The sequence below is a fragment of the Oryctolagus cuniculus genome, chromosome 3 (assembly GCF_051225735.1).
Source record: "Oryctolagus cuniculus isolate XC-2025 breed Fujian yellow rabbit chromosome 3, ASM5122573v1, whole genome shotgun sequence".
NCBI classification, from domain to species: Eukaryota; Metazoa; Chordata; class Mammalia; order Lagomorpha; family Leporidae; genus Oryctolagus; species Oryctolagus cuniculus.
Window position 1 is genome coordinate 147824073 of NC_142869.1, and position 288358 is coordinate 148112430.

The window sequence follows — 288358 nt, forward strand, 5'->3', positions numbered from 1 at the left end:
GATTCAAACAATGTTGCTTATTACTTAACTGATCAAGAATTTAGAAGGCAGGGAAAAGGCAGAGTTCAGCTCTGGCAAAAACTGCTTATTGTCATCCAATATAAATCTTTAAAAAAAAAAAAGGAACACTTTTAGGGCTCTTTCTTCATACTGCTAATTTTTTTTTTTTTTTTGCCGTGAAGGAACTGTATTGTGCTCCTGTTGTCAGTAAGCTACATTTTTAGCAGCAAAATTTTTGTCATTTTTGAATTGTTTTGCTGATTTTAAGATTTTGAAAATAATGAATGCATATTTTCTTATATTCTCTAAATCCCAAGGAGAAGTCTGATGTTAATTTGATTCTCATCCATTATTAGGTAATCTATTTTTTCTCTCTCTCAGCTTTCAGAAAATTCTTTATCCTGAATGTTCTGAAATTTCATCATGTTTAACTACGAGAGGCCCCTATATTTAGCAGTTCTTTTGAATTGAATGATTCTGTTCATTCTCCAATTCTAGAAAAATACTGACCACATTTTTTCCTAGTATTTTCTCTATTATTTGGACCTCCTATTTCTAATACTTTTTGGAACTGTATGTAAATCTCATGTTTCTTTCATGTTTTAAACCGTTAAATCTCTTTCCTTTCACTTGAGTTGAAAAGCAGAGAGACAAATCTTCCATCTGCTGGTTCTGCCTGCAGATGCCTCCAACATCTGCGGCTAGGCCAGGCCAAAGCCAGGAGCCTAGAATTCTACCAAGTCTCCCATGTGGGTGACAGGGACCCAAGTACTTGGGCTATTACCTGTTGCCTCACAAGGTGCACATAACAGAAACATGGAATTGTGAGCAGAGCTGGACTTGAACCCAGCCACCACAATACTGGATGTGGGCATCCCAACTGGTATCTTATTGCTGTGCCAAATGCTCATCCCATCTCCTGATTTCTTTATGCTGCTTTCTGGAAAAATTCTTCAGTGTAATTCTGTTACAGATTTACTAGGTAGGCTTTCTTTTTTGTTTTCCTAGGCCTGTAGTTCCCTTTAAAATTTCTTGTTTTTATTTTTTCCTTTTTCTTACAATTGTTCTCCCTTTTTGGTTTCTTACTGCTCATTCTGTTCTCTGCCTTCTGCAGATATTCAACACCCTTGTTTGAGATCCTGCTCTGAATGCTGGCCTGCTGTTTCATAGCTTGCAGATTTGGCCCTTTGCTGGACTTGTCATCTCTCTTCCTTAGTATCAACTTTGTCCAGGTGTTGGGAATTTCTTGCTTTTCCACAGTAGTTGTGATTCTTGAACCTTCCTGCTTTAATTTCTTATAGAGAGTGATAGTTTTTCCTTGTCTTCCATATTCAAATAGCATATGCATTTTCTTGCTGAGAATTACCTTCTAATTTTTTTAAAGATTTTATTTTTATTTATTTGAAAGACAAGGTTACAGAGAGAGGTAGATACAGAGAGAGGTGTCTTCCATCCACTGGTTTACTCCCCAGATGGCCACAATGGCTGGAGCTGCGCTGACCCAAAGCCAGGAGCCAAGAGCTTCTTCCAGATCTCTCACGTGTGTGCAGGGGTCCAAGCTCTTGGGCCATCTTCTGCTTTCCCAGGCCATAGCAGGCAGGTGGATCGGAAGAGGAGTAGCCATTTCTAGAATCAGTGCCCAAATGGGGTGCCGGCTCTTCAGGCAAAGGCTTAGTCTACTAAGCCACAGCACCAGCCCCCCATACTGGCACTTTGATACGGGATGTAAGCATTGCAAGCAGTGGCTTAACCCACTGTGCCACAACAGCATCCTGGGGCTACCTTTTTTTTTTTTTTACATCATAATTTAAAGCACTGTTGAGAATTATTGGTTTATATTAATAAGAAATGAAAGTAGACATTCTTGGTATGCTCTTGACTTTAATGGAAAAACTTCTAATATTGTCATCATAAAGAATACTCTACTTGGTTAATTTAAGGGGATATTCAAATAATATAACCTGTAATTCCTAGTTAAATAAGAAAAGGTTTTCATTGTGTGTTTTATTTCACCAATTAGTTTTGAATTCCATGAAATTCTGTTAATGGTTTTTTCCATTGGTCATATGGTTTTTCTTCATTGACTCACACAGAAGTTAATGTAGCATAATAACCACTAATATTAATATAGCCTTGTAATTCCATAACAGATTCTCATTGTTCTTTTAATGAACTGTTAAATTCAATACCCAAGATTTAACTTTTTCTATATTTTTAAGTGAGATTTTTTTACATGATTTTCTAATCCTGCATTGCCTTTTTAGGTTTTGGAATATGGGGTATATTTGTTTCATTTACAAATTGGGTATTTTTTTTCTTTTTTGTGCAACAGATTATTTAGTAAACAGATCATCTTTTCTTTAAGTTTGAAAGAACTCAGTCCCAGAACATTTGGAACCAGAATATTTAAAGGGGTGACTTTTTTGGTATTAAACATTTTCTTTTCTCACCTTTAGTCTTTCAAATGCTGCTTCTTGACTTTATTATTTTTTAAAGATTTATTTATTTCAAATAGTTACAGAGAGAGACAGACCTATCTCCCATTTATTGGTTCACTCCTCAAATAGGGCTGGGCCAGGAACCAGGAGCTTTATCTAGGTCTCCCATGTGGGTGGCAGGAGACTTGGGCCATCTTCTGCTGTTTTCCTGGGTACATTAGCAGAGAGATGGATCAGAAGTGGAGTAGCTGGGACTCGCACCAGTGCCCATATGGGATGCCTGGGTGTTGCAGGTGGCAACTTAATCTGCTATTCCACAGTGCTGGTCCTTTAAGTTAGTGGTTTTGTTTTGTTTTGTTTTGTTTTTTCTTTTTTAACAGGCAGAGTGGACAGTGAGAGAGAGAGAAGGAGAGAAAGGTCTTCCTTTTGCTGTTGGTTCACCCTCCAATGGCCACCGTGGCCGGCGCACCACGCTGATCCGAAGGCAGGAGCCAGGTGCTTCTCCTGGTCTCCCGTGGGGTACAGGGCCCAAACACTTGGGCCATCCTCCACTGCACTCCCGGGCCACAGCAGAGAGCTGGCCTGGAAGAGGGGCAACTGGGACAGAATCCGGCGCCCCGACCGGGACTAGAACCGGTTGTGCCGGCGCCGCAAGGTGGAGGATTAGCCTAGTGAGCCGCGGCACCAGCCTTAAGTTAGTTTTAATAACTCAAATGCTTTCAGAATACTGACTGCTTATGTCAAGATTTTTCTAATTAATTTGATAATTTTAAAAGTGTTTCCTATCACATCATATTTCTCATTTATCAATTTAATCTTTGAAGACCTGCTTGATATGTTATCAACCTATTCTCCATGTACTCTCAAAAATATCTGCACTTTGTGGTGGATGTTTGTTGTAGCAGTTAACACACCCCTTGGAATGCCAGCATCTCCTATCAGAGTTCCTGGGTTCAAGCCAAGGCTCAACTCCTGATTCTAGACTCTTGTTGATATGCACTGTGGGAGGCTCTGGTAACAGCTCAAGTCCTTGGGTTCCTGCCACCTGTTGGGAGACCTGGATTGAGCTCCTGGCCCTGGCTTTGGCCCAGCCCAGCCCAACCCATCCCCAGCCATCATAGGCATTTGAAGAGTAAGACAGTGGAGGAGGTATCTCTGGGTCTCTTGGCCTCTCAAATAAATAAAACACTTTTAAAATCTTCGTTCAAGACTTCTGGTGTGTTTTTCTCTCTGCCTCATTGCTTGATGTAGTCATTCAATATTAAGAGAAGCAGTATGAGGTAGTGATTAAGACAGATTTCTGGAGCTAGACTGGCTGAGTCTGAATTCCATCTGCATACTCACTGGCTCCAGGAGTTTCCCCATCTGTAAAACAGAAATAGCAATAGTGTTTATTCACAGGTTGTTGTGAGAACTCAGAGTTAATTTTTGTAAAGTTTTTAGAATAGTGTCTGAATCATCAGCCATTTTCATTTTTTTAAATATTTATTTTATTTATTTGGAAGATTTAGAGAGAGAGGTGGAGACAGAGAGATTTTCCATCCGCTGGTTCACTCCCCAGATGGACGCAATGGCCAGAGCTGTGTGGATCTGAAGCCGGGAGCCAGGACCTTCCTCTGGGTCTCCTGTGCAGGTACAGGGGCCCAAGGACTTGGGCCATCTTCTACTGCTTTCCCAGGCCACAGCAGAGAGCTGGATCTGAAGTAGAGCAGCAAGGACTAGAACTGGTGCCTGTGTGGGATGCTGGCATTGCAGGCGGTGGCTTTTCCTGCTATGCTATAGTGCCGGCCCCTCTGTTTTCTTCACTTTATTTGTTTTCATTTTTTTTTTTTTTTTGACAGGCAGAGTGGATAGTGAGAGAGAGAGAGAGAGAGAAAGGTCTTCCTTTGCCGTTGGTTCACCCTCCAATGGCCGACACGGCCGGTGCGCTGCGGCCGCTGCACCGCGCTGATCCGAAGGCAGGAGCCAGGTGCTTCTCTTGGTCTCCATGGGGTGCAGGGCCCAAGGACTTGGGCCATCCTCCACTGCACTCCCTGGCCACAGCAGAGAGCTGGCCTAGAAGAGGGGCAACCGGGACAGAATCTGGCGCCCCGACCGGGACTAGAACCTGGTGTGCCGGCACCACAAGGCAGAGGATTAGCCTAGTGAGCTGTGGCACCGGCCTGTTTTCATTGTTTTAAAAACAGGTCCCAACAGATTTCCCCATGTAGATTTTCTTCCCTGCCCTCAGGTCCATTTTGATGCTCTCTTTATTTCGGTGTCCACCCCCACCTTAGCTAGATCTTGCCATCAGTTCTGGTTCCTAATCCTGTCTATCCCAAGCTTTCCGAAAGCCAGGCCACATTTTCAGCCTCCCCGCCCCGCCCCCTGTCTTCACAGCCCTGCTCCACCTATAGGCACTGCCTCCACCATCATTCATGTTCCTTTCCTTGGGAAAGGCTATAGCCTTTCTTACAATGTCTGCCTCTTCAGTGCATCCTGGTAGCTGATGAACCTTCTTCAAGTATTCTTCTATGACAAGATTCTTAAGTTAAATTGCTTACTGCTTACAGAGTTCAGATTCTTTAGTCTGATAGCTAAGTCCCCCGAAAAATATCGCCTTAACGTATTACACTCGTAGTTTTGAACCTTTCTGTTCAGGTTGCAGTACTTGGTCAAACCCGATTGCTCTCTGAGGACCTTCGTTTCTCCCTCCTCTGTCTGTACCTCATTTGTCTATCCAGAATATTTTTTGGGGGGTTTACTTATCCCAACCTCAGCTTTTCTTTCAAAGTTCACTTCAAATGCCACTTCCTCCAGGAGGTTCCTCCTGAGTGCCAGTTGTGAAAATATTTTTCTTTCTTTTTTTTTTTTTTAAGATTTATTTATTTACTTGAAAGAGTTACACAGAGAGAGAAGAAGCAGAGAGAGAGACAAAGAGGTCCTCCATCCACTGGTTCACTCCCCAGATGGCCGCAATGGCCGGAGCTGCTCTGATCCGAAGCCAGGAGCCAGGAGCTTCTTCCAGGTCTCCCACATGGGTGCAGGGGCCCAAGGACTTGGGCCATCTTCTACTGCTTTCCCAGGCCATAGCAGAGAGCTGGATAGAAAATGGAGCAGCCAGGACTTGAACCAGGGCCCATATGGGATGCCGGCACTGCAGGCGACAGCTTTACCTGCTATGCCACAGCGCTGGCCCCATTTTTTTTTTCTTTTAATTCTTTTCTGCAGCCCTTTGGGAAATATACTAGCATATAGCAGACTCTCTGTCCCTTTGCCTTTCAAGTAGATAAAAATACATGAATAAATAAACATAAAAAGGTGTTAGTTCTCCTTCAGTACTGTGTCAAAGCCATTCTCACATAGATAAGAAAGCAATATTACTGTCTGAAGTGTTGTTTCCTTCTAAATCAGTGTTTCTCAAAGTGTTGGCCACAGACTCCCTGAGGCTTCAAATCACCTGAGAGGAAGTGGGACCCAGGAGATGCACTTTGATCTCTCTTGAACTAAATTTTGAGAATTACTGTTTTTATCCATGCATTATGCAGGTGTTTTTATACATATGGACAGTTTTGTTTCTCTTGGTTGTTACTATGTTCCTTTGCTAATAGTATTATTGACTGCCTTTTATTTTTAGCAATTTATCTTGGAGATGTTCTCAAGGCAGAGATAGACTGTTATTTTTAAATTTAAAAAATGCCTTGTGTACATTTGTTATGATTCTTAGTCTTTCCAATTTTTAATCGTTGAGAACTTTGCTTCAGTGAACATACAAAATTTCCACACATGGCTATCTGCTTTTAGACTAGAAAAAGCTTGGTTAAGTGTACATTCAAAATGGTGAGGCTGTTAAATAACTCCCCAAAAAGGCTTGTTGAATTTATACCAAATTCCTACCAACAGTGACAGAGAATTTTCATATCCCTATACCTGTGTCAGTAGGGCATATTAGCATTTTTCAGTTTTGTCAGGCTAGTGGATGAAAAATCCCTTGTTTTTCAAGTTTTCTCTTTTCCTCATGACCAGTGAGATTGAATTACTTATCTTATTGCAAATTATTTTTCTTATGTAAACTATCAGATCTTATTTAATTCATATTTTTATCCATATTTGTTTTAAAAAATTATTTCTTTGAGAGGGAGAGAGGGAGAGAGGGAGAGAGGGAGAGAGGGAGAGAGGGAGAGAGGGAGAGAGGGAGAGAGAGAGAGAGAGAGAGATGCTTCCATCTGCTGATTCATAAATGGCTGCAACAGCATGCACTGGGCCAGGCTGAAGCGAGGAGAGAAGAACTCCAGCACTCCATCTGGATCTCCCACCTGGGTGGCAGGAACCCAGGTACTTGAGCCATCATCTTTTGCTTCCCAGGTACATTAGCAGGGGGTCAGACTGGAAAGCAGATGAGAAGTAGCCAGGACTCTAACTGGCACTCTGGTGTGGGATGCTAGTGTCCCAGGCAATGGCTTAGCCCACTGTGCCATGGTACCTGCCCCCTTTTGTTCATACTTACTATCATTTGTTGAATTGTCTACTGCCAATGATAATGATTTGTTCATTGTTTGTCTACTGATTTGAAAAGTCGTGTTTGTCATATGCTAAATTCCTATAGGAAAATTAAGGAGTTTCTGAATTTTTCTGTTCTGTTAATCTATTTGTGTTTATATTATTATAGCTTTGTGATTTGCTTTTATGTCTATATCTTCTTTATTCACATTTTTCCTTTCATGATAAATTTTAGTCAACTTATAAAATCTTTGGGTTTTGAGTGAGGTGGTAATGACTTATACATCTATTTTGGGGAGATTTGACATTTCTCAATCTTGATATCTCCCCAAATCACAGACTTACCTCTAATATTGTCTTCCTATCAGGAACCTGGAAATCTCTGAAATCCTAGTATTTTAGAGTGAAGAGTTTAGTATTTTCTTCATAGGAGCCTCAAAACTTTTTTATATTTAATTTATTGCTGTAAGTGTTTATAGTTTTTATGTTTTTTTCAAACATGAATTTTTTTCATTAGATTTGCTAATTGGGTTTTGCTGATTTTTAGCAAAACAATTTAGCTGAATTATCTTATTCTCAGTTTTTCAGTCCTTTATTTTATATATTTTAGTCATAGATAATACTTAGAAAATGGATTTTATCTCTCCAAATTATACCTCATTTATCATATGTACTAAATTGGGTACTTGTTTTGGTTGAATATTAAATAGTCATGGTGTCATTGGGCATCCTGGTTCTTATTTTAGCCTTTGATGAAAGTCTTCTAGAGTTGGTTGATTCAATAGTTTTCAAGTTCCATATTTAGAAGGGACTTTTTTTTTGCTTATGACATTTGACTTTATTATTATAAGGAATTAACACCAGATAAATCCAAGCAATGAAAAATAAACATTGAGATCTTTGTGTAGGGCAAAGTACTGAGTAGAGCCTGAAACTAAAAATTGGAGTTTTTTTCCCCAAGTCTGAAAACTCAAAGGCAGCTTGGAAGGAGTTTATTGGGCACACGGCCAAATGCATGTTGAGCTGAATAAATACTTTCTTCAGCATCCCGATGATCATATCATTTTTCTACTTAATTGTTGGATATAATGACTTACTTTATTACTTACCTGAATTCATTCTCGGAGGGAAAAAAGAGCACTCCTTGGTAGTAATGAACGGTGTCTTAATACATCTGCTTCCTGTTTTTTCTAGAATTTTATTTAGTAGTTTCACATTAATAGTTAAGTGAAATCAGCCCTTGAGTAAGCAGAAAAATGGCCTCCTAAGGATGTTCCAATTCATGGAACCTGCGCCTTTACCTAGGCACTTTATCTGGCAAAAGGACCTTTGCACATGTGATTTGGGTTAAAGACTTTGAGACAAGGAGAGTATCCTGGATTACATACATTAGCCCAAAGTAGATACACATGATCTTAAAAGGGAACAACCTTTTCCAGTTGTAGACGGGGAGAGTGAGGTGATGGTAAAGGAAGGTTCAGAGAAGTGATGTGAGAAGCCCCCCAACCCCTGACCATGCACTGCTGGTTCTGAAGATGGGAGAAGCCTGGGCCAGAGAGCAGGCAGTCAAGGCAAGACAATGCATTCTTTTAAAGATTTATCTCTTTATTTGAAAGGCAGAGTTACAGAGAGGGGGTGGAGAGATGGGAGGAGAGGGAGGGAGAGAGAGAGAGAGAGAATCTTCTATCTGTTGGTTCACTCCCCAAATGCCACAATGGCCAGGGCAGAGCCAAGCTGATGCCAGGAGCTTCTTCCAGGTCTCCCACGCAGTTGTGGGGGCCCAAACACTTGGGCCATCTTTTGCTGCTTTCCCAGGCCGTGGGAAGTTGAGCAGCCAGGCCATGAACAAGCTATATGAGATGCGGCTTCACTAGCTATGCCACAGTGCCAGCCTCAGAAAATGCATTTTTTCTCTAGAGCCTCCAGAAAAGAACTTGAAACCATGATTTTAGTCCCATGAGATCCTGTTGGACTTCTGATCTGCAAAACTGTAAGATACTGAGTTTATGCTTTAAGCTACAAAGTTTGTTCTGGTGGCAATGGAAAACTAATACATGCTATAATCCTGTGTGCTCTTCAAGTATTGAAGTTTCCTTCTTAATGACTTAAAAGATTTTAGAACAAAAGCCATAGACATTTTAGGAAACACCTATAAAACAATCTGGTTCTCGTGCCTTTTAAAAGAGAAGATATTTGATTCTGTTTCAGTTTCTTCTGTGACATGCCTTTTTCTACCTTGTGTTGTAATGTTCATGTATGTATTTTGTCTTCTATACTGGAAGCTTCTTGAAGCATAATCTAATTTATTTTGGCATCTAACTGGGCACTTAAAAGAATCTTTTGCATACTGCAATGCAAATACTTAACATGGGTATCTCAGTGTTGCATCTTCACAGCATAGTATGCATGGTGTAGTGCTTAGGAAACTAGTTTCAGAAATATATGGTCACTTAGACAGCTATGATGATTAGGTGACTCAGAACAGATAGTGCATGAATATGAGCTTTGAACCCCATAGTCCTGGGTTACATTCCTGATTAAGCCATATTTTTAACTCTAACTTGAGACAGCTGCTAACACCGCAGAGTCACTCTCCTCACTAATGAAATGATGCTAATAGGCCATTTGGCCTAGTGGTTTAGACACCTGAGTCCTATATCAGAGTTGCTGGGTGTGAGTCCTGGTTCTGCTTTTGATAACTAACTTCCTGCTACTGGGAATCCTGGCCAGGGTTGGGGTGGGAGGAGAACAGGTGATGGTTCAATTGGGTCCCCGCTACCCTTGTGGGAAACCTAGATTGACTTTCTGGCTGCCAGCTGTGGGCTGGACCAGCTTGGCTGTTGCAAGTATTTGGGAAGTGAACCAGCAGACGGTGAATGCTTTCCCTCTCTCCCTCTCTCCCTCCTCCTCCTCTATTCTCCCTCTCTCCCTCCTCCTCCTCTACTCTCCCTCTCTCCCTCTCTCCCTCCTCCTCCTCCACTCTCCCTCTCTCCCTCCTCCTCCTCCACTCTCCCTCTCTCCCTCCTCCACTCTCCCTCTCTCCCTCCTCCTCCTCCACTCTCCCTCTCTCCCTCCTCCTCCTCCTCCACTCTCCCTCTCTTCCTTCTCTCCCTCTCTCCCTCTCTCTAAAGCAATAGTCCTTACTTGCTAGAGAATAAAAGTGAAACATTGCTTGTAGAGTGCTTAGTACAATACTTGATATAAAATGGTTGATTAGTAATGATACTTACATTAGAGCTAATGAAAGGACTTTACTTAGAACTGAATTTTAGCAAAGCTATTTCTTTTCTGTTGGTCCTGGTGTAATTTTCTAGGGTGTTGTCACATCACAGGGAATGTTAAGTCTCCAGTGGGGTCATGTGTATATAGTAGTGCCACAAATAACACCAGTGGGTAATTGCAGATAATTACTTCCCATGGATGAGTTTACATAGAAGTAACTTGAGATATGATAGAAACAACATGGGTGTGCTTGCATAATGCTAGAGAAATCAGCACATTAAGTGCTGAAAACTGTAATTCAAAGCATTTCTTCCTATTTAAGCTGCAGTGTCCCAGTCCTGCTGGTTCACTCCCCAAATGGCTGCAACATCCAGAGCTGGGCAAATCCAAAGCCAGGAGACTGGAGTTTCTTCTAGGTCTTCCACGTGGATGCAGAGGCCCAAGTACTTGGGCTATCCTCCGCTGCTTTCCCAGGCACATTAGCAGGGAGCTGGGTGGGAAGTGGAGCTGCTGGGACTGAAACCAACACCCATATGGGAGGCCAGTACTGTTGATAGAGAGTGAAGTTTCTCTGCTACAGCACCGGCTCCACAAACTTTAATTCATTTATTGGCAAAGAACAGATAGTGAGGACTGGATAGTACTGATAAGTGGTGAGAAAGTAGGATCTTGGATTAAGCTGCAATAAATTTTAATGACTGAGTTAAAGCTGAGAAGAGAAATTATTCTGAATCACTTAGTATTGATCTAACTTTTATACAAACTGATTCAGAATTGTCTGAAGTATAAATTGAGCCTAATCCTAATTCTGAGAATGCATTAAGGAAGAAATTACTTAATACAAAACAGAGTAAGACCACCCTAAAATATTTATCATCTCAGTTGCATTTTGGATGAGAAAATTAACTGATCTGTCACTTGACTTTTCCAGGCTACTTTTCCAGGTTGAAGATGCAGAACAGGCTTTGCTATAAATGAGGCATATTCAAAAGTTCATGGAAAATGGTTCTGATGAAAACTGCATGAATTTCAAGTTTTTCTTGCATCAAAATAAACATGGTTTTTAATTTTACTTTCCATGAGATTTTTTTTTGAAGAAAAAAGGTGAATTTGGAGACTTAATGGTGATGCGAAGAAACTAGATTATGTAGACTAGGAACTTCTTGTTGAAGTGACATGCAAGCTGAAATGTAAGAAAAATGCACCAGTAGTGTAAATTGAATATAGGAGGAAGAATTTCTAGGCAGATTGACTTTGCCAGGGCATCTGTTTATATGTGTGTGCTTCTTTTTACCCTTAGGACTTTAACTGAGAGTGGTAGGGAGCTACAGAAAGAGGGGGGTCATCATTTACATTTGATCCTCCAGTGATGGGGGTACCCACATTTAAGTAAATTGCATCTAGAGGAGTTAAGAACAGTTAAAAAGGTCAAATGAACAAATTTAACTGAAATGTACCATCAGATGTTGCAATGCAAGAATGTTTTCTACAATCTTAAGTTTTTAGTGGCCTTGTATTAGTGCTGATGTTTAATTTATTTACTTATGTAAATAAGAGGGGAAGAGTCTTCCATCCACTGGTTCACTTGCTAAATGTCTGAAACAGTTACAGCTGGGTCAAGTTGAAGCCAGGTCTCCCATGTGGGTGTCGGGGACCCAAATACATAAGCCGTCATCTGCTGCTTCCCAGGGTGCCAGGGTGCACATTAGCAGGTAACTGGAATTAAAAGTGTAGCCAGGACCTGAACCTAGGCAGTACAACATAGAATGTGGTTGTGTCAAGTACTGTCTTAATTGCTGTGCCAATGCCCACTCTGATATGTATTTTTGTGAGTTATATCATCAACTCCTGAAAAGTGGAGATAACTATTCTTTATTAAACCTAGTCCATTATTAACAGTGCAGTAATTAAAATTAAGCCTTAACTAGTGAGTCAGTATTGATCAGTGTAGACAACGTTGCTTTATTCTGTTGCCACAGGTGGTATCTCTAAGTTGAGCCAGTTATCCTAGTAAGAATTTCAACAAATATTCATAGTTAATTGTAAGCTTGACCTACTTCCATTAATCAGACTTATTTAAGCTGCAATTGGTTAATCAGTCCAACTGGTCTACACCCAGGGCTGTTGTAGGTTATAAAAGGCCCAACGTCAGTTTGAGCCCTTACAGAAATGGAAGGGAAACTCCTGGCCTTAGTGAAACTTCATCATACTAGGCCGGCACCGCGGCTCACTAGGCTGATCCTCCGCCTAGCGGCGCCAGAACACCGGGTTCTAGTCCCGGTTGGGGCGCCGGATTCTGTCCCGGTTGCCCCTCTTCCAGGCCAGCTCTCTGCTGTGGCCAGGGAGTGCAGTGGAGGATGGCCCAGGTGCTTGGGCCCTGCACCCCATGGGAGACCAGGAAAAGCACCTGGCTCCTGGCTTCTGCCATCGGATCAGCACGGTGCGCCGGCCGCAGCGCGCCGGCCGTGGCGGCCATTGGAGGGTGAACCCACGGCAAAGGAAGACCTTTCTCTCTGTCTCTCTCACTGTCCACTCTGCCTGTCAAAAAAAACAAAAACAAAACAAAACAAAAAACTTCATCATACTAAAAAACAACTCCAAGTATTTTTTTAAAAAAGATTTTATTTATTTATTTGAGAAGGAAAGTTAGAGAGAGGAAGAGACAGAGAGGTCTTCTATCTGCTGGTTCACCCTCCAAATGGCCGCAATGGCCAGAGCTGGGCCACTCCAAAGCCAGGAGTCAGGAGCTTTTTCCAGATCTCGCACATGAGTGCAGTGGCCCATGCACTTGGTCCACCTTCCACTACTTTCCCAGGACATTAGCAAAGAGCTGAATTAGAATTAAATCAGGCAGGACTCGAAAGGGCACTCATATGGGATGCTGGCACCACAGGAGGAGGCTTAACCTACTACACCACAGTGCCAGAACCCAAGCATGTTTTAAGCAATTCTGTACTCAGTGGTAAATGATCTGTCAAGACCTGAGATTGATCTCTGAAATTTCATGCTTCACATTCTGTGAGAAGTGAAATTAATCACAGAATGATTACTATTTACCTACATTTACCTGTACCTGAACTAATAACATTCAAATACTTTACACCTCAGAAAATTGTAGGTAGGGGACCAGCATTGTGGTGTAGCAGGTTAAGCTTCTCCTTTCAATACTGACATCCCGTATCCGAGGGCCTGTTCAAGTCCTGGCTGCTTTGCTTCTGATCTAGCTCCCTACTCATGTGGCTGGGAAAGTGATAGAAGTTGCTCCTAGTACTTTGGCCCCTGCCACCCACATGGGAGACACAGATGGGAGTTCTTGGCTCCTGGTTTCTGCTTGACCCAGCCTAGGCCGATGTAGCTGTTTGGGGAATGAACCAGTGGATGGAAGATTGCTCTCTTTCCCTACCATTCTGCCTCTTGAATAAATAAATCTTTAAACAAATAAAATTTAGGAAGACATTTGTTCTTAATTTTATTATAAAGGATTTGTTCAAATTTTTGAGGCATAAAATTGAGGTTGACAGTTCAGTGTAGCCAATCATAACCACATCAAAAAGACCGCTAGTGACATAATAACTTCCATTCTGTATATCCTCATTGCAGCTGGCAACATTGTCTAGACTCACAAAGTCCCTCCTACCTGGATACTTCCAGTCACACAAGCTTCAGACTATCACCTTTCCTCTCTTTCTTTTTTTTTAAAGATTTATTTTTTATTTACTTGAAATACAGAGTTACAGAGAGAAGTAGAGACAGAGAGAGGTCTTCCATCCACTGGTTCACTCCCCACATGGCCGCAATGGCCAGAGCTGTGCCAATCCAGAGCCAGGAGCTTCCTCCAGGTCTCCCAGGAGGGTGCAAGGGCCCAAGGACTTGGGCCGTCTTCCACTGCTTTCCCAGGACATAGCTGTTGATTTTGTGTGTTGATTTTATATTCTGCTACTTTAAACAACTCTTCTTTGAGTTCCAATAGTCTCTTAGTGGAGTCTTTTGGATCCCCTATGTAAAGAATCATGTCATCTGCATAGGGATTGTTTGACTTCCTCCTTTCCTATTTGTATCCCTTTGATTTCTTTTTCATGCCTAATGGCTCTGGCTAAAACTTCAGGACTATATTGAATAGCAATGTTGAAAGTGAGCATCTTTGGTTCTGATTCTGGATTTCTGGGAATGCTTCTATCTTTTCCTCATTCAGTAAGATGCCATGGTTTGTCATAAATTGCCTTGATGGTGTTGAGGAATGTTCCCTCTATACCCAATTTGCTTAGATTCATCATGAATGGGTGTTGTGTTTTATCAAATACTTTCTCTGCATCTGTTCAGACAAAAAATATGGTTTTTGTTCTTCAATTTGTTAATGTGATGTATCACATTGATTTGCAAATGTTGGACTATGCCTGAATAACAGGGATAAATCCTACTTGGTGAATGATCTTTCTAATGTGTTGTTGGATTCAATTGGCTAGAATTTTGAGGATTTTTGTGTCTATGTTCATCGGGGAAATTGGTCTGTAGCTCCTGTTCTCTGTTGTATCTTTTTCAGATTTTGTAATTAAGGTGAAAGGTGGCACTGGTTTCATAGAAAGAATGTGGGAGGATTCTTTATCTTTCAATTGCTTTTGGATAGCTTGAGAAGAATTGGAGTTAGATCTTCTTTAATTGTCTGGTAGAAGTCAGCAGTGAAGCCATCTGGTCCTGGGCTTTTTTGTTGTTGTTGTGTGCAGAAGTCTTTATTACTGATTCAATTTCTGTCTTGGTTATGGGTCTATTAAGGTTTTCTCTGTCTTCATGATTCAATTTAGGTAGGTTGTATATATCCAGGAATCTGTTTATTGCTTCTAGGTTTCTTGATTTGTTTAAGATTTATTTTATTTATTTGAAAGAGTTACAGAGAGAAATAGAGACACAGAGAGAGGTCTTCCATCCACTGGTTCACTCCCCATATGGCCGCAACAGCCAGAACTTCACTGATCTGAAGCCAGGAGCTTTTTATGGGTCTCCCACATGGGTCAGGGGCTCAAGGACTTGGGCCATCTTCTACTGCTATCCAAGGCCATAGCAGAGAACTGGATCAGAAGAGGAGCAGCCAGGACTAGAACCGATGCCCATATGGGATGCCAGCACCTCAGGCCAGAGCATTAACCTGCTGCACCACAGCACAGGCCCCTAGATTTCCTGATTTGCTGGCATACAGATCTTAGTAGTAATTTCTGATGATTCTTTTTATTTCTATGGTGACTGTTACATTTGCTTTTTATGTCTAATTTTATTAATTTGAATGTTCCCCCTCTGTGTGTTTTTTTGTTGTTGTTGTTAGTTGGGCCAATGGTGTGTCAATTTTGGTTACTTTCTTCAAAAAGCTACCTCATCATTTTTGCTTATTTTTTGTATATTTTTGTTTTGATTTTGTTCATTCTCTAATTTTAATTATTTCTTTTCTACTAGTTCTGGGTTTGTTTGGCTGCTGTTTTTCTCTGTCCTTGAGATGCACTGATAGCTCTTTTATTTGTTGCCTTTCCAATTTCTCTATGTAGGCACCTGTTGTTATAAACTTTCCTCTTTACCACTGCTTTTGCTGTTTACCATAATTGTTGATATGTTGTATTGTCATCTTCATTTGTTTCCAGGAACTTGGTTTCTCTTTTGATTTCTTCAATGACCCACTGTTCACTCAGGGGCATGATGTACAGTTTACATTTGTTTGCATATGTTCTAGAGATTCCAGAGTTGTTGATTTACAACTCCATTCCATTGTGGTCAGAGAAGATTCATGGTAATATTTTGATTTTTTTTTTGGGGGGGAGAATTTGCTGAGACTTGCTTTATGACCTAGCATGTAGTCAATCCTAGATAAAATTCCATGTACTGGTGAGAAGTGTGTGTTCTGCAACTGTAGGATGGAAAGTTCCGTAGATATCTATTAGGTCCATTTGGTCTATAGTGTCAGTTAACTCTTTTATTTCATTGCTGATTTTTCTGTCTGTTGATCTGTCCATTTCTTTCTTTTTTTTTTTTTTTTTTTTTTTTTTGACAGAGTTAGAGAAAGGTCCTCCTTCCATTGGTTCAACCCCAAAATGGTTGCACGGCCGGTGTGCTGCGCCAATCCGAAGCCAGGAGCCAGGAGCTTCCTTCTGGTCTCCCATGAAGGTGCAGGGCCCAAGCACTTGGGCCATCCTCCACTGCCTTCCTAGGCCACAGCACAGAGCTGGACTGGAAGAGGAGCAACCGGGACAGAATCTGGCACCCCAAAAGGGACTAGAACCCTGGGTGCCAGCGCCGCAGGTGGAGGATGAGCCTAGTGAGCTGCGGCGCCGGCTTGATCTGTCCATTTCTGAAAGTGGGGTATTGAAGTCCCCCATTACTATTGTACTGGAGTCTGTGTCTCCCTTTGGATCCATAACATTCTTTGAAATAGCCTGGTACCCTTTAATTAGGTGCATATACCTTTATAATTGTCATATCTTTCTTTTAAATTATCCCTTAATCATTACATAGTTCCCTTCTCTTTATCTTTTTTTATCAGTTTTTGTGTTAAAGCCTATTTTTTCTGATATTAAACTGGCTATACCTGCCCTTTTTTTTCACATTAACATGGAATATCTTTCCATCCTTTCACTTTTAGTCTGCATGTATCTGTTAGTCAGATGGTTTCTTATAGGTAGCAAATAGATGGGTCTTGTTTTTCAATCTATTCAGACAATCTGGATCTATTTTTTTTCTGAGCTACACTGTTTATTTTGCTGCTTGAAACCTAAGTGACAGTATGCCACTATAATTATGGGGTTTCATCTAAACCTTTACTACACTGCAGGTACAGAAATATATGGACACATTTTTGGAGAATTGACATTTTTGCAAAATGCATCAAACATTTTTATTTATACATGAGAAAAGGAAGTGCTCAAAGGGGTACGCATTTCAAGTTATTGAAGGTCATTTGTGAGAAAATTTCTGCAGATAAAACATGTTTAAATTTAACTAACAGTAGCGTGTCAGTATATTTAAAATCATGAAAAAATCTTCTCTCTGGTCATGTTGCCCATGACAAATTACTATGATTTGTATGTTTAGGGCAAGATGTCAATTCAGCATAAATCCCATGGTATTTTGGTTTTCTTCTGGAGATTAAAGCTGTTTTTCTTGGGATAAATGCAACAGGAAAACACAAACCAGCTGTTCAAAAAATCACATCTGCCATATTCCAATAATTTTCAGGACACATCAACTGACAGTAGCTTTGCCATTCCCAGTTCTCTTAAGGTTTACTTCTCTGCACTTTGCCTCAAGGACGCCTGTCAAAGCTTGTTCTCTGTTATGCTAGTTTGCTGACTACAGCCTGGTTGAGAGAATTTAGTTGATTGGCCCATTTGTCTAGTGCAATATATCGTGCACCTCTCCTCTTCTGATGATCCAGTTCAAGAAGTTGGTTGACTTGATCAATTCGGCCATGAATAGTGTTATCCAATATGCACTGGATCAGCAAGCTCTCCACATCAGCTACATCTATGTTTAACTCCTTATAAATAAAAGGAATATGTATTCTTGTGTAAGGTTTAATTAATTTTATGAGCACTTGTGTTCTGATGTTTCACAAAAGCTCTTCAATGTGTTCTCTTATGAAAAGATCATCCATGACGTTGCTGTGATTTGTTTTCAGAATCTTTTCAAATTCAGTGATGTCATTATTCTGATAAGCACTTAGTAAATTTGTCATTGCTAGAATTTCTGAAACATTTTTATACAGCTTAGCCTCCTGAAGTCAAATGGATTGATTTCGATTTCATTAACATGTTTGCTAGGACCAAACACTTTAAGCAAGTGGTTCGTCTTGGATTTCCTGATTGATCGTAATTCTTAAAGGTTTTAAAAAAAATCACTATGTGCCTTTTCAAATTCACCTTCTCTCAAGTGCATTTTACCACCACATTCTCTGACTCCCAGGATCAGTAGATGAGGATGGCAGACTTGATGTGAAGGGACTGTTCATAGAGTGCGTAGTGCGTTAAGTTTTTTGTTACTTTTCTGTGCTGTGTACGTTTTATTTTCCAAAGCATATATTTCTAATAATTGTGTACTTTTTTTCAGGTCATCTTCATTATCAGTCTGGCAGGATTGGTGTAACTGGCGTAAAATTTTTTGAAGCTTTCCATATTCCCCTCATTCTAAATACAATTTTCCAAGCTTTGTGTTTGTCTTAAACCACAGTCTATCATTCTTAGCATCTTTCAAAGCTTCCACTATTGTTTCATAAAATTCCTGCAGTTAATCCATCTGTTTAGAAGTGGAGATATAATAATCAAAAACAAGTTAATGGATTTTTCGGAATAGTTTCTTTTGACTGCACTCCAAATATAGATCAATAGTTGTTTACTCATCATTTCTGGAAAGTTTGTCAACTTGAAGTTAATCTCAATCATCTGTTTCTGTGCTTTAAATTCCCATTCTCATTTTCGCCTCCAAGTTCCAAAACTTTTTGGAAACTGCTTAATGCTGCTTTTGGGTCATCTTCTTTAAACGCTTTAGAATTATAGTACTGATTTTCCAAATCCACCTTTGGTTCAGAATTACTATCTTCAGAGTATTCCTGGTCATAGTCCTCCTCCTCATCGTACATGAAATCATCCTCCATGTCAGACATCTTGACCAGGTTGGGGGAGGGGGAGAACAGTCTGGATCTTTAACTGGAGAGTTGAAGCCACTGATATTCAATATAGCTGTTGATAAGTAACTACTTTGCCCTGTCATTTGTTGTCAGTATTCCTATCGTTTACTTTGGATTCTTTTGTATTTTTACTGGGGGATTTGTTGTCTTTACATTTTTTCATGATGATGGCTTTCTTTCTGTGTTTCTGTGTATAGCACATCCTTTTGCATCGTTTGTATGGCTGGACATGTGAAAAATTCCTTCAATTTCTCTTTGTTATGGAAGATCTTTATTTCAACTTTATTCATAATTGAGAACTTTGCAGGGTACAGTATTTTGGGTTGGTAGCTTTTTCTTTTAAGAGTTGGACTATATGCTCTTCTAGCCTGTAGGGTTTCTGATGAGAAGTCAGCTGTGGGTCTAATTGGAGATCATCTGAAAGTAATCCGGGGTTTCTCTCATGCACATCTTTATGTTTTACTGTGGAAAGTTTGACTACAATGTATCATAGTGAAGGTGTTTTCTGGTCATGTCTACTAAGGAGTTCTATGAGCTTCCTGTACTTGAATGTCTCATCTTTTTCCAAATTAGAGAAGTTTTCTGTAATTATTTTCAATAAATAGGCTGTCTAGTCCCTTCTCTTTCCCCACCTTCAGGCTCTCCTAAGACCAGTATGCTGGGTCGTTTGATATTATCCCATAGATCTCCAGCACTTTTTTGTTTTCTAATTTCTTCCTGCTTTTGGTGTGACTATAAAATTTCCTCAGATTTGTCTTCTAACTTGTATATTCTTTCTTCTACTTCACTGATTCTATTGTTAAAGCTTTCCACTGCATGTTTTATTTGATTTTATTGAATTCATTTCTAGTATTTCATTTTGAATAGTCTTTTAAAATCTCAATTTTATGGGAAAAATTTTCATATCATACATGATTTTCTTTAGAGTGTTGATTTGTTCCTGATTGCTTTTGAGTAATCCTATAATTAACTTTTTGAATTCTATTTCTGGCACTTCCTTAATCTCTTCATCTTCACATTCTAATATTGATATGTTGTTGTGTTCCTTGGGGGTATGGGTCATAGTGTCTTCCTTATGGTTGTTTCTTGAATTTCTGTACTTAATTTTAGCATTTGTAGAATTATTTTTTCTTCTGATGGCTTTTATCTTGAGCTATGCCTCTGTGTCTTAGTGGAATGTCTGCACTTTCAGTGAACCGCAAGAGATGCGTGGTGAGTTTGGCCCGGGAGCTTGGTTCAGTGCTCTAGGATGGGGAGAGTACCAGGGTACCACCGAAGTTGAGTGTGGTAGCTCTCCTCTGAGTATCTGGATGGAGAGAAATGGTCCCCTCTGTTGGTTCGACTACCCCTTCTCCAAGTTGAGAAATTCCCAGGTGTTAGCTCTCAGTGTGTTCAACACTCATCTGCACCACCGTATGAACCATACATATTTTCTGTGCAGTCCTTCCTGTGAGCATGATTCCCTCTGCTATGAGCTGCTCTAGGCAACCAAAGAGCTCTGAGAGTGTGCAGCAGCACTCTGTGGTTGCCCAGAACCCAGCCACACCCTGTGTCCTCTCACACAGTCACAGTGTTTTCTCAGCCTCAGCTTCCAGGGCTCTCAGGGTCAAGGAGTGCCAGTGGGGCCCCGCCTCCCCACTAGCCTGTCCCAACTGCAGGGAGACTGAGGTGTTCCCAGAGCCGCTGTAGATGAGTGTTCCAGTCTGCTAGACTGAGTCAGGTCTTCCTAACCGGATTGGATGTCAGTGGAGGACACAGGATTTTCTCTCTGGTAAGATCTCTGGATCACAGGCATGCACAATACCCATGAATTGCAGCCCCACTTACTTCAAATTGTGCTGGGCGCTTAGGAGAGTGCTGCATGCGACACTTCCCTTGCATAGGGATGGCTCCCCCACCCCACCCATTGCCTAGTGGGTACAGCTGGCACAGTGGAAACCATCCCAGTCGTTTCTCTTGAACTGCTGTGGTTGCCCCCGCTGACTGGGTGGAGGGAGACCCCAATAACTGCTAGGTTTGCACACGAGCTGGAGCACCTGCTACCTGCCTATGTCCAAAAATGGTGCCAGCCCTCCCACCACTGGCTGTAGGTCACTGTTGTTGGAGGGTGAAGGGGCAAGAAAGACATGTGCCGGTTTTTTCTGCCCCCCTCTCTGGGTGGGCAGTCGCTCAGCTGTCCTGGGGAATTTGGACCAGATTCAACAAGATGCAGTTCCCTAAGCTCTCCTTCCCTTTGTATCAACAGTAGCATGCAGTCCAATTTTACCTGGTTTGCCAGGCTGCCAGTCTTATTCCCCAGATCCAAGCTGCCCCAATCCTAGAGTTTTAAAGTACCTGAAGTGTAAAGCAGTTGTTCAAGCAATACATTTTGAGTGAAATTATCATTGAAGGAAGAGGATCTGAAAAGTGTAGTATTAAGTAAAAAGCCAAAGCTGATCTCTGGTCTTTAAAAAAAATCACAGCAATAAAAAAAAGGTTAGACATACTTAAAAGAAATTCACAGTTTTGGAGATAGAAGTAAATTGGAATGAAAACTAATTGAATTATTCCATCCAGGGAAATGAAAATTGAAGATATAGTGAAATATTCTAAAATGTATGCTAAATAATTAGCACATCCAACAATTATCTGCATTAATAGAAGAGGTAACTGAAGTATTATTAATTGATAAATGCAGAGAGCAGTAAAACCTTTTTGTCTGAAGGTATTCTTTGTTTGCTTTGAGTCTTATGCTCTAATCAGTACTCTGCTTTTCCATCTTCCATGTGTATCTCCAAACAAAATTCATAAAAAAAGGACATGAAGAGAGACCTCAAGCTAAAAAGTCACACTAACAAAACAGGAACATGTGGTGTAAATTCATAACTCGGGCAGAAGTAAGTTTGCTAGCAAAAATTTTGTAGAAGATTATAAACCATCATGTGGGTACAAAGAATTAAAATAGTAACAGTGTTCAATAGCTGGGCTTCTTTAATGTTGCAGGAAGCTTTCAGTTTACAGCACAAGCACACGTTCCCTTTATTAAACATTACATGCCATAGCTCAGTTGTAAATCTGATCTATCTTTTTGCACAAGATAGTCCATGAATATGCTTAAAAAGCTAATGTCAGGATTATGCAGAACCAAAATTATCCAAGTATGGATAAAGTATGAAAGCATAAATCCTCATTTGCAAACCATGGAGGTCCTACAGAGTAGAATTGGAGCAGCAAAAGATGGGAATTATCACTTTGATGTTGGATGGTTTTTAAATTCAAATGGTTTTGTTTTAATTGATTATAATAGTCAAGTACTATCGTTGGCACTTCTGACCACATGCCAAATAATGGTGCTTCTGAGTCTGAGGAATTTCTGAGTTAAGGAAACAACATTTACTAATGATCCATAAACTTAATTCCCTGGCTCCCATCTATACCTTTTTTCCCCTCAATTGGACATACCTAAAAACCCACAGAAAAGATTCAAGGCCACAGCCAATTGAACGAACGTGGAGTGGAGGAAAGGAGGAATACAGCTTGATGGAATTTAGACAATCCGTGAATTCAAAACAGTGCCTGAGAGAAGAAATTGTGGAGAGGATGAACAGACACTGAAGCAAGATTCCCAAAGAGCACTCCACGCCTAAATAAATACTTCCTGAAGTACTTTTTTCATTTTTGCCTTTCCGTTGTTATACCTCCTAAAATTCTACCAAAAAGATCATTTTTTCATTTACATCTTACTTTAAAATGTGCATAACAGTGCCATACCTGGTGTAGCAGGCTAAGCCATGGCCTACAACACTGGCATCCCATATGATTGCCAGTTTAAGTACTAACCGTTCCACTTTTAATCGAGACCCTGTTGCATCTGGGAAAGCATTGGAAAATGATCGTGGTACTTGGGCCCCTGCCACCCAGGTGGAGTTCCAGGCCCCTGGTTCAGCCTGGCCCAGCACCTGCCATTGGGGCTCTTTGGGTCATGAACCAGCAGGTGGGAGATCTGTCTCTGTGTCTGCCCTGTTCTCACTCTGTCATTCTTTCAAACAAAGAAACAATTTTTTTTTTTTAAACTGTGATTACCTCCTGAAAGGGCCAAGTGTTACTCACTCTACACACATAGGCAAAGTTACTCCCATGGCCTCACAACTGCCAGCTGCAATTCATCTTACTGAGGAACAAAAATGCCTACCATTTGCAGGTTGATAATTGGTGGTGGGAGACTCAATGTTGACCTGGAAAGGATTTGTACAGCAGAGAACATGCAGGTCTGGGGTCAAGGGAAATGGATCCCAGAAACAAACCATGGGGGAAGATGGGGTGGACATAAAGGTTGCAGAGTCCAAATGTTTTATGGCTACCTAAAAACAGCGAGTGAGAAACAATAAAATCTTGCTCCTTTCCCTTTTCTTTACTCACCTTCTTTTATAATTCAAATACTAAAGCAAGTATTGATACTATAATTGAGTTATAGATAATAGCCTAAATAAACTTCTGTGGAACGCTCTCTCCTCTACCTTGTCCTTTAACCCTTGGGACTTCCCCACCACCTGCCAAGGTCTAAACACACAGTCACCTGGCCAGGACAAGGTCTGAGAGACTGTTCACTGAGGGTTTAGTTAGTAGACAATTTTGTCAATGCTATGCAACCTACAATGGAGATGATGAAATCATACCCCAGAGGTGCACACCCGACAAATGATAAATAGCTGACTGTTTTACCGAGATGGGAATGCAAGCCGAGGGGAAGAATTGAATTGCTGGGGCCTGTTGAGAGGGACTGAAGGGTTGGGTAGGAGGCCAGAAATGAGATCTTGGGCAGGAGAGTGTGGAAAAATCGAACTGTCAGGTCTCTGCTGTGTATTGTGCCATCCATGTACTTTTCCACTCACCCCCTCTCATCCTTTATTAAAATGTCCGTTAGTCATGGTGGGGTTACTTTGTTTTGCAGGTAGATAAGAGTTGAGTAAAGTAAGTGGAGTTGAACGTGGCTTCCTCTCAGAGTCCCAGAGCACTTATTGAATAAAAGTATGCTAGGAACAAAATAGAATTGTTTTAAATCAGAGGCGATCACCTACTTTCTTTTTTTTTTATTTTATTATTATTTTTTTTTGACAGGCAGAGTGGACAGTGAGAGAGAGAGACAGAGAGAAAGGTCTTCCTTTGCCGTTGGTTCACCCTCCAATGGCCAGCGCACCGCGCTGATCTGATGGCAGAAGCCAGGTACTTATCCTGGTCTCCCATGGGGTGCAGGGCCCAAGCACTTGGGCCATCCTCCACTGCACTCCCTGGCCACAGCAGAGAGCTGGCCTGGAAGAGGGGCAACCGGGACAGAATCCGGTGCCCCGACCGGGACTAGAACCCGGTGTGCTGGCGCCGCAAGGCGGAGGATTAGCCTAGTGAGCCACGGCGCCGGCGATCACCTACTTTCAATTGTTATATCATGCTATTTTACAATACACAATTTTGTTCCAAGAAAGAACTTTGTAGCCAAGTGAATACACACTTGCTCAGAGTAGCGAGGTCCTTCAAGGTCCTCTCTGCAGCCTGGCCCAAGGCACAGCCTGTTTGCCATTGACATGTTAGGTTTCCCTACAGGATTGGAAGCTGTTCAGAGCTCCCATGGGATTGTAGATTCCTAGACAAGCCTCTGTGCTTCTCAAAAGACAAAGCAGCCAACCGGGAGCAGGGTTGGCTGTGCCTTGTAAACCATGGCTATGAAATTCAAGGAGGAAAGCCAGGGATAGAGAACAGACTATATACACCATCAAGAATGGCCAGTAAAATGGGCTAAATAAAAGACATTCATTGATGATGATTTCTTCATTTTCCAGTGGTGTTTCTCAATTGAAGGAGAGTCATGAATACTTGTGCCCTTTGTAAAAGATTTATTTATGTGAATGTGAGTCATGCAGAGAAAGAGGAGAGACAGAGAAAGAAATTGACCACTCCCCAGTGGCCACAATGGCTGGGGCTGGGCCAGGCCAAATCCAGGAGCCAGGAGCCTTCTCCAGGTCTCCTGTATGGTTGTAGGAGCCCATGGGCTCGGGCCATCCTTCACTGCTTTTCCAGGCCACCAGCAGAGAGCTGGATCAGAACCATGGCAGCCAACAATGGCGGTCACATGGAATGCTGGCAGTGCAGCAGAGGCATGACCTGCTGCGCCACAGTGTTGGCTCCATACTGGTGCTTGTAAGGAAGACTCTGAGGATAAATGAGATAACATGCAAACTGTTTGAGCATTATCAACTCTAGGAAATTGCCACTGAAAGCAGTGATGCATAAATACATACAGCTTTTTAAAGTAGATTTCAAAAGTCACTAAGTAGACTTTTGACCAGGGATTACCTTTATTCCACTTATACTTTCTCAGTTATTTCACCTCTTTGCTCTCTGTAGGATCAACACACTAAAAAATCACATACATCCTGCTGAAACAAAAGCAATAAAAGCATTGTCACAGGCAGTATCTTCATGAAAACCAAGTCTATATGACTCAGAGGAACAAGAGTGTAGTTACCTTTGCAGTCTTTCTGATTCTAGCCTCAATATATGTAGTTTAATCACTGCTATTCCTGACAATTTCACTGCTTATCTAGAATATTCAAATGAAGGTAAGAATATAATTTGAAGATCACAGGATTTCTAGAATAATAGATAACCTTGAGTTCGACTGCCCAGATTCAAATCTCTGTACTTCCTCTTAATAACTGAATAACAGGGAAGATTTACTTAAACTGGTCGTGCCTCAGTTTCTTCATTTGTGATGTAGGGAGAATAAGAACAATCTACACAGAATTGGATAAACTGAATAAACAAAGATAAAATTCTTAGAACATTGCCTCACATATATGAGTAGTAAGCCCCAATAAATTTTACCATAATATTGACACTACAAAATCAACAAATTTGACCATTTTGTGACACTTGGAAAGCTCTTATAGTGTGGTTTTCTTGTGGTTGTCACTGAAAGGTAAGAAATGAGGCTGCAGAAATAGTTGCTTTCACTTTCATGGTCCTTTTTGAAAAACTTCAGCTTGTGAATGGAAGATTATAAATGTTGCCTAATAGAATTTCATAATACTGCACAAGAAAATTCACTTACAAGTTAATATGATTAAATGATCAGTACGAAAATGAGAGAAATGAGGAAATGAGAAATTTGACATTCTGTTAAACAGCAAATGAATTTTATTGCTAGTGTTAATTACTGAAAAAGACTGCCTACTTATTTCCAAAACTATGGCAAACTGCATAAACTGAAAGGTTTCTGGTCTTACATAATTTATTTTTTCCCAGGAACCTTTTATTTAAAGTATACAAACTTCATACATTTCAAAAACAGAACTTTAGGAACATAGTGATCTTTCTCACCGTACCCACCCCCCAACCTGTAACTCCTACACTGCTTCCTCCTCCCTCTTGTATTCCCATTCTTATATTTTACTAAGATCTACTTTCACTTAACTTTATATACACATGATTCATTCTATACTAAGTAAAAAAACAGTATTAAAAAAAATGTTCCTCAACGGTTGAGACAAGGGCTGTTCAAAGTCATCACATCTCAAAGTGTCAATTTCACTTCTATTCATTACCTTTTAGGTGCTCTATTAGTTACCACAGGTCAGGGAGAACATATGGTATTTAACCCTTTTGGGACTGGCTTATTTCTCTAGGGATGTTTCCCAGATTCACCCATTTTGTTGCACATGACAGGCTTTCATTTTTTATCACTGTGTAATATTCCATGGTATACATATCCCATAATATCTTTATCCAGTCTTCAGTTGATGAGCATTTGGGTTGTTTCCATATCTTAGCTATTGTGAATTGAGGTGCAATAACATGGGGATACAGAAACTCTTCCATATGCTGATTTCATTTCCCTTGGGAAAATTCCCAGGAGTGGGATGGCTGGGTCATGTGGTAGGTCTATATTCAGATTTCTGAGGTATTTCCATACTGTTTTCTATAGTGGCTATACCAGTTTACATTTCCACCAGCAGTGGATTACAATACCTTTTCCCCCACATCCTCGACAGCAATTGTTGTTTGCTGATTATTATATGAAAGCCATTATAACAGGGGTGAGGTGAAATTTCATTGTGGTTTTGATTTCCATGTCCCTGATGTCTAGCGATCCTGAGTTTTTTCATGTGCATGTTGGCCATTTCAGTTTTCTCTTTTGAAAAATGCCTGCTTTGCCCATTTTCTAACTGGGTTGTTTATTTTGTTGTGCTTGAGTTTCTTGATCTCTTTATATACTCTGGATATTAATCCTTTATCAGATGCATAATTTGCAAATAATTTCTCCTCTTCTGTTGGTTGCCTCTTGGCTGAGGGTTTGTTTCTTTTGCAGTACATAAACTTCTCAATTTGATATAATTCCAATTTTCAATTTTGGCTTTGATTGCCTCTCCCTCTGGGGTGTTTTCCAAGCACTCTGCCTACACCAATGTCTTGCAGGGTTTCCCAATGTTCTCTAGTAATTTGATGACATTGGGTTACAGATTTAGGCCTTTAATCCATTTTGAGTGGATTTTTGTGGTAGGTGTAAGGTAGGGATCATGCTTCATACTTCTGCATGTGGAGATCCAGTTTTTCCTACACCTTTTTTTTTTTTTTTTTGAAGAGAATGTCCTTGCTCCAGGGATTGATTTTAGCTCTCTTGTCAAAGATAAGCTGTTTGTAGATGTTTGGAATGATTTGTGGTGTTTTTATTCTGTTCCATTGGTCTATCCATCTATTTTTGTACTAGTACTGGGCTGTTTTGATTTTATCTGCCCTTTAGTATGTCTTGTCATTTTTTTTTTTTTTTTGACAGGCAGAGATAGTGAGAGAGAAACAGAGAGAAAGGTCTTCCTTCTGTTGGTTCATTCCACAAATGGCTGCTACGGCCAGCGTGCTGCGCTATCTGAAGCCAGGAGCCAGGTGCTTCTCCCGGTCTCCCATGCGGGTGCAGGGCCCAAGCACTTGGGCCATCCTCCACTGCCTTCCTGGGCCACAGCAGAGAGCTGGACTGGAAGAGGAGCAACTGGGACAGAATCTGGCACCCCAACTGGGACTAGAACCCAGGGTGTCAGTGCCACAGGCGGAGGATTAACCAAGTGAGCTGTGGCGCTAGCCCTTTAGTATGTCTTAAAATCTGGTATTGTGATGCCTCTGGCTTTGTTTTTGTTGTGTAAGATTGCTTTAGCCATTTGGGATCTCTTGTGTTTCTATATGAATTTCAGCATCATTTTTTCTATTTATGAGAAGAATGTCCTTGGTATTTTGATTGGTATCATATTGAATATGTAAATTGCTTTTGGTAGTATGGTCATTTTGATGATACTGATTCTTCCCATCCATGAACATGGAAGATTTTCCCATTTTTTGTATCTTCAATTTCTTTCATTAATGTTTTGTAATTCTTGTCAGAGATTTTTGACCTCCTTGGTTAAATTTATTCCAAGGTATTTGATTTTTTTTTGTAGCTATTGTGAATGGGATTGATCTTAGAATGTGTTTTTCACTTATTGCATTGTCTATGTATACCAAGGCTGTTGATTTTTGTGTTTTAATTTTATATCCTGCTACTTTACCAAATGCTTCTGTGAGTTCCAGTAGTCTCTTAGTTGAGTCTTTTGGATTCCTTATATATAGGATCATGTTATCTGCAAATAGGGATTGTTTGACTTCCTCCTTCCCTATTTGTATCCTTTTGGTTTCTTTTTCTTGCCTAATGGCTCTGGCTAAAACTTACATGACTATACAGAATAGCAATGGTGAGAGTTGGCATCCTTTTTTGGTTCTGATATCAGTGCAAATGCTTCCAACTTTTCCTCATTCAATATGACCATGGCCTTGGGTTTGTCATAAATTGTCTTGTGTTGAAGAATGTTCCCTCTATACCCAATTTGCTTAGATTCATCATGAATGGGTGTTGTATTTTATCAAATGCTTTCTCTGCATCTATTCAGACAAAAAATATGGTTTTGTTCTTCAATTTGTTAATGGGATGCATCACATTGATTTGCAAATGTTGAACCACCCCTGAATACTAGAGATAAATCCTACTTGGTCTGGGTGAATGAGCATTCTGATGTGTTGTTGGATTTGATTGGCTAATATTCTGTTGAGGCTTTTTGTGTCTATAGTCATCAAGGAAATTGGTTTGTAGTTACCTTTCTCTGTTGTATCCTTTTCAGGTTTAGGATTTAAAGTGATGTTGAATTCACAGAAATAATTTGTGAGGTTTCTCTATCTTTTCTACTGTTTTGAATAGCTTGAGAAGTATTGGAGTTAATTTACTTTAAATGTGTGATAGAATTCAGCAGTGAAGCCATCTGGTCCTGGGCTTTTGCTTATTGAGGTGGGGTCTTTATTACTGATTTAATTTCTGTCTTGGTTATGGGTCACTTTTTTTTTTTTTTTTTGACAGGCAGAGTGGAAAGTGAGAGAGACAGAGAGAAAGGTCTTCCTTTGCTGTTGGTTCACCCTCCAATGGCCGGTGCACTATGGCTGACTGCGCATATCCGATGGTAGGAGCCAGGTACTTATCCTGGTCTCCCATGCGGGTGCAGGGCCCAAGTATTTGGGCCATCCTCCACTGCACTCCCTGGCCACAGCAGAGAGCTGGCCTGGAAGAGGGGCAACCGGGACAGAATCCGGCGCCCCGACTGGGACTAGAACCTGGTGTGCCGGCGCTGCAAGGCAGAGGATTAGCCTAGTGAGCCATGGTGCCGGCCAGGTCTCTTAAGGTTTTCTAGGTCTTCATGGTTCAATTTAGGTAGGTTGTATGTGTCCAGGAATCTGTCCATTACTTCTGGGTTTCCTGATTTGTTGGCATACAGCTCTTTGTAGTAATTTCTGATGATTCATTTCTGTGGTGTGTATTAGATTTCTTTCTCCATCTCTGATTTTATTAATTTGGGTCATCTTCCTCCTTTTTTTGGTTATTTGGGCCAATGGTGTGTCTATTTTATTTTTTCAAAAAAACCAGCTCTTTGTTTTGTTAATCTTTTCTATTGTCCTTTCAATTTTGTGGATTTCTTCTCTAATTTTAATTATTTCTTTTCTCCTACTAGTTTTGGTTTTGGTTTGCTGTTTTTCTAGGTCCTGATAGCTCATTTATTTGTTGCCTTTCAATTTCTTGATGTAGGCATCAATTGCTATAAGCTTTCCTCTTAACACAGCTTTTGCTATATCCCATAAGTTTTGATATGTTGTGCTGTCATCTTCATTTGTTTCTGGAATTTTTTTGATTTCTCTTTTGATTTTTAAATGACCCACTATTCATTCAGGGGTATGTTGTTCAGTCTCCATGTGTTTGCATAGGTTCTAGAGATTCCTGAGTTGTTGATTTACAACTTTATTCCATTGTGGTTAGAGATGATGCATTGTGATTTTGATTTTGGGGGGGGGAATTTACTGAGAATTTCTTTATGGCCCAGCATGTAGTCAATCCTAGATAAAGTTCCATGTACTGGTGAGAAGAATGTGTGTTCTGCAACTATAGGATGGAAAGTTCTGTAGGTATCTGTTAGGTCCGTTTGGTCTATATTGTCGATTAAATCTGTTATTTCTTTGCTGATTTTTCTGTCTGATCCATCCACTTCTGAAAGTTGGGTATTGAAGTCCCCCATTACTATTGTACTGGAGTCTGTGTCTCCCTTTAGATCCATAACATTTCTTTTAAATAGCCAGGTACCCTTTAATTAGGCTACTGCAGACTGCTCTCAACTCTCACTCCAGGGCTGGTGCTGAGGTTCTCAGCTGCTGGGGTCCTGAGTTGTCCATGTCTACACACTACACACAGATCCACAATGTTCCTCTAGTTTGTGTGGAGTTTCCTTTGACATTTTTTTCCCCTAATTCTTCCTTGAGATTTCACTTTCCACTTTTTAAAAACTATCTTCTCCTAGACTAGAGCAGTAATCTCCCTCCCTATTCCGCCATCTTAATCCTCTCTGAATCAAAGCATTCTGTCCCTACTTACTCTTTTACACTTCTTTCTAGCTGTTGCCTATCTACTTTATTTCCAGGGAATGTTTCAGCCATGCCTGGCTTTGGGGAACATTTTATCTCTTGGATTCTTAGTGGAAAGCTTCTTTGTGATAATTCGGAAACTATGATTTGGTTTGCCAACTTTATCATTCCTTCATATTAGTCCATTTCTGCAAACTCTATCATCCAATTAGTGATGGGTTACACAAAATTAGAGTTTGAGGGAAAACTAAATAAGTACTTTCCAGGTCTGTGTTTATATTCTCTTTCCTTGATAGAAGACACTGAGCTGGCTATAAAGTGGTGTTAGTTAATTGTAAAAGATATTCTAAGTCTAGAGATAAATGTAAATGCAAATGATTTAAATGTAGATCCCAAAATAGCTTTATATTAAACATCTATCTTCACAAATCATTCTTGATAGCTGATTCCCATACCAGCTCAAGAGACTATAGAAATTGTTGTCATTGGGATATTACTAAACGAGTTACTTGGCTGTGACAGACATCCATCAGTAAATGGCATGCAAGAGGGCTTCAAAAAAAAAAAATCCATGGCAAAATGGAATTAAAAGATCCGTTCAGGGTTGGGGAATTGGGATAGAAGGTAAAATGCCACTTACTTTGCCTGCATTCCATATTTCAGTCCCTGGGTCTGAATCCTAGCTCTGCTGCTGGTTCCAGCTGCATGATAATGTGCACCCTGGGAAGTAGCAGATGATAGCTCAACTACTTATGTTTCCAGCTCTTGGCTCTGCCTAAGTCAAGAAATAATTTTGCAGACAGTGCCTATATTATTTCTGGTAATTTCCTTTTAACTTCAAAAATACAGATTCCATCTTTGTGACTCATGGGCTCAGTATTAGACACTTAAATAGATAATGCAAAAGTTTTTATCACTTTTTGTTAGTAAAAACAAAAACATTAAAAAGTGTTTTATAGTGCTGCAAAAAAAGGAATAAGTAACTTAAGATGGTTGAAAATGAAGTTTAGAATAACTTGAACTCTTATATTGACTAAGTTACCAATCAATAATGCCAAATGTTACAGATTATTTTTTAAAATATGCATAATAAACTATTGATGTTCTGAAAAAAATTTGGGGCAAAGCATTCAAATCAAGGTTAAGGTAAGTTAAAGAAAAAGACCTCTGCAATTTGCTGGTTTTATTTCTCTAACAAGAGAAAAAAATAGTTCAGAAAATTAAGTCTTTCTCTCCTTCTATAGCAGAAGTCTTTAAAAGGAATGACATTGCCAGTTATTCTTGCATGCTTATTCACTGGGTTTTGTGTAGTATAGGCCAGCACTCATATTCTCGGAGTTTTGTATTCACAGTGAATATGAACATTTTTTATTGTAAACCATCCTGAAGATTTTACTCCAATTTAGTTCTTTTGGGGAAGAATAAGTTACAGTGCAACCATTTCTCATAGGAAACATTTGTTAGGGATTTTTGTGGTAGTAACACAAGAATTTGGTGTTCATTTTTGCTATTATCTAACAACATACAACACTAAAGTGAAACCAAATTGCAATCTATATTATGCCGGCCCACTGTTAACAATTATGGAGAACTACAACTGCTATGCTGTGCATACAAGAGCTTGATTCCATTTTTTGTTTTTGCTGTTTTTACATTAAGAATTTTTATTTACCTTGCACTTTTCTAGGAGTGAAAATACATTCCTCTTATCCACAATGTATATGTTGCTAGGTTTTTTTCCCTGTGTGTGTTTCAGCTTTTTTCTTCAATCATCTGTTTCATTGAAGGGAAATAAATTAAGGGATTTCAAGCAGGGATAAAACTGTAGGATGAGTAGGCAATCATTCCCAGATACAGATATGGAGTACATATAGAGTGCTGGTCTTCTCTATCAGGTTTTAAGCTCCATGAAAGTAGGGGACTGCTATCACTGTGCTACCTGCTACCTCTCCATTGTATTGCTTGTGGACAAATGTAAATGAACACTGAATTAAAAACCTCGTATCATGAGAAACTCACCTGCTCCCCTCCAAGAAATTATATATTTAACTTTCAAGGAAACTGATAATGTAGTTAATTACACATAGTTGACCCCTATGAACTAGAATTTACACTGCTGTCCTAGTTCTGTCATAAAAAACATCACAATGCATGGCAACAGGGAAATCATTTAAGTCTCTGGATATCAGTGAATAGATTTATGGAAATTAAGGGATTTGACTAGATGAAACTCATTTGGAAAATTCTAAAAGTCATTCCAGATTTGAAATTGATTTCCTATCCTTAAACACTTAAGATATGTCAGAGACTACAACACTTTCAGTTAATAAGTTATAGACAAAGAGAATTAGAAAATTTAAAATTTTTAATAAATGTGCTTTGTTCACAAAATGTGAAAAAATACAACAACACAAACATACATTTTCAGGAATGCTACCTCCCACCACTTGGCAACTATGATAAAACCACATAATTGAGTCATGATCTTGAAAAATCCAACCAAATGATTATCATTTGTTTTTGAAACACCAAATTTTGAAGAATCTTGTGAATGTGCCAGGAGGACTCTTTATATTCAAATGAAATCATCTTTAAGAGTACCTATACAGTTTCAGAAGGCCCCATTAAATTCTCTTGTCTCTATATTTATGATTTGGCACCATGCCATAATGACTGTTTATCTTTCAACACTTATACATTGAGTTGGCTTTGGTGGAATATGCATTGTCTTAAATTCTATGACAACCTAATTTGAAGGAGCTGAATTTACAGTAACAAATGATATAAATTCAAATAAATTTATAGTAAGTGGTAGGTTTTAGAGAATTTTCTTTAAAGTACTACTTAAAATACATCATGCACACTTTGGAGCATAAGCAGAATGAACATCTGTAAACAATCAGAAGAATTTATAGCACCAACATTTTAGCTGTAACACAAAGGCTGACTCTGACTCCAAGGTATATACTTAATCTGCCCTTCAAAAGCACTGTTTTCATTTACTTTCAAAGCACTTTCACTTGGAACACTATTTTCTTCACTCTTAAGATTAAATTTTGCTAAATAAAACACAGGAGGTACTACCAAAAACTGTATTATCCTGAACACAGTGCTTTTAAAATTTTATTCCTTGTTTATATTGAGTGAATTACAAGACATGATCCTGCAGTGCTTAACTAGAAACAAAAAAATCCCAATTATTAAGGAATCTTATGCTGTTGAAAGTAAATGAAAAACTTTAGGTTACTTATGGAATATTTGAGCAACCAATATTTATTGCATTTAGTCAACTGACTCTGGGTTAGTTAACATTCTTAAATCTTTTAATTAGCTTGTGAAGTTTAATTTGAAATATTAGGTACACATACTCAGTTGTTTTTATCTGGAAAGGTAAGTTTTAAACTAAATAAAGTTTGACATTTAAAGTTAACTACAGCAATTCACAATAAGCACAAAAACATCAGTTTTACCAGAATAAAGAAGTGCAGTTATGAAATTTAGGATCAACTATTGAAAATGCATTTCCTTTAAAAACACACATACACATACACACAACGTTAACCATGAAATCTGAAACTGACATTTCAGTGCAAAAACCTCAGTATGAGGCAATTTTAATGTAACAACCACTTGAAAAAAAATCCACACAGTGGCACTCTTAAAAATGATAGTTTACATGACAATTGCTGACTGACAAGACAATATGGACTAAATGTTCTTAATTGTTTAAAACTAATCTTGTCTTGTTTGGGCATATATTTCTCCTTAATCATTTGCTTCTGATTCAGAAAGACAGCATTTATCAATGTGGAAAGGGAGAATTCCCACAGCCAACTAATGGTTTATATATTCAAAGAAATTTCTGCTAGGATTTAGATAGAAGTTAGGATACCAAAAGGTCAAAATTACTTTGAGATTACCGGCAGAGGGTTATTTCTAAATTTTCTCTATAATTTCAAACTTGTAGTGCAGCACCTCCATAATGGAAAGGCGAGGACTCTACCAAAGTTGGTTGAGATAGAACATAAATTCTTAACAAGTGCAAACCCTTTCACAAAGGTGTTTTAGGTCAGTATTGAGTACTACATTGTTCCTTGTGTAAGTAGAAAATTTTGTAAATGAAACCTAAGCTTTAAAAAGATACAAGTGAACTCTTACGATAAATATACTTCACACCAAGGCTCAAATAAACAAGGAAGTTATGAAAATACTACTTTGGCAATGGTGTTTACTGTATCATGCTAATGAAATCAGAATACATATTTTGGGGGAAGTGTTTTCCCCAATGTCTGATGCTACCAAATGAGCTTTTAATAGAAGAAAGAAGGAAAAGGATTATCACCAATTTAAAAAAGTTCAGGAAATACTGGATCATCAGACAAAATTGAACAGAAAATGGCTTTCTGTAATCGATAACAATTTAGTTAGAAAAAAAAAAAGAAAAAGGATAAGTGCATCACAAAAGAACTAAGCCAATCTATCTCTGTGTCATATTTAATTTGTGAGTTGTCAAAGTGCAATCTACAGCTTTCTACATATCTTAAAGTTTCCCACTGCAATGGTTTAAAGTCAACATGGAAAAACTGAAAAGGAAAACATACAGCAAATTATGCTTCATTTTTCACAGTAGCACTAAAGAGGAAAAAACAAAAAGGTACCTTTCTATGATATCTTAGTGCTAACTGCTAAAGTAACAGTGGTTTTTGCTATGACAGGAGTCACTCTGCATGAAACTTTAAGCTTTCCATATAAGAATAAATTTTAAAATCCGGAAGTAGAAAAAAATAGCAAACTCTGTAAACCTTTGCATTTCTTCTATGCAAACCAGGTTTTAAGTACTGAGTTCATGTTAATATTTTCAATTAGTGTAAGTTTAGGAGTCTGGACTGAAAGGGCCTTCTGTTTATATATTAACTTAAAAGTAATATGGGATCCTCTAACTCATAGAAAGGAATAGAGCTGGCTTGACTTTCTCCAGAATCTGAGTCATATGGAGCATCAGGGAGCTCTGTGAAACCATATGCTAATTGTTCATCTTCTATATCTGATCGCACATAGCAGGAAGGGTTAGAATATTCCTCATCTTCTATACTGTTGAAATCTTGAGGAATATACAACATCCCTGGATAGTTCCTACTAACCAAGTCACTTGTGGTTTTTAGGGAGATTTTCCTAAATGCCATCAGATGCATATGTGAAAATTTTGAATACTTGAAGCGTTTAAAACCCAGTGACTCTATAGCAATCTTCCAGCTTTTCATCATCATTGCATGTCGGTTCTGATGGGAGGAATCAGGTGTGATGATAAGTAATAAGCCATTTAACACTAACAGTTCATGAGCTTTCTTGCAGCAAATCCATCGTTGATAAGGTGATGGAAAATAAGAAAGAAGGAGAGAGAAAACAACCACGTGGAAGAGTTCTCCAGGAAGAGAATCAATAGGGTTCTTTAGTTGCTTCAAAAAAGCATCTATAGCATCCTGTGCAAGCTGGAGTGGTTGCTGAAGCTGTAAGTTCAGGAAGTCACATTTATAAACACTCTGTAGAAAGAGAAAAATACAGCATAAAAAGCACTTCCAGATCACATCCACCTTTTAGATTTTATATATAACTTATACCAAAGAACTTCATATCTCATAGCATTTTTATATAATTCTAGCTCCAATTACATACCTTTGCTTTCTAAATGATTAAGTATACAAATGTATGCAACAAAACTTTTACTAGCAAAAATCTCAGAGTATTTAATCCCCAAGAATTTTGAGACATCATTTAAAATATGTATACAACTCTAACAACTTGAAGTTAGAAATAATTTTAAATATATATTTTAAAAAGTCATAAGGGCTTATTTGTAATTTAATTTGAATTCAGAGATTAGAGAATGATTTCCAAGCTTAATCATATTTACATTCACTTTAACATTTACAGTTACAAAGAATACACATGCATATGTGTGTGTGTATATACAAAAACTTTAATCAAAAAACACAGTGAAATAAGGATGAGTCAAATGAAGGAAGGAAGAAAGAGGCATTATAAAATCTGTACAAACAGAATGATGCCAAAATGTTTTAAAGTCATTAAAAATGTCTTTCAAAACCATTAACTTTAATCTCTTAAAAAGTAATCTTAATACTGCTTTCAATCTATTAAAAAGTTAATCCTTAGAAGTTTAATTAGCATAGTCAAATAATCATAGAAACACTACAACTAAAGGAATAAACAACATGGCAAAATTTGCTGCATATTAGAAGTATGCATGGGGCTGGCGCAGTGGCGTAGTGGGTAAAGCCGCCGCCTGCAGTGCCGGCATCTCATATGGGCGCCGGTTCTAGTCCCGGCTGCTCCTCTTCCAATCCAACTTTCTGCTGTGGCCTGGGAAAGCAGATGATGATGCTCCAAGTCCTTGGGCCCCTGCACCTACATGGGAGACCTGGAAGAAGCTCCTAGCCCCTAGCTTTGGGTTGGTGCAGCTCCAGCCATTGTGGCCAACTGGGGAGTAAACCAATGGATGGAAGACCTCTCTCTCTGTGTAACTCTGACTTTTAAATAAATAAATCGTTTTAAAAAAAGTATATAGAAGTTCAGAATTAAGAATTTTAAAATTAAGTAAAAATTATTCTTAAGTAGCATTATTTATTATTTATTTTGAAAGAATTACATAGAGCAAGAAACAGAGAGGTGTCTTCTATCTGCTGGTTCACTCTCCAGATGGCTGGAAGGGCCAGCGCTGGGCCAGGCTGAAGCCAGGAGCCAGGAGCTTCTTCTAGGTCTCCCATAAGGGTGGCAGGGACCCAAGCACTTAGGTCATCTTCTGCTGCTCTTCCCAGGCCATTAGCAGGGATCTGGATTGGAAGTGGAGCACCCGGGACACGAACCAGTGCCCATTTGGGATGCCTGCATTGCATGTGGTGGCTTACCCGCTACAGCACAATGCCAATCCCATAGTTATTTTGGAGGCTACACAGCTTGTGCCTTTTAAAAAAATCTATGGGAGAGAGAGCAAGTGCATGTGCGACTAAGCCAGGTCCCATCCACTGGTTTACTTCCCCAAATGTCCACAACAGCCTGAGCCAAAATTGAGCATCAAGAATTCAATCTAGGTTTCCTGCGTGGTTGGCAGGAGCCCAATTACTTGAGCTGTCACTGCTTGCCTCTCTGGGTCTGCATTAGCATGAAGGTGGAGTTAGGAGCCAGAGATCAGTTACAGAACCCAGTTACTAATACAGGAACAGATGTCTTGACTGTGTAGGACAGATACCTACCCTAGCAATAGCTATTAACAGAAACATGGGCTAATACCTTAGTATCATACTTGTTAGTGGACAGACAGGTTTGTCACATAATCATCTGGATTGTCTATTGAGGAAAGTGATACGTAACATTGTATTATCAGAAATAAGATTCTTGTTTTCCTATCCCCCCACCCCCTTTTAAGGAAAGTTTTACTGAGGTGTAACTGACTTTATTGAAATACATAGTTTTTAAAAAAATTTTATTTGTGAAACAGGGCAAGAGTTCCTATTTGGTTAACTCAAATGCCTACAGAAAAAGAGATGCGGCCTCAACCCAAATCTCCCACATAGATGGCTTGCACTCAACTAGTCTTTCCATCATTGCTGCCTCCCAAGCTCTGTGTTATAGGAGGCTGGAATGTTTAATCTTCTTTTCCTAGTTTCTCTCACTAGGAATAATCAGTTTGAGATCTACCCTTTTTGCAAGTATTAATAGTATCTTCCCCCTTCTTTTGTGTGTGCTGAATAGTATCCCATAGTATTAAAGATACAACACAGGTTGTTTCCAGTTGTTTGGTATTACAACTCAAGCTGCTTTGACTATTCATGTCCAGTGTCTGTCTGAATGGACATGCTTTCATTTGTCCTGGGTAAATATCCAGGAGAGGAGGGTGGGTGAGATTTTACAGTAAGTATATGTATAACTTAAAGAAACCCATAAGCTATTTTAAAAAGCTATATACTGTGTGTACACAAAAGATTCAGTTCCTCCACTTCCTCATCAATTCTTGGTATAGCCAGTCTTTTTAATTTTAGAATTTGTAGTAAGTGTGCTGTGGTATACTGTTTCTTTTTCCTAATGAGTTTTGAGGTTTATCTTCTTAAACAGCCTTATTTGTCATTTGTGTATCTTCAGTAATTGTTCAAATCTTTTACCCATTTAAAAATAATTAGTTTGCTTTAAATTTGAAAAATCATTTTCTTAAGGAATTTTAATTTTTTAACATTCTGGATATGAGTCAATCCTGTTTCAGAGGTATGACTTGCAAATATTTTTCTCAATATGAGGCAGCTTGTCTTGTATTCTCTCAACAGCATCTTTTATATTTAAAAATAATTGTGAGGCAGAGATACAGAGAGAAACCAGAAGAAGGGGCCTCAATCTAGGTCTCTCATGTGGATGGCAGGAACTCAACTACTTGAGTCCACCAAGGCCTGCGTTAGCAGAATGCTGGAATGAGATGGGGCAGAGCCGCACCCACTGGTTCACTACTCAAATGTCACAAATGACGAGGACTGGGCCAGGTCAAAGCTGGGAGCTGGGAACTCAACCCAAGTATCCTGTGAGGTTGAAGGAACTCAACTGCTTAAGCTATCATGGTGGACTACTATAGTCCTGTGAGGAGGAGCCTGGAGTCAGGAGCGGTAGGTAGATGTGGAACTCAAGTACTTCATTATGTGATGCAGGTGCCTTAACTGCCAGGTCAAATGCTGACTCTAATACCACTCTGTCTTGATTATTATAGTTTTATAATAAGTTCTGAATCAGATAGTGTTACTCTCTAGTACTTTTACCAGCATTTCTTTGAGCTATTCTAGCTGCCCTGAATTTCCACACAAAGTTTGGAATAAAATTTCATATTTCTACAAAAAGTCTGATTAGATTCCATGCAATCCTCAGTGAACAGATTAATTTGGGGAAAACTGGCATGCAGATAATATTGTCTCCTCCAAAAAAACATAGTAGATCTATCAGTTCTTCAATTTCTCTCAAATTGTAGTTTTCAGTATACAGATTTTTCTACATATTGCCATTTATGTTAAATATTTATTGTGTACACTTGTCAAAGTTTGTATTTTTATGCTACCATTAGTGGTACTATTTTAAAATTCAAATTCTGATTGCTATCAGTAAATATAAACAAATATAATTCTGTATATTAATCACATATCTTTGCAACCCTCCTAACTCACTACTTCTAATATCTTCCATGGCATAATCTAATAAATGATCAAGGTCATCTGGGAATAAGGGTAATTTCTTCCATTCTAATTTGAATGTCTTTTATCAGTTTCTTCTCATTTTATCGCATTTGTAAGAACTTCCAGTACAATACTAAATAGAAGTGGTGAGAATAGATATCCTTCCTTATCTTAGTGTGGGAAAAAGCATTTCTTTTCTACCATTTAGAAGCTGTAGGGTTTCTTTTTTTTTTTTTTAAACCTTCTATCTTGTTGAAGAAATTCCCTTCAAATGTTACCAGTGTCTTTTATTAGGAAAGGATGTTGGATTTTATCAAATGCTTTCTCTATGTTTAACAAGATGATCACATGATTTTCTTTTTGGTGAGTGAATACAGCAAATAGATTGATTGATTTTTGAACATTAATATTGCCCTCCTGCAGAAACTCTAAAATAGCCATGTTATATTATCCTTTTTATAAAAAATTATTTTTTCCCCAGAAACCTTTTAAGGAATACAAACTTCATATATCTCATAATTACAACTTTGGGAACATAGTGATTCTTCCCACTGTACCGACCCCTCTTTCTCCTCCCTCTCCTATTCCCACTCTTATTTTTTTTTTACTAAGATATTTTCAATTATGTTTAGACACATATGATTAACTCAATGTTAAGTAAAGAGTTCAACAAATAGTATAAAAGTAAATATTCCTCAAGGGTTGTTATAAGTCATTGTTTCTCAAAGTAAAATCAATTTAATTTCTACAGGTTGCCTTTCAGGTACTCTAATTAGTTGTCACAGATCAGAGAGATCATATGGTATTTGTCCATTTGGAATGGCTTATTTTTCTAAGAATGATGTTTTCCAGTTTCATCCATTTTGTTGCGAATGATTGGATATTTTAAATCACTGTGTAGTGTTCCATGGTGTACATATCCCATTAATTTTTTTATCCAGTCTTCAGTTGAGGGGCATTTAGGTTGAATCCATGTCTTACATATTGTCAACTGAGCTGCAATAAACATGGGGGTACAGATAACTCTTTCATATGCTGATTATATTTCACTTGGGTAAATTCCCAAGAGTGCGATGGCTGGGTCATATGAGAGGCCTATATTCAGATTTCTGAAGTCCCTGCATACTGTATTCCATATTGGCTTCACCAGTTTACATTCCTATCAACAGTGGATTAGGGTATATTTTTCCCCACATCCTAGTCAGCATTTGTTACTTGCTGATTTTTTATATGAAAGTTACTCTAACGGGGTGAAGTGAAACCTCATTATGGTTTTGATTTGCATTTCCCTGATGGGAAATGACCCTAAGCATTTTTTTTCACGTGTCTGTTGGCCATTTGGATTTCCTCTTTTGAAAAATGCTTAATTCCTTTGCATATTACCTAACTGGATTATTTGTTTAGTTGTGGTTGAGTTTCTGGAGCTCTTTATATATTCTGGATATTAATCCTTTATCAGTGGCATAGTTTGCAGATAATTTCTCCTATTCTGTTGGTTGCTTCTCTGCTGAGTGTTTCTTTTGCAGTGCAAAGCTTTTCAATTTGATGTAATCACTTTAGTGAATTTTGGCTTTGATTGCTTATGCAATTTGATGGTCTTTGATCTATTTTGAGTGGACTGTTGTATAAGGTGCAAGGTAGGGGTTTTACTTTGTATTTCTGCATGTGGAGATCGAGCTTTCCCAGCAATATTTGTTGAAGTGATTGTCTTTGCTCCAGGGATTGATTTTAGCTCCTTTGTCAAAGGTTAAGTTGGTTGTAGATATTTGGAATGATTTCTGGTGTTTCTATTCTGTTCCATTGGTCTATCCAACTGTTTTTTACCAGTACCAGGCTGTTTTGATTATAACTGCCCTGTAGTATGTCTTTTTATTTTCTTTAAGATTTTATTTTATTTATTTATTTGAAACTCAGAGAGAAGAAAGGCAGAGAGAGAGAGGGGGGGGGGTCTTCCTTCCATTGGTTCACTCCCCAATTGGCTGCAACGGCTGGAGCTGCGCTGAAACGAAGCCAGGAGCCAGGTGCTTCTTCCTGGTCTCCCATGTGGGTGCAGGGCCCAAGCACTTGGGCCATCCTCCACTGCCTTCCCAGGCCACAGCAGAGAGCTGGACTGGAAGAGGAGTAACCAGGACTAGAACCCGGCACTCATATGGGCTGCTGGCGGAGGATTAACCAAGTGAGCCATGGCGCCAGCACTGTAGTATGTCTTTAAATCTGGTATTTTGCCTCCATCTTGATTTTGTTGTATAAGATTACATTAGCTATTCAGGGTTTCCTGTGTTTTCATATGAATTTCAGCATCATTTTGATTGACATCACACTGAATCTGTCAATTGCCTTTGATAGTATGGATATTTTGATGATACTGATTCTTCTAATCGATGAACATGGAGATTATTCCATTTTTGGTATCTTCTACTTCTTTCCTTAATTTTTTGTAACTCTCATCATAGACATCTTGGACAACCTTGGTTAAATTTATTCCAAGGTATTTGATTTTTCTTTTTTGTAGCTGTTGTGAATGGCATTGATCTTAGAAGTTCTTCTCAGCCAAGGCATTGGCTGTTTATACATCTGTGAGATATACTGTGAGATCATTTATTTGATGCTGTTCCAATTTCTTGATGTAGGCACTAATTATTTCTTTTCAACTTTATTTAATAAATATAAATTTCCAAAGTACAACTTTTGGATTATAGCGGCTTTTTCTCCTCATAACCTTCTTCCCACCCACAACCCTCCCATCTCCCACTCCATGTTATACATTCGTCGTCATAATTCACTTTCAATTATTTATATATACAGATCAACTTAATATATATTAAGTAAAGATTTCTACAGACTGCACCCACACAGACACACGAAGTATAGAGTACTGTTTGAGTAGTAGTTTTACCGTTAATTCACATAGTACAACACATTAAGGACACAGATCCTACATGGGGAGTAGGTGCATGGTGACTCCCATTGTTGATTTAACAACTGACAATCTTATTTACGACATCAGTAATCACCCAAGGCTCTTGTCATGAGCTGCTAAGGCTATGGAAGCCTCTTCAATTCATGAACTCTGATCTTATTTACACAAGGCAGTCAAAGTGGAAGCTCTCTCCTCCCTTCAGAGAAAGGTACCTCCTTCTTGAATGGCCCGTTCTTTCCATTGGGATCTCACTCACAGAGATGTTTCATCTATGTCATTTTTTTCTTGCCAGAGTGTCTTGGCTTTCCATGCCTAAAATACTCTCATGGGCTCTTCAGCCAGATCTGAATGCCTTAAGGGCTGATTCTGAGGCCAGAGTGCTGTTTAGGACATCTGCCATTCTATGAGTCTGCTGTGTATCCCGCTTCCCATGTTGGATCGTTCTCTCCTTTTTAATTTTATCAGTTAGTATTAGCAGACACTAGTCTTATTTATGTGATCCTTTGGACACTTAATCCTATCATTATGATCACTTATGGACTGAAATTGATCACTTGGACTAGTGAGATGTCATTGGTACATGCAATCTTGATGGGACAGAATTGGAATCCCCTGGCATGTTTCTAGCTCTACCATTAGCGGTAAGTCCGAGTGCACATGTGCAGAACTGTACATCTCCTCCCTCTCTTATTCCCACTCTTATATTCAACAGAGATCACTTTTCAGTTAATTTTAAATGCCTAAGAATAACTGTGTGTTAATTAAAGAATTCAATCAATGATATTAAGTAGATAAAAAAATACTAAAAGGAATAAAATAGTATGTTGTTCCTCGACAGGACAAGGGCTGATCAAGTCACTGCTTCTCATAGTGTCCATTTCACTTCAACAGGTTTCCTTTTTTGGTTCTCAGTTACTTATCACCCATCAGGGAGAATATATGATATCTGTCCCTTTGGGACTGGCTTATTTCACCCAGCATGATGTGTTCCAGATTCCTCCATTTTGTTGCAAATGACCGGATTTCATTGTTTTTTACTGCTGTATAGTATTCTATAGAGTACATATCCCATAATTTCTTTATTCAGTCTACTGTTGCTGGTTCACTTCCCAAATGCCTGCAATGGCCTGGTCGGGACTGGGCTGAAGCCCAAAGCTGAGAATTCAACCAGTTCTCCCATGTGGGTTATACAGATTCAACTACTTAGGCATCACCTGCTGCCACCTAAGGTGTGCATCAGCAGGAAGGTGGAATCAGGAGTGGAGCTGGGACTTGAACTCAAGCAGTCTGATATAGGACGTTAAGTGTCTCAACCAGTATTTTAACTGTTAAGTTTATCAATAATTAAAGATGGGCATGTAGCCTAAGTTTAAATTTATAATCTTTGTTAAAAATTTGTCTTCACTTGTTTCCTGTTTCCTCTTTTATTGTTATCTTTGGATTAATTGAAATTTTTATTCTGTTTTATATTCTTAGTGGCTTATTAACTATAACTGTTTATATTAGTGACTGCTTTAGTATTTCAAATGATATGCCACTTCATGTATAAGAACCTATGGTAGTGTATTTCCAATTTTCCCATCCCATCCTCTGCGCTATTTTCATAGATTTTAGTTGCACCTGATTATAGCCTCCTCCCAATAGTTGTAGCAGTTTGCTAGGGTTGTTTTAATGAAGCACTATAAACTAGGTGGCTTAAATAAGATTTATTTTCTCACTGTTCCAGAGTCTAGAAGTCCAAGATGTCAGAAAGGTTCTTTTTTCTGAGGATGGTGAGGGAGCACCTGCTTCATGGCCTCTGCCTTTCTTTAATCTAGTTGGTTGACTGGAAATTTTTGGTATTCTTTGGCTTACTAGATGCATTACTCTGATCTCTGCCTTCATGAAGTCCTAATCTGTGTGCTTGTTTCTACATCCCAATGTCTCCTTTTAATAAGGACACCACAGTCACAATGGATTAAGGGCTACCCTGATGATATTATTTGTGAGGCCCCTATCTTTAAATAAAACCAAATACTGGAGTTAGGACTCCTTATCTTTTTTTTTTTTTTTTTTTTTTTTTGTCTGGAGGTGTGTGGGGAGGTGCAAAATTCAACCCATAACAATGATATTTTAAGTAAAAAGAAAATCTTTTACACTTTCACCATGTAGTTATCACTTCAGTACTCTTAATTCTTTTGTATAGGACTACACTCATGTTTCCATTTAGCTGTAATACCTTCAGCATTTCTTGTAATACAAGTTTGTTGCTGTTGAATTTCTTCAATTATAGGATGCCTGGAAGATCTGAAATGCCAGATGACAAGTTTTGTTTTTTTCTTTTAGTATTTTAACATATCTTTTAAATTTTCTAGGTACTTTTAAAAGTTTATCACTAGTTTTAGAAGTTTGATATTGATGTTCCTTTTGTAATTTCTTCCTATTTTGTTAGGATTTGTTGAGCTTCTTCAACTTGTAGTTTAATAGCTTTTGTAAAATTTGGAATAACCCCTTGCCATTATGTTAAAGTTCCTCCACAGCCCCTCTTGAGGATTCCATTGTGCTCATTATTTAGCTGCTTAAAATGTCTAACCACTTGTTCTAACCACTATTTCATTTTGGACAGTTTACATTTGAATGCTTTCAATTCAACTTTCTTTTTGCAATATTTAGTAGGTATAAATCTCATCTAGTAGGTGTTTCATATCACATATTGTAGTACCCATCTCTAGAAGTTAAATTTTGGTCATTTTTAAAAACCTTTTATGTCTAACCTTTTGGTATGTATGGAATACACTCACAATTTTCAGATCCTGGGTAATATCCAAGATCAAGATGTGAATAAGGATTGCTTCTTTGTGAAGACTATGAAGAAGAATCTATCCCACGCCTGTGCCTAGCTTCTAGTAGTCTGCTGGTAATTTTGGTGTTCCTTGAAGCATGAAACACACAGATGTGCACAAATCATAACTGTCTAGCTCAAAGAATTTTTTTCAAACTGCAATATCTGCACATGTTAATGTGTTTGTTTCCTAATTTTAATACCTCTATCAGTTCCGAGTTTGTACTGTTGGTTGACTTATTTCCTCACTGTGGTTCCAATTTTCTTATTTCACTGCATAACTGATAATTTCCTTTTGGGATACCAGATACGTTGAATTATCTTGATGGTACTGGATAGCTCTAGATTATCTATACATATGCTTGACCTCTATTTTAGGATGGCACCAATATAGCTGAAGACAACTAGATCTTCTGTGTCTTGTTTTCAAGATTTGTTAGAACACAGTTATAGCCTGAGCCTCACCTTCCTAATTATTCTTCATTACTGAGGAAAGAACCTTCTCTGTAGGCTACCCAATGCCTTGTGAATCTTGAGTTTTCTTGTATGGCTGGTGGGAACAGGCTAAAATAAGCCTGTTTGAGTGTGAGGCACTCTCACTTTTAATCCTTTCAAGTAATACCTTTTCCAATCTCATACACAAATGCTGCTTAGCACTCAGCTCTAATTATACTTAGCTCCATGCCAGTTCCAGAACTCAGAAAACTGACTGGGCTCTGCTTGGGTTCTTCTCTCATTGTCATGCCCAGGAAATTCTCTCAAGGAAATATACAGGTGTAACTATATGGCTCATCACATTTATTTTTTACCTCTCAGGGATCACAGTCTTTAAAAATTATTCTGGTGTCATGTAAACTATTTTACATGTTTTGTTCACTTTTTGGGTTATTTTAGGTAGAAATTAGATAAATGTTGTCTTTTTTATTTTACCTTGGCTGGAATAGTAAGTATTTTTACTTTGTTTTAAAACTACTTAGAGGGTTCTTTTCTTTCCTAGTGACTATATAGAGGTTTATAGCTCTACATATAAATAAATGTAGTATTTTAAACATATTTAAGCTCCAGGTTCAGAACAAATAGTCATCAATTCCCAGCAATCTTTAAGGAACATTTCTACAGTATACCTTGAAAAAGGAAGAAAAGAGAATGCATGCACAAAGCCACTTACACTTAAAACTATAGCTCCTGGTGTCAGGAATTCTCTTTAGCAAGAATAGCTATTTTACTGTAGTCAGATATTTGTCTTTAGGATGGACAGATAATAGTGATGGTTTTACATTTTCTTGTTCCTCAGTATTAGTCATATAGATCAAATTAAGAGTCATGCCCAACAAGATAATATTTAAATCTTCATGCAGGAACTTTTCAGTAATAGCAAGCAATTTTTTCTAGTACTCAATATATAACAGGTATAGTGCTAGGTGCTTTTAAATATTTTTTGCCAAGGAAACATTACAATATCCTATGACATATTATGCATAACTAACCTGAGACTCAGAGACCTGGAGAACTAGGTTGAAAGAGTCCATTATTTTACTTAAAAAAAAATAAAGCACTTTTCTATGTGTTAGTAATAGAGCAGTAGAGGGGGGAAAATCCCTAGTCCAAGGAGTTTATACTGTAATTTATACTTTATAATATTAAAATTTTAATGTATACGGCTGTTTTTATACCTGTATTAAATATTTTTATTTATATCAAAAGTAAAATGGAAAACATTATGAATTTATTATTCAGGAAAAATACCTAATTTTTTACTAATATAAATAAAGAATGTGCCTGCCCTGTATCTGCCATCAAAAATAATCTTAACAAACTCTTGGAATTGTATGAACAGGATTAAAAAAAAAAAAAAAACTGGTAAGGATTGAGGTGATTCTGCTTCACTGACTGAACTGACAGCACCACAATAACTGACTTATTGGAATATTATCAAAGGGAAAGACAATGTCATTTACTAAGGACCCATAATGTGCAAGGCCAAGTTACTCTTGAAATTCTCTAGTAAATGTAGAGTAACAGTCTATATCAGTTAAGTATTTTTAACCTACTCAAGTATATATAGGTGCATTTAATACAGTTCTGGCAGATTCTAATAGCCTTGTCTCTTTCTACTGATTCTATCATATGTCTACAACACTGTACATTTCAGAAAGAGACATTAAAAAAATCCAAATCAAACAAAACACAAAGCACAACACTGAAGCCATCTGGATTCTCTGCAATCCACACAAGTTTCTGGGTCATAATGGTTTTATTATAGCATAGTGCCAAATTTTAGTTATTTAGATGAACACAGAACAAAACAAATACAAACACGGTACTGGTCACATTACTATTGGTTAATTAAATGCTCAAATTTTCACCACATAATTTTTTTCTTTTGAAGTAAATAATATCATCTAGTACATAGGAAATGTATTTGCTGTTTCAGACACATAGGACAGTCCTTTTCCTCTGTAAATATATATACACTAATATTCAAGTATGAAAACAAAACTTTGCATACCTCTACAGCAGGTACAATGTCTATGCCAACAGTTAAAAATTCTTCAAACTTCAAAAATGGGTTAAAGCAGCTGCCAACATCAAGTAATCTGATCTTTCCTGAGGCTTGTAGCAACCTGCGAACAAGAATTTTAGGTTATAAAAGGCAATAAAGAAAAATCTCAAATACTTGAAAGTAAAAAAGGTCATGTAGGTTACTAGCTCTGTAACTTTTTGATCTCAGGGCCCTTTAAATATGTAAAAATTACTGAGGATGCCATACAGCTTTGTATTGGTTTTTATCAATAATTACCATACTTCACATTAACATGGAAAGCTTTTAAGAATATTTTTAAAATGCTAAATTTGGAAAAAGGATAAGAAGTGAGACTTTTATAATTTTTTTCAAGTTTTTTTAAAGTCTGGCTTAGTAAAAGACCAATGGTTCTAATATCTGCTTTTGTGTTCACCTGCTGCAGTATCACTAACATGTAGTCTCTGGAAAACATGATCCTATGTTCATGATAGAATGAGAGGTAGAAAAGATAAATGACAGTTTTTTTATGAAAATTTTTCTTCCTGTACAAAACTTGAAAGGGCTTCAGATTCTCAGACTACATTTTAACCTTTGGAAGCAACAATAATTTGTTCAGAGATTTAAAAGGACAAAAGAGAAAACACCATGAACAGTAGTATTCTGTAAGTTATGAAAATTTCTAATTGTATCCAGTGCTTTCCTCATGCCCGACAATTGAAAAACATAGCAAATTTAGTCAAAGTGAGACTAAACATAGCAACAAGTACAGATAAAAGAAAACAGTGAATTTTGTCCCAAGTTGGTAGTCCCAATGAACAAACAATAAAGCAAAAATAAAAACATGGTTATGTTGACTTCAGACATATGCCATTTCAACTGATATTAAAATAAAACTATAAAATAGTTTTAACAATTCATTACTACATATTAGAAAAGAATCTTGGATACTTTAAAAAGCAGAGAGCCTGTTCAGCTTTTCTCCCTCATACATAAGCTAGCATTTCTCCTTAAAGAGGTGTTAAACTACAGATAATAGTGTAAGCTCATGAAAAAGGCAATGTAAATCAAAACAATCTGAGGATTTTTTCAGAGAAGAAACACAACAAATGAAGGTTATATTTTTAATCAGGACCTTAATATCCTAACATTTTATGGAAATAAGTACAACTACAGTTTTATTATAAGCCAACTATAAAGGACCTCCCTAATAAAGTATACAGCATTTTATAGTACCATAAAATAAGGGCCAATGAAAGATTTTTGCCAATAAAATCAATTGAGGACTCATCTGAGAATAGATATATGATAATATCAGTAGCAATTTTACATTTAGTTTTGATTTTTCTCTATAAAGCAAATGATTAATTTTGACTAAGACATCAGATGAGTGTTGAGTTTTCGCAAGGAATAACTACTCTCCCAGTGAAAATAGCTGCTTCTGAGGCACAGATGTAATTTTATGTACGGCAGACAATCTGAGAGCAGATTACTATGTAAACTGTGTGATTCCTATAAAAAATAATCATTTGTAAAAGTTGAATTAAGTTTAGTGGTTCTGAAAGCACACAATAGTTCCAAGAAAGAAAGAAGCCAGCAAACTTGCCCCATTGGTTACAAGCTTCTCCTATCTGGAGCCAGAGAAATGATGGCTGGCATGGATCTGACACTGCTGTTGAATGAATGTAGAGTTGAATACTAAGATCACAACCAGTTAGAACAAAAGAGACTTTATAATATATAATATGATATATACCACTAGATCATCATTTTAATCCTCAATCAATGCTATATGTAACAAGAGTTCTGGAATCAGAAAAACTAAAGACCGAATACTGATTCTGTCCCTAATATTGATACCTAATAACAAGGCACCTAATAATGGTGCCTTTACATTGAAGTTTGTTTTTAGTATTAAACGACAAAATTGAGTCAATTCCTGACTCAATGCTCCTGGTTGATAGTGTGCACAAAATGGTAGATGTTACTGTTAGTGATTATTATGTTATAGATGAAAACTAATCATCTTCCTGTGCACAATAAAAGAAGAATTTCTGCCACATCAAATTCTATACTAAAGATTCTAGTAAACTAAGTATTAACAAATTTATGATATTCTTAAGATATGCTTCTTGCAAGTTGAATTTTCTACTTGGAAGAAGTATTCAGAATCCTTCAAGTTAATTCAGCATGATGGTATAATTACCAATAACCTTATATCACAGATTAGCTAATTTATATCAATACTCATTAATGTACTTAGTCCATTTCAACTTCTTTGGTTGAGCTACTTACTTTTCTATTTGTGTAAAATATAGATGTTCAGTTTAAAGCATAGTCACATAGTGAATAGTCAAGTAATTATCACCCAGCTCAAGAAGTAAAACATTGCCTACTGGCTTAAGAATGACCCTCCCTGATGACACTCCTCACCTCTTTCTATAATGGTAGCTATTACCCTAATTCTAGTGATAACCATTTTCTTGACTTTTTTCCACAGCCTAAATAGTAGTTTGGCTTTACAGCACACATTTGTTTTTGTGATGTGTTTCCATCATTTAAAATTGTGCTTCTGAAAGTTACCTGTGCTTCTATAATTCACTTTCATTCCTATATAGTGGTATCTATACACAACACATCCCACAGGGACTTATGATTTGTGAAGAATTATTTTTTTTACAATGATTTATTTTATTTTTGAGAAAGAGAGAGAAACAGAGAGAAATCTTCCACCCCCTGGTTCACTCCCCAAATGGCTGCAGCGCAACAAACTAAGCGGGGCCAGGCTGAATCCAGGAGCTTCTTGTCAGTTTCCCAAGTGGGTGCAAGGGCCCAAGCTCTTGAGCCATCATCAGTTACTTTCCCAGGCACATTAGCAGGAAAGTGGATCTGAAGTGGAGCAGCTAGGATTTGAACTGGCATCCATATGGGATGCTGGCGCTGCAGGCAGTGTCTTTACCCGCTACACCACAACATAGCCCCAGAAGAATTATTTTTACATTATGGAACACTTTTTTTTCTTTGAATTTAAAAATTCAATATTTTTGTTTGATTCCAGTAGCTTCAGCATTTTTTCTGAGAAAGATCTCATATTTTTTGTTGGATTTATCTTGGTATCTCATAGTTTTTCAGACTACTAATGTTACCTTTCTCACCCCCTTAAATAAACCTTACTGTTATTTAAAAAGTGATTTTCATGCATTGATTTTTTTACATCCAGCAGTTCTACAATATATCCTTTAACTCAAAAGTTTACCTATTTTTTCCTTTTCTATTTCTTTGTATTTCTTCCTTTCCTGCCTACCCACCAACCAACTCCCCCCTCCACACACACACACTTTACCGTTCCGCTCAGGACTTCTGGTACAGAAGTATACAGGTTGGCACTGCTATCTCCATCTTGGAGGGAACACTCTAGTGTTTAACCATTAAATATAATTATTGTTGTAGTTTTTGTACACTGCTTTTGATAAAGATGAACAAATTCCTTTAATGCTTAGGTAGATTTTGGTTTTAGTTTTAAAACAAAGGTATATTGAATTTTATCAAATGAATTCTGTACATTTATTGAAATACACATCTGCTTTATGTGGTAGAGATCATTAGTTAATTTGACAGTGTTAAATCAACCTTGAATTCTTGCATAAGACCAAATCTGGTTCTGATATACTCTCTTCTCTACATTAAAGGATCTGTCTCATATATAATATAATATATATTTGTGTTTATAGGTGGTCAATTCATGCTATTTGTGGTAGTTATATTTTATAGTTACTGCAAATGCTAAAGCAGGTTCCTAGGAGAGGTATGGAGTTATATCTTTGGTCACATTTTTATAACTAGATTAACATATATCCTGGAAATGTTTCTGTTTAAAGACATTTTATTATATATATTGTTGATTCACTAACACTGAACTTATGGCCAATAGCATTATAACTCATACCTGAAGGTTAAGTAACGTATTTTCTGTAAAGTGTAACAAGACAGACTTCTTATGCTTAGGACACTGGACTTCAACAACATGCTTTGAGGTCATTTAAAAAGCAAAATCAACAGTAAAAAGCATGAAAATAGAAAAAAAACCCTGGTATTATACATAAATGTCACTATAAAAGGATATTTAGTTACGTATGACAGCTGTGAAAAGGAAGCTGAAGCTTGGCTTGTTTGACCTCGGCTGGGAAGGTGTGTACAGGGTGACTCAAATTTATCATAATGCTGCCTCTGTGGACAGGGCCACAAGCTTGATTCTGGAGTTGTAAATAAATTTCGGCAAGAAGGTGAATTCACACATATGGTATCTATGAGTGATAAGTGTGTATGAGTTTGCATCTATGTTCATGAGTAGGCAAATATGTTATCAGGTTATTCAAATATTTTATACTTTCTTCCATGTTTTGGAATAATATTAGCTCAACAATTGAGAAAGGTTTATTGAGCACCTGCTCCTAAACATTTTTAGTCTAGAAATTACATGCCTGTATCATATGTTGGAGTACATGGTTCCATTCCCAATTCTGGCTCCTAACTTGTTTCTTGCTAATGCAGATCCTGGGAGGGTTTTTGGCTATTCTTATTGGAGACCTGGATTGTGTCCCCAGCTCCTAGCTTCTGCCCTGGTCCAGCTGCAGCTACTGTGGGTATTTTGGGAGTTCTCTATTTGTTGAATTCCTTTTTCTCTCTGCCTCTCAAATAAAAAAAAAAAAAAAAAAAAAAAAAAAAAAAACTTGCCAATATTTTAAAACAAAGTAAGAATGATCTCTGAAAATTTCAAGTAATTCTCATTTTCATTTATGTTTGTTTTTGCAAAAACAAATCAAGGAAGCTAAAACAGAAACTAATGAAATTTCAGAAAACTTGCAAAATGAATGCTTTAAGGAAGGCATGGAATATCTGAGTACAACTTTCACTATAGTTTTGACTTTAGAAAATTAATATCTTATAGATTCAAAAAATAAAGATGAGAAAAAAATACAACCCAATAGAGTAAGTACTGAACTAGCAATATATAAAATATCATGTAAGATAGAATACTATGTTCAGAAATTATTGAGTTTAACAATATCTCAAAGAATTGCAAAGAAATCCCGATTACTACTTAGCATGAGGATGATATGAACTTTTGCTGATGAAAAATGGAATTAAGACCTTTCATATGCATGGATTTCAAAAACTTTTATAAAGTCCACAGAGAGGCATATCAAAAACAACTGCATGAATCTCAAAATAACTTAATTCAATTTTCTCACAAACTTTCCAAACTACCTTCAAGTTTGTGGTGTGGTACTAATGTAGCCATTTTGAAATTATTCAATGTGTATGGAAGGGCTGAGGAAATGAACAAATAAACTAAGTTTCTAGGAGATGAAAATGAAGAAGGGAGGAGAGGAGGAAGAACCCTATAATAATGGTCTAGAATAGAGGTTCATATGAAAGGATTTAGAAGCAATAACATCTTTGTAGCTATGAGTATTCTAAAATTTGGTTTTTAAAGCCACAGCTTCACTAAATAAAACCAATTATTTCTTTTTAAGAATTTTGGTCACAGTTTTAGAAATTCGAAATTTTTAAAGGCAGAGAGACAGATCTTCATTTTGATTCACTTTCCAAATGCCTGCAATAGCCAGGACTGGCAAGGCTGAAGTCCAGAACCAGAAACTCAATCAGGTCTTCCAAGTGGGTGACAGGGACACAAGTACTTGAACCATGATTTCCTGCCTCTCCGGGTGCCTATTAGCAGGAAGCTGGGATCAGAAGCAGAGGCAGGATCTGAACCCAGGCATTCAAATATGGAATGTAATTGTTTGCTGCACCAAATGCTCACCCGGGAACGTGTACTTCTTAATGAAATGGCTTATTCCAGGGTTGAAGCACCGAAAATACAAAGTGAGTCTGGATAATATTATTATAAATTAATACTCAAAAAACTAACAGGGACACAAGAAAACATCAAAAAAGCTAACTTATAGGAGTTTCAACTAGCCAAATTAGGGATGATTTCAGCATAAAATGAATAATGAAAGGAATGAACTATAACACTTTGAATTGAGAAAAAAAATCAGTCTGAATTTTCAAAAAATTACAGAAAGGGGGAAGAGGGAAAATTCTTTATAGATGAATGCCAACCAATATATATTTAAGCAAGACAGAAATAGAAAAATTGCCCTTTTCCAACCACTGTAATATTCAAAAAACTTGATTGAGACAAAACCATTAAATTAGTATTAAAACAACAGAGGAAATTCACTTGGTCTTCCTCCATAAAATACAGATTAAAGGTATTATTACAATTGGGAAATCTGGTTATAACATCTTAGTGAAAAGATCAACAGTAACATCACTGATGATGAACATATAGGGTTACTAGTTTTACTATTTTTTAGAATTTTGCCAGAGATTTGAGATTTATCAAACAACACTGGAAAATATTCCCAAAATGAAAGGATTTGCCTGTCAATTTTTACCCACTTGCCCGCACACAAAAATATGAGTATGGATAAAACAAAAATAAATTTCAAATCTCTAGGAAACTTTTAAGAATAATATAACCACTACACTTATATTCATTATCTATGTATGCTATACCATGAGGTACAAATTTCAAACTGTTATATTTTCTTATTTTTTTATTATGGAAAAATGTCTCTAATTTTGCCAATAATCTTTCTAATCCTGATGTTTTGAATATATTTCTCATAAGCAGCATGAATCAGATTCTTAAATCCAGTCTGAAAATCTTTTAATTGGAATTATTTAGGTCATTTACTTTTGATGGAGTTTACAGATTTTGATTAAAATATAGTTTCTTTCCACTTCATATGCTCCACGTGTTCTTTTTGTCTTTTTTCCTTCTCTTTGGTTTCCTTTATAATCACAATGGGAGCTATAAAATCTTAGATTCTGACCAAATTGGCATAGGGTGGAATATGGGCATAAAGATTTTTAAAAGCTCTCTAAGTGAATATACTACTCAGAACAAGTTGAGATTGACTTTATATTTTTTTTCTTTTATGGTAATTTCATGTCTTTTTCATTTTGCTAATTTGAAAATTTTACAATGTTTCTTTCACCTTTAGTGGCTATCCTAAAAAAAGCATACTTAAGTACTGAATAACCTTAGTTTTCTCCCAGACTATAGAGAAGTTTGAGAACACTTAAAACTTCTGATACCCACATAACTTAGTATTAATTTTTTATGCATTTAATTATATTTTTGACCTTCCCAGATATTACTAGTGTACATCTGTTTCAGATTTACCAGCATATTTACAACATTTTATTTCTTCATTTTTTCATTTTAGACCAATTTCCTCTTATCTGAAATTCATATTTCAAATTTTAAGAAAAGTTTTACTCTGCTATTTGCTGTAATTTAGACTTCATTCTACTTCTACCTTTAACTATTTACTTTTTTGTATATTACATTTTCTTATGTGGTATTCTGCATAGTAACTGCCTTTGAGTTCCATAACTTCCTTTTTAATTTCAGCTTTTCAAACGTGTGATTTTTAACATTTCTATATTCTATAGAAATTTTCAAGCAATTCCTTAAAATAGTATATTTTATAAACTGTCACTAATAATATCAGAAGCCTTTAGGTCTATTCTTCCTGTTTCTACTGGCCTTAGGTCACAGCACCTTGTTTCCATACATGCTTGGTAATTATTGTTTATTGTGAGCTATTTATTTTTCTTGAAAAATTATTTATAAAATTGCTTTGAGCACAAGAATTCACTTTTGCTTCTGTCAGGCAACCTGAAGTACCACTAGGATAGAATGATGTTCCACTAAATAAATTGAAAGTTTATAAAATTTTTTGAACTATCCTAGTTACAGGAATTTGAATCAAGTATTTATACTTGCCTTTCAGTTTCAAATTCTCAGGATCTATCTACTTTAGATGTATGGGATAGATTTACCAGACTGAGAAAAGTAGCTCTTTGGAGACTAAACTCTATTGAGAAAGTATACAAACCAAAGCTAAAGTTTCCTGTTTGGATAAATGCTCTCAGAGCAAAAGAAGGTTCACGTTCTGCTTATCTTTCTGGCTTCATACACTCATTTGAATTTCAGCTTTTTTTTTTGGAATATTTATCCAGGACTCTACAAATAAAGGACTTTGAACTTTCTTCATTAATAAAGGCAAGAAAGCCAACCTTAAGTGATCTTAAATGATAGGCTTTACTTCCACCTTAACAGGTATAATAGATAAAACAGGAGGGACTAACTTGGAAATCAATGCTTTATTAAATAAAAAATCCTGAAAGTATTCCTCAACAGTTGAGACAAGGGTTGTTAAGTCATTGCATCTCAAAGTGTCAATTTAACTTCTACAGATTACCATTTAGGTGCCCTATTAGTTATTATGGTATTTGTCCTTTTGGTACCCTCTTATTTCATTAAGTATGATGTTTCCCAGTTTCATCCATTTTGTTGCAAATGACAGGATTTCATTCTTTTTTCATACTATTTGTTGAACTCTTTTCTTAATAAAGAGTTAATCATATGTATAAAGTTAATTGAAAATATATCTTATTAAAAATGAGAATGGGAATAGGAGGGTGGAGGAAGAAGGGTGGGAGGGCAGGCATGATGGGAAGAATCACTATGAAATCCATGAAGTTTGTATTCCTTAAATAAAATGTTTCTGGGGAAAAAAATAAGTACCTGCAAATGCATGTTCATTGTTGCTTAAATAAGGTTTTCAAATATTTAAATCTAATTACTGAAAGAACATCAGTTCTTAAAGGGAAGCTCTACATCATATAACCTTGTTTATCTTTCTTCCTCTAAATCAAGGTTCTTACTTTTGGATCATGAAGCTCTGAAGTAGTCTGTTGATGTATATGGATACTTTTTAAAATGCTTTTAAATGAATAAATCTATTGAATTGTGAAAAAACTTCATTATCATGAAATAAAAATATCAAAATATTTAAAAAGTTATGATAGTGTAATGCAGGCCTAATATATTAGTGAGGATCTACCACTTAATTTTTAATAACTACCGTAACTTCAAAACAATAAAAATTCTGTGTAATCTATCATATTTTTACTTAAATGTAATTTCTGTGACCATAGATACTAGATTTTGCTACCTCCATTCATAACATAAAGAAATGCTAAATTTTAAGGAGAAATGATTTTGTTCTTGTTGTAAGTTCATGGACCTTCTGATGAATTGTCAAATGACCTAAACCTAGACAACCTTATTTCACATAGTAAAAGACCTCAAATGGAAAAAAATTATTTTGAAAGAAGAAAAGACTTCTTTTCTAGCTGGCTCACTTTTAAGAAGAATATAGGAACCCTCTGTAGGCACTGCTTATATTAATAATCCTATGATTCCATACTACTCTTCATACATTTTATCTTCCTCATTCACAATATTTTTCATGCTTTTATGTATCTTGTTTTATAAGCCACTTATGTTATTTCTGGAATAGAACAACCTAGAAATTTTCTGCCAACAAAATAAACTCCTAATACATATGTGAATAAAATTAAACTGTATTGCCCCATTTCCCCATTTTAGCAACTGTCTAACATTTTTCTGAGAAAAAAATTATATTTATTATTTATATAAATATTTAAACCCAACATCACATCAGAAAGATCATTCACCTGCACCAAGTGAAATTTATCCCAGGTATGCAAGGATGTTTTAACATTTGCAAATCAATGTGATGCATCACATTAACAAATTGAAGAACAAAAACCATATGATTATCTCAATAGATGCAGAGAAAGCATTTGATAAAATACAACACCCTTTCATGATGAAAACTCTAATAAAATTAGGTATAGAAGGAACAGTCCTCAAAAAAATCAAGGCAATTTACAACAAAGCTATGGCCAGCATCACACTGAATGGGGGAAAAGCTGGAAGCATTCCCACTGAGATCTGGTACCAGACATGGATGCCCACTCTCATCACTGCTATTCAATATAGTCCTGGAAATTTTAGCCAGAGCCATGAGGCAAGAAAAAGAAATTAAAGGGATACAAATTGGGAAGGAGGAAGTCAAACTATACTGATTTGCAGATGACATGATTCTATATATAGGAGACCTAAGAGACTATTGGGATTCATAGAGGAGTTTAGTAAAGTAGCAGGATATACAGTCAATACATAAAAATCGATAGGCTTTGTATACACAGACAATGCCACAGCCGAAAAAGAACTTCTCAGGTCAATCCTATTCACAATAGTTACAAAAAAAAAATCAAATACCTTGGAATAAATTTAACCGAAGAGGTCAAAGATCTGTACGATAAGAATTATAAAACATTAAACAGAAGAAGATACAAAAAATTGAAAAATCTTCCATGCTCATGGATTGGAAGAATCAATATCATCAAAATGTCTATTCTTCTCAAAGCAATATACAGCTTTAATGTGATACTAATCAAAATACCAAAGACATTTTTCTCAGATCTAGAATAAATGATGCTGAAATTCATATGGAGCCACTGGAGACTTCAAATAGCTAAAGCACTCTTATACAACAAAAACAAAGCCAGAGGCATCACAATACCAGATTTCAAGACATACTACAAGGCAGTGATAATCAAAATAGCCTGGTACTGGTAGAAAAACAGATGGATAGACCAATGGAACAGAAATAGAAACTCCAGAAATCAATCCAAACATTTACAACCGACTTATATTTGTCCAACGAGCTAAAACCAATCCCTGGAGCAAGGACAATCTCTTCAACAAATGGTGCTGGGAAAACGGGATTTCTACATGCAGAATTATGAAGCAAAACTCCTACCTTACACCTTACACAAAAAATCTACTACATAATGTCAATTTCAAATAGGTCTCAGTAAAAAGTAAGAGGGGTAATAAGAGAGGGAGCAGGAAATTTGTAACTGTAAAGCTGTGTAGTTCTGCATACAGTGTTATGGATTTACTTCTAAGTGTATTGTTTAAAAACTTGTCATGGGACTCCAAATCCCATTAAAATTGGTGGTAAAAATGCCATCTTAATTGTTAAGCTAATCTTATTAAGTGTTAAAATGAGCATATAGATAGGATTAAGTGTGAAAGAGATCATATAAATAGCATCAAGTGCCTGGTAATAATAATTGAATTAAAACTGGGGGAATGTCCATGAGAAGTAGTCCACACAGCAGACTCACAGAATGACAGTTGCTTTAAGTAACAATCTGACTTCCGAATCAGCCCTTAAGGCATTCGGATGTGGCTGAAAAGTCCATGAGAGCATTTCAGGCATGGAAAGCCAAAATACTGTGGCAAGACATACCCTACATGAAGAAGCTGAGTGAGACCCCAGTGGAAAGAAGGGGCCATCAAACAAGGACGTACTTTTCTCTGAAGGAAGGAAAGAACTTCCACTTTGCCTATGGCCTTGTCTAAATACTGACGGAGTTTGTGGTGACAAAAGACTTCCACAGCCTTGGCAGCTCATGGTAAGAGCCTCTGGTGATCACTAACATCAGAAATAAGAATATTAATTGTTAAATTAACAACAGAAATCACTATGAACTTACTGTAGGACCTCTGTCCTTAATGAATTGCACTATGAGAAATAACTATAAAACTTGTTTTCAAACAGTACTTTATATGTTGTGGGTGTGTATGTGTGGGTAGGTGGGTGGGTGCAAACTGTTGAAATCTTTACTTAGTATTGAGCTGGTCTTCTGTATATAAATTAGAAGTGAATCTTGGCCAGCGCCGCGGCTCAATAGGCTAATCCTCCACCTGCAGCACCGGCACACCAGGTTCTAGTTCCAGTCGCTCCTCTTCCTGTCTAGCTCTCTGCTGTGGCCTGGGCGTGTAGTGGAGGATGGCCTAAGGGCTTGGGCCCTGCATCCGCATGGAAGACCAGGAGAAGCACCTGGCTCCTGGCTTCGGATCAGCGCGGTGCGCTGGCTGCAGACGCGGCCGCAGTGGTCACTGGGGGGTGAACCAACGGCAAAAGGAAGACCTTTCTCTCTGTCTCTCTCTCTCACTGTCCACTCTGCCTGTCAAAAAAAAAAAAAATCTTAATGAAGAGTGGGAGGGTGAGTATGCGGGGGGGGGGGGGGGGGGAACCTAAAGTTGTACCTATGAAATTTGCATTCATTAAATAAAAGCTTTAAAAGAAGTGCAAAAAATGTCTCACCAAATAGAGAATATTAATAAAGTAAGAAAATGATTGCTATTTTTAAATAACAAAAGAAAATTTCATGGAAACAAACATAGTATAAAGAAAATATGCATGACTTCAAAATTTCTTTTACCATGACCTTTCTTAAGTTTTCCTACAGTTGAAATGGAAACTCTAGACTCAAATTTAGCTTACTCTTCATTTCTTAGCTTATTTTTAGCAATTTTCATATAGTCTACTTCATTTTTCCCTCAATCTGAAATTCTGACTGGCTGAAGATTTCTGTTTCATTTATTCATCTGCATTTGTTGAACCTATATGCACCTTTGAGATCTTACTTGACTGTGGTAAAAAATCTTTCATCTGCTGCTGGATTTAATTTCCAAGTATGTTTTTGAAGACTACTGCATTTATTTTTTATCAAGGACAATGGCTTCTAGCTTTCCCTCATACCCAGCATTTGTTCTTGTCTGGGTTTGATAGGAGCATTAACACTGGCCTCATAGAATGAGTTTTGAATAATTCCTTCCTCTGATTTTTTAAAAATACTTCAAGAAGAGTTGCTATTAGTTTTTGTTTAAAATCTGGTAGAATCGAGTAGTAAAGCCATGTGGTTCCGGACTTTTCTTTGATGGGAGATTTTAAAGTACTGATTCAATCTCATTACTTGTTATTGGTATATTTACGTATTTCTCAATCATTCAATCTTGATAAAATATACATGGTCATGAATTTGTCCATCTCTTCTAGGGTTTTAAATTAGTATAAAATTAATTGAACAATAATTTCTAACAATTCTTTCTGTAGTAGCAGTTGTTAATTTTTTCATTTTCATATATGATTTTAAGTCTTTTTTCCTACCCTACCTGAAGGTTTGTCAATTTTGCTTATCTTTTTAAAGAACTATTACTATTAGCTCAACTCACTTTTTTCCTCTTATTTTTTTAGGTTTTTTTCATTTACTTTTTTTATGAGTTGTATTTATTTTCTTCTAATTTTGGGCTCGTGGCTGGAGCTATCTCAGAAGGTGTTTATTTGAAATCTATTTGTTGATGTAAGCAATTACTGCTATAAACTTCTCAGTACTACTTCTGCTATATCCCTTAGGTTGTGGTATGTTGTACTTTCATTTCCATTCACCAAATTCTGACATTTCTTGATTTAAATTCCTTGCTTTCTTCCTTGGTCTGTTGGTTGCTCCAGAGTAAAATATTTAATTTCCATATATTTATGTAGTTTCCAATGTTTTTCTTGTTATCACCAGTTTTATTGCAATGTGGTCAGAAAAGATACTTGATATGATTTAAAAAAAAATTACTGAGATTTGTTTTGTGGCTTACCACATAACATATCTCAGAGAATGATCCAAGTATTATTGAGAAGGATGTGCATTCTTCAGCGGCTGAATGGAATGTTCTGGAGATGGTGGTTAGGTCTGATTGTTGATTTTCTGTCTGAATATCCGTCTACTTCTGAAAGTGGGGTATTAAAGTCACACATATTGTATTGGAGTTTCTCTCTCCCTTCATGTGTATTAGTACTGGCTTTATATACTTGTGGACTAAACATTGGAGCACCCATGTTTTACAACTATTATTTCCTCTTGCTGAATTGAACCCTATGTCATTATATAATGACCTTCCTTATCTTTTTTTTTTTTTTTTTACTGCTTTTGATTTAAAATGTATTTTATCTGATAGAAGAATAGCTATTTCTGCTTTTTTGGGTTCTGTTTGTATGAAACACTTATTCCATTCTTTCCCTTTAGTCTATCTGTGTCCTTAGAGGTGAACTGTTTCTGGGCCTTTTTTAAAAAATTTTAACCCATTCTTTCACTCTTTTAATTGGTGAATTTTTAATGCATTTCAATTTATGATAAATAATGATAGCTGAAGTTTTACTACTGGCATTTTGATACTTATTTTCTAGTTTTTAATTGCATTTTTGTTCTTACTCTCTTATAATCTTCCTTAGTGGTTAAGTGATCCTCTATAATAATGTGTTTTGATTCCTTGCTCATCATTTTGTTAAGTCTATCACTGATTTTTGCTTTGTGGTTACTCTTCCAAAACCATCTTTTTGTTATAACAAGGTATTTTGAAATGGTAGTTAGGTTGACATTGATTGTAAAGACAGGAAATAAGCAAAATGAAAAATTGGGAGCCAGATAAGAACTTGCCTTCATATCTTGGTACTAAATAACAACCAAAAAAATGTAATAAATGGAGATCAAGTGTGGTGATGAAAGGCAATAATATACACAAAACAAAAAGGATTGAAAACTTTGCCTCCCAAAAATACTTGAAAAGCTCTCACAAGGAACAGGGAGGCTCATGGTGTTAAGTATTTTTTCCCCAAAGTATATTTTATGAAATAGTCTTTAAATATAATGCAGAAACTCCATATACAGGGATCAAAGGCTTTATAAAATGAAAATATAGTTTCTTGTATTTAAGGATAAAAAGCAGCAAACACTAGCTAGCAGTATGAGCCTCTGCATACCTAACAATGACACATTTTGTTAAAAATAAAAAAGGATAGTTTTTAAGTATTAGCAGGGAGCTGGTTTGGAAGCAGAGCAGCTGAGACGAACCAGTGCTACAGTATGGGATGCCAGCATTGCAGGCAAAGGCTTAACCAATACAGGCCCCAAGACAACCTATCTTAATCTAATCAGAAATCATTTATCAGCTATGTGAACTTGATGTGTTATTTAACTTCCCTAAGCCTCAGTCTCTTCATCCATAAAATGAAAGTAATAGTACATACTCACAAGAAAATTACATTGTGGTTGCAGTAGCTATTTGTCACTGTTACATGACATTAAAGTGATAATCATGATGATGACAAATCAGGGAATGCCGTCATTAAAGTAGGGATTTGGGCATCTATACAAACCCACAGCTAAGATCTTTCTCTTAATTCTTTATACCTCCCTCTTTGATCCCTATATGCGGAGTTTCTGCATTATATTTAAAGACTATTTCATAAAAAATACTTTGAGGAAAAAGTATTTAACACCATGAGCCTCCCTGTTCCTTGTGAGAGCTTTTCAAGTATTTTTGGGAGGCAAAGTTTTCAATCCTTTTTGTTTTGTGTATATTATTGTCTTTCATCACCACACTTGATCTCCATTTATTACATTTTTTTGGTTGTTATTTAATATGCCTGGGAAAGCAGCAGCGGATGGCTCAAGTACTTGGGCCCCTGCCACTCATGTAGGAAACCAGGATCAAGTTCCAGTTTCCTCACTTCAGCCTGGCTCAGCCCTGGCATTTGCTGCCATTTGGAAAGAGAACCAGTGGATGGATGATCTCTTTCTCTGTCTCTCCCTCTATCTCTTTGCCTTTGAAATAAAACTTGTCTGACTCAGCAGTCTGCCATTTAACAATTATGCTTAATATGCCTAATACAGAGGGAAGTGGCAGTTTGGAAACAAGTTGTTTATGTATAACACCCTATGGAAATATACTATAAATAGAGCTCTTCATGTTAAACAATAACCATATACATTAGTTTTCTATTACTGTGTAACCAATTTCTCCCAAATATACTTTTTTTAAGGTTTATTTATCCATTTGAAAGGCAGAGATACAGAGAGAGAAGGACAGAGTCTTCAATCCATTGGTTCACTCCCCACATGGCCACAATGGCCAGAGCTTGGCCAATTCTTCTTCCAGGTCTCCATTGCTTTCCCAGGAAAATCAGGAGCTAGATTGGAAGTGGCTCAGATCAGCAGACTTAAACCTGTGCCCATATGGGATGCTGGCACTGCAGGTGGCAGTCCTAACAGTTTTCTAACAACTCTAATTGTGTAGGTCAAAAGTACAGGTAGCCTTGGTGGATGCTTTAAGGTCTAATAAGGCTGACATAAAAATGTCAAGGGGCGTGAGATCATATCTGGGGACTCCAGGGCAGAGAATCTGATTCAACCTCTTTTATGTTGGTGGGAGAATCCAGTTCTGCATGGATGAAGGACTGGGTTCCCTTTTTCCTTACGAGCTATCTGATGGGAGTCTTTCTTGGCTTCCAGAGGCCATGTGCATTTGAAACCCAACAACAGTACTTCAAATCCTCCTAATGCTTCAAATCTCCCTGATGTTTTCTTTTCTCTTCCTCTTCTGCTGTATCTGAAGAAGTTCTCTGCTTTTAACGTCTCAGGTGATAAAATTAGGTCTACCCAGGGAATCCTCTTATTTTAAGCTCAATTGCTAGTAATTCTAATTAACTGTATCTGCAGAATTAGTTCACAGCAGTGCATAGTTTAGTATTTGAATAAAGAAGGGATGAAAATTTTGGGAACAAGAATTCCACCTACCATATCATATATAAACTAATAATTCTGGAAGCTTATTCAGAATATTACTTTTGTGGTTAGAGAAAGACAATGAAGAGGACTGAGACTTATGCACTAGGGATATGTGTACATTACAAACATTCTTGCTACTAAAGACCACTTTGAACCCTGTATTTTTTTTAAAGGCATGAATATAAATAAGCATACATGGGCTGATGTAGTGGTGCAGCAGATTAAGCTACTGCTTCAATAGCCAGCATCTCATACCAGAGTGCTGGTTCTATTCTTGGCTGATCCACTTCTGATCCAGCTCTCTGATAATGTGCCAGGGAAAGCAGCAGAGGACGGTCTAAGTGCTTAGGTCCTTGCCACCCTCATGAGAGACCCAGATGGGTTCCTGGCTTTGGCAGCATTTTAGGGAAGTGAACCAGAAGATGGAAGATCTCTCTGTCACTCTGCTTTTCAAATACCTAAACAAATAAATCTTTGAAAACTACAAGTATTCAACCAATTTGGAAATTCAGTTAACATTAATTCCATTTTGATTAGCTGGTTTAAAAAAAAAAAACAATGGCAGTTAAAAATGAATATCATTTGTTTTCCCTGATCCAAGGTAACTAATAGAGTACCTGAAATGTAATGTATTGGAGTGAAATCGACATAGTAATATTCTATGATTGTTTATAGCCTTTGTCTCTTCCGTTGAGGAACAGCTTTTATTAAGATTTATTTACTTATTTATTTATTTGAAAAACAGAGTTACAGAGAGGGAAGGACAGGTAGAGAGAGAGAGAGAGGTCTTCCATCCTTTGCTTCATTCCACATTTGGTTGCAATGGCCAGAGCAGTGCCGATCCCAAGCCAGGAACCAGGAGCCTTCTCCTGGTCTCCCATGCAGGTGCAGGGGCCCAAGCATTTGGGCCATCTTCTGATTTCCCAGGCCATAGCAGAGAGCTGGATTGGAAGAAGAGCATCCAGGACTTGAACTGGCACCATATGGGATGCTAGCCCTGAAGGCGCCCCCCCCCCTTTCTTCTTCATACTATTTGTTGAAATCTTTTACTATATGATCATTAAGTAAACTTAATATAGATCTTTGTAAAAATTGAGAGTGGGAATGTGAGAGGGAAGAGGAAGAACAGCTGGAGTATGGGTGGGAGATGTCATTATGTTCCTAAATCTGTATATTTGAAATACATGAAACTTGTATAACTTAAATAAAATTAAAAAAAGAGGTCCTGTGCAGGATTATTCTCCTTAATATGCAAAAAAAAAAAAAAAACACACAGAAGAGTAATACCATTTGAAGAAATTGAAGACCAACAAGTAAAGAGCAAAGAGTCTAGACCTTTACATAACAATGGGGAAAATGATGTGAGAAAATGAGGGAAATATTAAAAATGTAAGCTTAAGGTCACCAACATTAACTCACAGTAGGAATCACAAAAATAAAAAGCAACAAATATACAGCTAAAATTTTAAGTCACAAGTATTATGAAATACTACTTTGTACGCAGGTTAAAATAAAATTCCAGAGCTATGTTGTTCTATACTGTGTCTGATGAGAAGACAAGGTGCTCGTTCAAATAAAAAAAAAAAATGTTAGCACATTATTGCATAAACTAAACAACCATATGCAGTACAGCAGCCTAAATGTCTAGGGAAGCTTTAAAAAGCTCACAAAAAATGGTCTAGATGTGCAAATGTGTAAAATTCACACTTATCTTGAAATCTGAAGCGTATACACTGCCAGCAACCTCTATCACATTCCCAGCGCAATCACCTTGTCAGGGAAAGAACAAGAGGTAAGTAAACACTGGGCTTTAAGAGCTGCAGCTAGGTGGGAGAGGTCACTTCCAGGATGCCCAGTAGTATGATTAGGAAAGAGCAGGCAACACTATTGACTATGTGGGGACTAGTTTATGAATGAAAGCATTTTCTCTGCTCCAGGGCTAGATCAATAGGCAAGACTACTACTCAATTTCATTTAAGTTTATATATGTCTGTCAGGTGAATGGCCACCTTTTATGTTGTACAACCTAAATACTACTTGTGGGAACCTTTTATAAAACAAAATGGAAGTGTTTAGTAAGAACACTAATATCCTTTGGCTTGCAATGTAACTAAATTTTATATTAAGGATAACATATTAGAAGCAAATATATCCAACATGAACTTAATGAATTACTATACAACCACTAAAAGTAGATATAAAAACCACAGTAGATATAGAATATATATACCCTGATAGTGAGAACAGAAAATAGCTGGGGGGGCCAGCGCCGCAGCTCAATAGGCTAATCCTCCGCCTGTGGCGCCAGCACACCGGGTTCTAGTCCCAGTTGCCCCTCTACCAGGCCCGCTCTCTGCTATGGCCCGGGAGTGCAGTGGAGGATGGCCCAAGTGCTTGGGCCCTGCACCTGCATGGGAGACCAGGAGAAGCACCTGGCTCCTGGCTTCGGATCAGCACGATGCGCCAGCCGCGGCGGCCATTGGAGGGTGAACTAACGGCAAAAGGAAGACCTTTCTCTCTCTCTCTCTCACTGTCCACTCTGCCTGTCAAAAAAAAGAAAAAATAGTTGGGGTAGGTATTTGGCCCAGTGGTTAGGACACCAGCTTCCCATAATGGAGACTCTGGGTTCAAGTCCTGGTTCTGTTTCTGATCCTTCTTTATGCTAATGCACACTTCACGGAGGCAGTGGATGATCCTTCAAGTACTTTGCTCCTGTCCACCCACCACCCACATGAGAGATCTGGAATGAGTTCTAATAGGCTCCTGGCTTTTGACTGGCCCATCCCCAGCTGTTACGGAGATTAGAAAAGTGAACCAGCAGACAGATCTCTCTCACTCTGCCTTTCAAATATTTTAAAAAAGAAAATAGAATATATACCTTGAAAGCAGCAATGTACAAACATATAAGTAAATGTCAGCAACAATAAAATCATTAGAGAATGTTTTATAAGTGTCTTTAATGCTTTCTAAAATAATTTCAAGAAAAGTTCCCATTTAGGGGTCAGTGTTGTGGTGTAGAGGTTTAAGCCACCACATACAATGCCAGCATCCATATGTGTGCCATTTCATGGCCCACCTGCTCTACTTCCAATACAGCACCCTACTAATGTGCCTGAGAAAAGCAGTGGAAGATGACCCAAGTGTTTGGGCCCCTGCCACCTATTTGGAGAAGTGGATGAAGGTCCTGGCTTCAGCCTGGCCCAACTACAGCTGTTGTAACCATTTGGGTAGAGAACCAGCAATGGAAGATCTCTCTATAAATCTTTCAAATAAATATATCTTTAAAAAATAAAGTTCTCATTGTTAAATATTTACAAATTTCACTGTAATATTATAGATATTATATATTTGCTTAAAATCATTTTTAAAATTACAGCAATAATAAATTTTAATGAGGTATTAATCATGACTTTCAAATTAATGCAACTGTACTGTATGTCCACAGTTTACTTCTGAAAGCTTATATACTTACTGAAACATTCATAAGTCTTGTCTTTGAATTCTAGCAAGTAAAGCTGTTTGTAAAGGGCATCCACTACTATGTCTTTAAAAGTGAAGAATTTATAATGTCATATCATAAATTCTATTTGTGACTTTAACTTCTATAAGAAATTAAGCTTTACTGATATTTAATACATGAAATGTGTCATTTGATATGAAATATATGACATATCAAATATGAACTTTACTATCAATTGTACCATGATATTGGTCAAACACTAGTCTAGATATCACTGTGAAGTTTAATTTTTTTTTCATGAGATTAACCCTTAAATCTTTGAATGCAGATTACCATTCTATAACATGGGTGGGCCACATCTAACCAGTTGAAGGTCTTAATAGAAAAAGTTCGAGGCTGCCCAAGGAAGAGAGGCTGCTGCCTCCAGAATACTTTTGAACTCAAGCTGCAACATAAACTCTTCCCTGGGTCTTCAGTCTGCTAATCTGCCTTCAGATTTTGGATTTGGCACCCCAACAATCATGTGAGCCAATTCCTTAAAATAAATCACTTTCTTTCTCTATGTATACAACACATACTGTTGGCTCTGTTCCTCTGGAGAACCTTAACTGATACACACCACCACACAATCTGTGTGTCTGATAGTTAGGTTTCTCATCTGTTGTGTAGAGTTACCTGATGGACAAGAGGATTTTCCAAAACAGAGAGACAATGTCCCTGCTGTTTGTTCCTTTTTTTTTTTTTTTTTTTTTTTTTGGACAGGCAGAGAGACAGACAGAAAGGTCTTCCTTTTCCGTTGGTTCACCCCTCGATAGCTGCTGCAGCCAGCTCACCATGCTGATCTGAAGCCAGGTGCCTGGTGCTTCTCCTGGTCTCCCATAAGCATACCGAAATGTACTGAATTTCCTTGCTTCCAGGTTAAATGAAAAGAGTGAATTATTGGTTTAAATTAACCTAAGCCTCACAGAAGAGCGACTTATCAAGATTCCTCACATAGAGATTAAAGAAGTCAATGTAAATGAAAAAGAATTTACCCCCCCTCCCCAAAAGCCACAACACACCTGACACTTCTCTTTCTAGTAAAAACACTTTGATACAGAGACAAAAATGGCTAAGATATGACAAGAAGTTGGGAAAAACTTGAAATTATAATGAGGGCTACCCGAAATGCAGACTTATATTCACTCATGACCGTGCACTAAGGGACTATGTCTTGAGATATTGATTAGTAACACAGGAAACTATTGTACTTGATATTTTAAACACTGTTGATTTCGAATATTTCATCTGTTATTCATGACAAACAACCTGCTGGCAACCATCTTGCAGTTTTTAAACTACATATTTTTTGATAACAAAGGCAGAGATCTAGTGCTTGAGTGATAATTTATATTTAACAGAAATCTTTCAAGATGTGTTTATTTTTTAAAAATTTGAACAGCAGTGTAACAAATCATTTGCTTGCTGGTTCACTCCCCAAATGGCTGGACCAAGCAGCAGGCACAAGCCCACAGTTCCATCCAAGTCTCCCATATGGCAAGGGTCCAAGCACTTTGCCATTTTCTGCTTTCTTCCCAGGAATATTCACAGGGAAGCTAAATGGGAAGGACATTCAGACTGGCACTCCCATATGGGATGCCGTTGTTGCAGTTGGTGGATTAACCCACTGCACCATAATGCCAACCCCAACCTTTTGAGACTTAATACACTTAACAAAACTGTCTTCTTAAAAACGACTTAAAGAATATACTCTCTTGACAAAATATTTTCATCGTCTACTAGCAATTTTTATGGATGTGTTATAGGACTCTCCCCCTATAATAAATATACCTATGTTTTTGCAATTATTCTTGTTCTGTAAGATAGTTGGTTTCCTCTATCACTATCACATTTTATCATAAATGATTATGACCCATGTGTCTTCTTACGTGAGGTCTCTAAGCTGCTATGATTGAAAAATTCTCCCCTGCCAGATCGCTTGTATCTGAAACCCTACTTCACCTCCCATTCCATGGCAACTGCCTGAATTGAACAGGGTGCTTAAATACAAGTCAGCTAAAACTGAGTCTTACTGTCTTATACTAACTAGGATAAGCAGCCTAATAGTTCAAATATAAGGTTAACAATATTTTCTGAAGATATCAAGTTCCCCCCTATTAAAAAAATGGAACACTTTTTCTGAATAGTCTATTCCTAACATTTTAACATTGTTTTTCCCCTTGGGATCATCTATTATGTTTTTATCTGTTATGTTTATGATACCATCCTACCATACTTTGGACCACATCATTTACAAAATGGCACAAAGTACTGAAAAAGTCTAGAAAAAAAGAAAAAAGAAAAACAAAGATAGTACTATAAATTTTCCGCTTCTAACATTAATTAAGCCATCTCCATGAATAAAGTCAGAGTTAAGAACGGTGCTATTTGGAATTCAAATTAAAAATAATTCCAAGATCCCTTCTAACAAAGAATTCATTCATTCACTGAATTACTAGGTTACTTTATATTCAAGATTCTGCTATAACCCAAGGTCTTTTGCGTCCTAATCCCTGGAGATTTATATAGCAGAAAATAATGCAGTTCTAACATCTGTAACTTTAAAATCTAATACAATAGTATGGGAAATTATAACAGTTGGGAAACTTATAATGCTCCTTGGGCCAGGTACTAAGTGAAGAAATAAGTTTATGAATTCTTTAACCCTTTCATAATTTTTCAACCACTACTAAGACCTAATGAAAGCTGGTATTTAGACCTTGTGATTTGGGGATGGAATGGATTAACTTGAATACTGTGAATTCTGTTAAACATAGACTTTTGCAGGTTTTTGAAATTTTATCTACTTTTGAGAACATGTATGTATTCAATCTAAGGTTAATCTTTAACAGTATAGAGATCTTCAGAAAATTAGGATTTCCCTCCTGAGTGATTCTGATGACAAGGAAAAAGGCTTAATGACTGTGGTAATGTCATTCTAAAATACTGGATTACTCCACACCCACATTAAAAATTAAAAGTTCTGTTATGTGGTGCTGGTGCTGTGCCTAATGGGTACAGTTGCTGCCTGCAGTGCTGGCATCCTATTATAGGTGCCAGTCAAGTCTTGGCTGCTCCACTTCCAATACAGCTCTCTGCTATAGCCTGGGAAAGCAGCAGAAGATGCCCCAATCGCTTGAGCCCCTGCACCCACGTGGGAGACCTGGAAGAAGTTCTTGGTTCCTGGCTTTGGACTGGCTAAGCTCCTGACATTGTGGCCATCTGGGGAAGTGAACCAGTGGGTGGAAGTCCTCCTCCCACCCCAACTCTGCCTTTCAAATAATAAATAAACCTTTTTTTTTTTTAAAGTGAGATAAAAGTTCTGTTATGTGACCACTATCAATGCTTGTTTAGATAGAAACACAGGGGATAATACTTATTTAAAGTCCAAAACCACTACTTTATAGAGAACATAGGTGGGGAAGAATTGAGATGGCTAAGATTCTTCACCGTACATAGTTCTTTTTTTTTTAACTTCTGTATTTCAAAGACAGTTTCTACCTGAGGTTCACATTTTGTCATTGGTTTAGCTCTTAAGACTATACTCTTAATTATAAAACATGGCATTCTCGAGACATAAAACAATTATGCTTAAACTTTCTGTATTACAGAAATACATGGAAGCTTCCTATATTATTCAACAATGTCCATTGTCTTTCTTCCATTTATTCAAATATAATTTATGCGCTAGATATTCCACAGGATTGTTTTTAAGTTTAAGGTTTATTTAAAAGGCTGAATGACAGGGAGAGACAGAGATCTCGCTGCACAAATGACTGTCAACAGCTCGGATATACTAAAGCCAGGAGGTAGGCACTCCATGTGTCTCCTACATGGGTTGCAGAAACTTAAGCACATTAACAAGGAACTGGATTGGGAGTGGAAGTAGGGTTTCTAGGCCTCAAACTAGCACTGTGATATAGGGTGCCTATGTTGAAAGTGGCAGCTAAACCCTCTGTACCACAATAACCCATTCAATAGGTTTTGACAAAAGAGTGAGGAACAAAACAAAGTTACTGTCCTTAAATTTATACAGCAGAAACATAATTTAAGCTATTGCTATATAAATGAAATGCTTAATGAATTATTTACATACCTTTCTAAATAGGCAGCTACATCGAAAAAGAATGGGAAACAAATATAAAAAGTACATAGTACTAAATGGATGCAATGATTTGAGATTAAATGTCTATATAATTCTTAAGATAGCTACCTAATACTACGAATTTGGCTATTACTACTAAAATAAACTATAGTAGGGGCTGGTGTTAATGGCGCTGTGGGTTACATAGCCTGTGACAGTAGCATCCCATATGAGTGTACCGCCTGCAGTCCAGACCACTCCACAAAACAGCAGAAGATGATCCACGTATTTGGGCCCCTATTACCTGCATGGGAGACCAGGATGGAGTTCCTGGCTTCCAGCTTTGGCCTGGCCCAGACATGGCTGTTGTGGCCATGTGTAGGATCTTTGTTTCACCCTCTTTGTCATTCTGCCTTTTGAATAAATAAATAAATCTTATAACAAGGAAGAATCATAGCATAAACATAATAAAATTTGGTACAGGGAACTAACTCTGAATTTTTCCAACACTGTAACTAAATAAGGAAGCCAGCCATAACTCTGGCAGATGAATGGCTTAGGGCAGAGAAAGGGCTTGCTAGTTTCCCTGGGCCAAATGAAGCACAGAGAATCAAAGAGAGGAATGAAGCTCAGTGGACAGCCAGCCGCCTGTGGCTGTAACAGCTGCTGCCTGTTGAAACAAAAGAGGTCAGGAATGAAGTGGGCTGAAACCCAAGAAGGCGGCTGTTGATTACAAATGTCTAGCTCCTGTTCTATGTTTTTAAGTAGCATCTGCCCTATAACATCCATGTTGGAAGGTTCAGAAGGCCACAACACTCAATTCCAAGTCTCTACCACAGGTCCCAAACTATAGATCCTGTACAGGCCTGAAAAGTACATCATAGAAGAATTCTGTACTTCTCTTTGTTTTACAACTAGTATCAGTCTTCATATTTATCCTTGTTTTTCTTACATGTTTTTTCCTTCCTCTGAAAATGCTTTCAAACAATGTTGTCACCACACTTTCTCAAAAGAATGAGATTGTAAGCAAAATAAGAAAACTGTTAAATACAAGATGAAAATACTTAAAAACTGAGGTTCATGTTTTTTCCTGTATATGCACGCCATTGCTGATTACCCTCTGTAGCAGTACTGGCCTGAAACAGTGGAACCAAGCACTGGAGAGGACCCCACAGACCTTTCCCCAGGCTCGGGACCTTCTTTATCCAACCTTGGGCAGACAGTGAAGTAAGGTTCTAGTACCTGGGAAGTAGGATAGGAAAGTATGCCCACGACTCTGCTTTGGACTTCAGTGTGAAGACTGCCACAGTGACAGCCAGCACCATACAAAGCCCCAAGGCCTCTCTTCATGCCAGTGCTCACAGATGGAACCTCTAGGCCAGTTGTATACCCAAGTTGGTCAAACTCTGGCTTTGGTTTCCATCACTGCCAACCGCTTGTGGGCCTAACATGCACCCTGTGTAGCTTTTAGAACCTGATGTGTGCCAATTTAGTGTCAGCCAGGGAAGCCAAGGCAGCCTCTACCAGTCATTCCCCAATCTCATGCTGACAGAAAGGAACAAGAATCAAGTTACTTGGGATTCAGGCAGAAAGCAAACACAAGACTGTGTTGGAATTGAGTGTGGAACTAGGAAAACCTAATCTTCACAATCCTCACCTTTCCTGTCCTTAGGCTGGTTAATGCAGATGGAGCCACTGAGGACCCACCTCAGTGGCACGTGGATGCTCAGAACCCCAGTTGATTGGCCAGCAGCACCTGTAGCTGATTGCAACAGTTTGGGACCACAAGTCCTCCTCAATGGCAGGTAGCCTATGAAAATATGGGCGTCGGTCCTCTCATGCTGAGTTGGTCTTGGCATGAACTAGCACTGTGGGATTGGTGGCCACAGGGCTTCCCACCCCATTCTTCCACCAGTCTCAGGCAGGATAACATGGAATAATTGGGGGTGCCCGGTGCTGTGGTGTAGTGCGTAAAGCGACAGCCTGTGGCACCGGTATCTCATTTGGGTGCCAGTTTGAGTCCCAGCTGCTCCGTTCCAATCCAGCTCCCTGCCTCGGGAAATAGCAGAAGATGGCCCAAGTGCTTGGGCCCCTGGCACCCACATGGGAGACCTAGAAGAAGCTTCTAGTTCCCAGCTTTGGACCAACTCAGCTCTGGCTATTGCGGCTATTTGGGAAGTGAACCAATGGATGGAAGATTCTCTCTGCCTCTCCCTTTCTCTCTCTGTAACTCTGCCTTTCAAATCAATCAATCAATAAAAAAAAAAAAAAGGCTTGGGGGAAGAAAACTAAAGTGCAAGTAAATATACAGGAGTTTATGGATGGTTTCTGTGGTCCCTCCACAGTGAAGCCAAGAGTTGGTCAGAATTCTGTTTCTGGCCCGGTTGCCCCTCTTCCAGGCCAGCTCTCTGCTGTGGCCCGGGAGGGCAGTGGAGGATGGCCCAAGTCCTTGGGCCCTGCACCCCATGGGAGACCAGGATAAGTACCTGGCTCCTGCCATCGGATCAGCGCGGTGCGACGGCCTCAGTGCGACGGCCGCGGAGGCCATTGGAGGGTGAACCAACGGCAAAGGAAGACCTTTCTCTCTGTCTCTCTCACTGTCCACTCTGCCTGTCCAAAAAAAAAAAAAAAAAAAAACAAAAAAAAACCTAATATCCAAGTTACTGGGGATTAACAGAGATTTTGAGAAAAGCAATAGGGTGGAAGAATGCTAACACAGTTTGGTTAACAGGTACTAAGTTATACTTAGGAGCAAAAAATTTGGGTGTTTTACTGTATAATAGGGTGACTACAGGTAACAACATATTATGTATTTTAAATTATTAAAAACAAGAGGATTTTGTTTTCATCAGAGAGACATCACAAATGAAATAACATTTTTAAAAGCCTAACTTTTCATCTTTTAATTTTTTTAATGTCATTTATTTCTACTGTTATCTTGGTGACTTGTTTTAGGTCCTTGAGGTAAATCAATAAGATATTTTAAACCTGTCAATTTTTAAAATGTAGGTGCTTTATGTTATAAACTTCCTGCCTAGTACTGCTTTTCCTGTATTTCACAAATTTCGACGTTTTATTTCCTTTTTTGTTCAGGAAGTTTAAAAATTTCTTTTAATTTCACTGTTTGTTCAATAGCATGTTTGTTTGTTCAGTAGCATGTTTTTGTCAGTGCCCATGTATTTGTATAATATTTGGTTTGTGTTATTTCTAGTTTTATTCTATTGTATTCAGAAAAATATACACATGATTTCAATTTTTATTTTTGCATTTGTTGAACTTGTTTTTGGCATAATATATGGCCTATTCTAGAGAATATTTGATTTGCTGATGCAAAGAGTATGTATTCATAGCTTTTGGATGAAATGTTCTGTAAATGGGGCCAGTGCTGTGGTGCAGAGGGTAAAGCCGCTGCCTGCTGTGCCAGCATCCTAATGGGCGCAGGTTCGAGTCTCTGCTGCTCCAATTCCGATCCGGCTCTCTGCTATGGCCTGGGAAAGAAGTAGAGGATGGTCCCAGTCCTTGGGCCCCTGCATCTGCATGGAAAGACCTAGAGGAAGCGCCTGGCTCCTGGCTTCCGATCGGCACAGCTTCAGCTGTTGTGGCCATCTGGGGAGTGAACAAGAAGATAGAAGACCTTTCTCTCTCTTCCCCTCGTTCCCTCTCTGTGTAACTATAACTTTCAAATAAATAAAAGAATGTGCCTGAAGTTGTTTTGAAAAAAAAAAAAAAAAGAAAGAAATGTCTTGTAAATCTGTTAGTCCCTTTGGCCTATAGTATGGTTTAGTTTAACTGATATTTCTTTGATTCCTTTTTTCTTTAGGTGATCTGTTCGGTGATGAAAATGTGTGTTGATGTCCCCTACTATTACTGTATTGGAGAATTTCCCTTAAGATCTAATAACACTTGTTTTATATAATTTGGTGTTCTGGCATTTTATGCACACATATTTACAACTGTTGTGTCTTCCTGTTGAGTTAATCTCTTGATTACATATACAGACCTTATCTCTATTTTACAGTTTTTCTCAAAGTCTATTTTATCATGTATAGCTATTTCTGCTCAGTTTTGTTTTTGCTTGCATGGGTTATCTTTTCCCATCTTTTCTAATTAAGTATATGCGTCTTTATTAAAGTAAGTTTTAAGCTCTTGCTTTTTGATACATTCAGCCAGTTTGTATCTTTTTTTTAACTTTTATTTAGTAAATATAAATTTCCAAAGTACAGTATATGGATTACAATGGCTTTTTCTCCCCTAGTTTGTATCTTATAAATTTGTGAAGTTATTCATTTATATTTAAGGTTACTGATACACAAAGAATTAGTATTGTCATTTTATAAATCTGAGTAGTGTGACTGACTTTCATTCTTTTCTTCCTCTTTTATTGGGCATCTTTGTGGTATACTGTGTTGATTAAGTCTGATTCTAGTAAGTTTTATATCTAAACATGTTTCCTTGCTAGTAACATTTATTTCACTTCTGGATGTTGAATTCCTTTAAGTATATTTTTGCAGTGTTGGTCTGGTGATAATGAACTCCCTGTTTTTAGCCTGTTTTGGAAAGGCTTTTTTTCTACCTCATTTCTAAAGGACAGCTCTGCTGGGTATAGTATTCTTGGTTGGCAGCTTTTTCTTTAAGAACTTGGAATGTGTAATCCTATTCCTTCCTGGCCTGTAGGGTTTCTGTAAAGACATCTGCTGTTAGTTTAGTGAGGGTTCCTTTGGGACTTTTGCAATTCTCAGAATTCTTTGTTATGTACTTTTTTTCAGCTTGATTATAATGATATGCTTCAATGAAGACTTTTCAGGCTGTATTTATTTAAGGTCCTATGGGCCTCCTGCACCTGAGTACCCATATCTTTCCTAAAACTGGGAAAATTTTCAGCTACTATTTTATTGCAGAGGTTTTCCGTATCTTTTCCCTTTTCTTCACCTTCTTGAAGCCTGCAATTTTGAATATTTGTTCACTTAGTGGTATGTGAAATATTTTAAAGGCTATTTTCTCTTTCTTCGGTCTATGATGTTACAAAAGGTTTGTCTACATGTTCAGTTTTTTTTTGTTTATTTGATGTAGTTTGTGGCTGAAGCTTTCATTATTTTTTTTGTCTCATTAAGTTCTTCATTTCTAAGACTTTTGTTTGATTCTTTTTCAAAATCTTTATATCTCTTTGTTGAATTTCTTATTCATATCATGAACTATTTTCCTACTTTCACTAAACTACCTGTATGTTTTCTCTGGTATCTTACTAACTATCTTTATAATTATTCTTTTGAATTCGTTATCATGCATTTCTTTAATGTTCTTTTATTTCTTTGAGGTTTGTTGCTAAAGAGTGAGCTATGTTCCTTTGGAGGCAACATGATGCCTTGGTTTTTTATACTTATTGTGCCTCTACATTGATATATGTATATCTGGAAGATCAGTTTTCTCTATCACATTTAAAAGGTTGCTTTTCTAGTAAAAGCCTTTCTTTGTAAAGATGTATCTTTGGCTTTCAGTTTGCTAGACTATTTCGGTTTTGCTTCCAGATGGATGCTGCATTGTAGTTTCCCTATAGTTCCTTCAGTTGTAATCACTGACTTTGGGTAAGGTATGTACGGCAGTAGGAATAGGAGCCCATCTGTCTCCATGTCACAAAGGGTGAGGATACCCAAATGGCCCAGGCTGTTATGGTGCACACTGTAGTTGGAGAGGTATGTTCTGTGGCTACTTCAGTGGGCTCAGAAAGGTGTGTAGACATGTGCATACACATGATGACAAAAACATATTTGTCATTTTCTATGGACTGCACAATGTGTGCATGCAGTATGCCTGGGCTGATGTGGTACTACACACATCAAAGGAGCACAATGCTTGTCAGTCTCCACGGGATATGCACTGGTGGGCCTCCCTAGGCAGATGAAGTGCAGATTCTACGGCAGTGAGGGTAGAGCACCTCTATGATATACTCTGTCTCTGGGGACAGCACAGGGCTGGGGTCACTCTTGCAGGCCCTGGTACATGAGGCATGGTTTATGCAATGAGTGCATGTTAGTCCCTGGGAATGGTGCAAGGGTACAGTCACTCTAGTGGGTATAAAGATGTGGCATAGCTCAAACTGTACAATCGATGAGTCTCTGCAGGCTGCCTGGGGGTGAGGTACAGTGGTGGAGTGGGATGTAGATGGGCTTGGGCAACCAGCAGCAACCTGGGTAGGAGAAGCAAACACATAAAGTAAACTGGTTCCACTGTGAAGTGCTGCAATGGTGAATACTCCCTGACTAAGCCTAAGATCCTCCAGCTGCAAAAACTTCAGGTGTTCATGGTGCCAATATGGGCTGTTTTACCACTTTCCTGTCATAGGAGGATTTTCCCAGGTTCAAACTAGTCTAGACTAGGGTAACGGGCCAGTCAATACAAGGCACTTCATCACCCAGGGTCTCCGTGTTCCACATTTTCTTTGATCAGCACTATATCCTTAAACTCCTTCCTAATATGCTATCTAAATAGTAACTGTTAGTTTTTGATCCACCTTTGTGGGAGGAAGTGTGCCCTGTTCCTTTAGTCAGTCATCTTATCAGAACTTCTCTCCATATGTAAGTACAAAAAAAGAACTCCTATACATAAGAACTTATGGTCTGATGCCACTTAGTATACCCAGAGTCTAACTGAAGTTAATCTGTGAATAGTTTCTTTTTCCTTATTATAGTAAAATGATTTGTATCAAAATTTCCATAAATAATGTCCCCAGATATATAAATCATGAGACATGGAATAATGGTGCTGAAAAGCAACAGATCATCTTTCACACTAATCAGTAGTTTGTCTATCAGATATTATTAATGTTTAAAAGCAAAATATGGCTGGCGCCGCGGCTCACTTGGCTAATTCTCCACCTGCACCCCGGGTTCTAGTCCCAGTTGGGGCGCCAGATTCTGTCCTGGTTGCTCCTCTTCCAGTCCAGCTCTCTGCTGTGGCCCAGGAAGGCAGTGGAGCATGGCCCAAGTGCTTGGGCCCTGCACCCGCATGGGAGACCAGGAGGAAGCACCTGGCTCCTGGCTTCAGATCAGCGCAGCGCGCCGGCTGTAGCAGCCATTTGAGGGGTGAACCAACAGAAAAAGGAAGACTTTTCTAACTCTGCCTGTCAAAAAAAAAAAAAAAAAAAAAAGCAAATCATAAGAAAATTAAGGTCTCTAGGAATATTTTACACTTGCAAACTGCCAAGGGTAATACAGAAATATGAAGTTGAGGAACTAAGTATAAATTATGCCACCTGTAACTTTATAGGGATTTATCTTGCTTCATATTATGCTAAAGGGCAGGGGTAGGGATTGTCTGGTCTACAGGCTGTGTAAGTCCTGTGAAATCATTTTGATCTGGCACTGCAACAGCAGGCAGGATGTGAAATTCAATAAATTTATAGCAGGATCATTTTTAAGTTGATAATTCTGTACGCCCCACAAATGATGTTATAGATATCCAAATGGCCCTTGGCAGTTATCACAGGAATAATTTTGATTTTTAGCTCAAAATGCTGTGAAGAATAAAGTGTGCTTATCAAAGTGCAAGTGATTAAGAAAACAGCAGCGAGGGCAGAGGGCCAAGATGGTGGTATACCAACTGGACATTCCAAGTCACAGGGGGAAAACAATTAATAAGGAAAGGGGATACAGATTGGCAACAGAGCTGTGAGAGTGTCACATGGAGAAGCCCAGGAGTCTAGCAGACTGGGCAGTTCCACACATAAGTAGCAAAGAGTGATAGAAGTGTGGCAGAGGTACAGTGGAGAAGCCGAACGGGGAGACTGACGTCACCCCCCTCCCTCCAGCAAATCCAGTGAGATTCGAGGTTGTGAGTCCACGGAGCTGCAGTTAGCAGCAGGTGGGAGAACCGGACAAACTGTTTGAAGTTCCAAATGGGAAGACTAGGGGAACAGACGGAGAAGTTGGGCACACCCCTGTCCATCCACATCTCCCGTCTCCCCTCTCCCCACAACCGGATCTGCAGCCGGCAGGGAGAAGCCAAATTGTCTGTTTACATCTCCGAATGTAAACAGAGTGCTACCACATTTGCCTCCTGTGCACACGCCCATCAATTGCAGGAGCCACTTCCAAACACCCTCCCACCCAGGAACGAGGACCACAATATTTCAGAGTAATTTCCCTTCACCACCATGCAGGCTTTACAACAGGCTTAAATCCCTAGCTCCTACCACATACCAGAGCTCTCCTATCTGCCCCCATCACCATCCAGAAGTCAGCAGGACTCTCAGAAGGAGGGCTGTGTGTTTGCACTGGCAACGAAGACAAAAAGCAGCTCATAGCAGAGGGAAATCTCGCCACAAGCACCAAGACACATGTTAAAGATAAAAGCAATCAGAAATGCTGAGAAACAAAGGGAAAAACTTTAATAAGACTAGGGAAGACAGTATGAACCCCACAAAGGAACACTACATCTCCTCTTCAGTAATAGAAGGTGAAGAAGAAGAAATCGAGGATATGCCAGAAACAGAACTCAGAAAATTAATCATCAGATTACATACAACCAATAAGAATCAAATTCATGATCTAAATGAAAAGAGTTCCCAAGAAACTGAGATCTCGAAGAGAAGTCAGAATAAAATACTAGATATGAAGAATTCAATAGATCAAATAAAAAATACAGTGGAAATCCTCAATATTAGAATAAATGAAACAGTAGAAAGAATATCAGAACCAGAAGACAAATTTCTGGAAATAACACACTGAGACCAAACACAAGAAGAAATCAGAAAATTAAACACGGAGATCTGCAAGATTCTATCAAATGACCCAACATATGGATCCTAGGAATTCCAGAAGGTGTCGAAACAGAGAAAGGATTAGCCGGCCTTCTTAATGAAATAACAACAGAGAATCTGGAGAGAGAAAGAGACGTCCAAGTACAAAAAGTACACAGAACTCCCAATCTACAGGAACAGAAAATACCCTCACCTAGACACACAGTGGCAAAGCTCTCCTCAATAACACATAAAGAAAAGGTACTAAAATGTGCATGAGAGAAACGACAAATCACATTCAGAGGAAACCCAATTAGACTCACCCCAGAGTCATGTGCCGGGCTCTGGTATGTGATAGGAGCTGGGGATTTCAATGTTTAGAACTTAAGCCCGTTGTAAAGCCTGCGTGGCGGTGGAGGGAAATTACTCTGAAATATTGTGATCCTCGTTCCTGGGTGGGAGGGTGTTGTGAAGTGGCTCCTGCAATTGATGGGCGTGTGCAAGGGAGACAAACCCTACAGAGAATAGCAAAACGTATACCAAGCCCTAAGAGAAAAATACTCAACCCAGAATACTGTACCTGGCAGAACTGTTTTATGAATAAAAGAGAAATAAGGATTGTCCACACAAACAGAAATTGAAAGAATGTGTAACTCACCCAGCCCTACAAAGAATGCTCAAAGATGTGCTACACAGAGAAACACAGAAAGGAATATCACTACAAAAGAAGATGAAAGCAGATAATGACCTAGCAAAAGAATAAATAAAATCCGGCCAGCACCGCAGCTCAATAGGCTAATCCTCTACCTGTGGCACCGGATTCTGTCCCGGTTGCCCCTCTTCCAGGCCAGCTCTCTACTGTGGCCAGGGAGTGCAGTGGAGGATGGCCCAAGTGCTTGGGCCCTGCACCCCATGGGAGACCAGGAGAAGTACCTGGATCCTGCCATTGGATCAGCACGGTGCGCTGGCCACAGTGCGCTAGCCGCAGCGGCCATTGGAGGGTGAACCAACAGCAAAGGAAGACCTTTCTCTCTGTCTCTCTCTCACTGTCCACTCTGCCTGTCAAAAAAAAAAAAAAAAAAAAATCCAAAGTACATAAACAGAACAATTTAAGGAAACATGGCAGGGCAAAGTCGGCTCTTGACAATAGTCACACTGAATGTAAACTGTCGCAAAACCACAGTTAAAAGACACAGATTGGCTGAATGGATTAAAAAAGAAAACTCATCTATTGCTGCCTACAAGAAAAACATCTTGAAACAAAGATGCACACAGACTGAAACTGAAAGGATGTCAAAAGATAATCCATGCTAACAGAAACCAAAAAAGAGCTGGTGTGGCCATCCTAATATCAGATAAAACAGACTAAAACACAAAATCCATTAAGAGAGACAAAGAAGGAAACTATATAACAATCAAAGGATCAATTCAACAAGATGATGTGACTATTATAAATGTATATGCACCTAATTACAGGGCACCTGGCTATTTAAAAGAAATGTTAAAGGATTTAAAGGGAGCTGGACAGATCAATGAGACAGAAAATCAAAAGGAAACAACAGTTAATTGATACCATATACCAAACAGACCTATCTGAACCCTACAGAAAATAGTACATATATTTCTCTCCAGTATATAGAACTCTTATCTAGGATTGACCACATGCTAGGCCATAAAGCAAGTCTCAGCAAATTAAAAAAAAAAATCAAAGTCATACCATTCATCTTCTCAGACATGTCAATGAAGCTGGAAATCAATGACTCAAGAATCTACGTCATATACAAACACATGAAGAATGAACAACATGTTACTGAATGAACAGTGGTTCATAAAAGAAATCAAAAGAAAAATAAAAAAATTTCTGGAAACAGAGGACAATACAACACACCAAAATTTGTGGGATACAGCAAAAGCAGACTTGAGAAGAAAATTTATAACAATAGGTGCCTACATCAAGGAACTAGAAAGATACCATTATAAAGTTTGAAGCATTCCCACTGAGATCCAGAACCAGACAAGGATGCCAACTCTCACCACTGCTATTCAACATAGTCCTGGAAGTTTTAGCCAGAGCCATCAGGCAAGAAAAAGAAATCAAAGGGATTTAAATTGATAAGGATGAAGTCAAACTATCCTTATTTGCAGATGATATGACGATATAAATATAAGGGACCCAAAAGACTCCACTAGGAGACTACTGGAACTCATGGAAAAGTTTGATGAAACAGCAGGATATAAAATTAACACACAAAAAACAACAGCCTTTGTATACACAGACAATGCCACAGCTGAGAAAGAACTTCTAAGGTCAATCCCAGTCAAAATAGCTACAAAAAACAGTAAATACCTTGGAATAAATTTAACCAAGTATGTCAAAGATCTCTACAACAAGAATTACAAAAATTCCACAAAAATATGGAAAAAAATTTCCATGTTCATGGATCAGAAGAATCCATATTATTAAAATTCCCACTCTTCTGAAAGTAATTTACAGATTCAATGCAATATCGATTAAAATACCAAAGTCATTCTTCTCAGATCTAGAAAAAACTATGCTGAAATTCATTTGGAAACACAAGAGACCTTGGATAGTTAAAGCAATCTTATACAACAGAAACAAAGCCAGAGGCATCACAATACCAGATTTCAAGGCATACCACAAGGCACTTATAACCAAAACAGGCTGGTACTGGTACAAAAACAGATGGACAGACCAATGGAACTGAATAGATATGCCAGGTATCAATCCAAGCATCTACAACCAACTTACATTTGACCAAGGAGCTAAAACCTTTCCTTGGTGCAAGGACATGCTCTTCAACAAATGGTGCTGGTAAAACTGGACTTCCACATGCAGAAGTATGAAGCAGGAACCCTACCTTACACCTTACACAAAAACCCATTCAAAATGGATTAAAGACCTAAATCTATGACCCAATATCATCAAAAACTAGAGAACACTGAGGAAATTATTCAAGACATTGGCACAGACAAAGAGTTCCGGGAAAGGCTCTAGAAGCACAGGCAATAAAAACCAAAATTAACAAATGGGATTACAACAACTTGAGAAGCATCTGTATAGCAAAAACAAAACAAAACAAACAAAAAAAACAGGCAAGTAAAGAGGCAACAGTTTGGGAGCAACTGATAAAGGATTAATAACCAGAATATATAAAAGTGATCAATCTCAACAATAGTAAAACAAACAATCCAGTCCCAATGGCCAACAGACACATGAAAAAATGCTCTGGATCACTAGCCATCAGGGAAATGCAAATCAAAACCACAATGAAGCTTTACCTCACCCCAGTTAGAATAGCTTTCATACAGAAATCAACAAACAACAAATGCTGAAAAGGATGTGGGGAAAAAGGTATCCTAATCCACTGTTGGTGAGAATGCAAACTGGTAAAATCACTATGGAAGAAAGTTTGGAGATACCCCAGAAATCTGAATATAATCCTACCATATGACTCAGCCATTCTACTCCTCAGAATTTACCCAAGGGAAATGAAATCAACAACTAAAGAGTTATCTGCACCTCCATATTGGAAAACATCATACTTAGTGAAATAAACCAGTTCCAAAGGGACAAATACTAAATGTTCTCCCTGATCTGTGATAACCTAAAAGGAAACCTGTAGAAGTAAAATTCACACTATGAGAACCAACTACTTGAACTGCCCTGTCTTGACTGTTGAGGAAGTTTATTATTTCATTTTTAATTTTTTTTAATTTTTTTCTACTTAACATAGAACTAATCATAGCTGTAGTAATTCAACTGAAAATAGATCTCAGTAAAAAATGAGGGAGGGGCTGGCGCCGTGGCACAGTAGGTTAATCCTCCACCTGTGGTGTTGGCATCCCACATGGGCGCCAGTTTGAGTCCCAGTTGCCCCTCTTCCAATCCAGCTCTTTGCTATGGCCTGGGAAAGCAGTAGAAGATAGTCCAAGTCCCTGGGCCCCTGCACCCGCAGGGAAGACTGGCAAGAAGCACCTGGCTCCTGGCTTCGGATCGGCACAGCTCTGGCCACTCCGGCCAATTGAGGAGTGAACCAGCAGATGGAAGACCTCTGTCCCTCTCTTTCTATCTGCCTCTCCTCTCTCTGTGTAACTCTGACTTTCAAAATAAATAAATAAATCTTAAAAAAAAAAAAATGAGAGGGAATGAGAGAGGGAGGGGCTGTATAGTTCAGCACACATTCCCATGGACTTATACCCTCTAAGGGTAAAGCAAAAAACTTGCCATGGTTCTCCAAACCCCAGTAAGCAACCTTATGTGAAGAAGGATCATATTAAGTGTGGTACTGATCATATATATAGGATTAAGTATCAAAGGGATCACAAAATAAGACCAAGTATTTGGTAATAACAGTAGATAGAATTAAAAAGGAGACAAAGTTCTAACATGGGATGCAGCCCACACAGCAGACTCATAGAATGACAAATGCCCTAAACAGCACTCTAACCTCAGAATCAGCCCCTAAGACATTTGGTTCTGGCTGAAAAGTACACGACAGCATTTCAGGAATGGAAAGCCAAGACAGAGTGGCAAAAAGTGTTCTGCATGAAGAATCTCTGTGAGACCCCAGTGGAATAAAGGGGCCATCAAAGAAGGAGGTATTTTTCTCTGAAGGGTGGAGAGAACCACTTTACATTTGGCCCTGTCTAAATACCAACAGAGTTTATGGTCACAAAAGGCTTCCATGGCCTTGGCAGCTCTTATCAAAAGCCTCGGGTGGTCACTGACGTCAAAAATAAGAGTGTTAATTGTTAAATCAACAACAGGTGTCACTGTGCACTTATTCCCCATGTAGCACCTCTGTCCTTAATGAGTTGTACTGAGAAATAACTTACTCTCAGTTTGAACTTTATACCTGGTATGTGTCTGTGTGGGGGCAAACTGTTGAAATCTTTACTTAGTATAGAGCTGGTCTTCTGTATATATGGTTAATTAAAAATGAATCTTAATGAAGAATGAGATGGGAGAGGGAGTAGGAGGTAGTACAGGAGTTGGGGTAGGAGGTTGGGAAGGGGGGGGAATCATTATATTCCCAAAACCTGTATCTATGAAATTTATATTCATTACATAAAAGCCTTCTAAAACAACAAAAAAGGAAAAAAGGAACAGATAAAAAAAACAGCAAAGTAGTATAACTAAGTAGTATCACTTTCCTACAACCCATATAAAATTAACAAATGCTTTCTGTGTCTCACGCCAAGAAACTAACTTACTCAATTAAACAAGATGGCATTTACAAAATTCATTCTCTATAAACAGTGATTTTTAATTTCTTTTAAAATTTATAGGCTTATTACTTATCTACAAAGGAAAAGGATTAAGAGCAGAAACTTCAAAATATTTCTTTTGGAATTATCCTCAGTCCTCAGAATGTGATCTTTGTGAGTATACCACGAGGTGATGATTAATGTTGCAGCACTAAAACAATCTGCTCTTCAACCAATCCAACCCGATATGTACATACATCTCCTCTTCCTTGAGTTTCACCAATTCATACTCTCTGGCCCTTAGTTATATGAATGATGTATTAGCATTAAATGTGATTTCATCTTAGATTACTTAAAATAAGAAAATTACTTTATAGACTTATTTGTACAAAATAAAATGCTTGCTCTTATCAGTTGAGTAGAACACCTAATGAATTTCCATCACGCCATTATCCTCTCTTAACCTTTCCACTTACTATCACAGTTTTCTTAAGAGTATCATTATTCCAGAAACCTTCCACTTGAACTTCAAATCACTGAAATTTAGCTGCCACCCTTAACACTGCACGAGTATTTCTCAAGGTCAATGACTTCTTAATTTTTTAATACAAGAATATTACAAGAACATCTTCTTAATCCATATCCTGTTGCTGATTATTTTTCTGAACTCTGATGTTCACTGTGGATTCCTTTACAAAATGAAATATTAGAAATGAAGAAGTCAATATGTCAAAAAATACAGTGGAAAGCCTTAACAACAGACTTGGTGAGGCAGAGAAAGAGTATCTGAGCTAGAAGATAAATCCAGAAATTTTTCAGCCACGTTTAAAAAGAAATTAGAAAAATTGAAAACCGCATTGGAGATTTATGGGTTACTATCAAACAACCCAACATACAGATCTTAGGAGTTCCTGAAAGAGTGGAGAGAATGGATTAAAAGGCCTATTCAGTGAAACAATTACAGAAAATTTCCCTAACTTGGAGGAAGAAAGGGATACCCAAGTACAAGAAGCACACAGAACTCCTAATAGACTTAACCAGAAAAGAAAAATTAAGAGTGGGAATAGGAGATGGAGGAGGAAGAGAGATGGGCATGTAGGTGGAAAAGAGGATAATCTGCAAGTATCACTATGCTCCTAAATCTGTATATATGAAATACATGAAATCTGTGTACCTTAGATAAAATTTAAAAAATAAATTCTTTTCTCCTAAATTTACTTTTAATTTCTATTTTTCTATAAAGTATCCTCCGATGGAAAAGATGATTGTCAAAAGACACTAAAGAATCATTAGCCCCATACTACAATAGAATGTGACTTTGCCAGCCTCATGAAGTGAGTATTTCAAGAAAGAATTCACGCTCTAAGTAACCTATTTAAACAGTAATAATTTGGGGGCCAGCACAGTGGCAAAGCTGGTAAAACAACTACTTGCAGTGTGGGCATCCCATATGGGCACCAGTTCAAGTCCTGGCTGCTCCACTTCCAGCTCCCTGCTAATGCACCTGGGAAAGCAGTGGAGGATGGCCCAAGTCCTTGGGCCCCAATACCCACGTGGGAGACCTGGAAGAAGCTCCTGGCTCCTGATTGGCCCAGCTCTGGCTGTTGTGGCCATTTGGGGAGTGAACCAGCAGGTGCAAGATCAATGGATCTCTCTCTCTCTCTGCGCCTCTTTGTAACTTAGACTTTCAAAAATAAATCTTTAAAAAAGAGTAATAATTTGTTACTTATAAAATTTAAGATTACATTTCCCAAATAATCTATTATTTTACATGTAAATCTAATTAGCTTCCTTCCCCCTCCATTAGATCAAACCAGATTCAATTCCCGCTACTAAAATAATAAAACAGCTTGCTTTAAATAGTAAGCCATAAAAGTTCCATGCATACATGTTCACTGAATTCAGAGGTTAACAAAACAGGTTAAGCCACCGCCTGTCACACAGGCATTCTTCCACATGAGTACCAGTTCAAGTCCTGACTGCTCCACTTCTGATCCAGTTCCCTACTACTGTGTCTGAGATGACAGCGGAAGGTGGTCCAAGAGCTTGGGCCCCTGCCACCCACATCAGAGACCTGGATAGAGTTCCTGGCTCCTGGTTTTGGCTTGGCCCAGTCCCAGGGGTTGTGGCCATTTGGGGAGTGAACCAGTGGATGGAAGATCTAATTGCCTTTCAAATAAATAAACAATAAAACAAACAGAAATAGTTTTGAAAGGAAACAGTTACTTTATGAATGTTTTAAGCAAGGCAAACTTGATTTTGCATTTGGTAACAAGCACCACTACAGCAGAAATCAATTTTTAAAATTACATCATACATTATTTTACATGTGATGCAATATATTGATACTAAGCTTCCAGATCTGATATTTGTAATAACAAACTTATTCTAGTTCAACAAAATAAATGAAGAACTGTATTTTCAGGTTCAAATACACATTTGGATAACCCTTTGTAAATAATATGTATATATAAGCATTTCAAACTTAAAGCAAAAACATTATTGAAATAATTAAAATTTTTTTATTTATATACAGAATTATGTCTAAAAAGATATTTTATTTCTTCCCTTACCACATATTATCTTCTGATCCCTAGGATAACCTTATGTTTAAAAAGTCAAAAATAAAAAGGAAACGAAACCAAACAGAAGTAAAGTGTTAAATAAAACTTGAAAACCAAAGCCAAGGAACATTTTAAAAAGTTATTCAAAACCACTTTTCAACTGTTATAAAATGAACCGGCAAAAGAAGCATTATTATGTCTAATTAAGTTTTATTAGACATCATCTATTAGCATGCATTATATTCCATTTCTCTGTCACGAATCTTTAAGACTATGTCCAGCCAGCACCACGGCTCAATAGGCTAATCCTCTGCCTGCGGCGCCGGCACCCCGGGTTCTAGTCCCAGTCGGGGCGCCGGATTGTCCCAGTTACCCCTCTTCCAGGCCAGCTCTCTGCTGAGGCCCGGGAGTGCAGTGGAGGATGGCCCAAGTGCTTGGGCCCTGCACCCTCATGGGAGACCAAGCCGCGGCAGCCATTGGAGGGTGAACCAATGGCAAAGGAAGACCTTTCTCTCTGTCTCTCTCTCACTGTCCACTCTGCCTGCCAAAAAAAAAAAAAAAAAAAAAAAAAAAAAAACATGTTCAACATCTTACATCCTAAGGCAGAATGAAGATAAGGCCTAGCATGAGACTCTTGGATTGGCAATGATAATCTAATATTCTTTATAGAGTTTTCTTGGGTTTACTGCCATTATCCATTCCTTCCTCGTTTTTCCCACCAATTAACTTTCAAATAGATGATTATAAAAACAGAATTTTGCTATCCTATACCTTTCCTTTCTTTTACTCTTGAAGTATGTGTTAAGCCCCAACTCTAATAACTGTATGTTTCCAGTAATACCCTTAGTATTAAAGAACTCATACAAATTGATAAACACTTAGCATCCCAATACTTACATGGACAAATGACTTAAACAGAAAATTCTCCAAAAAAGAAAAAGGAAATTAAAAAAAAAAAAAAAAGATCCTATTCACAGATCAGCCTCATTTGTTAAGAAGCAGGAGTCAACAATGTACACCTATGCATAACACAGGTGAAGGGCATAAATAGTAGGTGAGCTTCTCTCATACTGACCAACTGGTTCTTAGAGGGATGGCTTCTTAGAGGGATGTATTGAAAAAGATTCTGCAGGCCGGCGCCGCGGCTCAATAGGCTAATCCTCCGCCTGCGGCACCAGCACCCCAGGTTTTAGTCCCGGTTGGGGCGCCGGATTCTGTCCCAGTTGCCCTCTTCCAGGCCAGCTCTCTGCTGAGGCCCGGGAGTGCAGTGGAGGATGGCCCAAGTGCTTGGGCCCTGCATCCGCATGGGAGACCAGGAGAAGCACCTGGCTCCTGGCTTTGGATCGGCGCAGGGCGCCGGCTGTGCTGGCCATTTGGGATGTGAACCAACAGAAAAAGGAAGACCTTTCTCTCTCTCTCTCTCTCTAACTCTGCATCGAAAGTGCATCGAAAAAGATTCTGCAGTCAAGTTCAGGATCTGTAGGAATGACCCTATGACTGATGAAGTACTTAAATTTATCATGGATTTTTGAAAGTATGAGGGTCTTCAAAAAGTTCATGGGTAATGTTTATTATGAAAAAATGTACAGATTTCAAATTGTTGGAACCAAAATAAACTTAATTCCTTTTTCTTAAAAATTTTTGAGTTATCCTCAGATGGTGACAGCATACATATTTCTGCCAAAACATGCACTAGAATTTCATAAGATGTATTTTACTATACAGATTCCATATTATGTTCCCTTCTTCTAAATTTTATTTTTTCTTGTTTTATCTTATGTACCTACTAGAAGTGCATATTAACACAATGAAATGCCATTTTATTCCACTGTGTTAATAAAGAATAAGAACACTCAATGCAGTTGAGTTTTGGCAAGAAGGGCACTTACATTGACTGAGGTAATTAAATTAGTATTTTCTTTCAGGAAAGGAATTCAATAATTTATAACAGAACCTATAGCCATTTATATTTTCAAACCAGAAATCTACATCTGGGAATCCTGAGGACATGAAAATCAAGCCCCAAGATGTTTAATGCTAAGATGAAATAACTTGTGGGGAGCAATCCGGACTGGACTGAGTTACTGGAATTAAGACTTATTCTATGCATCTGCTCTCCCACAATATGGCGCTGGGAGAGAAGTAAACAGCTTCCGCACAGCTGCCTCCAGTTCAACTAATAAACTGTAGGACTTGCTCCTGGTTGGAGGAGAGCAGCGTACTCGGCGTGTGGGCAGCCGAGTTAGGATTGGCGGAGGAGGACTATAAAGGAGGAGAGAGACGGCATGCACCAGGAACATCTATGGGGAACATCTAGCTGAAGGAACACCCGTGCAGCCCCCGAGAAAGCCGGCCGGCGGTGTGCCGCTCCCCTGCGGAAGTGGGGAATGTGGCCAGGGGGAACTGCCCTTCCACGGAGGTGGAAGGGATAGTAGCCAACCCGGGAAGAACCAGCAGCAAACCCGGGGAGGGCCGAGCAGACGAAAGAACAGCGCAGGGTCCTGTGTCGTTCCTCCACGAAGAGGGGGAGCGACATAATGGTGCCGTGACTCGGATATGAAGCCTAGGCAGGGTTTAGTGTCGTTCCTCCACGAAGAGGGGGAGCGACAATAACTGTGAAAAGGGAAATAACTGAATGTCTAATGAAAAAGTAATGTATATGCAGCAATATTCTTTCCATCATGTTATTTCTCATAAAGAAAAGTATGGTTATGTCTGAGCTCTACAGTCTTTGCCACTAAACCCTCTAAATTTCTTTACTTTGAACAATAAAATGCTATGTGCAGAAAACTAATACTAGCCCACAATAACTTTAAACAAAGTAGGTTTGTTGCTTTCTTGATAATAATCATTTGATGAACTTGGGGAAAAAGGAAAAAGGTAAAGCAATTTAGGGCAAATTTAGTAATTACAAATTGAAGCACAGTTCTATAATTATTAGTTGTTGGTTGTTTTCTGAAAAAAAAAAAAAAATTCCCACTTTAGAGAAAAAAAATCTAGAAGTGGCTGGAGTGGTGCAGAAAGTTAAACTGCCAGCACAATGTTGTCATCTTACATGGGAGTGCTGGTTTGAGTCCAAGCTGCTCTGCTTCCAATCCAGCTCTGCTAATATACTTGGAAAAGCAGTGGAGGCTGGCTCCGACGCTGGAACCCTGGCCACCCAACATGGGAGATCCATATGGAGTTCCTGGCTCCTGGCTTCAGACTGGCCCAGCCCAGGACATGGTGACCAATTGGTGGAGTGAACCAGGGGATGGAAGATTTCTCTCTGTGTCACTCTGCCTTTCAAATAAATAATTTTTAAAAAATCCAGAAGAAGATTCTCCAGTTTCTTATTGGTCTTAGCTTGTTTACATCACTAGCAAGAAAAGCACAGCTTTAATCCCCAAATATGGATTCTGTCACTATCTAACCATGTTCCTACAATCAGCTGGGATGTCAATGTTAATTCAACTGGAAAAAGAATGGTTCAGCGTCTTAAAATACATTAGCTGGCCTCATAGAAGGAGTTAAATTTTCCCTTTGATTCTCTTTCTCAGGAACAGATTATACAGAATTGGTATCATATTTTCCTCAGGTGTCTGGTGGATTTCCGCATCAGCAGGAAAATCATCTGAGCCTTGTGATTTCTGTTTTTTAGACCTATTAATTATCAACACCCAAAAACCAGAAAAAAAAAAACAGAAAAGTATGACTCATTCTCAGGAAAAAACAGCAGCAAACAGAAAATCTACTAAGTACATAAAAATGCTGTATTTAGTAGATAAAAATCAAGACAGTGATTATTAATCCATAATAATATTTCATTTTTTATTTGTAATTTCTTAGTGGATTGCTACAGCTTAACAACATCTAAGAAACATTTATTCATTTTATTTGAAAGAAGAGTGACAGGGAGAGGAGGGGAAGGAAGGGGGGACAGGGGAAGAGGAGGAGAGGGGGAGAGGGAGAGAAGGGGAGAGGGGGAAAGGAGAAGAGGGGGAGAGATGGAGAGGGGAAGAGGGGGAATGAGAGAATCTTTCACCCACTGGTTCACTCCCCAAATGGCCACAAAGGGCAGGCAGGGATGAAACAAGCCACAGTCAGGAGCTGGAAGTCCACCCTGGTTTCCCACGTGGATGGTAGGCACCCTAGCACTTGGGCAATTTGCTGCTGCTTTCTCAGGCATAACAGTGGGGAGCTGCATTGGAAGCAGAGTAGCTAGGACTCAAACTGGCACTCAGGTATGGCATTCTGGCATTGCAGGTGGCAGCTTACTCATTGCGCCACAATGCTGGTTCCGATAACATCTAATAAACTACTCTTTCTTGCTATAGAACACATGCTATAGAACCACGCATTTTCTAGATGGCTTTAAAATTTTTTTAATTTCTGACTCATTGCCTACTACTTGTTATAAACCATTATACTATTTTATATTAACACAACTAAACAAATAATGCTAATAACTGAAGCAAAAAAAAATGTACTTACTCAGTTATAAATTCAGGGTTTGTAAAGCTGAGGTTGGTTAAATGACCTTCAAGTTTAGAAGAGTCATGCGTATTTAAGGCTGGAGTGGTCTTAGAAGCAAGTACAGCTCTTCTTTCATCTTTCTCAAGTGCTTTTCTCTTCCCACCATTTTGGAAATATTCTCTGCAAACACTACAAGTTAAAATAAAGTTACATTTTAGAATAATAGACATCAGTGTGGAAAAATAGAAAAACAGTAATCTTTTATATAAAGATGAGAAGCTTTCCAATTAAAGATTCCTATTTTCAAAGTGTTAAACAGAAGTATGTGTGAGCACCTTACAGAAATACTTAGTAACCAAGAATGATCATGGATTATGTTTAATAAGTATGTAGTTCAAAAGTATAGATATGCCAATATGTATTTTACTCAACTTCATTCTTAACTAAAATTTAAGTTCCTCCAGCAATGCCTAGATGAAACTTCACTATTCAGTTACAGCATCCAAAAAGAATAGTAGAATAGTTGTTTTTGAGGTCCCTCAGGGTGTCAATATATTCAGGGGTCTTTTTATTTGTTTTGAGAGAATGGCATAAAAATCTATTTCAGGTTAAAACAAGGTATCCTTATCAGAAAGGTATAAATTCAAAGAAGACAGAAATTTGAACATGAGTAGTTTTTAATAACATCTAGAATTTATTCCTGCTGCCATCAAAAAGCCATTACTGCATGTCACAATTCTTATACAATTTATATACAGATTTTTTTCAAGATATAGCATTTTAAGTCCAGATAAGGTGTTGTTCAAAATTAAACTGATGACTGGAATAAATACTTTTCTTAGTATTTATGATATACCTAATATAATTATAGGATGACTACAGTAGTGTGCCATATCAGAATATGTAACAGGACAACAAAATGCACCAAAGAATCAACATAGGGCCAGCACTGTGATGTAGCAGTTTAAGCTACCGCCAGCTTGTGGGCATCCCATGTGGGCACCAGTTTGAATGCTGGTTGCTTCATTTCTGTTCCAGCTACCTGCTAACGTGCCTGGGAAAGTAGCAGAATATGGCCCAAGTACGTAGGCCCCTACACCCTTGTGGGAGACCTGGAAGAAGCTCCTGACTCCTGGCTTCAACCTGGCCAAGCCCTGGCCATTGTGGCCATTTGGGGACCAAACCAATGGACTGAAGAGATCTCTCTGTCTTTCCCTCTCTCTTTCTCTTTGTCTTTGTAACTCTGCCTTTCAAATAAAGAAATATTTTTTAAAAAATCAACTCAAATATTAGCTGTTTAGCCAAGAAACTTAAAGGGAAAAAATTAGTTAAACATAGCTGTGGTTCTCATACTCAAAATGTCAGGAGACATACACATTTGAAAATAATTGGTAAGCTTATCAAAGCTACTTAAAGTGAAAGATGATAGAACCTGAATAAATTTTCTTTCTTTTTAGATTCTTAATTCTTAACATAAACTACATTATTATTATAAATAGCTCATTCTTTAAAACAAAGCTAGAACTACTTTTCTCCACAAATACTGCTTGATGAAGGTCTAAAAACACACGGCAGCAAAAAAAATTGAAAAATTCATTTAAAACAGGTTTAAGCAAGCAGAACTATGGTCTGAGGGTATAACACCAACTTCTCTCTCATACTTTTAGGATACCATTAATTCAACTTCTGTTTTCCTTAGTTCTTATTTTATGTAAAACTTCTTAAACTTACCCTCTGTAGATTCAGTTTAACTTTTTTTTTTTTGACAGGCAGAGTGGACAGTGAGAGAGAGAGACAGAGAGAAAGGTCTTCCTTTGCCGTTGGTTCACCCTCCAAAGGCCGCCACGGCCGGCGCACCTCGCTGATCCGATGGCAAGAGCCAGGTACTTATCCTGGTCTCCCATGGGGTGCAGGGCCCAAGCACTTGGGCCATCCTCCACTGCATTCCCGGGCCACAGCAGAGAGCTGGCCTGGAAGAGGGGCAACCGGGACAGAATCCAGCGCCCCGACTGGGACTAGAACCGGTGTGCTAGCGCCGCAAGGCGGAGGATTAGCCTAGTGAACCGCGGCGCTGGCCCAGTTTTACTCTTTGTATGCAGGAACTGAAACTCATTCATCATTAATTAAACATTTATTTAGTTTCTATCAGGTGTGGAGGCACAAAGGTAATAGAAAAACAAACTGAAGATGATATGGACACTACCCTCAAGAGGTTCAGAGTAGTGAAGGAGACAAATAATTATATGAGTATACCACAAAAATCTGAGAGAAAAGGGAATTAAAGGATAATGTGTATTTTCTACAAACTATTTTGAAAGTATTCTTATAAAGAAAATACAACTAATACAGACGGTTTTGTAAATGGAATATCTAAACCAATCTAAAATCACTGATATAATCTGATTTTAGAAAGCTGAACAGAAATAAATAAGGCAAGGAAGACTGTTAGTTATGGAGGAAAGTGCTTTCCAGGTAGAGTATGGATGTGCAAAGGCATGGGGAACAGCAGCAAAATGGACTGTGCAGAGGTTTGCCTCAGCAGAAGGGATGTGAAGTTTATAGTACAAGGCAGAAGATACATGGAAGGAAGGACTTACACATGATAATGTCCTAATATCAGCACACATACAGGAAGGAAAGGTAGCTGGGTTAACACTGGAGAAGTAAGCTAGCTTCAAATCACATAAGACCCACAATTTAAAACTGTGGCCTTTACAAATCTAATCTGTGACAGAAACCAGTTTAGTGGTTGTCTATAGAGGAGATGGGACTAAGTGCAAAAGTGTACAAGTGAGTTTTCTGAAGTGATAGAAAGTCTTACATCTTGACAGTGGTAGTGGCTACATAACCATAAAGAATTATAAACACAATCTGAACATGTGTACATTTTATTGTACATGAATTATACCTAAAGTTGAAAAAAGTATAGCTTTTATCAACTTGGAACTAAAATAACTCCTAAACTACAGACATTACATTTATACTAAAAATAATTCCTCCATTATATAATGTTTCACTATGGTATGAAGTACAAAGTAAAATAGTTGCTCACCTTGTTATTAGGTAGAATTCTATGAAATTGCTGATATTCAACAGTTCTTGAATCATAAGAACTGCAGTTTTATGTGGTCCAATTTAACAGTTGTAAGAAATTTGTTAGTAAAGTACTTAAAGGGCTAAAACTCCACGTTATCATAGGAAAACATCCATCTAAATTCCAGCCTCACCAAATACCCTCCAGAAAAATAAATTCATTAAAGAGAATAAATAAAAGCATTTACAATTTATGTCTATAGCATAAGTAGGAAACACAGAATAACACTTCATTTTACATACAATTGGGCAAACAAAATCACCCAAAATACACAGATAGCACAGTGTAAAAGAGAAGAAGGTATAATGGAGTCTTAGAGATAGCAAAATCAGTTAACACCAAGATTCACCACCAAGAGAGGGTCCAACACCAAGTACAGAAATGCTAACAAAAGATTTGAGACCTAGTTAATCAAAGTATCTGCCACTAAGTTTGAAAGAAAGGAGTCTAGAAGGGACGGAAGCTACTAAATGTGAGTTTCAGTAAGACAGTGTGTGGGAAAGGGGAGGCATTTCTGGATGCAAGGTGATAAAGAGAAAAAAAGAATGAAGCCATTAAAGATTAAAAGCCAATTGAGATGTCATCATTCAGATAAATATCATTTATTAAAAGGAACTCTGCATCTGTACTAATCAAATAGGACTTTGGGGAATTAAATAATGGGCTGGCTTTGTAGCATACAGGTTAACCCATGGCTTTTGATGCCAGTATCCGGCTACTCTGCTTCCAATCCAGCTTCCCGCTAATGCACCTTGGAAGACAGCAGATAACAGTCCAAGTTCTTGGGCCCTTGCCATCCATATGGGAGATCTGGATGAAGTTTCTGGCTCTCATCTTTCTCAGGGGATTGAACCAGTGGATGGATGATATTTCCATTTCTGTCCCCTTTCTCTGTTGATCTAACTTTCAAATAAATAAATAAGTAAAATGTTGAAAAAAAATGTTAAAAAAAAATAAAGCAAGCTACCCAAGCCCCTACCCATACTCTTTACAGAAACTGGAACATACTCAAATAGAGAAAGTACATAAAACACTAATAAACCCAGGCAACTATTGACTTTTCAGTGAAAAATTCTCAGAATCACAAAAAAGTCACAAAACAGAAGAAAACTTGAATATAACATTTCAATGTTAATTATAAATCACTATGTAAACAACTGCAGATATGAAAGAACACTTCAAATCTGAAATTAAAAGTTAAAGAGCTAAACAAACAGTGAGACAGTCTATGTTCATGGAGAGTCAGAGATTCAATATTGCCAAATGTCATGTCCTTCTCAACTTTATCTACACATTCAACACAATCCAAAGTCCTGGAAAGTTATGTTGTGGATATTAATAAACTGATTCTAAAGTTTATGTGATTTATTAGGGTTCTTCAGAAAAACAGAACAGAATATATTCATATCTGGAGGACCAGGAAAGCTGGTGATGCAGTTCTAGTTCATGTCCAAATACTTGAGAGCCAAGAGGAGTCAATGGTGTACATCCCAGTCAGAGGGGAAGAGATGACTGATGTTTCAGCTCAAGCAGTCAGGCAGAAGAGAGAACAAGTTTTCACTTTATCCAGCTTTCTGTTCTATGCAGGCATTCACTGGATTAAATAATGCCTATTCACATTAAGGAAGACAATGTGCTTCACTCCCTCTACCAATTCAAATGTTAATCTCATCCAGAACCACTCTCACAGATACATCTAGAAATAATGTTTAGCCAAGTATCTATCTGGGCACCCTGTGATCCAGTTAAGTTGTGATTAATATTCACTAACACTCCCTAACACACAACATTAACTATCACATAAGCAGAGGCAAAGACCCAGAACAGCCAACACAATATTGAAGAAGAATCAGTTTGAGGACTAATATTACTGATTTCAAAACTTACTATAAAGCTACAAAAAAGCAATATGGAACCAGCAAAAGAATAATGGAAAAGAATAGAAAGCACAGATAAAGACATATAACAACATTCATAGAGTCACCTGATCTTTGACAAAGGAAAACATTTTCACGAAGTTGTATTGGGACAACTGGACATCTACATGTAAAAAAAAAAAAAAGCTGAATTGAGACACAGATCTTATACCATTCTCAAAAATGGATGACAGACCTAAATGTAAAACACAAAAGAACAAATATTTAGAAGATGTTTATTAATTTGAAAGGCAGAGCAACAGAAGAGAGACCCTCTGCCAGCTAGTTCACTTCCCAAACAGTCCACAACAGCTAGGCTGGACAAGCTGAAGCCAGTATCCAGGAATTCAAACTGGGTCTCCAATATGGGTGGCAGGAACCCAAGCAGAACCATTATCTCCTGCCTCCCTGCAGAATAACACAGGAGAAAATCCGGATGGCCCTTGATATGGTGATAATTTTGAGATACAATACATATAGCATTACCCAAAGAAAGATTCAATAAGCTGGACTTCAGTAAAATTAAACTTTTCTACTCTGTGAAAGACAAAGTCATGAAAATAAAGATTTAAGATACAGACAGGAAGAAACTATTTACAAAAGACATTCACATGATAAAAGAATGATTATCCAAAATATACAACTCTTAAAATTCAATATGAAAATGACCCAATTAAAAAAGGTAAAAGACATGAACAGACAACTCACCAAAGAAGATAATACAGTTGTCAAATAAGCATATGAGGGGCTGGCATTGTGTTGCAGTAGGTTAAGCCACTGCATGTAACACAAGCATCCCATATAAGCACAGAGTCCCAGCAGCTCCACTTCCGATCCAGCTCCTTACTAATGTGCTTGTTAAAGCAATGAAAAATGACCCAGGTCCTTGGGTCCCTGTCCCATACGGGAGACCTAGATGGAGTTTCTGGCTCCTGGCTTCTGCCTGGCCCAGCTCTGGTCAGATGGAAGATTTCTCACTCTGTCTCTTCCTCTCTTTGTAACTCTGCCTTTAAAATAAATGGATAAATCTTCAAAAAAATTAGCATATAAAAATATATTCTACATCATGTTACTAAGAAAAGCAAATTAAAACAACAATGAAGTACCATTACACACCCAGGAGAAAGGCCAAAATATAGAACACTAACTCTACCAAATGTGCCAGAATATGGTACGACAAAAAAAAAAAAAAAAAAAAAAAAAAAAAAATCAAATCACTGCTAGTAGTAGTGCAAACTGGTATAGTCACTTTCAAAGACACAGGCAGTGTTAAACGAAACTAAACATACTCTTAACATCCAACCCAATAATCATGCTTCTTGCTGTCTATCCAAATGAGACGAAAATTTATCTATACAAAAACCTGAATATAAATTTCATAGTCAAAGCTGCTATAAGACATGAAACATCTTGATGGAATCTCAAATACATATTACTAATTGAAAGAGGCCAATCTGAAAAAGCTACAGACTGTGTGGTTTCAATTATATGACATTTTGGAAAAAGCAAACTATGAAGACAGTAATAAAATCAGTAAATGCTGGAAGGTGTGAAAGAAGATTTTTAGGGCAGTGAAAATACTCTGCATAATACTATAATGTTAGACATATATTACCATACACATTTTCAAAACTCAGAATGCACAACACCAAAAACGAATTCTAATGTAAATCACAGACTTCAGGTGATAATAAATGTCAATGTAAGTTCAACAAATGTAATAAATGTACCACTCTGGTGCAAGACGTTGACAGTGGGGGAGGCTATGCATGTTGGAGAGCAGGGTATATGTAAGAACTCCATACTTTCTACTCAATGTGAACCCATTGCTTTAAAAATAGAATCTATTTAAAAGAAAAACTTGGAGTAGATAATATGTAAGTCTGATGTACTACATTTAAAAGCACACAAAATTACCTATGTAATATCCATGTTAATAATGCTTAACTTGAATGCAATCACAAAGAAACAATCACACAAGTCCAAACTTTAACAGTTTATAAAATTCTAACTTTAACAAAAGGGACACAGGGCCAGAATTGTGGCATACTAGGTAAAATCTCACCTGCGCTGCTGACATCCCAACTGGACACAGGTTTAATTCCCAGTTGCTTCACTACCAACTCAGCTCCCTAACATACCTGGGAAAGCAGCAGAAGATGGCCCAAGTACTTGGGCCCCTGTACCCATGTGGGAGACCTGGAAGAACCTCCTGGTTTCTGGCTTTGGCCTGGCTCAGCCTAGGCCATTGTGACCATCTGGAGTGAACCAGCAGACAGAAGACCTCTCTCTGAAACTCTGCCTTTCAAATAAAATTTTTTTTAAATTTAAAAAAAACAAAAATAGAGCTATGTCATAAATTCCAAATAAATATGGTAGAGAATTTTTCTAAATTAAGAGATTAAAGATGCTAAACAACTAAGTGCAATGAGCTATCCCTGATGGGATTTCTAATCCCAAACAACACCCACATATATCTTACAATGAAAAGTGGAGAAATGATTTTGGATTGCATATTAGTGTAGAGTGCTACATCAATGTCAAATTTGAATGTAATAGTTGTATTGTGATTATGTAGAAGTATACTGAAGTATTCTGGAGTACAAGTCTAAGGATTTTGGCAACTGATTCCTAAATGGTTTGGTAGTGTCCAGTGGGAAAAGGATATAGGAAGGAGAATGGGTAGTAGAGATTCAAAATAAGACAAAATACAGAAATAGTTTTTCAGAAAGTGCGTCAAGAATTTTATTTTTTTAAAGATTTATTTATTTATTTATTTCAAAGTTACACAGAGAGAGAAGACAGAGAGATAGAGAGAGGTCTTCGATCTGCTGGTTCACTTCCCAATTGGCCGCAACGGCTGGAGCTGTGCCGATCTCAAGCCAGGAGACAGGAGTTTCCTCCTCCTGGTCTCCCATGCGGATGCAGGGACCCAGGCACTTGGGCTATCTTCTACTGCTTTCCCAGGCCATAGCAGAGAGTTGGATCGGAAGTGGAGCAGCTGGGACTTGAACCAGTGCCCACATGGGATACCGGCACTGCAGGCGGCAGTTTCACTCGCTGTGCTACACCACCAGCCCCAAGTCAAGAATTTTATATCCAAGCAAGCTGTGCATCTTGTTACAAAACTATTAAGTTACTCATAAGCAAGAACTCGGGAAAAATCATAATTGAAAGCTTTTTCAAAAGAAATCTACTGGAAGATGAATAATCATAAGGTGATTAAGAAATATTGGTGAAGAGACTGGTAACAAATAAAAAGCATTATCTAAATACAAAAGGACACTTTATAATGCTGAAGCCCACAACTGCCAATGAAGACAGAATAGTAATGAATATTTATGTGCCATTTATCACAGAAGCCATATTACAAAACAAAATTCTGTGAGATGCATGGTGAAACAGACACAATAAGGAATTTAACTCAATCAAATGAATGAAAAATAATTAAGATTACAGAAGTCCTAAAGAATATATTAAGGCTTATCTTATTGTTAAAAGATGAACTTAGCACTCGAATAGAGTATAGCTTCTTAACAAGTGCTCATAGAGTTTCACAAAAATTATCATATACATGTATTAAGTCATAAAAGAAAAACAATACAGGAAAACTATGCAATCACCAAAAAATAAAATTAGAATATTAATGAAAACAAAAAATTCCATTCTACCTGCAAACTAAAATATATATATATATATATATTAAATAACTCTTAAGCCAAAGAGAAAATACTAACAAAATTACAAATTTCTAGAACCATACAAGTACTCCCCATCAGAATTTAAGGAATGCAACTAAAATGATTACCTGAGACCCTTTTTAATTTGTATCAACACAAATAGAGGAATAAAAATGAATAAAACTGACATCTAACTCAAAAGATTAGAGAAAGTAAAGCAAAAGAGAGGAGGAAGAAATAACGTTTAGGACAAAACAAGACCCAAAAATATTATTTCTTTAATCTACATAACTTTTTTTTATAGGAAAACATTCTAAGTATAATATATAAAAATACAGGAAAATTTATTAAATTTGACTCTGGTAGAAATGAAAAGTTTAATTGGGGCCGGCGCTGTGGCATAGCAGGTAAAGCTGTCGCCTGCAGTGCCAGCATCCCATATGGGCTCTGGTTCAAGTCCCAGCTGCTGCTGCACTTCAGATCCAGCTCTCAGCTATAGCCCAGGAAAGCAGTAAAAGATGGCCCATGTGCTTGGGCCCCTGCACCTGCATGGGAGACCCGGCTCCTGGCTTCGGATCAGCGCAGCTCCGGAAGGTTGTGGCTAATTGGGGAGTGAACCAGCAGATGGAAGTCCTCTCTATCTCTGTCTCTCTCTCTGCCTTTTCTTCTCTTTCTGTGTTAACTCTGACTTTCAAAAAAATTAATATTAAAAAAAAAAGAAATGAAAAGTTTAAATAAAACCAAAACCCATACATGAAATAAGAGAATGATCAGGGTTACTTCACCAAAAAGCCAGTCCAATGAGGAATTCCAAGTATTCAAAAAACTAGGCAACCCTTGTATTACTGATTTTTTTTTTTAAGTTTTCTGTACCTTATGCTTTGAGGTCTTGAGAGAATGGGGGGCAGTGCATTTAAAGACCCTTCACCTCTCCTCCTCCTCGGGTTATTTCTTGAAGAGAGTAGACAACTTAATCTAAGAGCAGCTTCTCACATGCAAGCCAGCCACTTCTTTTATATAACTCTTGTATAGCAAGCCATGACCACATACCAAATAGCTAAAGATATCCCCATTTGCACCAAACCCATATAAATTACTGTGAAATGAGTAAAGCACGGCTCTGCAACAGACAAAAAGGATTTAGCCAAATGAAGTGGAGAGGAAGAAATAAAACTGTGTATTCACATATGATTGATGGACATTCAGACAACCCAAAGGAATCAACCATAAACTAACACAAACAATGGAATTAATTAAAATGAAAGGATATAAAACATATAAAAATCCAAAGGATTCTTCTAAATAGAATTCTTGTATATAACAGAAAGGAAGATCACATTAACAACAACAATAAAAAAGATACCTAGTAATAAACACAAGAAATGCAAATAATCACATTTTTTGTCTTTAAAAAGTCCATGGAAAATTTGTATTAGGAAAATAACGCATGGATTCCAAAACTGGTTTTGCACCAAAATAAATTCACCTTTGAATTCCATCTAGCCATCAACTTTCTGAAGTACCCTCATACAGAAACCCTCACAATACTATGATTCAAAAGTAGAATACAACAGGGGCAAGTGCTGTGGTGTGGTGGTTAAAGCTTCCTGCCTGCAGTGCTAGCATCCCATATGGGCACCAGTTCGAATCCTGGGTGCTCCTCTTCTAATCCAGCTCTCTGCTGTGGCCTTTGAAAGGAGCGGAGGATGGCCCAAGTCCTTGGGCCCCTGCAGCCACGTGGGAGACCAGGAGAAAAGCTCTTAGCTCCTGGTTTCAATCAGCCTGGCAGGGGCCATTGCAGACTTTTGCAGGAGTAGGCCAATGATGGGAGAACTCTTTCTTTTTCTGTCTTTGCCTCTCTGCAATTCTGCCTTTCAAATAAATAATCTCAAAAAAAAGGTAGAATAGAACAAATGTAAAACCGTATCTTTTTCATGGATAGGATGACTCAACATTACAAAAGGTGCCCATTTTTTTTGGTTTGTAATAAAACTAATGTCACTGTAATAACATTTTTAAAATTTAGTTTGCATGAAATCATGTGTGTATTTTCTCTCCCTCTAATATTTTTATGTACATATGGAGAAAACCAAAACCAGTAAGAATACCCAGAGAAAGAAGAATGGTGTACATGTGTGTATGTGTGGAAGGCAGATGCTACAGGACATCACTATAGTGTTGGGGAATGTGTAACCAGAGGAAATAATTAGATCAATACTTTACAACAAACAATAGATTTGAATTCCAAACAGGTCAGAGATCTAAATGTAAGTCATACAAATACTAGAAGAAAACAGGAGTGAATAATGAATAGAAACTCCTATAGTACAGGAATCAGGAAAGCTTTTCTAAGATAATCAAAATCTAGAAGTAATAAAGAAGACTGATTTGTCTGATTCTGTAAAAACAAACCTTCTGCATGGCAAAACAAAACCTACAAGACAAAAGACAATAAATAAAGGCAAAGGGCAGAAGAAAATTCTAAGATGGCTAAATAGAAGTCTCACTCCCCTTAGCCACAGAAAAATACCAAAACAATGAAGGAAAGACTGTGTTTCCAGAGGACTGATTAAGAGAAATTTTCAGTCACAAGGTGCTAAAACAGCAAGCAGTGACAGAAAACAAATATACCACCACTGCAGCTTCTACATCACCAGCTCCTGGCCAGGGGATGCCATCTTACCAGGGAAAGCTAAAAAGGTCCACAGCCACCATGGACTGGCGACCCTAACTTCAGAAGAAGTTCACAGTCTTCACTGAATTCAAATCCAGCCAACAGAGTTGACTGGGGTCTGAGTGACTATTTTCCTCTGAAAAAGGAACGCGTACTGCCTCCCTTACCCAAAGTGCCAGACTCCAATCTGCTGCTACCAGAATCCACAAAGGGCAGAGATGGGGGCATTTTCCAAGAGCAGAGAGCAGACCACCTGCACCCTGCAGCTGTGGGAATTCTGGGCACCAGCCCCAGAGCCACAGTCATTCATGCTGCATAATCCAGGGAAGCTCCCCTCAGCTTCTTCAGGACAGCACCAGCCCAAAACCCATGAGGACCAGACCTGAGGAAGGCCCTTCTGTATTTCCTACCTCACAGTCCTAGGTGTTAATTTGCACAAGCCCTAGCATTACCCTTGCATGCCATGTAGAAACTAAGTGCTGTTCCTTCTGTTCCTTGCAGATCTGAGACTGCTGATTTTGGTTCTGCAATCTCTGGAGTAACTTATATTCATCTGCAGTACCTGGAGAGCCCTCTCTACATTCCACTGCTTTAAGCTGTGGCTGTCAGTCCACAGTCCCCAACAAAACTGGTTCTCAATATGTAAGACCTGGAAACAATCCCACTCCATCCCATGGTAACGGAATTGTGACTATTAGTACTAGATTCTTCAGATTCACCAGATTCTACCCTATGGGATTTAGGAAAGAACCTATCTGCATTCCACCTCTCTGGACTTAGACCAGATAGTGCAAAATCCTCAGTAGATCTGGTAGTCACTTGTAGGTTCCCTTTGTATTCTCCAGTTCTGGGATTAGTGTTTTTGGTGCTATAAGTGATAATCACTCAGAAAGATCTGGGGAAGGTCTCACCCACATCACACAGTCCTAGAACCACAACTATTGGTTCCACAAGTCACAGCATCATGCAGGGTTGCCCAATGGGCAAGGGGACAGGCCACTCTGTCTGGGCTTCTCAGCACCAAGAACAAAGTTCTAGACTAAAGAAAACCCTACTGCTATTGATACCATAATGTCTGGGGACTGAAGACACGTATCTTAGGCATGCCCACAACCCATTCAAAGTCACACAAACCCTTACATACAAAACCTACATGAAAACCTCTACAAACTGCTGCAGACTATACAACTGTGGCACTCACAGACACTGCTGACATCGATTAAAGCTAAAGAAATCAACTCAGAGGTGACAATTCTGGGCTAATCTAGAACCAACATCAAAGCAGCAGGCACTTGATACCCTGCATTCCATCTAAGCAAAAGCTTATTTCCAATGAAACATACTCCATAGAGAAAGGACGATAATACTAGATGCAGACATCAACACAGAAACACAGGAAACACAGGAAACACGAAGAAGCACGTAAGTATGACACTGGTACAGGATACAGCTGTTCTCCAGAAACAGATCCTGATCTGAAATTCATGAAAAGCCAGAAAAATAATTCAAAATAATAATCCTAAAGAAACCTATGCAACATAAGATAATAGTTTAAAGGATGACATGAATGAGAAATTCAAAAAAGAACTCCTTCAAAGCATATTGTAGTCAAATTGGTAAATGTTAAGAACAAGGAGGGAATGCTAAAAGACAGTAAAAGTGTCAAGTTACATATTAAAAAAAAAAAAAGACCAGCAGCAGACTTCTTAGCAGAAACTCTACAAGCCAAAAGAGAGTGAGATAATATATTCAAGGTCTTGATTCAAAAAATCTTCGGGAGCCGGCGATGTGGTGTATCAGGTTAAGTCAACACCTTCAGCACCAGCATCCCATATGGGTGCCAGTTTGAGTCCTGGCTGCTCCACTTCCCATCCAGCTCCTTGCTGATGTGCCTGGGAAAGATGGCCCAAGAGCTTGGGACCCTGGATCCACATGGGAGACTCAGATGAAGCTCCTGGCTCCTGACTCTGGTACGGCCCAGCCTGGTCATTGTGGCCATGTGGGAAGTGAAGCAGCTGATATAAGATTTCTCTCTCTCTCTGCCTCTCCCTCTAACTCTGCATTTTAAATAAATAAATATTTAAAAATATATAATAAAAAAAACTTTCAACCAAGGATAGTAAATCTAATGAAGCTATCCTTTTTCATGTGAAGGTGAAATAAAGCATTTCCCTGACAAACAAAAACTGAGCAAATTCATAACCAGAGACCAGCCTTACAAGCCATTCTAGAGAGTCCCACATTGAAGTAAACATCATGAAAACACAGGACACTACCAACTTCACTAACAGAAACAATCAACAAAATGATAGGGGTTAGATCTTATCTATCAATACTAGCCTGAAATGTAAATGTAAATTCCCCAGTCAAAAGATATAGGTCAGCTAAATGAATAAAAAAAGACCATGGAACTACATGTTGTCACAAGAAACACTTTTCACAAGTAAAGATACTCATCGTGAAGGAGGGGGAAATGGAAACCAAGAACTCCTATCACATGAAACAAACTTTAAATCACAAACTGTAAAAAGCAAGAAAGAAGGACATTATATATTTATACTGATTCAGCCAGAAGATACAACCATAATTTATGCATCCAATGCAATGCTACCCAGATTATATACAGCAAATCTATTAGATTAGACCCAAAGGGAGAAATAGACTCCAATACAATAGTAGTAGGAGAACTTTATAACAATAAGTGCTTGCATTAAAAACAGATCTCAAATAAATGTACTAATGACGCACCTCAGGACTTAGAAAAACAAGAAATCAAACACAAAATTAGCAGGACTTGACAAAAAATAAGAATCTGAGCAGAAATAAATGAAATCAAAACTTTAAAACATCAAGACTAGCAAAACAAAAAACTTTTTTGGGAAAATATAAACAAATCAGTGAAACCTTTAGAGAGACTAAGAAAAAAAGGATTAAAAAGCCTTAAATAAATACAGAGATGAAAAAAAGAAACATTACAATCAGTATCTCAGAAATAAAGGATCATAATATATACTATAAACAATAAACTATATGCTAACAAATTAGAAAATCTTGAAGAAATGGATAAATTCCTTGAGGCATATAACCTACTAAGATAAAATAAATAAGATGAAGAAAATCTAAACAGACACATAACAATCAACAAGATAAAGCTGTCATTAATTCTTCCATTAAAGAAAACACCAGGAACTGATGGGTTTACTACTGAATTCTGTAACACATTTAAAGAACTAACTTTAATACTTTTCAAATTATTCCAAAATACTGAAAAAGATGGAATTCTGCCCAGCTCCCTTTATGAGGCCAGCATCACTAATACCAAAATCAAAGACACACTGAAAAAGAAAACTACAGGCCAATGTCTCTGGTGAATCTAGATGCAAAAATTCTCAACAAAATACCACCAAACTGAATCCAACACTACATCAAAAAGATCATACATTATGATCCAATGGGATATATATCCCAGAGTAGCAATGGTGATTCAACATTCACAAACCAGTAAATGCCATAAATTACATCAATAGAATGAAGAACAAAAGCCACAAGATCGTTTCAATAGATGTGGAGAAAACATGTGGTAAGATTCAACATCCCTCAACAAATATAAACCCTCAACCAAGTAGATTTATACTTCAAAATTATAAGACATACCTCAAAATTATAAGGAGGAACATACCTCAAAATTATAAGACAGACCAACAGCAAATATCACACTTAATGGAGAAAAGCTGAAGGCATTTCCTTCAAATCTGGAAAAAGGCAAGGATCTCCACTTAGACCATTTTACTGAATATAGTACTCAAGGTATAACAAGAACAATTAGGATAGGGAGGAAAAAGAAAGAGGATCAAAATTGGAAAGGAAGAAGTCAAAATTTCCATGTTTGCAGAAAACACGATGTTGTACATAGAAAAAATTAACACTCTACCAAAAAACTGTTAAAACTGGTAATTCAATAAAATCACAGATTATAACATCAACATACAAAAAACATGAGCATTTTTATATGCCACCAATGAACTCACTGAAAGAGAAATCAAGAAACAGATCCCATTCAATAGCAAGAAAAAAAAAAATCAAATATTTAGGCATAGACCTAACCAAAGAACTGAAAAAATCTCTACAATGAAAATTATAAAACATAGCTAAAAGATATCAAGGACAAACACAGAAAATAGAGATATTTCTTGCCCATGGATTAGAAGAATATCACTAAAATATCTATACTATCAAGGCAATCTACAGATTTAATGTAATTCCTATCAAAACACCAATGTATTCTTTAAATAACTAGAAAAAACAGTCCTAAAATCCATACGGAATCACAAAAGACCCAGAATAGCCAAAGTGATCCTGGGAGAGCAGGAGGAGAATTAAGTTGGAGGCATATCAATACCTGATTTCAAAGCTACAGCATTTAAAAACTACAGCAATTAAAACAGTACAGTACTGCAAAACAAACAAACAAAAAACTGGCACAATGACCAAAGGAACAGAATAGAGAGCCCTAAGAGCCCTAAAATTAATCCATATACATACAACCAACTGATTTTTGAAAGTCCCCCACACACAAGAGAAAAAGTTTTTTCCATAAATGGTGCTGGCAAAACTGGATGAACTGGATGTATGTATGCAGAAAAATGGAATTAGAACTCTGCCCCTCACCATATACAAAAATCAACTCAATATGGGTCAAAGATCGAAATTTAAGATCAGAGACTGAAACTGCTAGAAGAAAATTTATGGGAAATACTTTGACAATGGTGTTAGGTGATGAAATCTTGAGTAATACCTCCAAAGCACAGGCAACAAAAGCAAAACTAGACAAATGGGATTATAACAAACTCAGAAGTTTCTGAATATCACTGGAAACAACAGTGAGGAGACATTCAACAGAATGGAAGAAAGTATTTGCAAGCTACTTATCTAACAAAGAATTAGCATGCAGGATATATTAGCAACTAAAAAAAAATTTCAACAACAATCAACCAATCCAATTAAGAAATGGGCAAGGACCTCAATAGAAATATGAATGGCCAAAAAATATATGAAAAAATGCTCAGTACTATTAGCTAACAATACAATTAGCCATACACTGTTGGCAGGAATGTTAGTGCAGGCACTGAGGGAACTCACTGTAGTACTACAGCAAAATTCTTTTTGTAAATTTAAAATTAACCAAAAAAGGGAAAAAAGGTACATATCCATAAACTAAAGAGATTTAAAAAAGGAGAAAGGGAACAAAAAACATGCAAAAAAGGGTTCAAAAACATGATCACATAATTGATTAAAATCAAGAAAGGCAAATGACTCCTAAGTAAATGAATCTTAAATTTATCAATGTTATTTATAAAAGAAATGTAAAATAAACCCACAGAAACACTAATTCCATCTATCATAATAAAAAATTCAATAATTAGGCAATATACTCTGTTGATGAAGTTACAGAAAGAGTAATCTTTTGCTGGTGAAACTACAAAATGATACAACCTCTATGGAGAGCAATTTGGCAATATCTAGCAAAAATCACACATGCATTTACGTTTTTTTTTGTTTTTTTGTTTTTTTGTTTTTTTTTATTAATGGCTGGGGATAGGCCAGGCCAAAGTCAGGAGCCCAGAACTTTTTTTTTTTTTTTTTTTTTTTTAATATTTATTTATTCATTTGAAAGACAGAATTAGAAAGAGAGGGGAAGGCAGAAAGACAAAGAGATCTTCTCTCTGGTAGTTCACTCCTCAAATGGCCACAACAACCAGGACTGGGTCAGGCCTAAAGTCTGGAGCTTCACCCAGTTCTCTCACATGGACTACAGGGGTCTAAGTACTTGAACCATCTTCTGTTGCTTTCCCAGGCCCATTAGCAGGGAGCTGGATCATAAGTGGAGCAGCCAGGAAACAAACTGGCACCCATATGGGATGCTGCCGGTGGCAGGTTATATATTCTGACCCTTGGTAGGATATGTTGCAAACAAAAGAACTGAAAAGAAATCTTAAACTTCACAGTCATTTTATGTTAAGAAGTAAAACTGCCATTGCAATTTTGAAACCATTTTATGTAACTATAGTATACAAGAATTAATGTTATTTAGAACTAAGTTCTTTATGTAACAAAAGAGATACAAATATAAAACAATTAAGTAACATGTCTATAAATTGTAATATTACATTTGAAATGAAAATATCAACTATGAAATTAACATATAGATATAGGTTAACTATCCTTTATAAATCAAGAATGTTTTGGAGATTTTGCTATTCAGTTTTGGAATATCTGCAAATACCCATTGAGATATCTTGGGGATAGGGCTCAAATATAAACACAAAATTCATTTATACTTCAAGTTAGTTTTCTACAATGGGTTTAGCAATTTTGTGCATGAAACAGGCATGGTGTGGAATTTTCACTTGTGGCAGCATGTTGGCTCTCAAAGAATTTTGCATTCTGGATTTTTTCAGATTACAGATGCTCAATCTGTACCTTATATTTCTCATATAAATTTAAGACTGCACTATGCACAGACACATATAGGAAGGACCTTCAAAAAGTTCATGGGAAGTCTATTACAAGACTACATATGGATTTCAAAAATTTTTATCCCAAAATACACTTACCTTTAATTCCATTTTCCATGAGCTTTTTGAAGTCCATGTGTGTCTTTTTGTTTTTCTAATTCTCTTTATCAAAAACACTAAGAGGACAAGACACCCAATAGTACACTTAGTGCCCAGATACTACTTTCTAAATGTCATTTCCTACAAACAGAAACTAGGACTTCTAAAAAAATAGGAAGAGAAGGTAAAGATTCACTTTATATTAGATAGCAAGAAAGTGCTCCCAGATCACGTCAGAAGACAGAATCTGGGGCCCCATGTTGTGGCACAGTGCATTAAGCAGCTGCCTGAAGCACCAGCATCCCATATGGGCACTGATTCCAGTCTAGGCTGTTTCACTTCCGATCCAGCTTCCTAATAATGCACATGGGAAAGCAGCAGAGGACAGCCCAAGTGCTTGAGCCTCTGCACCCCTGTGGAAGACCAGGAAGAAGCTCCAGGCTCTTGGCTTTGGCCTGGCCCACCTCTGACCATTTTGCAGTCCTTTGAGGAGTGAACCAGCAAATGAAAGATCTCTGTCTCCATATCTCTCCCTGTCTCTCTGTAACTCTGCCTTTCAAATAAATAAAAATAAATCTAAAAAACAAAAACAAAACACAGAAAATATCAACCACCAAAAAGGGTGATACAGTAAAAACACTTTACCCTGTAAAACCTACCCTCAGCTGTTGCCTGCCTGTCCAAGGCCACCCTTAAAAAAAAAAAAAAAAAAAAAAAAAAGGAAAATGTCAATGACTGATGGAAAAAATATAATAAGTAAAAACTTAAGAGGGTACAGTGATACTGCAACAAAGTTTTAAAGACATTTTACTTGGGGCCGGCACTTTGGCGCAGTGGATTAACACCCTGGCCTGAAGCGCTGGCATCCCATATGATGCCAAGATCCAGCTGCTCCAAATCTGACCCAGCTCTCTGCTATGGCCTGGGAAAGCAGAAGATGGCCCATACGTGCCATAATTGTAACTGACTATAACACCAATTACTTACTGTGAAAATCAACAATTAAAGAATTATATTTACCAAAGCACTTCACAAAGTTTGAGAACAATGGAATAAAAGACAAGCTTATTCTGGTGTAAAATATTTTTGAAATCTATTCATATGAGGGGGAACTTCAAAAAGTTAGTAGAAAATGTATATTATAAAAAAACTATGTATGTATTTTAGAATGGTCGCACCAAAATATACTTATCTTTTATATGAAGTTTTTGAAGTACCCTCATGTATATATATTTCACCCAGTTTTTCTGAAGCACATGTAATCATCCCATGTTCACAAAGGAAAGTTCTTATTTACAGAAGAATGCCAGCTACCTAATGCATGCCAAGGAGTGATACAACTTAAAAAAACTCATTATTTGCAACTGCAAATATTACTTAATAGACAGAAATAAAATTGTTAGTTGAAAGATAATTGGGAGGCAGAATTAATTCATAAGTCAAAATGTCATTCCATACATTACTTGTTAATTGTAAAGGAAAAAACATGCTTATAATGGAAAGATCTCATAGGCACCACCTTAATCAAATGGCAATATTTAGTGTCCTTAATGGTAAACAGTAAGAATTTACTAAGATATGAGATAGTGAGAATTTACAATGTGGTATACAGTTTCGACTATTAGATACTTTTATAAAAATATATGACCTGAACCAGCTTGTTAGACTCAACTTTCAGTTTACAATAAATAAATAAAATTGAGAAAACAGTTAAATGGCACTCTGAGAAAACAATTAGATAAATCCTGAACATAGTAAACAAAGTCAGCTTCAGATCAGGATATAGACAATAACAGCCCCCTGGTTCTGGTGTAAATAGGAAAGAAAATACAATCTAAAAATCAATATATTAAAAGAAATCAAAATAGCTGGGATACAAAGAGGTCTAAAGGAATGAAACTGTGGAGAAAGCCAAGCTCTTCTTAAATAAGGACCAGTTACCGTACACCTTTGATGAAATGGTATGTATGTGAGCAGCAAAGGACCAGCTTTTCAGGGTAGCAAGACTTGGAGATTAAACGGAAACCAAACAAGTACAGGTATTAAAGAATGCATAGATAGTACAACAGACTGAAATCCTTAAGAAATTAAAACAAAGAGATAATTCTCATTCTCTCCCTGATTCTTCCCACAGATCTTCATACAAGGATGTGAAAGCAGCACTAGTACTAGAGATTGGGAATGGGAATGAAAGGCAGAAAAAGATCTCTGCATTCTTCCCTATATTTAGGTATCAAGATTCTGCCACATGGCTTGCATCTGTAATATACAAAGAACAGGATTCACTTCATCTCAAACCAGAATTGAACTGAAACTACCTAAAGAAGTAATCCAGCTTCAGCTCTGTTCAATATCCATGGACTCAAAGTGTTCAGTCTCTAAATCTAGTTGTTTATTGAAAAAGCAGCATCGCCCTCTGGAGAAAATCAACACTTACCACCCATAACCAAAAGAAAAACCAATAAAAAGAAAAACATATAGACAAACCATGTTAAAACAAGCAGGTAAGGATTTTATTATAAATTTGCTTTAAAAATAATGAATGTAAGTCAAATAAATGAAAACAGAGAATATAAACAGAAAAATGCCATCTCTAAAAAAGTAATAAAGAAAAATAAAGAAAAATTATATCTTACATACACCTCAGTAATTAACTGATACAATGAAAAGCCAAAAATGGAAAATCAGTGAAGATACATAGAATTTTATTAATTCTAATACATCCTAATACATAGAATGCTATTAATTTCCTTGAACCAACAGCAGCAAAATTCAGAATGAGATATTCTACAAATCAACTAAGATTTGTCCAAAAATTCTGTTAGAGAAATCAAAAACAAGAAACACTTAAAGAGATGTATCTAACAAATGCAATGCATGAACCCTGACTGAAGAAAGTTATAAACGATTGGATAATCTGGAGGATAGCAATAAAAATCTGAATTTATGAGTTATACAATTTTGGAAATTAGAAAATTACTGCTAATTGTCTTAATGTGATGATAGTGTTGTGGTTATGCAGAAGAATCTCCTTAGATGTATGATGACAGATTTAGAGATGAAATATCATGTTATCTGTGATTTACTTTCAAATACTTCAGGAAATAGAATTTTGAATGTTTCTCTATGTGTAGTTAAAAGGAACTTCCTTTTTTGAAGGTGTTACTATACCTTTAAGTTTTAAATATTTAGTATATTACTTACGAATTTTATTATTATTTAATGGAAACCCTACATTGAATTCTTCCATGCAAATAGTCAATAAAATGTAGCAAAGTAATGTAAGCAAGGCTTATCTCACATAAAATTTTAAGTATAATTGACTGAAAACAAAATTTTGTCCAACACTATTTAAAACCCACTTTAGCTTCCAAAGTGACACTGTCTTTGAATTATCAATAGAGAAAGAAATTATGAATAACTCATTTTCAAATCATATATTACTGAAGCTTCAAAATTCAATATTGTTTTAAAGCCTTTTTCTCAAACCTAGTTTTAGGCTTAAAGACATTATATAACTTCTCTTAGGACTACTGCCCACAATAAATTACATATAGACAGAATGCATATATAATATCTTACACTGTTCCTTTACAGCAGTTTCATTTAAATTCTTATTAATTTTTTCCAGCAGTTTGACCAAAAACGTCTTTTTAGAACAGATGTAGATACGTCAACTATTGATAAAACACAAGTTCAGGGGAAAACAAAGAGTGAAATATGAGGCAGATTCATGAGACAAACCGGAAGTATACACAAATGCTCCTATGGGAACAGACTGCAGCAAAGGCCATTTAAGAAATAAAGTTTGAGGGCTTTCTTGCTGTATTGGAATACTAATTTACAACCTAAAATTACTAGAAGTCAAGAATAATGATATTAAACAGTGATAGTACTGATTTCCTGACTAGATTATACATATTACTTTCTGTTAAAAGGGAAGTGTTTGGTTGAGTTGTACAACTCACTTTGTGTTTTCTATAGTTTGAAGGAAAAATATAAAAATATAAAACAGATTTATAACCATTTTCTCTTCAGAACCAGGAAAATAAAATCAATCAATTAATCTCAAATATCCCTTTTCTATTATTCTGATTCCTTCCTTTAGTTTCCCAACTTCATAATTCCTTTGATTCCACAAGCCACTGCTGTCACCCACCTCATATTTTCAACTCCTTTCTTACTATCCTCTTAAGGACACAATGTAAACATGCCCTCCAAAGTCATACTTATTTGAGCATTATTTCTGGTACACTGTCCTATCCATTCACTCTTATAGAATACTGCTAAACCAAACTGTCTGCTTTGATTACTGCAGTAATATCTTTATCTGGTTCTCTTACTTTACACACCTGCTCTAATTGATAAGAATTTTTTGGAAACGTGCCAGGGGATTCCAATACAATCCCATCAAGGTGGCATGTACCAATGCCATCTCACTAGTCCAAGTGATCAATTTCAGTTCACAATTGATCACACTGATAGGTCTAAGAGTCAAAGGGATCACACAAACAAGACTAGTGCCTGCTAATGCTAACTCATAGAATCAAAAAGAGAGAGAACAATCCAACATGGGAAGCAGGATACACAGCAGACTCATAGAATGGCAGATGTCCTAAATAGCACTCTGGCCTCAGATTCAGCCCTTAAGGCATTCAGATCTGGCTGAAGAGCCCATGAGAGTATTTTAGGCATGGAAAGCCAAGACACCCTGGAAAAAAAAAAAAAAAGGAAGACCTAAATGAAATATCTCTAGAGGCGAGTGAGATCCCAGTGGAAAGAACAGGGCCATCAAAGAAGGAGGTACCTTTCTCTGAAGAGAGGAGAGAACTTCCACTTTGACTATGACCCTGTCAAAATAACAAAGTCGGCGAACTCAAAAAGCTTCCATAGCCTTGGCAACTAATGACTAGAGCCTAGGGAGATTACTGACGCCATAAACAAGAGTGTCAAATTGTTAAGTCAACAACAGGAGTCACTGTGTACTTACTTCTCATGTGGGATCTGTCTTTAACGTGTTGTCCAATGTGAAGTAATGCTATAACTAGTACTGAAACAGTATTTTATACTTTGTGTTTCTGTGTGGGTGCAAACTGATGAAATCTTAATATATACTAAATCGATCTTCTGTATATAAAGATAATTGAAAATGAATCTTGATGTAAATGGAATGGGAGAGGGAGCGGGAGATGGGAGGGGTGCGAGTGGGAGGGAAATTATGGGGGGGGAGCCATTGTAATCCATAAACTGTACTTTGGAAATTTATATTTACTAAATAAAAGTAAAAAAAAAAAGAATTTTTTTACACATTGTAAACGTTAATAAAATCCTGTTATTCCTTTTGTGAAAATATCCAATGATTTACCATCTCACTCAGAATAAAAGCCAACATCTGTCTGCATGCCTCTGCCACAAGGTCTTTGTACTTGGTAGAGCTGGTTTGCTCTCTGACTGCCTTCCTGTCTTGCTAGCAGATCAGTTCAGTCAGCCCTTTTCTCTGTACCCTATTTAAAACTGTTTTACTTCTCCTTGCCTTATTTTTCTCACGGTACTTACCATTATCTGACTGATCATATGTTTAATTAATGTATTTTTATTTGCCTCTCATTCCCAATAACATGTAAACTCCATGAGAAAAAGTATTTTGTGTGTTTGGTTGACTTTGTACTCAGGTACTTACAATGTGACTGGTGCAAAGCAGATAATCACTAGTATTTATTAAGGCAATAAACGAAAGAATTAAACATATTTTTCTTTAGATCACTGGTTAAATAAATAAAATGTATGCACTATTACATACTTTTAAATGATATTAAAATAGAAATTTTTAATAAGAAACAGGTGAAATATACCCTAAAATTAAAGTTATTATTTATGCTAAAAGATAATGCCTTGTTTTCTGAGAATTCATCTAAATTCAATCAACATACCTACCCTTTCTTGAAATTTTACCATATTGAAGGAATCTATTTCATTTTATGATGCTTCAACATTAGTATACATATTGAGGAAATAAATATTATCCAAAGCCAATGTAAATGCTGGAAAACACTGAATAACACCTGAAAAAATTCAGGATTTATGATGGTTACCAGAGGCTGAGGACAGAAAGGTGGAAAGAGGCTGGAGAAAAGTTAATTAATGGGTACGGAATTTACAGTCAGATAGGAGACAAAGAAGTTCCAGTGTTCTACTGCACAGTAGGTGGCCAGAGATAACAATGATATTTTTTATATATATTTGTTTTTTAAAAATACCTAGGTGAAAGGATATTTTCACCGCAAGGAAATAATAAATGTTTGAGCAGATATGTTAACCCTGATTTGAACATTATACAATGTATATATGCATCAAATCATCACATGGTACCCCGTAAGTATGTATAATTTTTATGTAATAAAATTTTTAAAAATTCAAGATTAAAAATAAGATTTTTAAAAATTTTAAATTTTAGACAACTAATTTTACTTGAATATAGATACTGAAATTTCTGTAACTTATTACTGATGAGTCAAGAATTAAATCTCTTACATTTTAAGTGTACTAGTTTTCACATGTACTTAAAACCAAATTTTTAAAAAGTTAAAAAGAGAAAATTCAATGTCAAAGAAAAAAATTTTGATTAAAAATAGATAAATGAAATAAACAAAGGAAAAGTGAGGAAGAAGTCATTTAAGATGTGCTTCAAAATACTTCTAACTTTCCATTTTACACATAACAGAACACTACTAAGATTTAAGAGATTAAACAATCCATTAAAAACTGAAATTGTTCATAAAAACACTCACCTACAACACCATTCAATACGACCTTCCCCCTCACAAGTTTTTGCCCAATGATTATCTGCCAAATTTTTCATGGCAACAGCATATTCACAAAGTGTTTCCTCATCTTCACAGTGTTCTCGCCAAATCTTATCAAAATCTCCCACTAAAAACAAGGAAAAAAAAATCAACTTTACTTAAAAACATGTCAGTCTTGAAAGTGTCAGCATACTCTAAAATTATTTAAAAATATAAACAAAATCATGAAATAAAAGTTTATTAAGTTTTAAACATTTAAAAGCTCCTCTGTGCAAATAAATGCATACATCATTTTAATTATGATTTCATGATCAAATAGATTTGAAGGTAAAGAAACCATTAAAAGTAAGTAGATACATATAAGTTATCAGTTCCTTAAGCAGACATGCTGGTAGGGGACAATTATGGTTGGGCATCCTAGCATTAATTTTCATACTATGGTGGGTAGTAATGACCTTGCAAGAACAGAGTAAACACGAGCCTGCTTCTTGCCTGTTATTTTCTTGGATTTCTACATACATATCCATTCACTGTATTTTAAAAAGGGGTTGGTAGGTGAGATTATTATGTACATAAATGAATATTTAATTAGATATTTGGACTTGTTCTAGCCATACTGTACCTTAAAACATTTTAATGCTTTGGCAAAAATGTTGAAGAAATTACCTTGGAAGCCTCTCCAAAGTTTTGAGTTTTTATTTATAAAATGCTATGAATGAAAACTAACTGTAAGCTGACTACATTATCTAGCCAGTCACTACTTTTTTAAAATTAAGAGTGGGAATGGGAGAGGGAGGAGGAAGAAGGGATGGAGCATGAGTGGGAGGGAAGGAAGCATCACTATGTTCCTAAAGCTGAAACTTGTATCAATTAAATGAATTTTTAAAAAATACAAAAAAAATAAATTTTGGAGTCTTAAAAATATTAAGTCACTCATCACATTTAATATGAAATCAGAGACATCACTGTGAGAAACTGATAAAGAAAGGTAAAAAACATGCTATGGTCAAATAAAGTACATTAACACAACCATATGGGTGAAAAATACACAAAAATTATCAGAGTGGCTTCATTCAATGTCTGTAAACATAGGAATTAGGTATTCTCCCCTGCTGAAATATAGGCAATTATTTGGTAACAGAATAAACTTAAAAATATAAATGGAACAGCCAAATTTGGAAATAACTGTATTAAAATTCTTTCTCCATTTAAGACTACTAAGTATTAGCATTGAAGAATTTCCTTTTAAAATAAAAAAAAATTATTTATTTGGAAGGCAAAGTTACAAAGAGAGAAAGGGAGACAGAGATAAATCTTCCATCCATCAGTTCACTCCCCAAATGTCCACAAAGGCCAGGGCTGGGCCAAGAGCCCAGAATTTCTTCCAGTTCTTCCATAGAGGTGAAGGGACCCAAGGACTTGGGCCATCCTCTGCTGCTTTCCCAGGCCATTAGCAAAGAGTTGGATAGGAAGTGGATTAGTTGGGACAGGACCCAGCACCCACATGAGATGCAGGCATAGCAGGCAGCAGCTTTCTGCTATGCCACATCACAGGCCCTCTTTTTATTTTTTTTTTAAACAGGAAAGGAATTAAAATATTTTACATGTAACAATCAACACTTATCTACTTAAATGGGAAAAATTTGGTTATTTTGTGTTATTGGTTATTTTATGCTTACAGTCTAATGAGTACTGAGTTAAAAATCAAATATTAGTGTTAAAAGAAAGAAGAGTACAAACACATAAACAAACATGTTATTCAGTTAAGATAACTATGTTTCCATCTCAGTCTTGGCTTGTATTCAAATTTTAAGCCTGAAAGGTATGAAAAGTTTAATTATCGGGGGCTTATGCAAGTAAACACCAATATTTTCATTATTTATTAATATGTGTGTAGTGACAAGGCTTTAACATTATGCAAATCAGCAATAAATGTCTGCTAAAAACAAAAGTTTTCTAAATTCTCAAATAAAAATTCCTTAGTCTTATTAATATCTTTCCATATGTAGTTATTTATCAAGCCTCTAAATACAATTATAGGAAGCAAAACCTTCAAAATATTTTGATTAATGATCTTCACAAATCTCTGGTGGTTTATAACACTATTTAAGAATTTACCAGGGGCTCACTAGGTTAATCCTCCGCCTGTGGCGCCAGCATCCCATATGGGTGCCGGATTCTGTCCTGGATTGCTCCTCTTCCAGTCCAGCTCTCTGCTGTGGCCCAGGAGGGCAGTGGAGGATGGCCCAAGTCCTTGGGCCCTGCACCTACATGGGAGACCAGGAAGAAGCACCTGGCTCCTGAATTCGGATCGGCGCAGCGCCGGCCATGGCGGTCATTTGGGGAAGAGAACCAACGGAAGGAAGACCTTTCTCTCTGTCTCTCCCTCTCACTGTAACTCTACCTTCAAATAAATAAATAAATCTTTAAAAAAAAAGATTTAAAAAAAAAGAATTTACCAACAACAGATTAGATACTAACTAATATAATCTTAAAGTTGCTTAATTTTTGACTGAGAACTGATATCTTCAACTCTAAAAAGTCCTTTGTGAAGGATGTACTTTTCTTTGAAGGGAGGAAGAACTTCCACTTTGCTTATGGTCTTGTCTAAATACTGATACAGTCTGTGGTCAGAAAAGGTTTCCATAGCCTTGGCAGCTCATGGCAAGAGCCTTGGGTGATCACTGACATCATAAATAAGATTAATTGTTAAATTAACAACAGAAGTCACTGCACACTTACTCCCCATGTAGGACCTCTGTCCTTAATGAGTTGTACTATGAGAATTAACTGCAAAACTTGTTCTCAAACATTACTTTATACGTTCTGTGTGTGCATGCATGTGTGCAAACTGTTGAAATCTTTACTTAGTAGAGAGTTGGTCTTCTGTATATAAAGTTAATTAAAATGAATCTTAATGAAGAATGGGATGGGAGAGGGAGTAGGAGGTAGGACAGAAGTGGGGGTGGGAGGGAGGGTATGGGGGGAAGAACTACTATGTTCCTAAAGTTTTACCTATGAAATTTGCATTCAATAAATAAAAGCTTTAAAAAATAAAAAATATTTGATTTACCACTGCCCAAATATCTTATTAAAATATAAGATGTTTATCAAAAAAAAAGTGCTTTAAGTGCTTTGTTTGAACTTTACATTTAGCTGCCATATATTAGGTACATATTATAATAAACACATAAATGTACTCCCTGTACTATTACTAGTGGTCACACAAACAGAAGTTCTATAATACTATGCATTCTGGGAAAATTGTGTTTAAAATAAAAGGCTTCCTTTGTGTCAGATTCCTTAGTTTATACTCTACAGTATGTACAACTTAAGACATAAATCTGGGCACAAGTATTTTATTTGGGAGAGAACCTTAGAAAACAAGAGTAAGGAAAGGAGGAGAAAGATAAACATGGGAAAAAAGCTAATAGTACAAGGTACATTATTGAGGGTGCGTCTAATGTGAAGAATATAGACTACTTCTAGAATTGTGCACCTGAAAGACAGGAGGTTATCTCAATAATCACTCCAGTACTGCTGGAGACAGGCAGAATCTAGAAAAGAAAACAGTATGCACTTAAAGAGGGATCCCATCGGGGTTGGTAACTCTGAGCCCAGTTTCTGTCTCACAGAGAGAACTAAGGGTTTGTTATACTGGGCACCAAAGTTGTCATCTACAAATTCTTTGATCCCTTTCTATGACATTGTATAATTTGAAAATTAACTTTCTCTATAATTATCCAACTAGTAAAAAGATGCAAAGATAACTAAAAATACAAATAAAGCTATTACCCTACAGCTTTTGAGAGGACATTTAAGTTTTTACATCCAACAAAATTCTCTTTAAATATTTTCTTAAGAATTTTGAGGCATGCCATCTGCACCACTGTTTTGAGAAAGGATTCAAAATTTCTCTTTAGGCCTATTCTATAACTAACTTTATATTTTATAGGCCTATTCTATAACTATAAATAACTTCAATTTTTAATGTTTTCATTAACATTAAAAAGTGTTTGGGGCTGGCGCTGTGATGTAGTAGGTAAAGCCACCACCTGCAGTGCCAGCAACCCTTACAGGTGACATTTCTAGTCCAGGCTGCTCTACATCTGATCCAGCTCTCTGCTAATGGCCTGGGAAAGCAGCAGAGGATGGCCCAAGTCCTTGGGCCCTACTCCCACATGGGTGACCCAGAAGAAGATCCTGACTCCTGGCTTCAGATTGGCACAGCTCAGGCCATCACAGCCAACTGGGGAGTGAACCAGCAGATGGAAGACCTCTCCTTCTCGCTCTGCCTCTCATTCTATGTGTAATTCGGACTTTCAAGTAAATAAAAAAAACTTAAAAAAAAAAAAAAGCAAATCAAGAACTAGAACTTGAGGTCAGCATCCAAGATCTATCCAGTATAGTAAAAGAAAGGATTTATATTCAATCAGAGTGTCCAGTTGATAGAAGATATAAATTTAAATTTTCTTCATGCTAAAAAATACTGAAAACACCGAAATTGTAAATAAACCAAAGTAGCTGCCAAAGTAAAATTCCTGGCTTCATCCGGGCCCAGCCCCAGCCATTGAGGCCATTCTGGGAGTGAACCAGAGGATGGAAGATATCTCTCTCTCTTTCTCTTTTTCCCCCCTTCTCTAACTCAGCCTTTCAAATAAATAAATAAATCTTAAAAAAAAAAAAAAAGAAAATATAAAGCACAGAAGAAATTAGTAAATATAAATCTGAGGCTAATTTAAGATAAGAATAGATTTATAAACCATGTATCTGATAAAAGATTAACATCTAAAATATATAAGGAACTCATAATTCACAGCAAAAAACACAATCTGATTATTAGGCAAAAGAGCCGAATAGACATTTCTCCATAGACAACGTACAAATGGCCAACAGGTATATGAAAAGGCACTAAACATCCCTAATCACCAGGGAAATGCAAAGTAAATGAGATATCATCTCACACCTATTAGGATAGGTATCATCAAAAAGACCAAAAACGGAGCCAGTGTTTCATGCAGCTATTAGGATGCCACTAAGAACCCCGCATCCCCTATCAGAGTGTCTATGTTCCAGTCTCAGCTATGCTTTTGATTTCAATTTCCTGCCTATGTGCTCCATGGGAGGCAGTAGATCATGTGAGAGACCTAGATTGTGCACCTGGCTATTTGCTTCTGCCTGATTCAGCTCTGGCTATTTAATTTAGGGAATGAATCAGCCTTTCAAATAAACTGAAAATAAACAAACTTAGAAAAGACAAAAGAGAACATTTGTATGCTGTTAATGGGCATGTAAATAAGTATAGCCACTGTGGAGAACAGCAGAGAGGTGCCTCAAAACACCAAAAAAGAACTATCATACGATCTAGCAACCCTACTTCTGAGTGTGGATCCAAAGGGAACAAATCAGTGAGTGAGAGAGGTATCCGCACTCCCAAAAGGTCATTTCCTGTAATGCGAGGTTAGCAGAGAAACTCATCACTAAGTTGAAGCAAGTTCACCTGCCATTCTGAGACATTAAAGTATTCAAAGTCATATTCCAATGGTTATGTCATCTTGCCTCTGATGTTCCATAGATATAAACAAAGTTCTACACTACAGCAAAGTATAAGGACTACAAACTACAAATTGACTTTTGTCAGTCAAATGAAGTTATTCAGTCTCTGCAACTGCATTATTTGTTAGATTTCTGGCAGCAGCTCTCAACTGTGGCAGCAACTGGAATCACCCAGAAGTTTCATTTAACAGGACTGGCGTGGGAAATGGTCATGTATTTTAATGCATCTTAGATGAAAACGGCGCAGCTGATGGTGTATGGTGGCAAGGTTGTACACTTAATGTCTGGTCAGATAATACAGACAGCAGTGAGGACTGAGGTAACCCGAAGAGTCAAATTTAATTAAAAAAAAAAAAAGTATGGATTAAAATTATCTAAAATTAATACTTGGCTCATGGTATATCTCCTTTGGAACAGCCTCTAATTATAACATATTTATGATTAAAATACTTATTTGAGCTAGGGAGAAGGAAATATTAAGAAGTTGGAGACAATATCATGAACATCTGTTTAGTGAAAAATAACTTTATAGATGTATGTATGACCACTAAGATCACTTGGTGAGTGTAACTTTGAACTTTCAAGCAAAAGGACTTTTGAACAAACTCCTGAAATTTAATTTGCATTAAGCAGACAATTTCTATATAAATGGGAATAGGGGACACTCAAATGCCCTTTCAAAACAATGAGGATTAGGCATCTATTCTAAAAGAACAATCATCAGTATATATTAAGGCACAATAAATCAGGACAGTTCAGATCAGAGGTTCTCCGACGTCAGACTTTGGAACCAATATAAACTCTGCCTACAAAATTTAGAGGACTGAAGTTCGGGCTGCAATTTTGTGTGTGTGTGAAGTTAGGGCATATAACTATAAGTAAATATACACAAATACACAAATGGGGCCAGTGTTGTGACACAGTAAGCTAAACTGCAGCTTGCCATGCAGGCATCCCATTTTGAACACTGGTTTGAGTTAAAGCTAGATCCCTGCTAACGTATATGAGAAAGCAGCTAAAGAAGGCCCCTGCCACCCATGTGGGAGACCTCGATGGAGTTCCAGGCTCCTAGCTTTGCCTTGGCCCAGCCCCAGCCATTGGCCCTTATAGTCATCAGAGGACCATATCAGCAGATGGAAGATCAATCAATCTTCAATATCTTTCTCTCTATCTCACTTCCCATCCTCCTCCCCTCCCGTCACTCAGCCTCTCAAATAAATCTCTTTTATAAAAGTTTATTTATTTATTTGATACAGTTACACAGAGAGATGGAGAGGCAGAGAGATGTCTTCTATCTGCTAGTTCAATCCCCAGTTGGCTGCAACAGCCGGAGCTACACCAATCCAAAGCCAGGAGTCAGGAGTTTCTTCCAAGTCTCCCACACGGATGCAGGGGCCCAAGAACTTGGGCCATCTTCAACTGCTTTCCTAGGCCATAGCAGAGAGCTAGACTGGAAATGGAGCAGCCAGGACTCGAACCAGCGACCATACTGGATGCCGGCACTGCAGGTGGCAGCTTTACCCGCTATGCCACAGCACCAGCCCCTAAATCTTAAAAAAATTAAAATTGTTATGATCTTTTAATACCAAAACATAGAGACAGTCATTACATTCTTTGCAGTATCCTATTAATTCTTATTTCTGTGGACTCAAAAATCTTAAAATAAAAAAAAAAATCAGATTGACACTGGTATGTAGGGACCAAGTTTAAGAAAGAGGAAAGAGAAGAAGAGTATTTATTTAAGGACAAGCAAGGCACTTTATAATATCTGTATACTTTACTTTTATAATTTTATTTATAGAAAAAATGATGTTCAAAATGTCCAAAATAATAATTTGGACACTTAATAAAGGATAAAATTAATCTAATACATTCAATGTAAGAAGATATAAGCATAAATTGATGTAAAAATATTTGTATACAAAAGTTACAATTTAAAAGTTAAGAGTAGCAAAAAGATAAAACAACCTTCTTGCAAGGAGAGGTGGTTATAATAGGGACTATGTGACAAATTTTTCTGGTTTATTAAGGTAATCATGTAAGAATATTATTTTCTCTATAGAAGTAGCAAAAAAATAAATAAAAATCTAACATAAGAAATCAATATACATGTCAAAAGTATCAACAGAGAAACTTAAAGGCAACTTTTCATACTGACAATACATCTTTAAAACAAGGAACTCTTTACAAAGTAGTATACATAATACCTACTATGAAAAAAATCGTAAGTTATTGATGCTTCACTTTGTATACTGTGGTTTTATTACAAACTCTTTCAAAGGTACACATGAACAGGAATATGAAAAATAATTATAGCTCTCCAGGACAAGCACATGCTTCAGCATTAAAGTGCCTTATTTTTCTAAGAGAAACCTTAGTTCAGTATTTTTCAAAAAGTGACCAATCATCTGCACACAGGAGATGATTAAATATGTGGATTCCTAAACCCCAACTGCAGACCCACTGAACTGCTTTCTGAAGCCTAGGTATCAGCATTTTCAACACTCAGCAGAGGGAGCACACTAAAGCTTAAAAACCATTGCTTAGGCCGGAGCCACGGCTCACTAGGCTAATCCTCTGCCTGCAGTGCCAGCACACCGGGTTCTAGTCCCGGTCAGGGCGCCGGATTCTGTCCCAGTTGCCCCTCTTCCAGTCCGGCTCTCTGCTGTGGCCCTGGAATGCAGTGGAGGATGGCCCAAGTCCTTGGGCCCTGCACCCACACGGGAGACCAGGAGAAGCACCTGGCTCCTGGCTTTGGATCAGTGCGGTGCGCCAGCCACAGCATGCCAGCCGCAGCGGCCACTGGAGGGTGAACCAACGGCAAAAAGGAAGACCTTTCTTTCTGTCTCTCTCTCACTGTCCACTCTGCCTGTCAAAAAAAAAAAAAAAAAAAAAAAAAAGACACAAAACCTAAGCCAACAGAAACTGAAACTCTTTCAAAATCAAAGCCAATCACCATGTTCTTAAACAGTATTATAATAAACAATTTTTTCTTTTCTTGAGGACTTTAGGTTTTGTCACTGTGAGGATATCTACTCTAATATAAATGAAGCATAAATGGTAGTGGGTAGTTCTTTTACTATTAGCACCCAGCACAATAGAAACTCAATCCCTGGGGTACTCTTTGTGTGCTATGATGGTTCCACTTTCTCCTTCCAAACCTTAACCTTTGTGTTATCCAAAGATCTGCACTGCTAACACATTACCACCATTCTGTTGGGCAATTCACCTGCCCTTGACAGTTAACCTCCCCGGAGATGGATTCTAATCGTAACCTTCCAAGGGATATATTCCAAGCTAAATCATTGCTACCAGCCCTATAATAAGCCAACCTGCCTACCCTGTTCTCCCTATCCCCTACTCTTTTGCAAACATATGAATTTCCAAACTGGATGCTAAAGGCTACTACCTACATTTTCTCAAGCAACAAACCTTGGCATCATCTTGGCTTTTTCTCCTTACCTTCACTAAAACTTCTTTAACTCTGATCTTCACAAAGTCTTTGTCTTTTCTCTAGGTCGGCGATCACTACTGTTATTTGTGTCATTATCAAATTTAAATCAGGTTACTGTAACAGTATCCTAACGAGTTTTTCTTCTAGATTCCCTCCTACTGCAATCTAGAATTTTAGTTTAGTGTTCTTCAATCTCTTTGTCAAGTATACATTCTGTGGCGTTTTTAAATAACGGACACCTATATTCTATAAAGTTCAAAGATAAGATTGTTGTGGAACCAATACATTTGTTGCTTTTGCCATAAAACAAATGCTCTGCATCAATATCTTGGTTTTTACTGTTTTCTTTGAAGCATAAATAGTCCCTAAAAGGATACCTTACCACAAAGATAATAGTAACAAATCAAATATCTAACTTTCACTGCCTGCCCATTATCTGCCTTTCACTGAATTTACTAAATTAATACTACCTTTCTCTAATAGTGTACTGAGTATTAAGCTCCTTCCTCTCTCCCTCTCTTTTTTCTTAAACTGCTAGAATAAAAATTCAAGCTCTCCTACAGTGAACTAAACTGTGTGGAGTCTTTTCCTTATTTATTTTGCTGATCAAGCAAAGACTCTATCAAAAAAGCTTTTTGATTATGTATCACCATGTTTGTTAATGGGAAAAATACCAAATAAAAACAGGGAAAACCCTCATTTGAAAACAGGAAAAAACAGAGAACCTGTTCAAAGTTTCTTAAGGACAAAGAGTCAGTATTTTAAAATAGCTGTACTGAAGGGTCACTAAAGAAAATAAATTAAGTTCAATTAAAAAAAGTTTGTTATTCTAATTTTTAAAACAATTTCAAATCTTTTTAAGATTTTATTTATTTGAGAGGTAGAGCTACAGACAGTGAGAGGGAAAGAGAGAGAGAGAGGTCTTCCATCTGCTGGTTCACTCCCCAGATGGCTGCAACGGCCAGAGCTGCACTGATCCAAAGCCAGGAGCCAGGTGCTTCCTCCCGGTCTCCCACGTGGGTGCAGGGGCCCAAGCACCTGGGCCATCTTCAACTTTCCCAGGCCAAAGCAGAGAGCTGAAAGGGAAGTGGAGCAGCCAGGACTAGAACCGGCGAACATACTGGATGCCAGCACTGCAGGTGGCGGCTTTACCCGCTACACCATGGTGCCGGCCCCACAATTTTGAATCTTTGTTTCAGGACGAACACCAACATTTACATTCACTCTTTCACTTTTAGACTTTCTGATTTCAATTTAGAAGATTTATTTCTGTTTCAAAGACTTCCCTCCTTTGGTCACAATTCCAATTTTAGATGTTTGCTAAAGAACAATCGTTCACTAATCAATTTTTCTGTTTACCCAAAACCACCATGCTGGCTGAACCTCTAGCTCATCCTTCATAGTCTCAAACTATGAAGAAATATTAAACATCTAAAACAGGCTATTTAATCCTTGATTTGGAAAATGCTGTTCACAATTGCTAACCTTTGTAACACCATTTTTCTCTGGACTTAGTTTATAGAGCCAAAAAGTTCTGTGTTTTATTCTGCTTCAAAATCAATAATCTTGGTCATTTTAACTACATTTGTATTATTATCTTTACTATTAACATGGGACTTTTAATGTATAACAGTATAATGAAGATCACTCATAATTCCATGACCTTGAGAAAAACATTGCTAACCATTTAGTACCTACTTTTATTTTTCTGCCTAACATATGAGCTGATGGGTTTATATGATAAAATGTGTTAATTTTGGCATGTACAATAAGTAAATTCAGGGACTGAATTAATTGAAGAAACTTGCTATGATGAAGATATTCATAAAATAGGCTTAAAAATCAAAACTAAAAGGAACAAAGATCTTACTTTTATTCCCAAGAGCTTCAGTCTTTTATATTTTCTTGGAATGTTTGCATGACTACTTTAAGTTTGGAAGAAGAAACACCAGGAAAATAACAACTATTACTGAAATGGGCTCATGTGAATAGGATTATGGGGGAAAAAAATCATACAAAGAAAACCGAAAATACACATGGTTCAACTTCAATTTTCAATCTTACATGTTGTCATCAGGCAGCATATCTGATTAAATAATAAAGTTGTGTTTGGAAAGCAAAATTGGCCATTTCTTACTATAAATCTGTATACAAACCCTATGATATATTTGAAGTATTTTTGGTCAGATTTTGTTGTGGCAGAGCAGGTAAAGTTGCTGCCTGCAATGCAGACATCACATACACCCATAGATGCAACTCCAGGCTGCTCCACTTCCAATCCAGCTCCCTGCTAATGCACCTGGAAAAGCAGTAGAAAATGGCCTAAGTGCTTGAGCCCCCACACCCGCATGATAGATCCAAAAGATAGCTGGTGGCTTTGGCCTGGCCCAGCCCCAGCCAAAGTGGCTATTTGGGGAGTGAACCAGCAGATGGAAGATCTCACTATCTCTTCCCCTCCCTCTGCCCCTGTAACTCTTCCAAATAAATCAATCTTTAAAAAAAATGCACAGCACAAACAGAAAACTATATATGCATACATATTTTCATTTACATAAATTCAGTCTAAATATTGGATGGGCATTGTGTTGCAGCAGGTTAAGCAGGCAATTGGGATGCCTGCACCCCATACTGGAGTGCTGATTACAGCCCCAGCTACTTTGCACATCTGATCCAAACAGACTGCTAAGGCCATAAATGATGGCTCAACTACTTGCATTCCTGCTTCCCATGCGGGAGTCCTAGATGGAGTTCCTGGATCCTGGCTTCCAACTGGTGTAGCCCTTGCTATTGCAGGCATTTAGGGAGTAAACCAGCGGATGGAAGCTGTCACTCTGCCTTTCAAACAAATAAATCTTTAATTTTTTTTTTAAGGACTGTCTCCTATGTACAAATGGCTAACACCAGAAACATCCTTTCTCATCACCACTAGTAGGTATTTCCCTCCAATTTTCTTTTAGTAACTGCTTCAGATACCACTACTGCCTAGAAAACAGATCTTTATCTCCAATTCTCACTTTATCCTTATCCCTACTGACATAGGACCTCCAAGTAGTAATATAGGCAGTAAAATGGAACAGAAAAGGGAAAAGTGGTTTAAAAAAAAAAAAAAAAAAAACAGAAAAGGGGACTGGCATTGTGGTACAGCTGGTTAAGCCTCAGCCTGTGATGCTGGCAAACCATACAAGCACCAGTTAGGGTCCTGAGTGCTTCACTTCTGATCCAGCTCCCTGCTAATGCATCTGAAAAAGCAGCAGCAGATGGCCCATAATGCCTGGGATTCTGTCATCCACATGGGAGACCTGGATGGAGTTCTAGGCTCCTGGCTTCAGCCTGCCACAGTCCCAGCCAATGTGGCCATTTGGGGAACGAAGCAGCAGATGGGAGATCTCTAATTCTTTCAAGTAAATAAAATAAACAGGAAAAAAAAAAAAGAAAACAAATGTATCAAAACTCCCTGGTAGGGCCGACACCGTGGCTCAGTTGGTTAATCCTCTGCCTGTAGCACTGGCATCCCATATGGGCACCGGGTTCTAGTCCTGGTTGCTCCTCTTCCAGTCCAGCTCTCTGCTGTGGCCCAGGAGGACAGTGGAGGATGGTCCCAGTGCTTGGGCTCCTGCACCTGCATTGGAGACTGGGAGGAAGCACCTGGTTCCTGGCTTTGGATCAGCACAGTGCCAGCCAAAGCGGCCATTTGGGGAGTGAACCAACGGAAGGAAGACCTTTCTCTCTGTCTGTCTATAACTCTGTCAAATTTAAAAAAAAAAAACAAAAAAAAACAAAAAAAACAAAAACCCTCCCTGGTAGTCTTTACAATCTACCCACCTATCTATTGCCCCAATTTGAAGCCTTCTCATCATTATCAACAAATATCAGCTTGAGGCTGGCACAGTGGCGTAGTGGGTAAAGCTGCCACCTGCAGCACCAGCATCCCATATGGGCGCCGGTTCAAGTCCTGGCTGCTCCACTTTCAATCCAGCTATCTGCTATGGCCTAAGAAAGCAGTATAGCATGGCCCAAGTCCTTGGGCCTCTGCACCCACATGGGAGATCCAGAAGAAGCTTCTGGCTTTGGATCAGTGCAGCTCCAGCTGTTTTGGCCAACTGGGTAGTAAACCAGTAGATGGAGGACCTCTCTCTCTCTCTGCCTCTCCTTCTCTCCTTGTATAACTCTGACTTTCAAATAAATAAATAAATCTTTAAAGAAAAATATCAGCTTGACAACTGAACTGGAAAACAGTGGAGTGAAATCTTTTCTTACATCTGCAGAAAAATCTCATTTTCCTTATTCCTCCTGCTTTATTTTCAATTCCACTACCAGAGTTAACAGAAAACTTTATTCTCCAACCCAACCTTGTCTAGTCCTCACTACTGTCCTTAACATTCCATGATTATTTTCGTTCTTTCTTCATTCCACACAAATTTATTTCCTTCCCTACCATCTCTCCCTTAAAAACCCACAGCCTCAGCTCAGCTAATGATACCTATCTCAGGGATCACCCATTCTCATCAATTTGTAACCTTTCCCTAACCCAAATTCTAGGACTGCTTCCTGTTTTCCATGTTCCCTCTCATTCTAACATTTGGAGTCATATGGGCTTGGAATTGGGGTGGAGGTTTTTATTCTCATAAGATACATAGAGTGCTATGATGAACTATTTAAACTATTTAAAGCACATTAGTCTTTTTGGGACTTGCTAATTCATCTATAAAATTAAGGGGCTGGATTACCACACCACAATCTGGCTGACAAATTTCTAAGCCTTAATGATAGAGAAACTAAATCTGAGGTAGAAGGCCAGAATTTTCTAAAGGAACTCAGATAAGCTTGCTATTAAGCCATATTTGCGAATCACTGAGAAATGCTAAGTTTCCTTCTGGTCTAACATTCTAAGTGATAAAACTGAATTTTCACTATATTTTCTGGTAGGGAAATTATAAAAGGAGAAGAGTTTCCATAGTTATTAGTGCTACAGTTCAGGTAAGTACTGATTAAACAGGTCTCTGTAGGTTGACTTAGCACCTACGCAGCCCCTCTATTACTATTTTAACAGCTTACTTGCAAATGAAATTTGTAAAACACGATAGACTAGAGAACATCAATATTAAAATACCAAGCCCCCCAAAGTAAAACACTAAAAATTATTTGGAGGAATTATTTGCACAGACTGTTTTCACAGGTGGCCTTTATACAACTAAAATTTGATCTATTTGTCAGAAATAAAGATAGAAAAGGAATGTTTATAGGATCAATTTTACTGCTAGTTCATTGCTAGGGCTTTGTATATCACTGAACAAAGCCTAGAGAAGTCTAGATTATTGGTGGAATTCAGGGTATTAAAATGCCTAAATAACAGTCTCATTCAAATGTTTAGACTGCTAGGACCTTACCTTCCCAGAAGCCTACTAGATCATTCACTCACTTATGAACTACATGTAACTATTCCAGCTCTGGTAACTTTCAACTTCCAATTCTCATTCTAAATATGTTCCTGTGGTTGATATTCAAGATTAAAAACACGTTTAAACATGTGGGAAATAATCTAGAACAAACAGCGTTTGAAGAGATGATGGCACTTTAGCTTTGTGTTAATGTAAGTGGAACCTATTCATAAATGAATAATACAATAATGAAAGTATTATAAAAAGGTAAAAATGGAAACAATTATATGTTAGTCATCTTCTTTAAAAAGATGCACTTCATTTTCTACAAAATAGCATGGTAAATTGCAGGGAAGTGTGTCCATTTATTTCATTTCTCCAAATAACAAAAATCTACAGTGAGTGCCATTATGTAAGTGCATTCTTTGAGTATCAAGACTGATGCAGTTGTTGCTATGGTAACTACTCATTTTACTGAATAAGTTGTGGGCTGAGGTTGAAAGCATTCTTTTAAAAAACAAATTTCAGCATCCTAACTCTGGAACTGTTCCTATTTGCTACCTATTAAAAAAAAACCCATAAGCCATCTTTGGGGATGATTACTCAAGTAGCCTCCATTAAAAGCTAGGCTTGGGTTGCTAAGGGGAAAAAAAACTTTGAACAGTTTGAAAAATGGAACATCACCTTTATTCAAAGCAACAAGACACTGAGTTTTAACTTTCTGGAGTCACTGAAGTGCATGACTCAAAACTTAACCTACCCTTCCAATTCTCTGTCCCTTCACTGCCATAACTTTGCTTCTACTAAACTATTAACACTAACACTAGAAAGCTGCTGACTTTGCAGTCTGCAATTAAGCTAAGTGAAAACTACTGAAAATTATCCACCACCATTTTGATACTCAGAGAAATTTCTGAGCACACAAAACAGAATTTTCACTGCCAAAAATAATGTAGAATTGCTCTGCACAGGAGTCTATATTTAAAAATACCCAGGCTAACTGCAGACTCCAACTAGAATCATTCCTAGGCAGAAGCAAAAGCTGGGAATGATCACTCAAGATCTTCCACGGAGGGGGCTCCCACTGATGGCGGCTTCTTGGGCAACTGTGCTTTCAGCAGGCTCGGTCGTTACAGACTCTTCAAACCAAGCAGTATTTTGAGAACCTGCCCCAGATTTTGCCCTCACCCGCCTAACTACACACTAAGATCAAGTATTTGGAGAGTGGGGGTGGCGGGCGTGGATGGAGCCCGTCCTCCTCTTAACAAGATGAAGTTCAGTCCGCGAAAAGGCCTGCTGACTTTGCAGCCCGGGAAGCCAATGCGAAGAGGCTGAGCGAGCAGGGCCCAAGAACGAGGGTCCGACCAGGAAGCCGAAGGAACGACGGGCTGGTCAGCGCCAGGGAGTGAGGGGCACCTCGGGCTGCCTGCCGCCGGCCTGGCGCTGTACCTCGGCGTCTCTCGCGACGAGCGACCCCTACCTCTCCCGTGTTCGTGCGCGCGGTGACGACAATCTCAGCACCCCGGCTGGGGACAGGGATTTGGAGGGGGTGGGGACTCAGTTCACCCACAGGCCTGGAACTCTCCCGAAGGGCCCTCGAAGAAAAAGGGGGCGGGAGGAGCGCGCCCGACGCCGACGGAGGACTCGGACCCGGCCTGCGAAAGCGGCACCGGCAGTGGCTGACGTGCAGCTCCTTTAAGTTCCAATGGTGGCCTCTCTGGGGGAGGGGAGAAGTGACCAGGGGTCGGGGTGATGACGCCTCCCCTCCCCCCCTGCCCCAGCTCGCTGTTTACCTTCTCGGTACTTCTTGCGGAGTCGCCGGTGGACGCTCTTCACCACTCCCGAGAGCTTCTCCTGCTCCAGCTTCCGCTCCTGCTCCCGGGGCGGCGGAGTGTTCCGGGGCCCGGCCCCCTGCCCACGATCAGCGCTTCGGCGGCCGTCCCCCGGCTCCATATCACAGCCGCCGCCGCCGCCGCCGCCCCTCAGGCCCCCGCAGACGCTCCCCTGACGGAGGAGGTGGGGAAGGAGAAGGCAGCAGCGGAGGCAGCAACCGGAGGAGGCTGAGGCACTGGAGCGACAGATTCGGAGGTGGTCCTTTACCCCCAACGCGCAAGTTGATTGGTGGACTGTGGAAGGCTGGGCGGAAACGGAAAGGGCCGAGAGCCAATGGTCGGAGAGCGCCGGCGGCGCACCAGGTTGTTTGGAAAGGCGAGCAGCTGGAGGAGGCGGGGCTTGCGGGCCGGGCGCTGAAGCGGTGGGAGGGCTTGAGTGCGTGTGCTCTTCACTCACCCGTCCCGCCCCGGATTCTGTGCGCAGGCGCTTTGCGGGGCCTCTGGAGCAGCGAAGTGCTCGGCGCGCTTGCGCAACCCAAGTTTGCTTACTTGGGGGCTTCATTCTGTTGTCCAGCTTTCCTCACGTCGTCCGCGGCCGTCAGCGTCTGCGATTTATAATCTGGCGCGGCGCAGCGAGGGTCATCTACCTGAGCCTCTCCTGCACCATGTCAGACAGGTTCCCTTTAGCTTCGGGGACTGTCAGATGATTTGGCAGTGCAGGAATTGTACGCTACCAGGGAGGAGGTCTGGCTACAAAAAGCTGATTTAGGTCACTGGCCGACAGAGGTAGCGGATGGTGGTAGCCTGCAGTGCTGCTGCTGGTCTAAGAAAAGATAGAGAAAATGGGGATAGGACAGGGCCGAGAAAGGCAATAGGAGCTGCGGGAGGAGGGGGAAAGATGGCAACCCCACAACCGAGGCCTTCCAGAACATTTGCAGTCCCACGGTGTTGGAGGAAGCCTGTCCTGGTGGAAGTCGCTGCAGAACTTCCAAGAATCGGTGGAGGTGACCGCCCGCCCTCTCACTTGGAGGGTTAGTCTATGCAGGGTGTGCCTGAGTGGGAATGGCATCCACTGTGCCTCCTTGGCTCCTTTCCTTGCTTTTGGGGAGCCCCCTGGGGGAATGTGATTACTGACTTCAGGCCCAGAAAGGCGGAACACTGCGCACTAGAGATGTCAACTCCGCAGGAGCTCCTCAAGTTGCCTGCAGCTGCTGGAGCGCTGGCTGTCCAACATGGGAGTCCTTGATGAATTGTTAGCTTCTGACTACCTCGCTTTGCAGTTGTTACCTGATATGGGAACCTTGTTGCAAAGGAGGTTTTTTTTTTTTTTTGATTTATTTATTTATTTGAAAGTCAGAGTTACACAGAGAGGAGAGGCAGAGAGATCTTCCATCCGCTGGTTCACTCCCCAACTGGCCGCAACGGCCGGAGCTACACTGATCCAAAACCAAGAGCTTCTTCGGTGTCTCCCATGCAGGTGCAGAGGCCCAAGGACTTGGGCCATCTTCCATTGCTATCCCAGGCCATAGCAGAGAGCTCGGAAGAGGAGCAGCCGGGACTGGAACCAGTGGCCATATGGGATGCCGGCGCTTCAGGCCAGGGCATTAACCCTCTGCCACAGCGCCGGCCCCAAGGAGGTCTTTCTGATCAATGATTTTATTAATGTGAATAAAACTCACTGCTTTCTGAATAAATGAAGACCCTGAAGAACAGCTTATTCTACCCGCTCTCCAGAACACAGGAGGAGCTGGAGACGGGGAGGTGAAGGGAGACTATTAGACAAATTTAAAGACAGATGATGTGTCCCTACCAGCCCAGTAAAGAGGCAGATCAAATACAGAGACATGGACACGTAACCTTTAAAAGAATGAATTATAATTATGAAGAGAAATTACAAGAAAGTGCCAGAAAGGAGTAAAGAAAACCCACCACTGTAAACAAACTGCCAATTCTTTCCTTGTATATATCAATTGTAAGTGGGAAATGTTAATGCCTATGTGGTAATCTGTTGCAATAGTCACCACTTCAGGAATCAATCCCAAGTTATATATTTACGTTGTCTGTATTACAAGACATGCTGAGGGGCCTACACTGTGGCACAGTGAATACTTAAAGCCCCAGCCTGGAGCGCCAGCGCCCATCACCGGTTTGAGTCCCAGCTGCTCCACTTCTGACCCAGTTCCCTGTTAATGTGCCTGGGAAAGTAGTGGAGGATTGCCCAAGTCCTTTGGCCCCTGCACCCGTGTGGGGGGCCAGGAAGAAGCTCCTGGCTCCTGGCTACAGATGGCTCAGCTCCAGCCCTTAAGGCCATTTGGGGAGTGAACCAGCAGATGGAAGACCTCTATCTCATGCCCGCTTTCTCTCTCTCCCTCTGTAACTGTCTTTCAAATAAATAAAAATAAATCTTTAAAAAAATTTTTGAAAGAAAGTCATGCTGAGATGAACTACTTTATACAAATTTCTCAATATCAAGTATATGTTTCAGCTTACTGAATGCCTTAGTCGAATGCCTGAGTCTAAGGATCAAACAAGGCTTGGAGTTTTAAAATTAGTTAATTTTATTTATTTGAAAAGCAGAGAGATGGAGTTGATGAACTTGGAAGAAGAGAGAGAAGAAACAGCTAGGACGGACCTGCTGTCGCCCAGGAGTTATGTTCCCAGGAAGCTGGAGTTGGATGTGGAGCCTGAATTTGAGCCCAGGCAGTCTGATATATGGGATATGGGCATCCCAAGCAGTTTCTTAACTTCTAAAGGTGAAATGCCTGCCCAAACATAATCTAGTGCAAATTCCCTTCTAGAAGATGGTACTGGTTGTGCTACCTCCTGTGTACATGTTGATGTTTATTTCAGTGCACTTTACCAAATGTAGACATTAAAAATTTATAGTAATTGAGTTTTTGAATTCTTAGTTTTTATAAGGCAGAGAGAAATAATTCTATCCATTGGTTCACTCTCTATATTCCTGCAACAGCCAGGGCTGGGCATTGCAAGTGACATTTTAACTGCTACTCTAAACTCCACCTCTGAGATTTTTTTTAAAAGGTCTCTATTTTAAAGAAATCTGTGGGAATTTCCTTCTGTGTCTTAACTTGACAGCATAATATTTAACTTAAAATATCAAAAAGAATAAAAAAAGGAAGCAGGTTTTTGATGCATTAGTCTTTGGATGACTGCAACTCATATTGGAATGAACCCTCTGCTCCAATTCTAGCTTCCTGCTAATGTGCACCCTGGAAGCTGCAGAGGATGACTCGGGGTCTTGGGTTCTTGCTACCCACAAGGTAGACCCAGATTAGGTTCCGGGCTCCTGGCTTCCATTTAGTTCAACTCTCCCATTATGAGTCTAAGTTAGCCATCTTTCTACCTTTCAAATAAGATGAGAACAAATTAAACATGTTTTAAAAAGAGTATGCAGCACCTACTTAAAAAAAAAAAAAAAGAATAAAAAGGAACTTGTTGATCTCTCTTTTCATCTATCCCTCTCTGTAACTGCCTTTCAAATAAATAAATCCTTAAAGAAGAAAATGAATACTGGTGTTTACTTTTAAAAAGGAAAAAGAATTTATTTAAGACTATTTACTCATTATTTTCCAGTAAATTGAAGAACCCACATTTCCCATTTGTTTTTTACACCCCACTTTGCTGAGAAGCAGTTCAAGCAGTAGCAAATAAGCAGATTTTATTTTAAATCTGCACAAATTCAGATGGGGCATAGAGGGACAAGTCCTGAGTTTTCTTAACAGGACTTGGAAACTGGCTGAAGTTCACAGTGTAAAAGGAAGTTTATAACTACCCTCCTCCAATGAGATTAGGGGAAAAAAAAAACAAAAACACTTTATTTGTTAAGGTAGCACAGAGAGGAATGATAATGGGATTTTCCACTTAAGTAAGTGTACTAATTGCTGTTAAATGGAAAGAAGCTTGGTGCCATATTCAACCAACAATCCCTATACCCAGGAAACTAGAACTTTCCTTCCCTTGTGGTGACAAGTTTTTATTTACTGTAAACATCCTATTTTTAAAAATTCTCTCATTATTATTTCAAATGACTCTTGGGGGAAAGGAATGTTGGAATAAAACCTTCTTCACTGAGCAGAGCAAACCAGTCTGAGAAAGAGGCATTTCAGCACTAAGCCACTGCTAACTAAATTTCTCATCCTCATTCTTTGCCAGCTTCTCCACCCTTCTCCATGTGCATGTAATATTTCCTCATAAACTTCCTGTGTCAAACAGCCACTCAGTGTAGGGGAAAGTTCTTTAGTAAGAAAAAAGACCTCTTTCTCTTTATTTACTGTTATATTCTTAGTGCGGAACACAAATATCTACAGATGACATAAGGAGTCACCATATTTTAATAATGAAATATGTTTTATTTTCAAAAACAATGTTAAAATATGAATTGGTGATGAAAAGTAAGTTTTAGAAATCAAAATCAAAATCTGAGATGTGGTGCTGAGTTAACCAATACATTCTGAGTGCACACTGCAAAAATGTCCATTTCATTTGGGCATTATTGATTCATGTAGACGAGAGGAGACTATATAATGGAAATTGGAGTTTTTTGTGTTATCTACAGCATTTATTCTTATTCTTCACAGTTTATTTTGGTATTATATATTTCATTTTGGTCTTTATTATCAAAATCCTAAGAACAATTAGATTTTAATGTCATAGACTATTAGTATTAAAATTATATTTTGTAAATATACAACACTGGACGTCAATAGTGAAAAAATACTTGGTCCAACTCATTATTAATGGAGATAGAGCTGTGTTCTACGCTGGACAAATCTTTGCCTCATGACTATTTAAAAATAAGATTTTCAGAAATTGAATTCAAATGAATTCTGGAGGGGCCGGCTCTGTGGCGCAGCAGGTTAAAGCCCTGGCCTGAAGCTCTGGCATCCCATATGGGTGCTGGTTCTAGTCCTGGCTGCTCCTCTTCCGATCTAGCTCTCTGCTTTGGCCTGGGAAAGCAGTAGAAGATGGCCCAAGTCCCTGGGCCCCTGCACCTGTGTGGGAGACCCGGAAGAAGGTCCTGGCTCCTGGCTTCAGATCAGCGTAGCTCCAGCCATTGTGGCCATCTGGTGAGTGAACTAGCAGATGGAAGACCTCTCTCTCTCTCTGCCTCTCCTTCTCCCTGTAACTCTGTCTTTCAAATAAATAGAATAAATCTTAAAAAAAAATGAATGCTGGAAAACTGAAATCAATTATTTTGAAAATATTTAACTGCTATTTGATTTTACATTTTTTAAAAATTTATTTATTATTTGAAAGGCAGAATTACAGAGAACAGAGAGGGATCTTCCATCCACTGTTTCACCTCCCAAATGACCACAATGGCTGGAGCTGATTCCACCTGAAGCCAGAAGCAAGGAGCTTCCTCTGGCTTTCCTGAGTGGGTTTAGGGACCCAAGCACTTGGGCCATCTTCCACTGCTTTCCCAGGTGCATTAGCAGGGAGCTGTATAGGAAGTAGAGGAGACTCCAAATGGCACCCATGTGGGATGCTGGCACTGTAGGCAGCAGCTTTACCCGTTACACCATGGCATCAGCTCCTGAATAAATTTTGCCCATGAACTTAAAAATACCTAAGTAGCAAACTCAAAAATTTAAAAGATAGAGGTATCATTAATTGTGTGAATTAGAAACTCTTGAAAAGCTTTTTGTTTTTCATTTTTTATTTCAAATCGAGCTTTCTTTGAAAAATGTATTTTATGTTTTGATAGAAACAGTGGAGAACTGGAAAGAAAAGAAATATTTTCATTGATATATTTTCATTCAGTATGGCACATTTTAGAAACTTCTGCTTATGATGACAGGATTGTTTAATTTAAAAAAATTATTTTTGGGGGTGGGCATTTGGCCTAGCTGTTAAGCTGGGGTTAAGATGACCACACCCCACATTGGAGTAACTGGGTTTGAATCTGGCCCTGACTCCTGATTTCAGCTTCCTGCTAATACAAACTCTGCCAGTAGTGGTGATGGTTTAAGTAGTTCGGTCCTTGCTACTCACAGAAGACATCTGAATTGAGTTCCCAGCACCTGGTTTCATCTAGCTGAGCTTAGCCGCAGCCATTGCTGGCATTTGGGAAGCGAAACATTGGATGAGACCTGTGTGTGTGTGTCTCTTTATCTCTGCCTCTCTACCTCCAAAAAAATTGCATTTATATCTACTGCAGATTTTCCCTACAAGTCTTAATATATCTGCCAACATGAAAAATATTTACAATAACACAGACATCAACTATCTTTCCAGAGTTAATATACAGAATGGTGTTAGTACTAGTAATAATTACAAGTGACAACTACTAATAAATGCCTAACTCTAAACATGACTATAAAATTTACAGTATCTCTGTGATATGCTGATTAATAAAATATATGCAATAATCATAACAGGGCTGATGTGAGAATAGGCCATCATAGAAAATAAGACATGTTCTTATAGGTGATAGTTCTATAATTCATTATAAGGACATAATCTAAGAGATTTTCTATGTCCTAATTCCAGATTTGTATTAACCACCAGAGCAAGGGATTTGATTTTCTTAAGCCACATTTTTCTTTAGTCAAGTGTAAAATGAAGAGATTGTCTTTCAATTTTTTTTATTTTACCATTACTCAAATAAGAAATACATTTTCTACTGGGGATTAGGACACTCAGTTACAAACTATCCATGTGCACATATATACATATGTATATACATATATACATATGGTGAAAACAGAATTTCACCAATCCTTACCTCCACTAAATGCAATGTGTTGTGGTATTTTCAATCTATTTTTGTTTTTAAAACTGTAGAGAACACTGTATTGATTTTACAGCCAAGATTCATCAGTCTTGGCATAAAATTTACAAAACACTGGCGTTTTGAAAGCTCCTTTTCAGTCCTCAAACAACAGTAACTGTGTGATTCATATTGATTTTGAGAAATCTCTGTGAGATACCTTGTGGTTTTGAAGGCAGTCAGTTCCATACATTTTTGTATTGGGAAGATTTTTTCCATTATACTTGAAAGCTCATAAGTGAAATAGACTCTGCTAATCATATTCTCTTGAGGGATGGTATTTGACAGACAGGAAACCATGAAGCAGAAGCCATGGGGAATCTTCTGGTCTGCAAGGGGAGACTGTGGAGGTGTGGCTCTGCGAGGACTGCGTGACTGGTACTCTATCTTCTAGAGTCAAACATTTGCTCATAAACCAGTTGATAGGCAATGGGGTCTTCCTCAGAGTGTGTGCTGGGCTTGAATTGGGGGTTAATCCTGGTTGGGTGGTCTCCAGGTCTGCCTTTGTGCTCGTTCTAGAGATTTGGGGCCACCTAGCATACTTTAATAACTGCTTTTTCTATTGATCCAGATAGAGAGGGTTCTATTTTTTGGCCCAGAGGTGTCTACTGAAGAGATTATCTCAAAAGAAAGAGGACCTGGAAGCAGTCTTCAATATTTCCGAGTATTTCAATACTCTGACTTGATGATCTGTTATCTGCTGGCTTCCTCCCTATCCTTGGTTATAGGATGATAATGATGATTGATTTCCCTTTCCTACATCACAAAGTTGTTGTATAAATAAGAAGAACTTATAGACTAAAAGTGTTTTGAAAGTTAAAAAATTACAAAAGTAAATAAAAGGGTTAGGCATTATTTGTTTTGAAGGGGCCAGAAAACAATAAAATTTTTTGGACACAGGTAGCTGAATTAATAGTTATTTTTTTTAAACTTTTATTTAATGCATATAAATTTCCAAAGTACGACTTATGGATTACAATGGCTTCCCCCCCATAACGTCCCTCCCACCCACAACCCTCCCCTTTCCCACTCCCTCTCCCCTTCCATTCACATCAAGATTCATTTTCGATTATCTTAATATACAGAAGATCAGCTTAGTATACATTAAGTATGGATTTCAACAGTTTGCTCCCACACAGAAACATAAAGTGAAAAATAATAGATGATTTTTTTTAAATGATGACGAAATCAGAGCAGACCTATTGTCATGTTTAATCCCAGTGAGAGTCAAGTTGGGAGTTGACAATTTCTTTTTTTTTTTTTTTTTTTTTTTACAGAGGATCATTTTAGTATGCATTAAGTAAGGATTTCAACAGTTTGCACCCCCATAGAAACACAAAGTGAAATATATTGTTTGAGTACTTGTTATAGCATTAAATCTCAATGCACAGCACATTAAGGACAGAGATCCTACATGAGGAGTAAGTGCACAGTGACTCCTGTTGTTGACTTTACCAATTGACACTCCTGTCTATGGCATCAGTAATCTCCCCATGCTCCAGTCATGAGTTTCCAAGGCTATGGAAGCCCTCTGAGTTCTCTGACTCTTATCTTGTTTAGACAAGGTCATAGTCAAAGTGGAGGTTCTCTCCTCCCTTCAGAGAAAGGTACCTCCTTCTTTGATCCCTGTTCTTTCCACTGGGATCTCACTCACAGAGATCTTTTGCCAGAGTGTCTTGGCTTTCCATGCCTGAAATACTCTCATGGGCTTTTCAGCCAGATCCGAATGCCTTTAGGGCTGATTCTGAGGCCAGAGTGCTATTTAGGACGTCTGCCATTCTATGAGTCTGCTGAGTATCTCACTTCCCATGTTGGATCACTCTCCCCTTTATTTATTCTATCAGTTAGTGTTAGCAGGTACTAGACTTGTCTATGTGCTCCCTTTGACTCCCAGTCCCTCCACCATGACCAACTGTGAACTGAAATTGATCACCTGGAACAGTGAGATGGCATTGGTACATGCCACCTCAATGGGATTGAATTGGAATCCCCTGGTATGCTTCCAACTCCACCACTTGGGGCATGTCAGCCTGAGCATGTCCCAAATTATACATCACTTCCCTCTCCCATTCCCACTCCCATGTTCAACAGGGATCACATTTCAGTTAATTTTCAACACTTAAGAATAACTGTGCATCAATTACAGAACTAAATCAGTCATATTAAGTAGAACAGATAAAAAAAACTACTAAGAGGGATAATGTATTAAGTTGTTCATTAACAGTCAGGGCTATGCTGATTAAGCCACCGTTTCCCATAGTGTCCACCTCACTCCAACAGGTTTCCCTCTTGGTGTCCAGTCAGTCGTCACCGATCAGGGAGAACATATGGTATTTGTCCCTTTGGGACTGGCTTATTTCACTCAGCATGATGTGTTCCAGATTCCTCCATTTTGTTGCAAATGACTGGATTTCGTTGTTTCTTACTGCGGTATAGTATTCTAAAGAGTACATATCCCATAATTTCTTTATGCAGTCTACTGTTGATGGGCATTTAGGTTGGTTCCAGGTCTTAGCTATTGTGAATTGAGCTGCAATAAACATTAATGTGCAGACAGGTTTTTGTTTGCCAATTGAAATTCCTTTGGGTAAATTCCAAGGAGTGGGATGGCTGGGTCGAACGGTAGGGTTATCTTCAGGTTTCTGAGGAATCTCCAGACTGACTTCCATAGTGGCTTGACCAGTTTGCATTCCCACCAACAGTGGGTTAGTGTCCCTTTTTCCCCACATCCTCGCCAGCATCTGTTGTTGGTAGACTTCTGCATGTGAGCCATTCTAACCAGGGTGAGGTGAAACCTCATTGTGGTTTTGATTTGCATTTCCCTGATTGCTAATGACCTTGAACATTTTTTCATGTGCCTGTTGGCCATTTGGATTTCCTCTTTTGAAAAATGTCTATTGAGGTCCTTGGCCCATCTCTTAATTGGGTTGTTGGTTTTGTTTTTGTGGAGCTTCTTGATCTCTTTGTAGATTCTGGTTATTAATCCTTTATCTGTTGCATAGTTTGCAAATATTTTTTCCCATTCTTTCGGTTGTCTCTTCACTCTCCTGACTGTTTCTTTTGCAGTACAGAAACTTCTCAATTTGATGCAATCCCAATAGTTGATTTTGGCTTTGACTGCCTGTGCCTCCCGGGTCTTTTCCAGAAATTTTTTGCCTGTGCCAATATCTTGAAGGGTTTCTCCAATGTTCTCTAGTAACTTGATGTTGTCAGGTCGTAGATTTAGGTCTTTAATCCATGTTGAGTGGATTTTTTGTAAGGTGTAAGGTAGGGGTCTTGCTTCATGCTTCTGCACATGGAAATCCAGTTTTTCCAGCACCATTTATTGAATAGACTGTCCTTACTCCAGGGATTCGTTTTGGATCCTTGATCAAATATAAGTTGGCTATAGATTGATTTCTGGTGTTTCAATTCTGTTCCATTGGTCTATGCATCTGTTTCTGTACCAGTACCATGCTGTTTTGATTACAACTGCCCTGTAGTATGTCCTGAAATCTGGTATTGTGATGCCTCCGGCTTTGTTTTTGTTGTACAAGATTGCTTTAGCTATTCGAGGTCTCTTGTGCCTCCATATAAATTTCAGCACCATTTTTTCCAGATCTGAGAAGAAGGTCTTCGGTATCTTGATTGGTATTGCATTGAATTTATAAATTGCTTTTGGGAGAATGGACATTTTAATGATGTTGATTCTTCCAATCCATGAGCATGGAAGATTTTTCCATTTCTTGGTATCCTCTTCTATTTCTTTCTTTAAGGTTTTGTAATTTTCATCGTAGAGATCCTTAACGTCCTTGGTTAAGTTTATTCCAAGGTATTTGATTGTTTTTGTAGCTATTGTGAATGGGATTGATCTTAGAAGTTCTTCCTCAGCCATGGCATTGTCTGTGTATACAAAGGCTGTTGATTTTTGTGCATTGATTTTATACCCTGCTACTTTGCCAAACTCTTCTATGAGTTCCAATAGTCTCTTAGTAGAGTTCTTTGGGTCCCCTAAATAAAGAATCATGTCATCTGCAAAGAGGGATAGTTTGAGTTCTTCCTTCCCAATTTGTATCCCTTTAATTTCTTTTTCTTGCCTAATAGCTCTGGCTAGAACCTCCAGAACTATATTGAATAGCAGTGGTGAGAGTGGACATCCCTGTCTGGTCCCAGATCTCAGTGGAAATGCTTCCAACTTTTCCCCATTCAATAGGATGTTGGCTGTGGGTTTTTCATAGATTGCTTTGATTGTATTGAGGAATGTTCCTTCCAAACCCAGTTTGCTTAGAGTTTTCATCATGAACGGGTGTTGTATTTTATCAAATGCTTTCTCGGCATCTATTGAGATAATCATATGGTTTTTCTTCTGCAGTCTGTTAATGTGGTGTATCACATTGATTGTTTTGCGCACATTAAACCATCCCTGCATACCAGGGATAAATCCCACTTGGTCTGGGTGGATGATCTTTCTGATGTGTTGTTGCATTCTATTGGCGAGAATTTTATTGAGGATTTTTGCATCTATGTTCATCAGGGATATTGGTCTGTAATTCTCTTTCAGTGCTGCATCTTTCTCTGGCTTAGGAATTAAGGTGATGCTGGCTTCATAGAAAGAATTTGGGAGGATTCCCTCTTCTTCGATTGTTCTGAATAGTTTGAGAAGAATTGGAGTTAGTTCTTCTTTAAACGTCTGGTAGAATTCAGCAGTGAATCCATCTGGTCCTGGGCTTTTCTTTGTTGGGAGGGCCTTTATTACTGTTTCAATTTCTGTCTCAGTTATGGGTCTGTTTAGGTTTTCGATGTCTTCCTGGTTCAATTTAGGTAGGTTGCATGTGTCCAGGAATCTATCCATTTCTGATAGGTTTCCCTGTTTGCTGGCATACAAGTCCTTGTAGTAATTTCTGATGATTCTTTTAATTTCTGTGGTGTCTGTTGTTACATTTCCTTTTTCATCTCTGATTTTATTGATTTGGGTCTTTTCTCTTCTTTTTTTAGTTCGTTGGGCCAATGGGGTGTCAATTTTGTTTATTTTTTCAAAAAACCAGCTCCTCGTTTGGCTGATTTTTTGTAATGTTTTTCTTGATTCAATTCTGTTGATTTCTTCTGATTTTAATGATTAGTCTTCTCCTACTAGATTTGGGTCTGGTTTGCTGTAGGTTTTCTAGATCCTTGAGGTGAATTGAAAGCTCATCTATTTGGTGCCTTTCCAATTTCTTGATGTAGGCACCTATTGATATAAACTTTCCTCTTAACACTGCTTTTGCTGCGTCCCATAAGTTTTGGTATGTTGTGCTGTTATCCTCATTTACTTCCAGAAAGTTTTTGATTTCTCTTTTGATTTCTTCTATGACCCATTGTTCATTCAGTAGCATGTTGTTCAATCTCCATGTGTTTGCGTATGCTCTAGGGATTCCTGAGTTGCTAATTTCCAACTTCATTCCTTTATGATCTGAGAAGCTGCATGGTATGATTCTAATTCTTTTGAATTTGCTGAGACTTGCTTGATGGCCTAGTATGTGGTCAATCCTAGAGAAGGTTCCATGTACTGCTGAGAAGAATGTAAAATCTTTAGCTGTAGGATTGAAAGTTCTGTATATATCTGTTAGATCCATTTGGGCTATAGTGTCGTTTAAATCTACTGTATCCTTGTTGATCTTCTGTCCTATTGATCTGTCTATTTCTGAGAGTGGAGTATTGAAGTCCCCCAGTACTATTGTATTGGGGTCTAAGTCTCCCTTTAAGTCCGTTAATAAATCTTTTAGATAAACTGGTGCCCTGTAGTTAGGTTCATATACATTGATAATTGTTATATCTTCCTGTTGAATTGATCCCTTAATCATGATATAGTGTCCCTCTTTGTCTCTCTTAATAGTTTTTGTGGTAAAGTTTATGTTGTCCGATATTAAGATGGCTACGCCCGCTCTTTTTTCATTTCTGTTGGCATGGTATATCTTTTTCCAGCCTTTCACTTTCAGTCTGTATGGATCTATGTTGGAAAGATGTGTTTCTTGTAAGCAGCAAATAGATGGGTTTTGTTTCTTAACCCAATCAGCCAATTGGTGTCTTTTAACTGGACAGTTCAGGCCATTCACGTTCAATGTGACTAATGATAAGTGGTAACTTTGCCCTGCCATTTGCCAAAGATAAGTTCTAATATATGCTTTGAATTCCCTGTGATCTTTTGCTGTGAGCTTTCCTTCCTTGGTTTCCTTCCTTTACCTTCTTTCATATTGATGACCGTGTTTCTGTTTCTGTGTGCAACACATCTTTAAGCATCTTTTGCAGGGCTGGACGAGTGGCAACAAATTCTTTCAATTTCTGTTTGCTATGAAAAGTCTTTATTTCACCTTCTTTCACAAATGATAGCTTTGCAGGATATAATATTCTGGGCTGGCAGTTGTTCTCTCTTAGTACCTGGGCTATATCTTGCCATTCCCTCCTAGCTTTTAGAGTTTCTGATGAGAAGTCAGCTGTGAGTCTGATTGGAGATCCTCTGAGAGTAATCTGACGTTTCTCTCTTGCACATTTTAGGATCTTTTCTTTATGTTTCACTGTGGAGAGTTTAATTACAACGTGTCGTGGTGAGGATCTCTTTTGGTCGTGTTTATTAGGGGTTCTGTGGGCTTCTTGTACTAGGATTTCTCTGTCCTTCTCCAAACCTGGGAAATTTTCTGCTAATATATTACTAAAAAGGCCTTCTAATCCTTTCTCCCTCTCCATGCCTTCAGGAACTCCTAGAACCCGAATGTTGGGTTTTTTAATAGTATCCTGAAGATTCCCGACAATATGTTTTAGATTTCTAATTTCCTCTTCTTTTTTTGGTCTGACTGTATCCTTTCCTGTTCTCTGTCTTCTAAGTCCGATATTCTCTCTTCTGCTTCACCCATTCTGTTTGTAAGGCTCTCTATTGTGTTTTTCATTTGATCTATTGAATTCTTCACTTCAGTCACTATCCCAGTTTCCTGTTGTACTAGTTGTTTCGTTTCATTTTGATTCCTCCTTAATATTTCATTTTCACGAGAGAGATTTTCTATCTTGTCCATTAAGGATTTCTGTAGTTCAAGAATTTGTTTTTGAGAACTTCTTAATGTTCTTATCAATTTTTTGAGATCTGCTTCTTGCATTTCTTCTATATCATCATCTTCATAATCTTGAATTGGGTGTCTTTTTCATTTGAGGGCATCATGGTGACTCCCTTGTTTTTATTACATTGTTTTTTGCGTTTGTTATTTGGCATATTGGAGATATTTGGTTTCTTCACTGTGGTGCTTTTTCTTGTTATACTATGACTCTAGATTAAGTGGACTATCTGTTTTTGATGGAGCCTTAGGGCTTGAGATGGGTGTGGCCTGAGAGCTCTGTTTGGTGTGCCAAAGGTGACACTCCCAGGTTAGGCATGGTAAATCTCTCTCTCTCTCTTTCTTTTTTTTTTTTGTTCAAAAGGGAAGTTATTCTGCACAGCTGAACGAAGTTGGAGGTAGTTAGCAGGCAAATGATATACCCACAGGAGCCAGAGATCAGAAGCTCTTTCCCAAGGACCCCACAGGGAATCTGTTCGGCCCTCAGAGTGGGCTCAAATTCTCCTTCAGTCTCCCACTGGGTTGCCAAAGTTACGGAATTGTAGTGTCTCTGGAGAGTGCTCACGTGAATTCCGTGAGTTCTCTCCCCCACCATCTCTTTTTTCACAGTCTCAGTTCAGTAGCACCACAAATTTACTAGGTCCTAATTTCCTGTTAATTTGCCCCGTCCAGAGTCAGGTTTTTCTGCTAGTCTCAGGGCCGGTGCAGACCTGAGGTCGCTCTGCTTATGACGTATGTCCAAGATGGCGCCTGCTCTTTGTCTTGCTCGCCCTTGAGAGGTGAGCGGAGAGAAACCCATGTCCGTACCAGTCACCCTTTTTTTTTTTTTTCTCTCTCTCTCTCTCTTCCAGCTAGCCTGGCGAACTTCCCCCCCCGGGGGTCGTTCCCTCTAGTCTCCTCTCTCCGCTTGCCTGCCGCTGTCTCGGGCTATTGAGGTTCGGCTCACCTCGCGTTCCAGCGCTGGTGTGTTGAGTCTGCCGCTGGTGTCCCGAACTGTGGGCTCCCATGCTCTCCACGCAGGTCCGCTGTGAGTCACGCGTTCCGGAAGAGTTTCTTCTGCTGTTTCCTCCCCTACTCTTCCTTGAACCTGCAGTATCTCCACTTTTATTAAACTATCTCTCCCCAGACTATCAGTGTGCTCCCTTCCTATTCCGCCATCTTGCCGCTACCCCAAATTAATAGTTATTAAATGCTATCTAGTCTCCCTTCAGATTTTAATAGTTTGTTGCTGACTCATCATTTAAATTTTTTTCTAATGGTAGAACAGGCTCTAAAAATTTTATATCAGCTGTATCATTCAGCTTTTTATAGCTATAATAAAATACCTAAGGCAACTAAGTTAATAATGAGAACAGGTTTATTTAATTCATGATTTGGGAAGTTCAAGTCCAGGACTGGTCCACCTTATTGGTTTGGTCTCTGATGAGGGTAGCAATACTGAAGCACACAATGCAGATAGAGGAAGATTCACCTGATGAGCAAGGAAGCAGAGAGTGTCTGAGCCCAACTCAGGCTTTTATAAGCAAATTCATTTATGTGAGATAGAGTTATCTACCATCCAATTCACTGAAGGTGGGGGGGGGGACTCGTATCTGCTAATTCATTCTTTAGATGCCTATCACATAAAGGACTCAGCCAGGCCAAAACCAGGAGCCAGGAACTCATGCGTGGCAGGAACTTTACTACTTGAGCCATTACCTGCTGCCTCCCAAGGTACACAGACAGGAATCTGAAATTAGATGTAGGGCAGGGACATGAACTCAGGCATTCTAATATGAAACTTAAGCATCCCAAATGGCATCTAATTGGCTGTGCCAAATACCTGCCACATTAGCTCTTAATGACATGGTTTTATAAATCAAAACATGGAGCAATCATACATTTCCTAAAGCCCACTGTTATCTCTCCTCAAATATTCTTGTAATATAATTAGAATAAAGTCTTTTTGAAAAGCCAGATTATTCATTCCAAAAATCAAATTTCCAAGAATTCCTTATTTATTTGACAAAAAATATATTGAGCTAGGAGTCAGAAAAAATGTTTAAAGATGTCCTAACTTTCTGTTGCTAATAACACAATATGATAGGTAGGGAAAGTCATAAAGAAAATAAGTTTATTTTGTCTCTTGGTTCTGGTCCAAGGCTAAGGAGTTACATCTGGTGATGACCATGCTGGAAGAGTCCCCACACAGTACACAGATCATATAGTTAGAGACTGCACACTTAAGACCTAATCAAACATTTATTATTATTATTAAAACTTCTTTTATTGCACACCCACTCTTAAGATAAATTATGTAACTCATCACTCCATGATTATATGAATAGATTAACCCATAAGCCCTGATCACCTCCTAAGGGTCCCACTTGGTCCCATTCTTTTTAAAAAAATTTAAAAATTATTTATTTATTCACTTGAAAGTTGGTTGGGTGGGGCAGACAGAGTGAAAGCAAAACTTAGCAAGAAAGGGAAACTGAAATCTTCACCTACTAGTTCATACCCCAAATATGTGCAATAGCTGATGCTGGACCAGACTGAAGGTAGGAACTCAATCCAGATCTCCCATATGGATAGCATGGATCCAAGTACTTGAGCCATCACCAACTGCCTCCCTGGGAGTGTATTAGCTGGGACTGGAATTGGAAATGGAGATGGGATTCAAATCCAGGCACTCTGATAAGGGATGCAGGCATCCTAAGTATCATCGTAACCACTCTACAAAATCTCTGCCCTAGTTACATCTCTTAATATCTCATAATAAGTATTAAATTTCAAGGTAAGTTTCAGTAAGGACAACCTGTATTCAAACAATAACATCTCCCTAAATGACCTAAAAATTCACATAAACCCCTATCAAAATCCTGAATTTTTTAATAGAAAATCATGAGCTAATTTTAAAGTTTATGTAGAAATATAAAGAAAATAGAATACCCAAAACAATTTTGAAGAAAAGTTAGAAGCTTCAACATTTAATATATAGCTATGGTAATCAAGACAGTATAACATTGTTATAAAATTATTGAACAGCCTTGAGATTTGGCCCTACCTTAGCGGTTCAAGACAGATGTCTTATTAGTGGCCACTGCAGGCATGATTGCCTTCTAGAGGGTAGAAAAGAAGAATTTCCTGAAAATACATGTTTAAACAGCTCAGGAAAAATAAAGGAATATTGTGACCAAAAAAAAAAAGTATAACATTGTTATAAAATTAAAAAAATAGATCAATGGAATAGGAAAGAAAGTTCAGAAATATGAAGGCACTTAAATATTTGTGAATCTCTTTTTTAATTTCACACTCCATGAACTTTGTGAAGTACCCTTGTAGACCCACATATGTATAAACAACTGATATTTCCATAAAGGTCTATGCAAGGTAGTGCAAGGTAGTGCAGGTTAGTGCAGAAATTATACTCTATTCAATAAATGATACTGGAACAACCGTACATTCATATGCAAAAAAATGAACTTTAAGTCATGTCTCATGTCATGTAAAAATTAAGTCAAAGTGGAACATATACCTAAATATAAAATCTAAAACTATAAAATTCCAAGAAGAAAACATGTGAGAAAAATTTTATGACTTAGGATGAGGCAAATGTTTTTTTATATACAATACAAAATACAATCCATAGAAGAAAAAATCGATAATTTTAATTTCATCAAAATTTAAAATTTCTGCTCTTTGAATGACATTGTTAAGGGAGAAAAAAGTCAAACTACTGCATGAGATAAGTCATTTGAAATCTTAAGTTTCATAAAGGTCTTATATCATGTATTAGTCATTTTTTATTATAATGAAGCTTTGTAAAGAGAAGAGATTTGTTTTGGCTCTAGAAATTCATGGTTCAATGTTAAGTGAATTCTATTAATTTGCTTCTGCTTTTGTCCTTGCTGGCAATGTCCCAAAGTGACACAGGCTCACATGATATGAGAAAGGGAATGTGCATAGCTACCTATGTAGTTTCTCTCCTTATAAAGCCACCATGATTTTATCATAGGATCCCCACCCTAACAACCTAATTCAATATAATTACATCCCAAAGCCTCACTTTTAAACATAATAAATTAATTATGTTTCTATCCTCTTAGTATCATTGATGTAGGACTTTGGGCACCAAATTATATCTAAACCACAGCATAATCCAGAATATATAAAGAACTCTCAAAAAACTCAATAAGAAAAGAAACTCCTCCAAGAAATGGGAAAACTATATGAAGACACTTCCAAAGATGGTATGCAAATGACAAAAAGTGCATTAAGATGTGCTCGACATCACTAGTCATTAAGGTAAAGTAAAGGTAAATCAGTAGTCATTAAGACACCATAACATACATATCAAAGACTAAAATTCAAGACTGTTCCTATCAAATGTTGGCTATGATGGAGAGAAATGGAAACATATAGAATGCAGGAGAAAATGTCAACTGGTACAACCACCTTGGAAGAAGGTTTGGCAGTCTCTTTAATAGTCAAACATAAACTTACTATATGATCCAGCCATACCACTCCTAAATATTTGTCAAAGATAAGGAAAACATGTTTAGCACAAACATTTAGATAGGAATGTTCACAATATCTTAACTTGTAATAGCCCCAAACTGTGAATGACTGAAATGTTCATCAACAGGTGAATGGATAAACAAACTGTTGCAAGGCCATATATTGGTTTACCAGTTAACAATAAGCAGATGTAAATTATTATTTTGCACATCATGAAAGAATCTCCAAACAATTGAGTGAAACAAGCAGGACAGAAAACCATACTTGTAAGATAATAAAGACTAATGAAATCATTTATTCATTATTTGTAAAATAGTATAAATAGGAATTTGACAAAGTTACCTCTTTTTGCTACCCCAGATAAGCCAAGTGTTTCTATTAACTGAGAAGGTAAGTAAAAGTGATTAAGAAAGATCAAGTGTTAGAATATTATACCCTTACCTATGTCCATGACTTTAAATAGAAAAATGTCAGTGATTCATCAAAAAATATAGTGATTTAAAACAGTATCAATTATTTGCTCAAAACCCTGAAATTCAGGTAAAGATCAGCAGCAGTATCAATCTGATGTCTCAACTAGTCGTGAAGGACCCACTTCCAACATGGCCTCACTCACACGTCTGACATGTGGTTGTACCTGTTCCAGCTGGGAACTCAGGGTCAGTGACCTCTGTTTTCTATGTGACCTCTCTGTATGAATAGTTTGGACTTCTCAGAGCATGGTAGGCAGCCTTTGGGGTGATTAGCCTATTTCTACAGTGGCTAACTTCCCCCGGAACTGAAAAGAGGACACTTCTAAGCAATCCTTTTTTTTGGAAAACTATTATTTAATAAATATAAATTTCAAAAGTACAAATTTTGGGTTATAGCGGTTTTCCCCCATAACCACCCTCCCACCCACAAACCATCCTATCTCCTACTCCCTCTCCCATCCCATCCTTCATTCAGATTCATTTTTAATTATATTTATATACAGAAGATCAACTTAGTATATTCTGTGTGCACCCACACAGACACACAAAGTATAAAGTACTGTTTGAATACTAGTTTTACTGTTAATTCTCATAATACAACACATTAAGGAAAGAGATCCTAAATGGGGAGTAAATGCACAGTACTCCTGTTGTTGATTTAACAACTGACACTCTTGTTTTGGCGTCAGTAATCACCCGAGGCTCTAGTCATGAGTTGCCAAGGCTATGGAAGCCTCTTGAGTTCACAAACACCAGCCTTATTTAGACAAGGCCATAATCAAAGTGGAAGTTCTCTCTTCCCTTCAGAAAATGGTACCTTATCCTGATGGCCCGTTCTTTCCACTGGAATCTCACTCACAGAGATCTTTGATTTACGTCATTTTTTTGTCTAGGCAATCCTTAGGGCAAAGTTTTCTAGTGTATCTTGAGCAATTCTGTATATCCTCTGGATCATTGCTGAAGTCATCTCCCCTACCTTCAATAACTTCCTCAGAGCTTTTTGTTAATCTATATTCCCAATCTCCTCCAAGAAAGACTTCCTTTATGGAAATTTTTCAATTATTCCACACTGGTATGATAACACTTTCCTTTTGAAACCTGAGTTTTTGTAAAATTGTCTATTTCTCACTGAAAATATGCTCTCTTAGAAGATTTATTTTCCTATGGATAGCATCTCCTCTCTCCTCAACTTACTGGATGAACCTCAAGGACAAAAGCCAAGGTGCATACCTATGTCTCCGTGCCCACCATGTAATATGCACTAAATAAATTCTTGACAGCAAGGGCAGCTGGTTGTGAATTAGAGCATTGTTGCTTTTTAGGTGTGTTTCCATTGGAAGTGGTATAAATCTTCAACACACATAGATGCTTTTAAACAATCTGCTTGAGAAGATCCTTAACTGAACTACCAGAAAAAATTGAAATACTCAATAGGTGTAATGAGTTACATCATCAGATGGTCTGATCTGATGTACATGTACATCATCATTTAAAAAATCATCTATTATTTTTCACTTTATGTTTTTGTGTGTTAGCAAACTGTTGAAATCTTTACTTAATGTATGTTAAACTGATCTTCTGTATATAAAGATAATCGAAAATGAATCTTGATGTGAATGGAAGGGGAGAGGGAGTGGGAAAGGGGAGGGTTGCGGGTGGGAGGGACATTATGGGGGGGAAGCCATTGTAATCCATAAGCCGTACTTTGGAAATTTATATTCATTAAATTAAAGTTAAAAAAAAAAGAAAAAAAAAGATCAGTTATTTTACCAATATTCTTAACTTCATATCTGTTGGTCTTAATTATTCAAAGAAATAAAAGCTTTTAGGAATATATAACATTAGTGAGATAGGCCTAGGAAATGCAAAGATAAAAACTAGTTTTCTTGGAAATAATGAATAGAAATGTCTGTTAACCTCATGGTCTTCATCTGGAGAGAGAACTAGAGCCATTTTAATAGTAGTCCTTTTCTGAATCTCATTTTCTCTATCAGCACAGAGCTGTGGTCCACACATTAACTGATTTTGTCTTCCATTTCTCTATGTATTTGCCACTATTATGAGTTGGAGAATAATGAATATACCATTATAGTGAGGGAGGAAAACTGGTACAAATAGGCACTTGACAAGGAATGAGTTGGATCTGTAAATGAGTGAATCCAAATTTTAAAAATGTCTTGGCTTCCAGACATGTCAGCATCTTCAAAAGTGGTTTCTTTTCAGGGCAGTGCAGTGATTTCAGTTTGAAGAAGTTTCTGAACTTTTTTCCCAGGGTAATGAGCCAGTTAATAGGAGACTGGGTTTTGTGTAGGAAGCAATTACCCCGATTGATAGGAAACTTGAGAAAATGAGCACAAGCTTTAATGAGATTGGCAAAAAGGTCACGTGTCTTAGCTGAGGTAGAGTAAAAAAGGAATGATGGTGGGAGAAATCATTAAAGGCAATGCCTGAGAATGAAGATGAGCTATAATATCATTGGATTTACCTCTACAAAAGTCACAAAATTAATTTGCCTAAAGATAAGGTGACTTCTAAAAAGTTAGGCATCAGGAGTGTGTAGTTCAATTGGAGCTATGTCCATGATCTTGTTTGAGTTCAAACACAGTGAAAAGTTTTTTTAATATAATAAATTGTTATAATCCTTATATGTGTTAGTTTATATACAACTTTTGGAAAGAGCAGGTCATAGGCATTACTTCCACTTCCTCTTCTCTCAATCAGTTCTCAACCCACTGCAATCCAGCTTCCACCCCCACCACTTTACTGAAATTACTCTGAGAAAGGTCAGCAATGATGCAATTGGCAAATACTTTGCCCCTTTACAGCTCTCATCCTACTTTCATTTCAGCAGAATTTGACATTGTTGATCATTTCTTTCCTCTTAAAGCTCCTTCCTGGCTTTTGAAATACAGCTATCTCATTCTTCCATAGGTTTGTCTGCTCTTTATCTTTCTCCCAGTTCCATCTCTTGTGCTAAAATTTTCCAAGAGGGCTACTATCTTTTATTATTCTTTCATGATCTTCTTGAATTTTTTCATCTGGTCCCAGTGCTCCAATTGTTACCTGTGGCCCAAATATTGCTTTCTCTCCTTGCTTCAGCTGTGGATTTTAAATTAGACATACAAAAATTCCTCAAGCTTGAGATTGCTCCTCGAATCTTATATTATCTTTTCTTATTTTCCATGTCTCAATGACAAGAAATTCTATTTATCCTATTGCACAAAATAAGAATGTGAGAGTACTGTTTTCTTTCTCAGCTTTACTAACTTCTTACATCCAAGTATGATTCATTTATTCTCTGAAAGAGATCTGGTACCTGCCAAGGCCTTTTTGTTGATACTGTATTGTCCTAACCTATACTATTATTTCTTGCTTAAAATTTTTCTTAGTGGTTTCCTAGTTATATTTACCAATCTGGATCTGGTTAATCTCTGTTCCAATCTATTCTCATATTGCTGCCAAAGGTATCTTTTTTAGATGATGTATTTTTTCATATTGCTACCATGTTTTTGAAAGAAAATCTTCCTGTCTTCATGGTTTAGGGGCCTCCTGTCCACCTAATAATATTAACTTCTATGAGCTCTGCTGCTCATCCACAGGAATGTGCCTCTAGAAGCTGTATGTATACCAAATGACTCCCATTGTCATGGCACAGTTGATTTAAATAGGAGTGAACACCTGAACTGGATCAATCATTCTCACATCTATGAAAAATATACTTTTAAGCTATGAGGCCAGTTATTTAAAAATGTAGAATGGAGAAGTAGGAAACAGACTGAGGGGAAAAAGAGAAATGAGTGACAAAATACAATATACCAACCTCTTCCCAGGCTGCCACTGTATACCCACTCTTGAATTTTTAAAATTATTTATTTTCATTGGAGATACAGAGAAAGAGTGAGATAGACTGAAAGATAGAGATCTTCCATCCACTGGCTTATTCCCAAAATGTCCACAATAACTAGGGCTGGGCAAAGCCAAAACCTTGAGCCTGGAGCTCACTCCAGGTGTCCCATGTTCCCAGGGTACATTTGTGGGACCCTCAATGGGAAACAGAGCTAGAACCCAAATCCGGGCACTCTGATATGGGATGCAGATATCCCAAGGGGCATCCTAACTGCTGGGCCAAATGCCCCCAACTCTTGATTTCTGTAAGACAATAGCAGCCGTTTATTAAATTGCCCCCTTAATTTTATTTTTATTTGGTTGTTAAGTTCACCCAAGTGGATTCCTTTTTTGTTGTTGTTGTTGTTGTTTTGTTTTTTGTTTTTTTTGTTTTTTTTTTTTGACAGGCAGAGTGGACAGTGAGAGAGAGAGACAGAGAGAAAGGTCTTCCTTTGCCATTGGTTCACCCTCCAATGGCCGCCGCGGCCGGCGCGCTGCGGCCGGCGCACCGCACTGATCCGGTGGCAGGAGCCAGGAGCCAGGTGCTTCTCCTGGTCTCCCATGGGGTGCAGGGCCCAAGCACCTGGGCCATCCTCCACTGCACTCCCTGGCCACAGCAGAGAGCTGGCCTGGAAGAGGGGCAACCGGGACAGAATCCGGCGCCCCAACCGGGACTAGAACCCGGTGTGCCGGCGCCGCAAGGCGGAGGATTAGCCTAGTGAGCCGCAGTGCTGGCCCGATTCCTGTTCTTTATAACTTTAAGAGTCTAAATAATTATTATTGTCAACAAAGTAAGTTCAAACTCTGTAGCAGGAGATGAAATGTCCTTCTGAAACAGTCATTGAAGCTTGAAGTTCCATTTCTTTTCACTGCCTCTGTGCTCTATTATAGCCTCAAAAGACAACACACATTCCTTCAACCTTGTGTCTAATTTAGTCTGTTTTGTGCTATTATAACAAAATATCACAGTGAATAAGTTATAATGAATAGACATGAATTTCTCACAGTTCAGAAGGCTAGAGAGCCCAAGATCAAACAGCAGATGGTGAGAGCTTTCTTGCTGCCTCTTCCCATAGCAGAAGACAGAAGGACAAAAAAGAGGGTGAAAGAGAGAAGAAAGGGAGAGAGAAAGAAGAGGAGAGGAGAGGAAGGAAAAGGAAGAGAGATGGAGGGGTGAGAGGGTAGAGGGGGAAGGATGGAAAGAAGACTGAATACATCCTTCTATAAGGAATCTACTACTTCAACCATGTAATTAACCCATGCAAATGTGCAGATACCTCATGGTCTAATCATCTCTTAAAGGTTCCTCTTCCTAATACCGTTACAGTGGTTATTATGTTTCCAACACCCGCCTTTTAGGAGACACATTCAAACCACAGCAGTTTTCATGGAATCATCCTTTTCCTTTCCCAAGTATGTCTGCTCCTCAGAAGCTGCAGTATTCCCGGTTCTTTCCAGCTTTCTTTGTTTTCACATTTGTTTGGCTTTCATGACATCATAATCCCTATTTTATCCTCTCACATCATTCTCCAACTTAGATTCCACTGACCACCAGCCTCTTGAAAACACTCATGTACCATGTCCTGTGCCTAGACTTCTTTATTAATGCACCCCCTTTCCCTAAGCCATCAATCTCTTGGTCTATACTAGAGCATTACTTTAATGTAAAAATATTTTTTGGTATCCTGTATTGATCTAATAATTTCTTCCAGGTCTTTCCATTTTTCTCCTTCCCTTCAAATTTAAACTTGAAAGGTTTGTTTGTTTCAATTGTCTAACTGCCTTTTTACTCTTCATCTCACTCCAATCTGAATTTTATTCCCCAAACTCTACAGAAATTGATCTATTCAAGATCATAAACTTCATTTTTCCATATCTAGTGGCTACTTCTGTTTTTATTTTACGTCACTTAACACCATTGAACCTATTTGATCATGACTTCCTTCTTCAAATACTTCTTGAAATCCTTCTTGAAATATTCTTTTTAGGGAGATTTTGAGATTCTTCATTTTCTAGTGGCTTCTCCTCCCTCTCTAGTCACACCTGCTGATTCTCCTTAATTCCTTTTCTATCCAAACTTTAAATGTTCTAGTTGACCAATTTTTTTTCCCATCTGGTTAGATATTTCCTCAATCCGCCCACTCTGTATGCCAGACACCTGGGAGTTTTTGTTGCATCCTCTCTTTCCTTCACCCACATTTAATCCTTAAGCAAGTCCTATGAATACTCCTCAATTATATTCAAAGCTGTTCACTTTCTCCTCTCTCCATTGTAGCTTCTCTAATGTACTGCCCACCATCTCTCATCTGAATTTCTGCAAAGGCTTTCTAACTAGTTTGCTAGTCTCTGCCTTTGCCTACACTCTAATGCAGTCTACATTTGAAAAAAAGAATAAGCCAGTAAATATACAAATTGCATCATGCCATTTTCTTGCTTAAAACCATTAAATGGATTATTACACTTGAAATAAAAATATCCAAACTCTCTACCATAACTTCAGGCTGTGAATTTATAACCCTTCCTGTTCTTTCTCTTTCAATTCATTCCACTTTCCGTTTATTCTCTAGCCATTGGCTTCTCTTAGATCCTCAAACATGCCGAGTTCTCTTCCACCTTAAGTATTTTGAACATGTTGGGTTCTCTGCTGGAAGCCTCTCATCTTAGCACTTTGTTTTTCTTGCTTATTTTCATTATTAAATTCTCAACACAAATGTTGCTTCCTGAGCAGGGTATTTCCTGCCCAGCAAATATAAAATAGTGCCCTCCACTTAATCAAAATTCTTCTTTACAACATTTACTGCAAATTGTAGTGATCTGTTTCCTTATTTATTTTCTTTCTCCTTCAGATTGCAGTGATCTGATACAGGAACCCTGTTTGTTTTCTTTGCCATAATATATCCAGATATGTGTGTACATGACACATAATAAGTGTTTAATAATATGTTGAATTAATGGATAAATGGATGAATGTTTATGTGACAGACTTTTTTTTTTTTGACAGGCAGAGTGAACAGTGAGAGAGACAGAAAAAGGTCTTCCTTTTCCGTTGGTTCACCCCCCAATGGCTGCTGTGGCTTGTGCACTGTGGCTGGCGCACCGCGCTGATCCGAAGCCAGGAGCCAGGTGCTTCTCCTGGTCTCCCATGGGGTGCAGGGCCCAAGCACTTGGGCCATCCTCCTCTGCACTCCCGGGCCATAGCAGAGAGCTGGCCTGAAAGAGGGGCAACCAGGACAGAATCTGGCGCCCCAGTCGGGACTAGAACCCGGTGTGCCGGTGCCGCAGGCAGAGGATTAGTCTATTGAGCCGCAGACTTTTTCTTTACCACTAATCCCAAATAGACTGTCAGCTTCTCAAATGTAGAACCATGTCTTATTCACACTTGTGGATAAGGAATTCTTACTCTGAACTACAGGAAATTTCCAATAAAGGCATAGCAATTTTCAACTAAAATAGATGCAAATTATCATATATTTAATGAACTAACTGCTTGGTACTGCCATATTCTATGCTATCTAGAGAAACTCTGCCTTTATGTATAAAACTAAAGTAATTCCTTGGTTTCTAATAACTAGTTTATTCCTTTTCAGTGTTTCAATTTTTTTTTAAATTTATTTGAAATGGAGGGTGATAACAATGGGAGAGGGAGAGCCCGAGGTAGAAAAAGAACTTCCATTTACTGATTGATTTCTCAAATCCATCCAGGTCTCCCATATGGGGTGTTAGGGGCCCGAACACCTGGCCAATCTCATGCTGCTTTCCCGTTTGCATTATCAGGGAGCTGGATAGATTGGAAGTGGAGCAGGCAGGACTCAAACTGGCACTGCCATATGGGATGCCAGCATTTCCAGCAGCAGCTTAACTCACTGTGAGACAATATTGGATCCAATTCATTCATTCATTCATTCATTCATTCAAATATTCCTTGAGAGCCTACTTTGTACCAGATATTATTACAAATTCTGGATACAACAATGAACAAAATAGACTAACAACAACAGCAGCAGCAATGATAACACTTTCCCTCTTGAATTTTATATTTCCATAAGATTAACACCTCAAATATTCTGCTTTAATTAAAGAGGCTTAAATCTTGGTATATAGAATTTTAAGATCTGCCTAGATGACTAATGTACAGCTCAAACTGAGAGCCTTTACTTTAGGGAGATAATGCCTATTGCCTCTTTCTTTCCTCCCTCTTCCTCTCTTCCTTCCTTCCTCTCACCACATACATGTGGCAACAACTTTTCTTTTTCTAAATGAATATGGGTTATCTTCCAGTGTCACTGTTTGACTTTTAACTTACAAGGTATTAGAAAAAATAATATGTGATATAAGATTGTGTTATAATGAATTGTTTTGCTTAGACACAGAATCCATTCTGAAGGAGTAGACCAATTTGAATTCTCTCCCACTTAGAATGTGCATTTTAATCCTTAAGGCAAAAAAGATTTTAAGAAGGAACAGAAAATATCTTTGTAGCTTCCCTTTCCTTAGTACACACTGTTTTGTAAGGTTGGAAAATTTCTTCTTCCCTCTTTTATTCACATTCTCATTGCTTTCTATATTCAGTATTTGTATTTGATTGGCTAGAGAATTATATACAGTCATGACTTTTCATGGAAAATTATATGCAATGGGTTCACATTTCTAATTATGTTGAGAAATTTAAATCTTATAAGTGAACAGATAAAGCTACCCTCTTATACCATTTTTATTGAGATAAAACATGCGAACAATTTGGTGATTTTCAATAAATAAATACAGACACATATGCGTCAATTTAAACAAGATGTGGGACATTTTCATCACTCTGGGAAGTTGTATTATACCCCTTCCAGTCATTCTCCACTCCCCACTTGGAATCCCTGTTCCCATTTTGTCAATATAGGGATATTTGACTTGTTCTTGAGATTTTTATAAAGGGAAATGTTCAGTGTTTTTTCCTTTGTATTGACTTCTTTCAAACAACAAAATGGCTTTCATATCCATTCGTATTATTGTTTAAATACTCTTTTTCTATTGCCGAGTAGTATTCCATAGTATAAATAAATCATAATTAGTTGATTTATTCACACATTGATGGACAGTTGTTTCTGCTATTAACACTTCTTTACAAGTAATATAAACACATATTTTCATTTTTAAAAATAAATACCTAAGAATGGAAACAGATCCAAGGAAAGATGTGTGTTTGAATTTGTAATAAAGTCTGAAAACTTATTTCTAAAGTGGCTCTATCATTTTACACTCCTCTTGGTAATGTATGAATTTCTAGTTGGTCTGTATTCATGCCAATATTTTGTATTGTCACCTTTTAAATTTTAGCTATTGCAAGGTATAAAATGGTATTTCATTGTGCTCTCAATCTGTACTTCCATGATGACTAATATCATTGAGCATATTCTTATACTCATTGTACTCTTCAGTTCTAGAATTGTCATTATGTTCTTTTGTGTAATATGTCTGTGCTGAGATTTTCCCAGCTGTTCACTCATTTTGATCATCCTTTTTAGGTCAAGAACTTCCTTATAAGCCGGCGCCGTGGCTCAACAGGCTAATCCTCCACCTTGCGGCGCCGGCACACCGGGTTCTAGTCCCGGTCGGGGCGCCGGATTCTGTCCCGGTTGCCCCTCTTCCAGGCCAGCTCTCTGCTATGGCCAGGGAGTGCAGTGGAGGATGGCCCAGGTGCTTGGGCCCTGCACCCCATGGGAGACCAGGAAAAGCACCTGGATCCTGGCTCCTGCCATCGGATCAGCGCGGTGCGCCGGCTGCAGCGGCGGCCATTGGAGGGTGATCCAACGGCAAAGGAAGACCTTTCTCTCTCTGTCTCTCTCTCTCACTGTCCACTCTGCCTGTCAAAAAATAAAAAAAAAAAATAAAAAAAAATAAAAAAAAAAGAACTTCCTTATAATTATTTCTCTTAAAGTCTTTGCCTGCTAGTTTTAAGACCCAGGTCAGGGGCCGGCGCTGTGGCTTACGAGGCTAATCCTCTGCCTTGAGGCGCCGGCACACCGGGTTCTAGTCCTGGTCAGGGCGCCGGATTCTGTCCCGGTTGCCCCTCTTCCAGGCCAGCTCTCTGCTGTGGCCAGGGAGTGCAGTGGAGGATGGCCCAAGTGCTTGGGCCCTGCACCCAATGGGAGACCAGGATAAGTACCTGGCTCCTGCCATCAGATCAGCACTGGTGCGCCGGCCGCAGTGCGCCGGCCGTGGTGGCCATTGGAGGGTGAACCAACGGCAAAAGGAAGACCTTCATCTCTGTCTCTCTCTCTCACTGTCCACTTTGTCTGTCAAAAAAAAAAACAAAAAAAACAAAAAAACAAACAAACCCAGGTCAGTTTGAGATCTCTTTCTATTGATTCTTTTTTCATTTGACTAGGGTTATACTTTGTTTCTTGGCATGCATATTCGTTTATGACTATACTCGATATTGTGGAAAATGCATTATAGAGACTCTAGACTTTTTAATATTTTTCTGAGAATTCTTTTTTGTGTTACCTGGTGGTTAAGTTACTGGGGTTTATCACCTTGAACTTGTGGAGTTTAGTTTTTTCACTTTGTTAGAGAATGCTTTACCCACAATCTTAGGGGTTAGTTTGCCCTTATTCTTTTCATACATGATTGAGTCTTGGGAAAGTCTTTTTTTAAAAAAAAAAATCAACAACTATGATTGTTCTGGGATTTCAATGGAAACCTCAGAGCATCTACCATACCTTTTCAAGTAGACTCGATAAACTCCACACTCTATTTTTCCTGGGTATCCAACAGCTGGATTACATGATGAGCTTTTTTTTTCTTTAATTTATTTTACAGGTAGAGTTGTAGACAGTGAGAGAGAGATAGAGAGACAGAGAGAAAGGTCTTCCTTCTGTTGGTACACTCCCCAAATGACCGCTGCGGCCGGCGCTATGCTGATCTGAAGCTAGGAGCCAGGTGCTTCTTCCTGGTCTCCCATGCAGGTGCAGGGGCCCAAGCAACTGGGCCATCCTCCACTGCCCTCCCGGGCCACAGCAGAGAGCTGGACTGGAAGAGGAGCAACTGGGACTAGAACCCAGCACCCATATGGGATGCCAGCACCACAGGAGGAGGATTAACCAAGTGAGCCACGGCGCCAGCCCCCCAATGTTATAATTGTACCACAGCTTCAAGGGAAAAGATGTACATAGGGATCTCATTGAATGCAGTTTCCGTTTCCTCCTTTCAATGATTGAATTTCTCTATGGGTCCTGCCCGCTTTTGATTATTCTATATTGCCTTCAGATACTTGCATTTGTATTTTTCCCAGAGTTTGCAATTCATTTGCATAAAAAGTTTAATCTGATATTAGCTGCTCCACTATTCCATAGGTAACATGATAAAGAGCAATTTCCCCATATATTCCCTCTTCCTGTAATCTCTTTATAACACATTGAGAATTACAGACAGTATGGTGCCAATAGAGGAAACTGAGTTCACTTAAAGAAAGAAGTGACCATATTCTCATTTCAACATCTATTTTCTGACTAAATTGTGCTATAGTGCATATTCATTGTTTTTCCTTGGGGAGAGGATAAATCCTAATCATATAAGAATGCTGAGGTATTCATGATAATTATAAATAAACTTGCTGTGATGATAACAACTAGAAAATATAGCAGTTATTTCTAGCTTGAACTAAAATAGAAAAGCCAATATTTTGAAGTATTGGAATGTATGTGACAGACTATTTTATGTTGTGGAATGTATGGGTTCTTTCCTATGATATTGTCATGCATTAATGCCCAATAGAACCATATTTGGAGAAGGTCCTTCAGCTAGGTAATTGAGGTTAAATGGGGTTTTTGGGGGTATAGCCCTAATCTTACAGGATGAATGCCTCTATGGGAAGGTGAAGACATGCCAGAGCTCTCTCTCTCTCTTTCTCTATGTGCATGTATCAAGGAAAGACCAAATGAGGACATGTTGAGGTGGCCATATGAAAACCTGGAGGAGAGCCCTCACCAGAAACTGAATGTCTTACCACCTTGATCAAGGACTTAGCTTTGAGAAAACAAAATTCTGTTGCTTAAGACATTTAATTTGTTATTTCTTGTTATGGTAGCCTCAAGAGACTAACATCCCATTTTTTAAAAAAAAAAAAGATTAATTTATTTGGAAGTCAGAGTCACAGAGAAAGATGGAGACACACACACACACACAGATTGAGAGAGAGAGAGAGAGAGAGAGAGAGAGAGAGAGAGAGAGAGACACTGCAATAGCTGGGGCTGTGTGAGGCCAAAGCCAGGAGACAGGAACTTCTTCCAGATCTCCCACATGGGCATAGGGGCCGGAGCATTTGGGCCATCTTCTGCTTTCCCAGGAATGTTAAAGAGAACTGGATTGGAAGTGGAGCAGCCCAGACCTAAGCCTGCACTCATATGGAATGCCGGCATTGTAGCCACAGCTTTACCTGCTTTGCCATGATGCTGGCCCCTACTCCACATTTTTAAAAAAAGATTTATTTATTTATTTGAAAGGCAGCGGTACAGAGAGGCAGAGGCAGAGGCAGAGGCAGAGAGAGAGAGAGAGAGAGGTCTTCCATCCATTAGTTCACTCCCCAGACGACTGCAATGGCTAGAGCTACACCATTCCGAAGCCAGGAGATCCTTCTGGGTCTCCCACATGGGTGAAGGGGCCCAAGGACTTGGGCCATCTTCTACTGTTTTCCCAGGCCATAGCAGAGAGCTGGATCAGAAGTGGAGCAGCTGGGACTTGAACTGGAGCCCATATGGGATGCCAGTACTGCTGGCAGTGGCTTTGCCCCTACACCACATTTTAAATCTTGATTGTTCATTATTAAACTTGTGATGTTAATCACTAGCATTTTAAGCTAATAACTATTAAAATTCTTGACTGGCCGGCACCATGGCTCACTAGGCTAATCCTCCACCTAGCGGCGCCAGCACACCGGGTTCTAGTCCTGGTCAGGGCGCCGGATTCTGTCCCGGTTGCCCCTCTTCCAGGCCAGCTCTCTGCTGTGGCCAGGGAGTGCAGTGGAGGATGGCCCAAGTGCTTGGGCCCTGCACCCCATGGGAGACCAGGATAAGTACCCGGCTCCTGCCTTCGGATCAGCACAGTGCGCCGGCCGTGGTGGCCATTGGAGGGTGAACCAACGGCAAAAGGAAGACCTTTCTAAGATCTTTCTCTCTGTCTCTCTCTCTCTCACTGTCCACTCTGCCTGTCAAAAAAAATATTCTTGACTAAGTAATACTATTTTCTTACATTTTTTCTTCCTCTCTGCTTCCTTATTTAAAAATCATCTATAGGGGGCTAGTGCTGTAGCATAGTAGGTTAAGCCTCTGCCTGGGTTGCCAGCATCCCCTGTGGGTGGCTGGGTTGAGTCCTGGCTGCTCCACCCTGGATCCAGTTCCCTGCTAATGTACCTGGGAAAGTGGCAGAAGACAGCCCATCTATAGTCACAAGTAGACAGAAAGGTAGTCTTAGAGTTGCATTTAAGAGGACCTGATTACTAAGATTTATTGAATGATTCTCAAATTCTCTAGAAAAATACCCTAATGGTGAAATGTAATATCTCAATCATTGCATTTCAAAATATGGCTTTGAATTTACTTTGGCTTTGAATAATGTCAAATATGACACTCACAGTTATCTTCAGAGGTGGGCATCCCTGCCTGAAATCCAGACATTATGCACAGTAAGCACTCTCATTCTTTGTCTTACTATTATCATTAAGGAATCACTTTTATTTTCTGCTCTAGTTCCTAGTACTAGACACTATTGAAGATAAGTAAAATATATCTCTTATCACAAGAATACATAACTCAGGGGTGGAGGGCATTTGGCCTAGCAATTAGGACACCCTCATCCCAAATAGGAGTGCTTGGGCTTGAGTCCTGGCCCTGGCTCCGGTTCCTGATGCAGGTTCCTGCTAATGCAGACCCTACAAGACAGCTTGTAGTAGCCCAAGTGGTTTTGTCCTTGCTACCCACACGGGAAATCTGGCATGATCTTGCCTCCTGACTTCAGCCTAGCCCAGCCAAGGCTGTTGTAGGCATTTGGGGATTGAATCAAAGAATGGGAGATCTTGCTGTCTATCATTCTGTCTCTCTGCCTCTCAAATAGTTACTGAAAAATCATTTAAAATTAAAATAAAACTGAACCCACTTCTGGAATTGATTTTATAATAGTGATTATGTTTTATTTACTCAGTCTTCCATTACATGGTTTAAAGTCAGTTTTCATCCTGCTTTAGCTATTCAAAGGAAATATGAAAAATATAAGTGGGAGAAAGAGAAATTTAACAGTGTTGGGCAACTGCATGTCAGAAAACATCCACTTCATTTCATGTTGTAAGCCCGGAATACTCTATAGTAAGGTAATTAGACTTATCCCATCTATCTCATATAACATGTTTTTATTTAATCAGTAAATAGGCTATGGCTTCATTTTTCTGCAGACCTGCTACCAGACTGAAGGAAAAACACTAATAATTGGATCTTTATGGACATTTTGGATCTGTAGATTTATTCAAAATCTGAATTTAGGCATTTATGATGAAAGGAGAGATGCATTTGCTGGCTAACAAATTGGTGGACATTTATATGGCGTAGACATTGAAGCAACTTCTCAACATTTACTTTAGTTTGACTTTAGTTGATGTATTTTATGATCCCTATTTTATAGCTGAAAAAATTCATAGAAGCCAATTACAGAGAAAGTTGCTCAAAGTAAAAACCTTTAACATTCAATTCTTTCATTCTGCATATCTGAATTGCTATAAACATGCCTCTTTGACAATCATTTCTCTAAGTATATCATGTCCCATGCATGTAGAAATAAACATTGAGCTGTCTGTTTGCATAAGTTCAATGTTTATTTCTATACCTGGGGAAAAAATAGAGAATTACATCATGATAATGAGAAATTGAAACTGCAAAATGAGATTTGAGACTGCTTTGCCAATGCAGATTAGTTAGCAGAAGTACCTTGAGGTTTTCAGAGAGAGCACTAAAAAACTTATAAAACATGATCAAAGAAAATAAGAAAATTCCAAGCTAAACTCTAAAATATTGATCAGCATTATTTAGGCATTTCTAAGATACTGCATTTATTAACTAAGTTAATTTTTAAAATATTTGAACCATACCTAGAATGGCTCTAGCAGATATTAGATTTTATACATAATTTGGTAGATAAAAAAATCTTTCTGCTTACTGGATGGCATACCCTATGCTATTACTACAATTTTAATACTGCAGAGTCATCTATTCATTTGGAGGTATACAATTTGGGCCCTTGGCCAATTGCCGCAAGCAAAATGTATGTAATTGAGAAATTATCTTGGCTTCAGGATAGAAGAACCCACTTTATTGTTTCATCTATTTATGGACTTGTCTGTTTATTCTTTGTCAATTCAAAGTAAGATTGAATAGAGACAGGCTGGGGCCAGTGTCTTGGCACCATGGGTTAAGCCTCAGCCTACAATGCTGGCATCCTGCTCTGCTTCCTATCCAGCTCCCTGGTAAGGTGCCTGGGTAGGCAGTGGAAGATGGCTCAAGTGCATGGGTCCCTGCCACCCATGTGGGAGACCTGGATGGAGTCTGGCTTCTGGTTTTGTCTTGGTCCAGCCCCAGCCATGGTGGCCGTTTGAGTAGTGAACTAGCAGATGGAAGACTCTCTCTCTCTCTCTCTCTGTCATGCTGCCTTTCAAATAAAATAAATATTTTTTTAAGAGAGAACAGGGAAAGAAGACATTGGTTTTAGGGTAGAGGCAAAATTATTAGAGCTAAAGAATGGAATGTGGAAATGATACTTCAGGAATGGTTCAATCACATCAACACGTTAAAGGTTTTACATGGGTGGCCAGCGCCACGGCTCACTAGGCTAATCCTCCGCCTAGTGGCGCCGGCACAGTGGGTTCTAGTCCTGGTCGGGGTGCTGGATTCTGTCCCGGTTGCCCCTCTTCCAGGCCTGCTCTCTGCTGTGGCCAGGGAGTGCAGTGGAGGATGGCCCAAGTGCTTGGGCCCTGCACCCAATGGGAGACCAGGATAAGTACCTGGCTCCTGCCATCGGATCAGCGCAGTGCGCCGGCCACAGTGTGCCGGCCATGGAGGGTGAACCAACGGCAAAGGAAGACCTTTCTTTCTGTCTCTCTCTCTCACTGTCCACTCTGCCTGTCAAAAAAAAAAAAAAAAAAAAAAGGTTTTATATGGGAGCCTTAAAGAGATCAAAAGAAATAAGGTCACAAATTCCCCAGCTCCAACAAACCAGGACCTAAAGGAGAAAACATAAAAGAGACAGAATTTTGGCTGTCAAAAAGTTAACAAAGAATTAGTGTTGTTAGGAAATTGATCTGTACTTAAACAATGGAATTCAAAATTTCCATATGGATTTGATTTCAATTTTGCCATAAGTGATACTTTTAATATTGGGAGATTGACTTTTCTACTGCTAAGGGTAAAAACCATTGTGAGTCAGATAATTAAGAAGAAAATCCTGTGGTATCCTTGGGGGAAATGGCCTACAACCAAGAGATTTGGGTTCTGATTCCAGCCTTGTCACTAACCTGCTAAACCTCTCTGAAACTATTTCTCTCTAAAACCCCAGTACTGAAAATTATCTCTGAGATCTTTATCAGGTTTTGCTTCTAGTCATATTTATCCCCTTGTTTTTACAGATATCAGATGACCTGAGGACAAAGTGTATAATTAATGATAAGATGTAAAGTAAAGGGGCCAGAGCTGTGGCCCAGTGGGTTAAAGCCCTGGCCTGAAGTGCCAGCATCCCATATGGGTACCAGTTCTAGTCCTGGTTGCTCCACTTCCAATCCAGCTCTCTGCTAAGGCCTAGGAAGGCAGTAGAAGATGGTTCAAGTCCTTGGGCCCCTGCGCCCATGTGGAAGACAGGGAAGAAGCTCCTGACTCCTGGCTCCAGCCATTGCTGCCATCTGGGGAGTGAACCAGCACACAGAAGACCTCTTTCTCTGTCTCTGCCTCTCTCTGTAACTGTCTTTCAAATAAAATAAAATAAAATAAAATAAATAAATACAAGATGTAAAATATTTCCAGAAGAAAAGCAAAAAAAAAAAAAAATAGTACCACACAAAACTTCCCAAAAAGTTAGTTCATAATATAGATATCTGAATCGTATTTGAGACATGAGTTTACTGTTTTGAATTTGAGTTTTGTGAAATAATTATAAGGATATTAGATTGATAATCTCCAAAATAACTTAAATTTATAATACTGTTTCCTGAGGAGCAAAGGGTCCTTGTCTTTGCACAAGAAAGAATTCAGGCGTGAGACAGAGTAAGTGGAAAGCAGAATAGCAAGGTTTATTAGGGTGGGGACATCCATAAGAACAGATAGGCACCTCTCCAGACAGAAACTGAGAGAATGCACAGTTAACATCTAGGCTGGGGATTTGAAGGGAATGGGTCTTGACTTCCCTCCCCCTCTCCTTCTCCTCCCAGACAAAGGACTTGTTTGAGGATGTTTGAAGCACAGATACTGGGCTGCACCTGAAAGGTTATTGGGATGACTGAGATGCAGAGGCTGGATCTAGATGTCAACTCCTTAGGCCTTTGTCATACACACATAAGCTCATTTCTGACTTCCTACCTAACAATATCAGGATGATATACCAAAACTAAAACATCCATCAAGTACACAGAAGACTTAGATTTGCAAAGGCAGTATGTATTCTAATGTATTTATTGTGAACTATATTTTTTTTGACAGGTAGAGTTATAGACAGTGAGAGAGAGAGACAGAGAGAAAGGTCTTCCTTCCATTGGTTCACCCCCCAAATGGCCACTTTGGCCGGCGCTGCACCTATCCGAAGCCAGGAGCCAGGCGCTTCCTCCTGGTCTCCCATGTGGGTGCAGGGACCCAACCACTTGGGCCATCCTCCACTGCCTTCCCGGGCCACAGCAGAGAGCTGTTGTGCATGAGGAGCAACCGGGACTAGAACCCGGCACCCATATGGGATGCCAGTGCTGCAGGCAGAGGATTAACCAAGTGAGCCATGGTGCCAGCCCCAGATTGTGAACTATTCTTTAAGAAAAAAACATCTTTGTATACGTTACTAAATGCGATGAAAATCTAAAAGTTGATTAAAAATTTAAATCATTTAAAATTATTTGTATTTATTATGGGGAATTAAAAAGCAAAACCTGCCCAAAAAAGTAAAACTGGTGGGGCCAGCACTGTGGCATAATGGGTAAAGCCACCACCTGCAGTGCTGACATCCCCTCTGAACGCTGGTTTGAGTCCCGGCTGCTCCTCTTCCAATCCAGCTCTCTGCTATGGCCTAGGAAAGCAGTAGAAGATGGCCCAACCCCCTTTTTTTTTTTGTACCCATGTGGGAGACCTGAAAGAAACTCCTCACTCCTGGCTTCGGATTGCTGCAGCTCCGGCCAATGCTGCCATCTGAGGAGTGAACCAGTGGATGGAAGACCTCTCTTTCTCTCTTCCTCTCCTTTTCTCTCTGTTTAACTCTGACTTTCAGGTAAACGAATAAATCTTTAAAAAAAAAGGTAAAATTGGTAACAAAATTAATTTTATCCAAATGTACAGGTGTTATTTCAGGTAATGAAGTTAGTCTGGCCATTCTAAATGCAGATAACAGGAATGAAAATAGAAACTTATATTATGAAGTTCTCTGTTTTGACTGCTAACTCAGGATTTTTTACAGTCAGCAGATTTTGTCAGGGCTTTTAGAAGATGATGAAAGTCCCTAAACTAGCTCTGGGGCATTGAAAATCCAGCAACCAGCAGAATGCTTTGCATATCTCCAGAGAAAAGCTGATAACAGGCCTGCAAAGAGGCCCATTGGAGTGGAGAATTGGGAAAATGAGAGTGATCCCAAATGGCACAGGAAAGGGGGAGACAGACAACTCTAAATGTGATAAAGAAATATAAAGACCCATGTCAATACGGTGGTTAAACCCTAAAGTTCTACTTCCGCGTCTACATTTCTAGATACCAGCTAGTATAGAGACTAGCACTGGAGAATATCATGTTGGAGATGGTTCAGAAACTCTTGTCTTGGAGCTCCCATCCCTAACATTTGTATTATAAATTTGCTGCCAATTGACCTAAGGGAATTTGTTCATTCACAATAACTCATTTTGGGGGGTAGACATTTGGAATGACCACCAAAATTCAAGTTAGGTGAGGGCTATAGTTCTCTTCTCCCAAAAGCCAAGTCTCAGACTAATTTGAAATACATACAATGATTTCACAGCAGTGACTATTGGAGAAAAGCAGTCATATGACCCTACTCTGTAAACTATCATCATGGGCATTCTGCCACTAACTTGCATACACCTTTTCCTAGAGGCGAATGTGTATTTCAATGTCAAATATAGCTAATCTTTGAAGCAGGCATTTAGGCTGGCAGTGAAGCTTCCAGTGTCTGTGTCCCATAATCAGGTTGCCAAGGTTTGATACTTGTCTCTGACTCCTGACTCCAAATTCCAGCTAATGCAGATTCTGGGAGGCAATAGTAATGATTCAGGTATTGGGTTTGGCTTCTGCCCAACCCCAGCCATTGCAGGAATTTTGGGAATGAATCAGAAGATGGGAGCTAGCTCTCTCGGGTGGTCTGTCTGTTTTGTCTCTCTGTCTGCCAAATAAATACATAAACAAACTAATGTTTTAGTTAGAGTCAAGTGACAAAAGTTTTCCATTAGGTAGTCAAACAATTTTTCATAATCATTAACTAGGATTTATCTTGTAGGGTTAGGATATTGGGTCACTCAGATACTAGACTATTCAAAGATGGAAAAGTCTGTACAATATTTCTGACAAATACTTACATTTAAAAAAAATGTATTTGTAAAGCAGAGTTAGAGAGGCAGAGAGGAAGAGATAGATAGAGAAAGAGATATTCTATCTGCTGGTTTACCCCTCCAAATGGCACAGCAGGAACTGGGCCAGAACAAAGCCAGGAGCCAAGGGCTTCTTCCAGGTCTCCTACATGGGCACAGAGGCCCAAGCACTTGGGCCATTTTCTGCTACTTTCCCAGGCACATTAACAGGGAGCTGGATTAGAAGAGGAGCAGCCAGGACTTGAACATGTATCCATATGGGATGCCAGTGTCACAGATGGCAGCTTAACCCGCTGTGCCACAGTGCCAGTCCCAGACCAATGTATACATTTTGAACATCACTTCACCAGTGGAAAAAAATCACTTTTAACACGTAACAAAGCCTCTGGTGTTGATTTGAGATAAAGACGCTTGAAAGGCTGGTGTAGCAGACTACTAGAGCTATTTAAGTGGTAACTAAACCAAAAGGATTGTAAGGACCTGCCTCTAAGATAGAGCAAACTGAAATCCATCTATCACACTGTCTATACTGATGAATTTTAGAATGAATTATACAAAGTAGAGAACAATTTATTTTAAAATGTTGTAATAGTTTGGATTTTATTTTCAAAATAAATGAAATAATAAACATTGGCCTAAAATTCCAACAAACAAGTAGTATGCTAATACATTAAATATTTGAATATGAGTAGAAAGATTTATGTAGAATAGAAAGATACAAACTGAAAGGGGAAAACGTCCCTTACAATTTCCCTCCAAATATCTTCAGTCATAATCAGACTCCTTCCTCCATCTTGCTGTCTCACACAATACATATACTTGCACACAATTCCTCACTTGAAAGTTCATTTAAGAATTTTATATTTTAGAATTATATCCATATTAATGTGTGTAATATACTTCTGTTCTTTATAAGTAATTGCATATTGTATTGTGTGAATGTACCATAACATTTTAAACCAATCTCCCACAGAAACTATTACAAATATCTTGTAGTTTTGTGAACATTCCACTGGGAGAATTCCTAGCAGAGATTTCCTGAGCTAAGGAATATGTGACTTTAAAATTTGAGTAGATAGTGCTGGTGCTGTGGCGTAGAAGGTTAAGCCTCTGCTTATTGCGTTGACATCCTGTACAGGTGCCGGTTTGTGTCCCAGCTGCTCCTCTTCTGATCCAGCTCTCTGCTATGGCCTGGGAAAGCAGTGGAAGATAGCCCAAGTGCTTGGGCCCCTGCATCCATGTGGGAGATCCAAAAAAGCTTCTGGCTTCAGATCAGCCCAGCTCCATCTGTTGAGACCATTTGAAGAGCGAACCAGTGGATGGAAGACCTTTTTCTCTGTCTATCCCTCTCTCTAAAATTCTACCTCTCAAATAAATAAAATCTTTTTGCCTCCTCCTATTGCTTTCTCAGGCCATAAACAAAGAGCTGGATTGAAAAAAGAGCAACTGGGAAGTGCATTTGTGCCCATATAATATGCCAGTGCTACAGGAGGAGGCTTAGCCTTCTATGCTACATGCTGGTCCTAATAAAATCTTCTAAAACAAAATTTAGATAGATGTTGCCAAATGTCCTCCTGAAAGCTTGAGTCAATTTGTGAATCATTGTTTAGATTTGCATTTGTTAAATTATTAATTTGAAGTTGAAATTTTTACTTGACAATTGGTAATTTGTATTTCTTTTCTATTAACAAATTCAAGTGTATCTTTCCCCTTTTGATTTTTCATCTTTTTCTTGATTTATATTAATTTCTTTAATTTAGGAACATTATCATGTTTTACATGTTAAAATTTTCTCTTTGTACATTGTTTGACTTTATGGTTATAATTTTAGCTTTTGTCATACAGAAGTTTACCACTTTGATGTGACATAGCACTTTAACATAAAGGGCATTTGTATGGATGTATTTTGGTTAATTTCTCAACTTTGTTCTGCTCAGTTGACCTACCTATTTCTTCTAAGAACTGATCTACTTAATTATTGACACTATTTGGAATCTTAAGATATTGTAGAGCTGGCTTTTTGGGCATTTCACTTTTAGAATTCTCCTAACTACTCTTGCATTCTTAGTTTTCTAGTTGATCATTAGTACAATTTAGTCCAGTTGAAAAAGAAATCCTTTTGATACTTTGAGATTGCATTTAACTTACCAAGTAACATAGGGGAGAAACGACATCTTTACAATATTACCTCCATGGTATATAAGTATGTAGTGTATGTGTATATATATATATAGATATATATTATATGTCTTTAAACACTATTTTATATTATCTCAGTGCAGTTTGAAAGTTTTAGAAATTTAGTTTTGTATATTTCCTACAACTTTATAGCTATATATTTTTTATCTTTTTTTCCCAAAGAAATCTTTCATTTAATGAGTACAAATTCCATAAGTACAACATTAGGAATATAGTGATTCTTTCCACTGTTCCTTCCACCCCAACTCCACCTCCTCCTCCCTCTCCCATTGCCAGTCCCATTCTCCATTAAAAAAAAAAAAAACAAAAACTGTTCCTTGACAGTCAAGACAAGCACTGTTCAAGTCATTCCTTCTCAAAGTGTCATTTTCACTTCTACAGATTTCTTTTTAGGTGCTCTATTAGTTATCACAGATCAGGGAGAACATATGGTATTTGTCTCTTTGGGACTGGCTTATTTCACTAAGTATGATGTTTTCCAGATTCATTCATTTTGTTGCAAATGACCGGATTTCATTTTTAACCACTGTATAGTATTCCATAGAATACATATCCCATAGTTTCTTTATCCAGTCTTCAGTTAGCAGGCATTTAGGTTGATTCTATGTCTTAGCTATTGTTATTTTTTAACTTTTCATATAAATTGGAATATTTCATATATTATATTTTCTGTGAATGCTAGAAAGCTATTGACTTTCAATTTTTATTATATAGCCCATGAACTTATAAATTTTCTTACTATTTCTAGTAGTTTTCAGTTAACCTTAAATACTTCCATATACATACAAATGCTATTTGAAGAACAATAAGTGTCTTTAATAATGTGTGCTGTGAATTGTTCTAGTTGGAAATGCTTAGCAGATATGGACATGTGTTATTCACTGAATCACCAAAAACTTCAGTGATCAAAGGGTAAACTATCTTGGAAAAGTTTATTTTCATCTCAAGTAGAATGAACATATTAGATATGTGTATGGTATATATGGAAAGCATGAGGCAGGCCTTTGGTGCAGCCAGTTAAGCCACTACTTAGGACCCCTCTATTCCATATTAGAGTGCCTTGGATCAAGTCTAACCTCTGTTTCCAATCTCTATTGGATTAGAAAGAAAAGAATTACTGCTATTCAAAGCATTATTACTGTGGTTGAACTCATTGTCTGAATAGCTCAGGATTTATAACTGTGATTGAAACATTGCAATTTAACTAACAGTTTGGGGAAAAGTTAATAGATGGACCAATTCTCCAGATTTAAGCTTGACAACATCATGTAATTGGGCCAATTGTCTTATTCTAGGTTTTTGATTGAGCCTTTTTCTTGACCTCTTTGCTTTTATTATGAGCAAAGGCAACAAAAACAAAAACAAAGGCAAGCAGGAACTGCATGAACCAATTAATAATGAAAAGAAGGCAGAGATAACTTCTTCAGCCTCTACAAAATAGCCCCATAATAGGGAGCAGCTATTTTCAAACCTGAAGTTACTGAGCCCAAAGTAGAGGTTGTTGTGCTAGGAATGTACACAGGGAACTTGGGGTAGCAGTAGGGGCAGGAAGTGAGTCTGAGTCCTGAGAGTTAGTGGCTAGACCAGGTAAGCATGGTTCCTTATTGGAATATAGAAATATAAGGTTTAAAAACAAATATTTTCTTGAAAATTTCCTCATAGGATTTCTGAGATGTGCCACTTCCTTCCCAAATATTTATTTCCCATTTTTATTATTTTTAATTTACTTGAAAGAGAGAGGGAGAGAAAGATGGAGGGAGAGATCTTCCATCCGCTGGTTCATCCCCCAAATGGCTGCCAACAGCCAGAGTTGGCCAGGTTGAAGCCAGGATCCCAGAACTCAATCTGGGTTGCCCACATGAGTGGCAGGGACCCAAGTACCTGAGCCATCATCTGCTGCCTCACAGGATGCACATTAGCAGGAAGCTGGATTGGAAACAGAGGTTAGACTTGATCCAAGGCACTCTAATACGGAATAGAGGGGTCCTAAGTAGTGGCTTAACTGGCTGCACCAAAGGCCTGCCTCCTGCTTTCCATTTTAGAGACTCGATCTAATAGAAGAAAGAATACAGTGTCAAATCAGTAGCTAATTCCAAATGATGGAATTTTCAATATAATGACTTTTCCAGTTTTCGTCCTACTCACTAAACTTTTGCTATATCTGTGAGTAATGTAAAAGAATTCTGCTTAATATTTCTGGTTCTCAAAACATAATTTTACAAATAAATGGTTTCTCTAGGTTAAGGTAAATGGATTTTATATTTAAAATGTTTATAGACATGAATAAAATAAATTTGTTAGAGATAGCATATCAAAGCTGAAAATAAAACAAAAAAGACTCAAGAATTAACATAAATGTGTAAGTGCTCTATACAAATACAATCTGATTATTTAAAAAACTTGGAGAAAATAGCTTTATAGGATAATGTCCTTTAAGATTTATGACACAAACATTTTTATATAAATTATTTGAGAATTTTAGAATTATTCTTATTATTCAGGTATTAAATTGATTTAAGAAAGTTCTTTGGAAGGTTGGGGTTATAGATTTTTTTATACATAACTACCTACCACCTTCATGATTAGACTGTAAACTCTGGAAAGACCCCATTGCTCATTTATTGTTTTGTTCATATAGCATAGAATAATGCCTAAAACAATGATTCACACTAGCAGGCATTTAGGCATAAATGAATCAGCAATGTTTCAGAACATAAATAAGCATATTATTATCTAAGTGAACTTAACCTGATTCAGGGCAAAACAGCATTTAATATATAGATTTTATGCCTAATTTGACTGTAAGATCCTATTTTCAATTTAGTTTTTTTTTTAAAGCAAGTGAATTTAAATACTTTAAACATTCTTTTATTTACAAATGAAAAGCTTTAACATTAATTATATTAATTGAATGCAATCATTATTATATTAATTTTCTGTTTGGCTAAGTATTTACAGAATATTTTCAGTACTGAAAAAATAAAAGGTAGGGAACTGGGCCTTTAGTGGTTAAAAAGCTCAAGTCAGGGGACCGATGTTGTAGTATACGAGGTTAAGTTGCTACCTGCAGTGCCAACATCCCATGAAGACACTGGGAGTCCTGAATAGTCCATTTCCGGTCCAGCTTCCTGCTAATGTAACTGCGAAAGCAGTGGAAGATGGCCCAAGTTCTTGGGCCCCTGCACCCACATGGGAGACCTGGAAGAAGCTCATGGCTTTGGCTTGGCACAGCCCTGGCCATTATGGCCATTTGTGGAGTAAACCAGCAGATAGAAGACTTCCGACTCCTTGTCTCCCTCTCTCTCTCTCTCTAATTCTGCCTGTCAAATAAATGAAATAAAACTTTTGTTAGTACAGGGTTAACTATACAATCATTAAGCAAACTGAAAATAGATACTAGCAAAAATTAAGAGTGAGAATGTGAGAGGGAAGAAAAGGGTTGGAGTGTGGGCAGAGGGTGGGTAGGGTGGGAAGTATCACTATATTCCTAAATCTGTATATATGGAATACATAAAACTTGTGTAACTTAGATAAAATTTAAAAAATAAAAACAAAACTAAACAGCCTCAGCCATACTTCAAAATACCTGGGATCCACTTCCAGCTCCAACTCCTGACTCTAGCTTCCTGCTAAAGCAGACTTTGGAAGGCAGCAGTGGGACCTCAGCTAATGGAGTTCCTGCCACCCACACTGCAGATCTGGATCATGTCCCTGGGTCCTAGCTTTAGCTTTGGCTCAGCCCCAGCTGCTGCGGGCATTTGGGGAGTAAACCACCAAACGGGAAATTCTCTTTCTCTTTCTCCCTGCCTCTCAAACAAATAAAAAATAAGAAACCAACTAAAAGATAAAAGAATTACACATTGGCTTTCCTGTTTCTCCATTTTGCTGGTAGTAAATATTAGGACTTAGCTTCCATAACTGCATGGGCAATAATAGTTTCTATATATAATGTATATATAATTTATATATTTTTATATACATATGTATCCTATTGGCTCTCTTTCTTCCTCTGGAGAGCTCTGATAATGCACAGATTCATATTTCATAAAGTTGCATGTGTTCTTCCTCAGAACAGCTTGATCTTACAATGGATGTGTGTCAGTAATCCCACTGACTTATTCTCTTTCTGAATCATGCTCTCCTTTTTTTATTCCTGGTTCCTTAGAGGAAAGCTTATGAATCTATTCAATATAAATATTTGTAGTTTGGCTAAACTGAAAATATGAATGCTTTGGACACAAATTCATGATCATCTGAACCAGTTTTCTACCCAGGACTTTTTAAAACCTCACCCTTGAATGTGAAAGCTTTTTCATGAGGAGGTTATAGCCTACATTTACAATTTTCTTTCCTTGTCTTGGAGCAATCAATCTGCTTCTCTTGTGAGTCTTAGTATTGTAGCTGTGCTCCTAATTTTAATATTGATTTATTAAATGGCTATATCTATTTTTTCCTTTTTATTTTTTTGACAGGCAGAGTGGACAGTGAGAGAGAGAGACAGAGAGAAAGGTCTTCCTTTACCGTTGGTTCACCCTCCAATGGCCGCTGCGGCCGGCATGCTGATCCTCGCTGATCCGAAGCCGGGAGCCAGGTGCTTCTCCTGGTCTCCCATGCGGGTGCAGGGCCCAAGCACTTAGGCCATCCTCCACTGCACTTCTGGGCCACAGCAGAGAGCTGGCCTGGAAGAGGGGCAACCGGGACAGAATCCGACGCCCCCACTGGGACTAGAACCGGTGTGCCAGCTCCGCAGGTGGAGGATTAGCCTATTGAGCCGCGGCGCTGGCCGGTTATATCTATTTTGTACCCACTACTCTGCCAGACCCTGAAATTACAAAGGTAAACATGACGTTATTCTTGCCCTTAGGGATCTCAGTCTAAACAGAGATATTGACATAGGTGAGATAAAATATAAGAAAATACACCAACTGCTTAGAAAGATGTCTGATCAAAAACCTACTCAGAGACAGTGCAATGAATGAATGATTCAAAGCTGGTTGTCAGTGGTATCTTCATCCAGGACCTTTGAGTTGGTCTTGAAAAATGAATCTGTCAAATGTGAAGAAAACACCCAAAGGCATACCATACAAGTGGATATAAGAGTTCACAGGGAAAGACTAATTGGAAATAAGTCTGAAGATGTAATATTTGTCCCTATTATAACAAAATTAAAATTTTATTCCTGATGGATAAAGGAAACCAGAGAAATAAAAACACTTAACTAAAAAAAGTGCAGAAGAGTATTTTGTTGATTATTTTTAAAATATTTCATTTTATTATGAGATGATATCTAAAATAGCAATTAAAATAAAAATGTCACCAAAAGTGACAGTTACTTTTAATCACTAAAAGTATCTTATAATCTAGTGTAGGACCACAAATATTTTGTTTCTAAATATGTAATATTATCTTATCAAATGTTTAATGATATATCATGAAGAAATATGACATTTAGAAAATGATGAATATTATAATTGGTTTTCTGGGAATACTGGATTGGGAAAATGTGATAGATTAAATCTGTGCTATTGATTTAGTTGGTATATATAGGCAGATAAATTTATGTTTCTGTTTAAATGTATGTTATAGTCTGCTTTGAAACAAAGAGGACACATCCTCTCAAACAATAAAGTAGATTTTTAAGTGAGCTAACACCTGCTATCCCAATTACCAAGGGAAAATGTGATGTGAGCCCAAGTATGCAGGAACTTTGGATTTAACTAAGCCCTGGCTTCAAAGGGAGAAGAATGGGTGTGAAGAAGTACCTGGGCAGAAGACATTTTTCTGAGGATTTGAAAAGTTCTGTCCCTTGGAAGTTACACTGGGAAATACAGGACATATTCAACCATGATCTCTTTCTGTCAAATCCCATCAGGAAGGAAAACTTGGAGCGCTGAAGAAGAGGGAGTTAAACCTCTGAGGAGTTGCTTCATTAGCTCAGTTAAAGGTAAGCCAAGACCATAGATAACTATTAAACTGAAAAAGGGTGTAGAACATTTTAACTTCAACAACTGAGGAATTCTGGGTTTCTAAAACTTGAAGAAAAGAACACTCTCTGTTTAAATCTGTAGGGCATGGAAGAATTGGATTAAGATTCTTAATTGATACAGGTAAACTAAAAGGATGTCAAATTTTACTTAAGTATTTGTCTCTTTTAAACTTAGTTGTATGTTATCTAATTTTGAAAATATCTCATATTCATTTTATCATTTGCTTTAAATTTTATAATCCTAAAATGTGTCATTACTTATTTAGGGCAGTTTAATCATAGTGTACTAAAATATAAGCTCATTTTATTTTTGCATATTTGAATTCTGATGAGGCTTCACATTTTCTCAGTCATCACCTTTCTTAATTATCTATCCTTTTTGTTTCTAAACTGATTTGATGAACACATTTATAGATGGATACTTTGTTATTTTTACTGCTAAAATATAATATCCTAACATGAATATGTTTTATAGAAATATTATTGACTATTAATATATTTATTCTATATGTATTTATTCAATACAATATATATGTATAAATACTTTGAAGGTACTTCAAAAATTCATGGAACATGTAATTAAAAGGAAATTTATTTTGGTGTAAAAATTTTGAAATCTAAGCCTACACAGGGTTATCACAAAATTCACAGAAATGTTTAAGCATTGTGAAAAACAGGGATTTCAAAATAGGCTTACATTTTAATTCTATTTTTCCATGAACTTTTTGAAGTACCCTCATATATGAAATGTATATATATATATATATATATATACACATATGTATATATACACATAAGTAAATGCTATTTTTTTATCATATGGTAGCTGTGCCCATGGAAAGTCAATGTACGTAAATAATTTGGAAATTACAGGAATTTCAGGTCCATGACAAAGAGGAAGTAACACCTAAAAGGCTTTCAAAGGAAAATTTGTATAATGATAACTAAACAGCATAAAAGGCCAATGCACATAAAAGAAAAACAAGTGAAACATTTCTGTGTCTACTACTTAAAATAACAGCATCAGAATCCCAGGGAAATAAAACAAATTCTCTAAGGTTTGGTTTATACTTTTTTGAACTTGAAATAAGTCAATGCTCTTATTATTAATTTCAGTAAGCCCTCTGAAGACGAAATTCATTCTTCAAATGAAATTCCTGGGGATAACATGTAGAATCAAAGAAATGAGGTCATGAGCATCACAACCCATTCTGCAACTGCTATACTTTCAGGTCAAATCCTAATATAAAAGACCTATGTAAATAATATTTTATATTTACTTTGTACAATATGTCTACCTTGTCTAAAAAGAACAAATCAGCCATGCTTGAAGGTTGAATCACATATTTCAGGCATCAAAAAAAGAAAGTTAGGCACTGTGGAACAATTCAGGGCCCATGTAAGCCCATCTTTCAGTCTAACTGATAAGATCCAGTCCATCCTCTTAATAGCTTGGATGTTTCTTTTATCTGTCACACTGTCATGATGGCAGCTTGTGGTGGATGTATTCCCTAAGTGTTAAGGTACATTGGGTTCCAGATTGCTTCTGACACCAAGTGCATAGATAAAACTTTATTGTTTCTAAATACAGGCTGATCTCTAGCCAAGAAAATCTATAATTCTAGGGCATCCTGACTTATAAGGAGAGCTCAGTGATGTTCCCATAGACTGTAGCTTGTTTGGCTCTGACCTTTGGAAGGCAGAAGTGTTTATGTTAAATGATTGGCTGTCTGGGGTTTATGGACAATCTGCCTTTATTTTGACCTTTTTATCTCTAGCTCTGTCTTTCTCAGGCAGAAGACATAACCCTTTCCCTAGCTGGAGGCACAACTCAGACAGCTCTGCAGCAGTGCACACCCCTTCTTGTTCGTGAGATTTCGCAAATACAGCAGGTACCTCCCTTGGTTGTAGTATTTCCTATTTTAAAAAGTAAATTGCCAGGACTTTATTAGGGAGTTTTTCTACCTGCGACTCTGTTCCCTTTCTCTCAAACTGGAATGATCCTTGCAAAGAAAATATTAAAGTATGCTTCTCGCATCTAAATCCCTTCAAGTGCACAATTTTTGATATTTGTTTCATAGATTCTAGTGAGTTCAGCCACAAGGTCAATTCCACCTCAATATGTAATATAAAGAAAATTCAAACAAATGCTCTTCTCTATTTTATTACCTAACAAAAAAGGACAGAAATGTTGCAAAAAAGGACAAAAATCCTTAATTCCACAAAAATAAGTTATTCAATTATTTTCTTTGCTTTGGCTTTAATAAAAAGTGGTGATTGATTATCTTATTTTCAGAAGGCATGATTTGTATGTATATTTTTTACCTACATTTCCCTTAGACCAAGATGCATATTTGTATGTATTATTTTGGAAACATATAAATCTGAGTTTAAGATGGCTCAGTTACTATCATGATAGGATGTTAGAGCAGAAAAAATGGAAAAGTTTAAGAGACATTTAAATTTGTAATGTGAAATGTGAAAAGAAGCAGAAGAAAATTTTAGAAGCAACCATTTTCTTTATGCCTTATGAATAGCAGGTTAAAGGTCAGTTTTTTGTTTTTTTTTTTTTTACACAATGAGGCACCAGGGAACCTTGTTAATAAAGCATCACTGAAAAATATTTACTCAAGGCAGGAAAAACTGATAAGACTTAAAATATATCTATCTGTCAAACAGCAGGGCTTCAAGTTGTTGAAGCAGTTTTTGTGCCACAGAGTTGTATTCATTATTTGTAAGGGTGATCTATTAACAAGTCCAGTACTACTGGAATCTAACATATAACCCAGACAAAAAGGATGAACTGAATGATATTTTGAAATGAATATCAGGGCAGGAAAAAAAGATACTCTTTATCATTAAGTAATGCCTATAATTTTTATCAGAAGATATTTTCCTTGCTGTATATTAATAGCTCCTGAAACGAGCTTATGAAATTGACCTTAAGTATTTTTTATGCTGATACACACCTCTATGAGGAGTGTGGGAGTGTGTGTGTGTGTGTGTGTGTGTTTACACCAGAATCTAATTTCTATCCCCTCTGGGCTTTTAAAGGCTGTCACCATAGTGATGACCAATGAGAGGAGAGGATTTCACAGGTTTCTTTCTCAGAATATGTGGCACAGTCATCTCTTTTTATGTCCTTCTGTTTGTTCCCTATACACCATTACTGCCTACCTCCATGGCAACAGCCAATGAGCTCTTGCAAATACATCATTGCATTCTCTGCATATGTCCTTCTGTGTGTGCCCTCATGCACTCAGTGGGATCATAAAGCATCTGAGAACCATACGTGCCCAGTCAGTTGGTTTTGTGTCCCAGGCAACCTCCTTTTCCTTTCATATTCTCAGGATAGTGCTGATCACAGTTGTCCTAGAAATTGTACCTATTTGAGTTGTCCATCTTTTCCAAACCATGTTTCATGAATGTAATGTGTGTATATATTTGGAAATGGAAATTTTGGGGTTGCATAACTGAACAAGTCTCAACTTGTAAAATATTTAGATTGGATAGCATTTTATGTCTAGAAGAATTATTTCATAAATGAATATGTTCTATTCATACTTGAATCATAAATATAATTCTGCTATTAATTATCTCAGAGTAGGAACTTTTTGTTGATAAAGTCAGTGCTACCCATTCAAGGTGTGAAAACATCCTTGACTGTTCCATAAAATCAACATATAGATAAAAAGATTGTGAAAGCAGAAAGTGGAAAATTTAAAGTAGAAAGTTTTGTATTTTAATGATTTTTAGGTTAAAAGAATATGAAATCCAAAAGGAAAAAGAAGCATTGGTGGCTAGCTCAGAAATGTAAAAATATTGTGTACATTTAAAACAAAAATGCTGATTTAAACTCAAAAGAAGATTTCTCTGGTATTTAGATGTTTTGTTATTTTTAATTTTTAGACTTTCTTTTAGAGACATTTAAGCTGAAATCCATGCTATTATAATACTGTATTTGTAAAGCCTATTTCAAAACCCAAAAGTATCATATAATTCTTCAGAATTTGGAGCATATTTAGATTACTTGAACCTGACTATATGCACTTATTTCCATTATTTTGGGTTTTCTAAAAAATTAACACCTTCCAAAGCCCACATCTCTCTAAGATTAGAAATTCAGAATATTTGTCTTTGGGGGTAACAAAGCTTGATTTTATGGAGACAGCCTCTCTTGCTGCCTTCTTGGTAGGGAGAAGTTTCCTGCAGATGAGTTAGAGTGGTGAAGGCACTAAGGCTGGTACCAAGTTCAGTTTCAAGAAACAAGGTCAGCATAGAAGCTAACTTGGTTATAGTCACTGTCAGCATTTGTTGCTAAGTACACAGAATAATGAGTTCCTGATACATCATTCAACTGGAATGATGCTATACACTAAATTATTATCATCAATTATTGATACAACCTGTGATGTTCAACCATTGAACATATAGTCTATTTTATTAAGACATTGGCTCATCCTAAATGCTATCTTCAGACATTTCATTTATTGTGCTTTAAGGTGTCCAATCTGGACATATTTTTTCTGCCCCTCAGATAATTTTAGAAATAATGGTATTATTCTATCAAAATTTGTTGTTAAGCAATGCCTGGGAATCCAACACTTTTGATGCCTTTTCCTCCTTTTAGATTTATTTATTTATTTGAAAGGCAGAGTTACAGAGAGGCAGAGGCAGAGAGGCAGAGGCAGAGAGGAAGAGAGAGAGAGAGAGAGAGAGAGAGAGAGAGAGAGAGATTGTTCTTTCGTCTACTGGTTCACTCCCCAGATGGCCACAATGGCTAGTGCTGCACCGATATGAAGCCAGGAGCCAGGAGCTTTTTCCCAGTTTCCCATGTGGTTGCAGGAGCCCAAGGACTTGGACCATCTTCTATTGCTTCCCCAGGCCATAGCAGAGAATTGGATCAGAAGTGGAGCAGCTGGGACTCAATCCTGCACCCATATGAGATGTCTGCATTGCAGGTGGCAGTTCCACTCGCTATGCCACAGCACTGGCCCCTCTGATGCCTTTTCATATTCCTTACCCACAGTTCTTTTCCAGAAATTCTTTTTATGCATATCAATTTTTCCTATCTAATTTTGCTTTCTTCCTATTATAATATCAAGTAATCAACTATGGCACATTTGCACTCAGTCTTCGGTTTTCTGCTTGCCAAGTGTCATTACATGTAAGTGTCCAATGTCCATTACTCTTGCCTCACCTGCCTTACCTACAGGTGTTATGTTCTATCTCACTTTTATGTAAGATTTTTACCTATCAGATAAAAGAGTGATTTTTTTAGTGTTAAAAATTGTTCTTCTCTCATTACATTGTGTTATCATGTATCCACATTCCTGCCTATTTCAGTCTCCTTTAACTATGATTAAATCTAAAGTTATATATTTTTTCAGAGATTCCAAGATGGTGGAATAGAGAGGGAGGTTGCTGCTCTGATCTAATGGAAGATACTTAGAAAAAAGTGGAGAGAATTCAGTTTCATGGAAGAGTTAGGAAGAAAACTGCAGAGGAAACTCCACCCGAATTGGAGGGACACTGTGGATCTACATGGAGGGTGTGGATGCACACAACTCAGGACCCCTGCTACTGAGAACCTCAGCACCAGCTTTGGAAAGTGAGGTGAGACCAGCCTGCAGCAGCCAAAGCCACTGGCAATACAGTTGCTGGAAGAGCCTGTCATGCCTTTGGCCTGGAGCCCTGTGGGGGACACTGTAACACCCAAACTAGAGGGAAAAAAAAGAGGGCACATTTCTCTCTCCCTGACAACCCTGCACTGGTGTCCAGTAGCTGGCTAAGAGTGAGCAGGAGCCATTTTGGACATTTGTAATGGCTGCACCAACTATTGTCTATGCTCTCAGCAACTGGATGAGAGGAGACATCTGAGTCTGGTTGGGAGAGTTGAAAGGGGGTTGTACACTCATGGCTGTGGGAGCCTTATGTGCTGAGAGTGTGAAAACACTGGTTATGTGGAAGGGTGTGGGGTGTGGCTTAGTCTCTGGGCAGTCACCATGGGTGGCTCCACACTCTCAGGGTCCTCGATTGCCCAGTGAGGATCATTGCTGCAGGATCCCTGTTCACACTGGGGACTGCACAGATCCTTTGTGTGGTTCCTGTGGCAGCATGGATGAACATTGAGGCCCACCGGGGCTAGCACCCAGACATTTGTCTCCTTGGAGGAGAGGAAGTGAACATGAGATTAAGTCAACAGAGCTGATTAAACCCTCACCTCTGATAATAAAAAAGAGATTTACTATACCCAACTTGGGTGTCAGCTTGGACACTCCCCTCACCATGGAGCAATGAACAGCACATGCCTCTGGGTATTCATTGAAAGAGCAGACACTCCATTAAGTCACAGAGGCATAGTCCAAACATAAAAGCCATCACAGGGGAAACATAACCCCAACAACTATCCCCACAAATGCTTAAAATTAATGCAGAAATTCAAGAAACAAGAATAAGGAAGCATGAAGCAAGACCCCTACCTATCACCTTACAAAAAATCCACTCAACATGGATTAAAGACCTAAATCTATGACCTGAAGCCATCAGATTATTAGAGAGCATTGGAGAAGCCCTTCAAGATATTGGCATCAGCAAAGACTTCTTGGAAAAGACCCCAGAGGCACAGGCAGTCAAAGCCAAAATTAACTATTGGGATTGCATCAAATTGAGAAGTTTCTGTACTTCAAAAGAAACAGTCAGGAAAATGAAGAGGCAACCGACAGAATGGGAAAAAATATTTGCAAACTATGCAACAGATAAAGGATTAATAACGAGAATCTACAAAGAGATCAAGAAATTCCACAACAACAAAACAAACAACCCACTTAAGAGATGGGCCAAGGACCTCAATAGACATTTTTCAAAAGAGGAAATCCAAATGGCCAACAGGCACATGAAAAATGTTCAAGATCACTAGCAATCAGGGAAATGCAAATCAAAACCACAGTGAGGTTTCACCTAACCCCGGTTAGAATGGCTCACATTCAGAAATCTACCAACAACAGATGCTGGCGTGGATGTGGGGAAAAGGGGACACTAACACACTGTTGGTGGGAATGCAAACTGGTTAAGCCACTATGGAAGTCAGTCTGGAGATTCCTCAGAAACCTGAAGATAACCCTACTGTTCGACCCGGCCATCCCACTCCTTGGAATTTACCCAAAGGAAATTAAATTGGCAAACAAATAAGCTGTCTGCACATTAATGTTTATTGCAGCTCAATTCACAATAGCTAAGACCTGGAACCGACCTAAATGCCCATCAACGGTAGACTGGATAAAGAAATTATGGGACATGTACTCTATAGAATACTATACAGCAGTCAAAAACAATGAAATCCGGTCATTTGCAACAAAATGGAGGAATCTGGAACACATCATGCTGAGTGAAATAAGCCAGTCCCAATGGGACAAATATCATATGTTGTCCCTGATCGGTGACAACTAACCGAGTACCAAAAAGAAAATCTGTTGAAGTGAAATGGACACTATGAGAAACAGTGACTTGATCAGCCCTTGCCCTGATTGTTGATGAACAACTTAATACTTTATCCCTTTTAGTTGAACTTAGCTATTAGTTGAACTCTGTAATTAATACACAATTTTACTTAAGTGTTGAAACTTCACTGAAAAGTGATCCCTGTTAAATATAAGAGTGAGAATAAGAGAGGGAGGAGATGTACAGTTCGGCACATGCTCAAGATGAATTGCCCCAAATGGTGGAGTTAGAAACCTGCCAGGGGATTCCAATTCAATCCCATCAAGATTGCATGTACCAATGCCATCTCACTAGTCCAAGTGATCAATTTCAGTTCACAATTGATCACACTGATAGGTCTAAGAGTCAAAGGGATCACAAACAAGACTAGTGTCCACAAATACTAACTGATAGAATAAAAAAGGGAGAGAACGATCCAACATGGGAAGCGGGATACACAGCAGACTCATAGAATGGCAGATGTCCTAAACAGCACTCTGGCCTCAGAATCAGCCCTTAAGGCATGCGGATCCAGCTGAAAAGCCCATGAGAGTATTTCAGGCATGGAATGCCAAGACACTCTGGCAAAACAAAACAAAACAAACCTGAATGAAAGATCTCTGCGAGTGAGATCCCAGTGGAAAGAACAGGACCATCAAAGAAGGAGGTACCTTTCTCTGAAGGGAGGAGAGAACTTCCACTTTGACTATGACCTTGTCTAAATAAGATCAGAATTGGCAAACTCAAAAGGCTTCCATAGCCTTGGCAAATCATGGCAAGAGCCTAGGGAGATTACTGACGCCATAAACTTGAGTGTCAATTTGTTAAGTCAACATCAGGACTCACTGTGCAGTTACTCCTCATGTAGGATCTCTGTCCTTAATGTGCTGTACATTGAGTACTAGTTATAGCATTAGATCACAAACAGTATTTTTCACTTTGTGTTTCTGTGTGGGTGGAAACTATTGAAAGCTTTACTTAATATATGCTAAATTGATCTTCTGTATATAAAGAGAATTGAAAATGAATCTTGAGCCGAGCCACGGGACCAAGTTGCGCAAGCCGAGCCGCGGGACCGAGCCACTGGGAACGCGAGGTGAGCCGAACCTCAATAGCCCGAGACAGCGGCAGGCAAGCGGAGAGAGGAGACTAGAGGGAACGACCCCCGGGGGGGGGGGGACTTCACCAGGCTAACTGGAAGAGAGAGAGGGAAAAAAAAAAAAAAGGTGACTGGCACGGACATGGGTTTCTCTCTCTCTGCTCACCTCTCAAGGGCGAGCAAGACAAAGAGCAGGCGCCATCTTGGACATACGTCATAAGCAGAGCGACCTCAGGTCTGCACCGGCCCTGAGCCTAGCAGAAAAACCTGACTCTGGGCGGGGCAATTAACAGGAGATTAGGACCTAGTAAATTTGTGGTGCTACTGAACTGAGACTGTGAAAAAAGAGACGGTGGGGGAGAGAACTCACGGAATTCACGTGAGCACTCTCCAGAGACGCTATAATTCCGTAACTTTGGCAACCCAGTGGGAGACTGAAGGAGAATTTGAGCCCACTCTGAGGGCCGAACAGATTCCCTGTGTGGCCCTTGGGAAAGAGCTTCTGATCTCTGGCTCCTGTGGGTATATCATTTGCCTGCTAACTACCTCCAACTTCGTTCAGCTGTGCAGAATAACTTCCCTTTTGAACCAAAAAAAAAAAAAAAAAAGAAAGAGAGAGAGAGAGAGAGAGAGAGGTTTACCACGCCTAACCTGGGAGTGTCACCCTTGGCACACCAAACAGAGCTCTCAGGCCACATCCATCTCAAGCCCTAAGGCTCCATCAAAAACAGATAGTCCACTTAATCTAGAGTCATAGTATAACAAGAAAAAGCACCACAGTGAAGAAACCAAATATCTCCAATATGCCAAACAACAAACACAAAAACCAAGGTAATAAAAACAAGGAAGTCACCATGAAGCCCTCAAATAAAAAAGACACCCCAATTCAAGATTATGAGGATGATGATATAGAAGAAATGCAAGAAGCAGATCTCAAAAAATTGATAAGAACATTAAGAAGTTCTCAAAAACAAATTCTTGAGCTACAGAAATCCTTAATGGACAAGATAGAAAATCTCTCTCGTGAAAATGAAATATTAAGGAGGAATCAAAATGAAACGAAACAACTAGTACAACAGGAAACTGGGATAGTGACTGAAGTGAAGAATTCAATAGATCAAATGAAAAACACAATAGAGAGCCTTACAAACAGAATGGGTGAAGCAGAAGAGAGAATATCGGACTTAGAAGACAGAGAACAGGAAAGGATACAGTCAGACCAAAGAAAAGAAGAGGAAATTAGAAATCTAAAACATATTGTCGGGAATCTTCAGGATACTATTAAAAAACCCAACATTCGGGTTCTAGGAGTTCCTGAAGGCATGGAGAGGGAGAAAGGATTAGAAGGCCTTTTTAGTAATATATTAGCAGAAAATTTCCCAGGTTTGGAGAAGGACAGAGAAATCCTAGTACAAGAAGCCCACAGAACCCCTAATAAACACGACCAAAAGAGATCCTCACCACGACACGTTGTAATTAAACTCTCCACAGTGAAACATAAAGAAAAGATCCTAAAATGTGCAAGAGAGAAACGTCAGATTACTCTCAGAGGATCTCCAATCAGACACAGCTGACTTCTCATCAGAAACTCTACAAGCTAGGAGGGAATGGCGAGATATAGCACAGGTACTAAGAGAGAACAACGGCCAGCCCAGAATATTATATCCTGCAAAGCTATCATTTGTGAATGAAGGTGAAATAAAGACTTTTCATAGCAAACAGAAATTGAAAGAATTTGTTGCCACTCGTCCAGCCCTGCAAAAGATGCTTAAAGATGTGATACACACAGAAACAAAGAAACACAGTCATCAATACGAAAGAAGGTAAAGGAAGGAAACCAAGGAAGGAAACCTCACAGCAAAAGATCACAGGGAATTCAAAGCATATATTAGAACTTATCTTTGGCAAATGGCAGGGCAAAGTTACCACTTATCATTAGTCACATTGAACGTGAATGGCCTGAACTGCCCACTTAAAAGACACCGATTGGCTGATTGGGTTAAGGAACAAAACCCATCTATTTGCTGCTTACAAGAAACACATCTTTCCAACATAGATCCATACAGACTGAAAGTGAAAGGCTGGAAAAAGATATACCATGCCAACAGAAATGAAAAAAGAGCAGGCGTAGCCATCTTAATTTCAGACAACATAAACTTTACCACAAAAACCGTTAAGAGAGACAAAGAGGGACACTACATAATGATTAAGGGATCAATTCAACAGGAAGATATAACAATTATCAATGTATATGCACCTAACTACAGGGCACCAGTTTATCTAAAAGATTTGTTAACGGACTTAAAGGGAGACTTAGACCCCAATACAATAGTACTGGGGGACTTCAATACTCCACTCTCAGAAATAGACAGATCAATAGGACAGAAGATCAACAAGGATACAGTAGATTTAAACGACACTATAGCCCAAATGGATCTAACAGATATATACAGAACTTTCAATCCTACAGCTAAAGATTTTACATTCTTCTCAGCAGTACATGGAACCTTCTCTAGGATTGACCACATACTAGGCCATCAAGCAAGTCTCAGCAAATTCAAAAGAATTAGAATCATACCATGCAGCTTCTCAGACCATAAAGGAATGAAGTTGGAAATTAGCAACTCAGGAATCCCTAGAGCATACGCAAACACATGGAGATTGAACAACATGCTCCTGAATGAACAATGGGTCATAGAAGAAATCAAAAGAGAAATCAAAAACTTTCTGGAAGTAAATGAGGATAACAGCACAACATACCAAAACTTATGAGACGCAGCAAAAGCAGTGTTAAGAGGAAAGTTTATATCAATAGATGCCTACATCAAGAAATTGGAAAGGCACCAAATAGAGGAGCTTTCAATTCACCTCAAGGATCTAGAAAACCTACAGCAAACCAGACCCAAATCTAGTAGGAGAAGAGAAATAATTAAAATCAGAGAAGAAATCAACAGGATTGAATCAAGAAAAACATTCCAAAAAATCAGCCAAACGAGGAGCTGGTTTTTTGAAAAAATAAACAAAATTGACACCCCATTGGCCCAACTAACTAAAAAAAGAAGAGAAAAGACCCAAATCAATAAAATCAGAGATGAAAAAGGAAACGGAACAACAGACACCACAGAAATAAAAAGAATCATCAGAAATTACTACAAGGACTTGTATGCCAGCAAACAGGGAAACCTATCAGAAATGGATAGATTCCTGGACACATGCAACCTACCTAAATTGAACCAGGAAGACATAGAAAACCTAAACAGACCCATAACTGAGACAGAAATTGAAACAGTAATAAAGGCCCTCCCAACAAAGAAAAGCCCAGGACCAGATGGAGTCACTGCTGAATTGTACCAGACATTTCAAGAAGAACTAACTCCAATTCTTCTCAAACTATTCAGAACAATCGAAGAGGGAATCCTCCCAAATTCTTTCTACAAAGCCAGCATCACCTTAATTCCTAAGCCAGAAAAAGATGCAGCACTGAAAGAGAATTACAGACCAATATCCCTGATGAACATAGATGCAAAAATCCTCAATAAAATTCTCGCCAATAGAATGCAACAACACATCAGAAAGATCATCCACCCAGACCAAGTGGGATTTATCCCTGGTATGCAGGGATGGTTTAATGTGCGCAAGACAATCAATGTGATACACCACATTAACCGACTGCAGAAGAAAAACCATATGATTATCTCAATAGATGCCGAGAAAGCATTTGATAAAATACAACACCCGTTCATGATGAAAACTCTAAGCAAACTGGGTTTGGAAGGAACATTCCTCAATACAATCAAAGCAATCTATGAAAAACCCACAGCCAACATCCTATTGAATGGGGAAAAGTTGGAAGCATTTCCACTGAGATCTGGTACCAGACAGGGATGCCCACTCTCACCACTGCTATTCAATATAGTTCTGGAGGTTCTAGCCAGAGCTATTAGGCAAGGAAAAGAAATTAAAGGGATACAAATTGGGAAGGAAGAACTCAAACTATCCCTCTTTGCAGATGACATGATTCTTTATTTAGGGGACCCAAAGAACTCTACTAAGAGACTATTGGAACTCATAGAAGATTTTGGCAAAGTAGCAGGGTATAAAATCAATGCACAAAAATCAACAGCCTTTGTATACACAGACAATGCCATGGCTGAGGAAGAACTTCTAAGATCAATCCCATTCACAATAGCTACAAACACAATCAAATACCTTGGAATAAACTTAACCAAGGACGTTAAGGATCTCTACGATGAAAATTACAAAACCTTAAAGAAAGAAATAGAAGAGGATACCAAGAAATGGAAAAATCTTCCATGCTCATGGATTGGAAGAATCAATACCATCAAAATGTCCATTCTCCCAAAAGCAATTTATAAATTCAATGCAATACCAATCAAGATACCGAAGACCTTCTTCTCAGATCTGGAAAAATTGGTGCTGAAATTTATATGGAGGCACAAGAGACCTCGAATAGCTAAAGCAATCTTGTACAACAAAAACAAAGCCGGAGGCATCACAATACCAGATTTCAGGACATACTACAGGGCAGTTGTAATCAAAACAGCATGGTACTGGTACAGAAACAGATGCATAGACCAATGGAACAGAATTGAAACACCAGAAATCAACCCAAACATCTACAGCCAACTTATATTTTATCAAGGATCGAAAACGAATCCCTGGAGTAAGGACAGTCTATTCAATAAATGGTGCTGGGAAAACTGGATTTCCACGTGCAGAAGCATGAAGCAAGACCCCTACCTATCACCTTACAAAAAATCCACTCAACATGGATTAAAGACCTAAATCTACGACCTGACAACATCAAGTTATTAGAGAACATTGGAGAAACCCTTCAAGATATTGGCACAGGCAAAAAATTTCTGGAAAAGACCCGGGAGGCACAGGCAGTCAAAGCCAAAATCAACTATTGGGATTGCATCAAATTGAGAAGTTTCTGTACTTCAAAAGAAACAGTCAGGAGAGTGAAGAGACAACCGACAGAATGGGAAAAAATATTTGCAAACTATGCAACAGATAAAGGGTTAATAACCAGAATCTACAAAGAGATCAAGAAACTCCACAAAAACAAAACCAACAACCCAATTAAGAGATGGGCCAAGGACCTCAATAGACATTTTTCAAAAGAGGAAATCCAAATGGCCAACAGACACATGAAAAAATGTTCAAGGTCATTAGTAATCAGGGAAATGCAAATCAAAACCACAATGAGGTTTCACCTCACCCTGGTTAGAATGGCTCACATTCAGAAATCTACCAACAGATGCTGGCGAGGATGTGGGGAAAAAGGGACACTAATCCACTGTTGGTGGGAATGCAAACTGGTCAAGCCACTATGGAAGTCAGTCTGGAGATTCCTCAGAAACCTGAATATAACCCTACCGTTCGACCCACCCATCCCACTCCTTGGAATTTACCCAAAGGAATTTCAATTGGCAAACAAAAAAGCGGTCTGCAGCCTAATGTTTATTGCAGCTCAATTCACAATAGCTAAGACCTGGAACCGACCTAAATGCCCATCAACAGTAGACTGGATAAAGAAATTATGGGATATGTACTCTTTAGAATACTATACCGCAGTAAGAAACAACGAAATCCAGTCATTTGCAACAAAATGGAGGAATCTGGAACACATCATGCTGAGTGAAATAAGCCAGTCCCACAGGGACAAATACCATATGTTCTCCCTGATCGGTGACAACTGACTGAACACCAAAAAGGAAACCTGTTGAAGTGAAATGGACACTATGGGAAACGGTGACTTGATCAGCATAGCCCTGACTGTTAATGAACAACTTAATACATTATCCCTCTTAGTAGTTTTTTTGTCTGTTCTACTTAATACTATTGGTTGAACTCTGTAATTAATACACAGTTATTCTTAAGTGTTGAAATTTAACTGAAATGTGATCCCTGTTAAACATAAGAGTAGGAATAAGAGAGGGAAGAGATGTACAATTTGGGACATGCTCAAGCTGACTTGCCCCAAATGGTAGAGTTAGAAACATACCAGGGGATTCCAATTTAATCCCATCAAGGTGGCGTGTACCAATGCCATCTCACCAGTCCAAGTGATCAATTTCAGTTCACAATTGATCATAATGAAAGGACTAAGAGTCAAAGGGAGCACATAAACAAGTCTAGTACCTGCTAATACTAACTGATAGAATAAATAAAGGGGAGAGTGATCCAACATGGGAAGCGAGATACTCAGCAGACTCATAGAATGGTGGATGTCCTAAATAGCACTCTGGCCTCAGAATCAGCCCTAGAGGCATTCTGATCTGGCTGAAAAGCCCATGAGAGTATTTCAGGCATGGAAAGCCAAGACATTCTGCCAAAAAAAAAATAAAACACCTAAATGAAAGATCTCTGTGAGTGAGATCCCAGTGGAAAGAACAGGTCATCAAAAAAGGAGGTACCTTTCTCTGAAGGGAGGAGAGAACCTCCACTTTGACTATGACCTTGTCTAAACAAGATAAGAGTCAGAGAACTCAAAAGGCTTCCATAGCCTTGGAAACTCATGACTGGTGCATAGGGAGATTACTGATGCCATAAACAGGAGTGTCAATTTGTAAAGTCAACAACAGGAGTCACTGTGCACTTACTCCTCATGTAGGATCTCTGTCCTTAATGTGCTGTACATTGAGGCTTAATGCTATAACAAGTACTCAAACAGTATATTTCACTTGGTGTTTCTATGGGGGTGCAAACTGTTGAAAGCCTTACTTAATGTATACTAAACTGATCTTCTGTAAAAAAAAAAAAAGAAGAAATTATCAATTCCCAACTTGACTCTCACTGGGATTAAACATGACAATAGGTCTGATCTGATTTCATCATCATTTAAAAAATCATCTATTATTTTTCACTTTATGTTTCTGTGTGGGAGCAAACTGTTGAAATCTTTACTTAATATATGCTAAACTGATCTTCTGTATATAAAAGAATCGAAAATGAATCTTGATGTGAATGGAAGGGGAGAGGGAGTGGGAAAGGGGAGGGATGCGGGTGGGAGAGACGATATGGGGGGGAAGCCATTGTAATCCATAAGCCGTACTTTGGAAATCTATATTCATTAAATAAAAGTTAAAAAAAAGAAAAAAAAAGGAAAAAAATAAAAAAAATGAAATCCTGTCATTTGCAACAAAGTGGATGCATCTTGAAAAATTATACTTAGTTAAGTAAGCCAGCCCCAAAGGGATAAATAATATAAGTTCTCTCTGATCCATGGTAAATAATAGAGCCCCTAAAAGGTATTCTATGAAAGTACAATTGACACTTTGAGATGTGATGACTTTGAACAGCTCTTGTTTTGAGTGTTGAGGAACATTTTGTTTTCATACTGTTTGTTGAACTCTTTACTTAGTATACAGTTAATCATATTTGTATAAATTTAATTGAATATAGGTCTTGCCGGCACTGTGGCTCACTAGGCTAATCCTCCACCTTGCGGCGCCAGCACACCGGGTTCTAGTCCCAGTTGGGGCACCGGATTCTGTACCGGTTGCCCCTCTTCCAGGCCAGCTCTCTGCTGTGGCCAGGGAGTGCAGTGGAGGATGGCCCAAGTGCTTTGGCTCTGCACCCCATGGGAGACCAGGATAAGTACCTGGCTCCTGCCATCAGTTCAGCGCAGTGCACCAGCCGCAGTGCACCGGCTGCGGCGGCCATTGGAGGGTGAACCAACGGCAAAGGAAGACCTTTCTGTCTCTCTCTCTCACTGTCCACTCTGCCTGTCAAAAAAAAAAAAAGAAAAGAAAAGAAAATAGATCTTAGTAAAAAATAAGAATGAGAAAGGGAGAGAGAGGAAGGAGAAGGGTAGGAGTTACAGGTGGGGGGGTGGGTATGGTAGGAGGGTCACTATGTTCCTAAACTTGTATTTATGAAAAGCATGATGCATGTATACCTTAAATAAAAGATTTCTGGGAAAAAATAAATATTAAGTTATGTAAGACCAGAAATCTTTGAAACTTTATGCAGTGTTTGCTATAGTTGTGGAAATAAGTAGACAACTTTTTTTTAGTAATTAACACTAGCAATAGAACTCACCCAAATCCCCTTAAGCTGGGTGGTAAAAATACCATCTTAAGTGTTAAAGTGATCATATGGATAGGATTAAGAGTCTGGGAATAATAATAGTTAGAATTTAAAAGGAACGAATGTTCCAACATGGGAATCAGTCCACATAGCAGACATAGAATTACGATAATTGCTTTAAATAGCACTCTGACCTCAGAATCAGCCCTTAAGGCATTCTGGTATGGCTGAAAAACCAATGAAAGCATTCGAGGCATGGAAAGTAAGACACTGTGTCAAAACATGCCCTACATGAAGGACCTTGGTGGGTGATACCCCAGTGAAAACAAGTGGTCAAAGAAAGAGGTACTTTCCTCTGAAGGGAGAAGAGAACTTCTACTTTGCTTATGGCTTTGTCTAAATACTGATGGAGTTTGGGGATTCAAAAGGATTCCATAGCTTAGGGAACTCACATGAAGAGACTCAGGTGATCACTGACATCATACATAAAAGTGTTAATTGTTATTTAACAACAGGAGTCACTGTGCACTAACTTCCCATGCAGGACTTCTGTCCTCAAAGAGTTGTATTCTAACTATGTCTAAGTGCTCCCAAAAGATGTATCATTTTTGGGTGCCACTTGAAACTTAATTAAGGTTCCCCCAAAAAAGTGAAATTAACTTCAAGATGCAATGACTTTGAACAGCCCTTGTCTCAACTGTTGAGGAACAGTTTTTTTGTTTATATGTTTTGTTTTTTGTTTTTGTTTTTATTTTTTGTTTTTGCTTTTTTTCCATGCAAATTTTTGAACTCTTTACTTAGTATAGAGTTGGTATTTTGTGTACAAAGTTAATCAAAATGGATCATAGTGGAAAATGGGAATAGCATGGGAGAGGAAAGACAAAGAGGGGTGGGAGAGTGGGTGGGAGGGCAGATATGGTGTAAATAATCATTATATTCCTAAAGTTGTACTTATGAAATGCATGAAGTTCGTATCCTTATAAAAGTTTTCTTTGGGAGGGAAAAAAATTCACCTGGATAACAGAATGTCAAATTTATCTTTTCCTTGTTCTCTCATTTTCACACTGGTCATTTAATCATATTAACTTGTAAGTAAATTTTCCTGTGCAGTATAATGAAATTCTTCTTATTGGGCAACATTTATAGTCTTCCATTCACAAGTTGAAGTGTTTCCAAAAGGATCATAAAGTAAAGGCAACCATTTCTTCAGCCTCATTTCTTAACTTTCAGTGATAATCACAAGAAAACCACACTATAATAGCTTTCCAAGTGTCACAAAATGGTCAAATTTGAGTTTGTAGTGTGCCAAAATTATGGTAAAATCATATGTTAAAATATGGTAAAAAAATAATTGGAAGCACTGAGATTTGATTTTGGGCAGTCAAACTCAAGATTATGTATTATTCTAAGAAGTTGCTTATCAAGTTACCTTGAATGTAAATGAACTCACCTCTCCAGTTAAAAGATCCAGACTGGCCAAATGGATTGAAAAATAAGACACATCTATTTGCTGTCTGTAAGAAACGTATCTCGGGGCTGGCACTGTGACATAGCAGGTAAAGCTGCCGATTCAGTGCCAGCATCCTGTATGGGCAAGATTTTGAGTCTTGGCTGCTCTACTTGCGATCCAGCTCTCTGCTATGGCCTGGGAAAGCAGTGAAAGATGGCCCAAGTTATTGGTCCCAGCACTCACATGGGAGACCGGGAAGATGCTCCTGGCTCCTGACTCCTGGCTTCAGATCAATGCAGCTCTGGCCATTGCAGCCATCTAGGGAAAGAACCAGTGGATGGATGACCTCCCTCTCTGCCTCTGTTGCTCTCTCTCTCTGTAAACTTTGCCTTTCAAATAATATATATTAAGTAATATATATTATTAATAGCTATATATAATACATATTATAGTAAGTATAATATAATTGATATAATAATTAATATGTAATATGTAATTTATAATTAGTATATATTAAATAATATATATTTACCCAATTACAGGGCACCTGGCTATTTAAAAAAAAAGTTATTAGGTCTAAAGGGAGACATAGACTCCAACAGTAGTAACAGGGGATTACAACACTCCACATTTCATCAATGGATAGATCAATATGACAGAAAACCAAAGAAACAACAGAGTTAATCAACACTATGGACAAAATGAACCTGATATCTACAGAACTTTTCACCCAACAGTTGCAGAATATACACTGTTTTCAGCAGTGCATGGAACTTGGTCTAGGTTAGACCATATACTAGTTCATAAGGCAAGTCTCAGCAAATTAAAGAAAAATCATATCATGTACCTTCTCTGATCACAATGGATTGAAGCTCAAGAATCTCAAGAACATATATAAACACATGAAGGCTGAACAACATACTCCTAAATGAATAGTGGGTTATAAAAAAATCAAAAGAGGGGCCGGCACCACGGCTCACTAGGCTAATCCTCCACCTTGTGGCGCCAGCACACCGGGTTCTAGTCCCAATCGGGGTGCCGGATTCTGTCCTGGTTGTCCCTCTTCCAGGCCAGCTCTCTGCTGTGGCCAGGGAGTGCAGTGGAGGATGGCCCAAGTACTTGGGCCCTGCACCCCATGGGAGACCAGGATAAGTACCTGGCTCCTGCCATTGGATCAGCACGGTGCGTCGGCCACAGCACGCTGGCCACGGCGGCCATTGGAGGGTGACCCAACGGCAAAGGAAGACCTTTCTCTCTGTCTCTCTCTCACTGTCCACTCTGCCTGTCAAAAAAAAAAAAATCAAAAGAGAAATAAAATTTTCTGGAAAGGAAGGAAGATGGCAATACCTCATATTAAAACTTATGGGATACAGCAAAAGCAGTGTTAAGAGGGAAGTTTATTGGTAAACTCAAGAGGCTTCCATAGCCTTGGCAGCGCATGACAAGAGCCTTGGGTGATTACTGACGTCATAAATAAGAGTGTCAATTTTTAAATCAACAACCGAAGTCTCTGTGCACTTACTCCCCATGTAGAATCTCTGTCCTTCATGTGTTATACTATGTGAATTAATGGTATAACTAGTACTCAAACAGTACTTTATACTTTGTGTTTCTGTGTGGGTGCAAACTGTTGAAATCTTTACTTAGTATATACTAAATTAATCTTCTGTATATAAAGATAATTGAAAATGAATCTCGATGAAGAATGAGATGGGAAAGGGAGTGGGAGATGGGATGGTTTATGTGGGAAGGTAGTTATGGGGGGAAAAAGCCACTATACTCCAAAAGTTGTACTTTGGAAATTTATATTTATTAAATAAAAGTTAAAAAAGAGTGATGTTTATAACAATTAGTGTCCGCATCAAGAAAATGGAAAGTCACTAAACAAATGAGCTATCAATGCATCTCAAGGACCTAGAAAAAATAATAAACCAAACCTCAAATTAGGAGAATGAAAAATAATTAAAATTAAGGAAGAAATAAACAAAATTGAAACCAAAATATAATACAAAAGATTGATGAAATCAATAACTGGCTTTTTTTGAAAAAATAAAATTGATACATAATTGGCCCAACTAACCAAAACAATGAGAAAAGAACCAAATCAACAAAATCAGAGATGAAAAAGGAAATGTAATAACAGATATCACAGAAATAAAAGGAATCACCAGGAATTATTACAAAAAAACTATATGCCAACAAACTGGGAAACTTAGAAAAAATGGATAAATTCCTAGACACATGCAACCTACTTAAATTGAGTCATGAAACTTAAATTGAGTCATGAATACATAGAACACCTAAACAGAACAATAACTGAGATGGAGATTGAATCAGTAATAAGATCCTTCCAACAAAGCAAAGTGCAGGACCAGATGGTTTCACTGCTGAATTCTTATAGACATTTAAAAAAGAATCCCAATTCTTCCCAAACTGTTCAAAACAATTGAAAGTGAGAGAATTCTCCTAAACTCCTTCTATGAAGCCTTAATTACCTTAATTCTTAAACCTGAAAAAGATATGACAGAGGAGAACTACAGACCAATTTCTTTGATGAACATAGATGTAAAAATCCAACGAATACTAGCCAATGAAATCCAACAACACATCAGAAAGATCATTCACCCAGACCAAGTGGGATGTATTCCTGGTATGAAGGGATGGTTTAACATCCAAAAACTAATAAATATGATAAGCCACATTAACAAATTGAAGACCAAAAAAACCCATACGATAATCTCTATAGATGCAGAGAAAGAATTTGACAAAATTTAACACCCTTGTATGATGAAAACCTTAAGCAAATTGGGTGTAGAAGCAACATTCCTCAACATAATCAAGGCAATTTATAATAAACCCACAGCCAGCATCCTAGTGAATGGGGGAAAATTGGAGGCATTCCCATTAAAATCTGGAGCCAGACAAAGATACCCACTCTCTCCATTGCTGTTTAATATAGTCCTGGAAATTTTAGCCAGAGCCATTAGGCAAGAAAAAGAAATCAAAGGGATTAAAATAAGGAAGGAGGAAGTCAAACTTTCCCTATTTCCTGATGACATGATTCTATATATAGGGAACCTAAAAGATTCCCACTAAGAGACTGCTGGGAGGATTGGATTAAGATGGTGGAGTTGGGACAGAGCTTACTCCCCTAGTCTAGGAGAAGATAGTTTAAAAAAAGAGGACAGAGTGCAGTCTTATGGAAAAGGTAGGGAAAAAAACAGCAGAGGAAACTCCATGCAAATTAGAGGAGCAGAGTGGACCTATGCAGAGGGTGTGGACATCCAAAACTCAGGACCCTAGCAGCGAAAAGCCTGCATACCAGCTTTGGAGAGTGAGGTGAGACCGGACTACAGCAGCCTAAGGCACTGGCAATAAAGCTGTAGGAAGAGCTTGGAAGGAATCCAGCTTGGAGTTCTGTGGGGGATCGTGTACCTGCCAAAATAAGGGAGGAAAAAAAGGGGGGCACATTTCTCTCTCTCTGATCACCCTGCAATGGCATTCTGTAACAAGCTGGTAGAGAGCAGGCACCATATTCAACCTATGTAACAGCTGTGCCAGCTCGCATCTGCACCTGGCAGCTAGCCGAGTGGAGACTCCTGAGTCTGGTAGAGAGAACTGATAGCAGGCTGAGTGCTCATGACTGTGGGAGGCTTGTGTGCCAGGACTGTGAAAAACACTGAGGCTGCATGGGAGGGCTCAGAGTGTGGTGGGAACTTTGGGCAGTCACTGTGGGAGGCTCCATGCAATCAGGTCTCCCTGATTCTGTGGTGAGGAACATTGCTGGAGATTCTGTATTACACTGAGGACTGCACAGGCCCTTTGTGTGGTCCTTGTGGCATCACAGATAAATATTATACCCACGGGGGCTAGCACCCAGGCATTGGTCTCCTTTGAGCAGAGGAGGTGAGCTGAGTCTATGCAAACAGAGCAGAACAAACCTCCCGTCTCCTCTGATTAAAAAGAAGTGTGTGTTGGGGGGAGATTTACCACGCCCAAACTGGGTGTCACCATTGAAACTCTCTTCACCCTGGAGCACTGAATAGAGCTCTGGGGCCACAACTACCACATGCCTCTAGGTATTCATTGTAAAAGTAGACAATCCACTAATCCACAGAGGAATAGTCCAAAATTAAAAGCCACAACAGCAAAAAAAAAAAAAGAAGAAACTAATGAGTATTTCCACAAATGCTAATAAACACACCAAGTCAAGAAAGAATAAGAAGCACAACATTATGCCCCCCAAAGAATACAACACTTCAATACTAGATTGTGAAGATGAAGAAATTGAAGAAATATAAGAAATGAGTTTCAAAAAGTTGATCATAGGAATACTTAGAAGTAATCCAAAGCAAATGCATGAACTGATGAAATCCATTCATGACGTGAAAGAAAATTTCTCCCACAAAATTTGTTATCTTAAAGAGAAATCAAAATGTTAAGTGAAGTGTACAAGAAATAGTATGGAGGCCGGCGCCGTGGCTCACTAGGCTAATCCTCTGCCTTGCGGCGCCGGCACACCGGGTTCTAGTCCCGATCGGGGCGCCGGATTCTGTCCTGGTTGTCCCTCTTCCAGGCCAGCTCTCTGCTGTGGCCAGGGAGTACAGTGGAGGATGGCCCAAGTGCTTGGGCCCTGCACCCCATGGGCAACCAGGAGAAGCACCTGGCTCCTGCCATCGGATCAGCACGGTGTGCCGGCCACAGCGCGCCGGCCGCAGCAGCCATTGGAGGGTGAACCAACGGCAAAGGAAGACCTTTATCTCTGTCTCTCTCTCTCTCACTGTCCACTCTGCCTGTCAAAAAAAAAAAAATAGTATGGAAAAAATCTGTTCAACAGTCAAGACAAGGGTTGTTAAAGACATTGCTTCTCAAAATGTCAATTTCACTCTTACAGATTGCCTCTTAGGTACTCTATTAATTATTATGGGTCAAGAAGAGCATATGGTATTTGTCCCATTGGGACTGGCTTGTTTAATAAGTATGATGTTTTCCAGATTCATCTATGTTGTTGCAAATGACCAGATTTCATTTTTTTTGCTGCTTTGTAGTATCCATATCCCATAATTTCTTTATCCACTCTACAGTTGACTGGCATTTAGGTTGACTCATTTGTCTTAGCTATTGTGAATTGAACTGCAATAAACCTGGGGGTACAGTTAACTCTTTTATTTGTTGATGTCATTTCTTTTGGGTATATTCCCAGGAGTGGGATGGCTGAGTCATATGGTAGGTCTATATTCAGACTTCAGAGATAGCTTCATAATGACTCCATAGTGGCTTTACCAGTTTGTATCCCACTCAACAATGAATTAGGGTACCTTTTTCCCCTCATCCTCACCAGCGATTATTGTTTGTTGATTTCTGTATGAAAGCCTTTCTAATGGGTGAGGTGAAACCTCATTGTGGTTTTGATTTGCATTTCCCTGATGGTTAGTGATTCTGAGCATTTTTTTCATGTGTCTGTTGACCATTTGGATTTCCTCTTTTGAAAAATGTCTAAGTCCTTTGCCCATTTATTAAATGGGTTGTTTGTTTTGCTGTTACGGAGTTTCTTGATCTCTATATTTTCTGCTTATTAATCCTTTATCAGTTGCATCGTTTGCAAATAATTTCTCCCATTCTGTCAGTTCCCTCTTCACTGACTGCATTTTTTGTAGTACTGAAGCTTCTCAATTTGATGTAATCCCATTTGGGAATTTTGGCTTTGATTTCTTGTACCTCTGAGGTCTTTTCCAAGAACTGTTGCCCTGTGTGAATGTCTTGCAGGGTTTCCCTCATGATATCTAATAATTTGATGGTATCAGATTATAGATTTAAATCTTTTTTTTTTTGACAGGCAGAGTGGACAGTGAGAGAGAGAGAGAGACAGAGAGAAAGGTCTTCCTTTGCAGTTGGTTCACACTCCAATGGCTGTCGCGGCCGGCGCGCTGCGGCCGTTGCACCGCGCTGATCCGATGGCAGGAGCCAGGAGCCAGGTGCTTTTCCTGGTCTCCCATGGGGTGCAGGGCCCAAGCACTTGGGCCATCCTCCACTGCACTCCCGGGCCACAGCAGAGAGCTGGCCTGGAAGAGGGACAACTGGGACAGAATCCGGCGCCCCGACCGGGACTAGAACCCGGTGTGCCGGCACCGCTAGGCGGAGGATTAGCCTAGTGAGCCGCGGCGCCAGCCCAGATTTAAATCTTAAATCCATTTTGAGTGGATTTTGTTAGAGGTATAAGGTAGGGGTCTTGCTTCATAATTATGTGGAGTTTCAGTTTTCCCAGAACCATTAGTTGAAGAGACTGTACTTGCTCCATGGTTTGGTTTTAGCTCCTTTGTAAAATAGAAATTAGTTATAGATGCTTGGATTTATTTATGCAATTCTATTCTGTTCCATTGGTTTAGTCATCTGTTTTTGTACCAGTACCATGATGTTTTGATTATAACTGTCCCTTATTATATCTTGAAATCTGGTATTATAATGCCTCCAGCTTTGTTTTTGTTGTATAAGATTGCTTTAGCTATTCGGGGGGCTCCTGTGTTTCCATATGAATTTCAGCATCATTTTTTTCTATATCTGAGATGAATACCCTTGATATTTTGATTGGTATTGTGTTGAATCTGTAAATTGCTTTCAGAAATATGGACATTTTGATGATATTGATTCTTCTAAGCCATGAACATGAAAGATTGTTCCTTTTTTGTAGATGCTCTGCTCATCTCTACCACTGTCTGTGTATACAAAAGCTGCTTGTGTAATGATTTTATATCCTACTACTTTGCCAAAATCTTCTATGAGTTCCAGTAGTCTCATAGTGGTGTCTAAGCTTCTGGTAATAATAATAATAGGTAGAATTAAAAAGGAATGAATGCTCCAACATCAGAAGCAGTCCACTCAAAAGACACAAAAATGACAAACACTTTATGTAGCACTCCTGACTGCAGAATCAGCCCTTAAAGACATTCTGGTCTGGCTGAAAAGTCCATGAGAGCATTTCAGGCATGGAAAGCCAGGAACTTTTGCAAAAAAAAAATGTCCTATATGAAGAACTTGGTGGGTGATACCCCAGCAGAAAGAAGTGGCCATCAAAGAAGGAGGTACTTTTCTCTGAAGGGAGGAGAGAACTCCCACTTTGCTCATGGCCTTGTCTAAATACTGAAGGATTTTGTGGATTCAAAAGGCTTCCACAGCCGAGGCAGCTCCTGGCAAGAGCCTCAGGTGATAACTGACCTCATACATAAGAGTTTTAATTGTTAAATTAACAACAGGGTCACTATGCACTAGCTTCCCATGCAGGACTTCTGTCCTCTAAGAGTTGTATTATAGTTATGTTTAAATGCTCACAAAAGATGTGTCATTCTTCGGTGATTCTTTAAAGTTAATTAAGTTTCTAAAAAAAAGTGAAATTAACTTGAAGAGGCAATGACATTGAACAACCCTTATCTTGACTGTTGAACAGTTGTGGGTTTTTTTGTGCAAATTGTTGAACTCTTTACTTAGTATAGAGTTGATCTTCTATGTATAAAGTTAATTGAAAATGGATCTCAGTGGAGAATGGGATTAGGAATGGAAGAGGGAGGACAAGCAGATAGGAGGGCATGGTGGAGGTCTGGTATGGTGGGAACAATCACCATATTCCTAAAGTTGTACTTATGAATTGCATGAAGTAATAAAGTATGAAGTTTGTATTCATTAAATAAAAGGTTGCCTTGGGAAAAAAGACTGTTGGAACTCAAAGAGTTTGGTAAAAGAGCAGAATATAAAATCAACACATAAAAATAACTAGCCTTAGTATAAACAGACAATACCATAGCTGAGAAAGAACTTCTAAGGTCAATCCCATTCACAATAGCTATAAACATTTTTTTTTCCTTTTGACAGGCAGAGTGGACAGTGTGAGAGAGAGAGACAGAGAGAAAGGTCTCCCTTTACTGTTGGTTCACCCTCTAATGGCCGCTGCGGCCAGCCCACTGCGGCTGGCGCATCGCGCTGATCCGACGGCAGGAACCAGGTGCTTCTCCTGGTCTCCCATAGGGTGCAGGGCCTAAGCACTTGGGCCATCCTCCACTGCACTCCCGGGCCATAGCAGAGGGCTGGCCTGGAAGAGGGGCAACTGGGACCGAATCCAGCACCCTGACCGGGACTAGAACCCGGTGTGCCGGTGCCGCAGGCAGAGGATTAGCTTATTGAGCCGCGGCACTGAACAATAGCTATAAACATTTTTAAATACCTGGAAAAAATTTAACCAAGAATGTCAAATATCTCTATAATAAAAATTACAAAACATTAAAGAAAAAAATAGAAGACATTAAAAAGTGGAAAAGTCCATGTTCATGGATTGGAAGAATCAACATCTTCAAAATGTCCATACTACTGAAAGCAGTTTGAGACTCAATGCAATCCCAATCAAAATACCAACAACATTCTTCTCAGATCCAGACAAAATGGTGATCAAATTCATATGGAAACACAAGAAACCCTGAATAAATAAAGCAATCTTAATAAAAACAAAGCTGGAAGCATCATAATACCAGACCTCAAGACATACTATAAGGCAGTTATAATCAAAACAGACTGGTACTGGAACAAAAACAGACATATAGAACAATGGAGCAGAAGAAACTCCAGAAATCAATCCACAAACCTATAACCAACTTATCTTTGTTAAAGGAGCAAAGATCAACCCCTGGAGCCAAGACAGTCTCTTCAACAAATGGTGCTGAGAAAACTGGATATCTGCACACAGAAGTATGAAACAAGACCCCTACCTTACTCCTTACACAAAAATCCACTCAAAATGGATCAGAGACCTAAATCTATGATGTGATAACTTCAAAATATTAGAGAACATTGGGAAAACACTATAAAACATTGGCATAGGGAAACACTCTTTGAAAAGATTCCAGAAGCACATGCAATCAAAGCCAAAATTAACAAGTGGGATTACATCAAACTGAGAAGGTTCTGTACTGCAGAAGAAGCACTCAGCAAAGAGGCAACTGACAGGATGGAGAAAATATTTGCCAACTCTACAACTGACAAAGGATTAACTTGCAGAATCAATAAAGATATCAAGGAATTAAACAACTACAACACAAACAACCTAGTCAAGAAATGGGCAAAGGACCTCAGCAGACTTTTTTCAAAAGAGGAAATTCAAATGGCCAATATACACGAAAAAGAAATGCTCAGGATCCCTAGCCATCAGACAAATGCAAATCAAAACCAGAATGAGGTTTCACCTCAACCCCGTTAGAATGGCTTTCATACATAAATCAGACAACAAATGCTGGCTAGGATGTGGGAGGAAAGGTACCTTAGTCCATTGTTGGTAGGAATGTAAACTCGTACAGCCATTGAGATGACAGTATGGAGATATCTCAGAAAGCTGAATACAGACCTACCATATGACCCAGTCATCCCATTCTTAGGAATTTATACAAAGGAAATGAAATCAGCATATGAAAGTGTGATCTCTACCCCTATGTTCATTTTAGCTCAATTTATAATTGCTAAGATATAGAATCAACCCAGGTATCCATCAATTTAAGACTGGATAAAGAAATTATGATATATATACACTATGGAATACTACACAGAGTTAAAAAATGAAATCTGTTATTTGTAACAAAATGGATGCAACTGGAAAGCATTATCCTTAGTGAAAATAAGCCAGTCACAAAAAGACATATGGTCTCTCTGATCTTCAGTAACTAATTCAGTACTTAAAATGTAATCTATAGGAGTGAAACTGACTCAGATATGATGATTTTGAACAGCCCTTACCTTGACTGTCTAGAAACAATGTTTTTCTTGCTTGTTTATTTTTGTTTTTTTTATTTCTTTTTTTTCATACTAGTCAGTGAAATATCTATTTAGTGTGAGGTTAATATTTATGAGTATAAAAGTTAATTGAAAATTGATCTCGGTAAAATATGAGTGGAAAAGGTAGAGGGAGGAGGTAGAAAGGCAGAAGTATGAGTAGGAGGGAGGTGGAGATGAAGAATCATTATGTTCCCAAATCTGTATATATTAAATGCATAAAGTTGTATTCCTCAAAATTTAAAAAAAAAATTAAAAATCTCGGATTGGAAGAAATCAGGAATAGCATATTTAATGGTTATATTGGAAAAACAGCAGTGTAATTTCTGGAAGTGTTAGTATAAATTACACTCAATTTATGTCAGTTGTGGGGCTGGTGCTGTGGCATAGTGGGTAAGGCCGCTGCCTCCAGTGCTGGCATCCCCTGTGGGCACCGGTTCAAGTCCTGGCTGCTCCACTTCTGATCCATCTCTCTGCTATGGCCTGAGAGGGCAGTGGAGGATGGCCCAAGTCCTTGTGCCCCAGCACCTGTGTGAGAGACCCAGAAAAAGCTCTTGGTTCCTGGCTTCAGATCAGCGCAGCTTTGGCCATTGTTAGCTGGGGAGTGAACCAATGGATGGAAGACTTCTCTTTCTCTGCCTCCTCTTCTCTCTCTGTTTAACTCTGACTTTCAAATAAATAAATAAATCTTTAAACAAAAGAGAAAGCAAGATTTTAAAAAGCAACATACATTTTAAAAAAACATTACAGTTGTGAAATTCTGTTATCTAAAAAGGAAATTGCATAAATGCAGCAATTATCTATGAAAATTTGGCAAAATATGTCAACTATCATTATATTTTACAGGGTTAAATTAGTAGTAAAATGCTAAAATGAAGAAGTGAAAGTCTGTTCAACTACAGACAGAAACGCATGGACATGGTATACACCTAAAGAACATAGCCAACTTGGAGGCAAAGGCAACCCTGACTGAATGGGAAAAAACATGTCTATCGGAAGTCATAGAATTTTCTTTATTGTACTTTACTGTACTCTAGGTTAGGACCCACACTCACCCACTATTTATTACTTCCCTTCTTCTCACAGAACATCTTTTTAACAGATTGAAGGTGGGAAATGCTATGTGCTTTTTCTGGAGACGGGTCTCCCTGTTTAGAGTTTCCATTAATCTTTCTCACATTCTGTAGTTAGGCTGCTTTGTGTCTTGATTGTTGGTGTTGCACTGAGTTTCTTTCTTCTGTGTTTTTATGGGTATTTTCTTAAAGGCGCAGACAGGCTGCAAGTAGGGATGCTCAGGGAGTGCTCAGAGCATTGGGTCAATATCTGTGCATTGCATGGACTTGGTACAAGGATGTTTCAAAAATGTCACAGGAAAAAAATGGAATTAAAAGATAATTTTACTTTGATGCAAAAAAATAGAAATCCATGCATATCATCAGAAGTTATTGAGTGAACAACAGCATGAGCAAAGTTTAAAGAGCTAAGGTATCTCTCTGAATAGTAGAACAGGTAGCTGATTACTTGGCATGATATAAAAGGCACTAAAATGATTGCCTGGTTCCTTAATCTGGCAGCTAGAATACAGTACCTGGGATTCTCACCTTAATTCTATGAATACTTAGTGTTTAGACATTGAATGCATTTCTAACATGGAAATGATTCTGGGGACATGCCACAATCAACATCAAAACCTTACATAAATCAGTATAGCAGTTTAGCTAATTTGTCACCAATCTGAGAGGTTGGGGATAGAAAAGGCTTTTATTACTGGAGAAGAGGGATGGGGAATGGAGATTAGATGCTTCACAACTGGGAGTATCTGAATTCAGAGTCTCGAGCAATAAGGAGAGGGCTGGCTCAGGGGCTCAAAATCCACTCTGAAATTGGGTGCCAACCCAGTAAGCATAGGGTAGGAGACAAAGGGAAGGAAACTTGACCTTTGTTACGATTTAGCTAAACTGTGAAGGAAACAGAAATAGCTCAACTTATTATTACCTCAGTTTTTCTCTTGATAGCCAGAAGGACAAGGACAAAAAAGGGAAAACAAATAAAAACTCATGATTTGCAACTGGCTTTCTGCTGATTTTTTCCAGAAAATGGCAGGAATGCAACAGTGGCTGCCTTTGAGGCCTTGAGAAAAAGCTACTTTGCCTTGTTTTTGCATTCATCAAAAGTGATTGCTTTAAATGGTAGCAAATTTGAAATCCAGGTTTTCAGAATCTAAATTCAGGGCTGTTTCTACTAGAGCAGACTTTTCACAATACATCAGACAAAACTATTAGAAACAGCAATCAAGAGGATCTTAAAATAAAGAGATGAGGCATTAGAAGTATGCCGGGGGAGGTTTCTATTCCTTAGTATTTAGATCTACAAGAATACGAATCTGTTGGTAATAACAGAGTCCGAAGGAGGAAATTAGTGCTCTTAAAAAATTAGCTCTGGGAACAGTAAAGCTTGACCTTCATTAATATGCACACATTAGCATCATCTGATTTACATTGGTGGTAGCCCAGGTTTTTGGAAGAGCAGCCAGGAGAATAACCTGAGATCATTACAAAACTGGAGTTGTATCTTCTGTTCCTCTCTGAGGATTTTCAAATAAACATTAATTATAACAGCACCAATTTAGAAATGGCTGATTACATAATTTCAATGAACCTGTCATTATCCATAAATATTTCATGAAATACAAAAACGCATACAGCATTTTTCATGGCTTCATAAAGATACTCTTCTCTCTGAAGGAAATAAAACTATGTGTCTTACATAATTCTCAGGTCAGGCAAATGCTACTTCTACAGCACAGTTTATACCTACGGTTTTAAATATCATGGTTAATCTTCCTGGCTTTATATTTTGGGCACAGTGTGGCAGAACTGTGTTTAAGCTCGGTGTTTATCTGATGATAGACTTCCTCTTTTGCTTTACTGAGGGAAATAGGATGATGCAATGATATAAGAGTAATGCATTGCTCTGCAGTGTTCAATAACCTGCAGTTTCTTTGTGCTGCTCCCATTTGGTATGCAAGTTACTTTTTAAGCATTGAGAAGAACCACTGATTATGGAGAACCTAAAAGTAACCCTGGGCACTGTGAGAGTGTTGCGTTGAGAAAACAGACAGAGCTTTGTGCAAGTCATGCCTGTTCATATCTAATAAATTTTCACAGTGCCATCCCAATCTTATGCAAGACAAATGTGAAGAAGACAGAGATCAGGAGAAAACAATAGCAAGCTAATTCTGGAAATGATTGATCAATGGATTTACTCCATCCAAGGCTTATTAAGATGTACCTGTTGTGTGCTGGTCACAGTATTGGACACCCATGAGTGATACAAATTCGAAAAACATCATTGAAGCTCCAAGGATATTAAAGAAGATCACTATGATGAAAAAGCTTTCAATCCTTGGCATACATTGGAGTCCCATAGAGGGCTTGCTCCAACACAGGTTGCTGGGCTCTGCACCTGTGTTTTCTGATTCAGTAAGTATGGGGAGAGGGAACAAACATTTAAAGTTCTAAAATGTTCTCAGAGAAAAATGATATTACTGGTCCTGGGACCACACTTTGAGACCCACTCTTGAACTAGAACTTTTGTAACTGCAAAAGAAGAGACTAAATCTTAGAAAAGTTAACTTTTTTGGGGACAGCGTTGTGGTGCAACGGGTTAAAGCTGTGGCCTGAAGTGCCAGCATCCCATATGGGCACTGGTTGTAGTCCCGGCTGCTCCTCTTCCAATCCAGCTTTCTGCTATGGTCTGGGATAGCAGTGGAAGATGGCCCAAGTCCTTGGACCTCTGCACCCACGTGGGAGACCCAGGGAGAAGCTCCTGGCTCCTGACTTCAGATCGGAGCAACTCCGGCCATTGCGGCCATCTGGGGAGTGAGTCAATGGATGGAAGACCTCTCTCTGTCTGTCTGTACCTCTCTCTGTAACTCTTTCAAATAAATAAATGTTTATTAAAAATGTTAACTTTTGAAGCCTTTTTTGCTTTAATGTAATAAAAATATTGAAACTGTAGGCTGTCAATTGAGGCTAAGGGGACTTCAAAGGAATGGACTAATCCCCCCCCCCACATACACACAGATGAAGAAATAGGACTAGATGAAACCATTTTGCAAATTAAATATTATTTAGTGTACCATCACAAAAATACGGGGTAGGGAAAATGAAACATGAATAAAAATATCTACTGAAAAAAAAACACTTAAAATGATGTACCCCAAATCCAGAAGATGTTATCAGGATGAGGCCATACAAATGCCAGAGCAAAAGTAAGAGAGGGAGGGACCGGTGCTGTGGTGTAGAGGGTGGAACTGCCACCTGCGGTGCCCAGCATCCCAAATAGGTGCCGGTTCTAGTCCCAGCTGCTCCACTTCTGATCCAGCTCTCTTCTATGGCCTGGGAAAGCAGTGGAAAATGGCCCAAGTCCTTGGGTCCCTGTACCCACGTGGGAGACTGGAAGAAGCCCCTGGCTTCAGATCCCCCCAGCTTTGGCCATTGTGGCCATTTGGGGAGTGAACTAGCATATGGAAGACCTCTCTTTCTGTCTGCCTCTGCTTGTCTTGTGGCTCTGCCTTTCAAATAAATAAATAAATAGATCTTTAAAAAGGAAAAGTAAGAGAGGGAAAGAATTATGGTTATTTTTACATTTAAAATTATGGAAGAGAACAAAATAATTGATTTGCCTTTGCTATAATACAATGGTTATTGTATCTGATCTTCTAAAAATCTAGTTGTTTATGGGTTGGCTCCTTGATAGACTCTTTACAGTTGTTTAATTATAAAATCAACTTAACGGTAAGTGAGTGATGATGGGTACATTTCTTTATGTGGCTGGATGTGCACACACTACAAGTGATCAAAGAAGAAAGTTAGACCTTGATACAAATGAGTGGAGAAGTATAAGGTATGGCTAGAAAAATGCAAAAATGGGTCATGCTGGATTCAAGTGCTGTCTTTTTACTGGTAGTCTTAAAGAATAATGACAACTGAAACTCACTAATGTGCACTAATGATGTCATTGAGAAAGAGAAGTCAGACATTTTCTACATATGTTTTTGTATGCTTAATACAGTACATACAGAGGTACAGAGGTTTCATGACCCCTCTAAGTCTTGCTAGTTAATGTCAGAGTTAGGATTAGTAGATTAGGTCTTATTGGTTTTAGTTATTTTTAATGAATAAATATTTGTTTTATTTATTTGGAAAGGAGAGTTACAAGGAGAGAGAGAGAGAGAGAGGGAGAGACAGAGAGAGGACTTCTATCTCCCAAACTGGCCTCAATGGCCAGCCCTGGGCCAGTCTGAAGTCAAGAGCTTCTTCTAGGTCTCCCACAAGGATGCAGGAGCCTAAGCACTTGGGCCATCCACTGTTGCTTTCCCAGGAATATTAGCAGGGAGCTGGATTGTAAGTGGAGCAACCAGGGCTTGAACCTGTACCCATATGGGGTGCTGGCATCACAGGCAGAGGCTTTATGAACCATGACATAGTACCGGCCCCAATTTTGCTTTAGATTTAGATTTATACAACATCTTTCCCTTATATACTATTTCTAGTGAACTTTGTTTTGGGAAAAATTTCCAGAGCTTTAAATTTGTTAGTTTCTCTGTGGGTGAGTACATCCTCACGTGTAGGAGTTGCAGGCATTTGCCTTTTTTTTTTTTTTTTTTTGACAGGCAGAGTGGACAGTGAGAGAGAGAGACAGAGAGAAAGGTTTTCCTTTTTGATGTTGGTTCACCCTCCAATGGCCGCCACGGCCGGCACGCTGCGGCCGGCGCATCGCTCTGATCCGAAGGCAGGAGCCAGGTGCTTTTCCTGGTCTCCCATGGGGTGCAGGGCCCAAGGACTTGGGCCATCCTCCACTGCACTCCTGGCCACAGCAGAGAGCTGTCCTGGAAGAGGGCAACCGGGACAGAATCCGGCGCCCCAAGAACCCGGTGTGCCGGCACCGCAAGGTGGAGGATTAGCCTAATGAGCTGCGGCGCCGGCCAGGCATTTGCTCTTGATATAATCCAAGTTTCATCACAAAAGTGTCATTATTACTAAATTGCTCTTGGTGTCACACTAGAGCACTAGATGTCTTTGCTGTTTTCTCCTGATATTGTTCTGCTGATGCAGTCAATATTGCAGAGTGGTGGCACAGGTAAACCCTGGAATCAAGCTGCTATACCTCACTTATCAGCTCCGTTCTGTGTCAGGTTTGTGACCTTGAGTGACCCTTAATCCTACTAAGCCTGCATTCCTCGTCAGTAGAGATTCAGAGGTACCAGGTCTGTATTAATGGGCAGGTCAGGGAGCTGGGAAGAAGCCATTCTGGAGTCAGGACAATTTATAAAGTTCAAAAAAGGGGGGACTGGCACTGGTTTCAGTACTGGCTTCTTCAATTCTGATCCTTCAATCCTGATATGCCTGGGAAAGCAGAAGATGGCCTATGTACTTGAGACCTGAGACCAATGTTGGAGACCTGGATAGAGTTCCAAGCTCCTGGCTTTGGTCTGGACCAACCCTGAGTATTACGGCCATCTGGGGAGAGAAGCAGCAGATGGAAGATCTCTCTCTCTCTCTCTCTCTCTCTCTCTCTCTCTAACTTTGCCTTTCAAATAAACAAATCCTTTCTTAAGAAGTCCAAAAGAAGAGTGTGTGGACTCTGAAAATGACATAACCATCCACTTGTAGACCCAGTTAAATCATCTAAAGCTTGGTCATTGTCAGTGGCAACATCATTGAGTCTCAAATTGTTTTGCCATTTTGGTGGCTCCTCTGAGGAAAGGCCCTCTGGTCTTCAGAGAGGACCATCCACTCATCTCAGCAGCAAGTTTCTCAAACAAGCCTTGGTCCTGACCTAACCTAATAGAATATTTCCATGGATTCATGATCTGTTTGAAGTACTATGAGCTTGGGCTAGGTGTCCACTGGAGTTTAGCGAGTGATCCTGCCAGTGTTTAACTACCAAGCCAAAAGGGAACTTGTCCCAGGCTTGGAGTGGAGGACACATGTCGCATCCAAGTTAATGGACAGAAGCCCATGGTACTTTTAAGAAAGGACAAATTTGTCATGTGAGTGATGGGAATTATAGGCATTAAAGGGGTTGGTGGGAAATTCCTGAATTTTTATGTTGCAGAAAAAAAGCAAGGTTGGTCTATAAATTATAAAAGGAAGCTTATTTTATTTCCTAATTACCAACATCTGGGTTAGAGTTTGCATATGATTGTGCTAATTCTTAGGATGCACAGAAAATAAATCAAAGGCTTTTTGAGGGGTTAATTTTTCCAACAAAATTATAGGATGGCACAAATGGGCATTTTTTTTACTTCTCACTTGACTTTGCAGCATGCTCATAAAAAGAGTTATCACTGTAAAATATTCAGGGGCTTCTTCAAAGCCTCTTTTGAAGGATTTCCTTTGTCATCAGATCTTTATTTATCAATGGCTTGAGTGCTTTCCAATTTCACTTCTGTGAACTTCTTGAACACCTGCACCTTTTACTTCACAGATGATTATAATTGGCCACAATTTTGGTAAGAAGTTGGCAATGACATGAAAATGATGCATAGGATAAGAGCTAGTGTTTTAATGTAATTTTATGCGGCCAGTTCCTTTTATAATGTCATAATACATTACATTTGCTTTCCTACAAAATTAAGTTTGAGGAATAAAATAATAAATATGTGAATAACAAGGAAGGCCTTGTAAACTTTGTCTATTCTAACAGGGCGAGAGGATTGTGGTCTTTGTCCTTCCTAAGCTGTCATTGACAATAAACACACCCACATTACTCTGATATTGGCCCCAGGCTAGTAGCCCTATCTATAAAATTTTAGTGTAGAGCCTTGATAATCCTGTTCTCTAACTAAATATTTCTAAAAGGAGAGGATGCTTATATTCAGAATAACGCTCCAATGTTGCAATCATTTGGCACACAACATAGAGCTTGATGTCTCTGCAGGGAGCAAGGAAACTCAGATGTTAGATGAATCCCTAAAATGGCAATCTGACCACTGTTTTCTCTGCGATGGTGGACAGCAGTTTTCCTCCTCCAGCATGATAGGGCAGGAACACTGGGAGGAGCAGGAATTCTTGGTGCAGCACACTATTTGTTGCTCCTTCTCAGCATGGAAAATTGGAAGGGATTTTCAGGAATGTATTATTCCGGGGCTGGAGCAGAGGCTGGAGGCTGGGTATGTAAGAAGTCCTGACTTAATTGTCCTCTAGATGCACTGGTGGATAATACACCTCTAATAGACTTGCTCTATTAGAAAAAAAAAAAAACCTTCCATGTGGACCTGTTCTAATTTAGGCTTTGATTCCAATGTCAGGATGGATTTTGCTAGAGTCTGTCCTTTTCTGTGGACATTTGAACAGTAGTTTCAGTTTAGTGTCACGATTGTCATAATGGTTTCTCCTAAAACGTATTGTAGGGAAACACATAGGACTTTGCTCAAAGTGCATCATTGTATCTCAACCTTGGCACAACTAACGTGTGGGCCATTCCTGTTATGGTAGAGTGCCTGGTGCAATGTAGGATCCTTAGCAGTAATCCTGGTCTCTACCCACTAGGTACCTATAGCATGTTTCCAGTTGTGACAATCAGAAATGTTTCCATTTTTTCAAATGCCCCTTGGAGGACAAAAAGGCCCTTAGTTGAAATCCAATCTAGATAGATGGGGAAATCCTATTGGCTGTAGCTTCAAAAAATATTTAGAATTCAATCACCTGTTACTATTTCCATTTTTTTTATTTTTATTTATTTTTTTTAAAGACACTTATTTGATGGGGGCTGAGGCTGTGGCACAGCAGGTTAACACACTGGCCTGAAGTGCCTGCATGCCATGTGGGCACCAGTTCTAGTCCCAGCTGCTCCTCTTCCGATCCAGCTGTCTGCTATGGCCTGGGATAGCAGTAGAGGGTGGGCCAAGTCCCTGGGCCCCTGCACCCACATGGGAGGCCCGGAGGAGGTTCCTGGCTCCTGGCTTCAGATCGGCTCAGCTCCAGCCATTGCAGTCAATTGGGGAGTGAACCATCAGATGGGAGACCTCTCTCTCTCTCTGCCTCTCCTCTCTCTGTGTAACTCTGACTTTCAAATAAATTAAAAAAAAAAAAGACATTTATTTGAAAGGCAGAATGACAGAGGGAGAGGGGGAGAGAGAGGGAGGGGGAGAGAGAGAGAGAAAGAGAGAGAGGAAGAACCATCCACTGGTTCACCCCTCAATGGCCACAATGACTGGGGCTGGGCCAGGTTGCAGTCAGGAGCTAGGAACTTCACTCAGGATTCCCATATAGGTGGCAGCAGCCCAAGTACTTGGGCCATTTTCTGTTACCTTCCAAGACACATTAGTAGGAAGCTGGATCAGAAGTGGGGCAGCCAAAATTCCAACAAGCAATATGGTATGGAATGCTGCATTGCAAGTAACAGCTTAACACTTTGTGCCACAAATACTGACTCTCATTCTTTATGTTTAAAAAGTTTTTCATTGATTTTATGTATCTGACAGACAAATAGAAAATCAGACAGGTAGGGATCCCCCACCACAGCTGGTTTATTCCCCAACTCCAATGATTGGGGCTTGGCTGATCAAAGCCAGTGATCAGGAACTCATTTCAGGTGTCCCACATGAGTGGTAGGGAAACAAGGACTTCAGCCATCACCTACAGCCTCCCAAGGTCTGCACTAGTAGGAAGCTGAAACTGGAAATAAAGCCAGGACTCAAACTGATGTACTTCAATAAGGGATGTGGGTATCTGAACTGGGGACTTAATTTAAAAGCCATATGCCTACAACTCATGTTCTATTTTTGTTTGTGCAACAACTTCCTATTTAGACTCCTTATCTCTATATTTATCTTTTCAGTGTTTTTTCAAATGGCATCCATAATGATCCTGCTTATAACATTCATCTGTTCACAACTCCCTAATGACTCCCTATTTCCCTGAGAATAAAATGGCTCCCTAGAAGAGTTCAGGAAAATGGCATGCTAAGACTTGTGTGCTACTACACTGCCATTTGCTGAACCAGGGATCTAGGAGTCAGTGGAGTAACCAGAGGCATGGGGGCAGTCAATTGTCTGAGAAAGCTCAAAACTTTCTGAAGTTCTTCCTGAAGCTTTTTTCAAAACCAATTAGTGACATAATAGTACTACCTTGGTTCCTTATTGTCAGATATCTCTCCCACCACCAAAAGAGTCGCTCAGTCTGGTCAACAGTCTTTTCAAATTATGCATGACAATTATTTTTATCCAAAAAGTGAAGTGCACACTTAACAGATTTACCATGACTGAGTTAATCTAAAAACAAAGACGAAGGTTCTAAATGCAATCCACAACAGTCCCAATTTTTAAAAAAATGTCAAGATTGATCAAATGAAGGTAAAGTTCGTAAGGCAATTATGTTGAAGAGATATTAATGCATTCAGATTTTTTAAGTTTTGGGTGTTAATTCAGATGAGCTTTCATACAGTACTCAAGTGATTTCCTAGCATACTTTTTTAAGTTGATATTGCAAAATAACAATATTTCATAAAATTCTAAGAATATGCCCTGGAAATATGACAAATAAGATAGATAATTAAGAGATGGAAATTAAGAGCTGGAGAACCACAGTTATAAGAGAACCAAGAGGTATTTTCCCTCCAAATCATCAGGATATAAGATCCTATGAAAACAGCAAAAGTCAAGGATAGTTAAATGTGGCAAGGTTACAAAAAATCCTTACTTTCAGAAACCGAAAAAAATGTCAGCAATCTGTTAGAGCACATAAATAGTGATTGCTGTCTCACTACAATTTGGAAAGATCACACTTGGCTTTGCTAGCTTGTGTTCTGAATCTCCATATGGGAAAAACATTACTGTATAATTCAACCAGCAAAAAGATATAATTTCTAAAAAAATTATACAAAGACTGATATAAAATTGCTGAAATGCTAAAAATATTTGGTAAGTTATAAATGGGACACAGATAATAAAAGAGGCAGTAAAATATTTTGTAGTTATTTGTAATGGAGTGAAATTAAGCAAAGAAAACTTGGAAGTGGAATATCACAGAGAGCATTCTGATGACAGATAGTAATGTCCCATTGCATAGCAAGAGCCCCACACCATAAGAAAATCTGAATGTGAACTGGGAATACTCAGATTCTCAAAGGTACAATATTTTCCAGTGACAGGAAGACAATTCCTCATTTTGTTTTTTTCCCTCCTGGCTAATTACAAATTCCTCATTTTTCAAGAGTCTTGCAAAAACATTTCTTTTACCACTCAGCTTTTTGGCCTCCATGCTTCTTTAGGGAGAGAATATGATAATCTGATAGAATATGTTGGCTCATATGCTGCTAACTTTAATCCTTTGTTAAAGAGTAAGTTTCCTTTTTCCTTCAGACTTTTGGCTTGGGATAACATTTTCTTGTCAAAGAAAACAATGCTCATTTTCACAAGTTTTAAAAGCAAACATTTCCACATAATATTCTAAAAGTTGATTATTAAATAAAAGATGCAATCTAATAAGAATGGTCCGGAAAGTCATTTGTTAAATGCATTCATTAACACATTTTCCCCACACAGTTGATTCTATAAGTGGTAGCTATGGTCTCTAGCTAGCAAACACAGTTTTAGTGTTCAATGCTGTTGAAACAGTGTTCAATAAAGGAGATATATTATAGGTTAATAGAGCCTTGGGAGTCTGGAGGCAGTGAGAGAAATAGTTGGGAAATCTGATTGTCTTTATAAGTTATTTCTAAGAAAGACAATTGATTTTCAAATCAGGGCTCAGAATACGAAGACTTGAACTATAACATGTCCCAGAAAATGAGGAGACCAAGGAGAAAAAAAAAAGAAAAAAGAAAAAATGAAACAAGAGATATTTTCTTCAGGTCAGATGACAAGTGACAAAGGAAACTCACCCAAACTAAACATTCTTATCACCGTGCTTAGTAAAAGGCCTCTTTTTTCTCAGCACTGAGAAAGTCACCAGGAAAGGATTCTCTGTGTTCCCCTAAATTCTGACTCTAGTGATCACTACTTAGTATCTTCAAAGAGACCATTTTTTATGGCTCTCTTGCACTTCTGTATATCTTGCAAAGCAAAGCATGGGCTGATCTTTGTCCTTGACCATCTTTTCCAGGATGTTTATAAAGAGACAAGACTTGGAAGGTAGACATAGAGTCTCCAAGCCTAGAAAAGACCAGAGTGGCTTATAGATTTGGAACACCAGGAGCTCTGGTGCAACGGAAGGCACCTAAGCTCAAGGTTTCTCTTACAACACCATCCCGTGGGAACTGAGGCCCTTAGGTAACTGTAGATACTGATACTCTGGCTATTTCTATTGCTTTGAGTTACATGCCATCTTTTGTCTCTGACACTGAAGGCTCATCATCTACCGGAATTAGGAAAGTGAGGAAGGGTAATTTGTCAACTAGAAGTGAGTTTACTGTTATTTAAAAAAAAAAAAAAACAAACCAATACATTTGGATTCTGATTCTGATATACCACCTATTTCTTTACGGATAAAACTCTGCTCATTTATATAATAAATCATTTAGTATAAGTAGCCATATGTTTTGTGAAAAGGAATACATACTTGGTAAAAACAGGTTAGGAATTAACTGTGAATGTCCATTTTTATGTATTTAAAAATTGTCTTCACTATTCTTAGCTGCATGTAGAAGAAGTCTTCAAAAAGTTCACAGAAAATATATATTGTGAAAAAACTTGCATGGATTTATATTAAGACAGATCTTTGACTTGTTAAAATGTCTTTCTCTCTCAAGATCTATTATCTTCTGGAAAAAGACAAGTCAGTTAGGCAATGAGGTACTTCTCCTGTTTCTTAGTGACTAATTATTGTTATCATTAGTACCTTATACATAGCAATGGTTGGCATTGTGATGTAGTGGGTAAAGCTGCCGCCATATGGGATGCTGGATTGCATCCTGGCTGCTCTACTTCCAATCCAGCCCCCTGCTAATGGCCTGAGAAAAGCAGCAGCAGAAGACCCAAGTGTTTGGGCCCCTGCTACCTGCATGAAGCTCCTGGTTGTGGCCTAGCACAGATCTGGCCATTGTGGCCATCTGGGGAGAAACCAATGGATGGAAGATCTCTCCCTCTCTCTCCCTCTTTCTCTGTCTCTCCCTCTCTGTAACCCTTTCAAATGAATAAATGAACCTTTTAAAAAAATGGAGTTAAATATGAGTAGAAGTGTACTTCAAAAAGTTCTTTAAAAATAGAATTGAAAAAGCACTTATTTTGAGGCAGAAAAATTGAAATCCATGCATAGTTTTTTCATAATATTCATTTTCCATGAACTTTTTCAAGATCCCTTGTATAACCTTGTACAATCCCATAAGATTAGAATTTTAAACATATTGTTTATATCAATTAAATAACACAGTAGCATGTACACTTTCCTTTTATAAATTTAGACAAAAAATATCTTACCAAAGAATCCAGTCTTTAATAACTTTGAGAAATTAGATTACAGTTATTAACATATACATCTTTAGAAGACTGAATAATTGGAATTGTCAGAACAATAAGGGCTTCATTTTTAGGGTGTCTACTGTCAGGAAAATTAGTTTCAGATTTCACAAGGAGAGATAATAGGAAATAACTTGAAAAATGATCTAAGACATTTGTTTTTGCTGAAGCTTTAGAGTTCAGGTTTTGTTCTATAATTAAATACCCACATGCAAAATTTAATTAGAAGATAAACTAATTCTTTTTTATTTTTAAGATTTATTTATTTATTTGAAAGGCAGAGTTACAGAAGGAGAGGCTGAGGGAGAAATGTACCAGACTGAAGCCAGGAGCTTCATCTAGGTCTTGCACATGGGTGCAGGGGTCCAAGCACTTGGGCCATCTTCCACTGCTTTCCCAGGCTCATTAGTAGGGACCTGAATTGGAGGTGGAATAATTGAGACTCCAACATGCACCCATATGGCATTCTGGCACTGCCAGCAGCATAGCTTAACCAGCTATGCCACAGCTCCAGTCTCTAAACCAATTCTTAAAATGTTTAATAGCAATAAAAATGGGTGGCTTATACTTATCTGCCAAACAAGTTTTTACCCCTGCATTATCTCATTTAAAGCCATAACAACTATTATCTATGTTTTATAGTTGAGGAGATTGAGACTTGGAAAATTAACTTGCTCAAGTTCACATAGCCATTAAGTGATAATATTTTTCAATGAAAATGGAAATTTTCCTGTTTTCAATGAAAAAATGGAAATTTCTTTTGGCACTTGATATCTCAGAAACCAAATCTGAAGAAGAGATTTGCATTTCTTCTATTTCATCCAATTCGCCCTCAACTCGGGACTATCTAAGGAAAAGAAAACAATGTATGCATATTTTGGGAATAGCTTGTTAGAAATCCATTAACTTTTAATTTTTAACTGTCAAGATTTTAACCACTGAGGGTATTAGGTTAAATCTATCATTTAAGAAAATTGCAAATGCTTCCTTTGGGAGAATATTAACTCAATTCCATGAAGCTCAGACTGCAAACTCTACAAGTAGATGGTACACACTTTAGCAGCACTAATCAATTAAGCCTCATAATCCTGCTGAAATTGCGTGCTGGCTTTCCCAGGAGGCCATGCAGCTGCCATCTATAGCCTTTACTGCAGATGCCTTACTAGATCTTTATCCTGGGCACTCGGAAGCCTGTTCCTGATTGCTGTTCACTGTCTGAGGTAGTGGGAGTGGCAGCAGGTTTCTAGAATTTCCAGGTTTGTGCAAGGTAATGAGTATGGGTCAGGAGATAAGGATTTTGCTCTTGGTCCAAATTTGAACTTTCTCCCAGCCTGTGGATAATCTCTGCAAGCTGTGACTAATTTATTCCACAAATCAGACCTAAAGGTAGCCTTGCACATAGTTAAAGAAGTAACTGCAGCTGTGGTGTGATTTATAAGGCCCTTAGCGAAAGGACTCTGCTGTATCTTGCCTCATGCTCTCATTCCCCACCTCCAATTTCCAGAGACCAACCGTCTATAAACTTGGCATGTCTAGACACCCTGAATTACCCTGCGAAAAAGAATTTAAAAGATTTGGGGAGCATAATCATTCTCTCTGAATCAAATTCAAACTTCTGCTCACTCTTTGCTTTTCCAGTTTTTATGGCTTCCAGATTTACGATTGTTAATATTGATCTTCAGCTGAGGTCCATGTTCTAGCGGGGTCTCTGGCTTTACAGTATGAATGTGTGCCTGCTGTCTAAGCAAACCCTCTACCAACGGGCCTCGTTTCTGTATTTGTCTTTTTTAAAAGATTTTATTTATTTGAGAGGCAGAGTTACAGACAGAGGGAGAGAGAGAGGTCTTTCCACTGTTTCACAATGGCCACAATGGCCGGAACTGGGCCATCCCGAAGCCAGGAGCCAGAAGCTTCTGGATCTCCCATGTGGGTGCAGGGGCCCACACATTTAAGCCATCTTCCACTACTTTCCCAGGCCACAAGCAGAGAGCTGGATTAGAAGAGAAGCAGCCAGGACATGAACTGGCACCCATATGGGCTGCTGGTGTTGCAGGCAGAGGCCCAGCCCACTACACCACAGCGCTGACCCTTGAGTTTTTCTGTATTAATACTAACCCACCTGATGACTAGTCCTTCCTCTGCCACTATACAAGCTGTGACTAAACTACCACATTTTGATAAGCCATTGGTTCATAACAGAGCTCATGCACAACCCTGCTGCCCCAGATCCACTGGGGTAGTTATCAAGCATCATTATCCTCGTCACAGCCGAAGACTGCTTTGTGCAGGCACAGACCGACTGTTAGGTTAAGGGAATCCTATCTGTGAAACACTACCAAGGAACAATGTACTAGGACAGCCATTACATCCAAATCACACAAATGAGATCAAAAGCTGCGTGCACAACTCCAGATAACTCTAATAACAATAATTTTGAACTGTATTTTCATAAGAATCATTTTTCCTACAAAATTCCTCCTAGAACCTCAATAATTGATTTGTTTGTTCAATAACTATTGATCACATTAAATGTACAAAGCACTGAATATGCAGCTCAGTCAATGGAAATGCCATCCATTCACCAGATACATCCAGCTCAGAATTTAGGGGTCATCCTTGATTCCTGTCTTTCCCACACTGCAGTATCCAGTCCACCAATGAAGCCTGTCAACACTACTGCTAATTTACTCTAGCTCCATTTTTTTCCCATTTCTCGCCAAATCTACCTTTATTCAAGTCATCATCATATATCTATCTACCCAGCAAACATTCTTCATGCTTCCATTCTTGCATTCCCATAATCTACTCTACACATAGGAAGCTTTAGCATGATCTACAAGGTCCTATGATCTTCTATTCTTCTACCACCTCACCTCTATCGTTCACAGGCAGACTTCTTAATGTCCTTTTGTATTAAACTTTTCCTACCTTAAGTCCTTTGCTTTTTATGTTTCTTCTTTTGGAGGGCTCAACCACCCGATCCTCTCACGGCTGCCTCTTTCATGTAATTCCCAATACAACCCGGTGAGAAGAGACTTCCATGATCAGCAATTTAAATAAGCCCTCCAGCCACAAGTTACTCTATCACTTTCACCTGTTCTGTAGTCTGCACAGCATTGATTAGCAGGAGAAATAGCAGGTTATTCTATTTGCTAACTTGGTTGTCTTCCTCCCATCCCCCTAACATTGTAAAGTCTCTTCACAACTGTATTCCATAAAATAGTGCTTGGTAGATAGTTGCTACTGTATGGTTATTTGTTAAATGCAAGTGAAGAGAAAAAAAAACAAAGTTCCTTTCTTCACAGAACTTCTGGCTGGATGGAAAAAAAAGAGTAAATAAATTAGTAAATAAATGAGGTGATAAGTACTACAGAAGAAGGGGCAGGGATAGATCGCTCTGTAGTCATGGGAGATGTCTCCATGAAGGTGGTGTGAAGGAAATGAGCTGGGCAGACTTAGTGGATATTCAAAGGAGGAGTGCTCCAGATAGAGAAGAGGCAATGCCAGGCTTATTACGTCTGGCCTGTTGGACTTAGGCGTGAAATGGGCCAAGTGGGGGAGTAATAGGCGATGTGGTCAGAAAGGTAATGGGTTATAGCTTCAGGGCTGTTTCATTGAGTTTAAATCCTAATAATTTAGCCATTAAAGCTCACATTCTTCAAAAGGATAAAGGACACTTAGGAGGTATTTCAGGCTTCATAGAAGAGTGTGTGTGTGGTCTAACTGGTTCCATGGAGGTTGATATTAGTGTGGATGATATCAGATTGTTCTTGTGTACCCAACCACACTATACATTAGAATCTCAGCAGAAGATGAAAAATTGCAAAGAACAATCAGATTGGGGCTGGTGCTGTGGCGTGGAGGGTAAAGCCGCCACCTGCAGTGCTGGCATCCTTTATGGATGCTGGTTCAAGTCTCGGGTGCTCCACTTTCAATCCAGCTTTCTGCTATGGCCTGGGAAAGCAGTAGAAGATGGCCCAAGTCCTTGGGCCTCTGCACCTGTGGGGGAGACCCAGAAGAAGCTCCTGGCTCCCTGGGTGTTGCAGCCAATTGGGGAATGAACCAGCAGATGGAAAACCTCTCTCTCTTCTTTCTCTCTCTCTCTCTCCTTCTGACTCTCCTTCTCTCTGTGTGTAATTCTTTCAAATAAATAAATCTTTTAAAAAAAAGATCATAGCATAATCATTCTGGACCTCCCAGGATTGATTAGTCTTTACTCTAACAGACACTTGATTTTGATTTGAGTTTTGATTCAATGTAAAATGAGGAGTTCAGTTTAATGCTGATGTTTTTGAGTTCAAATAATCTGATTGCTTTTGGTAACCTGTAGGCAAGGCCTGTGTATAAAAGAAAAATAGTTCTTCAACACGCTTTTGTGTTCTTTTTTAAAGATTTATTTATTCATTTGAAAGTCAGGGTTACAGAGGGAGAAGGAGAGGCAAAAATGCTTTCCATCTGATGCTTCCTAGGGTTCACATTAGCAGAAAGTTGCAATAGGAAGTGGAACTCGAACTCAAATTCAGCCCTTTGATATGGGATACAGGTGTCTCAAGTGGTGGCTTTACCAGATGCACCACAATAACTGCCCCAGCAGTTCACAATTTAATTGGTAGAGAAGACAACCATGAAAAGGAAATCTTATAGGAATCACAGTTCGTGCATAAATGACTCTTTCCATGAATCTTCCTTCTACCGTTAGTTGCTAGCTTCTGAGGTATTTCATACTTCTCTAAATGTACTTTCCTGGTCTGGAGACAATTGTATTTATGATCCAGGAGAATTTACGAAGTGATGACTGGTGGCAAAGGGATTCAGGGTGAGTTACCCCACCTGTGTTACTGACTTAGCCTTGGCCTATTATCCTTGTTCTGGCAGCTGGAGTTGCCTTTGGCTTGGGAACAAGCTCTTTCAGCTGCTTATCTTTGAGCTATGTCACACTTGTACCCTATTTTCAAGTTTTCTAGAAATTAAAATCTTCCAAAAATTAGAGTTGGACAGAGTGCATTAGTTCATAAGGTATGGCATATTAGTATACTTGGAATGTGTTTAACGTGTGTGGAGAGTAGAGGGAAAACTGTAAGGACACTGAGATGTCTTCAAGGACCAGATCACCATCATAACAATTGCGTTAAACAGTTTGAAATTTGCCCCCAGGAAATGGCTTCTGGTAGGTAAGTGATGGATCACATTTGTACTTTTAGAAATATCACTCTGCAACGGTGACTTGATCAGCCCTCACCCTGACTGTTGATGAGCAGCTTAATATGTTATCCCTCTTAGTATTTTTTTGTTTGTTCTACTTAATACTTTTGGTTGAATACTGTAATCAATACACAATTCTTCTTAAGTGCTGAAACAACTGAAAAGTGATCGCTGTTAAATATAAGAGTGGGAATAAGAGAGGGAAGAGATGTGCAATTCGGGACATGCTCATGACTTACCTCAAACAGTAGAGTTAGAAACATACCAGGGGATTCCAATTCAATCCCATCAAGGTGGCATGTACCAATGCCATCTCACTAGTCCCAGTGATCAATTTCTGTTCACAATTGATCGTAATGATAGGACTAAGAACCAAAGGGATCACATAAACAAGACTAGTGTCTGCAAATATTAGCTGATAGAATAAAAAAGGGAGAGAATGGTCCAACATGGGAAGTGAGATACACAGCAGACCCATAGAATGGCAAATGTCCTAACAACACTCTGGCCTCATAATCAGCCCTTAAGGCATGTGGATCCGGCTGAAATGCCCATGAGAGTATTTCAGGCATGGAAAGCCAAGACACTCTGGGGGGGAAAAAAAAAACCTAAATGAAAGATCTTCACGAGTGAGATCCCAGTGGAAAGAATGGGTCATCAAAGCAGGAGGTACCTTTCTCTGAAGGGAGGAGAGAACTTCCACTTTGACCATGGCCTTGTCTAAAAATGATCAGAGTCAGTGAACTCAGGGGGCTTCCATAGCCTTGGCAGCTCATGACAAGAGCCTAGGGTGATTACTGATGCCATAAACAAGAGTGTCAATTTGTTAAGTCAACAGCAGGAGTCACTGTGCACTTACTCCTCATGTAGGATCTTTGTCCTTAGTGTGCTGTACATTGAGATTTAATGCTATAACTAGTACTCAAACAGTATTTTTCACTTTATGTTTCTGTGTGGGAGCAAGCTGTTGAAATCTTTACTTAATGTATGCTAAACTGATCTTCTGTATATAAAGAGAATCGAAAATGAATCTTGATATGAATGGAAGGGGAGAGGGAGTGGATAAGGGGAGGGTTGTGGGCTGGAGGGACGTTATGTGGGGGAAGCCATTTAATCAATATTCTGTACTTTGGAAATTTATATTCATTAAATAAAAGTTAAAAAAAAGAAATATCACTCTGCCTGGATTGGAAAATGGATTGGAAGGAGGCAAGACTGGAGGCAAGAAAACCACGTAGGAGAACAGTGTAAGAATCCAGGCAGGCCATGATGACTTTTTGTTGTAAAATTATGGTATGGCAGGGTGTGCTCGAATGGTTTTGCTGCAGCTCCAGTTCCCCTCTGACCTTTCTTGCTAGAACACTGGGCCCTGGGAGTCTGTCTCTTTCAGCTACATTGATACCGTTCTCCAACTTTCAGCTAGATTCAGTCAACAGCAGATATCTATGGGCAATTAGAGGGAAGGAGAAGAGCGAGGTTGTAATTGATTCCCCCAGTACCTGTTTGTTGACTGCATCCATTTAGTAAAAGGCTACAGCTGGTGTCTGGCAGCCCTATCCATATAGGTCTCCCCTCTGGTTCCCAGTAACCACTCACTGTGGTTACCATTTCTGGGCTAGATATGATTGCTCCAAAGGCTATGAATCACCCTTAGGTTTTCTTCAGCCCTGATCACACTTTAAAATAATATTCTCATTATTAAATTCTCCTCAAATTGTGTACCTTGAATGTATCATCTGTTTTCTGCTGGCACCTTGACTGATGCACAAAAAGCTAGTGAAATTAGTTAGATATGGGAAATGGTAAGATGGTATAATTGAAAAGATTCAGTGTGTGAGAGTTTGCAAAAAAGGGAGAAGTTGTTCATGTGAATCGCTACAAATAATGCATATGAGAGGCATTTTGAAGACAGATGAGGCAAGGCAACTTGGTGAATAAACATATAGCACAATAGCATAGACAAGTCAAAAACGATTCCGCCACTGGATACACGTCATGGATGCCAGGCACCCTGCATGCTGTTCTTTTTTGCTTTTTTGTTTGCAGCCAGTGGACTGGCTATCAACTTAGTGCAGATCCAAAAATGATTGACTCTGGAAAATGTAGTACTGTGAAGTCATTTTATACAATTTTTAAAAAGGGTTTTATTTATTTGTTTGAGAGGCAGAGTTACAGACAGAGAGAAAGGTCTTACATCTGCTGGTTCACTCCCCAAATGGCTGTAATGGCCAGAGCTGGGCCAATCTGAAGCCAGGACCCAGCGGTTTCTTCCCAGTCTCCTACCTGGGTGCAGGGGCCCATGCTAGTATTTCAGGCAGAGGCTTAACCTACTATGCCACAGCATTGGCCCCCATTTTATACAATTAAAATACTTTTCTATACTTACAACCAACAGAGCATTCTATTTCTTCTCTTTCTGTAGTGCTCCAATAATCTGCATTCAGAAACCCAGGAATACCTTCCAATGCTCCCATAAGTTTGCCAATGGGAAAATCTGCACCATGACCTGGTCAAGCAAAGGATCCTCTTACCTCTGACTGATGTTTTGTCTTCAATATAAGTGGAAGACAAAGCAGGCCAAGTAGTTTTCTCTAAATTTACATTCATACATTAGATTACACTTCTATGATGGTAATAATGAGGGAGAAGAAAGAGGAAGAGGAGGAGAGGAAATAGTGAGAGGAAGAAGAGAAGTTGGTGTTAAGGGAGGAACAAATGGTAAAAGCTCATGGAGGTAATATGGACATAGGGCAGCCCTGGGACCTCTTATATAGCTGCACTGACAATCATCCAAAAAGAAAACAATGAGATTCTTATGAAACAGAATCCTAGATGAAAAAAAGAACACATCCTTAGCACTACGGCCCACTGGAGTCCTCTTGTCCATGACTGACTTGTATTTACATTGCTTCTTTTTTTTTAGGTAACAATGATGCAAAATATCTATCTTCATAAATGAATCTTGTAACAACCAATTTCACTTTAAAAAATGTAAATATGTGTATCTGTGACTATGTATATGCCAAATCAATTCAGTTACAAAATTAACAACCTAACTACAAAAAAAAAAAAAAAAAAGAAATAATCAGAGGAATTAGGCCTAATCACTTGTGTTAACTGACCAGTTGGAACTGTTAACACAGATGTGCACACAGGCATAACTGAAATCATCACCAATTTTTCATGTTATAGGCCAATTATTTTGTTAAACAAGCATAATAAGCTTTTCTAGGAGACAAAATATTACCTTTACTACTCTTCTTCTCTTGCTGTTAAAGGTTATTAACATGTAAAAGCTTATTAAAATCTTGCCTTCCATGAGAACACAGATTTTAGTGCCAACAGATTCACGTTATCTGTTGGTGCAGAACCAAGCACTGGCATATTGACTTGAAATATAGACAAGTTGCATGAAAGGGGAAGCCTGTGGTTTTCCACTTCTGTAGTTAGATGTGCTTTGATAATATGTCAAAACATCACATAGTCATACAATAAATTAGTTTTGCATCCACACTTGTGATTTTTCTTGCTTATCGCTTGGAAAGCTTGGTCTGACCCGAGTCTCAATCCTCCAATTCATCGGAAGCAGTTGCTCTGAAAGGTTCAAGTAAAAATCAGGCAGAGGCCTCAGTTATCTTTTCTGAAAATTTATTTTTAAATTGACAACTGAAAATTGTGTATATTTGTTGTGTTCAATGTGATGTCTGGATAAACATAAACATTGTGAAATGATTAAATGAAAATATCCTTTGCCTCATATACTTATTTGTGTGGTAAGAACATTTAAAATCTACTCTCTTAGTGACTTTCCAATATGCAGTATGGTATGCAGTATAGTCACCATGCTGAACAACAGATCTCCAAAACTTAATCATCTTTTCTAACTAAAACTTTCTACCCTTTGACCCAAGTCTCCCCATAACCCCACCCTCCACTCCCAGTGCTTTCCAGCCATTGATATACTCTCTGCTTCAACAAGTCAACTGATTTAGACTCCACATAAAATGAAAAATGAAATCATGCAGTGTTTGTCTTTCTGTGTTTGGTTTATTACACAGCATAACGTCTACTGGGTTCTCTTGTACTGCAAAATGACAAAATCTTCACTTGTTTGGTTAAATCCATTCCTAAGCTTTCTTTTTCTGTAGCTATCATAAAAAGACTTGTTTTCCTGGTTTCTTTTTCAGTTAGTTTATAGTGTATTAGCATATTAGAAGTGTTACTGATTTTGTATTTTTTTATTCTGTAATTTTACAGGATACAGGTATTCTGTTAGAATATTTATTAGTTTGAGTAGGGTATTTTGGTGGCATCTTTAGGGTTTTTTATGTATAAGACCATGTCACCTGCAAACAGGGATAATCAAGGTTTTTCTTCCCTACTTGGATGTCTTTAATTTCTTTTTCTTGACCAACTGCTCTGACGAGGACTCTAAGTACCACATTGTACAGAAGTGGAAAGAGTAGGCATGCTTGTCATGTCCCTGGTTTTAGAGGAAAAGTCTTTTGCCTTTCACTGTTGATGTTAGCTGAGGGCTTGCCATAAAAGGATTTTATTATGCCGAGGGACATCCCTCCATATCTAATTTGTTGATTTTTTTTGTAAAACCACTTTCACTTTTGTAATAAAAATTTTTAAAAAGATTTATTTATTTATTTGAAAGTCATAGTTACAGAGAGAGAGAGAAAGATCTTCCATCTGTTGGTTCACTCCCCAGATGGATGCAATGGCCAGTGCTGGGCCAACCCGAAACCAGGAGCTAGGAGGTTCATCTAGGTCTTCCAAGTAGGTGCTGGGGCCCAATCTCTTGGCCCTCTTCTGCTGTTTTTCCCCTAAGACATTAGCAGGGAGCTGGATCAGAAGTGGAGAAGCTGGACTCAGATCAGCACACATATGGGATGAAAGTGTTGAAGGCAATGGCTTTACTTGCTATGCTGCAATGCCATCCCCCAAATTTTGTCATAAAATTTTTATCTATTGAAATGATTATATGTTTTTTAATCCTTCCTTCTATTAATGTGACATATCACATTTTTTTATTTGCTTGTGTTTTCTCTCATTTCTTCTAAGTTATCCAATTTGTTACCTTTAATTGTTCATACTGGTCTCTTATTGTCCTTTTGATTTCTGTGATACCAATTTTAGTGTTTTCTCTTTCATTTATAACATTTTGTTACATAATATGATAGTTTTATCTCCTTTTTTTAGACTAGCTAAACATGCAAAATTTATTTTTAAAAATAATTTGAGAGGCAGAGAGATAGATACACACACGAAAACATACAAATAGACTGAACTCCCATCTACTGGTTCAGTCCCCAGATTCCCACAGCAGCTGAAGGCAAAAACGAGGAGCCAGGTCTCTCCCATGGATGCTACCCAATTACTTGAGCCATTGTCACTGCCTCTCAGGGTCTACTTTAGGAGAATCCAGCGTCAGGAGCTAGAGGCAGGTGTCAAACACAGATACTCTGATATGGGACACAGATATCTTAACCAATATGTTAACCAGTAGGCTAAATATCCACCCCACCAATTTTTTACACGCTTGATCTTAGCCAAAAGGCCTAGGAGTGATCCAATTTCTTTTAAAAACCAACTTTTATTGATCTTTCCTGCTGTTCTTCTTGTCTCTATTTCATTTATTTCTGCTTTTATCGTTATTATTTTCTTACTTCTGCTGATGTTGAGCTTAGTTTATTCTTCTTTTCCTAGTGAGTTAAAGTATAAAATTAAGTTGTTTATTCGAGGTATTTTTTTCTTTCTAAATGAAGGAGTTTATTGCTATAAACATATTATAATTGCATTTGCTTCATGCAAAAGTTTTGGTATATTGTGTTATAATTTTCACTTTTCTCAAGATATACTTGGATTTCTCTTTGATTTTTTGCCTTTGATACACTGGTAATTGTATGTTAATTTTTCACATATTTATGATTTTTCCCAATTTTCATTTAAAATGACTTCTAGTTTCTGACACTATTGTGTTCAGAAAAGATACTTGATATGATTTCAGTCTTTCTGAATTTGTTAAGATGTGTCACAATGATCTTTATGATCTGTCTTGGATAATGTTGCATGCATGTTTGAGAAGAATGCATATTCTGTTGCTATTGGATAGAATGTTCTGCATATGTCTGTTACATCCATTTGATTTATAGTGTTGTTCAAGTCCTCTGGTTTCTTATTGATTTTTTGTCTGGATAATTTATCCATTGTTGGAAGTGGAGTATTGAAGACCCCTATTGCTATTACATTATCTATTTCTCCCTTCAGTTCTGTTAATATATTTCTCTTATATATACTTAAGTGCTCCAGTGTTGAGTGCCTATCTATTATAATTGTTATAAGCTATTGAAATGATGCTCTTATCATTATGTAACGATATTTGTCTTGTAATAATTTATTTTAGTTAAAGTTATTTTGTTTGTTGTAAGTGTAGCTACTCCAGCTCCCATTTGGTTACCATTTGCATGGGTATCTTTTTCTATTGCTTCACTTTCAGCTATGTGTGTTTTTAAACTCAAAGTGCATCCTTTACAGGCAGCATATACGTGGTTATTGGTTTTTCAAATCCATGATTGACGAGTGTAATCCATTAACATGTAAAGTAATTATATTTTTTTTTTGACAGGCAGAGTGGACAGTAAGAGAGAGAGACAGAGAGAAAGGTCTTCCATTTCCATTGGTTCACCCCACAATGGCCGCTGCAGCCAGAGCGCTGCGGCTGGTGCACCGTGCTGATCCAAAGCCAGGAGCCAGGTGCCTCTCCTGGTCTCCCATGCTGGTGCAGGGCCCAAGGACTTTGGGTCATCCTGCACTGCATTCCTAGGCCACAGCAGAGAGCTGGACTGGAAGAGGAGCAACCGGGACAGAATCCCACGCCCCGACCAAGACTAGAACCCGGGGTGCCAGCGCCACAGGCAGAGGATTAGCCTAGTGAGCCAAGGTGCCAGCCCAGCAAAGTAATTATTAATAGCCAAGGACTTACTACTCTCATTTTGCTAATTGTTTTCTGACTCTTTTGTCATTCCTCTGATGCATTCTTCTTCTCTTGGTGTCTTCCTTTGTGCTATGATGATTTTCTTAAAGTGTATGTTTTATTTCTTTCTCTTTCTCTTTTATGTGTCCACCATACGTTTTTCTTTGAAATTACCATGAGGCATGCAAAAAACATAGATGGAACAGTCTATTTTAAGCTGATAAAAACTCAACTTCAATCACATATGAAAACTCTACCCTTTCATTTCTCCTCCTCTATGTTTTATGTTATTTATGGATATCACAATTTAAATGTTATCTATTGCATATCCATGAACAAATTTCTGCAGCTATAGATATCTTTAATAATTTCATCTTTTATATACAAGAGTTAAATGATTTATACACCACTATTATAGTGTAAGAGCATTCTGAATTTGACTGTATTCTTTATCTACCTGAACAGGGAGTTTTGTACTTTCATATGTTTCCATGTTTTTATTTAGTGCTGTTGAACTTCAGCTTAAAGAACTCCCATTAGCATTTCTTGTATGGCAGGTCTGGTAATGATGAACTACCCTCAGATTTTGTTTGTCTGGGAAAGTCCTTATCTTCCCTACACTTCCAAAGGACAGCCTTGTTAGGAATATTATTCTGGATTGGCAGATTTTTTTTTCTCTTCAGCACTTTGGATATATTATTCCAGTTTATTCTGGCCTACAAAGTTTCTGCTGATAAATCCACTGATAATTTCATGGGGAGAAGTTTCCTTTGTATGTGATGAATTTATTTTCTCATGCTGCTTTCAAAATCCTCTCTTTGTCTTTAGCTTTTGTGAATTGATTTTAATGTGTCTCAGTGAAGAGCTCTTTATATTTGAAGCTTTGGGGGGTTCTTTGGGCTTCATGAGTCTGGATATTCATTTCTATATCCAGATTTGGAAGTTATCTGCCATTATGTCTTTAAAAGGCTTTATGCTCCTTTTTCTTTCTCTGTCTTTTTGGAGACTCATATTGCATATATTATTTTTCTTTTTCTTTGTAAAATTTATTTGACAGGTAGAGTTATAGACAGTGATAGAGAGAGAGAGAGACAGAGAGAAAGGTCTTCCTTCCATTGATTCACTCCCCAAATGGCCACTACGGCTGGTGCTGCGCCGTTCTGAAGCCAGGAGCCAGGTGCTTCCTCCTGGTCCCCCATGCAGGTGCAGGGGCCCAGCACCTGGGCCATCCTCCACTGCCTTCCCAGGCCACAGCAGAGAGCTGAACTGGAAGAGGAGCAGCCAGGACTAGAACCTGGCACCCATATGAGATGCTGGTGCTGCAGGCAGAGGACTAACCAAGTGAGCCATGGCACCAGCCTCTATTATTTTTCTTGATAGTGTCTCATAAGTCCTATGGGCTTTATTGTTTTTCAATCTTTCCTTCAGACTGGAAAATTTCAAATTACCTTTCTTTGAGCTCATTAATTCTTTCTTTTGTTTGATTAGATTTGTTGCAAAAGCTTTGTGTGGAATTATCAATTTAATCATTTTTTTCTTCAACTTAAGAATTTCTATCTGGTGTTTTTTTATGATTTCCTTTTGCAAAGCTAATTTTGTTGTGCATTTTTTTTCTGATTTCAATTAGTTGTTCTGTGTTCTTTTGTAGCTCACTGAGTTTTGTTAAGACAATTACTTTGAATCTCTCTGAGGCAGTTCATAGATCTCACTTCCTTTAGAATTGGTCATTGGCAATTTATTTCATTCCTTTGGTAGTGCCATGTTTCCCTGTTTATTCATGAGCATTTAGACCATGCATTGGTGTCTGCACATTTTAACAAATAGCATAAGCTCTTCACCAGTCACCAGATCTAGATATTCTACAGGTGGGCTAATATGAATAGGCTTTCTGCAAAAATTCTTGAGCAAGCTAACCTGGTGACATGGCAAGGAGGTTGTCACGTGGGCTTGGAGCTTGAGTCTGCAAGGCTGGCTGGTGTCTGCATTTGTGAAGTCTGACCTGGAGACTTAGTCCACCTAGGTGGGCTTGCAGCTTGGGTCCACTAGAGAAGAATATGGGTCCATGGTCGGTAATTTGGCCTTAGGGTCCACCAGGTTGTTCCTATTGAGGGGGTCTGTGGTGATGGCCTGGAGCCCAGTTCTACAGGGTGGTCCTGGTGACTGTGTCCACAGATATCATCCTGAAGCCTGGATCCATGTGGGGTGGCTTTGTGCTGGGGCGGGCCTTGAACCCTAAGTCTTCACGGATTGGCTTGCACTGGGTGAATTAGGATGTCTTAGTTTTCCAATTTTCTTTTTTCCAACTTGTTAATTAAGAAAAGTAACTATAACAATATTGAATATTTTTAAAATATCAGACATAGTTATACCATTGTATATATTGTCTCTTTTAATCCTTACAACAAAGTCGTAAAGTAAGCATTATTTTATTTTGTGAATATGAAAATTATGTCTCCTTCAGATTTCTTAGCTTAACTTTATTATGCATCCACCTGGTGGCAAAGGTAGAATTTGAGTTCATCTCTTATAAACTATTATGAACTCTTATGAACACTATGATTTATTTGAACAGTACTCTGAAGATATTTCTAGATATAAACACTTAAGTTTTCTTATACTAGTTTATATGTAGCTATGAATGGTTTTATATTGGGTTTGTAGGAGACATTTTCTTTTACTGATTGTTATAATATTGCTTTTATTATTGTTTTATTGTCAAAAGGCTGCATAAACTGATGCTATTGACAAACAGATTAGTTTATCTCTGTATTGACTGAACTGATTGTTTTTTGACAGCTTCAAAGTCATATCAGATTGTGGTTAGTATTGAATCAGAGAGAAGACATCATCATAGTGGGGGGCTTATTGTCTTAAATGAGGAGAAATGTACACACGTATATTCCTTGTAAAGATAAGCATTCCAAGCTACATTTACCACCAGAGGGAGTCATATGTATACCATAACATTTGACAAAGGAAAAGGAAAAATAATTAGCAATTTTCCTACAGTTCTGCTGAAATTTCAACAGGCATTCAGAATTTGGTAGAACTGGTGTAATTATGGGAAACAACATAACTATCTCACTTTTAAATAATTAACTAATGTATTAATCACTATAGGGTTAAAACAGAAGAAACATGCTATCTAAATTAATAATTCAGGGTGAAAGAAAAATATCAAAACAAATTAATAGATACCTTCCAGATTTCAGCAACATGAGCTAAATGTTGGTTATACTAAAACAAAAAATCAAGCTGTGATCTCTTTTGTTCCAGAAATCATTAGCTGCTACCACCAAAAGAATGTTTAAAAGCATTTCTGGAATCAACATTTCATTGCTGTTTCATTAAACATATTTTGTTTTACCAATAGATTGCCTGTACCAGGATAACTGTGATTTTTATTATCAGTAAATAAAATAAAAGAGCTTTGAAAAGAATCTTAATAGATTTCATAAGTGAAGGCCATTTTATTACCTATGCTCTCTGAAATCTAGGTCAAGATTCCTCAACTGGTAAATTAGAGGAAAATGAATTATTTATTAATCAATGGATTTATAATATCATTTGTTTATATATAATTTTAGAATTCAGCAATCAACAATGTTCTCTGAAATTTATTTCAGGGTATACATAGTAGTAAATTATCCTTTAAAATCAAGACCCAATGAGAATCTTAGAAATATGGATTCTGAAATGATATTTATACTTTTATATAGATAAGTAGTTCTCAAAATATGATCCTTTGAATAGCCCTATCATAACCACCTAGGAATTTGTTCAAAATACAAATTCTAAATCTCATTCCAGAACTACAGATTCAAACAGTCAAGGGTTGAGTTCCAGTAATTTGTATTGACATGCCCTCTGGGTGATTCTGATACACCCTTATGGTTTAAGAACCACTGAAAAAAACATTTATATAGTCTTTTGAGACTGAGTGTAATGACTTATTAAAACTGGAGGATGTATTTTATTATAATAGTTTGTTTTTATGGTTGATTTTTTTTAATTGAAAAATGGAACAGATGATCCTGAAAAAGAATTTTTAAAAATCACAACATCTTGTAACACCAAATGGATTACAGTATTTGAATTTAAAATACTGCCATGGGGCTTGCACTGTGGCATAATGGGTAAAGCCATCTCCTACAGTGCTGGCATCCCATATGGGCAGCTGTTCCAGTCCCAGATGCTCCTCTTCTGGTCCAGCTCTCTGCTATGGCCTGGGAAAGCACTAGAAGATGGCCAAGTCCTTGGGCCTTTGTACCCATATGGGAGACTCAGAAGAAACTCCTGGCTCCTGGCTTCTGAATGGCCCAGCTCCAGTCATTGTGGCCATTTGGGGAGTGAACCAGTGGATGAAAGACCCCTCTCTCTATACATATATCTGCCTCTCTGTAACTCTGCCTTTCAAATAAACAAATAAATCTAAAATAAATAAGTAAATAAATAGATAAATAAATATAATTCTACATATATTAAATAAGCTAGAGTAAATAATATGTACTTTCTGTTAAATGAGAAGGGAATTTTCTGTTTTCTTTTTCTCTCTCTGCAAGGTAACTTGTGCCCAAGGACCACAATATACTGATTTTCACCTTTACAATTTTTAGATCATATGACAGATGCGCTAAAATAGCAAGCTATGTAAGGTCAAAGATTCGCTTAGAAAACTGGAAACAATCAATCTTAAAGATGACTTAATTTGTACTTAGTATACTTTTGTATTGTTTGTGGGGAGCAATCCGGACTAGACTAAGTTACTCGAATTAGGACTTATTCTATGCATCTGCTCTCCCACAATATGGCGCTGGGAGAGAAGTAAACAGCTTCCGCACAGCTGCCTCCAGTTCAACTAATAAACTGTAGGACTTGCTCCTGATTGGAGGAGAGCAGCGTACTCGGCGTGTGGGCAGCCGAGTTGGGATTGGCGGAGGAGGACTATAAAGGAGGAGAGAGACGGCATGCATCAGGAACATCTATGGGGAACATCTAGGGGAACCCGTGCAGCCCCCGAGAAGAGCCGGCCGGCGGTGTGCCACTCCCCTGCGGAAGTGGGGAATGTGGCCAGGGGGAACTGCCCTTCCACGGAGGTGGAAGGGATAGTAGCCAACCCGGGAAGAACCAGCAGCAAACCCGGGGAGGGCCGAGCAGACGAAAGAACAGCGCGGGGTCCTGTGTTGCTCCTCCACGAAGACGGGGAGCGACATTGTTGAAATTTTTTTACAAAATGCATGCATTGTTTTACAATAGAAAGGTTGCTCCTATTAAATAAAATGTTTTAAAAATATTTTCTTTTTTTTAAAGATTTATTTATTTATTTGAAAGTTACACAGAGAGAGAAAGGGAGGCAGAGAGAGAGAGAGAGAGAGGTCTTCCATCCGCTGGTTCACTACCCAGTTGGCCACAATGGCTGGAACTGCACTGATCTGAAGCCAGGAGCCAGGAGCTTCTTTTGGGTTGCCCACGCGGTACAGGTGCCCAAGGACTTGGATTATCTTCTACTGTTTTCCTAGGCCATAGAAGAAAGCTGGATTGGAAGTGGAGCATACAGGACTCAAACTGGTGCCCATATGGGATGCCGGCACTGCAGGTACCGGCTTTACCTGCTACACCACAGCACCAGACCCAAAAAATATTTTCTAAAGTTCAGTCGAAGCAATTAACCTGAACACAACAAGAAACTTGACTTGTGCTTTGTTTTACTCATTAAACACTGAATTGCTGAATGATTATTGTGTATCATATCTTGTATTTCAGATATAGTCAAATACAATATAATAATTAGATTATATGTAAATCTCCTAATCAATTCTTTGTGATTGACCTAGAAGCAGGCCGTTAATTTCACCGATCAGTTGTAGTTGACCTTACATGTTGACTTGGCTCATTTTGTCACAGTACTTTAAATATAAACCACAACAAGCATATCACACAAATACAGCTGCAAAGATTTAGTTGGTGCATTTTCAATTACAACTAGCACATCAGATTAATAGCTCCCTCTGGTTATTTGCCTTTTCTTAAATGCAAAGGATAATATTAAGAAGACTTCTTTTCTCTGGTGCAAGAAAATGTAAGGCAATGCGTTTGTTGAAGACAGGATGGATATATGAATTCCTGATCTTGTCTGACTCACAAATGGAAAGAAATGATAGGGTTTTTTTTTTTTTTTCCCCTTCCTACTCTTGAAATGGCCAGGTTCACACAACAGAAAACAAAATATTGATCTGGCAGAGTGAAGACATAAAACTTTCCACCACTCTTTGGGTTCAAAATTAGAAGCTGCTGATTGGTCTCGTAAGAGAGTCTCGAGGTTGTCTTCATGATTGCTCATGGTCATTGGATGAAGTTATGTGATGTGCATATCATGAGGGTAGTATAGTTTGCCAGAGAGAAGCCAGAGACGTGCATGGTATAATTTAATCTAAACATTGTTCCAAGTATGTTATATTCAAGAAAGTTTAAAAATAACACCCAAGGGGCTGGCATTGTGGTGCAGCAATTTAAGCCCTCTGTAATGCTGGCATGCTGTATTGGAATGCCAGTTTGAGTCCTGGCTCCTCTGCTTCTGACCCAGCCAGTGATGGCCTAGGTCTCCCATGTAGGGAACCTGGATAGAGTTACTGGCTCCTGGCTTTAACATGGACCAACCCTGGCTGTTGCCATTTGCAGAGTGAAAATCTCTTTCTCTGTCTTTTCCTCTCTGTATCATTCTGCCTTTCAAATAAATAATAAATCAAACAAATAAATACATGGCTCATTTAAAAAATAGAATTACAGATTGGAAAATCAAAATTTCATACAATATTGTTCAAAAGAAAAAATACAAGAAAGTTGTGTAGATGCTTATACACATGTGGATTTTATATAAGCTATGATTGTTTCCTGTGTGTTTCAAAAACAGTGTTTTTACATTGATTCCTAAAACACCCAAGAAAAAGAACTACCTTAAAAAACCCTTACCAGTTAAGGCAGCATGCCCTGGAACATGGGTTTTTGAGTCAGATTTGATGTGGAATCTCTGCCGTGTATAAACTACGTGACGTTGGACAAATACAGCTCAATTTTCTTTGTTTCTGCTCCCATTTCTTCATCCATAGAATGAGAATAGCAATAGTTTATTTCTTATGTGGGGATTGTATGTGACAACACAACAAAAGTACAGTTATTCTTTATTCAATACATTGCGGTTTTTTTGCAATGAAATGTGAGAAGTCAATTTCATGACTTGTAGATACATAATTACTCCTAGCAGCATGCTGTCTTGGAACTTGAACAGAAAGGGTTTTTATTAATTATCCATTTTGTGGCCAATGCTGTGGCACAGTAGGTTAATCCTCTGCCTGTGGCACTGGCATACTACATGGGCACCAGTTCTAGTCCCAGTTGCTCCTCTTCTGATCCAGCTCTCTGCTATGGTCTGGGAAAGCTCTAGAAGATGGCCTAAGTGTTTGGGCCCCTGCACCTCTATGGGAGACTCAGAAGAAGCTCCTAACTCCTGGATTCGGTTTTACCTAGCTCTAGCTGTCGCAGCCATTTGGGGAGTAAACCAGTGGATGGAAGACCTTTCTCTCTGTCTCTCCCTCTTACTGTCTGTAACTCTACCTCTCAAACAAATAATCTAATAATCACTCATTTTAATTACTACTCTTGTTCAGTGACAAGTGTATTCTAATCCTGTGTCAACAAAACTACCTCAAATGAAAAGGCCAGTACTAATTGCCTACAATTGTATAGCCTTTAAAATTCCCAAGCACACCAACATATATGTCATTATAATTTTGAAAATTTGGGGCTAGTGTTGTGGTACAGAGGGTTAATGCCCTGGCCTGAAGTAGCGGCATCCCATATGGGTGCCAGTTCTAGTCCCAGCTGCTCCTTCCTCTTCCAATCTAGCTCTCCGCTATGGCCTGGGAAAGCAGAAGATGGCCCAAGTCCTTGGGCCCTTGCACCCGCGTGGATGACCTGGAGGAAGCTCCTGGCTCCTGGCTTCAGATTGGCGCAGCTCCGGCCCTTGCAGCCAATTGGGGAGTGATTCAGCAGATGGAAGACCTCTCTCTCTCTCTCTCTCTCTCTCTGCCTCTCCTCTCTCTGTGTAACTCTGACTTTCAAATAAATAAATAAACTTTAAAAAATAATTCTTAAAATTTTTGAATCAATAATAGACCAGGAAATAGAGAGGTCATCTTTATTTTCTTCAATTTTTACACAGGAATTTTGTATGTTCATTTTAATATGTAAGAAAGATATTTTGTAGCCCTATATATATGCATATATACATATATATATATATGTTTGTATGTATGTATATTGTTGATAAAACTGCATGTTGCAGGTGTCAGATATCCACAACTTGCCTTGGAAAGGAAGAATATTAAGTAGGAGCATCAGATTCCCTTAAAAAGGGTCATGGCCTTTCTCTCCTTAGCAAGAAAAAAAGAAACTGAGAATACAGAGATTATCCTTTTATATTATATTTTTAGAAAGTGAAGAACTTCTGATTCATAGTATAAAAATATCTCTTGATAAAAGAAAATTCTTGCAAAATGGGAAGTGTAGATAGATTTATACCAAGAATATCTCCCTAATCCTGTATTTCATTATTTTAAGTAGCATTTATCTCTCCATAATATTGTATTTTTTGCTGTGCTGTGAAAATCAGCTTAGATTCCAAAAGCATATAAGAGATAATTATTCAAGGGAAAATACAGCAATGCTCAAGATTTCTTTTGAACAGATAATGTTGCAGGATGGGGATGAAACTAATGTATTAAACATTTATGCTGTACATATATTTCATAATATTCGAAAAACAGTTTACCCTAAGATTTTGATCTACCATTATTTCCAATTTGGTTTCCACTACACTATTGCTTAATTAGTATAAATAATGTAAAGAAGGAAGATGTTATCAAAAGTTGGAGTTACTGGCTTATTGACCCCAAAGTTCAAGTTCACTGAATTAGGATGCGTGTAACAACGAGTCACGTATTTTCTCCTGTGGCCATAAATACATGTTTTCAAGATCAATAGTCAAAGTGCTTAGTTTAAGATTACAGATTACTATGGCATAAATTGTAATTGCACCTATCCAGGGAGATAATTTACTTTTTTCTTTAAATGTTCATTTGGTAGCCATTAAGTAGCATTCTCCAAACATTTTTTATATCTTGTATCCCCTTCCAACTTCCTTGAATTAAGATTTTGATTTTTAAGATAATATATAATTTCTCAGTGATGGACTTGAGTTGTTTTTGTGTGGTCTGCAGTTTGTTTATAGATGCAAGTTGTGAGTTTTACATCCAACACAATTTATCTTTCAACTGGAATTGTGGCTTTTGCTTCTCCTATTGTCATAAACATTTTTTAAATGTTTTTAAATGCTCTAGTTTTTGTCATTTTGTAAAATAAATTAGTGGAGTTTTGTTATCATATTCTGGTCAATATAAAGAACATTATTGAATTATATTTGGAAAAGTTGTACATGTATGAACACATATATACTATTCTTTCTCTCATCATAACTACTCCTACTTGTGATTTGGTACATGAATGTCTGTGTGAACAAATATAGAAGCAATGAGATAAACTTACATTTAATGATTGAATATCTCATAATTCAGGAAGATATTTTCTTGTTCTTGGCCTAGTACTGACAGACTACAAATGAGACCATTTTGAAAATAGTACCTGAAATATTTCAAATTTTACAATGTTATTTTGTCAATTCTAATTCTATAGAAATTTGAAAATTGGCATTAATTATAATCAATGATGTGCTATTATTTAATAATGAGCTCTTGCAAAAAAAAAACAGTACTGCAGTACTGCAAAAGAAACAGTCAGGAGAGTGAAGAGACAACCGACAGAATGGGAAAAAATATTTGCAAACTATGCAACAGATAAAGGGTTAATAACCAGAATCTACAAAGAGATCAAGAAACTCCACAAAAACAAAACAAACAACCCACTTAAGAGATGGGCCAAGGACCTCAATAGACATTTTTCAAAAGAGGAAATCCAAATGGCCAACAGGCACATGAAAAAAATGTTCAGGATTGCTAGCAATCAGGGAAATGCAAATCAAAACCACAATGAGGTTTCACCTCACCCCGGTTAGAATGGCTCACATGCAGAAATCTACCAACAACAGATGCTGGCGAGGATGTGGGAAAAAAGGGACACTAACCCACTGTTGGTGGGAATGCAAACTGGTCAAGCCACTATGGAAGTCAGTCTGGAGATTCCTCAGAAACCTGAAGATAACCCTACTGTTCGACCCAGCCATCCCACTCCTTGGAATTTACCCAAAGGAATTTAAATTGGCAAACAGAAAAGTGGTCTGCACCCTAATGTTTATTGCAGCTCAATTCACAATAGCTAAGACCTGGAACCAACCTAAATGCCCATCAACGGTAGACTGGATAAAGAAATTATGGGATATGTACTCTTTAGAATACTATACCGCAGTAAGAAACAATGAAATCCAGTCATTTGCAACAAAATGGAGGAATCTGGAACACATCATGCTGAGTGAAATAAGCCAGTCCCAAAGGGACAAATATCATATGTTCTCCCTGATCGGTGACAACTGACTGAACACCAAAAAGGAAACCTCCGGAAGTGAAATGGACACTATGGGAAACGGTGACTTGATCAGCATAGCCCTGACTGTTAATGAACAACTTAATACATTATCCCTCTTAGTAGTTTTTTTGTCTGTTCTATTTAATATGACTGATTTAATTCTGTAATTAATACACAGTTATTCTTAAGTGTTGAAAATTAACTGAAATGTGATCCCTGTTAAACATAAGAGTGGGAATAAGAGAGGGAAGAGATGTACAATTTGGGACATGCTCAAGCTGACTTGCCCCAAATGGTAGAGATAGAAACATACCAGGGGATTCCAATTCAATCCCATCAAGGTGGCATGTGCCAATGACATCTCACTATTCCAAGTGATCAATTTCAGTTCACAATTGATCATAATGAAAGGACTAAGAGTCAAAGGGAGCACATAAACAAGTCTAGTATCTGCTAACACTAACCGATAGAATAAATAAAGGGGAGAGTGATCCAACATGGGAAGTGAGATACTCAGCAGACTCATAGAATGGCGGATGTCCTAAATAGCACTCTGGCCTCAGAATCAGCCCTAAAGGCACTCGGATCTGGCTGAAAAGCCCATGAGAGTATTTCAGGCATGGAAAGCCAAGACACTCTGGCAAAAAGATCTCTGTGAGTGAGATCCCAGTGGAAAGAACAGGTCTTCAAAGAGGGAAGTGCCTTTCTCTGAAGGGAGGAGAGAACCTCCACTTTGACTATGACCTTGTCTAAACAAGATAAGAGTCGGAGAACTCAAGGGGCTTCCATAGCCTTGGAAACTCATGACTGGTGCATAGGGAGATTACTGATGCCATAAACAGGAGTGTCAATTCGTAAAGTCAACAACAGGAGTCACTGTGCACTTACTCCTCATGTAGGATCTCTGTCCTTAACGTGCTGTACACTGAGGCTTAATGCTATAACGAGTACTCAAACAGTATATTTCACTTTGTGTTTCTATGGGGGTGCAAACGATTGAAATCTTTACTTAATGTACACTAAACTGATCTTCTGTAAAAAAAAAAAAAAAGAAATTATCAATTCCCAACTTGACTCTCACTGGGATTAAACATGACAATAGGTCTGATCTGATTTCATCATCATTAAAAAAAATCATCTATTATTTTTCACTTTATGTTTCTGTGTGGGAGCAAACTGTTGAAATCCTTACTTAATGTATACTAAGCTGATCTTCTGTATATTAAGATAATCGAAAATGAATCTTGATGTGAATGGAAGGGGAGAGGGAGTGGGAAAGGGGAGGGTTGTGGGTGGGAGGGACGGTATGGTGGGGGAAGCCATTGTAATCCATAAGTCGTACTTTGGAAATTTATATTCATTAAATAAAAGTTAAAAAATATATATAAAAAAAAACCTTGATTAGCAGTGTTTGCTGATTCCCATGGTGTAAATACTTCTACCAAGACTGATTTAACTATCATCCTGATGCCATTGAACAGTGAGAGTAAAGAGGGGAGCTGATTCTCTCAAACCTGCATGAGCCAATTCCAGACCATTACTGGTTATAAACTAACATATAGTCACTTGAACCTATTAAAGCTGAAATTCAAGGATTGCTTAAAGTTTTGCAACAAAGAAGTTCTAATAGAGTTTTGCTGTATATTAAATTGCTTTTATTATCATTTATCTTTCATTTTTGAGGTGTGATCCAGGAGGATGGTATGAGTATTTAAAAATATATAATCATTACAGAAAAATCAGTGTTAGACCAATTTCCAGATATTGGAAATAGTACTTAGTAGTCAGAGACACAAATTATCCCAAACTCCTTTTTCATCTGAGAAATTCTCCCTGGTTAACACTGAGTTTTGCTGATGTTATTGCTAATATTTGCTATCTATAACAGTCATTGATAGAAAGCTTCCTTCTCCACTGAATTTAATGATTTTGAAAACATACAGTTTTATTTTGCTCATAGAAAGGTAATCTAGAATTGTACCCTCAACTATAGTTTAACAAAATGATATAGGTTTAAGAACTATTTGTAACTGTTCTATGATGAAAAGAGCTGAAATTGAAATAACAGTTTAGAAGCTTTTATATTAATTTTTCATTGGTTTTAAAACCAAGTTCATGATCAGGGCTGTTATGATAGGCTTAAACTTGTGGCCTGTACTAATTGAAAAAGGAATACACTAGTTTTTTTTTTGTTTGTTTGTTTTTTTTTTTGACAGGCAGAGTGGACAGTGAGAGAGAGAGACAGAGAGAAAGGTCTTCCTTTGCCGTTGGTTCACCCTCCAATGGCCGCCGCGGCCGGCGTACCGTGCTGATCCGATGGCAGGAGCCAGGAGCCAGGTGCTTTTCCTGGTCTCCCATGGGGTGCAGGGCCCAAGCACTTGGGCCATCCTCCACTGCACTCCCTGGCCACAGCAGAGGGCTGGCCTGGAAGAGGGACAACCAGGACAGAATCCGGCGCCCCGACCGGGACTAGAACCCAGTGTGCCGGCGCCGCTAGGAGGAGGATTAGCCTAGTGAGCCGTGGTGCCGGCCTAGTTTGGGTTTTAATAATTCTTTTTATAGGATAAGCTTTTTGATCTGACTATGAATGAAGAATTAAAGATAAACCTTGAAAATATATCCCATGCTCCATTTTGTGTGAAAGTTAAAAATTAATATTCTGACTTTGTCCAAACTGCTTTAAAATCTCTTCTTTTATTTCCATCGATATTCCTCTATGAGACTGTTTTCTCTACTAGTATTTTATTTAAAAATGAAAAAAAAAATCTCAGAAATCGTTGAGAACTACACTATCCCCTGCAAGTAACATTTTTCTCAATTCATCCTTGTTTAGATAATTTCACAAACATGAAATAGTCTCATTTATTGCACTAAAATATAAATATTGATATATCAGTGTTTGTTCTAAGTGTGTAAGTAGGCATTGATGTGAGAAATTGTTATTTCTTCGCATAGTCTTTAGTTACCTTCGTGGAACGACCAAAGTTACAAGTGTATTAGAAATGATCATTATTGTTCGGTGCCGTGGCTCACTTGGCTAATCCTCTGCCTGTGGCGCCAGCACACAGGGGTTCTAGTCCCTGTTGGGGCGCCGGATTCTGTCTCGGTTGCTCCTCTTCCAAGCCAGCTCTCTGCTGTGGCCAGGGAGTGCAGTGGAGGATGGCCCAAGTGCTTGGGCCCTGCAACCGCATGGGAGACCAGGAGGAAGCACCTGGCTCCTGGCTTCGGATCGGCGCAGCGCACTGACTGTAGAGGCCATTTAGGGGGTGAACCAACGGCAAAAGGAAGACCTTTCTCTCTGTGAGAGAGACATAGAGAAAAGTCTTCCTTCCGTTGGTTCACCCCCCAGATGGCCGCCGCGACCGGCGCATCGTGCTGATCCGAAGCCAGGAGCCAGGTGCTTCTCCTGGTCTCCCATGCGGGTGCAGGGCCCAAGGACCTGGGCCATCCTCCACTGCCCTCCCGGGCCACAGCAGAGAGCTGGCCTGGAAGAGGGGCAACCAGGACAGAATCCAGCGCCCCGACCGGGACTAGAACCCGGTGTGCCGGCGCCTCAATGTGGAGGATTAGCCTATTGAGCCATGGCACCGGCCTAGGCTTCTCTTGATGATGGGAACTGAAATATAATTTGTGTTTGTTGAATCCAATAATAATATATTAAACTTGTTTCTTGCCTGTCTTTAAAATTCATTTTTCTAAACCTTATTTTGGTGTATTTTATAAAAATATTAACCTGACATGAACTGGGAAAGAACAGCAAAGTAACTGGTCCTGCACCACAGTTAGCTGGAAAAGTACTGGGTTAGAATAATACCTTCCATATAGAAGTTGCTCAATAATTATTTACTGAGCAAAGAGAAGGTTAGAGTTCCCAATAGCATCAGAGATTTTTTTGAAGTCTCACATTATTATAAAATTGTTAATAGAAAATTTTTAAAGAATTATGTCATTAGTCATAAGATATTTTTATTTACAGACTGAAACTTAATGTTTTGAGTATCAGCTGTAGATATTTCAATAAATCTTCCCTGAGGGAAGTTGCTGCTTCCTCTACTGTGGATACTATTTAGTCTAAGGTCATAGCAGTCAGTCTTTTAAGAATTTACATTTGGTTGTACAGCATCCTTTCCTGTTTGAAATTCTCCAATGGTTTCTTGTTATATTTAGAATAAAATCCACACTCCTTTTAATGACATGTAAATTCCTACATGACGTGTACCCTTCCTCCTATCTGACTTTGTATTTCTTTAAATGCTACATTATCTTTTATTTAAAAGACTTATTTATTTATTTATTTATTTGAAAGGCAGCATTACAGAGAGGCAGAGAGAGAGAGAGTTCTTCCATCCACTGGTTCACTTCCTAGGTTGCCATAACGGCCGGAACCGTGCCCATTTAAAGCCAGGAACCAAGAGCTTCTTCCTGGTCTCCCATGTGGGTGCAGGGGCCCAGGGGCTTGGGCCAACTTCTACTGCTTTCCCAGACCATAACAGAGAGCTGGATTGGAAGTGGAGCAGCTGGGACCTGAACCGGTGCCCATATGGGATTCCAGCACTGCAGGGGGCAGCTTTACCTGCTACAACACAGCACCGGCCCCTACATCATTTGATATTTAAAATTATTTATTTGTTATTTTGAGAGAGAGAGAGAGAGAGAGAGAGAGAGGTCTTCCATCTGTTGGTTCACTCCCCAAATACCTGCAACAACCAGGGCTGGATGAGGCAGTAACCATGAGCCAGAAATTCAGTCTGGGTCTTCTACATGGGTGGCAGAGATCCAAATACTTGAGCCATCCTCTGCTGCCTTCCAGGATATGTATTAGCAGGAAGTTGGATCAGAAGCAGAGTTGGGACTGAACCTAGGGGAACTCCAGTATGGGATGCAGGCTTTTCTTAACCACTATGCCAAATGCTTGCCCCCAACTTTGTCTTACCCTGTCCTATTTATGTCCCCTGATTATGCTAAGCACACTCTCACCTCACAGCCTTTAACTTGATGTTCCATTTGCTAGGGATGTTGCCAATCTGCACAGTTGTTTTTCACTCACCCTTTGACATTTAATATTAGTATCACATTCCAGAGGGTTTTTCCCCACCTCAATCATTTATGAGATTGCTTTCTCTTTTGGTTTTCATGACACTTATCACTAACTGAAATTATTTTAGTTATTTGTGTGTTTATTGATCCTCTTTCTTTTCATTGGAATGCAAACTCAATGAGTGTGGGGATCATAAATCTGTTGTTCATACCTCAAAGCCTATAGATCATTTTTTAAAGATTCGTTTATTTATTTGACAGAGCAAGACAGAGAGAGAGAGACAGAGAGAGAGAGAGAGATGGTCCTTCTCCTGGTTCACTCTCCAAATGGTCCTAACATCTACAAGCCCGATGTGTACACCTACCTGGGCATCTACCGCGCCAACCGCTGGCACCTCTGCCCCACGCTCTACGAGAGCCGCTTCAAGCTCGGGGGCGGGACCCGCGGCTCCCGTGTGCTGGACCGCGCCAACAACGTGGAACTGACCTAGTGGGGTGACCATGCCCTGGCCTCCCCGCCGGGGCCGGGTCCTGGCCTCTTCCTCCTTGTCCTGAGAAAGCCAAGCCCCCCAGCTCTGAGGACAAGGTCGCCCAACAACTGCCTGCATCTCCGATCCCCTTGGACTTGTGCTCTGGCTGCCACTGGCCCCCAGAGGATGGGGCCTGGGCCTCCCTCTTCCTCGCAGCTCCCCCTGCAGCCCAGGGCCACGGAGTGGGTGCAGACACCCAAGAAGAGAGCCCACCTTGGCCACCGTCACCCCGCCGCACCTCCCCTCCGCCTGCACTCTCCCGCTCTCCTTCCCACCTCTCACGGGGAAAACAGTGCTTCCAGTCCCTCCCCGTGGAGCCTCTAGTGCGGGGGCCAGGGCCCGCAGGCCTGAGCATGCCATTTAGCCAGGAGGGTCCTTGCGCCCACTCAGCCCCGGGCAGAGAGGGGATGTGCACCACGGACACGGGCCCGCCCCATCTGCCAGCTCACATGGCCTGCGCCACCTCCCTCTCTTCCCAGCCACCAAACACGTGCCTGCTCCTGGCATCTCAATAAAACCCAGCCTGGGTCTGTGTCCTGGGGGGAGGGGGGGGGAGGAGTCCTAACAGGCTTTTGCCAGAGGCCCAGAACTCCATACAGATTTCCATCCTTGTTTCCCACATGCATGGCAAGTTTGCTGCCTTCCCAAGAGCGTTATCAGGAACCTGGATCAGATTCAGAGTAACTGGGAAGTGAACCAACATGTAAATGTGAGATGCTGGTGTCACAGGCGACAGTTTAACCTGCTTTGCCATAATATTGGCCCCCAAGCCTACTGTTCTGGGAAATATCCTAACATATAGCAGATGCCTAATAAAATCTGCTGGAGAGTGAACGCGGACAGAGGCAGTGTTGTGGCACAGTGGGTTAAGCTGCCTCCTGGGACAATACCATCCCATATCGGATTGCTGGTCGACATCCTGAGTGCTCTGCTTCTAGTCCAGCTCCCTGCTGATATTCCTGAGAAGACAGCAGAAGATGGCACAAATTCTTGGGCGTCTGCCACCAGTATTGGAGACCAGAGTAGAATTCCTGGCTCCTGGCTTCACTCTGGCCCAGACCTTGCTCTTGCTCTCATTTGAGGAGTGAGTCAGTGGATAGAAGCCCTCTCTCTCTCTCTCTCTCTCTCTCTCTCTCTCTCTGTAACTTTACCATAGAAATAAACAAAAGATAAATATTTAAAGTAACACACACCCAAAATAAAATCCCATGGTATTATTTTCTTGGTATGAGACAGTCTCCTTGACAAGTGTTCTAATAGCTTGAATCATGTCCTACTAGATGAGTTTCATCACCTATTACTTCTGATCTACTTTGATTCTGATGAAAGTGTCTATTTGAACTTTGGATTTTTAAAAATAGGGCAAGAAGATTTATGACTGCAAGTTAGTTATTTCATTTCTGATGGAGGTTGTATCAAGTAGATTTAGATGTAAATTTCATCCAAATTTAGTTTGGAAATAGGATGCTTTACTTCATGTCATATAGATTTATTCAATCAGTCCTAATCTATTTCACATTTTTGTTTCATTTTATTCTTTGTGATTCAGAATAATGAAAGTGTCAGTTTTGGAAAATCTGCTTTTAGTAACCAATATTTATCTTGAGTCTACAGCATGCTACATATTAATAGATTGTCTGTCATTGCCTTCAACAGTATATTGTTAGTTGGATGAATATATAAGCATATTATTTTCTATTTTAATATTTTAAAATATACATATACAAATATTTGCTATAGTTTTTTCAAAGATGCCTGTTCAAGTTAATAAGGTCATTATACACATTCTATTGATATTACAATGCAAATTACATGGTTAATATAAAATATTTTGGAATTTAAAAGTTTTGCTTTCTTAATTTTCTAATACTTCATGAAGAAACTTTCTGCTAGTAATCTAGGATGGCCCAATATTTTATGGAAAATTGATGTATGAAGAATTCAGGGAAAAGTTTAAGAATTCCTATGTGATTTTGATACACAATATATCCGAATGAAAAAAGATAAAAATATAATTAGAACATCTAATGTCATTTTCTTAGTTATGGCAACAGTGGTTTTAATATTAATTATACCTGTGATATCTAATGTGAAAAAAATGTTCTTCTCCAAGAAAAAACATTGAATTTTCTTAGGGTTACTCTAATTTCTTCCACGTTTTCCTTAAACAAAATAAATCAATTGAAAAATCTATCAGGAAAAGTCATTACATGTTTTTCTGGCACAAAACTACCTCACATTATATCAAGCACTTATTATGTTGTGAATCACAGCAGAGACAAAAACCATAAAGTCCTGTTTCTGACCACAGAAGCCCTTCTTTTTGGTGTTGGAGAGGGACCAATCCATAAAATATCTGATGATACTGAGGTATTGATTGCTTTTTGAATAAGAAGTGTATCATTTACTAGACAGGGATGTGATTTACAAGTTGAAAATTAGGTCTGATCTTTTTCTTTTCCCTGGTCTCAAAATTCTACAAATAATTCTATTGCCACATTTATAATATGTGCTGTTTATCACCTCTTTGGGGGAGATAGCCTTTCTCTTAAAATATTATTTCATTTTTGATGGCAAAAATGTGCTACAATAATGTGAGGCACCTTTATTATCAGAAAAAAATCACCAGTTACAGCTTTTTTTTTTTTTTAAAGAAAATTGCTCTTATGTGGAAGATAGTGTTGAAGATTAAGATAGGGTAATTGACAGTATTGAGTCCAGAGTCAGATGTTCTGGATTTTCAACTCTTACCAAAGCTAGATAAGTGATGTGAAAATTTTGTACTTTTTGTGCCTCAGCTTCCTCAATTGAAAATGGAAATAATGTGTCTCAGTTGATTGTAATGATGATTAATTGAATTATTACGAGGAGCAATTTAGTCCTGGCAGATGGTATGTGCTCAATAAATGTAATTTATAAGATGAACATTGTAGTAAATTCATTTTAGCACTTATTGTCCATACAGAAACTTTACTTCTAAGAAAATGTTTGCTAGCTTTTATCTCTGGTAGGTAACATGGATTGAAAAGACTATTAAAGCTGCATTTTACAACATGCATAATTCTTTTGTCTTTGCATAAGAAGTGACAAAAAAGCTCAGGTTGAGAATCTATTTTGATTTTTCTGGAGCCATTTAAGGAAAGAACTTTCGGGAGACTCTTCTTTAAAATAATTTGACACTATTTGTAAAGTCAACAACAGGAGTCACTGTGCACTTACTCCTCATGTAGGATCTCTGTCCTTAATGTGCTGTACATTGAGACTTAATGCTATAACGAGTACTCAAACAGTATATTTCACTTTGTGTTTCTATGGGGGTGCAAACTGTTGAAATCTTTACTTAATGTATACTAAACTGATCTTCTGTAAAAAAAAAAAAAAAAAGAAGAAGAAATTATCAATTCCCAACTTGACTCTCACTGGGATTAAACATGACAATAGGTCTGATCTGATTTCATCATCATTTAAAAAATCATCTATTATTTTTCACTTTATGTTTCTGTGTGGGAGCAAACTGTTGAAATCTTTACTTAATGTATGCTAAACTGATCTTCTGTATATAAAGAGAATTGAAAATGAAAAATAAAATAAAATAAAATAAAATAAAATAATTTGACACTAATTCTACCACTGGCATAATTTCATTTGTGTCAATACATCTCAACACACAGGTCTAAGATTTTTTTTCTAACCACTAATCTGTCCTTACTTGAGTTGAGTACATTTACCATGACAAGAGATTTTTTTCCTATTTATCACCAGTAATCAAAGGATGAGGCTCAAAGGAGTCTTGCAGGTAAGTAAAGATGTCCTAATGAAGATTTGGGGGATAGAAAACTGAACTCTCAGACTTTTTGTAATTCTCATGACTAAACTAAGCATGCTTTGTAGAGTTGTTTCATCTATGAAGGACAAGAAAAAGTGTTTAAGAATGTTTCTAAGGGCAGCATTGTGTCACAGCAGGTTAAGCCACTACCTGCAATGCTGGCTTCCAATTTGGGTGCTGGTTTGAGTCCTGCCTGCTTCAGTTCCTATCCAGTTTCCTGATAATGTGCCTTGGAAAGCAGCAGAAGGTGGCCCAAGTGCTTGGGCCCCTGCCAGCCATGTGGGAGACCTGGATGATGCTCCTGGCTCTGACTCCTGGCTTCAGCCTGGCCCAGCCTTGGCCTTTGTGGCCATTTGAGGGAGTGAACCAGTGGATGGAGGATCTCTCTCTCTCTCTCTGTCTCTCTCAACTCTGCCTTTCAACTAGATAAAGTAAATCTTAAAAAAAAAAAATAAAAGCACATGGTGAAAATCATGCTAAACCTTCTCTGACTGATAAAGCTACAGAAAGATTATTTTTCACCTGTATATTTTCGAAACTTCATTTGCTATGAGGAGGACTATTACATATGCTGAGAAAATTTTTATAACATTTAAAGACACTGTAATAGAAATAGGCAGCAACTGAGGCTGACGTTAGCTCATAGCAATTGTTGTTCATAGTCTAACCTATCTATAATTACACATAAAGCAAATATTCAAAGAATACTTGCTACATATAATATGAGAAAATATCAACTCTAAGATAGGGCATGATGTTTTTGTCCCAAAAAAGAATGGTGAATAGAGAGTCTGATTATTTTGTTTTGTTTTATTTTATTTTATTTTATTTTATTTTATTTTATTTTATTTTATTTTCTGAGAGAGGCAAAGAGGGAGAGAGAACACTCCCATCTGCTGGTTCACTCTCCAAATGTCGGCGATATCCAAGGTTGAGCCAGGCTGAAGCCAGGAGTTCAAACTGGGTCTCCCACATGGGAGGCCAGAACCCAATTACTTGAGCCATTATTCGCTGCCTCCCAAGATCTCCATCATCAGGACACTGGATTTGGGAGCCAGAGTGGGGATTCTAACGCAGAAACTCTATATGGGATGTGGGTGCCTCAAGTGGTGTCTTAATAATTAGGCCAATTTCCTATCACAAGTAGACAGTCTTTAACACAGAAGTTACAATACAATGTAAGCCCTCAATGGATGGTGTCCCCATAAGGAGAATTTGCCAAATGAAAAAAGTAATAAAGGAAATTGGAGGTGGCAGGAGTACTACGCAGACGTGTATAGCGCTGTTTTAAGGCTGTTATCTGTCAGGCTGTGTTACGGGACAGTGAGAAGCATGGCAGCATATGGGGCAGCAGAGGTTCATTGGGTCAAATTATATGGTTCTTTGCACTGTTAAGTCTGAAGATAAACTGTGAGGAAGCAGAGAAACAAAACTTTTAAAATTTTTTTATTTTAATTTTTATTAGTTTTTAGCAGATTCAATGTGGTTTGTAGGTACAATTCTTGAGCATAATATTCCCTTCCTCCCTTCCCCTCTTTCCATCCTACCCTCTTTTCTTCTACTTCTCTTTTTTCTTAGCTTGTGAGGTAACATATTTTAAAATACATTACAGTTAAAAAGCTTAATACCTTGCCAAATAAGAAGTTTAATAAGTAAAAAAAAATCATGCCAGTTTACTGGGAATATAGACAATGGCTATAAATAATAATTGAGTGGAAAAGTGGTCTCTCTCTTCCTGACCCTTTGAGAGTGAAAGTCAACCCTTCTGTCTTCTGTGAGTTTTGCATTTGTGAATGCATTTGTGAATCCAACCAAAAATGGATCAAAATTATCCAAGAAAGAATTGAACATATACAGACTTTTTTTTACTTTTCAATATTCCCTAAGCAATGCAGTCCTCCATGTATACAGAGGAATGACCTTTTAAGGAGGAAAATATGCCAACTTAAAGCTGAAAGAGACTTTAAAAGCCCTATGATTTAACCTCTCACGTGTTCCACATGAGAAAATGGAATCAGGCTACATGACTGACGGAGGAGCTGGGTTGGGACCCGGTCAGCTGTGTTTTCTTCTGAACCCCTCTAGTAGTTTGTTGAGGTTTATGAGAGCAGATTAAATTGGCAATGCTGCTCAGCTCACCTGGACTTGGTGTATCACAGATTTCATTAGGACAAATGGATAGTTAAATGAATTCTGATATTCCTGAAGGAAAAGAATGGAATAAAGTTTCATTTTATTTGAATTTGATTTGTTTTCTCTACACCATCCTTGGTATGAAAGTGATTTGTTTGACAAAGGAGTCACATTGTAAAAGCCAATTTTATACTCAGACAGAGAAATTGGGAAACAAAAATATTAATAAGGCAGAATTGCAACTAGTAGCCATCTGCTCCATTTTATATGAATATGAAAATCAGTTTTCTTTCCTGTATTCACTTTACAGACTAAGCCTATTGTAAAATACCCAATGCCAGGCTATTTCTCTTCAGAATTTTGCAATAAATTATAAATATGTAAATATTTGGAAATGTGACAAAACCTTAGTGTACGTTAGTAAATCAATTTGGTTAGTCTCCAAAGTGTCTATTTTGAATATTAAAGTATTTTAGCATTTTCCCAAAAAATCTATTTTTGAGGTTATCCATTTTAATAAATCTAATAAATTTGGCCCTTTTTAACATTATTTAATTTGAGCTTTATAGATTTACTGATAGAGAAAGCACTGGGGAATGGATACAATTGTTGCACACAAGGAAATGGTCTCCAGAGAAAAAGATGTTCTAGGTTTTCATCTTATAATTCAAGGAAAAACATATTTCTAATATAAAATAGAATATCCAACATAAAAAATTGCAAATGGTTTTGGAGATGATTAAATTTCTTTTGGCTGTTTGTTACAAATATATGTCATAGAATGATTTGAAATATGTGTAAGAGTCCATTAAAGTGGGTCTGGAAGTATCATTATATTCTTAGAATTGTGCCTATGAGGTACACTGAATCTGTTCTCTTTGTATTACTATCACATTAACATGAGAATTGAAAATAATATAAAAATAAAGTGAGTCTGTTTCTTATGGGTGTGCTTCCTCTGAGGACATCCTCATGGAGAGAAATGTGCAGGTCACCAATAGGAAATCACAGTCTTAACAGGGTCATCTTAGACCAACCACAAATGCAGATCCATGCATATCTGTGTGGCTTTTATATCAGATCACATATCCTTCAATTTGGATTTAATATCTCAACTGTTCACATACACAAATATAGTAGATGCTTTTAAAGGCTGTTAGATGATTTCATTATTGTTGATGATTAAAATGTGTATTTCCAAACCTCTCTATGATTGCTAAGGGCCACATTTATCTATATTTGTGTTTATTTTGTTACAGCCGTGCTTTACCTATAGCCATACACTTTATGAATAATTCTAGTCTTCTACAGTTCATAAGACTAGAAGTGTGACTTTGAGATTAATGTGAGCCTTTTGGAGTGTGTATATTTAATTCACAGTAATAATCTATTTTATTAATTTTCAATATGAATTAACCTTAAGTGAAATGTTCACTTCTTTAATTCATTAAACAAATATATATTTGCTGATCTCCGAATATTTGCCAGATATTTGCCACAATTCTAGAGGCTGAGTACAGCAATGTATAAGGTAAGTGAAAGTCTATATCAAAAAGAAATTTTTCAGGATAAAACCACACTGACCGTGGCCATATTAGGATAAGAAAAACAAACAACAAACAAACAAAAACAAAGGACCACATTTCCAGGAGTCTGAATGACAGAACTTTTTAGTGGAGATGTAACAGAAAAACGAGGACCCCACGGGATAGTGAAGAAAGAGGACAGAGACTTGTCTGAGGCTGGCTAGCAGCTGGGAATCTAAATCTCACCAAGTCTAGGTAGGAAGAGGTTGCCATGTGCATTGCCACCCACAACTTTAGCTTAGAAAGAATTCACAGTCACCCATTGACTGTAACTTCAGCCTGGGTTACTGATTAGGGTCTAAACAACTTCTGGGCTCTGAGAAGGGAAGTCACAGTTCCTCCCTCCCATACCACACCTATGCAGAGTGCTCTGCACTGCTGCTACCAGAGATGATCAGAGTCAGAGTCAGAGTCAGGGCAACTTGTGGAGCAGAGGATAGATCCCCTGCTTCCTACTTTCACAAGAACTTTTGGGCATTACCCCAGAGCTATGCTTACTCACTACATGAGCCAGGAGGGTTTCTTTTAGCTTCGGAGGGCTAGCACCAGCAGCAGTTTATGAAAAAAATCAACTGCCACCCTGGGAGATCTGGATAATGACCGCACTGTACCCTGAAGCACTGTGACTAAAACAAGCAGTTCTAATTTCCTCAATCCCACTTCAATCTACCCTGTGAACCTAGTGAAGAATCTGCCTGCCTTCCACCCCTCTGGACCCATACATACCTGCCAGTGCAAAATCTCCTGTATACCTTGCAGTCACCCTGCAGGAGTGGAGTAGGATTCAGTTCACATCACAAGTCCGGGGACTATGGCTGTTAGTGTTGTAAACCATAGTACCAGCTGCACTCTCCTAGCAAGAACTGAGAAGGGGCCCATCTACATCACACAGAATTGGTCACTTTAATTGGTGCCACAAGACCCAACATCACTCAGGCTGACCAGTGAGACAAGGAGAAATCCAGCTTTATCTCTCTCAGAACCAAGAAGAAGTCCCTGGCTATCACAATCCCCAGGGAGATTGACTTAGAAGTCTGTGAATTGAAAATACACACCCTAGAAAACTCAAATTAATCTCAAAGTCACACTTTTAGCCTTATGAACCACAGAAGACTAGAAAACTGTGTCATGTGTTATTGACACCATTAAAACAAAATCACTCAGAAGTTACACTGCTGGGCTCACCTAGAACCAATGACAAAACAACTAGCCAAGTGATAACCTACATTTCATATAAACCATAAACACTTCCGATAAAACCCACTCCATAAAGAAGAAGAGACAATTACACACGATGTCAATGTAGGGTCTTAGGATACATAAAGAAGCAAGGTAGCATGATGCCCCCAAAAGAATCTATGTAATGACAAAATAGAATTCAAAATATTGATTGTAAAGAAACTCAATGTGTTGCAAGAGAATGCAGATAGACAGATTAAATAAATGAGGAAATCAGTGAGCAACATCAATGAAAAAATTACTAAGTAGATAGAAACCACTAAGAAGAAACAAGTAGAAATTTTTGAGATGAAATCTTCAATCAGTGAAATAAAAATATATGGGGCCAGCACTGTGGCACAGAAGGTTAAAGCCCTGGCCTGAAGTGCTGGAATCTCATATGGGCACCGGTTCTAGTCCCGTCTGCTCCTCTTCCAATCCAGCTCTCTGCTATGGCCTGGGAAAGCAGTAGAAGACAGCCCAAGTCCTTGGGCCCCTACACACATGTGGGAAACCTGGAAGAAGCTCCTGGCTCCTGCCTTTGGATTGGCTCAGCTCTGGCCATTGTGGCCATCTGGGGTGTGAACCAGTGGATGGAAGACCTCTCTCTATTTTTACCTCTCTCTGTAACTCTTTCAAATAAATAAAATAAATCTTTAAAAAAGAAAGAAAGAAAAACACAGCTTAAACAGCAGAATAGACCTAGTGGAAGAAGAATTTCTGACCTCATGAACAAAACTTTTGAAATAACCCAATCATACACACAAATAAATAGCAAATAATTCAAAAGAATGAAGAAAATCTATGTGAAATTTGAGATATCATTAAATGACCAAATATTCTTATTTTAGTTATTTCAGGTGGGGAAGAGGAGGAAAAAATAGTTGAGAACCTGCAAAGTGAAATAATAGTTGAAAATTTCCCAGGTTTTGAAAAGTACCTGGATATTTATATACAGGAAACTCAAAGGAAGCAAAGAATACTCAACCAAGAAAGATCTTCTCCAAGGCATATTGTAGTCACCTTGTCAAAATTTTAAGGAGATAATCCTAAAGACATTAAGAGAAAATTGTCAAGTTACATATAAAGAAGCCAGTTAGATTAACAAACTTTTCAGGTGAGAAGAGAGTGAGGTAACACGTTAAAGATTTTAAAAGAAAAAACTTCCAACCAAACATATTATAACCGGAGAATATATCCTTTAGAAGTGAACCAAAGGGAGCACATAAACAAGACTAGTGTCTGCAAATACTAACCTATACAATAAAAAAGGGAGAGAACGATCCAACATGGGAAGCGAGATACACAGCAGACCCATAGAATGGCAGATGTCCTAAACAGCACTCTGGCCTCAGAATCATCCCTTAAGACACGCAGATCTGGCTGAAAAGCCCATGAGAGTATTTCAGGCATGGAAAACCAAGACACTCTGGCAAAAAAAAATTACCAAAATGAAAGATCTCTGTGAGTGAGATCCCAGTGGAAAGAACAGGTCTTCAAAGAAGGAGGTACCTTTCTCTGAAGGGAGGAGAGAACTTCCACTCTGACTACAACCTTGTCTAAATATGATCAGAGTCAGTGAACTCAAAAGGCTTCCATAGCCTTGGCAACTCATGACAAGAGCCTAGAGTGATTACTGATGCCATAAACAAGAGTGTCAAATTGTTAAGTCAACAACAGGAGTCACTGTGCACTTACTCCTCATGTAGGATCTCTGTCCTTAATGTGCTGTACATTGTGATTTAATGCTATAACTAGTACTCAAACAGTATTTTTCACTTTATGTTTCTATGTGGGTGCAAACTGTTGAAATCTTTACTTAATGTATGCTAAACTGATATTCTGTATATAAAGAGAATTGAAAATGAATCTTGATGTGAATGGAAGGGGAGAGGGAGCGGGAGTTGGGAGGGTTGCGGGTGGGAGGGAAGTTATGGGGGGGTAAGCCATTGTAATCCATAAGCTGTACTTTGGAAAGTTATATTCATTAAATAAAAGTTAAAAAAAGAACACACACAAAAAATAAAGTAAATAAAAATAAACAAATAAAAACGTTAAAAAAAGAAAGCAAAACACAAAACAAGCTTATGTAAATTAGTTCATGCTTTTCATGCACAAGAATTCATCACTAATAAAAGGAATGCTTTGATCACTGTTTTGTAAGGCAATGATCCCTCTCTAACAACAACAACAAAAAAAAGTGAAGAATTAAAGTATTCTCCAGATAAGCAAAAACAGAGAATTCATCATTATCAGACTAGCCTTAAAAGAAATTCTGAATGGAGTCCTGAATTAAAAGCAAGCATCATGAAAACACTTGACACCAACAAATTCACTAACAGAGCAGGTAAATTCAGCACCCAATCAGCAAAATGTAGTTCTTATCTATCAATACTAACCTTGAATATAAATGGATTAAATTCAACAGCCAAAAGACTTAGGTTGGCTGAATGGACAAAAAACCACAGCTCCACTAAATGCTACCTACAAGAAACTCACTTCACAAAGATACATAAGACTGAAAGTAAAGGGCTGGAAAAAGTTATATCAGGTAAACGGAAATAAAAATAAGCAGGAGTAGCTATCCTCATATCAGCTAAAACAGACTTTAAATTAAGAACTGTGAAAAGAGACAAAAAGGACATTATGTTTTGAAAAAGAGATCAACTCAGCAAGAAGATGTAACAATCATAAACGTATATGCATCTGACACAAAACCACCCAGATATGTACAGCAAATACTATTAGATCTAAAATGAAAGATAGACTCCAATACAATAATAGTGGATGACTTCAACACTCCACTCTTATCAATGAACAGATCATCCAGACAGAAAATCAATAAACATGCATTGGAATTTAAAAGTAGTATCAAGCAAATTGACCTAACAGACATTTATAGGACATTTCACCCAACAGCTGCGAAATACAAATTCTTTTCATCAGTAGATGGAACGTTTTCTAGAATAGACCATATATTAAGCCGCAAATCAAGTCTCAGTAAATTTAAAAATATTGAAATCATACCATGTAACTTCTCAGAACACAAAGGAATAAAATAAAAAATCAACAAGAAAAACAAAGAAACACTCATAAATACATGCTACTGAATGATCAATGAGTCATTGGAGAAATTAAAAAGAAAATCAAAAGCTTTCCTGCAATAAATGAAAATACAACATATCAAAATCTGCAGTATATAGCAACCCATATTGAAAGGGACATTCATAACATTAAGTGCTTACTTTAAAAAAAAAGTCTGAAATAAATGATCTAATGATACATCTTGAAAACTTAGCAAAAGAACAAATAAACCCCAAATCAGCAAGAGGTGAGAAATAATAAGAATCAGAGCAGAAATAAATGAAATTGAAACTAAGAGATCAACAAAACAAATCTGTTTTTTAGAAGATAAACACAATAGACAAACATTTAGCCAGACTAACAAAGAAAAATGGTGGAAAAACTAAAATAAATAAAATTAGAGATGGAAAAGGAGACATTATAATTGACACGAGTGAGCTACAAATGATCAGAAGAAACTATTATGGAAAGCTGTGTGCTAGTAAACTGGAAAACCTCGAAGAAATGGATACAAATAATCTACCAATATTAACTCAAGAAGATATAGACCATCTAAACAGACTCACAACAAGCACTGCGATGGAAACAATAATTAAAAGTATTCCATCAAAGAAAAGCCCAGGACCTTATGGCTTTACTCCTGAATTCTACATTTAATGAGGAACTAACTCTAATACTTTTCAAACTATTCCAAAATATTGAATAGGATGCAACTCTGCCGAAACCATTTTTTGAAGCCAGCATCACTGTTATACCAAAATTGAAAAAAGAAGTTCACAGATTGTGTAGGCTCTTGCAGGCTGTTGTAAGGGCTTCATGTTTGATTCTAAGTGAGAGTTTTTAGCAGAAGAGTGACATGGTTTTATTACTGTTTTCCAATGACAGTCTGGATACTATGTGGAGAGTATACTATATGAGTGGGAAAGATGTAAACAGGGCGATTATTTAATAAGTGATTGTTATGGTAAGAAAGAGATCATTGTGGCTTTTTCTAAGGTGATGGTGGAAGAAGGGGTAAGCAGTAGTTAGATTCCCGTACACATTTTGAAGGAAGAGTCATTAAGAGTTACTGACATGTGATAGTGGATAATATTACAGTGATATTCTAGTAAAAAAAAAAAACATAGTAATTATGTAGTTAATACAAACTTGTTTGAATTGATTCACTGAGAATAATGTCCACATTCAGAATCTGTATTTCTTTTACTTGAATTCTTACAGCATCTTCCTGCTAGTATGATTTTTCAGTTTGACATAAATAACACTGCCTAGAAAATACTCACTCCAAGTAGGCACTGTCAACAGCTTAAATGTCTGCAGGATATACTTTTTGTTGCAATGAATTCTATTGCATTTGGTTATTTCTGGAAAATGGAGTCATCTCCAACCATGTTATCCTTAAGACAGAATCTGGTCTTTTGGTGACATTTTAAGTAGTGCAAACATTTATATTCATGCATATTGAAATGATAATGTATTATTATCTGGAATAGTGTAAATGTACCTACTAATGTGAAAACAGCTTATAATGCATCTGGAAGAATATTGTTTAAAATTAAAATTCATTTATCATCTCACTTCACCATTTGTTTCTTATGTTCCATTTCCCCATGATATTAGATGGAGTAAACAAAATCTCTTCTTCAGGGCATGTGAAGCACTTTTTCCCCTAGCTGATAATGTTATATACATTGGTATTATGAATTAAATGTCATGAATTATACACATTTGTTTTGAATCCTGCACCTTATGGAGTTGAAAATGCAGGCTTCAAAACAGAGTTACCAAACTACAAAGTACATTGGTACAGGCCCTTATCTCTGTCCTGCTTACAAAGCAAACAGGAACGCTTCACAAATTTGCGTGTCATCCTTGCGCAGGGGCCATGCTAATCTTCTCTGTATCGTTCCAATTTTAGTATATGTGCTGCCGAAGTGAGCACACACACACACAAAAATTGTAATTCCAAAATAAATTACATAAGCTTTCCTCTCACAATAAATCACTATTTAAATATTTTGTAATTTAAATATTAGCATATTAAAACATTTAATTTCTAGAAAAAAAAACAAAGCAAACAGGATTCAGTCATGGTAGCTCTACCCTAGATAAATATATTTTTTATATTTATGTAGTTTTAAAGTTATGTAACAAAATTATGTTTCCATTCTCTTACTACCATTAACATATGACTTTGGGGATTAATCTCCTGCATGAGGTTTGGTGACAAACTATAATTAAGCATTAGTGCAAGAATGAAGGACAGTTGTATATGAAAATAGCTGTTTGCTTGGCAAAATGTGCAACTAGAAATGGAACCAACAACACACCATGTTGAATATATGTAGAGGAGGCATACTGGCTTGAACACACTTTGAAAGCATTATCATAATTACTTTATATGTGTTCTAAAAGCACCAATGTTTCTGGTTGTTTATGGTGTTTGTCAGTTCAGCTTGCTATGCCAAAACATCACAAACTGGATGTCTTAAACAATAGCTCTTTAGTTCTCCCAATTGTGGAGTTTGGAAGGTGTGAGATCAGGGCGCCAACATTGCTAAGTTGTGCTAAGGGCTTTCTTCTTGGTTTGAAATGATCGTCTTATTGTATTCTCTGGCAGACAGCAGTGAAGCAAGCTCCCTCGTTTTCATAAAGCACTAAGTCCGTTCATGTAGTCTCTACCCTCTTGATTTAATTGCCTTTGAAAGACTAATTTATTTGAAACACAGAGAGAGAAAGAAAGACAGAGACAGAGAGAGACACAAGAGAATTATATTCCATACATAGGTTCACTCTCCAAAGACTACAACAGCTATAGTTGAACAAAGCCAAAGCCAGGAACCAGGAACTTCATCGCTGCTTCCCAGATGGGTGGCAGGGACTCAAGCACTTAGGCCATCTTCCTCTGCTTTCCCAGGCCCCCTCGTAGGGAACTAGATTGGAAGGAGAGCAGCTAGTTCTCAAACCAGTGTTCCTATGTGGGATGCCAGCACTGCAAGCTTGGCTTAATCCTTTGTGACACAAGGCCAGCCCCAGTTAGGCTTTTAACATATGAATGAAGGGGGAAAATATTCACTCTCTTGCAGAATTAAGTAAGGATTTTATCAAAGTGATAAAATGATAGACTTAAAATGATAGAGTTAAAAAATTGCAGCAAGATTTTTCAAGTTCTTTAAATACTAATGTGCCCTTCAAATACTAACATGCTTTTTCCCAGTAGGAGGGTATAAAACTACATTCATGATACAACCCAGGAATGGTTTCATAGGACTGATGTTCTCAGGAACATCAATTAGGAAATATTGCTGTAGTGGTTTGATTTTGCAAATCATTCCTTACCTTTAGGTGGTTACCAAGCACTCTGATTGTATACCAAGCACATGGTTTGGAACAACTGATAAACAGTAAATTTGATCTTCATCTCACATCACAAGCAAAATAAAATTCAGAAGGATTCAATCAGTTAAATGTAATTTAAAAAAAGGTTAAGCCCCAAATTACTAAAACTATTACCACAATTGCCATGAGGATGAATGTTTATTAAATGTACTGATTTAGAAATATACAAACTTTGTAAGCTTAAATAAAGAAAAAAATTTAAAAATGTAATTTTGATTGAAGGTTCCTTGTTATGTAACTGAAATTTTACAAATTAAATCACAAAGCAAACAATAACATAAGAAAAGAATAACAACAAATATGACAAATGGTTGATATTTTTAATAAAAGCATCTTTCTGTAAAACTATGGAAAGAATGAAGACCTTTAATAAATAAATGACAAAAGAACTGATCAATTACCACAAAGAGATATTCCAGGTACAATTTCTTTTCAATATTACAATGAAATTAAGGCAACAATGAAATACCATTTTTGGTTTGTATACCTAATTAACAAAGAATTTTAAAAGCATAAAGAATATTTGGTATTATTTCAGGATGGGGTGAAGTGAACCTGTTCTTATGCAGGATTCACACAGTGTTACACTTGCTTTAGAAATGACATAAGGATGATATTCACATCTTCTGACCCAATCATTTCACTCCTAGGAATGATTCCTAAGAAAACAATTCACTTTCTCAGCAGTTCCTGTTTGCTTTACGCCAAAATAGTTTCAGATTCCAACCACTTCTTGCTGCATTCACTCCCATCATCTTCATATCACGTCTCTCACAATCACTATTATAAGATCTCCCCAAGTCGTCCCTAGTGCTTCCTTCCTACCCTGCCTTCACACTCACCTATAATCTGAATCATACCCAGCAATAAGATTAATCTTTCGGCCAGCGCCGCGGCTCACTAGGCTAATCCTCCGCCTTGCAGCGCCGGCACACTGGGTTCTAGTCCCGGTCAGGGCGCTGGATTCTGTCTCGGTTGCCCCTCTTCCAGGCTAGCCCTCTGCTGTGGCCAGGGAGTACAGTGGAGGATGGCCCAAGTGCTTGGGCCCTGCACCCCATGGGATTCCAGGAGAAGCACCTGGCTCCTCGCTTCGGATCAGCGTGGTGCGCCGGCAGCAGCGCGCCGGCCGCGGCGGCCATTGGAGGGTGAACCAACGGCAAAGGAAGACCTTTCTCTCTGTCTCTCTCTCTCACTGTCCACTCTGCCTGTCAAAAAAAAAAAAAGATTAATCTTTCTTTTTTAATTATTTTCTTTTCTTAAAAGATTTATTTATTTATTTGAGAGTCAGAGTAACAGACAGAAGGAGAGGTCATCTACCTGTTGGTTCACTCCCCGAATAGCCGCAACAGCTGGAGCTGGGCCCATCCAAAGCCAGGAGCCAGGAGCTTCTTCTGCCTCCCCGTAAAGTATATGGTGGGAAATACTGCCTGGTGTAGAATCACAGTGACACTGCTACACGAAGGGCATTTGAAAGAAGAGGAAGAAAAGTAGCAGTGTACTCAGTGAAGCCAACGAATCAAGAATGAAAACCCCTGCAGACAGGCAGGAGACAATGCCAGAGGCCTGCAATTCACCGTGGGAAATGTTACCTGGGTAGCAGGTAAGGCGAGGTCTGAGAGTAATGGGTGGGACTTGCTGTTATGTCTTTAATGAGAACAGCTTTGGCGATGCACTTAAGACAGGAAAGATTTTAGGAAATTGAAGAAGCAGTGGATGAGGAAATGAAGTAGAATACAGACAACTTTTTCTAGACATTTGAGGGAGGGAAATAAGGTGAGAAACAGGAACCAGGAAGGTAGCTTTGAAGTGGAGCATGTGTTAAATTATAGGCAGAAAGTGGAGGGGTGGGTGGGTTGGTGGAGGAGGGAGAGAGACTGATTGCTGGAACAAGGTACCATGCTGGGAATTACAGAGAAAATCAGGAAAGGACAGACTTCTGTAACAGAATGCTTCTGCCTTTTGGTTCAGAGCAAATAAAACAAGGATGTGGACAGTAGAGGAAGATGTTGGGGGAATCTGGAAAACAGGGAATGGAAAGATGCCCGATTTCAGAGGTCATCATTTCATCTTGTGTGTGTGTGTGTGTGTGTGTATCAGCACTACACTTCTAATGTAAATAAAGACATTTCAAGTTTATTTGAAAGTAATTGATTGGGGGCTGGCTCTGTGGTGCAGTGGGTTAAAGCCCTGGCCTGAAGCTCCAGCATCCCATATGGGTGCCGGTTCTAGTCCAGGCTGCTCCTCTTCCAATCCAGCTCTCTGCTGTGGCCTGGGAAAGCAGAAGAAGATGGTCCAAGTCCTTGGGCCCCTCATCCATACGGGAGACCTGGAAGAGTCTCCTGGCTCCTGGCTTCGGATCAGTGCAGCTCTGGCTGTTGAGGCCATCTGAGGAGTGAACCAGCAGATAGAAGACCTTGCTCTCTGTCTCTACCTCTCTGTAACTCTTTCAAATAAATAAAAAATGAATCTTAAAAAAAAAAAGAGAAATTAATTGATTGAATTTTCTCTTTACCCTTTATGGCTGGTGGATAGCAACATATCTTTTGTAGAGATTTTGTCATATGGTTTTTTTATATTTATATTTTATTTTATTTTATTTAATGAACATAAATTTCCAAAGTACAGCTTATGGATTACAATAGCTTCCCCCCATAACTTCCCTCCCACCTACAACACTCCCCTCTCCCACTCCCTCTCCCCTTCCATTCACATCAAGATTAATTTTCAATTATCTTTATGTCATATGGTTTTAATTACATAGTCTCACCACGGGATAATGTAGACATGAATTGGTTTAATATTCAGGAAAATACAGACATGATTATTTCACACATTTTTACCAAAGCAAAAGAATTATGCAACCATACCTGAAACATTTTTTTTAAATTTCATTTTGGCAAATCCGTTGTGTTGGGAATTAAGTTTTATTTGGGAAAAGAAGATTCATGTTGAACACTAAAGGGTTAATATTTTATGACAGCCAGATTGGTTTCTTGTTTCATGAGAAACCCTAAAATATTTAAAGATTGGTGACACCCCTGAGACTCCTGTTGATCCAACATCTGAAGTCAAACAGAGCCCCTCTTCTCCCAGCACAAGCACTCCCATGGACAAAATGGCTGAATGTCGTAATTTAGGTAAGGGATGGTGTAGGTGCTCTTCACTGTACAGGATTTATTGTACTAAATGGCGTCTGGTTGCTATTTTGTGATCAATTTATTGTGTAGAGATTGGCTACAATGAAAACCACACTTCAGAAGGCTTATGGAAGAGCTATAGACAATGGGTTCTAGATGGGCTCCTGTCTTTGTGTTTCTATCTCTCTTAGTCACAAAAACCACACAGCTAAATTGCTCTGTTTAAAAATAAAGAAGAAGAAGATGGAAGAAAGAAATGAACTGTATGTAGGCCAAATAGGATTATCTTCTTAATGATGCTAATGTGAATTACTTTTAATAGGATTAAATCTCCTGGGTTTAGAGTAATAGAGAACCATCTTAGCTCTTTAACAAAATGTGTCTAAGTGGTGTATAAAGATTCTAAATATTAGCATTCTATAGGTGAAACAAGTGCTGTACATAATTAGAGGTCAGCATTCAAAACTGGAAATTATGTTAACATTTAATTTAATTACCTTAAATCAATTTTTAAAGAAAGAAAAGAAAATTTGCCTGACATGTTTATACACAGCACCATTCTGTGCAGTGTGACACATCAGGTCAAACTCACGTACCTGACACATTTCCAATGAAGATCCTGAAAATGAATTAAAAATCTATTGGATGTTAGTATAATAAGAACTGAGAATATGATAAAAATGGCATTTCAAATTGTCAGAGAAAGGACAGATAATTCAATAGACATTGTTGGAACTACTGATTAGTTAGGAAAAGATTATTTCCTTACCTATCCGTATAAATTAAAACTTTGACTGTCAAATATCATAGAAAATTGAATATAAATGTTCTAGACAGAAAGAATATTTTCACCGTTTATAACAGGGGTTCATATTCTTGGTATACAAATAAATTTTTAAAAGAAATGAATCAACCTTCCCTTTGGCAAATCACCATAATAGGAAAATGGGCAAATGTCGTGAATAGACAACATTAAAAAATACAATTGCCAACAAAGAAGACATAGTTATTCAACTTTCAAAACACAGAGATGAAGTAGCTAGTGCCTCCTAGAAGTGTCCCTGCACCGGCATGGGAGACCAAGAGAAGCACCTGGCTCCTGGCTTTGGATCAGCACGGTGCGCCAGTTGCAGCACGCCGGCCAGGGCGGCTATTGCGGGGTGAACCAACGGAAAAAAGGAAGACCTTTCTCTCTGTCTCTCTGTATCACTGTTAACTCTGCCTGTCAAAAATAAATAAATAAATAATTTTTTAAAAAAAGAAAACACATCTTCTCCTTGGATGGCCCACATCCAGAAATGGAGCAATGTAAAGGTGTATAAATTACTTTTCTTTCAGCTCAACAAAGGACCACCTTGAAATGCTGTCCTGGCCCCGGAGCTGCCCACGAAGTCACCTGAGGGGTGTTGTTGAACTTGCACTGCTGCCTCTGAGCAATCCTTCTCCCACAGAGATTCTAAGAGTTCTCATTAATAGACAGAATGGCAGTACTAACCTCCAATTCAGAACTTGCCTTCTAGGGTATCAAATCTGCTACAATTTTATTTTCTACAACTTAAAAAATTATTTATTTATGTGAGAATGAGAGAGGGAGTGAGGGAGGGAGGGAAGAAAGGAGAGAGAGAGAGAAATCCCATTTGCTGGTTCAAATGCTCACAATGGCTGTCTCTCCTCAACCCTAAAACACCAGTACCAAAACTGGGAGCAGGGAACTCAATCCAGGCCTCCCAGCTGGGTGATGAGAACCCAAACACTTGAGCCAATTACTGCTGCCTCTCAAGGGTCTGCATTAGCAGGAAGCTGGAGTTAAGAGCATAGACAGGTTTAGTTTTGTTTTGGTGGCAAACTGCTTATGGGTATCAAAAGACATAAATATAAGTTTCCATTTGACACAGCAATTTCATTTCTTAAAAATAGTCATAAATGCTGTTCAGGAACAGCTTTTTTTCATACTATTTGTTGAACTCCTTACTTAGTATACAGTTAATCATATTTGTTATAAAGTTAATTAAAAATAGATTTTAGTTAAAAAATAAAAATGGGAATAGGAGTGGGAGGAGGAAGAGGGATAGGAGTGTGGGTATCACTTTTATTTTTCTTTGTAGTTTCTGAATTTTCTAAATTTTCAGCAATGATCATAAATGTCTTATAAATTTAGAAAAAAAATGTATGTTTAGTTTTCAAAAGGTGGATTTTTAAAGACTCCATCACGAACCCATAATGCAATAATTGCTTTGAATCAGATTTATTTTGTTTGCACTGATTCTGATTTTGCTACAGTTGGGCTCTTCAGAATCACACTTCTCTTTGGCAGCTGCTGATAAATTCCAGTGGAACATCTTGCTCCCTTATTATGTGTATCATGCATATGAATTTCTCTTTTGCAACAACATAGTACTGCTGCACTCCAGACTTCTGCCAAGGAGCTTAAGCTTGAGATAACTGCCATTTGGAATCTGCCAAAGGGTAGCTGATGTGAGCTCTAGTTGAGAGGTAGCCAAAGGACCAATGAACCAACCATTTTTTTCCTAGGGTAATAGTTTTGGAAAAGTGTGTGGGCAGGTTTACTACTGGATCCCTGGAGCTGACCAGAGAGAGGAGTTGGGGAGGGAAAACAGGGAGGGAGCTGAAATGCAGAGGCTCAGGCTTACTCTGTACTTTTTCAACTATATGGCTGCACTTTGATCTGTTTTACGTATTTGCTTTCTGAGTAAGTTGGTACACTTTTCTTTGGTTTAAAATAGTTCAAATGACTGTTCTATTGTCTTTTGGTATTATCAGTTGTGATAACTTAGGTCATTCAAAGTGAGAATTTCAACTGTGTTAGCTTATGTGCTCAATGAGTTATGCTTTTATATCCAGCTTATTTAAGTGAAGAATTAAAAAATAGTCAATGAAAAGCATTTTTGAATCTTCAGAATCACTTTGGAAGAGTCAATTATGTCATTATTAAATATACCTTTTATGTAAGAAAATATGTAGAACACTTCTCCTAGAACTTTGGATAAGAAAAAAACTTTCCTCTAGTACAATTTACATGAGATATTTACAAGAAGAGAAAAACAACCAGTTAAGTTTCCACTTTTGAGGGGACTGGTGCTATGGGATAGTGGGGAAAGCCACAACCTGCCATGCCTGCATCTCAAATGGGTGCTGGTTCAATTCCTGGTTGCTCCACTTCCAATCCAGCTCCCTACTGATGTGCCTGAGAAAGCCGTGGAAGATGGCCTAAGTGCTTGGGTCCCTGTCACCGATTTGGGAGACCTGGGTGGAGTTCCTGGCTCCTGGCTTCAGATCAGCTCAGCTCTGGCCTTTGCAGCCATCTGGGGAGTGAACCAGTGGATAGACGATCTCTCTCTCTCTCTCTCTCTCTCTCTCTCTCTCTCTCTGTAACTCTGCCTTTTAAATAAACAAATAAATCTTTTAAAAAAAAGTTTTCATTTTTGCATCACTGACTAGGACACACAGAGTAAAATTCAGTACTCAGTTATTAGGAATTATCTGATTTTTCAGCCAGTATTTGGCAAATATCTTTCCTATTCATGATTTATAATCTGTTTTCATATTTAATGACATGTACATTTCTGATCTAATTTTATTGTAGTTGTCCTAAATCTTTTGCCAGTTAAGTGTAATATTATAAATATTTTACAGAATCTTGCAAATGCTTTATAATATATTGAGTATATTTCAAACAGTTTATGGGAAAAGGGAAATAAAAGGTAAGTTTGTTTTGGTGCAAAAAATGTAAATACATGCCTACTTTTCATAATACATGTTTTCCATGAACTTTTGGAGGTGCCCCCTCCTGTCTCATTTCAAATAGCTTGTGTTGATGTCTTTGATGAACACTGTTCCTATTTCACTTATTAGGCCATCCCATCTCCCCTCCTCCTCCCCTAAAACATACATTCCGGTCCAACCATCATCACCACACATTTGCTATGAGTATCACAAAGGCCCTATATGCTGCCATGGCACACAGACTGCTCTCTCTACACGAGTGGTTTCCCCTAAACATTTGTTTTTCTCCTCAGAAAGCAGGCAGTGGTTTTTCTGTTGCATAGGGAGAGATTAGAGAAGAATGATAAACTTTTCTTAAGTTCCTACATTTCAATTCGTAGAAAAATAGATGTGTGGGGCTGGGGCTGTGTCTCACTAGGTTAATCCTCCGCTTGTGGCACTGGCACCCCATATGGGTGCCAGGTTCTGGTCCCAGTTGCTTCTCTTCCAGTCCAGCTCTCTGCTGTGGCCCGGGAGGGCAGTGGAGGATGGCCCAAGTGTTTGGGCCCTGCACCCCATGGGAGACCAGGAGGAAGCACCTGGCTCCTGGTTTTGGATTGGTGCAGCGCCGGCTGTGGTGGCCATTTGGGGGGTGAACCAACAGAAGGAAGACCTTTCTCTCTGTCTCTCTCTCTCACTGTCTATAACTCTGTCAAATAAATAAAAAAAGGAAAAGAAAAAATAGATGTGTACGTGTATGTGTGTGTGCGTGTGTGCAAATGTGTGTAAATATGAAATCCTCCTTTTCAGGGGAAGTTAATTTTTTAAAGTCACTGTGTATGCGATCTGAAGTGTAGAATACTTCATTTGAAATGAATGATTCACTTCATTAACAGAGATAAGCATTCAGTAGATAAAAACCTATCCAGGCAAGAGTTACATGACTCTATTAAGAGTTTATTTTTCTAGCTTATATTTCTAAATAATGGCATACAAACTTGTGTTCCATTACTTTAACTGTTGGTGAGCACTGTCTCTGTGCTCTTTCTAGAATTAGTGTGTGACCTGTTTTTTTTTTTTTTCTTTTTTTTATTTATTTATTTATTTATTTTTTTGACAGGCAGAGTGGACAGTGAGAGAGAGAGACAGAGAGAAAGGTCTTCCTTTGCCGTTGGTTCACCCTCCAATGGCCGCCGCGGCCGGCGCGCTGCGGCCGGCGCACCGCGCTGATCCGATGGCAGGAGCCAGGAGCCAGGTGCTTTTCCTGGTCTCCCATGGGGTGCAGGGCCCAAGCACCTGGGCCATCCTCCACTGCACTCCCTGGCCACAGCAGAGAGCTGGCCTGGAAGAGGGGCAACCGGGACAGAATCCGGCGCCCCGACCGGGACTAGAACCCGGTGTGCCGGCGCCGCTAGGCGGAGGATTAGCCTAGTGAGCCGCGGCGCCGGCCTGTGACCTGTTTTAATCAGTTAGGGACTAAGACCTGAGATTTATTGCCCCACATCTGTCTTCCAATGGAGTTTTGTGTGGAAAGTGAGCAAGCAGCTGTTGGAGTGAGATATTCTCTCCTGCTGAGAGGGTGGTTATGAGGACAAAGGGTTCTTCTTCATACCACTAGTTTTGGCTCATCTGAGCTTTGTGGGAACTGAAGACCCAGAAATTATGGGAGATGTAGGAAAAAAAAGATCTGTACAGAATATTATAAAATGTGTATACTATTATCTTCCCTTGTTATCCAAACTAGTCAATAAACTTAGACTAACTATAGCTTTTTTTTTTTTTTTTTTTGACGGGCAGAGTGGATAGTGAGAGAGAGAGACAGAGAGAAAGGTCTTCCTTTTGCCGTTGGTTCACCCTCCAGTGGCCGCCACGGCTGGCGAGCTGTGGCCGGCGCACCGCGCTGATCCGAAGGCAGGAGCCAGGTGCTTCTCCTGGTCTCCCACAGGGTGCAGGGCCCAAGCACTTGGGCCATCCTCCACTGCCTTCCTGGGCCACAGCAGAGAGCTGGCCTGGAAGAGGGGCAACTGGGACAGAATCTGGAGCCCCGACCGGGACTAGAACCCTGTGTGCCGGCGCCGCTAGGTGGAGGATTAGCCTATTTAGCCGTAGCATCGTCCAAAATATAGCTTATTCTTTAGATGCTTTGCCTTGATGCCTTGATTCAATCTGCAGTTCAACAAATATTTGTGTAATACCTGTTTTGACTGGGGATACAGTGCTAAGCACATAAGACATTTTCCCTATTTTGCTGAAGTTTAGAATCTAGTGTGGAGAAGCAGGAATTAAACAATCTTCACAAATACATTGGCAATTTAGAACTCAAATATTTTCAAAGAAAATTTCAAAGATGTTTACTTAAAATGGGGAAAAGGTGGTAGTGGGAAGACAGATCATTTATTGTAGCTTGACTTAACATTATTTTAAATGCATTGAAAAGGTATCAAATAAATATGCTAACAATACATCTCAAGGACCTAGAAAAACAAGAACAACCCAACTACTTTGTGTTAGTAGGAAGAAATAATAAAAATTAGAGAAGAAATAAAACAAATTAAAATTTTAGAAAACTCTACGAAAGATCAGTGAAATTAAGAGTTGGTTTTTTGAAAAATAAACAAAATAAATAAACTATTGTCCCAACTAACCAAAAAATTTTAAAAAGACCCAAATTAATAAAATCAGAGATGAAAAAAGAGATGGTACAACTGATGGCACAGAAATAAAAAGAATCATCAGGAATTATTAGAAACAGCTGTATGCCAACCAATTGGAAAACTTAGAAGAAATGGAGAGATTTCTGGACACATACAATCTGCCAAAATGGAGTCATGAGGACATAGAAAACCTAAATAGACCAATAACCAAGATGGAGGTAGGATGAATAATAAAGACCTCCGAGTTGGTGGTGACTTTTTTTCTTCCTATGATACACATTTGATGAGTGTTATGGGAATTATTTTATTATTATAATATATACATTCACTTTTTCTGTTTTAATAAGGATTCTAAGCTTCTTTAGGGCAGGTACGAAATCTTAGGAATCTTTCTATCTCCTTTGTTGTCTGTACATAATAGACATAAACTAAATAGGATTAAATAAAATAATTTGAGAATACTGTTGAATAATTATAGCCAAATAACCAATTATACACTTAACTATCAAAATATCTTGATATATTTAAATTAAAACTCTCAGCAAAGAAATTCTATTATTTTGATTTAATAGGATACTCTTCCCAAAACATACTAAAGCCAAACAAACACAAAACACACTATTGGGTATAGCACATGATTTTAAACTTTTTATTACCAGTATGCTTTAGTTTTTCTTAGTGCAAAGTATTCAAAGTATTCTGAATTCAAAGGGTAGTTTCAAGGGTAAATGAGAAAACAAGTCTGTTTCCGTCTCTGTGTAGGTAAGTAAAGGTGTGTAAGGCTGTGCAAAGTGTGTCCCTTTCATGTGTATACCTATGATACATTTGGTAGATTTACTTTGCTATTTATGGTTTCCCAGAGAATTTTCATTGTCAGTACTCTTTTCGCCTTTATGTTGTCTGTGTCAAGATCTGCTAACTGAAGTCTGAGAAATGCAAATATAAAACCAAGAGAATAAATTCAGGACCTCTGTGTTTTGTAGCCTCAAAAAAAGCAGCAATGCATAAAACACTGTCTCTTGGGAGCACCAAAAAGTGATTAATGCCAAATATTCTGTTCTACTGTTTTTTTTTTTAAAAAAAATCACAGCAATAGTTACAGTCTCTAGTGCTTTAGTACATCTTTTCTGAGCTATGCATGACAATTACTAGTGTGCCTTTCTGTCCTTTAATCTTAGTCCTCCATATGTCTTCTTCTTCTTCTTTTATTTATTTATTTATTTATTTTGACAGGCAGAGTGGACAGTGAGAGAGAGAGAGAGACAGAGAGAAAGGTTTTCCTTTGCCGTTGGTTCACCCCCACAATGGCCGCTGCAGCCGGCGCGCTGTGGCTGGTGCACCGCGCTGATCCAAAGCCAGGAGATAGGTGCTTCTCCTGGTCTCCTACGTGGATGCAGAGCCCAGGCACTTGGGCCATCCTCCACTGCACTCCCGGGCCATAGCAGAGAGCTGGACAGGAAGAGGAGCGACCGGGACGGAATCCAGCGCCCTGACAGGGACTAGAACCCGGTGTGCCGGCGCCCCAGGCAGAGGATCAGCCTATTGAGCCACGGAGCTGGCCTCCTTATGTCTTCTAATTTTACTGTATAACATCTATTTTGTTCTTGAAACTTAATCAAATTGAAAGATGGAACTAGGGGACCCACAGATGAGTTTCTTTGGGGTATAGCACTTAGCATTTTATTCTTAGATCGTCTTGAGCCTTACATTGTTGACTTGATAAGACATGTTGTTGTTAATGAATAGAGCATATTCCTTGGAATTAAATAAAGTTAAATTTGAATTCCAGTTCCACCGACTATCCAAAGTGGTTGAGCCAATTGAGTAACCCTTCAGCCTCAATTTCTCTATCTTTAAAGGGTGGTAATAACATTAGTTCTGCAGGGCTGTTCAGAATTTCAAATGAAATGGTATACGTAAAGCATACCACATAGTGCCTGGCACAGAGTTGGTGCTTAATAAATGGTGGATAGTATTCTATTCCCACCGAGTGTTACTGCTAGAGAAAAACTACCTTTAGTGTCAAATCTACAAACAAATCCACAAAATGTATGCTGTGAAAATCTGGAAAATATAACTTCTCTCACACCTAAGTCTTGGTTGTACCCTAGAGTATATATTATCATGGACTTATCTATTTGGGAGAGGAAAAAAACCTACCAAGACTCTTCTGAGGAAAATCTTGTAGGTACAGTAATCTGTTTTTCCAGGTATTTGAAGATATACAATTTTAAGGATTTTTTAAAAGATTTATTTATTTATTTATTTGAAAGGCAGAGTTACAGAGAGGCAGAGAGAAAGAGAGAGAGAGAGAGAGAGGTCTTCCATCCACTTGTTCACTCCCCAAATGGCTGTTAACAGCCAGATCTGAGCTGATCCAAAGCCAGGAGCCTGGAGCTTCTTCTAGTTCTACCATGTTGGTGCAGAGGCCCAAGGACTTGGGCCATCATCTTCTGTTTCATTCCCAGGCATATTAGCACGGAGCTGGATTGGAAGTGGAGCAGCCAGGACTTGAACCAGCACCCATATGGGATGCCAACACTGCAGATGGCAGCTTCACTTGCTACACCACAGTGCCAGCACCTTCTTTTTCATTTTCTAGAAATAAAATGTGTGCAGGACATCTAAATTCAATCTATACAGGGGGCAGTATATAATTTTTAAAAATATTTTTGTGAACTATTTTAAAATATTTATTGGTTTATGTTCGTCTACTTAACAGAAAAAGGGAGAGCGAGAGAGATTTCTTATATCTGTTGATTCACTCTCCCAAATGCATCCAACAGCCAGAGTTGGTTCAGGCCTAAACCAGGAGCCCAGAATGCCATCTGGACTCTCCCATGAGGGTGACAGGACTAACCACTTCAGCTATCGTCTGCTCTCTCCCAGGATGCACTAGCAGGAAGCTGGATTGGAAGCCTAGAAGCTCATACTTGGGCTGAGGTCCCATAAGGGAAGTGTCTTAACTCTACACCATATACTCATGAAGCAATATAGAATTTTACAGAGACTTAAAGTCAGAATCTGACAGGCTTGCAGAAGGCTTAGCCTTTAAAGTTTTGTGACTGAGGAATTGGGAACAAATTGAAAGATTGCAAGGTAATGGGTATAATTCTAAACTACCCAGATTAGGAGTAAACCAAATTAAAAGTATCTGTTCTCTTCTGGGCTTCAGGTCATACTTGATTAACTTGTCCTGAGCATGTTTCAAATGAGTTTGGGGGGCTGGTGCCGTGGCACAGTGGGTAAGGCTGCCGCCTGCAGTGCTAGCATCCCACATGGGTGCCAGTTCGAGACTCGGCTGCACCACTTCCAATCCAACTCTCTGCTGTGGCCTGGGAAAGCAGTAGAAGATGGCCCAAGTCCTTGGGCCCCTGCACCCGTGTGAGAAACCGAAAGGAAGCTCCTGGTTCCTGGCTGCAGAACAGTGTAGCTCCAGCCATTGCGGCCATCTGGGGAATGAACCAGTGGATGGAAGACCTCTCTCTCTCTCTTTCTACCTCTCCTTCTCTGTAATTCTGATTTTCAAATAAATAAATCTTTTTAAAAAATGGGTTTGGTTTGGGGACACAATTTCAAAAGTTTCAGAAACTCACCTTTCCCATGAACCTTCCCATCACAATTTATAGCCCAGGATGAGTGAGGATGGTATGACTACCAAAACTCATTCCATCACAAGAGGAAGGTGAAAGACAAGGCTGCATTCAAGAGTTTATGAGTTTGGGGCTGGCACTGTGGCCCAGTGGGTTGACACCCTGGCCTGAAGCGCTGGCATTCCATTTGAGTGACGGTTCTAGTCCCAGCTGCTCCACTTCTGATCCAGCTCACTGCTATGGCCTGGGAAAGTAGTGGAAAGCAGTGGAAGATGGCCCAAGTCCTTGGGCCCTTGTACCCACGTGGGAGACCAAGAAGAAGCACCTGGCTCCTGGCTTCGGATCAGCACAGCTCGGGCTGTTGCGGCCATCTGGGGAGTGAACCATCAGATGGAAGACCTCTCTCTCTCTCTCTTTCTCTCTCTGTGTAACTCTGACTTTCAAATAAATAAATAAACCAAAAAAAAAAAAAAAGAGCTTATGAGGCACTGGATAAGAACTATAAAATACAATAAACCATCAGGTCATAGTTTATTTTTATTTAAATAGTGCATCTTTTAAAAACCACTGTTTGAGGAGCTGGTGCTGTGGCACAGCGGGTTTTCGCCCTGGCCTTGGGCGCCAGCATGCCCTATGGTTGCCAGTTCCAGACCCGCTGCTCCATTTCTGATCCAGCTCTCTGCTATGGCCTGGGAAAGCAGTAGAAAATGGCCCAAGGCCTTGGGCCCCTGCACCCATGTGGGAGACCTGGAAGAGGCTCCTTGCTCCTGGCTTTGGATTGGCACAGCTCCAGCTGTTGCAGCCATCTGGGGAGTAACTAGCAGATAAGAGGACCTCTCTCTCTCTGCTTCTGCCTCTCTGTAACTTTGCCTTTCAAATAAATAAATAAATCTTTATAAAAAGATTCCATCCACTGGTTCATGCCTCAAATGGCCTCAACAGCCAAACTGAGCTGATCCAAAGCCAAGAGCTTCTACCAGGTCTCCCATGCAGGTGCAGGGGCCCTAGTACTTGGGCCATCTTCCACTGCTTCCCAAGGCCATAAGTAGAGAGCTGGATTGTAAGAGGAGCAGCCTGGATTCAAACTGGCACCCATATGAGATGCTGGCACCACAGGTGGAGGCTTAGCCTACAACACCACAGAGCCAGCCTCAGCTTGCTAATCTTGTTTTGAGGATTTTTTTTAAAGATTAACTTATTTGAAAGGCAGAGTTACAAAGAGAAAGAGAGAGAGAGGGAGAGAGAAGAAGGAGGAGGAGGAGAGATCTTCCATTCACTGGTTCACGCTTCAAATGACCCCAATGGACAAGGCTGAAGTTAGGATACAGGAACTCCAACCTGGTCTGTCACATGGATGACAAGGGCCCAAGCATTTGGGCCATTTTCTGCTGCTTTCTCAGGCACATTAGCAGGGAGCTGGATTGGAAGTAGAGCTGATAGACTGGCGCTGATATGGGATTGCCAGAACACAGGTGGCATCTTAAACCACAGCACCGCAATGCCAGCCACTATGTTCAGGATTTTTGCTTTCTTTGCTGCATTTGTCTGATTTTGGTGTCAAGCTAATTCTTGCCTCACAGAATGAATGTGAAGAAATCTCTCCTGGCCTATTTTTTGGAATGATTTGAGAATTGGTATTAATTTTTTTACCTGTTTGGCAGAATTAAGCGATGAAGGGGTCTGGTACCAGGTTTTTCTTAGATGGGAGACTTTTTATTACTGTTTCAATCTCATTATTTCTTATTGGTCTATTCAAGTATTTTATTTCTTTATAATTCAATCTGTATATGGTGTGTGTTTTTCTACTAATTTGTTGTTTTCTAGGTTATCAAATTTGTTGGCATACACTTGTTCATAATAACCTCTAACAATCCTTTGTACTACTGTGATGTAACTTGTAATGTCCCCCTCTTTATCTCTGATTTATAGGTCATCCCTCTTTTTTCTTAATCTAGCTAAGGGTTTGTATTTTGTTTATCTTTTCAAAGAACCAGCTATTCTTTTCACTGACTTTTTGCATTTTTGTCTCTATTTTATGTATTTTTCTGCTTCGATATTTTGACTTTTTATTTCATACTAGTTTTGAGTTTAACAAACAAAAATGGTGGCATTGCACAAAAGTTTTCATAAAACCCACACCTGCCATAAGATCTGTTTTGAGAATGTTCCATGTGCTATTATAAAAGCATGTATAGTCTGCAACTAGCGGGTAGAATATTTCATGAGGTCCAGTTGCTCTAAGAAATAGTTTTCTCTGCTCTTTGTTAATTTCTACCTGGATGATCTGTGCACTTCTGAAGGTGAGGTATTAAAGAAACTTATTATTATTGAATTGAAACTTATTACTATTGAATGGAATAAGAAACTTATTACTATTGAATTGGAATCTATCTCTCCTTTTAGGTTTATCAATATTTGATTTATATATTTGAAGGTTCCAACATTGGGTACATAAACATTTAACATTGCTATATCTTCTTGCTGGATTGATCCTTATACAATTGTATAATGGCATTCCTTGTCTCTTCTCAGTGTTTTTGATATAAACATTTTTATCTGACATAATATCACTACTCATGCTCTGAGTTCCATTGTTTTAATCTCAATCTATGTATGTCATTTAGAGGTGGAGTGAGTTTTTATAATCAACATATTATTTGTCTTGTTTTTTAATGCATTCAGTCATTGTATGTTTTTTAATTGAAGAATTTGACCTAATCATGTTTAGGGTAATTATTGATAGGTAAGGTATCACTTCGACATTTGATATTTATTTTCTAGGTCTATCAAAGTTTATTCCCTCTCCCTTTATTTCTTTCCTTCCTTCTCCCTCTCTAGTAGTCTTTCTTTATGGTTATATGATTTTTTCTATAAATGTGCTTTGATTCCTTTTTTATTTTTGTTGGATATATTATAAATTTTTGCTTTGTAGTTACCATGAGTCTTAAAAAAATATTTTGGGTAACAAGAAGTTTTTAAATGACAGCACTTGAAATAGATCATACAGATGGAAAAGGAATATGAAAAGAAATAAAAAAGAGATAAAATATTAATAAAAATTTTAGTAATTTTAATTCCATTCCTCCTCATGTATCAAAGTTTTATTGTTTCATTTTATATCTTTCTATGCTGCCTTTTATCACAGTAATGTAATTTTTAATTAATTTTTAATTTTTCTTTATTTTTCTTTTTTAGTCTTCATGTAAATGCATGAACAATTTATTCACCATGTTCATAATATTACTGGAGCATTCTGAATTTTTCTGTATAGCTGCTCTTACAAATGAGTTTTTAGTTCTCTTAGTTGACAAATTTTTTTCCTCGGTATTATGAACAGCTCATCCTACTCTCCTGACCTGTAAGGTTTCTGCTGAGAAGTCTGCCTTCATTCAAAGTGTGATAACCTAATGAGCTATTTGTTTGTTTTCACAATCCTCTTTAAGCATGGAAAGTCCATTGATGTCTTGGGGTAGACTTGGTTGAGTTGAATCTGACTGGTGACTTTTGACTTTACCTGTACATGGATAGCTGCACTAACATCTTGTTTTGGAATGTTTTCTGTTACTATCTCCTTAAATAAGCTTTATATCTATTTGGTATTCTAAAATGCCTCTGAAATCTCAATAACTAAGATATTTGCTTTTTTAAAAAAGCTATCTCAAAGTTTCTGTTATCTGTTTTCATTCCTTTTTGTTCTTTCTTCTCCTCTGACTGTGTGTTTTCAGGCAGCCTTTCTTTGATCTCACTAGTTTTTTTTTTTTCTAATTGTTCTATTATGATATTATGATATTGGATGCCTTCCATAACATTGTATTTTTTTTTTTTGAAAGGCAGAGTGGACAGTGAGAGAGAGAGACAGAGAAAAAGGTCTTCCTTTTCCATTGGTTCACCCCCCAATGGCCGCTGCGGCCGGCACGCTGTGGCTGGTGCACTGCGCTGATCCGAAGCCAGGAGCCAGTTGCTTCTCCTGGTCTCCCAGGCGGGTGCAGGGCCCAAAGACTTGGGCCATCCTCCACTGCACTCCCAGGCCACAGCAAAGAGCTGCACTGGAAGAGGAGCAACAGGGACAGAATCTGGCGCCCCGACTAGGACTAGAACCTGGGGTGCCGGTGCCGCAGGCAGAGGATTAGCCTATTTAGCTTCGGCGCTGGCCAACATTTTAGATTTTGTTTAGTGTACACTTTAGTTCAAACATTTGTTTGATTTTCAAGATGTCAGTGTAACTATCCACGTACGGATAAAGTAAAAATTCACCAGTCAAATTTAATTCAACCAAATCTACTTCAAGACATCAACAGGCACTCCATGCTTAAAAAGGATTTTGAAAACAAATAGCTCTCTGGTAAGTTTCTCTTTCAGAATATTGAGTCATCTCTCTGGTTTCTCTAAGTTGGTTGAATTTCCTTTAAGCTATTTTGAATTCTCCATCTGATAGTTTGCAGATATCAGTTACTATGTGGTCAGTTTCTGGATTTTTGTTTATTAGGGACAATGATCATCTGTACAACCTTCCTAACCTAGCTTTACCTGTGTCTGACCTTCTAGAAATTCTAGGCATTTTTCTTATTATCTCTGAGCGTGTGAATTCCATTATTTCATCACTGATAGTATGCAAGGTCCAGGTTTTCTGTGTTCTGCTGGTGCATTGCTGCTGTTTTATCACAAGTAGGCGCTGCAATCCCAGCTTTGTCAAAATCTGCCAAAATCTGGGCTTCTCTGTGGCAGAACTAGACACAGAATAATCTGCAACAAGTTGGCACTCACCTTGCTTTGCTGCCTGGGATTGGATGGGGAGTAGTATGGGAAATCCTATGGTTACTAATTCTGTAATGCTAGATCATACCCACAGCCCAGTCTGATGAGACTAGTGTAGCGTAGGGTAGGACCAAGTCCCACACTGCTATTGGATGCTGCTCCTGAGGAGGACTCACAGCCTGAGACTGCTTTAACTAGTCACAGGCGATGTCCTAGGTAGGCCATCCCAGCCTATAATGTTGTGTCTTCTAAGTGGCTTCTGAAGATAGTTTCTTATCAATAGTTAAATATTACTGCTATTTTAGCAAAAAGAATATTTTCCAGTAAAAAAATTATGAGCTTTTTTGGGGAAGTGAAATACAATGAAGTTTCTGGAACTTCAGAATTTTTGTCACAGCTGTGGGGACAGAAGATTGGAGCTTGAGTCTAGGTTTAGTGGTGCTAACTAGAGTGAGAGTGGAATCCTATCTTAAAAGAGCTATTACAGGGAAGGAACACTAGCCCAAAGGGCAGAGTCTAAAACCAATTACTGCAACTAGACCACAGATGGATAGACTGTAGTATTTATGAAATGTCAAGACACAGTTACTAGCACAAATTTGTGATTAGGATAAAGTTTGTAATCCGAGTAAGGAGCTAGAATCTGTTGTTCCCAGTTTTTGAGGCAATATGAAATTGTTTTTGACAACTGTGAATTCAGGTTCCCACCAGAAATTTAAATTTAACTGGTCTGGGATATGAGCTGGGCATTGGGCTTACCCAGAAGTTTCTAATATGCAATTAACATAAAGAACCATTATGTCAAAATGAATTAATGCCCAACAACCTGAGGAAGGTAGACCTCAGATGCTGAGTTGGAACTACTGAGACAACAGATGTCTGTCCAGTCGGCTGGACGTCCAGTGGGCTCTTAAGTGGGGAGGAGAGAGTCATGGACACAAAATTGAATGGACAATGTAATATACCCCCACTGAAACTGGGTTGAGGTCCAAATGTCTTCAGTAGATTTTGTACCTCATTACAGAGATGAATTGGAGCTGAGGTGAGAAACTAGGCCCTGTGTTTTCCCTCATTTTATTTTAGACTATCTGTGCCAGTGCATCATACCACCCAACTGCACCTGTCTCCAGACCTTTGTCACTTCCCTGTAGTTACTAATGGTGCATACTTTCTCCTCTGTTGCTGTGATTATTACTCTCATTGCACAAAGTGCTTTAAGAATCTGTAGGTAATGTAGTGGAAATTGAGCTCAAGCAAGTGATCAAATTGAAGCACAACAACATTTTTCCTTAGTGTTGACATTTTTTGCAGAGTTAGTAAGGATTAATATAAAATTGCCATTAAAATGTCTTGTAAATGGCTAGAGAATATGGCACACTTTTATGGTCTGTAATTATGAGCATGGGCATGACAATGTACATAAACCAAAAAGGAAAACAGCAAAGGACAAACACTTATTTCTGTCCAGTTGGTTAGCCATTTAGTTTTTATCCTCATAAAGTTATTCTTAAACATCAAAAGGTTTACTATGATTTTCACTTTCACTTTTCAGAAAAATATTGCAAGAAAGAGCTAAAATGGATATTTGATAATGTTTTAATTATGAGCAGAAATTGTCATTTTTGTGCTATAATGATTATAGAAGAATTTTATCAACTCATTGGGTTGATTTTATACATATATGTATATATAAGTATCTCCAGTGTATTATTTTTATTGGAGTGAATATGCAGTGTTTCCATTTTCTGTTGCCTCTTTAGCTACGAACACTTCTGAGATTGTTATCCATCCTAGTCGTTTTTATTAAAAGAAAAGTTCAGTTGGTTATTATTTTACAGATTTGGTAGTTTATAACATATTTATGTGTATCCAATTAAATAATTTTGAGTTTTGTTTTTGAAGGTATATTTGTTTTCTAATCATTCTTTAATATGACAATAAACTTCAAATTATTTGACATTTAAAAATAAACTCTGAGTATTGCTAGGATTGTCTTATTTTTTCAAAAAATTAAATCATTGCTTCTCTAATCTGTTTTGAGGAGCACAGAGCATTAAATTAGCTATATGGAATTAGTGATTTGCTTATTGGAATTAACATTGCTAACTATTTGAGAAAAATCTGCTGATTCCATTCATGCTGAGCCTATGAACAGAAAGTATACAATTTGTTTTAGATTAGAGTCATTGGATTTAGTGTGCATTAATGATGCCAGGTTGGCAACCTTTGAACATTGCCAGATGGACATAGGAGATTTTGTTTTTTATTTTAATGAACAGAATAGAGAAGCAGGTGCTACAGAACTACTCTCAGGATTCTGCCAGGGAATTTGGCTTCCATTTTCATCCTACCATTACCCCTTGTCTTCAAACAGCTAAGGACTAGGGTTTGAAGGAAGGCAGTGAACGGTCACCAATGGGGAATTCCTGTGATAGGAATTGTTGTCATACTCTCACTGAGGGGCAGTTGAGCTCACAATCAGAACCTCCATCCTCAAATACCTAATGTATTAGACCTAGTAGAATCAATTTATTTAGCATCATTGTATCTCAGATATGAAAGAAATCTTAGCAATCCTTTATCTGTATGCCTTACTTTTTACAGATGAGACAAAAGAAGCATTAAGGAGAGAGGAAGTCATGGGTAACTGGTAATACACCTACAATACAGCCTGATTTTTATTTTTTAAGATTAATTAATTTGTTTTAGAGGTAGAGTTACAGAGGCACAGAGAGAGCAGAGACAGAGAGGTCTTCCATCCACTGGTTCACTCCCCAAATGGCCACAACAGCCAGAGCTGAGCAGATCCAAAGCAAGAGCCAGGAGCTTCTTCCAAGTCTCCCATGTGGGTACAGGGCCCATGTGGGTAAAGTGGCCCATTTTCCACTGCTTTCCCAGGCCATAGCAGAGAGCTGGATTGGAAGTGGAGCAGCCGGGACTCGAACCGGTACCCATATAGGATGCTAGCACTGTAAGTGGTGGCTTCACTCACTATGCCACAGTGCCAGCCCCAGCCACCCTGATTCTTGACTGAATCTGTGATGGTTTCCATCACACTAGAGTTCAACTCTTAGCCAGGTAAAGAATGAAAATATCATCTGTTGACATTTTTCCCCTACAGTAGGAACCTGTAATGATAAACACATGAATTCACTGTGTGTTGGCAGTTGTGCATTGAGGTAGCTCTTCCATATTTGGTAGGTCCTTTGCTTGAGTTTCCACACAGATTTTCTTCTTCTGTGATTAGCACAGTAGAAAGTAAAAATATTTGCAGTCTAATTTAAATATTCTCATTAGCACTCATTATTATTTTAATATAACACAATTGCATTTCAAACATTGGAGAAAGAAATTAAGCAAATTGAGTGCATGCAGGAGGGAGAGAGCAAGAGAGACAGAGAAATCCAGTCACAATCACCACACAGTGGATCTCTCCTACATTACTCCATATTGTGGATATTTTCTTGGAATCAAAAGAGAGAGAGAGAGATCATGACTCTGTTTCATCTAGTTGTATGGTATATCTGTGTTAATATAACCTACAAGAAATATTCTGTTAAAAGACTATAGCAGTGAAAATTCTGTCTCAGTGCAGAAAGACTAAGTTATAGGATGTAAAGTGAACAGAAGGAGACACAGGTTTAAGCATGGAAATATGTCTTGGTTTACAGTCAGAGCTTCTGCTGAACAAATTTTAAGTCATTAAGGTGATTTATATCTGTTTCTTCACATCCTTCTCCCTCCACTCTCCATTATTTCTATCAGCAGTCATTCATCCTTGGCTTCATAGCTAACCTGTCTGCTTCTCAATTCTGCATTGCTGGAATAATTTGGTCCTCTGGACAATCTCTGACCAGATCATCTGCATTTCCCCTCCCTTATCTTTATGGATCTCCCTCTGCTCCTCAACCCATTTTAACATGACTGGGCCCTGGTATGATCAGTCATTGCTAGGGCTGCCTTCAAATTCAGTACTGAGAGGCGCTATGTCAACTCACCCTTGTTAATCATGTGTCCATACCCCAGGACCTCTCTTTGGATACAGGTCAATTTTTTAGAACAAGGTAACAGTGCAGAGCATAAGCATTTGAGCTTTGAAAATAGGCAGAATTTGATTTAATATCCAAGATCAATTCTTATTAGCTGCTTAATATTACCAAATATTTTCCTTTCTGAGTCTCAGATACTATCTTTCAAAATTTTAGGGAGACCTAAATCAGATAGTGTAGTGAATCTGGGAGAGAGTAAGTCCCAGTATTGGTCTTGATTATAGTGCGAGGCAGGAGAGCTTGGGGAGCAAGAGCCTAGGCTTGGGAAGCAGTCAAATATTTGGATCCTGACTCCAGCCATCAGTTGCAAGTCCCAATTTTCTCATATGCAAAATGAGATTTAATAATTGTGATGACTTCACAGAGGATTTAATGAAATAATTGCTTAAACTCTCTTGGTACTGTCTGGTATATCTGGAGAGGTGATGCAGGAAAGCACATTTACATTGCACCATCTTTCTTGCTTCTGGATTCTTCTGTCACAGTCTGTTTTTCTTCCAGAGGACTTAGTTACTGTCTTACAGACGTCTTAGAAGTTTAGAAGTTTAGTGCACTACCCAGAGACTTGGG

General features: G+C 38.4%; 1 protein-coding gene, 1 long non-coding RNA gene, 1 other non-coding gene and 1 pseudogene across 10 annotated transcripts; 1 reads left to right on the forward strand and 3 right to left on the reverse strand.

Moving 5' to 3' along the window:
• Positions 1-2257: 2257 nt before the first annotated feature.
• On the reverse strand, positions 2258-225331 carry SAMTOR (S-adenosylmethionine sensor upstream of mTORC1). Of its 8 annotated transcripts, none has more exons than XM_089328519.1 (5): positions 134192-134507; positions 117996-118137; positions 93248-93418; positions 48222-48336; positions 2258-3803 (listed from the first exon to the last, which is right to left on the reverse strand). In XM_089328519.1, exons 1-5 carry the CDS (start codon positions 134349-134351, stop codon positions 3726-3728), a joined length of 666 nt encoding a protein of 221 aa, XP_089184645.1. In that variant the 5' UTR covers positions 134352-134507; the 3' UTR covers positions 2258-3725. The 8 variants fall into 8 exon arrangements, with proteins under 8 accessions (XP_089184645.1, XP_089184650.1, XP_002712059.1 ...); XM_089328524.1 differs by lacking the exons at positions 2258-3803; positions 134192-134507 and adding exons at positions 33098-36290; positions 225216-225331; XM_002712013.6 differs by lacking the exon at positions 2258-3803 and adding an exon at positions 33098-36290 and having other exon boundaries at positions 134192-134513.
• On the forward strand, positions 8295-11225 carry LOC149127551 (uncharacterized). Its single transcript, XR_016231001.1, has 3 exons — positions 8295-8488; positions 8835-8907; positions 11071-11225. It is a non-coding gene; the product is annotated as an uncharacterized LOC149127551 (long non-coding RNA).
• On the reverse strand, positions 16847-18986 carry LOC149127552 (COP9 signalosome complex subunit 2 pseudogene; annotated as a pseudogene).
• A 38982-nt stretch (positions 225332-264313) lies between the features above and the next one.
• LOC127491866 (U6 spliceosomal RNA) lies at positions 264314-264420 on the reverse strand. The gene has a single exon (XR_007920799.2). It is a non-coding gene; the product is annotated as a U6 spliceosomal RNA (small nuclear RNA).
• Between the last annotated feature and the right edge of the window lie 23938 nt (positions 264421-288358).

Bases quoted from the DNA above. Each gene is read 5' to 3' on its own strand.
- SAMTOR (XM_002712013.6), bottom strand. From the start codon at position 134,351: ATGGAGCCGGGGGACGGCCGCCGAAGCGCTGATCGTGGGCAGGGGGCC. The intron at 118,138-134,191 runs GTAAACAGCGAG...CCTTGTTTTTAG, and splicing joins CCGCAAGAAGTACCGAGAAG to TGGGAGATTTTGATAAGATT. The intron at 48,337-93,247 runs GTAAGTACATTT...TCTTGTTCGCAG, and splicing joins AACCCTGAATTTATAACTGA to GTTGCTACAAGCCTCAGGAA.